At 41.0% G+C, this 288,358-nt stretch overlaps 3 protein-coding genes, 1 non-coding gene and 1 pseudogene across 4 annotated transcripts; 3 read left to right on the top strand and 2 right to left on the bottom strand.

The window, feature by feature from the left end:
- Positions 1–55,018: 55,018 nt before the first annotated feature.
- LOC126019175 (U6 spliceosomal RNA) lies at positions 55,019–55,120 on the bottom strand. The gene has a single exon (XR_007498932.1). It is a non-coding gene; the product is annotated as a U6 spliceosomal RNA (small nuclear RNA).
- A 54,120-nt stretch (positions 55,121–109,240) lies between these two features.
- On the top strand, positions 109,241–213,472 carry SHLD1 (shieldin complex subunit 1). Its single transcript, XM_049779423.1, has 2 exons — positions 109,241–109,279; positions 212,882–213,472. The coding sequence occupies exon 2, from the start codon at positions 212,971–212,973 to the stop codon at positions 213,322–213,324; it is 354 nt and encodes a 117-aa protein (XP_049635380.1). The 5' UTR covers positions 109,241–109,279; positions 212,882–212,970; the 3' UTR covers positions 213,325–213,472.
- On the top strand, positions 152,380–152,554 carry LOC126019519 (uncharacterized; annotated as a pseudogene).
- Positions 213,473–241,437: 27,965 nt separating the features above from the next.
- Positions 241,438–258,802, top strand: CHGB (chromogranin B). The gene is made up of 5 exons (XM_049779194.1): positions 241,438–241,795; positions 247,205–247,251; positions 247,919–248,012; positions 255,488–257,208; positions 258,413–258,802. Exons 1-5 carry the CDS (start codon positions 241,753–241,755, stop codon positions 258,494–258,496), a joined length of 1,989 nt encoding a protein of 662 aa, XP_049635151.1. The 5' UTR covers positions 241,438–241,752; the 3' UTR covers positions 258,497–258,802.
- Positions 258,803–270,207: 11,405 nt separating this feature from the next.
- TRMT6 (tRNA methyltransferase 6 non-catalytic subunit) lies at positions 270,208–284,963 on the bottom strand. Its single transcript, XM_049779250.1, has 11 exons — positions 284,833–284,963; positions 280,974–281,101; positions 278,425–278,534; positions 277,401–277,492; positions 277,221–277,304; positions 276,608–276,732; positions 274,948–275,303; positions 274,477–274,562; positions 273,695–273,797; positions 273,515–273,601; positions 270,208–271,581 (listed from the first exon to the last, which is right to left on the bottom strand). The coding sequence occupies exons 1-11, from the start codon at positions 284,961–284,963 to the stop codon at positions 271,390–271,392; spliced, it is 1,494 nt and encodes a 497-aa protein (XP_049635207.1). The 3' UTR covers positions 270,208–271,389.
- Between the last annotated feature and the right edge of the window lie 3,395 nt (positions 284,964–288,358).

Raw genomic sequence — 288,358 nt, 5'->3', positions numbered from 1 at the left:
AGTTTTTGGAGGAATCTCCATATCACTTTCCATAAAGGTTGGACTAGACGGCATTCCCACCAGTAGTGAATAAGAGTTCCTTTCTCTCCACATCTCCACCAGCACTATTTGTTCTCATTCTTTGTGATGTGCGCCAATCTCTGTGGCATGAGATGGTACCACATAGTTGTTTTGATTGGCATCTCCCTGATGATTAGTGATGTGGAGCATTTTTTCATGTGACTTTTGGTCATTTGTATTTCTTTTTTATCAAAGTGTCTGTCCATTTCTTCTCCCCATTTTTTGATGGGATTAGATGTTTTTTTCTTGTAAAGTTTTGTCAGTGCCTTGTATATTTTGGATATTAGCCCCTTATCTGATGGGTATTGGGTGAATAGTTTCTCCCACTCAGTGATGGCTCTTGTATCCTGAGCACTGTTTCCTTTGAGGTGCAGACACTTCTCAGCTTAATATATTCCCATCAGTTAATGTCTGCCTTCACTTGTTTGGAGTGCAGTTTCCTCCTTGAAGATGCCATGGAATGTTTTTTGAGCCAGTGGCTTAAATCCTGTGATTATTTCTCTGGCTCTGGTTCAACTTTGCGATATAGGCTGTAATCTCTGCTGACTTTTGCAAGTCATCCTCAAACTTCTGTCAGAAATCAGGCAGCAGGCTTCCTTGTTCACACACAAAGATTGAATATCTTTCTGTAAACATCTCTGGAAGATTGTGAAAGCTGCTTTTGTAGGAAGTCTTCATTACATCTTTTCTGTCTGTTTCCTTGTCCTAATCTGAAAACCAGCACGCCAAGAGAAAAAGATGAAATTTTCCAGATACTTTGAACTAGATACCGAGCAAAAATAAAACACCCAGAACTGCATGAAACAGTACAGAGAATTCTCTTAAGGAAGTTAAGATTACTGCAAATTTGGCTGGAGTAGTGTTGGGCCTTTATCCAGTAGTAACCAGGGCTTACTCCTGGCAATGCTGGAGAGACCATATTTGGTGCTGGAGATTATATTTGGGTCCAGGTTGGATACTTGCCAAACAAACACCTTATTTACTTACTCTACTTATCTAATTTCAGGTGCTTTGTTTTTTTCTTGTGCTTTTTTGTTTGTTTGTTTTTTTGATGTGTGTGTGTGTGTGTGTGTGTGTGTGTGTGTGTGTGTGTGTGTGCAGTAAGAAAGGATTTTTTTTGGTGAGGGCACACCCTGCAGTGCTCTGTGTTCAGAAGTTACTCCTGCAGGCTCAGGGGACCATTTGGGATTTTGAGATCAAACCTGGGTCTGCCACAAGCAAAGCCAACACTGTACCTGCTGTGCTATTGTTAGGACCCCAGCAAAGAAGCTTTCTTGTTTTTTGTTTTTATTGAAACGTACTTAGAGGGACCGTAGAGATAACATGGAGATAGGGCATTTGCCTTGCATGCAGAAGAATGGTGGTTTGAATCCCGGCATCCCATTTGGGCCCCCGAGTCTGCCAAGAGATATTTCTGAGCGTAGAGCCAGGAATAACTACCCTGAGTGCTGCTGGGTATGACCCCAAAACCAAAAACCAAACCAAAACAAAACAAAAAAGAAACTTACTTAGAAAGAAGTGAGGAAAAAGTACATATTCTAGAGAGAAGCAAGCTTCTCCAGAGTGGAAATAGGCAAATGAAACAGAGGCAAGCCAGAGATATATACACTCTAGAGAAGATAGACTTAAGAGTTACTATTTCAGGTTTATACCCAAGAAAATGTATTTCTTTTTAATTCCTCATTTTTTTTTATCTCATTCAAAAGTGCTTAGGGGACTAGTTCCAAAGTTTCTTAGGTACCTAGGTAGTGCTGATGAACCAGCTCAGGGCTCCTGCATATAAAATATGTATTCTATCTCTTTGAGCTATTATCTCCTGAGTCCCAGAAAATGGATTTTGATGGTCTGAAATTTTTTGAAGTGCTCATACCTGGCATTGTTTAGGGGTTACTCTTGCAGTGCACTCAGAAATCACTCCTGGCATACTCAGTGGACCATATGGATGCTAGGGATCGAATCTGGATCAGATTCAAGTAAGGCAAACATCCTAACTATTGTACTATTTCTCTGGCCCCAGAAAATAGATTCTGAGAGACATTAGGATATGGATACATCAGTGACTTTTGCCACAATGCTGAGAGAAAGGAAGGACAAAAAAAGAAATTGGACACTGCAAAAAATTCTAAGGGGGATGATTCAAAGGACTGGAGCACAAGCTTTTTATGTTGGAGCTCTGGGCTAAATTCTTGCCAGTTCATGGTCCCCTGAGCAAAGTCAGAATTTGACCCCAGGCAGCATTGTTGGGTGTGCCCTCCCAAACCAAACAAACACAAGAATGAATATTTTTCAAAGAGCACTTTTTTATGATTTTTGGGTCACACCTGGTAGTACTGGTGGTACTGGTGGCTTACTCTTGATGCAAGACTTAGGTGACCATACATATATGTATATATAGAGAGAGATAGATATAGATACAGATAGATATACATATATACACTAGGGATCAAACCTAGGTGCAGCAGCTCTACCCACTATATTTCTCCAGTGCCCAAAAGAAATTTTCTTTCTCTCTCTCTTTTTTTTTTTTTTGGTTTTTGGTTCACAACGGCAGCGCTCAGGGGTTACTCCTGACTCTATGCTCAGAAATTGCTCCTGGCAGGCTCAGGAGACCATATGGGATGCCAGGACTCGAACCACTGGCCTTCTGCATGCAAGGCAAACACCCTGCCTCCATACTCTCTCTCCGACCCCCCCAAATATATATATATATATATATATATTTATATTTATATATTGGTTTTTGGGTTACACCCGGTGGTGCTCAGGGGTTACTCCTGGCAGGCACGCGGGACCATATGGGATGCCGGGATTTGAACCAACCACCTTAGGTCCTGGATCAGCTGCTTGCAAGGCAAATGCTGCTGTGCTATCTCTCTGGCCCCCCAAAAGAAATTCTTTGTTCAGCAAACTCAAAAGTACTGATACTGGCAAGTTTCTTCAGAGATCTTGAGTTAGTCAAGTAGCATAGGACTTAGGGGTCTGTTTCCCAGGAGTGAGACACCGTTTGTGGGTTTCTCGGGATGTAAGTCTGTCCCCAAGGGAGCCAGCTCTTTAGGAGAATTCCTGGAGAGGTTATTAGCAGTTAACTGACAACACTTCCACTAGCTGGAAGAATTCATCCTCTGGGCCTGCAGAAGGATCTGGACAATGTCCCAGGATTCACAGTGTAGTTATGGAAAATGAGATAAGTCACCCAGTGGAGAGGCTAAGGCCAGGGTGCACTTAGCTTTGAATGCCAGACCCTCTCTTACCTCGTAAAATGTGCTGCGTGTGCTGACCTCTGGGGGTGTTTATCTAGAAAGCACGCCAGAGCCTGCAGCCTGTAAGTGTGAGCTGCAAGAGTGCAGCTGTCTGCTGAATGAGTTACTAAAGGGCTGACCATAAGGAGGGCAGTGAGGGAGGTGAGACCGCTGGCCCGACTCTTACAGATTATTATCCAGTTTGAACTGATGGGAAATGTGAGTCACATGGATCGGTCAGGAGGAGGAGTCACTACAAGGATGAGCATTTCTCCAAACCTGAAGAGTCAATATGGAACATAGCCACGGGTCAGAGGTGGCCTTGGCAGTCATGCAATTTCGCTTCTGCATGTTGAGGTGAAGCAGCATGCACGCAGGTGAAATGCATCATGCCTGGCAAAGTCATTCATTCCTACCCAAACCAGCAGAATTTCCCCAGTGATGAAGCCCAGGCATTTAGACATTTTATCTCTGATGGTATGGGTGTTTATAAATAGTGAAATTGTGGGCCTGAGCGATGGCGCAAGTGGTAGGCGGTTTGCCTAGCACGCGCTAACCTAGGATGGACTAGTGGTTCAATCCCCTGGGTGTCCCAGGTGGTCCCCCAAGCCAGGAACGATTTCTGAGCGCATAGCCAGGAGGAACCCCTGAATGTCACCGGGTGTGGCCCAAAAAGCAAAAAATAAATAAATAAAGTGAAATTGTTTTTGCTTTGGTTTTGTTTTTGGAGTTACGCCCCAAAAAAGTGGTTCTCAGGGCTTACTCTGGCTCTGTGTTCTTTTGTTTTGTTTGGTTTGGTTTGGGGGGGGGGGTTGGGTTTTTGGGCCACATCTGATGATGCTCGGGGTTTACTCCTGGCTCTGTGCTCAGAAATCATCCATATGGGACACCAGGGATCAAATCGCAGTCTGTCCTGGATCAGCCACATGCAAGGCAAATGCCCTACCACTGCACTATCGCTCCGGCCCCTGGCTCTGTATTCTTAATTCAACTTGTGGGCCTACTAAGAAATCCAGACAGTGTATCCCAGGATTCACAAAGCAGTTATAGATCACTCCTAGTCATGTTTGTGGAGCCGTATAGGTGCTGGGCATTGAACTTCGGTCGGAAACATGCAAGACAGATGCCCTACCCACTGTACTATCACTTTGGCGCCATAGATGGTGAAATTGAAGGCTTGACCATTGTACTGAACATTCTTGCCATGCAAGCCTGAGGCCATGAGTTCCATCTCTGTAATATGCAGCCCACAGATGCTGTTCAGGTCACCAGAGCTGTCTCCAGAAGCACAACTAAGTGCAAGGTTTTGAGTGTGGGCAACACCACCAAAGTAGTGTGTGAACCGGATGAGCACTGTAGTTAGGAGTGTGACCCTTGCCAGCACTGTGTGAGCTCTCCAATACCCCAGCCCTGAAAAAAATGCAAAGACAATGTGCAGAAGCACCACAACTCAGGAAGTGGAATTCCCAGAAAACATGAAGGTTGAGTGGGTGAACTGTGCAACCAGATATACTGTCACTATTGGGAAGTCATTGCAAAAGCAGAAGAGGAAAGGAAGGAGAAAAAAGAAAGTCACTAAAGTGGTGGTGAATTTTTTTTTTTTAAAACTGGAGCTGTAGGACAGGGATAAAGGCAGTTGCCTTGCATGTGGCTGAGTTCATTTCTCCTTCCTTCCTTCCTTCCTTCCTTCCTTCCTTCCTTCCTTCCTTCCTTCCTTCCTTCCTTCCTTCCTTCCTTCCTTCCTTCCTTCCTTCCTTCCTTCCTTCCTCCCTCCCTCCCTCCCTCCCTCCCTCCCTCCCTCCCTCCCTCCCTTCCTTCCTTCCTTCTTTCTTCCTTTCTTTTTTTTAATCACACCCAGGAGCGCTCAGGGGTTACTCTTGGCTCTACGCTCAGAAATCCCTCCTGGCAGGCTCAGGGGACTATATGGGATGCTGGGATTTGAACCACCGTCCTTCTGCATGCAAAGCAAACGCCCTACCTTCATGCTATCTCTTCGGCCCCTCGTTTCTATCTTCAGCACCACATGGTCACCCTGTACCACAGGGAGTGAGTGACAACCCAAGCACCACCAAATGTGATTCCCCCACCATCACCAAAAAATATGCACCTAGAATGAGGCTCAAAAGTAGCATATGGGAGGCCCAGATTTGATCTCTGGTTCCGAATGCGAGGGAGTGGGTGTCTCAGACTGTTGGGAGACACCCTGAGCTTTGTGCAAGGAGCAACCCCCGAGCAGGGTTGGCTGTGTCCCCAAATCTGAAAAACAAAAACATTTCAAGGCAAGTATATGAAGAAATTACCCTCGCAGCTTTCAAAGACTCCAAGTGAAGGGGGTCTCTGAGCCAGCACTAGAAGATTGGTCTGTGGAACAGTAGCCAATGAACTATTTAATCCTGTCTGGTTCCCATGGTAACAGCCACGGAAGCAGCTCCATGGAATAAGTTTAAATGGGCTCAGCAGCCAGCATGAAAATAGAATCCTCCCCTATTCTCTCCCACATGTTCTATGTTGCAAAAACGGTTTCAGAGGCTTCCCGGATCCCTTCCTCCTTCATTCAGGAAATTGCAGAGTTGAAGTCTTTGCTCCCCTGTAATTTCAATGTTAAATACAGAAGTGGGGGGTCGGGGCTCTACATTTTCAAAGACAAGGCAAGTCATTTTCAGCAAGTTCCCAGCACAATCATGTCTGACTTGTGAGACTCTTAAGCAAGCAATGACGTTTTCTGTGGGAATTAAATCAAAGCATATTTGTGTTCAGGAGCAAAAATAGATCTCCTAAATAATATTTTGTGGGATCTTGGGAGGGGAAAAAACAAAAACCTTGAAAGCCACCTAAACTTAGATCCAGCTTTGAGTACAGTTGTGTCCTACAAGAACACAAGCTGCATGTATGCAAAGATTCCATCAAGCTTATTATATTCTATTTTGGGGGTCACAGCTGGCTGGGCTCAGGGATCACTCCTGGTGGGCCAGGGTTTCAACCCAGACCCACCGCATACAATACAAGCACCCTACCCATTTCATCTCTTTGGTCCCCATTCACTTGGTTTATTCTAAACTCCCTGAAATGTCATCATGAGTTTTCTATGTAGGAACCTGGAGCTACTAACTAGAAATCATAAGCCCTGTACCTATTTTCCCTTTAGAGCATTGTAAGTGTCCTTGAAGAGCCCCCAAATGAGGTCAGCTTATGCCGGAAACAATGATATAAATATATGAGCAGTCAGCAAATACAGGTGAGTTAGTTTTCAGGGACAGTGTCAGTTGAAATCTGGGTGGGCTTTGAAGACTCACAGTCTCAATGTACATCCCTATTCCTGGGGACTGTGAATTTGCATCTCAAATTGCTAATGTAGAGCAAATTTCTCAACTAGGAGCCAAAAGAACCTCCCTGATTTTAAGACAGCCGCAAGTGCAAAGTCACCTTAATGGGGTGGTGGGGGATACAGCATTAGATCTAGGAAACAAATGGTGGGACAAAGGGATAACGGAAGAAAACAAGGTCCACAGGGGTCAGAAGGTCAGAAGGTTGAGCAACACTAACCTAGGGTAATAAAGGTTAACAGTGTGTTGTGATTCAGGGAGTGTGGCAAGGGATGATCATCAGATAAATGCATCTAATAATTTTAGTGAATAAGTGTAAGCATTATTTTGCCAAATATGAATCCTAGAATGCCATTTAAATGCATTCTAATTTTTTCCATGAGTAATTGTTTGAAAGCCAGATGGAATATTCGATGCTATTCAAGTTGAACATTGGGTACATGGAAGTTCATGATGTTTATTCTCTGCCTTGGATCATGAAGTACATAAAAGACTCAGAACCACCTTTATGGGGTTGATATAAGAGGTCTTCTTGGGGGGTCATGTTCTTTAAACATCGACCCCAAAGAGGAGAGAAGTTAGCAGGGACAAACAAGGTGAGAGAACGAGTGTGAAGTCTAAGGAGTAGAGAGAAGAGCCGGGGTGTAGGTCTGGGGTGAAGGAAAGGTTTGGGGTCCTTAAAGAAGTTCCGAAAGATTGCAACAGAACATGGCAAGAGAAGAGGCTGAGCAGTAAGACTAAGTCTTACTTGGGATTTACTCCTAGCTCTGAACTCTGGGATCACTCCTGGTATTATAGAAATCAAGAAACAGGCACAAACATTTGATGATTAGAAGGAGAGCCAGTGACACAAGCAGACTTTTCCTGGATTGAAGTTGGGTTGAGCCCTGAAATCAAGTCACGTAGACCTTCTATGAGTAAGATACAATATACACCCGTTTTATGTGAGCAATTTTCTTACTTAACACATTCAATAGTTTATAATCACACCCTTGGATTAATCACTTATTATAGTCAGTAATGAATACATTCTGTATAGACATATACTAATTGTTTCTGCGACACATCCCACCCCCATTCCACTCGGCTTAAGCAACTAGGTCTATTTCTTCTGCTCTGTTCCGGTCATATTGTATGATTTATGATCTATTCATCTTTGCCCACTTCCTAGAATGGGTTACTGTGAGGTCCTGCTTCTAATGATCTGCTTCTGCTCCTAATTTTCTCACTTAATTGGCAGGTCTCAGGGGACCATAAGTAGTGCTTGGAAAGGTCTAGGGTTGGCTTCATATGAGGAAAACACCTTCCCGATTTCTCTGGTCCATTTTGTGTTTATTTTTGTGACTTATTTTTATTTTTTCTTAAAAACATCATAATTTACAAAGTTATTCATAGATGAGTTTTAGGCATACTGTTCCAATATTAATCCTACCACTAATATTTTCTTTCTTTCTTTCTTCTTTCTTTCTTTCTTTCTTTCTTTCTTTCTTTCTTTCTTTCTTTCTTTCTTTCTTTCTTTCTTTCTTTCTTTCTTTCTTTCTTTCTTTCTTTCTTTCTTTCTTTCTTTCTTTCTTTCTTTCTTTCTTTCTTTCTTTCCTTCTTTCCTTCTTTTTCTTTTTTTGGTTCGGGCCACGCCCGTTTGACACTCAGGGGTTACTCCTGGCTAAGCGCTCAGAAATTGCCCCTGGCTTGGGGGGAACATATGGAACGCTGGGGGATCGAACCTCAGTCAGTCCTATGCTAGCGCTTGCAAGGCAGACACCTTACCTCTAGCGCCACCTCTCCGGTCCCTAGTATTTTCTTTCTTCTAGTATTCCCAGGTTCTCTCCCATCCTACTTCCAACATCCAACTTCCAGCCCCCTCTTTAGCAGGCACATTTTTAAGTTTGGTAGTTGTGGTTTTGATCTCCTGCTTTTATAACCAAATCTGTGGTTTGGATATATGATTATACCAGTCCTCGATATCCGAGGCCCTTGACCCCTCCTCCTGTTATTTTCCATGTGCAGCTATTCATTTCTCCCCTGAATTTATTTCACAACCAGCAGTGCTTAGGGACTAAATTCTGTCTCTGCACTCAGAGATCACTGCTTGTAGAACTCCAAAGACCCTCTGGGGTACTGGATATGGAACTCCAGTAGGTCACATGCAGGCAAGGCAAGTGCCCTACCCTCTCTATGATCTCTCTGGCTCCATACGGTCATACTTTTACTTTTGTTGTTGTTGTTATTGCAGAGAGTTGCTGGACATGCCCAGCAAGTACTCAGGGGCAAGTGCTCCTCATTCTGTTTTCAAGAGCGTCCCCTGGTTTTTGTTGCTTAGTGAATCATCTACATAGAGTCAGGGATTGAATTACAGTCAGTTGTATGCAAGGCAAGTTCCTAAACCTCTGAGCTATTATTTCTCCAATGAGTATCCATTCTTTCCTAAAACTACTTTGTTTAAACAAAAGGTTTTTCATAACACAGTTGGTATTTTTCCCCACAGTTACAAAGCTATTCATGATTGAGTTTTAATCATACAATGTACAACACCCTTCATCAGTGCACATTTTCCACTTCCTCAGTTACCCCAGCTTCCCCCTGCCCTCCCCCTTGCCTACTTCTGTAACACAATTTTCTTCTCTCTCTTTTACTCTCTCTTTCTCGTCTTGCTTTTTCCTTTTTAGACACTGGTTTTCAATATTGTTAGTGAAGAGTATCATGCATATCACTTTATCTCCTTTCAGTCCCTAGTTCTTTTTTTTTTTTTTTTTTTTTTTGGTTTTTTGGGCCACACCCGTTGACGCTCAGGGGTTACTCCTGGCTATGCGCTCAGAAGTTGCTCCTGGCTTGGGGGACCATATGGGACACCGGGGGATCGAACCGCGGTCCGTCCAAGGCTAGCGCAGGCAAGGCAGGCACCTTACCTCTTGCGCCACCGCCCGGCCCCAGTCCCTAGTTCTTTTCCAGAGTGATCATTTCCAACTACCATTGTTATAGTAGTCTCTTAAATGAGGCCATCTTATTTATCTATTTATTTATTTATTTTTTGGTTTTTGGGTCACACCCGTCAGTGCTCAGGAGTTACTTCCTGGCTCTGTGCTCAGAAATTGCTCCTAGCAGGCTCCGGCGACCATATGGGATGCTGGGATTTGAACCACCGTCCTTCCTGGATTGGCTGTTTGCAAGGCAAACACCCTACTGCTCTGCTATTTCTCTGGCCCCAAGGAGTCCATTTCTTATACCAAATATCTTCATAATATATTTTCTATGGAGTATTTGCATTTCCTAACTTCATGTGTTGAAATCAGAACTCCCAATGTGATGACATTAGAGGAAACTGTGTTAGAAGGGTAGACCTCTCACAAAAAGAGTTCTGCTATCATGAAAAAGGCTCCACATTGAGCTCTCATTTTTTCTCACCACATGAAGGCAGGCATTGTGTGGAGACAGCTGTCTAGGAACCAGGAAATTGGCTCTGGTCAGGCAGCAATCTGCTCAGTCCTTTTTTTTTGAACATCTCAGCATCTTGGTCTGTGAGAAATAAATTTGTTTCTTTTCTTTTATTTTCTTTTCTTTTTTTGTTTGTTTGTTTTTGGGCCATACCCGGTGAAGCTCAGAAGTTACTCCTGACTCTGCGCTCAGAAATTGCTCCTGGCTAGGGGGACCCTATGGGAGGCCAGGGATCGAACCAGATCCATCCTGGATCTGCCACGTGCAAGGCAAATGCCCCACTGCTGTGCTATTGCTCCAGCCTCAATAAATTTGTTTCTTAGTCTTTGTGTTCTGGTGATTTATTATAGTTGGCAGGAATTTAAAAATTTGTGGGATATAATAAAAATAAAGGCAGTATGGTAATTGTATCCAGATACAATAGTGATGAGGGACAGGAGGACCAGTCCATGGTAGGAAGCTTGCCACAAAGCAGTGAGTGCAGGCCAAGTAGAGAAGGGTCTACGATAACAATGATAGTTTGGAACTTATCACTTTGGACCAGAACTGGGTGCTGAAAGGGGAGAAAGTGACATGCATGGCACCCTTTAATTAGCAATAGTGCAAACCACAGTGTCAAAAAGGAAAGAGAGAAAGTAAGAGAGAAAGATAAAGAGAGACAGAAGCAAAAATTGCCTGCTGCAGATACAGGTTGGGGATGGGGATGGAGAGGAGGGGACATTGGTTGCAGGAGAAATGTATTGGTGAAGCAGAAATCAATGAAGTGGAAATCCAAAAAAAACCAAACAAACTGAAAGATCAACGGAAGCAAAAGTTGGTTCTTTGGAAAAATAAAGAATTTTAAAGATAAACCATTAGCAAAACTCACAAAGAAAGGGAGAGAGAGAGACACTTAATACACCGGATTAGAAATGAAAAGGGGAAGATAACTACAGATAAAACAGAGAGTTAAAGGGTAATCAGAAACTCTTTGAGACAGTCTATGCCATAAAACATAAAAACATTGATAAAGGGGCAAGAAACACAAAATGGAGCAAGGAAAACCTCTTCAACAAGTGGTGCTGGGACAACTAGTCAGTCAAACTCAGATCTCCATCTAACACTATGCACAAAGGTCAAACTCAATGGATTAAAGACCTTGAAATCAGACTCAGAAACATAAGATATATAGAGGAACATGTAGGTAAAACACTCCATGACATTGAGACCAAAGGCATCTTCAAGGAGCAAACTGCACTGTCCAAACAAGTGGAAGTGGGGATAAACTGATGGAACTATATTAAGCTGAGAAGCTTCTGCACCTCAATGTAAATAATGACTAGAATACAAATAAGAAAAACTATTCACCAAATACCCATCAGATAAAGGGTTAATATCTAAGATTTACAAAGTACTGACAGAACTTAACAAGTAAAAAACATCTAACCCCATAAAAAATGAAGAGAAGAAATGAACAGACACTTCCTTAAAGAAGAAACACGAATGGTCAAAAGGCACATGAAAAAATGTTCCACATCGTTAATCATCAGGGAGATGCAAATCAAAACAACAATGAGGTACCATCTCATGCCACAGAGACTGGCACACATCATCAAAAACAAGAACAATCAGTGCTGGTAGAGATGTGAGGAGAAAGGAACTCTCATTCACTGCTGGTTTTGGATACCATCAAGTCCAGCCTTTATAGAAAATAATATGGAGATTCCTCCAAAAACTGAAAATTGAGCTCCCATATGATCCAGCTATACCATTCCTAGGGATATACCCTAGAAAGACAAAAACACAATACAAAAATGCCTTCTGCACACCTATATTCATTGCAGTGCTATTTACAATAGAGAGAAACATCTCAGATGTCCGACAACAGATGAGTGGCTAAAGAAACTGGGGCATATCTACACAGTGGAATGATCTGCAACCATCAGGAAAAATGAAGTAATTAAATTTTCCTATACATAGATGAACATGGAAACTATTATGTTGAATAAAATAAATGAGAGGGAGAGAGATAGGCACAGGATAGTCTCTCTCATCTGTGGAATTTAAGAAAAATAAAAGATTATTGTAATAATACCCACAGACAATAGAGATGAAGGCTGGAAGGACCAGTTCACAATAGGAAGCTTACCACAAACAGTGGTGAATTTAAAGAAATAATTACACTATTAACTATCATGACAATGGTAGTGAGTGAGAGAAATAGAATTCCTGTCTTGAATACAGGCAGGGGCTGAGGGAGGAGGCTGATGGGGAGATTGGTGGTGGGAATGTTGCACTGGTGGAGAGAGGTGTCTTTTATATAACTACAACCCAACTGCAAACATGTTTGTACTGATGGTGCTTAAATAAACATATTATATAAAAATCATAGTATTTTAGTATCCATTTACCCTAAAAAGCAGAAGAGAATTGTAAAACACTGAATCATTTTTAAAATAATTTTATGATTGACTAGAAAAGCTTTCCAACCTACAAAATTCTTTGTTTTTGGTTTTTCAGGCCACACCCATTTGATGCTCAGGGGTTACTCCTGGCTATGCGCTCGGAAATTGCGCCTGGCTTGGGGGGACCATATGGGATGCCGGGGGATCGAACCGTGGTCCTTTCCTTGGCTAGCGCTTGCAAGGCAGACACCTTGCCTCTAGCGCCAACCCAACCTCTAGCCCCCCAACCTACAAAATTCTTTACTCCAAAGAGTTGTCCCAATGTTATAATAAAAATACATATGAAATCATTTAAATTATATATATCCTCCCATACCCTTCTGGATCAAGGAATCTCATTTGAGTAGATAGATCACTGTTTTATTAAATAATTAACAATGATGGTGGATGGAGATGGATGGATGCCTTTGTCCTTAGGCCCTGGCCACGTGGCTTCATCCCCCATCAACCGGTGGGTCTGGGGTCCAGGAAAGCGACGGGTATTGAACTCACTCACAGGCAGGCATCAGGAAGCATCAGCTTTATTCATCCCTATCCACCACATGTGTGGCCTATATCATCACCTTTCAAGCATTCAGCCATTCTTAGCTAGCCCTGCCTCTTAACTCCTTTCAGCCATCTTCCCTTTCACCTCCTAGCTTGCCAAAGACCAGAAATGCGCGAGAGCCAGCCAAAAGCCCTAATCCCCTCTGGGTCTTTTCCAAGACCCCTCCCAGGAATGGGCGGGGTCTTGCAGGTAAGGTCAAGTTACCTAGGGGGAAAGGGTGGGGGATGAGACTTCAGATCACAGCTTTAGGAGTGGTGGTGGGAGTCCATTTATATGGCACAGGTTGATTGTGAAGATTGCTGGGACCTGCCTGGTAAGGAAGAGCTCAGATTCCTATTTCTAATTAAGTCCAGTTATGTGAGCTATAGGCAAAACTCATCTGAAATGGCAGAGCATCAAGGAGAAGTTTCTACCCCTGCCTTAGACACTCTGGTTTACTGTTACGTAGAGGTCACCATGCATATCACTTTACCTCCTTTCAGCACCCAGTCCTCATCCAGAGTGATCATTTCTCTATATCATTGTCATAGTGAAGCCTTCCCTGACCTATCACCACTTGCTACTCCATCAAGGCATTACTTGTTGTATTATCCCTTCCCCTAGCCCAACACTACTCCCACCCTTCATTTTTATATTTTTGCTATGTGGCCCAGAGATGAAATCCTTGTTTTCCGAAAAGCCCAGGAGAAAAGGCGAAAAGGCAATGCCTTCATCTCTCTTTCCCTCTGTGTGGCTCCTTTTTGGTGATTTGCAGCAACATTTCCTTCCTTTTGAAGGTGGAATGCTAACCCATGGGTGTATAACCACATTTGCGTATCCATTTCTACATTAGTTACTTGGGTTGCTTCACTTTGGGGTCCTTGTGAATCATGTTGCTATGAACCTGAATGTATAATATATTTGTGATTCCTTGTTTTCAGTTCTGCATTTACCCAGAAGTAGAAATGCTGACTCATGGCAATTCTACTTTTTTATTTTGAAAGACCTACTCTTGCCTTTTCCTTTTTTCCTTTTCTCCCTTCCTTCCTTTCTCTATTGCTTTCTTTATTACTTCCTTCTCTTTCTCTTTCTTTCTCTCTTCTTTTTCTCTTTCTTTTTCTTTCTCTCTCTCTCTTTCTTTCTTTCTTTCTTTCTTTCTTTCTTTCTTTCTTTCTTTCTTTCTTTCTTTCTTTCTTTCTTTCTTTCTCTCCTTCCTTCCTTCCTTCCTTCCTTCCTTCCTTCCTTCCTTCCTTCCTTCCTTCCTTCCTTCCTTCCTTCCTTCCTTCCTTCCTTCCTTCCTTCCTTCCTTCCTTCCTTCCTTCCTTCCTTCCTTCCTTCCTTCCTTCCTTTCTTCCTTTCTTCCTTCCTTTCTTCCTTCCTTCCCACACATAGTGGTATTCAGAGGTTACTCTTGGCTCTGCACTCAGAAGTCACTCTGAGCAGGCTTAGGGGACACCATATGGGATGCCAGGGATCAAACCCAGGGCAGCTGCATGCAAGGCAAATGCCCTGCCTGCTGTGCTATCCCTCTAGCCCTGCTCTTGCTTTTTCTTGTATTATCACAGTTTTACATTCCTATCATCAGTGTACAAGGTTTCTGACTTTTTTCCACCTCCTTGACAACTCTTGCTCATTTCTGTTTTGCTTCTTCCCCTCACCTTTGCACCCATTCCTAGCCCCAGCCAATAGTCATCCTCAGTGTGGCACCATGCACCTCTGACGTTAGCTCTGATGGCCCCGAGCATCTCTGGACTGTAGCTGCACCTCAGTTCCAGATTTGAGCTCAGAACTAACTGGCCAGCACAGCCCTTGTGTCCCTTGAGCATTTCTTGGAAAGCTCAGAAGAGTGTGGGTGGGGTGGGGAGGGGAAAGAATAGGTAACTGGCTTTCAAGTTTACAGGGACCTGTGGGAGACTATGAAGATCACATTTTAGCATTGTTATACCTGAGCAGTGAGGTCATTGTTATACTTATTAACTAGTTCCCATCAGTCACTGGTTGAGGGCTGTTCCCAGAGGTTCTCATTCCCTGCTCTCCCTCGAGTTCAGTGAGGTGGAAAATCCCAGCACTTGCATCAAGAAACACTTATTTGAGTGACGAGATCTAATTTGGTCAAGGCACCAATAGCATCTGCTATACATATAATTAAGGTCTGGGAAAGGACATTCCAAAGAGCGTGGTTGAAAATTTAAATCAAGATGCTAGAGAGAGTTCAAAGTGCTGGAACACAAACTCTGCAGGCACGAACCCCACACTCAATCACTGGATCTGCATTGTTCCCCATTCTCTGTTGGGAATGACCCCCAGCCCTATGCTGGAATAGCATAAGTAGCAGTGAATGTGGCCCCAAAGCAAAATGAAAGAATCTTATGGAAAGTCAAAGAGGCTACTCCTGTACCATTCACTTCCCAATGGACTGAAAATCTACATAAATCAAAGTGAGTGGCTTAGTGGCCAGAGGGAATGGGGGAGGATGGGAGGGAGAGAGAGAGAGAGAGAGAGAGAGAGAGAGAGAGAGAGAGAGAGAGAGAGAGAGAGAGAGAGAGAGAGAGAGAGAGAGAGAGAGAGAGAGAGAGAGAGAGAGAGGAAGAGAGAGAGGGAGAGAGGGAGAAAACAGGAGAGAGAGAGAACACATGCAGAAAGAACCATCCAACACACGCAACACATGTTGCAGCAGATGAGCTTACACCAGTGAAATTCACTAGCAAAGACTGTCCTCCACAATGACTGACTGATTTGAGAAGAGAAAGAAGAGAAACGAAATTACTGTTTGAAAATAAAGTTTTTTTCCTAGATAGCATTGAAATGTGAAACAGGAAGTAATGGAGCCTTGACTATTTTCTTTATATTGTTATACAATTCTTTATATTGTTGGTTCAGTAGCTCAACTTGGAAACAATTCTCCTACACCGCAATGTTCTATGTGTTTATATATATATATATATATATTTTTTTTTATTTTTGGTCTAGAGCCAACCAACTTGGTGTGGTATGCAGAGGTGCACCCAGGGGTCCTTGGAGATAGTGAGGTGCCAGGGATGGAATCCAGCCCTAGAGTTTAGGCACTTGATCTTAGTCAAAAGATTGAGAAGTGATTCAGTCCTCTAGCTTACAAAACCTGCACTGCAGCCCTTTAAGCTATCTTCCTGACATCTAAAGTACTTTGGTTTCTATTCATTTGCTCTCAGCTGCCCCCATCCACTCCACCACTTTTAACTTTTGTGATTTAATACCATTTCTTTTCTAACTGGCTCAGAAACTCAGGTAGTAGCAAAATCTCCCTCGAAAATAATGGAAAGATTTGTGCTCAGCCTCTTTTGGGCCTGGAACAAGAGAGCAAATGAGAGCCATGAGACTTTGGGGTTTAGACAAAGCTCCAGATGATATTTGGGGCTCAAGTGCTCTGAAAGGGCCTTGTGATGGAGTTATGTTGGCAAAAGGGGTGGAACCCTGTAGTTCTTGGCTACTGATTTATAATATAAGGGGGATTAAGAGACATCAGAGGAGGAAGCTACAGGGGCAGAGTATCTTCTCAAAAGTGGGGCTGCCTATATGGATATGGGGTGTTTCTTCTCACCTTGAAGTAGAAGAAAGATCCAAATTTTGCTAACACGTTGGAAGTGCACCTTTCCAGGCAAGATTAATAAGGCTTTCAGTGCTTCCCTTAGGCATACTAATTAGTCTCCAATCTTAAGTGGCTTAAAACCATCATCAGGCCAGGAATATAAGTTATTTGGAGAGCTCAGGCTTTGAAGGTGTGAAGCCCTGATCAATTCTGCGCATCACAAAAGACCAAAAAACAAAAAACAAAAAAACCCCAACAAACCCACAAAACACACACACATATAACAGCAGTTGATCAATTATTAAAGATAAGTATACCACAAATTTTTCTTTTAAAACCCTATGTTATAATTATTTTTGTCTGTTCTTATGTTTAATATATAATTATCAAATACATTTATTTTATATATATTTTTATTTTAGGGCATTTTGAGCCACAGCCAGCAGTGCACAAGGTTTATTCCTGGCTCTGCTTTCAGGGATCACTTTTGGTGGGTGTGGGGAATCATAAGGGGTGCTGGGGATCAAACCCAGTTTGGCCTTGTTTAAGGCAGATGTTCTACCTACTTTAGCCCTGAGCATTAATGATTTTTATTTTATTTTATTTTATTAATGTAATGAATTACATTATATCTCATTGTATTTACTTAATTTTTTATTGGAGGGATTTTGAGCCATGCCTGATGCTGCTCAAGGCTCAGCTGGGACTCCTGGCTCTGTGCTTAAAGATTACTCCTGGTGGTATTTTGGGGGATCATAAGCAGGGCTGAAAATCAAGGCAGGATAAGTAACTTGCAAGACAAATTCTCTTTATTATTTCTCTGGCTCAAACTCCATGTTTATTTTGAATTCTTGTTTATTGATAGTGGTTGTATTTTATGCAATAAATGTTTTATTTTTCCTAATAAAGGTTCAACTTCAGAAACTCGAATCATGGCTGGTAAGTTTGTCTTTATAAATACAGTTCAGCAGTAGAGAACTGTGCCTATGTAAGGTTTGATTTTATTCCCTGGGGGGGAAAAATTCTCCAGTGGAAAAAAAAGCAAAGCATCAAAAATAAATTGTAAATCTCAGGAATAGCCTGAGATTAAAAATTACATGCAAAAAGAATGGGGGGGGGGGTGACCCAGTGACACTCATGATTACTTCTGGCTATGTGCTCAGAAATCGCTCCTAGCTAGGGGGATCACATGGGACCACATGGGAGGGCTGTTTTTCAGGACAAAATGTCGTGTAAGCACTAAACAAGATGCCTGTCACAGCTCTTTTATTTAACAGCTCTTATATCTCTCTAGGCAGCAGGGGCCCCAGAAACAGGACCATGGCAGTGCCCCCACAGTTGCTCACTGTGTTACTGCTGGCTGTTTCTTGTAGCTTGGTCATCTTGAGTTTTTTTCTTCACCATCTGTATCAGTTGTCGATCAGGGCTGTCTCCTACAGTCTCATGTTTCTCTCATTGTTTCCATGATCTGTGGATTAGTATTGTCTGCATTATCTGGCTCTTGATCTCACTGTCCATTCATGCCATCTGCCTATCTGCATCATCCATCTGCATGGGTTTATTAATCTGTACACTAACCTTTGTAGCATCCTGTTTTTATATGTCACCTACTCCCATTTTTAGCTATTTTTGCTGTGTGATTACTTATACCTCGTGTGAGATTAAAATGACCTTTAGATTGTTTTCTTTACCTAACTTCCCTTTTCCTTGCTCCCTCCATAACATTATGACAAAACTTTAAAGAAAAGGGCAATATAGCTTGGCTGTAGGAATGGCTTTTTGAGTGTTTGTGCCACCTGGGGAAGTATATTCACCTATGAGTCATGAACTGGAAACATTTTTTAAATTCCTGGTTCCCAAGTTGTTTCCATCAATGTTTTAATTTTGTGTCAGTCCAATGGCAGGAGGTAAAGAGATTTCAGCACATCGTTGCCATAAATTACATTCTACATTTCAGAATTGTTCTGCAAAACTCTGCAACTTGGTTGGTGTATGGTAAATCATTTGATTGCCTGTTAATGCCAAAAAAAAACTCACTGACATATGTTTTTCCATTTAATTTATTCTCTGACTTTATTAAGAACCTTGTTTTGATTTGCTTGTGTCTGATGTATCCATATATTTAAATTAAAGATGCTTCATAAGTTAAAAACTAAAAGATTCCAATTATCACCCTGCTTGTATTCACACCATGGTTCTGGTACTTCCCTGCTGAATAATAATAATAATAAGCATTAGATAGATCAACTTCCCAATATGTGAAATGGGAAAAAGTATAACATGGGCATTTGAGAGTTTTCTATGAGAATTCAATGATTCATATTGTATTTAATCAATATACATAAAAATGCATCAATAAATATTACTAATGAGAAAATTAAGAATGAGAAATCATTAAAAAAAGAAAAAAAATGCGAAATCAAAGAAAATCAACTTCGATATTAAGAATGATTATCACACGTAAATTTTTAGGATACCATTTCTATATATGCCTAGGAAATGAATCAGAAAAATTTCACCTATTAATGAAAGTTTTTATTACTGGAAATGGGGTGGTTGGTTGGGAGGTTGGAATAGATGAAGGACCATGTCCTATCAACTTTTTGCTTTGTATTGTTTGCTTTTCAGCCATTTATTTGTATAAATGCAATAAAGGTAATAAAAATATTTAAAGACTGTGCAAGAGCAATAGGATAGCTGGAGTGCCCTTGCCTTGCACACAGCAGACCTGGGTTCAATCTCCAGTATCCCAGAGGGTCCCCTGAGCACTTCCAAAATTGATCCCTGAGTGCAGAGCCTGGAGTAAACTCCTGAGCATTGCTAGGTGTGGTCCCCAAACCAATACAAACAAAACAAAAAACCCCCCAACATTTAAAAACCTTAAAACCACAAGCTGGAGCTCCTGCGGCAAGACAAGTACAGACTTTTACTCTAAATTTCAAGATTTAGAGAATTGGGCCCGGAGAGATAGCACAGCGGCGTTTGCCTTGCAAGCAGCCAATCCAGGACCAAAGGTGGTTGGTTCGAATCCCGATGTCCCATATGGTCCCCCGTGCCTGCCAGAAGCTATTTCTGAGCAGACAGCCAGGAGTGACCCCTGAGCACTGCCGGGTGTGACCCAAAAACCAAAAACCAAAAAAAAAAAAAAAGATTTAGAGAATTAAAAATGTTTTTCTTAATTAAAAAAAAAAAAGCTGGGGCCGGCGAGGTGGCGCTAGAGGTAAGGTGTATGCCTTACAAGCGCTAGCCAAGGAAAGGACCACGGTTCGATCCCCCGGCGTCCCATATGGTCCCCCCAAGCCAGGGGCAATTTCTGAGCGCGTAGCCAGGAGTAACCCCTGAGCATCTAACAGGTGTGGCCCGAAAAACCAAAAAAAAAAAAAAAAAAGATAAAAAAAAAAAAAGCTGAACGAGTATGCAGTTTTCAGTACTGTTTGTGTCTACTTTGGCTACATGAGGAACTTCCTTAGTAACATGGAAACAAATGGGTCAATTCCTGGCGAACCATACTTTGCTAAAATCGATCTTTTCTTGAACTGGAGGCCTGTGACATCCTCAAGATACCTTCCAGAGTTGACCCAGGACAATTTTACCTTGCTTGCACTCCTGCACTTTCCCACAATCTCCATGCAAAGAGGGTAGAATGTCCTTACCCAGTGGTGCAGAATTTATCTTTGTTCTTCATCCAGGTGCACGTGAAGAGAAGTTTTAGCTCCTTCCGCCAAATACTCCACAATTTTACTTTCTTGGCTCTTAGAAATTGAATTGCTTAAACTGAGTGTATGACATTAGCAAGCTGCTCTAAGGAGTATGCACATGTTGACTACTCTGTATTCTATGTAGTGCAGCTACTATATACTTTGTGTATGTGTTTTTTTTATTTGGAGGCCACATCCTTTCAGGGGCAGCTCCGCACTCAGGAATCATTTCTGGCAGTACTCAGGGATCATATGGGGTGCTGAGGCTCTAACCCAGATTGACCACATGAAATGCTCGCACCCTACTCAATGAGCCCCCATAACTACTATGTACTTGGAAGACACAGCCTCTTCAAACCATAAAACCATGACAGGTCTATCTAAAAACTAGCACCCAATTCCATTTCACTGACATAAAATATTTAAACTTGTATGGGTGGAATGAGCTCTGTGCTACCTGTATAGAGAAGATTTGCTTCTTATATTTCAAGATAAAGTAAAATAAAAATTTATGAGAAAACATATGTAGATTCTAAACTACATTTTATCTGTTCCATTCCCATGCCCAGAGAAGAAAATGCCAACTCTTCCTGTGATAGATATTTAGGCACTAGTTGTTCTAAATTGCACTTTGACACTTATCCACAACCTCCACAGAGATGTAATTTGTATAATAGATTATGCGACTATGAGAGTTGATGGACAGAAAATAAAGGTTCCCTCATTCCTACACATTGGCAAATATTGAAGTGCCTCGGAGGAAACAACTGAAGGGAGTCATTGCTATACCTTGGAGGAGCAAAGGGAGGTACCCATTACAGTCAGAAAAGACCTGCACTGTAGGAACCCAGGACCTGAAAAAAGTGATTATATTGAGTGAACAAATTAGCCTGTGTTAACACACAGCCTGAGGGAAGGGGCAGGAAGTTGGGGTTGGAGTGAATACCTTACCTCTCTGTTCTCACAGCCTTCCATTGGACAACCTGCTGAAGTCAGAGGGCTGAGTTCCTGACAAAGTCTGCAAAGGTTTCCCAGGGCCCTACCATATTGAAAAAGGTCACTGGAGAATATGTGTCCACCACACACAAAACAAACCATTCTTTGCAATGTTTTTACAAATGCACTTAAATTGTATCACTTTTGGGTGTGTGTGCAGTGGTCCTCAGGGCTTACTCCTGGCTCTGCACTCAGAGCTCACTCCTGGCAGTTATTAGGGGAACATATAGAGTGCTGGGAATTGTACCCCAATCAGGCACAATAAAAGTAAGTGCCCTGCCTGTTATACTACCACTCTGGCCCCAGATATATATTTTCATGTGCTTTTTCAGCTTGCCCTTTCTTTTCCATTTTAATTTTTATTCTATTTTTATCTTTTTTATTTTTATCTTTTTATTTTATTCTATTTTAATCTTTACTCATGTTGGAAAATAATGCAGTTCTAGAGATAATATAGTGAGTAAAATGTTTGCTGTGCATGTAGCCGACCCTGGTTCAATCCCTGGCATCCCAGATGTTCTCTGATCACACAAGAGTGATTCCTGGGCCTGGAGAGATAGCACAGCGGTGTTTGCCTTGCAAGCAGCCGATCCAGGACCAAAGGTGGTTGGTTCAAATCCCGGTGTCCTATATGGTCCCCCGAGCCTGCCAGGAGCTATTTCTGAGCAGAGAGCCAGGAGTAACCCCTGAGCACCACCGGGTGTGGCCCAAAAAACAAAAAAAAAAAAAAAAAAAAAAAAAAAAGTGATTCCTAAGTACAGAGCTAGAAGTAACCTCTGAGAATTGCCTGTGTGGTCCTTCACCCCCCCCCCCCCACCCAAATAAACCCCAACGGTTCTAATTCCAGTATTTGTTTTAACTACTAAAGTTTTTTGTTTGTTTGTTTTTTTACTATCAAAAGCAATGCCACAAAGTGGCTGGCATAGCTTGCAGGGGTCTTCAAACTATGGCCCACGGGCCACATATTGTATTTATTCCCATTTTGTTTCTTCACTTCTAAATAAGATATATGCACTGTGCATAGAAATTTGTTCATAATTTTTTGTTTTTACTATAATTTGGCCCTCCAACAGTCTGAAGGACAGTGAACTGACCCCCTGTTTAAAAAGTCTGAGGACCCCTGCCAGAGTAGGAATAAAGTTCCTATATATGCGTTTGTTAAATTGGTATTACATCAAAACTTTACTAGGCCTTGCAAAACTGGCTATTGTGATCATCATTTCCATTTTCCCTATCACAAGCCAAGTATGAAAACTTTTGCTTTTGCTTTTTTATTCTCACCACAATTGATACCATCAGACGTAAACACTTTGCTCACTTGATTTCTTTGAAATCGCACCTCACTATTATTTTAGTTTGCATTCCTTGCTAAAGAGTGCTCTGTGCTTTTCTATGCCTCATTATTTCCAACAATGTCATAGAAGTCATAACAAACCAATTATTACCACAAAGAACATGTAAGTGCTACTAATGGTCACAGTCAGTGACCATTACAAAATATGCCTTGGCTCGGCTTCTCAAAATTTTTTTTTTCCTGGGGTTTTCCCCACATATATTGTTCACAAAAGCTGGAGCACAGGCTGGTGCTTTTATGCAGAAATGACTGCCAATCCCTTTCACAAGAAAGTAATTCAAAATAGTCTTGTTTTCCCTACATATATATTTTCCAGCTTAGAGGGATTGGCTGAAATGCAAGACACTTATAAAATAAAATCTAAAATGTTTTTCTCTCCCGCATGATGGAACCAAGATATGAAACAACAGGCATTAGAATGTTTGTGCTCATTTCAGTTTTTTTTTTTTTCAAGCTATAAAATGCTCATGGGATATTTAAGGGACAATATGCTCAAAACAAAAAAAAAAATGGTGGTTTCTAGGGAAGAGACAGAAAGTTTCAGGTGGAGAGTGAACAATAGATGGTTTCTATTAAAATGCTTTTTTGTTTGTTTGTTTGCTTGCTTTTTTCATTGGGCTTGTTTCAATACTTCTAAATAAATAAACCAGAGGTGTCATCTCGTTAGAAGTTAAAAATCCAATTTGCTGTTGTTGTTGTTTTGGGTCACAGGCAATGCTTAGGGTTTACTCCTGGCTCTGCTCAGGAATTACTCCTGGTACTGATCAGGGGACTATATAGGATGCTGGGGATTGAACCCAGGTTGGCTACATGCAAGGCAAACACCCTATCCACTACTCCTGTGTCCTAAATATACCAATTTGTCACTCTCTTTTTAACTTCAAGGAACTTAGTTTTAGCTTTGCCTTTCAATGGATTGCTGGTTGGGGAGGAAGGTAAGTACACTGGTGATGGGTCTGATATTGGAATTATGTGCATAGGAAATCACTACTAATAGAAAAATCACAGAACCTTGATTAAAAAAGAAAAAAAAACCACCCTTAAGGACAAAAAAAAAAAACCCCACCAAAACTAGAAATAACCTTAGCAGTATTGGAAATTAAAGCACCTAAAAATAAAAATAAAATGTTTTAAACAAGAAAAACAAAGATTGCTGGAAATAAAAAGGCAAATAGAATGCTAAGTACATAGCACTATGAAAAGGAAATTCACTTTCACATTGTGAAACACAAAAGCAAGTCTTTTCCCTTCTCTTTGTCAACATCAGCTATTTATTTCCTTTCATCATAAGCAATTACATTATGCTTTGCATTTAAACATCTGTCATGGATCGAGACTGGTTGAACAGTCTGGAAAAAAAAAGGCAAATCACTGTTGCTGTGAGAATGTTGCAAAATGACTTCGAGAACTTTAGGCATCCTTCATGTTTTCACTTCAGGAAAAGTTGTGAAATGCCTTCTTGCATCTCTGAAACTGATCTCACTGTGCCTGTGATCAACACCTGTGTGGTAGTGTTGAAATCTATTTTTTATTTTATGAAGGATTTCATTATGTATTTCTTCCATTGCTCTTGCCACGTCAACTGGCGGAGACAGCAGTCGGCTTTGTCAAGTGAAGTGCCTATTCTTTTAACTACTTTATGCTCTGCTGCTTTCAAACAACTGCTCTGTTGAGCCATTAGTTCTGGGCCAGGTGAAGCCCTGGTCCCTGGAGAAGGGCATACACTTTCTGGAGGACTGAACCTTTTCCTGGCTCAGAGAGACTACCCAGATCAATCAAAACCCTTTGCCTTGAATTAAGATAAAGAATTCTTATAAGATATTTTGCACACATATGTACTTAATATATCTTATACAGGGTTGGAGAGATATCATGGAGGTGGGTCGTTTGCCTTGCATGCAGAAGGACGGTGGTTCGAATCCTGCGCATCCCATATGGTCCCCTGAGCCTGCCTAGAGAGATTTCTGAGTGTAGAGCCAGAAGTAACCCCTGAGTGCTGCTGGGTGTGACCCCAAAACAAACAAACAGAAAACAAAAATGAAAACAAAATATCTTTTTCTAACACTTGATATATATTTTGTTCATGATATATATTATATATTCAGGTCAATCAAGAAATGCCTCAATACCTTAAAAAGTTGTTTTTAGTGGGAGATAAGGTGCTTGCCTTGTGGAGATCTGACCCAGTTTGGATCCCCGGCACACCATATGGTGTGCCTTCCCCCTGCAAGTCCTACCAGGAGTGATTCCTGAATACAGAGCCAGAAGTAAGTCCTGAATACTTATGGGTGTGTATCCCTTCAAAAAAAGGTTTTTTTCAGAGCTGAAGAAATAGCACAGGGGTAAGGTGTTTACCTTGTATGTAGTGAACTGGGTTAAACTTTCAACACCACATATGGTCTCCTGTGCACCTCTAGGAGTGGTCCTTGCGTACAGAGTCAGGAGTAAGTCCTGAGCAGTTAACCAAAACAAAATAAAAGGAAAGAAAGACAGGAAGGAAGGAAGGAAGGAAGGAAGGAAGGAAGGAAGGAAGGAAGGAAGGAAGGAAGGAAGGAAGGAAGGAAGGAAGGAAGGAAGGAAGGGAGGGAGGGAGAGAGGAGGTAAAGAAGGAGGGAGGAAAGGAAGGAAGAGAGGGAGGAGGGAGGAGGAAGAAGGAAAGGAAGGAGGGAGGGAGAAAAGGAGAAAGGGAAGGAGGGAAGGGGAAGGAGTGAAAGAATGAGGGAGGGAGGAGAAGGAGAGGAGGGAGGGAGAAGAAGGAAGAAAAAGGAAAGAGGAAACAGGGCAGAGTTGTTTTGTTTGAGGTCATAAGTTATATATTGGCTGATTTTTTTTTTTTTTTTTTGGGTAGTGTAGAAAATGAGAAGTGTAACTTATACACAGCTTAAACAGAATTAGGAAGCAATTTCAGATCTTTAGACAGTTAATCTACAATAAAGTGTCTGGGTGCATTAAGTGAAGTAAGGAAAACTTCTCTAACAAGTAATGATAGGAAAACTGAATAATTACTTGCAAAAAAATGAAACTGGATTTGTTTTTTACACCATACACTAAAGTTAATTCAAAGTGGACTCGAAATTAAACCAAAATCAATAATTACATTGAAGAAAACATAAGCTAAATATTTCAGAATCTAGAACTCAAACGATGTGATTCTATTGGCAAAGATAACAACAACAAAAATGAGATTACATTAAATTAAAAAGTGACTCATGTCAAAGAATATCAGGCTAAAGTAAGAATATACCACTGAAAATCTTTGCACATAGCATTTAGTGTTTGAAATTTGAAGCCACCTCAAATCTATTTGGACCTGTGAGGATCATCTTCAAATTAAAAATCCATGTTCTTACTTTGAAAACAGAAACAAGTAATTTATGACCTAATCACAGAATCTGTATACTCTTTTCTTCCTATTTATTTTTATTTTTATTTTTGGGCTAGACCCGGTGAAATCAGGGGTTACTCTTGGCTATGAGCTCAGAAATCAGTCCTGACTTGGGGGACAATATGGGATGCCGGAGATTGAACCGCAGTTTGTCCTGGGTCAGCCGCATGCTACTGATGCGCCATCGCTTGAGCCCCTTTTCTTCCCATTTTCTATGTGGCAAAGTCTCAACTCAGAAAATAAACTCTATCGTCTTGGAGGGAAGAGCTAAAATGTACTAAAATGTAATGAAGTACTTGACTCAATAATATCTGTCAGTGAATGACACACAATAAGAAACATCTGGCCATGGTCCAGGCAAGAAATTGAGGAAATGGTCATCCTCTATGGTTTTGCTATTAATGCCTTATTATTATTTCATCCAATTTCTTTTTTTTTCACATATACTATTAATTGTAAATAGGGTTGGTTCTACATTTTCTGACAAAGGTTGGTTCATACAATCAATAAATTGATGGTTAGCAATGAATTTGGGAGATAGAATGGCTTCAAGCCATTTCTTGGGAGTGGTTATTGATGGTGCTCAGGATTTACTGCTGGCTCTGTGTTCAGTGATCACTCCTTTTTCTTTACTCATGGATTATTTCTGGTGATACTTGGGTGACCATGTGTGGTGGTAGGGTTCAAACAGAGATCATCTGGGAGCATCTTTATCCATTGTACTGTGTCTCTGACTGAACTATTTTTTTTTAGAAATGTTACTTTTTATAATCAGAATAGTCAAAATTACTATCCTTAGTAGAGGGGTGGGGAGAAGGGAGATTTGGGACATTGGTGGTAGGAATGTCGCACTGGTGAAGGGGGAGTGTTCTTTACATGACTGAAACCCAACTACAATCATGTTTGTAATCAAAATGTTTAAATAAAGATATTAATAAAAATAGTTTATTTCAATAAACCTGATTAAAATAGATCCCTTTTGCAATTGCCTTTACATATATTGAAGATTTTAATTACAGATAACACTATTTTCCATTTAATAATATCTTGTGGATTTTAAGGTGTTATGACTTATATTTCTTTCTTTAAAATCAATAACTCAATATCCACATTATTAATATTGGGGTCTTTATTAAACAAAAAAGTTCTTTAAAGATAAAAACAAATAGTTTAAAGCATGGAATTCCATTTTCCCATTAAATTCAGCGAAAAACTTGGCAAATATTCTCAGATGTTTAAGTATCAATTGCAGGATGTAGGTAGCAATGAAAATAAATGTCTTGGGCCCAGAGAGATAGCACAGCAGCATTTGCCTTGCAAGCAGCAGATCCAGGACCAAAGGTGGTTGGTTCGAATTCTGGTGTCCCATATGGTCCCCCGTGCCTGTCAGGAGCTATTTCTGAGCAGACAGCTAGGAGTAACCCCTGAGCACCGCCGGATGTGGCCCAAAAACCAAAATAAATAAATAAAATAAATGTCTTTTTGCCCCTTAAGATGAATTGATCATATACCTCTTCAACAAATTGATCAGCTACATTCAAAAAGCAAACTCAGACCTCTACTTAACACCATGAACAAAAATCAAATAAAAATGGATTAAAGACCTTGATATCAGACCTGATAAGGTACATAGAGGAAAATGTAAGAGGAACACTCCACGACATTAAACTAAAAGTTTTTTTTGTTTGTTTTTTTGGTTTTTGGGTCACACCCGGCAGCGCTCAGGGGTTACTCCTGGCAGGCATGGGGGACCATGTGGAATACCGGGATTTGAACCAGTGACCTTCTGCATGAAAGGCAAACACCTTACCTCCATGCTATCTCTCTGGCCCCAAACTAAAAGTATTTTTAAGGAAGAAACACCACTGTTCAACCAAAGACAAACATATGGAATTACATTAAACTGAGAAGCTTCTGCTTTCAAAGAAAATGATCACTGGGCTACAAAGACTACTGATGGAATGGAAAAAACTGGTCCCCAAATAATTTAATAAGGGTTTAATATCTAAGATACAAAAGGCATTGATAAAACTCTGCAAGAAAAAAAAATCTAAACCCATCCAAAAATGAGAGAAAAAAATAAACATTTTCTCAAAGAAGAAATACAAATGGCCTAAAGGCACAGGAAAAAAAATGCTCCACATCACTAATCATCAGGGAGATGCAAATCAAAACAACAATGAGGTACCATCTCATGCCACAGAGACTGGCACACATCACAAAGAACAAGAACAATCAGTGCTGGCAGGGATGTGGGGAGAAAGGAATTCTCATTCACTGCTGGTGGAAATGCCCTCTAATCCAGCCTTGATGGAAAACAATATGGAGATTCCTCAAAAAACTGGAAATTGAGCTCCTATTTGATCCAGCAATACCACTCCTAGGGATATACCTTAGTGTTGCAAATCAGCCCTTGATGGGGTTGACTGATGGAGGGATGGAGGATGAGGTCTTTTCCCTCCAGCTCGGAGCACGCGTCTGCCACCTTGTTCAGCCGGCGGTTCTGAGGTGAAGAGGCAAGTAAACAGCTAGCAGACAGTCAGGCTTGTGAAAATATTAGCTTTATTCGGTGGACAAGACCAAAGCCCAAAGCCTCAGCATCAGTTCCAGCCAAAAAGCCTTCCACCTTCCACAGAGCTTTGCTTTTATCTCCCAAAATCAGGTACCACCCAATGGTGGGATCAGGTACCACCTAATGGTGGGAGCAAAATCAGGTACCACCCTAGGGTGGGAGCAAAATGCCAGGTCAAAACCTAGGGTAGGGCACAATCACCAATCAGGGTAGGGTCAGTAACATAATAATCCCATTGAAATGTTTACATACACAACACCTCGGGAATCCAAAAACACAATACAAAAAGCCTCTTCATTTAGTCCATCGCAGCTATTTACAATAGCCAGATTCTGGAAACAACCCAAGTACCTGAGAACAGATGAGTGTATAAAGAAAATTTGGTACATCTCTACAAGAGAATACTATGCAACTGTTAGGAAAAATGAAGTCATGAAAATTGTGCTTATACGTGGGTAGCTATGGAGAGTATCATGCTGAGTGAAATGAATCAGAGGGAGAGGGACAGAGATAAAATGATCACACTCATTTGTTGTATATATATACATATATAATATACATATTATATAAGCAAATCACAGTATGAGAATAATACCCAAAGATAGAGTATGTAGATAATACCACCAGTATTTGGGGGTTGAGGGAATGTAGTTAGGACAGAGAAGGGACCACTATGACAATGACAATTGGAAATGGTCATTCTGGACAAGAATGAGATACTAAAAGGAAGTAAAGTGATATGCATGATACCTTTCAGTAAAATGATTGCAAATATGGTAACAAAAAGGGAAAGAGAGAGAATTGTCTGCCCATAGAAGAAGCAGACTGGGAAGGCAGATGGGAAGGACACTGGGAACATTGGTGGTGAAGGTATGGATGTTGGAATATTGTATGATTGACACTCAGCTTTTAACAACATTGTAACTCTATCTCATCGGGATTCAATTTTTCTAAAAACAAAATGTTTGCTTTTTAAAAAAGAATTGAAATCCCGAGTTTTAGTGTCTAAAGTTCTATGTTGGTCACATTTGTAAGGTTACCTTTTGCACACACACACACACACACACACACACAGATTTGCGTGGGCTAAACATAATCAGCCATTATGTGAGACATGCTATCTATCTATCATCTATTTATCTATATATCTATTGTTGACCTCACAAGAGGTCAACAGCATCCTCTGTTTAGAATAAATCCCAGAAGCTCCATTTCAGCAGCAGAGGTTTCTCTCCAGCTGCTGCTCTCTTACTGTAGTCTCCTACAAGACTGTAATTATCTGAAACTTGTGACCTGTGCTTATCTATTTTATTTATATGGCTCTAGGCTTATGCTCAATATGAACAAATGTGTGAAAGTTGATTTTGGAAAATCATACAAAATAATTACGTCTACTCAATCAAGACCAATTAAATAACATCACACCCAGTTGGTACATATAAAGATGCCTGCCTCCTTTACTTCTGCTATAACAGTGAAGTGGGAAAATTTAGAGGCAGAAAGGAGGGAAATTATAGGCAGGATAGCTGGGTGATGCAGCCTTGGAGGTGGGAAAATACAAGTAGGTCATAAATAACAAATATATGACAAGAAAAGAACAAGTGACCAAAAACCATGCAGGTTTCTTGAGCAGGAACACAACAATGTCACAGAAACAGTTATTGAATGTCTATTTGAAACTGGAAACTAATTTTGTTAAACATTGATTTACCAACTAAGCATATTTTAGCAACCATTCTAGCAACCATTGTGTATGCTAGATGAAAAATGTTTTACTAGGAATGAAAATCCGTATCTAGCCTATAAAAGCTCCTTGTGAACTGCATATGAGGTTTGGCCCATTTTGCTAATAGCCAAGTCAAGTTTGCCCGAGTAAATAAAATGGACCCTCTCTCTTATCTTTCAGTATTACCTGTTTCTTGGCCAGATTTCTGTAACAAAAGTAGGCATAACCTTTAACCACTGTTTTATCTCCTGGCTCCAATAGTTAAATCTTCTAACCTAGAAGTGGTTTTTGCATGGCTCTTGGTCACTGGTCAGCAAGAGTTTCAGGTTAAGTTATTTGTTCCAAGACCCAGACCTCTGCTTCCTCAATTTGAAAATAATAATATTAGAACCTCAGGGGACTGACCGATAGCACAGTGGTAGGGGGTTTGCCTTGCACACTGCTGACCGGAAAAGACTCAGGTTCGATCCTCTTCATCTCATATGGCCCCCGATCCTGCCAGGAGCAATTTTTGAGCACAGAGCCAGGAGTAACCCATGAGCACCCTGAGGTGTGATCCAAACAAACAAACAAAAATTAGAGCCTACTTTACAAGACATGTGTTGATTAAGACAATACACATACATAACTTAGAACACCACTACCCTAACAAATACCACACCAACAAAATAGGGCTTTCTTCTTTTTAACTTTTATTTATTTATTGGCTGATTGATTGATTGGTTTGGGGGCCACACCCAGTGGTGTTCAGGGGTTACTCCTGGCTCTGCACTTAAAAATCGTCCCTGGCAGGCTGAGGGACCATATGGGATGCTGGGAATCAAACCGGGTCCCTCCCAGGTCAGCTGTGTGCAGGGCAAAGGCCCCACCACTTTGCTATCTCCCTGGCCCCAAAATAGGACTTTCTGAGATTAAAATGTTTTATCCCTAATTGATATGGTAGCTATTAGTCCCATGTGGGATAGTAAGTGTTAGAAAGTAGTAAGTACGGGGCTGGAGAGATAGCATGGAGGTAAGGCGTTTGCCTTTCATGCAGGAGGTCATCGGTTCAAATCCCAGCATCCTATATGGTCCCCCGTGCCTGCCAGGAGCAATTTCTGAGCCTGGAGCCAGGAATAACCCCTGAGCACAGCCAGGTGTGACCCAAAAATCACAAAAAAAAAAAAAAAAAGAAAGAAAGAAAGTAGTAAGTATGAGGAACCAAAACAATAGTTTTTGGTTTTTTTTTTTTTTTTTTTTTACTTCTAATTAATTTAAATTGACATAGCATATATGGAGAGCAGCTATTGCTCCAGAATCTGCAGATTTGGAAGCCTTACTAACACATCATTAAGCCTTCACCTAATAGCACTATAGGGCAAATTATTATAGTCAAAGTGATAGAAAAGAGCTTAAACCTGGGAAACAGAGAAAACAAGAAAAGGCCTGGACCCAGTGGTCTCTAACAAAGGCCCCTTTACTTGATCTTTGAAAAATGGCTTCCAAGAAAAGGTCTGTCATCATCTAAGGGGGGAGTCTGGAACACCACTTTCCTTCCAGTCACCCTTACCTAGTCTTTTCTTTGATCGAGAGAACAGCTTTAGGGGATCATGCAGGGGGTGAGACTGTAGGTGAGCTCTCATCTAAGTCCCAGGCCTCTGGGGCCTCATCTACATAGGGCATCCTCCCTTCCTGCCAGATCTGTTCACTGATAATCATTACATTCATTTCCTGGAGATGCTGTTCATTCAGGCAACAGTGACAAAATACCACAACTTGGGTAGCTTATAAACATTTGTCTCTCAGTTGGAAAAATCCAAGAATGTGCTGCCAGCTGCTTAGATGTCTAGTCAGGGCTCTTTTAATGGTTTCTACCATTGACACAGACATAGACATAGACATAAACATAGACATAGACATAGATATAGACATAGACATAGACATAGATGAAGTCTTTTTGCTGTGTCCTTACACTGAGGAAGGGCCCCAGAAGTAGCCTTGTGTCTGAGAAGAGCACAGATTTTATTCCCGAGTTTTGACCCTATTGTCCAAATCACCTCCAAAACTCTATCTACAAATACCATAGTCTTGAGGGTTAGGATTTTAACATGTGAATCACAACAGCATACTGACATTCAACTTCAAAGCAGCTGCCATGACAGCGCCATTATGACTGACTTAACACACCTGCATTCAAACTCAAGATGTCAGTGGGACCATCCATGCTCTACTAGAGAGGCCTGGGGAAAATATGTTCCACAATTTTTTGTTTGCTTTTTTTTGGTCACACCCAGCAGCACTCAGGGATTCCTCCTGGCTCTATGCTCAAAAATTGCTCCTGGCAGGCTCAGGGGTCCATATGGGATGCTGGGACTCAAACCACCGTCCTTCTGCATGCAAGGCAAATGTTCTACCTTCCTACTATCTTTCCAGCCTCACACAACCTTCTTTTGGCTCCCAAAGTTGTCAACAATTTATGACATCCAGGACCGGAGAGATAGCATGGGGGTAAGGCATTTGCCTTTCAGGCAGGAGGTCATCGGTTCGAATTCCGGTGTCCCATATGGACCCCCGTGCCTTCCAGGAGCAATTTCTGAGCCTGGAGCCAGGAATAACCCCTGAGCACTGCTGGGTGTGACCCAAAAACCACACACACACACACACACACACAAAAATTATGACATCCCTTGGCTCATGGAGAAGATTCCAATTTCTCCATTATTATATGGAATTCTCCATGTTTCTATGACTTTACCTTTAAAATATCAGCTGTGATTTGTTTAGGCTCAATACTTTTATCCAGAGTGATTCCATTTTAAATTAATTACAACTGCAAGAACCTTAATTCCAAATATATATCTATGAGACACCGGGGACCAAACCGAGGTCCATCCTTGATCAGCTGCGTGAAAGGCAAATGCTCTACCGCTGCACTATGGCACTTTTCATTTTTCATTGCACTACTTCATTTTTATAGTGGCTGCATAGTATTCCATCATGTGGATATACCACAATACAGTTAGCCTAAAGACACATAAAAAAGTGCTCTGCACCAGTAATCATCAGGGAGATGCAGGTCAAAACAACAATAATGTGTCTACCTTGGAATGGCAACTCAGAGAATTTACTCTTGGCTATATATTACCATGCAGCAGTGTTAATTGTAGTCACCATACTGTTCATCACATCCTTTGTCCTTATTTATCGTATAACTGCAAGTTTGTACTTTTCTATTTATTTGTTTGTTTGGGGGCATACCTGATTACTCAGTGTTCACTCCTGCACTGCCAGCGATTGAACTAGGGTCAACTTCATGAGATACAAGTGCTTTAACTCCTATAGTACCTCTCTAACCCAAGTACCTACATTTGACCGCCTTCATGCCAGGCCTCCTCTCCTTACCCTCCTCTTTAATAACTACAAATTTGATGTGTGTGTGCTTGCTTGCTTCATTTTGGATTCCACATTTAAGTGAAAACATTCCAAGCTTAGACTGTGTTTCTGCAGAAGACTCCAACCCTAAAATTTCTGCAGTTGTTCTGCTGCTGTGGATGCCCACATCCTGATATAAACAGATTGTGCAGCAATAGGAGGAAATGTGTCTGTTGACCCTTTCCATCACAGAGCAGGAAACTGTGAATGTAAACACAGCTTTTTTCATGAAGGAAAAACAACTAACTGGTTACCAGCCAGGGCTTTCAAGTGCAGACCAGGAATTTGTGGGGGTAGGGGAATAATATAAAATCAGAGAATGTATTAGAGAGAATTAGGAAATGAAAATCTATAGCATCAGCATAAAGCTTATTTGGATAACTGGAGTATTTATTTCAAGCTGTGAGGAAAAAAATAACTGAAACAGAGCAAAAACCATCAGCAAGATTTCTTTCTAATCATGAGAAGACCTGAGTGTGGACTGTCTGAATGAGGTAGGAGTGGGGTCTGTGTGTATTTTTATTAAGAGCATATTTTCAAAGGTAAAACCATAAAGATAGATGAAGACGAGGTAGATATCTCATTAAAGAGACTAAGGCTGGGCCAGAGAGATAGCACTGTGGTAGTGCCTTTGCCTTGCATGCTAACCAAAAAAAAAAAAAAAAAAAGACTAAAGCTGAGGGTAGAGTAAGTACAAAAAGTCGGTGATTTGCTTTGCCTGTAGCAAATATTAGATCTCTGGCATCCCATATGGTATCTTAAGCCCACCAGGAATGATCCCTGCATGCAGCGCCAGAAATAACCCTGGAGCAACACTTGGGTGAGGCGCGCGCGCACACACACACACACACACACACAACTAATAAAGTAACAAAGAAAAGACGAAGAAGAGGAAGGAAGGAAGGAAGGAAGGAAGGAAGGAAGGAAGGAAGGAAGGAAGGGAAGGAAGGAAGGAAGGAAAGGAAGGAAGGAAGAAGGAAGGAAGGAGAGAGAAGGAAGGAAGGAAAGAAAGAGAAGAAAGAAAGAAAGAAAGAAAGAAAGAAAGAAAGAAAGAAAGAAAGAAAGAAAGAAAGAAAGAAAGAAAGAAAGAAAGAAAGAAAGAAAGAAAGAAAGAAAGAAAGAGGGCCCGGAGAGATAGCACAGCGGTGTTTGCCTTGCAAGCAGCCGATCCAGGACCAAAGGTGGTTGGTTCGAATCCCGGTGTCCCATATGGTCTTCCGTGCCTGCCAGGAGCTATTTCTGAGCTGACAGCCAGGAGTAACCCCTGAGCACTGCCGGGTGTGGCCCAAAAAAAAACCAAAAAAAACCAAAAAAAAAAAAAAAAAAAAAAAGAAAGAAAGATAGAAAGAAAGAAAGAAAGTAAGAAAGAAAGAAAGAAAGAAAGAAAGAATGAAAGAAAGAGAGAGAGAGAGAAAGAGAGAGAAAGAAAGAGAAAGAAAGAGAAAGAAAGAAAGAAAGAAAGAAAGAAAGAAGAAAGAAAGAGAAAAAAGAAAGAAAGAGAAAGAAAGAAAATGAAAGAAAGAAAGAAAGAAAGAAAGAAAGAAAGAAAGAAAGAAAGAAAATGCAAAAGCACTGACTGATCAAGATGGGGGTTCAAGCTCTTTCTTTCAGATCTGATGACAGCAAGCTCAAATGAGGAATTGTGGGGAAGTGAGAGAGGAAACCAAGAAGTTTTTAAGCTGCTCTTTATCACGAGCACCTGAGGCTTAATTCTACTGGCAGCTCACAAAAAAAGTCAGCCCAAACCCAACTTAAAAATAATTCTGCTTTCTCTTCAAATCTCTGTTCTCCTTTGAACATGTAACTACTTACTTGCTTGTCTCTTATTTCTTTCCTGGTCTATTTTTACAGAAGAAGAAGAAGACTGCGTCCTTTCTTGAACATACTTTTTAAAGATTCTGAGGACACAAAATGGGTATTGGTTTAAGCCATTGACTTTTAGAGTGGTTCTATCAGAAAGAGAAAGGTAACAGTTACAGGATGTGGTAAACAGTATCCCCACCACTACACACACACACACACACACACACACACACACACCATGTCCATTAGGGTGGTTTTATCAGGAAGAGAAAGGTAACAGTTACAGGATGTGGTAAACAATATCCCCACCCCTACACACACACACACACACACACACACACACACACACACACACACACACACAGACACCATGCCCATGTCCTCTTCCTCATGCTTGGAACCTGGAAATAGATTTCCTTAGATCACAGTGGGGATTATCCTGGATTATTGAAGTGGGCTTAACTCTTAGAAGCAGGGAACTAGAGTCAGAACAGCTAGAGTCAGAACAAAGAGGCAGAAGAAAAAGTCCAAGATCCAAAGGTTGAATATGGTTTGACTTGAAGAAGTAATGCAGACAGGAGCTACACTCGGATAGCCAGAAAGGAACTGCTACCACTAGTCCTACAATCGCATGTAACTGTAATTCAGGCCTGAACCTGAATGGAGCTTGGAGGTGGCCCATGCCTGAGTCTGCCAGAGGGAACAAAGTCCTGCTATCACCCCACAGCAGCAGGACTTTGGTGGGACTCCAAGAAGAGAACTCAGCTGAGTTGAGCCACCCGTACCAATCTTATGACCCACAGAATTATGATACAAAGTGGATTTTTTTAAGCCTCTGTGTAAATTTGTCACGGTAGCAGTAGGAAACCTAGACCTAATCAGTAGCTGATGGCTGCAAGTCAAGTGCCTTGACCTTTGAAGCTGCCTTACACAAAGGGCAGAGAGATAAACAGTTTTTTTTTGGTGGAGAAAGTGGAAGCTTCCTATAGGAGTTTGAGCTGGGCCTTGAAGAAGTTGGATGGGATAAAGTGTGTGGGGGGTGGTAAGTTCAATTCTCCCAAAAGCTAACACTGAAACAAGAGTTTGATGGCAAGTTCTTGGTTTGGGGATAGTCACAGGAAATACAAGGAAATGTGTCAGAAAGTAAGGTAAGGCAAGGCAAGTCAAAAAGGACCTAAAGGAGCCAGAGCAACAGTACAGTCGGTAGAGCATTTGCCTTGCACACGGTCAACCCAAGATGGGTCCAGGTTTGATCCTTGGCATCCCATATAGTCTCCTGAGCCTGCCAGAAGCGATTTCTGACAGCAGAGCCAGGAGTTAACCTGTAAGCACTGCCAGATGTGGCCTCCAAACCAACCAAAAAACAAAAAGGCCCTGAAAACTTAAGGTGTGTGTACTATTGTGAAGGCCCCATGAACTCTGAGATGTGGCCCCAAGCACCTCTGGAAGACTTGAGCCTAGTAGCAATGCATCCTTTCCCTGTTGTTAAGAACCCCCGGAAAAGGCCTCTTAGCCTCCTGAGTACCACTTGTTTCATCCAGGTTTCATACGCCTTCAAAATAAGAAGTAAATAAAAGAAATGATCAAGCAAGTTATAGCCAAATAGAACCTAATTCCTCTGGGTGTTTCTAGGAAACACTGAAGACCATACTTCAGAGATATCTAAAGGACAAAAGACAATAGTATAGGGGAATAATTGATTCACCATATCACCAATTGAGGTTCTTACCAAGGGCACTAAATTTTAATATTTCTTTAAATAGAAATGAAATAAAATTTTTTTTTGTTTTGGGCCACATTCAGAGCTTTCTCCTGGACCTAAGCTCAAATATCACTCCTGGCAGGGCTCAGGGTGGGGTGCTGAGGATAGAATTCAGCTGACTGCTCTGGTCCCTTCTTCTGGCATTTGTAGCCCACTGTGTGGAATGCAGAGCAGGTACCAGCAACTTCAGTTAGTTCTGTGGCAAAAAATATCCGGTGCTGATACTTGGAGTTTGTGTTGGGACGGGGTGGCCATGTGCTGAACTTGCGGGGCTCTTAGGGACACATGCAGGCACTTTCTGCTGTAAGGGGCAAGGTTTTTCCAGGCAAAAGGAAATAAGAGTGGGCACAGAGGTACAAAAACCATGCAAAAGAATGTTTTAAAGTGATTAGTAAATAGAGTTGGTTCTAGAGCCAACAGAAATTTGAATCTGAATCCATTTCCTCATTAGTTGTGTTTCTTTAGGCAAACTGCCTTAACTGCTCTTTATGTCGTTACATGCATCATATATTGTACTTAACTCAACAGGTTTTATTAAGGTTTAAGTAATTAGGTAGTCTTTTAAATACACAGTTGACCCTTATCTAATAGGATACACAAAAGTTAGCTCAAAATGGATTAAAGATCTAAATGTTTGACAAAAACCTATAAAACACTTTGAAGAAAATATATAAGCCAAAAGTTCTATGGTATGAGGTATAGCAACAATTACTTGAATGTAATGCAAAAAAAAAATTGGTGACAAATCAAGCCAAGACAAATTGGGCTCAATATTTTTTAAAAATTCCACTAAAGTGCATAGTGAAAAATTAACCAAGGAAATGTAATATTTGTAAATCATATATTTGATAAAAGGTTAAGGTCCAAAATAGAGAAAGAGTTCCTAAAATCCAACAACACAACTACAGCTAATTAATAAATGGCCACAGTGCCCAAGATGTAGTCCAACTATAGAATGCATTCCTTATGTGTATGAGACTCTGAGTTTGATCCCCAGTACTAAAAAATAAATAAAAAAAAAACAAAGGACTTAAAATAAAAGATATCTCCAAGAAGAAATACCAGTGGTAGATAAGTTCATGCAAATAAGTTAGATAATAACAAACTTGGATGAGGATGTGGAGAATTTGGAAATTTTATATTGGCAAGAATATAAAATGGCATTGAATGCTTTTGAAGATTGCATGCCATACCTTCAAACTAAACATAGAATGATCTCATGATTCCATAATCACATTTCTGAAATTTTAAGATTATGTGGTGATTAAAAAAGAATGGAGAGGCTAGCTCTAGCTGGCATGGGGTTTGAGGAGACCTCAGGCCAAAGGCCTTCACCCTCGCTTGGGGGAGCTAGAAGCCTTGGCAGGCCCCCGGCCATCCCCTCTTCTTTCCCCGGTCACCAGGCCTTCCCTGGGAGCCAGCCCAGGTGGCCAGAAAAGGTGGGTGCCTGGAGGTCCTTCGTAAAGGGGCCCCCAAGCGTTCCCCATCTCTCCCCCAGCACTAGGGTGGGAAGGGCACAGGGAGGAGGGCAGGCAGATGTCTGGATTTCAGTTCTCTTCTCTACCGAATCCTCTCTTGATCTGGAGGCTAGCTCTAGCCTGCATGGGGTTTGGGGAGACCGCAGGCCAAAGGTCTTCTCCCTAGCTTGGGGGAGCTGGGAGCTTGGCAGACTCCCAGCCGTCCCCTCATCTTCCCCCCATCTCCAGGCCTTCCCTGGATGCCACTGGCAACTTCTTACAGGTCTCCACGTGCAAAACTGCCCTTTCCCACACCCCTACAAAGCTCGTTTTTATTCCTTAACTCCCTCACCCCGTTATCCCACATGTACCTTTTTTTTTTTTTTTTTGGTTTTTAGATCACACCCAGCAGTGCTCAAGGGTTACTCCTGGCTCTATGCTCAGAAATCGCTCCTGGCAGGCTCAGGGGAACATATGGGATGCCGGGATTCGAACCACCGTCCTTCTGCATGCAAGGCAAACACCCTACCTCCATACTATCTCTCCGGCCCCACATTTACCCTTTTTAACTTCAGTACTGCACAGTCCAAATCACAGACCAATGTGGTGCACTGGATTTAACACCCCCCCCCCCAACTATTTCAAAAGACATAAAAGGGACACGTATGTCTTTTGAATATTTTATGTGTATTTCCTTGACAGCTATAACTCTTACTAAATATTCTCTTCTTTTTTTTTTTCATTGACAATTATGTATTTATGTAATAGCATATTGCATCTTTGCAAAGAAAACTGGGCATATAAAATCCACATCTCAATAACATTCCTGGCAGATGATAGAGGCAATAAAATGTAGAAATTACAGAAACCATATTTAAACAAGGAAAAAGGCAAGAATGACGATTTTCCCCACTTTTTATCTGTTCTCTTTGTGAGCTGTTCAATAAGGAATTCTGTTAAAAGAGTCCCTCAGTTTAATATTTATGTTTAAACCAAGTCATGGGGATTGTTGGACTTGTTCTTGCGGCCCCCTATGCTCCGATAACGCCACGTGGCATTGTTCCTTTCTTGAATAGGCATATTAAAATGGGAGAATACACACAAATAAGTTCTTATCTAATAGAGATAGGAACACACAAATCTTGTAGTGCAATGGGGCCTTACACCCTGAACATTGACATAATGACCTGGCCCAGGCCTCAGAAGAATGGGCATTCTTTATTCATCCCTGAACCAGGGAAGCCATCTATGAAACAACCAAGTTTGTCTATAACATCACCTGGAAGCAATCCTCTACCAAGAAAGACCCTACCGATGCTCTGACATCGACCTACTCAAAAGAGACTTCCCTTAACATTGAGAAGACTTAACAACAATAACAACCTGTTTGCAGGTCAGGGCTTTTTGCATTGCCCTCTAATTGTGAGGTGAAACTAGAGGAGGCTCCACATCATCCTGACTTCAATGTAGGATATGCAGACTCCAGGATCTTTAATACAGAAACCTGACACCAACAACAGCCACTGTGAAAAATAAAAGTGTATTGGCACTACAGACAATGACTTGGATTGGACAACCTAGTATGCCTGGAGCCTAGAGTTGGTCTTACGCCAGAAAACTTCAGGGGTAGGGTCTCCTTGTATTTAGGCCAAGGCTTTTCCTTTCCATGTCCCCATATTTTGGTGGGCCTATGCAAACAACAAGTGCCGCTCTAACACCGTTTTTACTGTGCTCCTTTGACTCTGATTCTTAAAAAAAAAAACCCACTTAAACTTTTGAGGTTAACTTAAACTAATATGCAAGTGAATGGAACTTTAAAAAAATAATATGCCTTCAATGTTTAAGGAGTTACATAAATTTTATGGCTTTAGATTGCTTTGTGTACTGCTAAGAAATATTATGATGTCAAAAAATAAAAAATATAAAAATAAAAAAATAATTATTATAATGTACTACGATCTGGGGACTTGAGGGACAAAGTAATTGTGCATGGGTTCTGTTTTATTTCCCTTAATGATTTTTGACTGAAAGTTCAAAATCAAGGTGTCAACAAGGGGATTTTTTCTGAGAATTCTGTTTAGGGGTGATTGTCCTCCCACTGTAATTTTACCTTGTCCTTTTTCTTTACATCTTTGTTCTCATAATAAAAAATTAAAAATTAAAAAATATAAAAAGGAGGCCGGTGAGGTAGTGCTAGAAGTAAGGTGTCTGCCTTGCAAGCGCCAGCCAAGGAAGAACCATGGTTCGATCCCCTGGCGTCCCATATGGTCCCCCCAAGCCAGGGGCAATCTCTGAGCACATAGCCAGGAATAACCCCTGAGCATCAAACGGGTGTGGCTTGAAAAACCAAAAAAAAAAAAAAAATATATATATATATATATATATATATATATATATATATATAAAGAATGGAAAGAATCTAAGTGTACAAGAACAGGTGATTGGGTTAAGAAACAATGGTCATATATACACAGTGGAATAGAATATTATTTAAGTATTTAAATACTATTTAAGAAGAGAAATAATCACATAATTTGTTGCTACATGGATGGGACTGGAGGGTATCATTGAGTGAAATCAGCCAGCAGGAAACAGATAGACCTATGAGCTCTCTCAGTCATGGTTTATAAAGAAACAAAGGAGAGAAATAACAAATACCCAAAGGCAACAGTAACTTAAAACTGCTTCAGTAGGAAGCAGACCACAGAAAAGGGGAATAGGAGGTTGGAGGGTCCAGGAGACACTGGGACAATGTATGGTGTTAAAATGTTTTAGTGCATCAAACCTTATCACTAACAGAATTATAGTGCTTAAAATTAAAACTTCCTTTACAAAAGAACCGAGACAACTGAAAGCAGACTCTCAACGAAATACTTGCACACCCATTATATTTACATATTATAACACAAAGGCAGAGCAATACAAATGCTCACTGATACAGGATAGATCATGATGGATGAATGTAAGCAAATACTATTTGGTCCTAAAAACAGGAAATTCCGATACATTCTAGACTCTTGAGGAGAGTCTGCTGAGAGGAGTAAGTCAATCACAAAAGGACAAAGAGTATATGATTCCCCATGGAAGAGGCCCCTGGAAAGGACAGTTTCTCTTTGACCGGATGAAACCAACTCTGACAATGGATGGTGCTTCTGGCTGTACAATGCTATGAATAAATATACTTACCACTTTGGAACTATGCCCATAAAGAATGACCAACATGACAAATTTCATGTTATATGTATCTAAATAAATTCAAAGAAACTTTTAGGGACCTCCCACAAAGTATCATGGGCCCTGGGACCACTCCTATGGAAACTTGGCCCAACTGGGTTCAATATTGAGACCAACAGTGTAGTATTGCTCAGGCCCAGAGATGCTTGGATACTACCAGAGCCACTTCAGCATGCTCAGGGGTCTTCAGACTCAAACCTCGTGGAGTTAAGAGGAGGAACATGAAGCTATTGGTAGAACTCAGGGCCTTGCATGTACAAGTCATGTGGCCTTGTTTTATTCATTTCTTTATTTGGTGTTTGGTTGCTGGGTCACATGAGGTGGTGTACATTAATTCTTCCTGGCCCTGTGATCATGAATTACTCCTGGGGCTTAGAGGGGGACCCTATGTGGTGCTATATATCAAACCCAGGTCAAACTGCAGGTGACGTAATTGTTGTGTCCACTGTACTATCTCTCCAGCCTGTCTCATTATGTTCTGATTTTGGAGACCACACCCAGTGGTGGTCAGAGTTACTTGGCAGTGCTCAGTGGACAACATGGCGCCAGGGATTGAATCAGGGGCCTTATGTACCCAAAGCATACATACCCAGTTTTTGAGATGTCTCTTCCACACTGATTTCTGAGCATTTCCCCTACCTTTTGAAAGGATTTTTTTTTAAAGGGTTTGACACCTAGACAATCCTTAGCAGTTACAAATATGAGTGTTGTTTGCCTCCTATACATGAAGGTTTATTTGCTGGCTGTGCTCAAGCATAGAGCTCTATTATCCAGGGATGCAGTGGTGGCATCAGGTCAGAAAAGGGTGGCAGGTGTCTGTTTTCCAACTGGAGCTTATTTTGCTGGACTGGGGAAACTTATTTCAGAATGTCTGAACATGAAATTTCATGGTTTCTTAGCAATTTGTGGGTAAAATTAGGAACACCTATAAACCTGAATCATGTCTCCTTGCACCAACTTCTAACTGAATGTGGACCTGTTTTTCCAAGAAAAAATGGAGGCTACACATCTCAATGCATTTAGCAGGAACTGTGACTTTCATAAAATACACATCTTGTACTGATGATTTTTTAAAAAACTAACCTTAGATTAAAATGTATTACTACTTCAAAATGAAGGTGCTTAGGCTGTAGTAAGATATGAACATTTAATGTTATTTAAAGGAGTGTATAATCAAACATTTGTTTATAATTTTTTTTTTTTTTTGGTTTTTGGGTCACACCCTGCAGCGCTCAGGAACTCCTCCTGGCTCTACACTCAGAAATCGCTCATGGCAGGCTCAGGGAACCATATGGGATGCTGGGATTCCAACCACCATCCTTCTGCATGCAAAGCAAACACCCTACCTCCATGCTATCTCTTCGGCCCCCTCAAACACTTGTTATTTTAAAATACCTTGGCAACCAGAGGCATAGCACAGGTTAAGGGTGCATGCCTTACATGTGACCAACATCAGTTTGATTCCTGGTACAAGATGGTGCCAGGTGTAGTCCTGTAGGAATTCAGCACTTGTGGAGTGGCTCAGTTTGCACCCAATCCCCATTACCTCAGAAGGACATCTTCAGGTCCTTGCATAAAAATGTCTTTGATAAGTGTATTTCAGTAGAATTGGTTTCCTTTATATTTGTATATATTTTACTTTACAAATTATTTTTCTTTTTTCTTTATTTTTTGGGGGCCACACCCATTGTCACTCAGGGGTTACTCCAGGCTATGCGCTTAGAAATCACTTCTGGCTTGGGGAAACCATATGGGACGCTGGGGGATCGAACTGTGGTTCATCCTAGGCTAGCACTTGCAAGGCAGACACCTTACCTCTAGTGCCACCACTCCAGCCCATACAAATTATTTTTTCTAAGAAAACCTGCAGACACTCCTAGTCTGCAAATCAAGTCCAAGCCAAAATGAAAAGACAGACCCAAAAAGGGGAGGTAGTCTTACAAGACCCTTTTCGTGTGGTTATAGGTGACTCTTCAGGGAATGTGGAGTGACTATCTAATATTTGCATATCAAGGGTGATGTCAGCATAAATAAATAAACCGAGCAGTAGGTTTTTCCCAGTGAAGGTCCTACCCAGATTTGCATGCTGGGATAGTCATATCCATCCTGTAATTACAACTATTCTTCCTTCTCACACCCTTGTCCCCTGCAGTGGTTTGTCTTGGCTCTGAACCTCAGCAAATAAGAGCCAACTTCCTGGGGAACAGCTGTGCTCTTTGAGGAGGAAGAAGATGTGTGTGATGGCAACTGTCCCTTGGGCTTTCTGACAGTGCTCTCTTCCCTAGTGGCTGGCTGCCTTTCTCTCTTCCTCCTTGATAAATACCATCGAAACAAAAATATTCACACACAATACTCTGGGTTTTTGAGTGCAAGAGAAGGTGACCAATCCTGGGCTCTTTTTAGAAAAGCAACATTTGAGCAGACCTATGATTATGTTCATAGAAGAACCTATTGGTATGAAAAGAAATTCTACTTAAACATAAAATAAAAATAAAATAAAAAATAAAATATTAAGAAATAAAAAATTAAAAAATCTACTTAGATTAAGAGGGAAAAAGAGGTTTTACAGACAGGATTCTGAAGTAGATGTGTCAAATTCTTATTTTGCGTCTCCTAGAACCTGTAGACCACATCCCAGACTCCCTTCAAGTGAGGTCAGGCGTGGACTATATTTTGTTTTGTTTTTGTTTTTGTTTTTAATATTTTGTTTAATGGAAGATTTGTGGATATAACATACAGCTTCCACAATCTCCCACATGCCCCCATCCTTCATTTTTTATTACTTTTAAAGTGATTTTGAGGGATCTAATATAATTAATAGAAAGACAATAGAAACTGTCCCAGTTGAAAGGGATGTATGTTTCCCAGTAGGAGGGAGGAAGAGATCTGCCTAGAAATTGCTCTTCAGTGAATCATTGTGCATAAAATGATGGATGGTGGGTATGATCTCACTTCTGGAGTGAGGATTTGGTCAGATCAGTCTTATCAAGTCAAGAGAGTATTAGTTTGTCAGTGTGGTTTTATTGTTTTTAGGTTTATTTAAACACTGTGGTTTTCAAAATTGTTCATAATATAACTATTCTGGGCATTGTGTTTCAGCACCACTGCTACCACCAGTGTGACCGTTCCTCAACCATTGTCTCCAGTTTTTTACCCACTCTCAGCCCTGCCCCCCTTGCAGGTACAAAATAATTTATCTTATATTGCGTGTTACAAAAGAATTATAAGTGAAATTATAAAAAAAAATAATTGCATAAAAGAAAAATAGTGAAAAGTGTTATTTCTCACTATGGGGTGACTAAAATTATTGAGGATTTACTAAGTTTTTTATTGCTAGTTGCTAGTTGAGTCATCTGTATTGTTATTTTCACTTATTGAACTTAGAGGGCTATTATGCTACTTTCCCACCTAATTTATTATATTCTTACTGGGCAATCCAATATAGTGAAATTTGGAGATGTTGCTCTGGCATATAAGTGGCTTTATGCTCCAAGTGCTCTAGGACCTGTTGAGCTGGGACAGTTCTTGTCCTACCATGCTCCCAAGGGTGCCCCAAAGTTTTCAGACCGAAGATTAGTGTACCTGTGAGTTTTATTGACTTGGCAGCTTTTCTAAGCTCTTCTAAGATTAGTCCTGAAACTATGGAGCTCCAGTGTTTACTTGGAGAAGTTGTGAAATGTGGGTGTGGCTTTGGGGCTTCTTATTTTACAGGGGCACAGGAAGAGGTTGCCAGTCCCCTTTCCATGAAGGCCCAGAGTTTTAATTCCAAAGACCAAATTTACCACATACTTAGAGCTCTTACAACTGGGTGTCAAAAGTCTAAAATGGGAATCATTACACTTTAAATGGAGGTGTTATTCAAGCTGCCTTCCTTTTGAGTCAGGGGGAGAATTCACTTCATACCTTTTGATGCTTATGGAGATCTTTTGTTGTTTCTGTCATTTTTGGCCACATACAGCAATGCTCAGGGCTTACTCCTAGCCCTGCTTTCAGGACACTATTGGCAGATTTGGGGGATCATATAGGATATTGGGGATCAAACCTGAGCTGACCACAGGCAAAGTCTTACTCACTGTTCTATCTCTCTTAATCCTGAAGATTATTTATATGTTTTGATTCATACCTTGTACCTCTACTTTCCAAGTTAAAGTTGCATTCATGTTATGTTGTCATCTTCCTGTTCTTTACTTTTAGTTCCCCTCTTGAGCTTTTGATAAACATGGGTATCAGGATAATTAAGGATAATTTTTTCGGGCCCAGAGAGATAGCACAGCGGTGTTTGCCTTGCAAGCAGCCGATCCAGGACCAAAGGTGGTTGGTTCGAATCCCGGTGTCCCATATGATCCCCCGTGCCTGCCAGGAGCTATTTCTGAGCAGACAGCCAGGAGTAACTCCTGAGCACTGCCGGGTGTGGCCCCCCCAAAAAAGGATAATTTTTTCATTTCAAGGTCATTAAGATGACAACTATAGTATCTTCTGCAACCTTGATTCTTCTTTGCCACCTAATGTATGGTATATTCCAATAATATAAGAAAAATGTCAGTGATTGTGATATAGATAAATTGAAGTGGCAAGCATTATTCTACATATCTTGTACATGTCACACAGAACAGGTATGATCATAGCAAGATGAAGAGACAATACGTTTCCCAAAGGGAAGATTAGTAGGCAGAAAAAAATAGTTGTTCTCCATCATAAGCTAGAGTTTAATAGTGCATGTGTGCTCATCTTGGCACATTTTATTTGTAGCTTTATAAGCATCTGTAGTGATGATCTGCAACATCTTACTAACTCACCAGGTTTCAGTAGATGTTGGCAGTCAGTTCTAGGCATTTTGCCAACATCTCATAAATTATGCATGGCAGCTCTCTATTCGCTCTAAGATGGTGGAAGATCACTTAGCCAAATTCCAGTAACTTACAAATGCAAGGAAATCAACACCCTGGAGTGAGTCTCATCAGAGGAGATGAGTTTGTAGTTGAATGTTGTGGCCTTCATCTTCTGGTGGAACACTGAGTCCCTTTCTCCTGATCCTCCAGAAAGTTTCTGCAAGATCATGTCTCACTGGCGCCCGGCAATAGGTAGTCCTTGAACACACCTGCTCTGCTTTGCTCTGTTCCCTGTCTCATTTCATTTTCCATCACTTCCACTTCCTGTGATCCCCTTTCAAATGAACAACATTGCTTGTATTCACATTCTTCTCTTACTTGGGGGTGAAGGACTGCAATCTTACAAAGACAGAACTCATCAGTGATATTTTTGTTTGTTAAGAGGCCACACTAACCTCTGTTCTGGGGATTACTTCTGCCTCTGTACTCAAGAATTACTCCTGACTCAAGAACTACATCCCTATGCTTAGGGTTCCATTTGGGATTCTGGGAATTGAACTCAGGTTGGCTGCATGCAAGGTAAGTGTCCTACCCATTGCACTAGCTCTCTGGCCTCATGGTCGCTGGTCTTTTATAAAAAAAATGGAGATAGAGGGTGTCTGATAGCTGGAACCCTGCCATCGGAACCAGTACAGCTTGTTCACTGGCATGTCCTTGGACTGGCCACCATCCACTAGGCTGGTTGGCTCCCATACCACACAGGTCATCCCCCACTAAAGAAATCTGTCAGCACCATGACAGAATGACCGTCCTTGACATGTTCTTCTTGGCAGATTAGGAGGCTCTAGTTCAAGATTTCTCAGTAAGACATATAATATCTTAGGACATGGTTCTATTGGGTCATGTCCTAAAAGGCCTCTGTACCAAAAATGGGGAGAAAGGGTTATATAAGGTCAGCTATTTTTTTTTCTTCTCTTCAGTTCAGACTGAGGTCAGAGTTGTTTATTTGAATTCTGGCAGTAACCCTGGGAATTTATTTAGGTGCCAAGGAAAACAGGAGGATGGTGGACTCCAAAATTATCTGTGCTCCAAGTCACACTTGAGTATGTCTTAACCCAGAGGAAGAAGGTAGACAGGTGCCTGCTGTTTGGGGGGAGTGCAGGACGGTCACTATAGTTTATAATGACATCATTAATCTAGAAACTAGAGGGAGACCAGGTAGTCAGACTTCAAGAAGACATCATCACTATCTGTGATTACTCTTTCTCTGTTTAACTCAGGGCAGGCAGCTATTATTTTAATTAATTAATTATTTTTAAGTTGATTATGCCCTTGCCTCCAGCTGCTGGTAGATGTCAGAGAATGAGTTGATAATCTAGGCTCTTCTGGCAGTTCCCTTCCCAGTGTCAAAGAAGTAGAGTCTAAGATAAAGAGGTGCTTTCAAGCATCTTTCTGAGGAACGAGTGCTTTGAGGAAGGAAGAGAGAATATGGAACAGATGGAGAATTTATGCTGTGAATCTGCCACTATTGAGATCTCAGTTGATCTCACTAAGAACTCTGAAACTGAGGTAATGCTTCAGAATTGTCCTGGGGTTAAGAGAGTCACTGGGAACAGGCTACCTCCAGAAGGGTGTATAACCGGGGTCAAAATCAAAAGACTATCTTCTTGGCAACTGAGGGTGACTGGATTGGAAATTGGTCCTTAGCACTGTCCACCAGAGCTTCCATCTCAATTGTCCTGTGCAATGAACCTCTTGTCTCTCAAAGGCCATTTCCAGCTTCACTGACCTGCATTTCTCCCTGAAAACATATACAGCTTCTTCACTGTCTTATAGGTTGAAGGCCAGTCTACAGAGAAAAAGAAAATGCAGTTTTGCATCTCAACAAATTATCTTGACACAGAGTTGTATTTTAGAATCTTCAAAGCACTTTTCATGAATGTGGTTTTATATGGGCGTCACATTGTAGGCATTATAAATTATGTGAACTAGAGTAGAATGGTTTCCACTTCATAAATGAAAAGACTGACATTTGCAGAAGGTAAAGGCCTGCATGGCTAGAAAAACCAAACTTTCAGTCCAGGCCTTCTAATTTTCATTTAGTATTGTTCCAAAACTGCAGAAGTTAAAGTTCCTTGAATTTCTTTTTTTTTTTTTAACTTTTTTTTTTGGGGGGGGGTTACATCCATTTGATGCTCAGGGATTACTCCTGGCTATGCACTCAAAAATCGCTCCTGGCTTGGGGGAGGGACCATATGGGACGACGCTGGGGGATTGAACTTTGGTCTGTCCTAGGCTAGTGCTTGCAAGTCAGATGCCTTACCTCTAGCGCCACCTCTCCAGCCCCAGTAACTTGAATTTTCTGCCATTCCCCTGAGAGCACCAGAAGTGATTCCTGAGTGCAGAGACTGAATTATATCCTGAGCACCACAAATGTGGCCACAAAATTTATTTTAAAAAACCCATAGCTGGGGCTGGAGAGATAGCATGGAGGTAAAGCATTTGCCTTGCATGCAGAAAGATGGTGGTTTAAATCCCCGCATCCCATATGGTTCCCCGAACCTGCCAGGATGCGATTTCTGAACGTAGAGCCAGAAGTAACCCCTGAGCGATGCAAGATGTGACCCAAAAACAAAACAAAAACCAAACAACAACAACAACAACAACAATCCAGAGCTGTATTCTTGGATGTCTGTGACTGAGACCTCTTACTTTATGGTTTCCAGAAAGACATGGGGAAAAGCTTTCTAAGGGCACCACAAACTCAAATGCTATAGGAAAGAAAAAAGCAGCTGTCCCTGATAGAAAGGCCTTTCCAAGGTCTTCAGAATAGAATCCCTAACATGTTATTTTGGCAACTGAATTACTAAAAAAGTTCTTTTAATTGAAAAATCAAACTTTCATTTTGTAATCAGGGTGTTTAAATAAAGATATTAATAAAAAAATTAAACTTTCATAATGCAGCCATTTCAAGCATTCAGTGTTCCAACACCAATCTTTATTTCACTCACATTCCCAGTTCCCTAACCACCACCCCAGCCTGCCCCTTTGCAGGCAAAAATTTTACTTCGTTTTTTTGATAATATAGAAAAGCAAGTAAAATCATCAAAACTTAGATTGATTCATGTCAATTTAAAGTAATCATTCCATCTCCCAATCGTGCTAAGTAAGCCAGTGTCTGAAGATTTACTGGACTGTAGTTGGTGCCAGCTGAACTGGCTAGACCTACGCAGACAATCATATTCACCAATATTCATGTCGTTCATCTGTTTTAAAAGTCCATTTGTTGAGCTGGAGCGATAGTATAGCAGGTGCCATACTTCCTTTGTACACAGCATCCTATATGGCCTCCTGAGGAGTAATTACTGAGTGCAGGGCCAGGAATAACTCCTAAATATCACCAGGTGTGATCTAAATCAAATCAAAACAAAACAACAAAACAAACAAAAAACCTTCACAAAGCCCACTTGTCTTTCAAGATCCTGATTTTTCCTTCCCATGGCAGTAATTTCTTCTTCCTTTTCTTCTAGGCAGTTAAGTGTTTAAGCATTTAGCCATTTAACATGTTTGCTATTGGCTTTGTTCCTATAGGTATACAAGATAATGCTTTATCTTCTGGTGGTTGTTTGTTTAATTCACAAGTACAGGAACAAAACATAGGGGTAATGGAAAAGTTTTCTCTATTAATGTTCTTAGCTGTATTATGGGTAACTAGTTTATATTTATAAGGTGGTAGAAGATCAAAGAAAAAAGTTTCTTTTCCTCCATCTATAACATTTGTTTAATGTTTATATGAAGTAATATTAAGCAGGTTGAATTTTTTAATTATTCTAACAACAACAATGTTAAAATAACTAATAACATTCATTTATCAGATATGACTCATTCAATCGCACCACTTCATTATATATGGAGAAGGCACACAGAGGCCGAGTAATTCATGCTACGTCCCTCAGCCAAGATACATCTCTATAGCCAATATAGAAATCATGATGCTATCTTAAAAGGAAAAAAAATAAAATAAAGTTTGAAATAAAACTTAAAAAAGATAAGAAATCATGATATTATCTATAAATATCTCAAAAGAAGCTCAGATTCAGAGACCCCAGATTCAAAAACAGAAGGCACCTTCTCTTGATGGTTATATTTTCCAATACAGATGCATGGTCCTCTCTTTAGTTCTGCTTCTGAAAACATTTTCTGACTCTGAATTTAAGGAGAAATCATGTTTTCTCTTCCCTTTTCAAATACAGATTAATCTTTTGTTCTGTAGAATTTCCTCATCCAGCTGACCTCAACCCCCATATATTACTCTCTTTCACACAGACAAATCTTCGTTTCTATTATGTGCCTATATCTCTTGGTCTCGGAGAATTTTAGAGTTTTCCTTTTTTTTTCCCCCTGATTTTTTTTCTTCTTATTTGTAGTATTTGGGCCACTGAGATGAAAGAGATGAGAGATGAGAAAGAGAGAGAGAAAGCGAGGGAAAGGAAGAAAGTGAAAGAGAGAGGGGGATGGGGGAGAGGGAGAAGGGAGATGGGGAAAGAAGAAAGAAGTGAGAGGGAGAGAAGGAAGGAGAGAGGAGGAGGAGAGGGAAAGGGAGGGAGAAAGAGGGAGAGGGAGAGAAAGGAGTGACAGGGAGAGGGAGAAGAGGAGGGTGAGAGAGGGAGGGAGCGGGAGGGAGGGAGAGAGGTAGAAGAAGAGAGAGGAGGAGAGGGATAGGGAGAGGGAGGGAGGGAGAGAGGTAGAAGAAGAGAGAGGAGGAGAGGGATAGGGAGAGGGAGGGAGGGAGGGAGAGGGAGAGAGAGTGGAGGGGGAGAGAGGAAGAAGAGAGGAAAAGGAAGAAAGAAAGGAGTAAGAGGGAGAGAGAGAGGGGGAGGAAAAAGGGAGGGAGAGGAACAGGGAGAGGGAGAAGGAGAGGGAGGAGAATTTTAGAGTTTTGCTTTTCCTGAGAGTGGCTTACCTGTCATCAAGTGAATAAGAACACTACTGTATTGGTTGCCAGAGCTGAATTATTTTGTTCAGGTCATGAACATCATGTGTCATCTATCCCTGTATCCTTCTTCAGCATTTCTGTCAAGGTACATTAAATACTCGTTGGGAAAACCCACCATCTCCATCCATGACACAATAAAAAGCACAATTTCATCTTTTTTAATAGCTTATCAATATTTAATTTGAAATGAACATAAAATCTGGTCCCAGTTTAAACTGGCAAACACCAAAGGGTTGTTAATAATGTTCTGTTTCTCCTTATCTTTTATAGGATAAAGCATGTAGCCGGGAAGACAGCATGTAGACAGAACTCTTAATCTATCATCTTTCTTCATATTTATAGATACATTGAGGCATAAATCAGAAGACTAGGCTATGTAGAATTTATTGACCCATACCATGGTTCCCTCTATCCTTGATCTATCTAAAAAGAAATGACTCTCAAAAGACTAGTATTTGATGTAATGATTTAAGAGACATTAACTGCCTTTTCAAAAAGCCTTCCCTGTTCTTTTGCTATATAGAGTGCTTTTGGTGACCATGCAGACAAGGTGACACTCTAGAATGTGAGTTCACCATCTTTCTCCCTCCCAATTTATTGTTAATAAAACTCTTCCCTTACCCAACACCTTATCTTTCCATTAATTTAGTTCAGTGCTTCTCAATTATTTTCTGTCATGCCCCACTAGAAAGAAGAAAACATTTTTGTGCCCCCAGTGTGACTGTAAATAGTATCTTTATTTAAAAAAAAACTTAACCTGCAAAACAAAAATACATAAAATAATTTGAGCTGATTTTTTTAATCAGAGGTGATGTCTGGATTAATGGCTCCAATGAGCACGTTTTGCAATGCATAGCTTTTTGAAGTGGGGTTTGAAGCAGGGCACAGCGACTCTCAGCTCCAGAGACATACAGAGACATAAACACAAGGCTTAGTTTGTTATGACAGTGTTTGCCGAGGTCAAACACGCCCCACTTTATGGAGCCTTGGCACATCCCACTATTTGAGAAGCACTGATTTAGTCTGTCAAACAACAGTGAAATGGAACACTTCAAAATTACACTGGAGTCTAGAACTGGACAGCATCTTTATCTAGTCTTTCCTCAATGGATATTAGGGTTGATTCCATGCTGTGCGTATGATGCATATTGTTTCTATGATTCCAGGAATGCATGGATCTTTTTGCATAGTGTTTGCATCACTCTTAGGTATTTAAACAATTTTTGGTTGTTTTCTTTTTTTTTTATAAATGCTAGTCAAATAAGAAAGTAAGAGATAAGTATTAGATTATTTTCCCCCTATGTGGAATACAAATAAGTAACCAAAGTAAGTAAACTAATAAAACACAACAAAAACTATCTTCGACTGTAACAATAGGAGTAACCAGAGGGCATAAAAAGTGGGAGGAAAGGATGCAGAGGGGTCACGTTAATAGTGGAATACTTCTAGAAATTTGCTTGTCAGTGTGGTGAGGCTAATATACACAGCAAGGAGTGAAATTATACTTCCATTGTTTAGAGTCGTGTAAACCAATAGTGATCCCTTTTCGAGTGGGAGCACACCCTATGGAGCTCAGGGCTTAATCCAGGCTCTGTACTCAGGGATCATTCTTTGTGAGGTTTGGGATATCACACAGAGCCCCCTGTTTGGGGATTGAGCCCAGGTCAGTGCATTATCCACTGAACTATCTCCCTAATAAACAGATTTTATTTAAAAAAAATAAGAGAAAGAAATAGTTATCGAATTGCACGTTAGTGACTAGGTGTGTGGGAAACAAAGCCATCCACCCAAGCAGAGCTGGCTGGAAAGGGCTGGGTGAGGTTCAGGTTTCTCTGCTTTATCCTCCTTTCTATTCGACAGTGATCAGTGAGCTCCTCCAGCTCAGGCTAGGCCTTCAGTTACACTGGGTGAACCTGGACCTGTTCGGCAGCAATGACCAACTACAGACGTCACTGTCTCATGTATGAATATGTACTCAGTCAACCTGCCCTTCCCTTCACTGAACACTGGACACCTTTCCAGGGCCTGGAACCGCTTGGGATTTGGATAAAGATAACGAAAGCCAGAGATTTATCCTAAGGAAATTACGGCTAAAAAAGGAAGACTAGTTAACCAAGAGGAAGTTGATGCAATAATCCCAAGAGAAAGATCAAGAGACTGAATCCCCCATAAATCTCAAAGCTGGTTCAAAGTCAAATAAAAGTGTTTCCCTCACAGGACAGTATTGATAACTGTCTCTAAAGGTCAGAGCTTAATTTTTTTCTATTATTTTATTATTCTTTCTTAATTTATAAAAGTATTTTAATTTATAAAATGTTTTGCAGAATGTTTACAGCACAGTATGTTTTGTTTTCTTTAATTTATAAAATAATTGTTTTATTAATCTTTCTTAAAAAATGTAAGATCCTGAGTACCTTTCCCTGGTTTATATTTAGCTATTTTTAGTAAAGCAAAATAGTTTTTACTAAAAGAAATGTTCCTAAAGAAGTGTGAGAAGAAAGAACAAAGGGGATACAAGTTCAAGAGAAATAGTGGGCTTATTCTGGGTGGAGAAAGTCTATCCTTATTAAAAATAATTAGAAGGACTGGAGAGATAACATGGAGGCAAGGTGTTTGCCTTTCATGCAGAAGGTCATCGGTTCGAATCCCATATGGTCCCCCGTGCCTGCCAGGAGCAATTCCTGAGCATGGAGCCAGGAGTAACCCCTGAGCACTGCCTGGTGTGACCCAAAAAAAGAAAGAAAACACACAAAAAATTAGAAAACAAAAAAAAAATAATTAGAAAACAGAAGTGGAGGAGGTCAAGGAAGAGAAAGGGGGGCAAGAGGGCATGTTGGGGAAGGCTGAAGTAGGTAAGGAGGCAATGACGAAGTGGAGAAGGAGAGGAGGAAGAGAGAGAAGGGTGTGTGTGTTCTTTTTTGTTTTGTTTTGTCTTTTGGGTCACACCCGGTAGTGCTCAAGAGTTGTTCTTGGCTCTATGCTCACAAATCGCTCCTGGCAGGCTTGGGGGACCATATGGGATGCCGGGATTCCAACCACCGGCCTTCTCCATGCTATCTCTCCAGCCCCATGTTCTTTTAAAAACTGAAACCCAGCTACAAGCATGTTTGTAATAATGATGCTTAAATAAAGATATTGTTTTAAAAATGAATTAACCACTTTCAGTTAAAGAAATAGAAGAAGGCATTACATTTAATGGCGTTCTGATCCAAAGTTAATAATTATTGATTTTTCATCCTTGAGGAGGTACCATGCGAATCTTCTCTGTATCTTTCCAATTTTAGCATTTGTGCTGCCGAAGAGAGCACTAATAATTCATTTTTCAAACCCAAGAATTATAGCTTAAATAAAAACTTTCAGATTACACTCTTGAAAATCTCACCTTCACACAATACATGTTTCTGGCTAAAAGTCTGCTGCAGCCTGAAGCTATCATGAGCTGGGTGACTTCTTGCCCTGACAAAAGGCATTAGGACCCTCTATCCCGGAAGAACAGAGAAAAGATCTAGGATAATCACCTCAGGAACCTTTTCATTACTTCAGTCCAGAAAGCTCATTATAAGAGATTAAGGAAATAAGATTTTAGTCCAAGCTACAACCTTCTACAGTGAAAGCTTCATGGATCTTTCCTTCAAGTGATGAAAAGGCTTACCCTAAACCAGAGCAAAGTACTAAGGATAAAAATGCTCTGATCCATACTCAGGGAGCTTAATCTCCAAGTTTATTTATTCACCTGTTTTTCACCTATTTTAAGTGAGACTGAATCTTCACTTTTATTGACCCAAAGGGAAAGTTTTACCATTGATTCTTCCTGAAGAGGCTTGGTTCTATGTATGCATAATGAATCCGTTACAGTGAAACTAAATTGAAGCCTCCCTTCCTCCTCTTCCCCCTGTCAAAATTGTTGTGATGATTAAGGGGGTTGCACATACATGTGGCTGGGGTACTTCTGCATTTTTAGTTGTGGCACTTACGCCAGCCCAGGCTGTGGTTCTTGCACACATGGCTGAGGCGTTCTCTTGGGTTGCACTCCTTTCAATTGTGGTTGTAGCATTCACTCACACACATGCTCACTTGAGGATTAATTGAAGGCTTTGCATGCCTTAGCTGAAAGACTCTCTGAAGGGTTGCATACTTTACAGTGTTTGAAGTAGGGGGAAATGAAAAGGAAAACCAGAAGTACTAAGGACATTGGCAAAGGGTATTGGGCATTTAAGTGATGAGAAGGTGCAATAATTTTTACATTGATATCATAAGCATTAACATTATTGCAACCATGTTATCTAAACTATAGTGAACTTTTTTAATAATAATTTTTTATTTAAGCACTGTGTTTGCAAAAAATGTTTGTGGTTGGGTTCCAGATATCAAATGAACACCATCCTTTACTATTCTAACTTTTTCCCACCACCAATGTTCCCCGTTTCCCTCCTACCCCACCCCTGCCTATCTTGGAAACAGGCATTCCATTTTTCTCTCTCATTATCATTGTCATGGTAGTTGTTAGTGAAGTTATTTCTCTAACTGTGCTCACCACTCTTTGTTGTAAGCTTCATATCATGGGCTGATCCTTCCCGTCCTCATCTCTATTGTCTCTGGGTATTATTACTATACTGTCTTTTATTTTTCTTAAATCCCACAAATGAGTGAGACTATTCTTCATCTATCTCTCTCCCTCTGACTTACTTCACTCAACACAATAGTCTTCATATCCATCCATGTATAGGAAAATTTCATGACTTCATTTTTCCAACAGCTATGTAGAACCCATTGTGTACATGTACCACAGTTGTTTTTTTTTTTTTTTAGCTACTCATCAAATCTCCTTGAGGAAATGCCTGTTCATTTCTTCTTCCCATTTTTTGATGGGGTTAGATGTTTCTTTCTTGTTAAGTTCTGACAGTACCTTGTATAACTTAGATATTAGGCCCTTATCTAATGAGTATTGGGTGGATAGTTTCTCCCATTCCATGGGTGACCTTTGTATTCTAGTTGTTGTTTCCTTTGAAGGGCAGAAGCTTCTCAGTTTGATATAGTTCCCTTTGTTTAATCTCTGCTTCCACTTGTTTGGAGAGTGGTGTTTCCTCCTTGAAGATGCCTTTAGTTTCGATGGCAAGGAGTGTTTTTTATCTACATTTTATTCTATGTACCTTATAGTTTTAGGTCAGATATCAAGGTCTTTAATTCATTTTGATTTGACTTTTGTGCATAGTGTTCAGTAGATGTCTGAGTTTGCTTTCTTTGCATGTGGCTGTCCAGTTGTTCCAACACCACTTGTTGAAGAGGCTTTCCTTTCTCAATTTTGCATGTCTTACCCCTTTATCAAAGATTAATTGGTTGTAATTGATTGTATGTCTGGGGTCATTCTCTGACTACTCAAATCTATTCCATTGATCTGAAGGTTTTATTACAATACCATGCTGTTTTAATGACTATTGTTTTGTAGTACAATTTAAAGTTGGGAGAAATGATGCATTCCATCTTTTTTCCCCCTAAGGATTGTTTTAGCTTCATGGGTGTTTATTGTTCCAGATGAATTTCAGAAGTATTTTATCCACCACTTTGAAGAATGTCATGAATATCCTTAGAGGAATTGCTTTAAATCTGTATAATGCTTTGGGGGAGTATTGCCATTTTAATGATCTTAATTTTCCAATTCATGAACAGGGTATATATTTCCATTTCCTTCTGTCCTCTTTTATTTCTTGAAGCAGTGTTTTGTAGCTTTCTTTGTATAGGTCCTTCCCCTTTTTAGATAAGTTGATTTCAAGTTTATTTGAATTTTTGTGGTACTATTATGAATAGAATTTTTTTTTGATATTTTGGGCCACACCCATTGATGCTCAGAGGTTATTCCTGGATATGACTCAGAAATCACTCCTGGCTTGGGAGGACCATATGGGATGCTGGGGAATCGAACTGATGTCCTTCCTAGGCTAGAGCTTGCAAGGCAGACACTTTTACTTCTAGCGCCACCTCTCCAGCCCATATGAATGGAATTTTTTTTTTTTTTTGGTTTTTGGGGTCACATCTGGTGCCACTCAGGGCGTACTCCTTGTTCTACGCTCAGAAATCGCTCCTGGTAGGCTTGGGAGACCATATAGGATGCCGGGATTTGAGCCACTGTCCTTTTGCATGCAAGGCAAATGCCTTGTCTCCATGCTATTTCTCTGGCTCCATGAGTGGAATTTTTAATGCCTATTCTTCTCTATATCTATATCATTATTTGTATATAAGAAGGCCATTGACCTTTTCATTTTAATTTTGTAGACTGCTACTTTGCTATATAAATCTATTGTTTAATAGAAGCTTTTTGGTAGGTACTTTAGAGTTTTCTAAATATAATATCATGTCATCTACAAACAGAAAGGACTTCTTTCTTTTATATTTGGATGCCCTTGATATCTTGTAATTGTCTAATTGCTATGGCAAGTACTACCGCGACTATGTTGATTAGAAGTAGTGAGAGGGGCAGCCTTGTCTTGTGCTAGATCTTATAGGAAAGGCATTTAGTTTTTCTCCATTGAGTATAACATTGGTCATGGGCTTGTAATAAATGGCCTTGACTATATTGAGAAAAGTTTCTTCCATTCCCATCTTATTGAATTTTTTTTTTTATCATGGATGGATGTTGGACCTTATTAAATGCATCTATTGATACGATCATGTGGTTTTTATTTTTCCTTATTTTGATGTGGTGTATTATGTTGATTGATTTGTGTATTTTAAACTATCTTTGGATCTCCAGAATAAATCCTACTTGATTATGGTGTATGGCCTTCTTAACGAGGCACTGGATCCTATTTGCTAGGATTTTATTGAGGATCTTTGCATCTGTGTTCATCAGGGATATTGATCTGTAGTTTTCTTTTTCTTGTGTCATCTCTGTTTGCTTTTGGTATCAGGGTGATGGTAGCTTCATTAAAAACTATTTGGGAGTATTTCTGTTTCTTCAATTTTCTGGACAAGCCTGAAAAGAATTGGCAATAGATCCTTTTGAAAGATTTAAAAGAATTCTTTTGTGAATCCATCTGGGCCTGGTCTTTTGTTTTTCAGAACCATTAGCAAACTCAAAGAAAAGAAGAGAAAGAAACTTAATAAACCGAATTAAAAATGAAGAGGAGGGGTCTGGAGTTTTGCTAATGGTTCTTGTTTAATTTTTCAAAGAACAAACTCTTGCTTTTATTGATCTTCAGAATTATTTTTGGATTTTCAATTCATTCGTTTTTGCCCTAAGCTTTATTATTTCCTTCCATCTGCCTATTTCTTTGTTCATTTTGTTGATCACTTTCTAATTTTATAAGCTGTGTCACTAAGTTATTTATATAGGCCCCTTCTTTCTTTCTAGGAGTGATTGCAAAACTGTAAATTACCTCTTAGTACACCTTAAGCTGTGTCCCACAAATTCTGATAATTTGTATCTTCATTTTTATTTGTTTCCAGGAATCTTTTGATTTAATGTCTGACCCACTGATTATTCAGTAGTGAGCTGTTTAATTTCCAGCAAAAGAAGACACATAAAGAAGCATTTAATGTGGCAAGTATATTTTAATGTGGCAAATATATTCACAGTACTTAAAGATCAAAGGAGAAAATCAGAGAGATAGTAGAGGAGATAAGATACTGACCATCCCTAGATCGGCCTCCAACACGGCATATGATGTCCTGTCTTCTGACTGGATATTGCCTGAACTCCAAGAGTGATCTCCAAACACAAAGCCAGGAGTAAGCCCTGAGAATCACCAAATGTGATCCAAAACAAACAAAAATATCAACAAGGTCCAGAGAAAATAGATCAGTGTGTGGAATTCAATGGGCTTTGCATACAGAAAGTCCTGGTTTGATCATTGGTTTGATCCCTCAAACACCACCAGGAGTGACCACCAATAAAAGAAATAGGAGCAGATCCTGAGCATTACTAGGTGTGATCCAAAAGCCAATCATTAAATGAATACATAAATAACCAAGAGTTATTAAATTGGCCTCTGAGCACAGTTCTGGAAATAACCCCTGACTTCTGCTGAGTGTGCCCACCTCAAAAAAACCAAAACTGACAAATCAGTTGTAACCTAAATTGTCACATGCATAATTACTCAAACTTATCTTGATTTCTTTTCAACATAAAATGGTTTGTAGTATATTAAAAGTAATCCAAAATTATTCTCAGAAAAAAATGAACAAATCTAACTTTATCCTGAAATATATTTTTAAATATCTTGAAATACTATTCTAAGTACTTTTAATTCTTCTTAACTTAGGAGTACATTTTTTCCCACTAAAAAAAGTAAATGTAAAGAAACTGAGGAAAGAGAACAGCACAGAAGTCATTACCTAATGACTGCAGTTTTATACTAGGGTCCTTTAAAAATCAGCATTAAAACTTGTGAAGACAGGGGTGGTACAAAATGTGGACAAATGGATGGCAACCTATCTGAGTGCTCAGCAGAGATTAAAAGGAGGGAGAGATTGTCAAGATGACTGGAGACTTGGGAATTAAAGGCTTTCATTCCCGAGGAAGCGGAGTAGTTCACTCCTTTCTTTATTGCAATTATTCCCAGTGAGAAGCTATTTGCTTCAGTACATTAAAAATGGAAAAATACTACATTATTAGCTATAGCTCATGAAGATTTGGTTGCATGATTATTGCTAGGCTAGGGCTAAGGCGTAACAACTTTCTCTGAAAACGGGGTCATTGGCTTTTCCAAGATTCAGGGGTCTCAAACCCGTGGCCCGAGGGCCGCAAACGGCCCTCTGTACAACATTTTATGGCCCTGCCCTAGAGGAATCTTTTTTTTTTTGTTTTGTTTTGTTTTAGTTGTTTGGGACACCCCCCCCCAATGTTCAAGGCTTACTACTGACTTTGCACTCAAGGATCACCCCGACTTTGCCTCCTGCGGCCCCCAGGTAAATTGAGTTTGAGACCCCTGATTGTCCTTTTGACAATCTGCCCCTTGGTTAGAGCTGAGAAATGAAAAGAACTGATCTAAGAAAACTAATGGGTTGATTCCCTATTAGCTAAAGAACCCAAGTCATTCAAGGTCAGCACAAAACAGAATACATGTAATGTGATCAGCATGGCACAAAGACTGTATCAGAGAGAGGATAGAGAGAAAGAGATACCTCCGCTGGCATCTCAGCAGAGACTTCCAGGAATAAGAAATCAGCAGGCTCAGAAATTGTTAGAGCCGAGTTCTAAAAGGTCACACAAAGCAGTGAGCTTTGTAGTAAAAGATTTTTTTTATGCACAATTCACAAGACTAAAAAAGCATTGAATCCTAAAGATGACCAATCAGAGCCATCCCCTTTAGGAAGAGAGCAACCCTGACCTTGGGTAAGGGGCTTCCTTTTATATTCTACAACCACAATTCTATAATTTCCTTTAGCTATTTACAATAATTGGATAAATCCACCCGGAGGGTCCATTGTTCACATATTCTTGGAAACTGTCAGACACTAGTTTCCTCTTGCTTTTTGATGGATTGACACTTTGTTCAGGACACGGTTGGGAGGTTCAGGATTTGGTTGAGAGGTAACTGCTAGGTCAGCTCACCCTATCTACTTGCACAAAGCCTCATTCCAGAGAGGGGAAGGTTTCAGGACATGGTTGGGGGGTTGACTGGGAGGTCAGCCAGTGTGGATAGAATGGCTGAAATCTTAAGATGGAGGAATTTATGCTAAGTCTTAATTCAAGGTGGCCTTACAAAATGTTACTGAGGGCTGGTGTGTCAATTTTCCCCAAACCTCCCAGGGTTTCTGGGTTCATAATTGCTTTTTCTGTGTGGTGTTAAAATACAGAGTCATAAAGCATTGACCAGAAATTATATAGAATCCCCTTGAATTATATGGGGACATGAGTTATAATTAATATGTGAGAATTCAATGAAGGTTTAGAGACGTTGCACAGGATCTAAACACTTGCCTTGCAGATGACTGCAGCAGTCACATCCTTGTTGAGTTGTCGGCACAACAAGTGGTCCCCTAATTGCTACCAGGTATGGCACAGAAGTTAAGGAAAATTTAACCAGGCCGAAGCAATAGCACAGCGGTAGGGTGCTTGCCTTGCATGCAAGGATGGACCTGGGCTCAGTCCCTGGTGTCCCATATTTGCCAGGAACGATTTCTGAGTACATAGCCAGGAGTAACCCCTTAGCATTACAGGGTGTGGCCCCAGAAGCAAAAAAAAAAAAAAGAGTTAATATTTAGAGGAGAAAAGCAGATACAGGTCAGTTTGGCATGACTTCTCCAGCATTCTACAGTCATCCTGTTTTTAATTTGTCTGTAGGAACAATGGAAGTGACAGTAAATCAGTTTGCAGTTGCTTTAACAAGTGTCAGAGAGATAGTAAAGAAGGTAAAGCATTTGCCTGACATGCATTTACCTTTGGCTCAATCCTTGGTATCAAAGTCCTCATCCAATAAATGTTGGATGTTATGGTCTTTATTCCTTGTATATGAAGACACGCAAAATATTAAAGATTCAATCCAGGGGAAAATCCAGTACATATAGCTTTCCTCTGTTCCTGATCATGGTTATTATAGGGCAACTCACAAACAGGTACAATGTCATCCCATCTTCTCTGTAGTTTCAGGGCTTGTAACTTGCTCCAAGGGCTAAGGTACCCTGAAACTCCTGCTGCTGCCTCTGTAACTGTTACCATGACAACACAAATATCAAGCAAAGCCTGTGTCAGATAATATTCTTCAAGGAATTCCCTTGGAGTCCCAGTCAGGCCAGAGGCACAGAGTCTTTGAAGTTGCTGGTAGACTTCTACCCTAAAAGAAGAGTTGGGTATATGAGCCAAGGTTCCTGTGAAGGAGGGAAACTTCCCCCTGCCTTTTTTGAAATCATACAAACCTAGATTGATTCAAAAGAAGTTTACAGATGAAAACCAAAATGAAACACTATGTTCCATGAATTAGGCAGGAAAAATGAAAGTACCCAATAAATGTTCAGAAAGGTCATGGAGAAACAAATAACAGGTGGAAAGTAAGTTGGTATAAAACTTTACAAGAACAATTCAGCCATATCTAGCTAAAATGGTAGTTATTGGATTGAATATGTATGCTTCTATTTCATTCTCCAACACGTACACACACTCACTCACACACACACACACACACACACACACACACGCACGCACACACACACACACATACACACACACACACACAGAGGCCTATTTGTAAAACTAATCTAGCTGCTGTGTCTGTAAACCGAAAACTGGAAACAATCCAGTGCCAGACACCAGGTGACCTTTCCAGATTCCACTGGCTCTCGTCCAAGTTCACCTGCAACCATGGTGGAAAGTTTTGAGTATATCAATGAAACCTCCCATTTCAAGCCACACGCATTGCCCTTCAGGGCAACCCTCAAGCACTGAGAATGAATGGGTAGTTCATACCTTAGTCTGCTCAGGCTGTCATAAAAAAAAAAAATACCACAGACCACTTGGCTTCAAAACACATTGCGCACAGACCAGTCTGGGGCTAGAGGTAAGGTGTCTGCCTTGCCAGCGCTAGCCTAGGACAGACCAAGGTTCTATCCCCCAGCGTCCCATATGGTCCCCCAAGCCAGGAGCGACTTTTGAGCACATAGCCAGGAGTAACCTTTGAGCCTCACCGGGTGTGGCCCAAAAACCAAAAACCAAAAAAAAAAAAAAAAAAGAATCAAGTCTGCTTTATCCCGCTAATAGCAAAACAAAATTGATCACAAAGGCAAAAATGTACATTTCTGTTCAAATATAGAAAATGCAACAAAAAAGCAATATTAATAGGGAAATAATTATAACTTTCAGATATAAATACTATGATATTGAATCTAATTTAAAATATGATGGGGCTGGAGAGATAGCACAGAGGTAGAACATTTACCTTGCATGCGGTCGATAGGAATAATATTTGTGTACTATCAGGTGTGGCCCCAAAAATATTCATCAGGAAACATTCTCTGGTATTGTCACCTTCAATAATATGATGCACTTGGGTAAAGGGATGGATTTAGATTTATTTAACCCAGGGATTTAGAGTACTGAAGTGCAAAGGTTCATAGTAACAAAAGGAAAGGGGTTTAACTATAGGATTCAAATAAAGATGGAAAATACTATAGGCTGTTTAGCAACCAAAGGAACATGCTACTCTCAGCCTCCTTTGTTATTGTTACTTCTTTTTTTAATTTTTATTTTGACCACAGTAGATTACAAATCTTTCACTGTAATGTTTTAGGTACATAGTGACATTGATTGAATCGAGGGCATTCCCACCACCAATGTTGTCCACCCTTCACCACTGTTCCGAGAAGGCATCCCATGTCCCCCTCTTTTGCCCTTGGGCTGCTAGTATAAGTGGTCCCCTCTGTGTCCAGCTTGAGTAGATTGGGTATCGATTCTGTTTCATTGGCTTTGAATTTGGTGTTTAAGTCTGATCATTTTTTTATTTCTACTCAATGTTCATATGACTGTTTGGTCTTGGTAGCCTCCATTATTTCTCCCTCAATTTGTGAGGCAGAACAAAATGTTTCAAGTTATGTGGTTCTGTTAGAGGAAAAGGGAAAAAAGAGGCAAAAAGCAAAGCAAAAAGAAACTGCTCCTGACCAGCAGGGAAGAACTGTAGGCTCCCCATTCAGAGATCAAGAACCGTGTGCAGCCCATTTAGAGATCAGAGATCACTCTGTTACCACCCACCCAGCTTAACATCTTTCCTTCTGTCCTCCTTTCTACCTTTCCTGCTTTCCACCCCCTTTCCTTCTGGTTCATCTTCATCTTACTTCTTTCCTTAATCACACAACTTCTTTTCTCCTTTCTACCTTTCTTTCTGTTCATCTTTCAATGTTTCCTTCTTTTCACCCTTAACTATACTTCTCCTCCTCCTCCTCTTCCTCCTTCTTATTCTTTTCTTTTTGGCTTTTGGGGCACACCTGGTGATGCTCAGGGGTTACTTTTGGCTATGCGCTCAGAAATTACTCCTGGCTTGGGGGGCCTATGGGAAACCGGGGGATAGAACCACGGTCCAGGGCCAGAGAGATAGGTGGAGGTAGAGTGTTTGCCTTGCATGCTGAAGAATGGTGATTTGAATTTCAGCATCTCATGTGGTCCCCCGAGCCTGCCAGGAGCGATTTCTGAACATAGAGCCTGGAGTGGCCCCTGAGCACTTACCGGGTGTGATCCAAAAAAACAAAAACAAAACAAAATAAATAAACCATGGTCCATCCTAGGTTAATGCATGCAAGGCAAATGCCCTACCACTTGCACCACAGCTCCAGCCCCTCTTCTTCTTCTTATACACAATTCCTTCTATTTCTTTTGGTAGTGACCATAGGACTCACTTCTTTATAACACTGCTAACTTCTTCCAAGCTGCCTCTGTGCTGCGCCTCTGTCTCTCGAGCTCTCTCCTGCTCTCTGACCTTCACTGCCCACAAGCCACCGCACAGGCAGCCCTCCCAAATGATTTCTCTGAATCCTGGATAGTTGTAGTCCTGCTGTGATATCTGAATTATCTCACCACCTAAAGGGCAGACATTGATCACCCCATTTCCCACCAATAACTGTCCTTCTGTAAAAAAGAAAAATGACAGGCAACAGCTGACCCGATGGGCTGGTAGACCAGATAAATGTCATCAGTGGGCTGCATGTGGCCTGCAGGCCAAATTTGAGGACCCCTGCACTATGGCAAGAACTTCTAGCACTGTTGAATAGGAGTGGTGAGAGAGGGTGGCCTTGTCTTGTACCAGATTTTAGAGGAAAGACATTTAGTTTATCTCCATTGAGAATAATACTTGCCATTGGCTTATGGTAGATGGTCTTGACTATATTGAGAAAAGTTCCTTCCATTTCCATCTTGATGAAAGTTTTTTTTTATTTATATCAAGAATGGGTGTCAGCATTGTTCTTTGATCTTTGTAAAAACCAAGATTGCTAACTACAGAAGACTGACCTTGACAACCATGGCTGGGCAGAACTTATCCTGGAACCAATAAGAAAGACCCTAATCTAGGCTTTGGCCTGGAGTTCGTACAATAACCAAGATCTCTAAATCCAAAGGTCTGACTTTGACAACTACAACTGAGCAGACTTCTGAAAACATAATGAAAGGCTCTTCCCTAAGTTACCCAATTACAGAAGACTGATTACAACGACAGTGATGTAACAGAACTTCTAGAACCATAAAGAAAGAGTCTATCCTAGGTTTCATCCTATGACCTGTGCAAATACCAAGATCTCTAGTTACAGAGGCCTGATATTATCATGCACAACTGAGCTGAAAGTTTCCTGGCACCATAAAAAGACCTTGGGTATGGAAATGAGCATTTATGGAGCCTGTAATTATTCCCATGACAGTATGCTTCAAGGGCAAAGAAACCCTGTATCTCTTAGGCCAAGGGAATTCCCTTTCTAATTTCCCTAATACTTACTGTACCTATGTAAAAAAAAAAAAAAAAAAAAAACAAGAAGAAGAAGAAGAAGAAGCACAAAACCTTGCCACACCAGTCTTCCTTCCTTTGTTTTTGTTTTTTTTTTTTTTGTTTGTTTGTTTTTTAATTTGGTTATCTGTTGCTGTGGGGCTTTTTTGTAGTTGCTGGTTTTGTTTTTTTGTTTCATTTTTTGTTTGCTTTTGTGTTTTTGTTATGTTTTGTTATGTTTTTATTCTGTTTTCCCTTCCTTCTTTTAAATTATATTTATAACCTCTAGACAAACTCCTCTCTGTTATTTTTCTTTTTTTTTTCTTTTTTCTTCAAACAGAACTACATAACTTGAATCATCTTATTCTGCCTCATAAATTGAGGGAGAAAAAATGGATAGAACCAAACAGTAGTATGAACATTGAGTAGAAATAAAAAATAATCAGACTTAAACACCAAACCCAAAGTTAATGACAATTGAATCGATACCCAATCTACAACAAGCCATATACAGAGGTGACCAGTGACTCTAGCAGTCCAGGGGGGCAAAGGAGGGAGCTACAGGATGCATGCTGGGAACAGGGGTGGAGGGAGGACAACACTGTTGGTGGGTGGGAATGCCCCTGACTCATTGTCAATATGTACCTTAAATATTACTGTGAAAGATTTGTTATTCACTTGGGTCACAATAAAAATCATTTAAAAAATGGGGTGTCTGACCTTATCGAATGCTTTCTTTGCATCTATTGATATGATCATATGGTTATTTCTTTCTGTTGATATGGTGTATTATGTTTATTGATTTACATATGTTAAACCATATTTGCATTCCTGGAATGAAACCTACTTGGTTGTGGTGTATGACCTTCTTGATGAGGCATTGGATCCTATTTGCCAGGATTTTGCCAGAAGAGAATAGAAGAAAAATGTCTGCCAGAAAAGCAAGTAGGGATAAGGCAGGGGAAGGCAAGTGGGAAACGTTATACTGGTGGTGGAAATTGTGCACTGGTGAAAGGTGTTGACTGAAACTCAATCATGAACAATTTTGTAAATTTGAAAAATACAACTATATCATAAACAGCTTGTAACCATGGTGTTTAAAGAAAGTAATTCAATTTTAATAACTAAAAGCCCCCCAAAACAAAAGATTAGAATCAATGATTTCAAGCAGACTTAACTAAAGAATTCTACTTAAAATAAATATATGTGATTTAAATGATAGTGGAAAGAAAGTTAAAAATCAATCTTTTATGCTCTGTGGCATATTCCATAACCATGGAATCCCTGTGATCTATTGTGACCTCAGTGGCCATGATGTCACTGATGTCTATATAAACAGGACCTGTGTGTTCTAGTCTCATTTGCTGCAGGCAAGCGGCATGTGCAGTTGGATAGCTCACTATGGAGAACTTCAATTCCCCTTATTCTCCTGACCCAGTTCAAGGGAACAGTCCCAAGGCAGGTCTCTCGACCTTAAACTCTTGTTGGGGGTGCTCTTTTTTATTGTGTGTCTCCTCTTCGTTAGAAAACCAACGACCTTGTACCAGGTAAGGACGCAGGACAAGTTCCTGGGGATTTCATGGTCAGACAGTGTATCAGGAGACAATTCAGAGACACACTGAGACTGGGGAGTCTGAAGCCAGGATAGAACATCAATCCTCTAGCAGACCAGAGCACCAAGAGTAGGGGTTCAGGGGAGCCTGTTACGTCAAGTTCAGAGACTATTTGGGTTCTGTAGCGGGGTCTGAAGTCAAGTACCACATGCAGGGCTGTTGGAGAACTGGAGTCTCAGCTCTGCACAACAAATCCCAGACCCATGTAGGGGGCCATTCACACAGTGGTCCCCTCATGGGGCTGCTCAGGACGGTGGAGACGAGTTTGAGAGCCTTTCAGAGGGGACCACGGTAGTCCACGGATCAGGGGCCTTATTGTAGGAGTTTCCTTGGCATAGCTAGCTGGCACCATGGGTGTGGGCCTACTGAGGACAATGAAACCGTGCAGGAGTTCTCAAACTTTTTAAACAGGGGGCCAGTTCACTGTCCCTCAGACCATTGGAGGGTCTGACTATAGTAAAAACAAAACTTATGAACGAATTCTTATGCACACTGCATATATCTTATTTTGCAATGAAGAAACAAAACAGATACAATATGTGGCCCACGAGCCATAGTTTGAGGACCACTGCATCTGTGTCAATGATCCCGCAAGAAAACTTACTCTGTCTTCCTGTGCTACTCACCAGAGGCTTCTCTGAATTGCTGAGAGACCCCACCTCACTCTTCTTTTCAGCTTTGGAGGGCAGAGAGGAGGATACGCCCCTTATTGAGAGGTCAGGAACCAGGGGGACCTTCCTCTTCCTGTCCTCAAGTCCCAGGCCATGAATTCTGAGGATGTCAGTGTAGATGCCATCTCTCAGAGAACCCAGGGCCAGGGAGCAACAAGACACTAATATCTACTCTCCTTAGGGCTCTGTAGCAAGGCACTGCCCAGGGTCTCAACAATGGGATGAAATTGTTTAGGGGGCACTTGAAGTCATTCAGACTTTCTGAATACTTGTTCCTAAGAAAACAAAAACAAAGAAACAAACAAAATCACACCAAAACAAACAAACAAAAAACAACCACACAACAAAAAATAATCCCTCCAAAAACCAAAAAGACAAAAACCCCTAGAAACTAAACTTAACTAAACAACTCCTCAAAAGAGAGAATGAATAACCTGAAATATATCAGGCATCTCAGCATAGCCTTTCTTTCCCTTCATCTCTTAACTCCATTTACGATTATGTTATACACTGCTCCAGAGTTCTAATAGCACACAACTGATTAAAAAAAAGACTAAAAGGTAATAGTATAAATTATTGTAAATATATTTTTGTAAATGAATGTAGACATTTTATTTTTACATAATACTTACCTGATTTCTGCTCAATTCCTCTATGCATAGCCTAACCATAGTTATAATTCAATCATTAATTGATAAATGTTGGATTGTTCCCTCCCCAACTCAGAAGTTCCTTTTGTCATTAACAATCATACATTTTTTTCTTTTTTTTTGGTTTTTGGACCACACCCAGTGATGCTCAGGGGTTACTCTTGGCTATACGCTCAGAAATCGCCCCTGGCTTGAGGGACCATATGGGATGTCGGGGGATCGAACTGCCGTCTGTCCTAGGCTAGTGCCACCGCTACAGGCCCCAAACATACATTTTGATGTAAATATCAGTTGCTATTTCATCTACTTGGGGGAAAGATGGAGGGAGGGAATGAATGTAAATAATAAATATATATGATATATCATATTATTACATGATTAATGAGTCCCATCATTCATCAAAAATAGTAGGAATTATTGGATGGGCCAGACAATAGCTATCAGAGAAAGAAAAATGAGCCCATTTTGTTCTTTTCACAGCATACAGTCAGTAACATATTTAAGTGTAAGCTGAATAGTTAGAAGGTCAGACATCGATTCGCATAATTCCCCACCCCCTCTCACAAGGATGACTGTCCTGTTTAAAAAAAAATAGCAGGCAGTAGCCGGCTTGGTGGGCTGGAGGGCTGGATAAATGTCCTCAGATGGCCGCAGTTTGAGGACCCCTGATGTAGAACATTCAGCATTCATACCCCTATTTACCCGAAGGATAAATACATAATATCAACTACAGGTATAAAGAGTGGTAGTCTCTTGGTGGAGCTATGACTTTCAGCAGAAGGATGAAGCACTAAAGCAACCAGCAGGAAGAAACCCAGGAAAATAAGTTATATATTTTTGCTCTTTCTCTACCATATCAAACATTTGGGAGAGAGTTATGGGGATCATACATGGTGGTGTTCAGAGTTTATTTCTGCCTCTACACTCAGAGATCACTCCTGCCAAAGTTTAGGAAATTATATGGGGTGCTAGAGTTTGAAACTGGGGCTATCTGTGTGCAATACAAGTACCCTACCTGCTGTACCTCTCTTAGATACCTACTATCACATTTTATGTTGATTCTAGAGAAAAGAAACATATCCAAAAACTTTCAGAGTTTAGCTTTCCAGAGGAAACTGGACAAAGGTAGAATTGAATATCGTATCAGAGGAGCAATGTATGACTTGTATCACCCCAAGTCTGTCATGTCATCTGCATGTCCAGAAGGCTAATAAGAAATAGGGATAGCTATTTAAAAGTCATTCTGGAGCATCTCTCTCTGTGATCCAATATTATCTGCTAGAAACTGGGCATAATTAACTGGCTTCATGAAGACAAGATTGGAAAATATATGGCCCAGCTGCCTCCCAATAGACAACGCTAGGACACATAATCAGTTTCATATCAATAATTCATCAAGTCATTCATTTCTCTAGGGCTTCTTAAATTCAGCACTAGTGATATGCTGAGTGAGATTATTTCGTGTTGATCTTATTTGTTCATAGTTCTGTGACCAAATGAATATTTCTTCTATTAAAGCCATTCAGATTAGAGGTATTCTGTCTGATAAACTATGGAAAACTTAAGCAATATTCCTTTAAATGTCTCTAAATTTTCCAATTTTCTCCTTGGACCAAAATTTGCTTTGGCAAAACATCACTCATTGAAGAAATAGTTAAGAAGTTACACCCAGCGATTACACCCAGTGGTGCCCAGGGGTTACTCCTGGCTCAGAAATCGCTCCTGGCAAGCTCAGGGGATCATAGAGGATGTCGGGATTCGAACCACCATCTATCCTGGATTGGCTGTATGCAAGGCAAACACCCTCCCACTGTGCTATCTCTCTGGCTCCAAATTTACCATGCTTATCAAATCATTTAAATGAGAAATCACTTAAATGAAAGAATCACTTAGAAGAAAAGAAGCCGTTTCCCTTTTGAATAGGATAATAAACTTTTCATTTGTATCAATCATCACCGCCACCACCAACAACAACCCAAACCAAACAATTACCACTTATTTGTTCATAGTTCTGACCAAATAATGTTTCTTCTATTGATGCCATCCAGGTGAGAGCTCGATGGACTAGCATAGTCATTCTCAACTGTTTGGAGGTTGGTAGACTGATTGGCTAAGGGATAAGGTAGTAAGAACGTTCAGTTGACTCACACGTCTGGCACCTGGGTTCATATTCACTGAGGTAATAAAATTACTTGGCCATATGCCATTCATTGTCCAGCAAGCTAACCTTGGATTGTTCACATGATAGCAGAAAACTTAGGAGGCCCTATAATAAATCCCATGGAATTTTTTTTCAGGCCTTTGCTTACAATGCATGCACTGCTAATTAAAACAAGTCATATAGTCAAACTCAGATGCAAACTACCAAAAATTAATTGGCTTTTGATAAAAGGAAATTTTGTTTAGTATTAGAAATCTCTTTTTTAAACATCGTGATTACAAGCATATTTGTAGTTGGGTTTTAGTTATACACACACACACACACACACACACACACACACACACACACACACACACATATATATATATGTATGTATGTATATAAAGAACACTCCACTTCACCAGTGCACCATTCCCACCACCAATGCCCTTGATGGAAGACATTTCAATCTCTCTTGATCTTCCTTCCTCTAAACTGTCACTGTATTTGATGGGGGTAGAAAGTATTCAGGGTGAAGTGATGAAAATTTTGAAGTGAATTGTCGCAGATAAGCCCAATAACATTGACAGTGTGCATGAACTTAAGTATCTCAAACTCCCCCATTTTGGCCTTAGCAATAAATGCACAACTCTAAAAATGGGTAGATAAAGATAGAGATATGATGGTATCATAAAATGCATCTAATGGTGAATTAAACCCTCTTTGCCTCAGATATTTACATTGTTATCCATATCTTTACCTTTGCATGTTTCTGGTAGAAATTTTGACTCATGTTTTATTTCAGAAGCCATGGTAGTTTCTAAACATTTTTTTTGGTATGGGAAGTCCTCAGGAAATTTAGAATTGAGCTGCTTGCTATATGACCCAGTAATTCTACTTTTAGTATCTACTTCCAGGACTTAAAAACTTTGATTTAAAAGGACATATGTACACCAATATACATTGCTGAAATGAGTATAATGGACACAATATGGACTCTCAACCTAACCTAATTGTCCAACCACAGATTATGAAGATTTGGTAAATATACATAATGGACTACTATATAGCTGCAAGGAATGATGAAATAATACTGCAAGTTGCTTGGAATGGAAGATATTATGTTGGGGCCGGCAAGATGGTGCTAGAGGTAAGGTGTCTGCCTTGCAAGTGCTAGTCAAGGAAGGACCGTGGTTCAATCCCCCGGTGTCCCATATGGTCCCCCCAAGCCAGGGGCAATTTCTGAGCACTTAGCCAGGAGTAGCCCCTGAGCATCAAATAGGTGTGGCCCTAAAAAACAAAAAAAAAGAAGATATTATGTTGAGTAAAGTAAGCCAAAAAAAGAAAGAAAAACACAGGATGATTTCACTTATCTGTGGTATATAAAATAATTTGGAGGCATGAGTTGTCACACTAAGCTAAACTCCCAACCCTAGAATATATATATACACACACACACACACACACACACACACACACACACACACACACACACACACACAGGTATACATATACATATCTGTGATTCATTTTAGTTTTTGGCCACACCTGGCAGTGCTTAAGAGTTTTCTACTGGTTTTGCATTACCTGATGTTCTATTTCTCCAGACACAAGGGCACTTATTTATTTATTCATTTATTTTTTTATTTTTTATTTTTTTTAATTATGACAACAAAGATGCAAAGAAAGAGGACAGGGTAAAGTTACAGTGGAAGCCCAATCACCCATAAACAGAATTCTCGGTAGTCCCATCGATGATATCCCAGCCTTGAACTTTCAGCCAAAGAACATTAAGAAAAACAAAACTGAACCCATGTACAATACAATTACTTTGTCCCTCAAATCCCCAGTTGTAGTACATACTATTTCTTAGCAGCACACAATATAATCTAAAGACATTAGACTTATGTAACTCCTTAAACATTGAGGGCAAAGTACATTTCTCTAGTTCCATGCACATGCTTACTAGTTTAAGTTAGCCTCAAAAGTTTTAGTGGGTTGTTTTTCTTAAGGATTGGAGTCAAGGGAACATAGTAAAAAACGGTATTAAAGTGGCATTTGTTTGCATAGGCCCACCAAAACATAAGAGATATGGAAAGGCAAATTATGGTTTAAATACAAGGAGACCCTACCCCTGAAGTTTCCTGGCACAGGACTGACTCTAGGCTCCAGGCACATTAGTTTGTCCAATTCAAGTCATCCTCTGTAGTGGCAATACACCTCCATTCCTCACTTAGTCTCTGTTGTTGTTGGTATCATGCTTCTGTATTAAAGATCCTGGAGTCTGCATATCCCATATTGTAGTCAGGATGGTGCGGAGCATCCTCTCATTTCACCTCACACTTATGGGGCAATAGAGAGAACCATGTCCTGTAGAGCAGGTCATTGTTGTCGTCAAGTCTTCTCAGTGTAAACGGAAGTCTCTTTTTAGGAGGTCGATGTCAGACCCTTGGTAGAGTCTTTCCTGGTAGAGAACTGCTTCCAGCTGTTGCTATAAAAGACCTTGGATGTTTCGTAGATAGCTTGCCTGGTTCCGGCGTGAATGGAGGATGCCCATTCTTCTGAGGCCTGTGCCAGGTCATTATATCAATGTTCAGGGTGTAAGGTACATTGTACTGAGATTTATTAGATAAGAACTTATCTGTATGTATGGTGTTTTCCCATTTTAATGTGTCTATGCAAACAAGGATCAATGCCATGAAGCGTTATTGGTGCATCTGGAGGCAATGGGAACAAGACCAGCAATTTCCATGACATAGTTCAATCATAGGCATCAAACTGAGGGACAGTTCCACCAACAATCCATACTGAACAGCTTACAAAGAAAAGACAAGATGAAAAGTGGATAGAAACATCATAGTAGAAGAATATATAGAGAGTTACATCAGTTAAAGAAAATACCCAAAAATATTCAAAAGATATATGTGTTCAATATGTGTTCAATTTCTGTCCTTCTAAGTAGTTCTGGGATTTGTTAGATCTACTGTATGTCTTTGGTCAGAGAATAGAACTGTGTGTTACTGAAGTTAAGAAGAGTAAATCTGGGGTACTAATGGTTGGGAGGAGCAAATGTTCGCGAGGGGGCGCTAGCCCCCGCGCGGTTTGCAAAATGTAGACTGGTATGAAATTGCCAGTGACAGCCTGAGTATAGCTGAGCAGCTATCTGCCACCCCCCAGATCAATCTCCACCCCCTTAGCCAACCTCTGTAGCCAGCCTAGGAGTGGGGAAAACCCAGGGTGCCCCATCAGCTCCTTCCAGAAACCCACCTGGAGATCCGGAGGAAAGGGGGAGAGGGGGGTCGGGTGACCCATGTCCGAGCCCCCCTACCCTAGGCCGGGCCAAGAGGCCACTGGCACATGTGGAGGCCTGCCAGCTGCCCGCCCGTGCTGGCTAAAAATCCTGCTCTATTTATTCATTTATTTATTTTGGTTTGGGGGCCACACCTAGTGATGCTCAGGGGTTACTCCTGGCTATGTGCTCAGAAATCACCCCTGGCTTGGGGTACCATATGGAACTACAGGGGATGGAATTGAGGTTCATCATAGGTTAGCCGCCTGCAAGGCAAATGCCTTATCTCTTGTGCCACCTCTCTGGCCCCTATTTTTAATTAAAAAAAAAAAAAGGACATAAACTTTCAATGGCATCATTGTGAAATTGATTGAGAGCATGAATTCTAGAATCAGAGCCTAGGTTTCCAAACCTGGCTTTTCTAACCACCATAACCGTGGGTTACTTAACCCATTTGTGTCTCAGAAGTATTGCCTTTAAAATGGGAAACAGAGAGTTCAGTGGGCAAGGAGTGCTTGCTGAGCAGAGAGCCAGGAGTAAGCTCTGAGCTTATCCAGGTGCTGCTCAAACACCTAAAATAAAATAATGGGAATTAATAGTAAAGTGTTTATATTTTTTATAATTATTACAATGGAAGTCTGTTAATACTTCTGAATTCTGCTTGAGATGGAGCCAGTGAGAAAACATGAAACATTTTTCGAGAGGTCAGGGTTTCATAAGGATGATGATTTACCTCTAGCGCCACCTCGCCGGCCCCTCATTAGATTTTTCTTGTTGATTAATAGCACCAGCAGTTTAGGAACAAGAAGGTAAAAAGCAATATCCCACCCATTTGCAAATCCGTGTCCATCTTGTAAGACTGTTGGGAAGAGACAGACATTGTCTGTAAAGGACTGATTAGTCCTGACACTAAGGAATCCTCTGGGGTCCCTTGAAAGGTGGGTGCACAGAGTGGCTGTGGGAGACTCAAAGTTGGGTTCAAGCTCTGTTCTGTTTATTCAAAGCAAAAGGTGGGCTATTTATTCTCAATTTCTTGAGTAATTTTCAGACAAAGCTAATTTGTAAAAAAAAAAAAAAAAAAAAAAAAAGGCAAAAGGGCAAACTGTTCAAGACATATTCTGATGCAGGGCAGTTTCACTTTTGAAGCTGCTATTTGCTAATCTGAGGTCCCTAGCCAGCAAGGTCAGTTTCCCAGTGACTAATATTGTTTTGGTCGTATTCTAGTTTATGCATTCTGAACTGGGGCCTGAAATGTTAACCCTTGATATGAATGCACATAGGCTAAGAACAAATCTAGATTTGAGAGGACTGATTATTCTGTAAAATTAAATAGAAAATACTTGAATCTATGCAAATGTATATTGGCATATAAATGTAAAACTAAGGTGTGTTTATATATCTGAGTAATCTTTAAGAGAGGCTCTAAGAAAAGTGAGTGATAATTATTAAAGAATATTTAAAACCACTTAAATGTTAAATCTGAGTAATCTTTAGAATGTCTGCTGAAATTATGTCTCAGTTAATATTTATGCTATATTCCCTTTTTTACTGAATGCCACATGGACTGGCAACCAAGAAATTTTAGGGCCTTACTGTCTGTGAGCACAGGCTAATTTTTCAACTTCCTTTCTTACAAGTGTCATTTTTTAAGCTCCCTCTCTGCAATTATAGGCTGCTTTGAAAAAGTTCTTGCAATACTAGACAGTTTTTTAAAAACCCTCTGTCAGATAGTTAGGGTTTTTTCAATCTTGAGACCCTAGGTCTCAGGATCTGCTTACACTAGGGATGATGTATCAATTGTCAATATTGAGGCGCAGAGGGAAAAAAAAATCAGGATTTAAATCTGTGCTTTTTCAGTCTACTCTTTCCCTGTTATGTTTTGAAGTCAAATCACGTATCAGTAATAAAGTATTATAAACCTCATATCCTGTAGCCATTGTGATCCACAGGTTGACTTTCTTATCTATCCAAAAAGCAGTAACAACCAAAAAACTAGTATCTGATATAACAAGTTAAGAGACATTAAAGAGACATTGTCAGTTTCCTCCTGCAAATTCTTTAAAAGAATGTCAAGGAACACAGGGTACAGTTAAGTGACTATTAAAGGCACCAAGCAAATTCCTTAGAGGCAGCAGTGAAGCATGTAATTAAATCATACAGGATTTATTTTTAAGTTGATAAATCACTCAGCTGCCCCACTTTAAGTGCCAATCTCAACCATCAAGTCTTCTATCAGCTCTCCCTTCCACAGAGTCAACACAATATTTATTGAATGAAAATCTTTCTCTGTATAACTTACGTCACAAAACACTCCACCAGGAAAGAATTTATCCCTGAACTCTCAATCCCCTTTACCCTAGGTCTATTATCACAAACATTAAAAGAGTGGGAAAACCTTGAAGAAATGAGAATAAGAATTTTTCTACGGATTGGGTGTCATCATTGGCAGCTTCACTTTTAATCAATATTATTTGTGTTCTGCCCTTCTTTCCCGGCCAGTCCCACTTCTAAAGGGGTTCCCTCTTGCCAAGCTGTTTTATGTGTCACATTTGACAGAAATAAAATTTAGGACAAAGGTTAAGTCTTTCCTTTCAATGGCAATTATTTCTAGGTCCTGTGACCAAGGTTTTATGAAATCTCTCAAGTACTGAGCTCTGTCTTGCTAAACACAAATTGCTTAGAAAAGATGCATTGTGCTGAAGAAAGATGCAAAGGCCAGCTGTAGTGTAGATGAATGGGGTTGGGACATTGCAATTTCTTAAAAACACACTGGAAAAAAGAGCCTGATTCAGATTGTGAAGGTTATTGAATTTATTGGCAAGAATATTTGTATTCCTGTTACTATCCTTGCAACATAAACATACCCCAAGTTTAGTAGCATAAACAACAACCACTTGTGATTTATTATGACTCCTAATATTCAGAAATTCAGGGCGTGAAGGGGGGGGAGTTTGTAATACAGCAGGGACATCTTGTGCCTTCTGTCCAGTGTCTCTTTACCCTCATCTGAGAAAACTCAAACAGGGAGTTTCTTGAGAGCTGGAGCCTGGCATCATGGAGGCATTATTTGCAAGACTGATTATAATGGCTTGCTGTTTTTTGGGAGCTCAGTGGGGCTGCTGGTTAGAACAGAGCAGTTTCCTTTTGCCTGTCCTTGAGCTAAGCGACTAAATGTTTTCAAAGAGAGAATACCCAACAAGCACCTGGGCAAATCTTTCAGGATTTTACTTGGAAATCAGCATCAAGTGCATCATAGTCACTGTATCACCCTGATTTAAAGGGAAGAAGAGCAGGGGGCTCCTGCAAATTTTATTTATAGGAAAGGAGGAGAATGGCACTGTTATGACTCTCTTTGGAAAATACAGGGAACATATTTGCCATAAAATTTAGGTGGGTTTTTTTCCCACATAGTACTGTAAAGTATTCATTATCTCCAGTCTTTGAATTCTGTTTGCTTAGTTTTTAACAAAATTGATAGCCTTTCACTGTAGCTGATGAGGGGTGAAATAGGCTTTTGCTTTCTAACAGTCAAGCTAGAAGTAAGTGCAAAGGAGAGAGAGTGACAGAAGAGGAAGGAGGAAGAAAGAAAGAAAAGAAGAAAGGGGAAGTGAAGGATAGAGAAGAGAGAGGAGAAAAAGTGGGTGAGAGAATATAAGAGAGATAACTTCCTGAACCAATTCCCTCACTTTGTAAAGTCCTTCTACAGCCCTGCATCCAGCACTAGATCTCTGAAGTTTGCTTAAATGATATAAATGCCCTCTTGTATTATAAGTTATCTCTATGTATTAGTAATATGCTTACAGTCAATTAATATGGAAAAGTACCACTGACCCTCTCAGTAAATCAGAAAGTTTTATTAAAAATAATTCCTTTCTTGCTCTAAAAGCACAATAATTGTTCATCTTTCCACAGGTGAATGAACAAGTATGACTACCCTCTGGCATTCAGAAAACCTGGCCTGAAAACTTGACTCGATAAAGAGCAAATGTTTGTGGTTCAAGACAACCAAGAACAGAACAATTTATTCCCTAATTACACTAGCTAAGGCATTGAAGCTCACCCAGCTTCCTAGATCGAGAGATAAAGGGTGGGAGGGAGGAGTCAGAAAAAGTCAATTATGCCTGATTTGCAACCGACTGACAGCAATCCAGCAAACACCACTATGCCTACTTGCTGCCGTCCAATTTCTGAATCTCAGCCTATACCATTGAACCCCCAAAACAGCAGCTTCCTATATGATATCATTATTGAGAATACATTTTATTTTTGTTTTTGTGCCACACCCGGTGACACTCAGGGGTTACTCCTGACTATGTGCTCAGAAAATGCTCCTGGCTTGGGGACACCGGGGGATTGAACTGCAGTTCTTCCTAGGCTAGCGTGGGCAAGGCAGATTCCTTACCACTTGTGCCACAGCTCTGGTCCCCCTAATAACTTTTTTTGTGTGTGAGGTCATTTGAGCCACATCTGGCAGTGCTCAGGGCTCACTCCTGGCTCTGCACTCAGGTGAATCCGAGTGAGCTGCATGCAAATCAAACGCCCTTCCTGCTATACTATCACTCCAGCCCTTCCATCTTCTCTCAACGTTAACTTGGATAGGAGGTGAGTCGATGCTCAGGGCTTACTCCTGTAAGGAGTAAGTACTGTATGCAGGGTTCATTTTTGCCATGCTTGCGGGAACATATCTGGTTTTGAGAATTAACCTCGTCCACTCCATGAAAGGCAAAAACCCTCTGCCCTTTAAGCTCAACATTTTATAAAAACATAATGCTATTTTTATTTCGTATTCCCAGTACAAATTGGACTTTTTCTGACTTCTTCCTCCCACCCCTTATCTCTCTAGCACTAGGTAGCTGGTTAGCTTGCAATGCCTAAGCTAGAGTAATTAGGGAATAAATTGTTTCGTTCTTGGTTGTTTTGAACCACAAACATTTTGCTCTATGCTCCTGTCAATGGGGAGGTACTTCACAGATGGCTTTTTAAATAAATGATTGAGTCCAATTCCAGTATACCCAGAGATCTTTATTGTCTTTCTTGTCTGTCTTAATTGTCTTTTTCTCCAATCCTTTCTTTGAGTACTAAAAAATTATCCGGAGGAAGTACTTTATCTCAACCTATCCTCATGAGCTAGAATTGGCTGGGTTTCATGGTAAGAGACAAAAAGAATGAAAACACTCTCCATTTAGGCCTTTGTTGAGAAGGACTGGGCCCATTGATGACATTACAGCATAGTCTGTAGTGTCACTGGGTGTGGCCCAAAAAGCAGAAAAAAAATTAGAGAAGATGGGAACAAATCAAAAATTCATTTCCAACATAATACTCAGTAGTGATTTTTGTCTTCCAAAAGGCTTTGGAAATGTATGGTATCATTTTTTTTTTATTATAGAAAACCCTAAAGACTCTACAAAAAGCTACTAGAAAGAATAGATTTATCTACAAAGTGGCAGGCTACAAAATTAACATGCAAAAATCAATGTCCTTCTTTTACACAATTATTGATAGAAAAGAAATAGACAAATAAAAAAAACAATTCCGGGGCTGGAGAGATAGCATGGAGGTAAGGCATTTGCGATGTAAAGGAAAAGTTTCCCCTGGATTTGCTAACTGCCCTGATACCTACCCCCCTTCACAATTCTGGGAACTTAAGTTTCCCCTGAGTTTCCTGACCGCCTTAAATCATTCCCCTCCCTTCACAATTGTGGGAACGTGAAGACCCAGTTATAGTTTAACTTTCTTTCTGTTCCTACATGGTTTTAACCTGGTCATGTTAACCCTGTAAGCTTGCACCTGTACCTTGCAAAAATGTGATTGAGCAAATGCCAGATGTCATGTACTTCCTAAAGCCAATCAATCTACTGTACCTTTCTATTGTTTGGAATACTATATACAGCTTGTAAGCTCATGGCTCAGGGCTGGCAGTTTCTAGCTTATGCTGGATTCTAACCAGCCCCTGCATGCTTGTAAGAAAATAAACCCCCTGTTTTTGCATGAGATGGTGGTCTTGGTGTCTTTGAACGGCGCATCATCCTCCTGGACTTAACAATTGGAGGTTCCACCGAGATATTCACGCCTGTTCAGGGACATCAACGCTTCACCTCGGGGTTTTGAGAACACCGGCGCCTAGGAGGTAAAATGTGCACTTGGTGTGGGCAGTGTGACTGCCGAACGAGCCCGTGAGGGTTCTCGGTGGCGGCTGACAGACGTGTCTAGAGGGCCGCAGGTCACAGATCTGAGGGACGCCTCAGTGAGGTTTGGGGATCCCGAGGACGCTCGGGAGCCCTTCTGTATGTATGACCCTTAGTGGGGTATACATTGGTAAACTGCCCAAGTATCGGGACCTAGGTCAGATTCTGTTTGTCTGTCTGTCTGTTACTGTTTTGTGTGAGTTGTTTCTCCTTGTCTTGTGTGACTTGGTTTTATTGAGGAGCCCTAGGGAGAAGTGGCCAGAGGGGCCCTTCTCATCAGGGAGGAGGTCGGGCGAGGCCTCCTCAGCAGGGAACAGAAATCTTGGCTCCAAACGTAGGAGACTCCACGGAGCTCCAAGGATCAGTGCAAGTCCCGGCCGGGCTTTCCAAAGTGGGCATGAGCCCTTCGCAGATCCTTCAGGTTGGTTTGATTTCATTTTGATCTCATTTTTAGTTTTGGTTTTATTTTTTGGCTTTCCACTTCTCTGGTTCATTTTCTCCTATCTCTCTCTTCAAAACTGGAAGTTACTCAGTGAGGGAAATATCCCTCCCAGTCCTGGAGAGGTGTGGAGTTCATTGGGCATGGCCCAGAGAGCAAAAGAAATTTGTAAATTTTAAAGTGAAGACCGGTCAGTGTGAGTGGTGAAGTGCTTGGCAGAATGTGTGGGGAATTTGTGTGATAATTGATTTCTTAATTGTTATTATCTATTGCCTTTTCTCAGTCAACCATGGAGCAAGCTCAGACTGCTCAGACCAAGGTCTCTTGCTGGCAAACTTCCCAGAGGTGCAAAAATTGGTGTTAAGTGGCAATTTCTATACTTCCTTGTTATTTTCTGTTTCGTTGTGTTTTTGTATTTCAAGGCAGGCTCTGTTAGGGACAGGGCAAGGTGGTGGTCGCAAAACTCTGCCTCTTTGCTGGCCAGCAGGACTTAAATTTGTCCTGGAGGGGCTGGACTTTGTGACTAAACACCTCAGCCAAAAGGTAAAAATCAGAAAAATCTTGAGAGCTGCCGTCTTGTTGTTTCTGGCTGGGAAGCTAAGAAATTCAAACTCCCTTCCCCCCCCTGGTTTACATATCGAAGAAGAAATTGGAAGTGGCTGGGAGTCCAGAAGGAAAAATTGGGTCTTTAAATCTCTTTAAAAAATTCCTCCGACTTAAAGGTTTCTTAGAATGAATACTTTGGTGGGAAAATGTTGCAAATTATTGTAATTAACTTTTCTGATAAAACTGAGTTCAAATACAGACTGGAAAATGCCACCTGCCATAAGGAATTTCATCAACTCTAAGAAATTATCAATCAGTTCAAAGACAGGTTCCAACAGCATTGTAATGTGGGAATAATACAAATTTTTGTATTTCTATGTCTGTTAAAAATAATATTAATTGGGGCCGGGCGGTGGCGCTGGAGGTAAGGTGCTTGCCTTGCCTGCGCTAGCCTAGGATGGACCGCGGTTCGATCCCCCGGCGTCCCATATGGTCCCCCAAGAAGCCAGGAGCAACTTCTGAGCGCATAGCCAGGAGTAACCCCTGAGCGTCACAGGGTGTGGCCCAAAAACCAAAAAAAAAAAAAAAAAAAAAATAATAATAATATTAATTTTAAGAGGCCAAAACTGTGTAAAAAATGTTGTGGTTAGCATTTTGATAATATTGTTAATCTTGTGAACGCTTATATATTGTTGAAATAACTAAATCTAGATAACAATATAAAATTTAATGTGGTTTTAAGGTCTTAATGTAAAAATGCCTAGATTGTCTTTACTAAGTGTAACAAAGAAAACTTGGTCCTGTCAGATAAAAGTAATTCTAGCAATTTGTTTTCTAATTGAAAAAAATAAAAGAAATAAAAGTTTTAGGTATTTGTATAAAGTGCAGACCTTTTAAAATTGAAGTAAAATTAGTCATTTTTAATATCTCTAAGGTTTTTATAACTTAAGTTATACTGTAGTGCTTGGATGGTTACAATACCTACCTCATTTGCTGAAGTTGCATCTTGTAAAGCCTAAGTAACTTGGTAACTGGAATTTAAGATATAATATGTTCTGAACACTGTCATAAATTTGGCATTTTAATCAATAAACAGGATATATTTGCAGTAAACTCATTTGGATCTATAGTAAGTTATAGAGCAGTAAGAAATTGTAAAATAAATTTTTAGAAACTGCAAAATGCTATGTCTGAAAATAGTTAAAAACAAAAGACCATTTTGAATAATGTACTAAGTTGTTCAGAAAAATAAAGTAATTAAAATTGAGTGAAAGGATCAGACTTTAAGAACTATAACTTCTCTAAATTGTAAATTTAAAATACTTTTAAGAAAATTTATGTTTTGCTTTGGTCTAAAAATTTTGTCAAATCTGGCATATAGGAATTTTAACATGAAATACATAAAATATATCAAATATTATTTATGTAGAAGAATATGTGGTTATGCAAAATGAAAAGATATAAATTTAATACTGGGAGAAAAAAAAATAAAACTCTGAGAAAAAAAAAGTAGCCAGTTGGAAAAACTAAAGGAAATTTGTAAAGTAAATTTAGAAAGGAAAAATTTAAGAATGTGTAAAAGGAACTAAGGTGTACTAAAAAAGAAACTATCAGATTAAGCCGGATTATTATTATTATTATTATTATGATGCCTCTAACTCAGGAATTAGCTAATGTTCTCGTAAAAGAAGTTTGAATGTTTTAAACCATGTTATAGTGTTCACATATTGTTGGGTAAAAATGGAATAATAATGAGGTATTATGAACACCTAAAAATAAATATATAAGGTTTTAAAAGGAAATAATCAAGAATTTAAAATATTAAGGTTCAGTTTAAAGGTGTTTAAAAAAATAGTGATTGTTAATTGTAAATTTTTAAAAGTCTAAAGTCTGCCAGAAAATTTTGTAAAATATAAATTGCTGGTGTCTAATATGTTTTCTGCTTTAAGCTAAGTCCAGAAGAATAAGCAAACTTCTACTCTCTGTACGTAAATTTATTTGCTGCCAAAAATATTAATAAGTGTATCACAAGGAACTTTATGAATATAGTCATGGTTTAAAGAATTAATAATAATATGAAAAATCGTATTGTAAAAGCCTCCAGACAATAATCAGGTTTAAAATTTTCTGTGCAAAATTAAGTAACATTTGCTTTTTCTCTCTTCCTAGCACCTTTTAATATCATTTTTATGTCATGGCATCAGTTTGCTTTGCATGAAATACAAACAGATAAATTTCCTCTCTGCATGAGGAGTAATCCCCGTGCAAACAGGGAATCTTAAAATTAGTAAGGGGACCCCAAAGCCCTCTTTTGGGAAAATAATCAGGCTTGAGGTGGTGTGACAAGCAGGCACCTTTAGGCATCTGGCTAACAAAACCAGGAAGACATCAAGATAAATGGCCTGAAAAAGGAAATGGGAAATTTCCTAGAAGTTTCTGGACCTGCACTAACTGGCCACGGCCACTCTCACCTTCCACCCTCAGTCTCAAAAAGAACTTGAGGTCAGAGTCTCTTCCAAGCCTGAAGAGGAGTGGAACAGGCTACCTCTAGGAAAATCCTGCAGTGGGTGAGAAGACAACAGCCATCCTCGAACCACTAGCCTAAGTGACTGTAACGTGACAAACCTGCTGTGTCCCCACCCTATCCTCAAAAATTCTCCGTGAGTATTGGGAGTGCCCCAAATGGAGATTTCTCCAGTAGTATTGTGTTTATGCAAAGAAAAGAGCCAAAATTTTTTCAAATATCTGGTAAGGTGCAGGGTGGAGGTGGAGAAAAAAATAATTTTTATAATTAAAGTAAAGTAACCTATGTGTAAAAGCATTCTCATTAATTGTACTGGAACAGATCATAAATTATACATGCAAGCATAAGTCTAACTAAAAATAATTTAGAGCTGTTTGTTAATAATGCTATGATGCCTTTGATTTCTGTTGTTTAACTTGTGTTACCATTAATTGTTACACACTAGGTGTAAAAGATCTTAGATACAGAACAAGTAAGAAACCCCCCCGAGAACCTCTTCATAAGTATTTTTCAGATACTTCTCAGAAGCCCACAGCCCGGGTGGTCAGTGGCCTGGACAGACTATCTGAGACCTCAAAAGACCCCGCTGCATATCCATCTGACTCAACTTCCTGGACCAGGCAAAATGAAGACCACCTACTGTACCAGATAACAGCATGGAACTGTAAAACCACCGGTCAGGCGTACTGGAAGCTCCCTTCCAGTTGGGACTGGATCGTGATAACCAGATTTGTAGTGAATCACACTTTTTGAAGAGCAGCTGGGGAAGGGGGCATAAAAAGAAATGCCTTGCATTGCCCTTGAAGTTTTTAATCTGGCTTCCCATTATTGTGTGCTAATTCAGAAACTGCCCAAAGTGCTATATTATAATTCTGATTTCTTTAAGGCAAAGTTTAGTAGCTGCTCTACCCTCGAGAACTGGTTTCCCTCACCCTGGCAGTCATCCTAGGGATGGGGTTAGCTGCTGAAATTAAAACAGTTACAACTGTGCTCTTAAGGGGGGCCGATCAAATTAGTCAGCTTGAAACAGCCGTCAGGCAGGACCTAAGAGAAATAGAAACCTCAGTTCGAGCTCTCAAGGACTCGCTAACTTCCCTGTCAGAAGTTGTGCTCCAGAATAGAAGGGGGTTAAATCTCCTCTTTGAACAAGGAAGTGGGCTATGCGTGGCCCTAAAAGAAGAATGTTGTTATTATACAGATTACACTGGGGTCGTACAGGCATCTATGGACAGACTTAAAAAGAGGCTAGACGAAAGGGAACAAAAATCCCGAGTTCAAGACAACTGGTTTCAGTCCTGGTTCAAGCAGTCCCCCTGGCTAACAACTCTAATATCTGCCATTACAGGCCCACTTGTGCTCCTACTGCTATTACTAACTATTAGGCCTTGCATTATTAATCGTCTAGTTACTTTCATTCAAGAACGAATGGGGGCGGTAAAATTAATGATTATTAGGCAGCAGTATGAGGCACTTAATCAAACAACCCAAGATCTCTAGGATTAGAGATCAAACAAAAAGAAAAGGGGGGGATGTAAAGGAAAAGTTTCCCCTGGATTTGCTAACTGCCCTGATACCTACCCCCCTTCACAATTCTGGGAACTTAAGTTTCCCCTGAGTTTCCTGACCGCCTTAAATCATTCCCCTCCCTTCACAATTGTGGGAACGTGAAGACCCAGTTATAGTTTAACTTTCTTTCTGTTCCTACATGGTTTTAACCTGGTCATGTTAACCCTGTAAGCTTGCACCTGTACCTTGCAAAAATGTGATTGAGCAAATGCCAGATGTCATGTACTTCCTAAAGCCAATCAATCTACTGTACCTTTCTATTGTTTGGAATACTATATACAGCTTGTAAGCTCATGGCTCAGGGCTGGCAGTTTCTAGCTTATGCTGGATTCTAACCAGCCCCTGCATGCTTGTAAGAAAATAAACCCCCTGTTTTTGCATGAGATGGTGGTCTTGGTGTCTTTGAACGGCGCATCATCCTCCTGGACTTAACAGCCTTTCATGCAGAAGGACAGTGGTTTGAATCCCAGCATCCCACATGGTACCCTGTGCCTGCCAGGGGCGATTTCTGAGCGTGGAACCAGGAGTAACCCCTGAGCGCTGCCAGTGTGACCCAAAAAAACAAAGAAAAAAAATTCCAGGGGCCAGATAGCATGGAGGTAAGGCTTTTGCCTTTCATGCAGGAGATTATTGGATAGAAACCTGGCCATTCTATATGGTCCCCTGAGCCTGCCAGGAGTGATTTCTGAGCATAGACCTGGGAGTTACCCCTGAGTGCTGCCGGGTATAACCCAAAACCCAAAAACCAAAACCAAACCAAAACAAAACAAAACAAAACAATTCCATTCAAATTAGTGTCATACAAACTCAACTAAAGTCAACTTTATTTTTAAGAGTCAACTTAACTAAAAAGGACCTATACAAAGAAAACTACAAGACACTGCTTTAAGAAAAAAAAAAAAAACTACATGACATTGCTTCAAAAAGAAAACACAATGAATTGGAGAGATATACGCTATTCATGGATTGGGAGGATTAACATAACTAAAATGGCAATACTCCCCAAAGCATTGTACAGATTTAATGCAATTCCTCTAAGCACACCCATGACATTCTTCAAAGAATCAATGGATCGATAAAATTTATTTTGAACAATAAACACCCCGAATAGCTGAAGCAACACTTAGAAAAAAGGTGACAGGCATCACTTTCCCCAAATTTAAATTGTACTATAAAGCAATAGTCATTAAAACAGCATGGTATTGGAATAAAGACAGAGCCTCAGATAAAAGGATAGACTTGAGTTAGTCAGAGAGTGCTCCCCAGATATGCAATCAATTAATCTTTGATAAAGGGGCTAGAATGCAAAACGGAGCAAGAAAAGCCTCTTCAATAAGTGGTACTGAGACAACTGGTCAGCCACAAGCAAAAAAACAAACTCAGACCTCCATCTAATACCATGCACAAAAGTCAAGTCTAAATGAACTAAAGACCTTGATATCAGACCTGTAACTATAAGATATATGGAAAAACATGTAGGTAAAACACTCCATGACACTGAGACCAAAGGCTTCTCCAAGGAGCAAACAGCACTGTCCAAACAAATGGAAGCAGAGATAAACAGATGGGACTATATTAAGCTGAAAAGCTTCTGCACCTCAAAGGAAATAGTGATGAGGATACAAAGAGTGCCCACAGAATTGGAGAAACTATTCACCCAAAACCCATCAGAAAAAGGACTGATATCTAAGGTATACAAGGTACTGACATAACTTAACAAGGAAAAAAATCTAACCCCATCAAAAAGTGGGAAGAAGAAATAAACAATTCCTTAAAGAAGAAATAAAAAAATGCCAAAAGACATATGAAAAAATGGTCCACATCACTAATCATAAGGGAGATGCAAATCAAACCAACAATGGGGTACCATCTTACACCTCAGAGACTGGCACACATCACAAAGAACAAAAATGATCAGTGCTGGTGGGGATGTGGAGAGAAAGGAACTCTCATTCACTGCTACTGGGAATATCGTCTAGTCCAGCCTTTATAGAAAGCAATATGAAGATTCCTCAAAAAACTGGAAATTGAGCTTCCATTTGGTCTAGCTATACAGAAATGCCTTCCGTACACCTATACACACTGCAGCACTATTTACAATAGCCAGAATCTGGAAACAACACAAATGCTTGACAACCAATGAGTGGTTAAAGAAACTTTGGTACTTAACTTATATTATGCAGCCATCAGGAAAGTGAAGTCATGAAATTTTCCTATACATGGATAGACATAGAAACTATTATGCTGAGTGAAATAAGAGAGAGATATAGACACAGATTATTTTCACTCCTCTATGGGTTTTATGAAAAATAAAAACATTATTGTAATAATACCCAGAGACAAATAGAGATGAGAGCTGGAAGGACTGTCCCACAATATGAAGCTTACCACTAAGAGTGGTGAGTTCAGTTAGAAAAATAACTATACTGACTACTATCATGACAATAGTAGTGAGTGAGATAAATAGAATGCCTATCTCTAATGCAGGCAAGGGGTAGGAAAGCAGTGAGATGGAGGGCATTGGTGGTGTGAATGTTACACTGTTGAAGGGAGGTGTTTTCTTTTATAACTAAAACCCAACTACAAGCATATTTGTAATCATGGTGCTTAAATAAAGATATTAAAATAAAAAATAACTGAAATGATCTCAAAAATAACTCAATAGAAGGTCTGAAGAGCAGAATAATAGCAACTGATGAAGAATTTGTTAAGTATAAAGATGAGATGCCAGAGGCCTCTAGAAAACAACTGATGATGGAAAAAAAATCTAAAAATAAACAACACACCAGAAAACTATGGAATTACTTCAAGAGGAACCATATAAGAATCATTACAGTTTCTGAAGACTAAGAAAGAAAATTCAATGTAGAAATATCGGTTAAAGAAATCATTGGTAAGGATTTTCATAGCTGAGAAGTAAAGGCACTGATATCCAAGAGGCCCTGAAGGGTCAGAGCAAAAAGAATTACAATAGCCAAGCTAGCAAGACCAAAGAAGGAATTTATATACAAGATTTACAACAGATTTAGCTGGTGAGACTCCACGAGTCAGAAGAGAATGATGAAACATAGTAAAAAAAAATTTAAATAAATAAGCACAACCAAGAATACTATATCCAGGTATATTATAATTCAAATTTTAAAGAATGATATGAGCTTCACAGGCAGACAACAGATTAGAGAATATATAGTCTTGACACCAGGTTTTTTTTTTAAGAAGTATTAGTGGAGTTTCTTTATTTCCTTTACTATTATTTTTTTATTTACTATTATTTTTAATTTAATTTAATTTTATTGTGGGGAGGGCATACACAGAGGCACTTAGAGGTTACTTCTGGCTCTGCAGTCAGAAATTATTCCTGGAAGGCTCGCAGACTATATGGGATGTCATGGATCCAACCCTGGTCGGCGCAAGGAAGGCAAACACCCTAGCCACTGTGTTATCCCTCCACCACCCTTTTTAGTAGTATATAATTTTATTGAAATCATTGTGATTTACGAAGTCTTTTATAGTTGGGTTTCAAACATACCATGAGTCAGGGCCAATTTCCCCACCAATGTTGACCTCCCTCCACCATGTTCTCAGAGTGCATCCCATACCATAACTCCTTGCTTACCAACCTGCCAATATAGCAGGACCATTTGAAGTAATGTCTTGATTATATTGTTGTTGACTTTGGCATGAATATTTAGTTCTGTTTTTTTTTAACACCGTCAATGCATTTGAGACCACTTGGCTCCTGCCCCCATTCTTTCATATTTGTGTTTCTCCTCCTCCATTCAATTTCTTTCCTTCTTGCTTTACCTTGGGGCCAACGGTGTTAGAGACAACTCCCATTTAGACCACGGCATTTCTTCATGTAGTTATTCACAAGCAAATGATATTATTGTGTATTAATTCTTCTTCTTTCTGGCCTACTTCATTGAACATATCTTTCAATTTCATTCGCGTTGCAGAAAATTGCCTGATTAAATCATTAATTACTGCTATATAGTATTCCATTGTATATATGTACCACATCTTCATGATCTATTCATTTGCTATTGGACATAGAGGTTGATTCCAAGTCTTAGCTATCGTACTGAGTGCTGCAGTGAATAACAGTGTACATACATTCTTTTGGATGAATGTTTTTCTGTCCTGGGGATAGATACCCAAAAATGGGATTGGTGGGTTGTATGGCAGCTCAATTTTGAGTTTACTGAGAACCCTCCATATTGTTTTACATAGGAATTAGACCAGGCAGCATTTCCACCAGCAGTGGATGAGAGTTCCTTTCTTACCACACCCCCACCAACACAGAATGCTTCCAGTATTTTTGATATGTGCCATCCTCACTAGTGTAAAATGATACCTCATTGTTCTCTTGATTCGGATTTACCTAATGATAAGTGATAATGAGCATTTTTCATATGCCCGTTAGCCATCTGTTGGTCTTCCTCAGAGAAGTGTCTGTTCCTTTCCTCATTTTATTTATTTATTTATTTTGTTTTGTTTTGTTTGGGGTAACACCTGGCAGCACTCAGGGGTTACTCCTGCTTTATGCTCAGAAATCACCTCTGGCAGGCACAGGGGACCATATGGGATGCCGGGATTCGAACCACCATCCTTTTGCATGAAAGGCAAATGCCTTACCTCCATGCTATTTCTCCGGCCTCTATTTATTAATTTTTAATTTTTTATTGAAACCAATGTGAATTTACAAGTCTTTCCAGTTGTATTTCAGGTACACAGTGACAATGAATCAGGACCATTTCCACCACCAGTGTTGACCTCCCTCCACCACAGTTTTCAGCATGCATCCCATACCTCTACCCTTAGCTCCTTGGACTGCTAGTGTAACCGGTCCATTTTGCGTATAGCTTCTTATAGTTTGGGTCTCTTGATTCTATTGTCCTTAACTTTGGTTTGGGTTTTTAGATCTGAAACATTTTTTATTTTCACTCAATGTTCCTGAAACCACTTGGCCCCTGGGTTCCGTCCACTCTTTTTTTTCTTTTCTCAATTTGTTGACCAACCTATAGATATGAGTAGAACAAGATGACACATATTCTATGGTTCTATAAAAAAAAAAAAAAGCTGGGAGCCCCTATCTAGAAACTTTAAATAAAATTTAAAGAAGAAAAAAAAGAGAAAAAAAATTGGCATAGGTGAAGTATACATTGGGAAATTAGAAAGAAAATTCTGTTGAACTAAGAGATACAAGGTGTCTCTACCCTTGAAGCACACTGTCATAAGACTGACTACAGACTCCGGGCATGTTATTTGTAAAGCCCCAAGGTCTATCTTTACGGTACCAGGAAAAGTTCTGCTCTATTGTGGTTGTCAAAGTCAGTCTTCTGTAATTAGAGATCTTAGTTTTTGCACAGATCCTAGGGAGACGCCTAGGATAAAGTCTATTTTTATGGTACCAGGAAAATTTCTGTTCAGTGGCAGTTGCTGCAGTCAACCTTCTGTTTTTGGTTTTTGCACAGATCCTAAGATGGTCCTCTCCTCATTTTTGATGGGGTTTTTAGGTTTTGTGAAGTTAATCTTTGAGAATACTTTGTATATCCTATATATAAAACCTTTATCTGAGTGTTGAGTGCAAAAATTTTCTCCCATTCAGTTAGCTTTCTTCTAATTTTAACCCATGTTTCTTTTGCCATACAGAAACCTTTTAGTTTAATGTAATCCCAATTTTTCAGATTTGATTACATAGTCCTTGCCATTGCCATCCTATCATCAAAACTTCTTTGAGGTCTAAGTTTTAGATGGTTCTGCCTATGTTTTCTTTTCTTTTTTTTTCTTTTTTTCAATTAACTTTATAGATTTGGGTATAATCTCGAGATCTTTAATCCTCTTTGAATTAACTTTTGTGTAAGGTGTGAGATATAAATTAATCTTTAATTTTTCACACCATTTGTTAGAGACTATCTTTATTCCCTTTCAAGTTCTTGGCTCCCTTTTCAAAGATTAATTGGCCATATACTTGGAGGTTTTTCACTGGATTCTATTCTATTCTGACCCATTGGTCTGAACGCATGTCTTTGTTCTTAAACCATAGTCTTTTCATCACTATGGCTTTGAGTAGAACTTCAAATTAGATAATGAGATGCCTCCCAGTTTCTTGTTTTTTGTTTTTTTTTTGTGTTTTTTTTTTTTAAATACAGATTTGGCTATCGTAGGTCTTTTATGGTTCTACACAAACTTTATAATTGATTGTTTTAATTCTTTAAGAATGTTGTCTGAATTTGGATAGGAATTGGATTGAATCTATATAGTAATTGGGAAAGATGGACAGTTTGATAATATTGATTCTTCCAATTCATGCGCATGGAATGCTTTTCCATTTCCTAGGTCTTCTTCAATTTATTTTTAAGTGTTTTTGAAGTTCATGGTATAGGTCTTTTACCTCTCTTGTTAGGTAGATCCTTATGTACTTGATAGTTTTGGACATTATTTAAAATTCAATAGAACTCTTTCATCTAAATCATTATTTAGATCTCGAAATCATTATTTGTGTAAAGGAATGCAATGTGTATTGACTTTGGAGCCAACTCTTTGCTACATTGGTTAATTGTATTTAGGAGCTTTTTTGTGGACTCTTTAGGGTATTCGATGGATATCATCATGTCAACTGCAAATATAGATAGTTTGACTTCCTCTTTTTCAAGTTGGATTCCTTTGATTTCCTTTCCTTGTCTGATTGGTATTTCTAGGACTTCTAATACTATGTTTAATAAGTGGAGACAAAGGACATTCTTACCTTAGTGTAAATGCTTTCCTAAACAGACTCAACATAGAACTTCATATATGATAAAATTGGCATCTCAAGTGTCTAGGGATAAAACTTTTAAATAAATGAAAGTCCCAAGAGTCATTTAGAAAATATAAAGTTCGTTCTTATCTCCATATCATCATGTATAATGATGCCAAATAAATGGACTTATCAAAGTAGGAAAATAAACCATACAAGTTCTAATAAAAACATGTGTTCCTTTGATATTTTGAAGGTACAGAATGTTATTTCCAACTCAAATATTAGGTGTAATCTAGAAAAGGCTTAGCAACAATTATTGCTATATTTTACTTGTTGATTTATTTGATTTGGAAGCCACACTCGGGTGTTTGGAAGCCACTCAGAGCTTGCACAAGGCTCACTAGTGACTCTATGCTCAGGGATCATTCCTGATAGTGCTCAGTAGACCACTATCTACTGAGGATTTGAAACTGGGGGTGAGGATTGAACTGGGGTGAACCATAAGGCAAGTGCCTTAACCTCTGTACTACTTCTTCAGCTCCATTATGATCATTTTCAAAAAGAAACTTTTAGACTCTGGTGCTTTCTTCTTGAAGATGCCTTTAGCCTAAATGTCATGAAGTGACATTTTCCTCCAGGTATTTTATGATTTCAGGTCTGAGATCAAGGTTTGTGATCCATTTTGATTTGACCATTGTACATGATGCTAAAGGGAGGTCTGAGTTCAAGCAAGTAGAAGCAGAGATAAACAAATGATACTACTTTAAACTGAGAAGCTTCTTCAAAGGAAACACTTCAAAGGAAACAGCAACTTGGATACAAAGGCTACCGTGGGATGGTAGAAACTATTCACCCAATATCCATCTGATAGATGGTTGATATATAAGATATACAAGGTACTGACAGACCTTAACAAGAAAAAAAATCTAACCCCATCAAAAACTGGGCAGAAGAAATGAAAGACATTTCCTCAAAGAAGAAATATAGATGGCCAAAAGACACAAGAAAAATTGCTCCTTATCGCTAACCATCAGGGAGATGAAAATCAAAACAGCAATGAAATATTATCTCATGCACAGAGACTGCCACACATCACAAAGAACAAGAATAATCAGTGCTGGAAGGAATACGGGGAGGAAGGGATTCTCATTGACGGCTTGTGGGAATGCCATCTAGTTCAACCTTTCTGGAAAACAATATGGATATTCCTCAAAAACTGGAAATTAAGCTTTCTTATGTTTCAACAATACCACTCCTATGGATATACCTCAGAGATACAAAAACACAATATAAAAATGCTTTCTGCTCTCTTAGGTTCATAGTAGCACTATTTATAATAGCCAGAATTTAAAAGCAACCCAGGTTGGACATGGTTAGACATGGAGATTATTATGCTGAGTAAAATAAATCAGAGGAAAAGGGATTAACATTAAATAATCTCACTCATCTGTGGGATATAAGAATAATAAAAGGGGCCAGAGCAGTGGTGCAGCGGTAGGGCATTTGCTTTGCACGGAGTTGACCTAGGACGAACTGCGGTTCGATCCCCCGCATCCCATCTGGTCCCCCAATCCAGGAGTGATTTCTGAGTGCATAGCTAGGAGTAAACCCTGAGCATCACCGGTGTGCCCCCTCCCACCAAAAATAATAAAAGACAGCATGGGGATGATATCCAGAGACAATAGAGATGAGAATTAAGAGGACCAATCCATGGTAGGAAGCTTGCCAAAAAGAGCAGACAGTGCAGTTGGAGTAGAGAAGAGGCTACTATGAAAGTGATAGTTGGAACGTATCACTCTGGATAAGAACTGGGTGCTGAAAGGGGATAAAGTGACATGACATGCTTAGCACTCCTTCATTAACAGTAATGCAAACCACAGTGTCAAAAAAGAAAAGAGAGAGAAGTAAAATGCCTGCTCCAGAAGCAGATATTATTATCAATGAACCCAGCTTTAATTCTTTGCCTATGTGGAGAGTTCATATGCATGTTCATTTTGAAAGATTATTCTACACATTCAAAGAAAAGTATTTTTAATACTTTAATTCAAGTATCGAGAGTGATGAAAGATACTTCAGGGCAGGTGGTCTATCCTGTGTGGTTCCCACTTTACAGTTCTGCAATACTGATTCTGCTCTTTGGGCCAAGCTTCAGAAGTGGCTGTTTCCTTTACTTCCTGAAATGGTAGAGCCATTTCAGCCCTGCTCCAGGGACTGATCGTGGTATTGAATTACTTATAACTGATTAATAATGGGTACAAAACACACTTGCTTCAGAGTGAAGGGAATGAGGCCTCACAGTTGCTTGCATAGCCAAGGAAGAATACATTCACACTTGGCCTGCAATTCTAAGGAAAGATGCTTTTTTTTTTGGGGGGGGGTCACACCCAGCGGTGCTCAGGGGTTACTCCTGGCTATCTGTTCAGAAATAGCTCCTGGCAGGCACGGGGGACCATATGGGACACCGGGATTCGAACCAACCACCTTTGGTCCTGGATCGGCTGCTTGCAAGGCAAACACCGGTGTGCTATCCCTCCGGGCCCCGGGAAGATGCTTTTTTATTAATTTTTATTTTTAATTATAAGAACAATGATGCAAAGAAAGAGGACAAGGTAAAGTTACAGTGGAAGGACAATCACCCATAAACAGAGTTCTCAGAAGAAATCCCCATGCTGACACCTAAATTTTGAACTTACAAAGAACATTAAGAATCATGTGTATCTCCTTTGTATATCTCAGATGTATTCCCTTAACATCTATAACTCTTTTCGTATATCCTCATATAGTGACAATTTTGCCTACTGAATTTATTATTTGACTGTTTGATTTTCCCCCTTTGAGATCTGTTTTATAAGCAATACTGGTAGAAGAGTATCTGTATAAATTTCATGTATGTACCAAGTTACGGGGAATGTTGGACTTTATTCGTCGGCCCCCAGATGCACCAACAATATCTTGTGGCATTGCTTCTCTTTTGCATGGGCACATTAAAGTGGGAAAATAATACATATGCAAACAAGCTCTTATCTAATAGAGATGGGAACACAAATTTGGTAATGTAATTAGGCCTTTTCCCCTGAACATTGGCATAATGATTTGGCTCAGGCCTCAGAAGAATGGGCATCGCCCACACACACCTGAACAATGGATACCATCTATGGAAACAACCACAATTGTCTTTAACATTACCAGGATTCAAGCCCCTACCAGGGAAGACCTACCACTGCTTTGGCATTGACTTACTCCAAAGAGTGCTCCCAACACCCAGACGACTCAGCAACAGTCTGCATGCAGGGCAGATCGCTCCGCATTGAATGGTATGCTGAAACTAGAGGATGCTCCACATCAGCCTGACATCGATGAAAGAAATGCACAGAATCCAGAGTCTTTAAATATAAGAATCTGATACCAACAATAGCTAAAGTGTGAAAAAGTTTCACCGGGACCACGGAGAATGACTCGAGTTGGACAGACTGGTATGCCTGGAACTCAGAGTCGGTCTTATGCCAATAAACTACTGTGGTGAGGCCTTTTTTGTAATCAGGTCAAGGATTTTTTCCATTTTCCCCATTTTTCTGGACCTATGCAAACAACGGCGATTGCCACTATCACACCTTAACTATATTTTTTTACTCTTAACCTTTAAGGAAAAAATACAACTTACTGAACTTAAAAACAAATAACTGTAGTAAAATGCCTGTCTCGAATACAGGCAGGGTGTTCTGGTTATGACTGTAACCCAACTATGATCATGTTACTTAAATAAAAAATATATTAAAATAAAGAAAAATAAAACAGAACCCATGTACAATTACTTTGTCCACAAGTCCCCAGATTGTAGTACATTATAACATTTCTTAGCAATCTAAAGCAATCTAAATTTCAAAGCAATCTAAAGCCATGAAATTTATGACTCCTTAAACATTGAAGGCATAGTATTTTTTTTACATTTTCATGCACATGCATATTAGTTTAACATCAAAAGTTTAAGTATTTTTTTTAAGGTTTAGAGTCAAAGGAGCACAGTAAAAAGGTGTTAGAGTGACAAATATTGTTTGCATAATATTTGTCCCACCAAAATACGGGGGACATGGAAAGGAAAAGCCTTAGCCTAAATACAAGGAGACCCTGCCCCTGAAGTTTCCTGGCATAAGACCAACTCTAGGCTCCAGGCAAACTAGTTTGTTCAAGCCAAGTCATTGTCTGTAGTGCCAATACAGTTTTATTTTTCACACAGTCTCTATTGTTGGCATCAGGTTTCTGTATTAAAGATCCTGGAATCTGCATATCCTACATTAAAGTCAGGCTGGTGTGGAGCATCCTCTTGTTTCACCTCACAATTAAAGGGCAATGCAGAAAGCCCAGTCCAGTAAGCAGGTCGATGTTGTTGTTAAGTCTTCTCAGTGTTACGGGAAGTCTCTTTTGAGTAGGTCAATGTCAGAGCAGTGGTAGGGTCTTCCCTGGTAGAGGATTGGGGAAGATGCTTTTTAATGTCTTTTTAATTTTCAGAACAGGAACAGCAGGAAGCCTGACTGCTGAGAGCCCCTGCATACCTGAGGCAAGATCTCTGCCACTCTTCAAAAGTCTGTTGTGGGGTTGGAGAGATAGCATGGAGGTAGAGCATTTGCCTTGCATGCAGGTTCGAATCCCGGCATTTCATATGGTCCTCTGAGCCTCCCAGGAGTGATTTCTGAGCGTAGAGCCAGGAGGAACCCCTGAGCGCCAACGGGTGTGACCCCTAAAATAAACAAAAGACAATGGGATCAATGATCGTCCTCATCACTCAGTTGGAAGAATTTGAGTTTGTCATTATATACTTTTCCTTAGTAAGTATATTCTTTTCTTGGCCTTTAAATACACCTCAGCGAAGAGATTCCCTGATGTGGGAGGTTAGCACACATCAGGGATGTTTCTAAAACACATCAAAGACTAGCTCCCAGTTCTTCAAGGCAGAATTTTGTCTAATCTTTTTTAACAGTGCTTAAAAAAAAAAACTAAGTTTCAGGTGCCCCGGTTCATCTTATTTCAGTGAACTCTCACTTAAAACATTTTTTTTTTATTAAAACAACATGTATTAGGAGCAGTAGTACAGAGTGCTTGCCTGGCGTGCAGCCAAGCCAGGTTCAATCCGCAGTATTACGTATGGTCCCCCTACGCCCTGCCAAGAATGATCCATGAGCACAGAGCCAGTAGTAAGCCTTGAGTATTATCAGATGTGGCCCAAAATAAAAGAAAAAACACACCAAGACCCAAAAAGATAAAAACAAACAGAAACCTTGATTTACATTTTTAGACATTTAGGTTTTAGACATACTGTAATACTCTAGCACCAATCCCTTCAATGGTCAACTTCTCTCTACCAAAGTTTCCAAGTTCTCTCCTGCCTCCCCCAGCCTGCCCCAGTGAGCAGGCACATTTTGAAGTTTGATTATTCTCAGTTTGAATTTCCTCTTTTCAGTGTTATTGATTCTATGGTTTGGATAATTAGGTATACCACTCTCCCACATTACTGATATATGGAGGCCCATGGACTCCTGCTCCCCCATTATTTCATTTCCTCCTCTTCTTGCTTCTCATCCTCAACTTCTTCCTTTTCTCTTCTTCTCCTTCCTTTTCTGTGAGATATCTAGGAAAACACTTTTTACTGTACTTCATTTACTTATCCAGTTTTTCTCTATACTTCAGTTATTCTGTATACCATAGGTAAGTGAGATTACCCTGTTTGTCCTTCTTCTTCTGGCTTACTTAGTTCACTTAACATGTTATTTTCCGGTTCCATCCAGGTTGCAGCAAATTGCATAATTAATGATAGCTCATTTTTAAATTATTTTCTAAAGTTGGGAAAAATAACTGATCTATTTCAAGATAATAATGGTCTGCAACCTTTATCTATTTATCACCATTATAGCCAGCCCTGTATGAACACTATGTTATCTACATTTTCTATGCCTCAATTTCCTTGTCTATAAAATGAACACAAGGGTAGGTTCTTATGGCACTTTTAGGAAATTTAGAAAAGGAAATATGAGGCAGGAGCAATAGTATAACAAGCAGGTAGAGTCTTTGCCTTTCACAAGCTGATCCAGATCAATCCCTGGATCCCCATTTGTTTCTCTGAGCCTGTCAGGAGTGATTCCTGAGTGCAAAGTCAGAAGCATGACCTGAAAACCATGGTATGTAGCCCCCAAACTACTACACTATTACTACTGCTGCTGCTGCTACCACTACTAGAGCTACTACCACCACCACTACTACCACCACTACTATTACTAGTGGTTGTGGTACAAAAGTTATAGATATTTTCTGTTTAAAAGGGATATTAATGCAGTATAGAGGCCAATGAAGTAAAAATAAATAAATAAATAAGATATGTCCACTTATTACCCAACTATACACAATCTTCCTGTCTTGAGAAAGTCTGTCTAGACATTGACTACAGTTTTCCTATGTACAGTTATGCAACTATCTCATATTTTTTGCTTGTCCCATCTACCAGTTGATCAAATATCCCTCTATAGCAGCTCTTGCATCAGATGGACAACAGCTCTTTGTCTGATTCATCTGTGACTCCTTTCTGTGTTTTGGTTCTCACATCTTGGGATTTTTTTTTTTTAGCTTGCTTGGTTTGATTTGGTTTTGGTTTTGGTTTTGGCAAATGCTCAGGAATTACTACTCCTGGCTCTGCACCAGGAATTTCTCCTGGCAGTGCTTAAAGGACTATATGGGATGCCAGAGGTCAAACTTGAGTCTGCCATACTCAAGACAAGAACCCTACCCACTGTACTATCTCACCAGCCCAGTTCTCACATTTCTGTATGGTCAAATCCTCTCTCTTTCCCTAATACTTACAGAATTTTGTATCATGATTAGAAAAACCTTCCTAGCCACTAGCAGTTAACATACTTCTAGGCTTAGAAAATGAGGGCTTGCAAAACTCAAGAGAATGTTTGGAACACACACAAAACGTTGCAGTGCATTAGTGCAAAAGTATTTTACCATTATTTTTCTGGGGAGTTTCAAATGACAGGAGTCCTTTTAGATAATGTGGGAAATGATTCCTTTACCTAAATGTATAAAATGTAGACATAAAGAGACTACAGTCTCTTCAATGCACCCCCATACATTTCCTACAGGTCAGGATTGGAAGGACTGAAGAGGTTCTTTATTTAGGTTTGATATAGAGGAACCTGTGATTTTATCTGTATAGAGTGTAAAAAGGTGGGTTTGCCTGATCCTCTTATTTCCAAGTCATTATGAAAGAAATAGCCAGCCCTATCATTGGAATGCTCATATTTATTTTTCATGTTCAGAAAATAATTTTAAAATGAGCTTTCATTTTAGGAATTGCAACAGGAGCACATGGAACTTACATTTTTTAAAGCATTGATAAAAAAAAATAGAGTAGACAGACACAAATGCTCTGTGTTGATTGGTATAAACATTTAAAATGGCAATTAAAATAGAAAGATCTCCCTTTTGGTAGATTTATTTAGAAGAGAATTTGATAATTATTTCTTTTTAATTGGGGGATCCTGACATACCCTGCAGGGCCCAGGGATTATTTTTGTATTTGTGCTCAGGGGTCAAGACTAGTGGAGGTTGGTTGGGATGGATGGTAGAGATGGAACCCAGGACTATAGCCTGCAAAGCAAGCAGCTTACACACTATACTATCTCCCTAGCCCTGTATGAATTTTTTTTTTTTTTTGGTTTTTGGGCCACACCCGGCGGTGCTCAGGGCTTACTCCTGGCTGTTTGCTCAGAAATAGCTCCTGGCAGGCACAGGGGACCATACGGGACACCAGGATTCAAACCAACCACCTTTGGTCCTGGATCAGCTGCTTGCAAGGCAAACACCGCTGTGCTATCTCTCCAGGCCCCTGTCTGATTTTTTTTTATCCTCAGAGAAGTAAAAAGGAAGAACAATCTCTCCATCCCTTAAAGACCTTCTTCTAATAGTTATTTTGACCTGTAAAAAGGAGGGAACATCACCCTTATTCTGTGCGTTCTGCTCATCTTAGTGAAATAAAATCTTGGCAGTAGAGAGATTAATGGGAGCTGGAGCGATAGCACAGTGATAGGGTGTTTGCCTTGCATGAGGCCGACCCAGGACAGACCCGGGTTTGATTCCTGGCATCCCCTGAGCCAGCCAAGAATGATTTCTGAGCACAGAGATATTAATGGAAGAAAATAACAAATTTAATTACATAACATGAAAGTATCTACAAACATGTGGAATCAAAAACCAATGAGGCAAAACAGAGGGTAGCTATACTGACAGCGGATAAGACAGGGGAGGCCAACTCAGTCCTCAGACATAGAGGGGCATTCACAGAGGAGAAGCTAAGTCATTTGGTGGAGAGCAGATGCCTGTAATTGATGCTTTTCCTGAACATAGACAGGGTTCTCTGATAACATGGCTATTTCTGGTCAAAATTGAAATCCTGGATAATATCCCTAAGTTTCATTCTTCCAGGTTTTTAAGAAAATAGTCAAAGTTTGTCAGGAGCCTGCAGATCACCACTGACTTCAGCTCCAATTTGGCAATTACTGAAGTGACATTTCATAGTCTGTTCTGAGACGAAGGCCTTCTGAGGCCTGTTCTGATCATTATAGGAAGACCTTATTCCTTACCAGGAAATGAAGGTTTTTCCCTGTAAAGGGTAATTTCCTTGTACTATCACTTTGAAACTCTTATCATTTCTTAGCACTGTGCTAGTACTGACTTTAGGCTGTAAGGGCAAGGGTTATGTCCACGCTAAATGCATAAGAAGTTACTGAGTAAGATACTGTTCTACCACAGATTTTCAATGACAAATAAAAGCCATCCATCCACATTCATAAATCTTATAGCTGAGTCTAAAAGCTCACAGTCTATTTAGTATTTTTATTTGTTATCAACTTATTGCTTAGTCATGATGTTTGAATATTACCGGGATCAAAAGCAATAATATGCTTTGAGACCTGTCCATTACTTAATCCTTGAACTTTCTTCTTGCAAGAAATTCCCAGATAGAGAGGAATTAGATTAAGGTTCATAATGCTACAGAGTGATAAAGGCAAGAGCAAACACCACTGCATTGTCTTTCAGTTTGGTTTTGGGGCTTTTTTTTCCCCCTGATCTGGAGGTACTCAGGGTATGACCCATTGGTTTCCAGATCCTTGACACTGGTTCCCAGGGGGATTGAAACTTTGAATCAATTCAGCAGTTCAGAGTATGAGCTACCTCACTGATCCACCCTTTGAAAGAGGTATTTCCAAAGGTGGTCTTTGAAAATAGGTCTTTCACCTAAATTAAAGTGACTTCTTTCTATTGTTACTAATGAGGTCTTTCACCTAAAGTGACTTCTTTCTGTTGAGATTAGGCTGAAGTAACTGGTATAACTTATTACGGAAAAACCAACCATGAAATATACACATTTTATAAGAGCATGCTATAACTCAGTTTGTTCTATTATGTAACCAGTGACAAAGCAGCAGGGGATCCAAAATAATTTATAATTTATATTTGGAATGCAATAAAAATCTTTGTTTTGCTATCTCTGTAGATTTAAAGTGCCATGAAGGAAGATAAAAAATATTTCTTCTTTATTCTGTCCCTCTGAATTCTGGTTAAGTAGTCAGTGCACCATAATATTAGGGGAAAAGAAAAACTCTAGCAACATATATAGAATATCTGAATATAGATATATCATATATAGAATGTATGAATATGGATCTCAAAGAAAGTGACGTGTGGTTGGAGTGTATATCTTGAGCTTTATAAAAGGTCCAATACTAAATATATTGGAGAGACTGTCAATCTGTCCCAAATAGTGACCATTTTGATGTTGACTTTAGTCATTGTTCATTTTTTGTGGACTGACTAATAGAAATTTATATGAAATTATTTTTCTAGGCATCTTACTAGGAAAGACTCTGAACTTCAGAAATCTTCAAGAAACTCATTAGAAAAATAAAACTTATTCACCAGAAAATAAATAAATAGGAAGATGATAATAAATAGGAGTTGACTTATAGGAGACTTATTTTCCAAGAAGACTATAAATGAGGTTTGGACAAGTTATGTTTTTGAATGTTCTACAAGGAGAGTAGGAGTTAGAAATAAAAGACCAAGGAAGACACCTGTTCATGCATACAATAAGCATTTAAGGAAAGAAAAACAACAGTATAGGTGCGGAATACTAATGGAAAATGAGTGATATAGACTCTACATCTGATCAAGAAATTTGAGCTTTACTGCTGAAGCTATGGATGTTGGACACTGACTGAAACTCAATCTGTGTATCCCATGGTGATTCAATTAAAAATTTGAATTTAAAAATAAATCATTGAGTTTCCATATGATCTGGTAATTCCCTCTTGGGCATCTGACATTTGCACTCTTATGCTCACTGTAGCACTATTCATAATAGCCAATATCTGGAAACATCAGTTGAGAGGGTAAAGAACATTGTGGTATATATACACAAAATACTGCTCAACTATAAGAAACATAAAACCATGTAATTTGCCACTACATAAATAGAGTGTAGCAAGGTAAATGAAGTTAGTGAGGAGGAAAAATACAGAGAGAGTTCTCTCATGTGTGGACTATGAAGAAACATAGCAGCGATAACTAATAGCCAAAGGCAACAGAACCAGAGAGTTAGCCTCCAGAAATGAGTTTACCGAGGGATGAGGGCGAGTGAAGGAGGGGCCACTGGCAGAAGGGCTGATGCTGAGTGTAAATTGGAACACTGCATGAAGCTATAGTTAACAATATTGTAAAAGATAAAGAAAACACTATGCTGTAACACAACTAACAAAATGGGGGGGTGATAAGAAATTTGAGCTCATGACATGAAGCTCATCACATAGAGTGATGAGTGCAGTTGGAGAGATGACTACACTGAAAACTATCATAACAATATGAATGAATGAGGGAAGTAGAAAGCCTGTCTCGAGTACAGGGGGTGGGGTGGGAGGAGGGAGATTTGGGAAATCGGTGATGGGAATGTTGCACTGGTGAAGGGGGGGTGTTCTTTACATGACTGTAATCATACGACTATAATCATGTTTGTAATCACGGTGTTTAAATAAAGATAATTATCTAAATAAAAAAAAGAAACTTTACCTAGTCAAATACATGATTAATCTGACCTTCAGTTAAATTTGGGTAGGACAAAGAATTTAAATTTTCTTTCATTTGCTATCTTTCAAAAGCTCTCAAATACAAATGCAATAAATGAGGTTGCTATTATAATTTTTATGAACTTCTGAGTTAAAAATAATATGTTTACACTTCTCTGGGGAAAACCAACAGATGGCCAACAGACAAATAAAAACATGTTCAACGGCACTTATCATTAGGGAAATCCAAATCAAGACAGCAATGAGGTACCATCTTACACCAGTGAGTATGACACATATCAAAAATAATAGGAACATTCTCTGTTGGCGAGGACGTGGTAAGAAAGGAACTCTCATCCATTGCTGGTAGGAATGCTGCCTGGTCCAACACCTATGGAAAACAGTATGGAGGATTCTCAGTAAACCCAAAATTGAGCTACCATTTGACCCAGCGATTCCTCTCTTGGGTATCTATCCCCAGAATAGAAAAACATTCACCCAAAAGTAAGTATGCAGACAACTATTTATTGCAACAGTCAATACAATGGCTAAGACTTGGAATCAACATAGATGTCCAACAACAGATGAGTAAATCATGAAGATATGGTAATGTATACAATGGAATACTACATAGCATTAAGAAATGATACAATCATGCAATTTTCAGCAACATGGCTGGAACTAGATGTTATGTTAAATAACGTGAGCCAGAAGAAGAAGAAGGATAAATACAGAATAACATCACTTATCTGTGAAATTTAGAATAACTCCACGAAAAACACGATGGTCTAAATGTTAGATACTCCAAACACAGTAGGTGCCAGGATATAGCAAGGAGAAAGAAACTAAGTCAAAATAGATAAATACAAACCCTTTACTTTCTTGTATACTACAAAGAACCCTGCAACAAGGGAAACAGCTGTTTAGATTGAACAGGTGTTCAATCAACCTCTCACTACAGAAGCTAAATAATGTTCTAATGTTTTTATTCATAGAAACAGGTACAGAATGTGATTGAAAGTCAGAGACTCCCACTGCAGTGCTCACTATCAGTATGTTTTAATGCCTTAGTTTTATTATGTATAAAATAACTATTCAACTTTTTCCACAGTGGTTCTTAGATATATAGTTTAGTAGCCCTAATTTCACCTTTCAATGCTTTATTATATTAGATAATGCTTCAAATATAGTGCTCTCTACAACAGTCTAGACAAAATACTCCAATTTATCTATTTCCTTTTATTACATTTGCTATTATGATCTAATGCTTATGTTCATAGAGACCACTAAAATAGGCAACTGAGTCCTCTTTCTTTGCATCTTTGTTCTCATAATTAAAAATAAAAAATTAATTAAAAAAGGAAAAAAAAAAGAAATTTGAGCTTTAGGGTCAGTGATACTGTTCAGTGGTGAAACATTTGCATATCTGAGATTCTGGGTTCAGACCCTGACAGTATAAGAAATAAATTTGTTTTTAGCTTTAGCTTGTGGGCAAGGGAATGGTGTGATCAATATTTATTTATAAAAGAAGTCAGAGAGAGAGAGAGAAAAACGCAGAATGGTCTCACTCATCTATGGGTTTTAAGAAAAAAAAAGGGGCCGGGAAGGTGGCGCTAGAGGTAAGGTGTCTGCCTTGCAAGCGCTAGCGTAGGACAGACCACGTTCGATCGCCCATTTGGGATGTTGGGGATGAAACCTGTGTCTATCCTTGGTCAGCTGCATACAAGGTAAATGCCTTACCATTGTGCTAGTCTATTGCTGTGGTCCCAAGATGGAGAGACAAGAGATAGCTTTAAGAGATAGAAAGAACTTGATAATAAACTGGCAGAGGAGAAGAAAAAGATTTTATTTTTGACAACTAAATTAGTTATCACTAAGACCAGAGACATTGAGGTAGGAGCAGAGCAGATTAATTGGGAACTATGGAAGACTAAAGTGATTTTGGCTGGATTCAAGGTGTGTTGCAGGGGTCTTCAAACTACGACCTGCAGGCCACATATTGTATTTATTCCCATTTTGTTTCTTAACTTCTAAATAAGATATATGCAGTGTGCATAGAAATTTGTTCATAATTTTTGTTTTTACTATAATCTGGCCCTCCAACAGTCTGAAGGACAGTGAACTGGTCCCCTGTTTAAAAAGTTTGAGGACCCCTGAGAGGAAGTGTTTAAGCATAGAGGTTTGGGAATCCTCTGCACAGAAGTGACAGAGAAAACTCAAGACAGAACCCTGGTGGATCCATATTGAAGAAAAAGAAAGCACTTGAAAAGGAAAATTAGACTTTCAAGAAAGAGGAAAATAGCGCCATACTGATTGGTCAGGGCCAGCTCCCCAGAGGAGATATAATAATACCCAAGATCATAAATCAACTTATATAGATAGGAATATATAGGGAGGTTCTAGTTTCTGATGATCTCTAAAAGTGTTGTTGACTAGGATCCCTTTCTACTGCACCCTCATGTCCTTTCCAGATAGGCTACCTGGTATAGCCAAGTAGCTTGAAGTGGTGTTAATGAAAACAGGCTTGAGAAATCCTAACCTGTGGTCCTCATAAAATGGCGCCCCTCCTTGTTCACAACCTAAGAAAAGCCTGAAGTGTGGTCTTTACAAAATGGGATCCCTCCTTGTTCAGAACCCAGGACCCCACAACAGAAACACCCCAAGTAATTTCTATAAAGCTAACATCACCCTGATTAAAAAAAAAACAAACAACAACAACAACAAAAAAAAAGGAAAATAAGAAAAAAGTGGTAAAGAAATCTAATAACAATCTAGTTTTCAAGTAGGAAATGATCACTGATACTCAAAACAAGAGAGGACCAGGTGAGGAAATAAAAAGAGAGAGAGAAATTCAAATTGAATGACGCTCTACAAAGTAAATGACCAATATTGTTTTTCTTTTAAAATAAAAAATTTAATAAGTCACGGTGTGATACAGTTACAAAGTAGTTCATGATTGAATTTCAGTCATACAGTATGACCTGTATTGGGTTTATTTTGTTTTTCAGGGGCCACACCCACTGGTGCTCAGGACTCTACATCCAGGAATCACTCCTGGTGCTGCTCAGGGGACCATATAGGATGCTGGGAATTGAACTTGGTCAGTGTGCAAGGCAAACACCCTACTATACTATCACTTTGGCTGAATCACATGTATTCTTTAAAAAAAAAAAAAAAAGTCATCACATGGGGCCAGAGCAATACTGCAGCAGTGGGGCATTTATTTGCCTTGCATGGGCTGATCCAGGACAGACCTGGGTTCTATTTCAGGGCCCCATATAGTCCCATAAAGCCAGCTGCGATTTCTGAGCACATAGCCAGGAGTAACCCGAGCGCTGCTGGGTGTAACCCAAACCAAAAACCAAAAAAGAAAAAAAATACAAGAAAGAAATTTAGATTGCAGATGACAGAAATGTAAACAGAACACAATGTATGATTTGAGACTTTTTTTTTTTTTGCTATATATTTTTAAATCATTTTAAATGGTTGCAAAGTAGCAAGTGAATTTCTTTCGAAAATGTTTGAGTTTGTCATTTTCTGAGGCAATCAAAGCAATTTAATCATATGGTTTCTGTAATCACGGTCTAGCTTTAAATACGTATATACTCTGTTAAGAAAGTCTTGTTTAATGCCTCTGTAATTATGTGACTAGGATTCACCTACCATCAAAGTTCTGGGCACCATGTCACCAACAAAAATGTCCCTTACTTCCAGTAAACTTTTATCCATCTGGTAGCCACCATAATTTTCACTGAATCTAGGGGGTAGTTTTGTTTTGCTTTGCTTGGTTTGGGTTTGGGTTTGGGGCCACATTCAGCTGTGCTCAGGGCTTACTCCTGGTTCTGTGCTTAGGGATCATTCCTGGCAGGTTCAGGGGACAATATGAATACCCTAAATTTAACCTAGGTCATTCACATGCAGTGCAAGAGTATTACAAACTCTTGCAGTTTGTAATTAAAACTCTTTGTATTAAAACTCTTGCAGTGCAAGAGTACCCACTGCATTATATAGCCCACTCAGTTTTGTTGTTTTATTGCCAGTTAATTTGCATCAGTTATTTATAGTTCTCTTAGGAGTGAAACCATGTAGTGATTGGATTTCACTTCTTTATTTTATATAGTATAATCACCTCAAATTCTGTCATTTTATTAAGAGACATGATTTTATATGTTTTAATAAGCGTATGTTCCACTGAGTATATATGCCACCATTCTTTATTCAGGCATTTGTCAGTGAGCATTTAGGTTCAGTCCATATTTTGATTATGAACACAGAAGTACAAATGTAATTTTTAATTAACATTTTCATGTCCTTTAGACAAATGCCTCGGAATGGTATCATAGGACTATATAGTTCCCATTCTATATTTATTAAAGAATGTGCATAAATTTCCCAGAGGCTGTACCCATTTATATATCCAGTGCCACAATGACAGGTTTTCTGTCCCCTTCACCTTTTTGATATTTTGTTACTTTGAGAAATGCTTTCATGAAAAAAAAGGGGGGGGTGATGTGAAACTTAAGCTATACTTTGGGGGTAGGGCACTTGCCTTGCACATGGACTACTCGTGTTCTATGGTCCTCTTAACACTACCAGGACTGATTGCTGAGTGCAGAGCCACCTGTAGCACCAAAACAACTAAAACAGACCCCCCCAAAAAAAAACCATCAATAATTATATACTTTGAAGGCCAGAGTGATTGTACCATAGCTTTTGCCTTTAAAGCAAAAAGGCTTGATTTCCAGTGCCCCATATGGCTTCCAGGAATGATACCTGAAAGGTGGAGGTAGAAGTTAAGCCCTGAGCACCACTGGGTGTGGCCCCTCCAAAAAAAATATTTTTCTTGTCTACTAGCCTTCACAAAACGCATATGTAGACGCAGAAGTCTCCCTCATCAATGGGTTTTAAGAAAAATAAAAGACATTTTTGCAATAAACCTCAGAGACAAAGAGAGGAGGGTTGGAAGTTCCAGCTCACAAGAAGCTCACCACAAAGAGTGCAGATAGAGAAATAACTACATTGAGAACTATCATAACAAAGTGAATGAATGAGGGAAGCAGAAAGCCTGTCTAGAGTACAGGCAGGGGTGGGGTGGGGAGGAGGGAGATTTGGGACTTTATTGGTGATGGGAATTGGCACTGGTAAAGGGGGGTGTTCTTTACATGACTGTAATCATAAACTACAATCATATTTGTAATCATGGTGTTTAATAAAGATTTGTATTATACCTTTAATATATCTTCATTATAATAATAAAGTAATGATAATTAATAAAACGATAAATAATAAAGAGTAAAAATAAATAATAAATAAAAATAACAAAAGTAGTAAATATTATAATAATAAAATAATAAAAATGAAAATGAAAAACAACAACAACCAAAAGAGAAATGGTCCTCAGTAGCTAGCTTCTACCAGACAGCATTGATGCCACCTCTTGTGGCGTGCCCTCAGTCAAAATGGCTGCAGCTATCGTCCCTCGCCCCAGCTTGCCCGCAGCAAAGATGGCGCCAGTGACTTCTCGGCCAGCTTCACTTTTCCCACAACCAACATGGCGCCTCCGCTTCCGGTTCCGGCTTTCCTGCAGTTGACAGCCAGGTGAGTTGCCCGGGGACGTGGCATCCTATTCTCTGCCACTGGTCGTCGTTCTGCCGAGTTGCTCGGGCGAGGGCGTCCCGGGAGGGCACCCCGCTCTTCCCTCCTCTTTGGGGCACGCCCAGGTCCCCGTCGCCCTCCTGCCCCCAGCTCCACGCTCTGCAAGGGCGGCTGAGCGGAGTGGCGGGAATTTGTGGGTCTGGAGGAGCTTCCCGTCTCCTTTGCCCTGAATTTGGGGACCCTAAATTATGTTCTCAGCATTCACCTCTGCAGCCCGCTGAGGGCCCCGCAGGGAATCTGTAGGCGGCATCTCTGGATGAGTTTCTTTCACCTTTTCAAAGCAGCTTATTTACTTATTTATTTTTGGTTTTATTTTATTTATTTATTATTTGGGGGCCACACCCTGCAGTGCTAAGAGGTTACTCCTGGCTGTGTGCCCAGGAATTACTCCCATGGGATGCTTGGTTCGAACTGTAAGGCAAACATCCTACTCACTGGACCTTTGTACCAGCCTGTCACTGCCTCTTTTTAATTTCCTTTTTTTTTTTTTTTGGATATCTCTATTTAAACACCTTGATTCCAAATATGATTGTAGTTGGGTTTCAGTCCTGCCAAGACAACCCCCTTCACCAGTGCCACATTGCCATCACCAATGTTCCAAATCTCTCTCCTTCCCACCCCACCCCTGCCTGCACTCTAGACAGGCTTTCCACTTTCCTCATTCATTCACTTTGTTAGAATAGTTCTCAGTGTAGTTATTTCTCTTTCTGCACTCATCACTCTTTGTGGTGAGCTTCATGTTGTGAGCTGAAACTTCCAGCCCTCCTCTCTTTTGTCTCTGAAAATTATTGCAAGAATGTCTTTCAATTTTCTTAAAACCCACAGATGAGGGAGACTACTTTGCATCTATCTCTCTCTCCCTCTGACTTACTGTTTTTGGGGTCACACCCAGCAGTGCTCAGGGGTTATTCCAGGCTCTTCAGTTAGAAATCGCTCTTGGCAGGCTCGGGGGACCATTGGGATGCTGGGATACGAACCACCATCCTTCTGTATGCAAGGCAAAAGCCCTACCTCCATACTATCTCTCTCCAGCCCCTACTTCTATTTTTATATTAGTTATTTATCTGAAAGAACTAATTGTGTATTGTGTGAGAATATTTTCTCCCTGTTGATTGTATATCCTTTATTGTTAAGCTCAAGTTTATTTTGTCATACAGAAATTTTTTGACTTCATATAGTCTCCACTTCTGTAATATTACTTTGCCAATGGGATCAGTCATTGAAGATGATCTTCAATGTGCAGATCATGGAGAATTCTGCCTATGCTATTCACAATGTATTTTATGGTTTTTGGTCTAGTCTTAGATATTTGATTCACATTGAGTTAAATTTTGCATATGGTATGAGATATGAATACAGTTTCATTATTTTTCAGTATCTAGTTTACTCAACCATTTGTTGAAGAGTTTTTTCTTTTTCTGCTTCATGTACCCAACTTCTCATGGGTTAGCTGTCAATGTATCTGAGGATTTATCACTGGGATCTCAATTCTTTTCTTAGAAATTTTTTAAAAGCAGTTTATTGATTGATCAATTGATTGATTGGTTTTGGGGCCACACCCGACAATGCTCAGGGGTTACTCCTGGCTCTGTGCTCAGATTTTGTTCCTGGAAAGTGTAGGGATGCTAGGAATCAAACTGGGTTCATCTCTGGTCAGCCGCATGCAAGACAAACCTTACCACTGTGCTCTCTCTCCGGCCCCTGGGATCTCAATTCTGATCCATTGGTCAGTCAACTAATCGGGAGACCAATAATACTATGTTACTTTGATTACAATTGCTCTATAGTGTAGTGTAAAGTACAGGAATGTGCTATCTCCCAACTCCTTTTATTTCAGGATGGCTTTGGCTATACTTGGGGGTTTATACTATTATACAGATTTTAGTAGTGTTCATTTCTTGAAAAATGACTCTACATGAAATTTTGAAATAGTTTCCTTGTGTTTTTAAAAGCCAGTTGATATTTTGAAAATATTTCACTGATCACTTTGGGCAGTATTGCCATCCTAGTCTTTCATAATATAGGATTCATTTAGATCTTTGATTTTTCAACATATTTTATAGTTTTACAAGTTTTATAGTAAGTCATATAGTTTAGTGACAAAAACGTTTTTATTAATGGATCCTAGATATTTTTCATTTTGATACTGTTAGCATTATTTCTTAATTTAGTGTTTAGATTATTTAGGCTAGTATGCATAAATAAAATTAGTTTTCTGTATTGACTTTTAAATTCTTTTCTCTTGTTTAAGTCATTTCATTGTTCTACTAGTGTTCTAAATTGGATTCCTTAGGAATTTTTTTGTTTGTTTGTTTGGTTTTGGGCTATACCTGCTTATGCTCAGGGGCTACTCTCAACTTAGTGCTTTGGGATTGCTCCTGGAAGTACTTAGGGAGTGCTCTTGGCAGCACTAGGAGGATCATGCAGTATGATTTCTGGGCCTTCTCTGCATAAAACATGCATTCCAGCGCTCTCTCTCTCTCTCTCTCTCTCTCTCTCTCTCTCTCTCTCTCTCTCTCTCTCTCTCTCACTATAAATTACCTAGGATTTTCTGTATACAGAAACTATATCTCTGTTAATAGCTAATTTCTCTCTTTCCAGTCTAGAAAACTTCTATTTCTATTTTAGGTTCTTGCCTAATTGTGTGGCTAAAAACTCCAGGATAGGAGTCAGAAAGATAGTATAAAGGTGAAGGCACTTGCTAAACATGTGACTGAAGTTATGACTCTGGTTTGAATTCTGGCAACATATATGATCCCCCAAGCACCACCAGATGTGGCCCCTGAGCACAAAGTGGCTCCTTGAAGTCAGAGCCAGGTGTGACCCCTGAGCACCCTAAGTATGCCCTTCCCCCCCTAAATCCCTAAAAATTCTCCAGGATAATACTGAATAGAAACAACAATAGCAAACATCATTGTCTGATTTCAGAGGGAAGATTCAGTTTTTTCATAAAATGTTGCTGAAGATTTCTGGAATGGTCTGGTGAAATCTAAAGAGCAAGAAAAGGAACTGGAGTGGCCATTGCCAAAGGAAGGACTGCTCCCCTGCTGTGACTCAAGGTCAAGATGTGGGTGTCTCTGTGTGAGATGTGAGATGGAAAGTTAAGAAAGCTTCCTTTAGTTGGATTCTTTTCCTTTTGTCCAGTAAGAAGTGTAAAGATGTAGTTGTAAGAGGAAGTGGGTATGTGAGTGTTGGGAAAAGGGCGAGTCAAAGACAGGAGAAAATATGAAAGAATAAAGAAGAGGGTGAGAGAGTTCTGAAACATTTCAGGATTCAATAAGCCATTCCAAATGGCTGTACATTCTTTTATATGGCAGGAGTCAAGTCCTGTCATTCTCACTTCCAATATATAGATAAGGGGAGTTTTTACTGAGATTTTGGCAGGGGGTAGGATGAAAGACTAATTAATTGGGAAAGGGACTTTAAAGTATTAACAAAATTATGATCTGACTAGGAATTAAAAAAAATAAACAAGAAGACATCTAAGAAACAGGAGCAACTGGACTGAATGGAGGCTAGGAAGAAAGAAGCTTATGATTTTTTTTTAATTATTACTCTTGCTTGTTGGAGTACTAAGTAATTCACATCCATTAGTTTCATATAATTTTTTAACAACTCTTTAAGGCAAACATAGTCATCAAGCCATCTTTATAGTTGAGGAAACTGAAATTAAGTGGTTTGCCCAAGATGACACAGCTATAAAGAGATAGTAGGAGTTCAGAACTATAATTCTCCAATTTCAGTCATCTTGCACCTTTCTAGACATTCCTACAGAGCTTCCCATCTCCATTTCTTCTTTGGAGTAGTGGTTTTGTACTACACCAGTGGTTTTTGTAGCACATCTAGCTCATTCCTGGCTCTTGCTTTAGTGTTCTCTCCTGGCAATGCTCTGGAGAAGATAGGCATGCTAGAAATTGAACCAAAGTCAGTAGTATTCAAAGCAAGTACCTTAATCCTTGTGCTATCACTCTGGTCCTCAGTTGTGTTTCTTGCTTCCTATTTACCCACTTTTCATTCATACTTAGATCAGCTTTCAGCATAAGCATTTGAAAATGCAAATTGATCACAGCATGTCTTAGCTCAGAAACTTTCATTATGTTAAAATGTAAGTGGTTCTAACATGAATTAGGAATCCAAGAGAAACATATCTACTAGAATTTCCTACTAAATGGATCCAAAGAAAAGGAATGGGGAAAACTGCTGCTTCATAAGGAAAAAGACAATATGAATTATACCCACTAAGGAAATACATCTAAAGAAATACTTGAAGGAGATACACATATATACATGTCCCCTTTAAGTCTTTTTAAGTAGTCTGGGGTGGAGGTGGGATAAAATTCAGAGCACGGCTTCAGCCAACGACATTGTCTTGTGGAGTCTGAAAAATGGCTCGTAGCACCTCCATATACACCAGTATTATTTAGTAGTATTATGTGGCAATGTTCTTTTTTGCATGCGCACATTAAAATGGGGAAATCTTACATGTGCAAACAAGTTCTTATCTTATAGGCATAGGAACACATAAATTTTATATTACAGTGGAGGCTTTACACCCTGAACATTTGCCACAGTGACTTGGCTTAGGCTTCAGAAGATTAGACATTGGCCATTCACCCCTGAACCTTAGATCCCATCTATGGAACCAGCATGGTTTTATGCACCAGTACTAGGAATGAGACTTCTACCAGGGAAGGCCCTAATGGTGTCCTGGCATTGATTTGCTCCAGAGTGGCTTCATATGATGCTGATGACTTGGTAACAGCAACAACTTGCTTTCAGGGCAGGGTTCTCTGCATTGCCACCTAACAATAAAATGAAACTAGAAGACACTCTATGTTACCCTGATGTCGACACAGGATCTGTTCAAAAGCAAGATCTCTACAGAAATCTTACCATGATACGATAGTGAAGAACTTTTACTGGGACCACAAAGAAAGACTTTGAGGTAAACAACTTAGTATTCCCGAAGCATGTAGTTGGTCTTATGCCAGGATGCTTCATGGGTAAGGTCTCCCTGTTAGGCCAAAGAATTTTTCCTTTCTATATTCCCCGTCTTTTGCTGTGCCTATGTGACGCACGAACACAAAGTCAGACACACACACACACACACACACACACACACACACACACAAACCAAAAACAAACAAAAAAGCCACAAACAACTTTTATTTATTTATTTTTTTATTTCTTTTAAATAGGGGCTTCTGTCTTTTTCATAGAATTTTGGGACACAGATTACTTTGTTTTACTACATCTTCCCGCATTTTTCTATTAAACTAAGAAGAAAATAATAAAGAAAGGTTTGGAGCCAGGGGCCAAGTGGTCTTGAATGCATTGGTGGGAAAAAAAATTAAGGGCATAACTACATATTCAAGCCAAGGTAGATGACCATAGCATTAAGAGACTTAAACTTTAACAATCTTAACTTGAATGGGCCTGTTATAGTGGTAGGTCAGGGGGCAAAGGATAGTGGTATAGGATGCATTCTGGGGCCATTGGTGGAGGGAGGTTGACACTAATGGTAGGAGTGGCCCTGACTCACTGTATATCTGAAATTCAACTATGAAGGACTCTGTAGATCACAATTGTTTCCATAAAATAAAATTTTAAAAAATTAAAAAAATGTAAGTGGTGAATTTCTGGATGGATAGATGGTATAAATTGAATTCTAGCTACTGGTATAAAATGAATGAATTGTGAGTGATAAAATCATTATAAAATGTTAACAGAAATTTAGATGGTGGTTATGTGAATGTTTTATTGGCTCTCTTTTTTCATCTAAGGTATTGGGTAGGGAGAATCTTAATTGAAAAAATAAATAGAGTTTAACCATTTTTCATAAGTGGATCCTGACTGACTTGCATTATAGGTCTCTAAGAATCTGTTGCTCTGTAGAACAGCTGCTTTATTTTGGGAAACATGTTTTTATGTACTTATATTCTCCAGTATTTAAGAGAATTAAGGGAAATGTAATTTGGAGTGAGTACATAAGGCTCTTTTGGAGAGTAGGAGCACACTTCAGGAGAAGGAAGTTGAATCATTTATTAAAAGTTTTGTGGAAAAGTAAAATGAATCATTACATTCTACTTGCCATCCCAGGGGCTTCACACTCTAAGAAGGACCATCTGTTCTTGTTATTAGCTTTCTCCTGTTAAATGCAGAGGCCAGAACAATTTGTTTTGCATGCACAGACACTTTGTGACAAAAAGGATTCTTTTTTTTAATAGCTTTCTTAGTCTCTCTTTCTCTCATTTGTCAGATGCCCAGTTTGAAATATATGTGACAATTTATAGAAGTGATTCTCAACAATGCAAGCAAAAACTTCTCACCCTCAGTGTAATCCTTTGCTTTTGAAAAGGGATTCTTTTCTATCACTGATATCCTCTGTTGGTGGCTGATTTGAAAGCACCTTTGCAGGCAGGCAAGATAGGCCCATGAAATGTGTTGACCTCTTTGTTCCCTTCCAGAAGCCTCCAGGACTGTTTGGTAACATGAGTGGGGTAGGAGGAATGGTGATGCCCACAGTGGAGGTGTTGCTGAAACTTCAGATTTGGTTGGCTAATACAGTGCCCTGAAAAGACAGGATGTTCTTGTTTCTTTGGGAGCCTTGATCTCTGCTCCTCTCAAGAGCAATCAGCTGATGTCTTGGCTCACTTTCTGTTGTGCAAATGTCCACACCAGCATGTGACCACATGTCCTCAAACAAGAACGGTCTTGCCAGGCCTCTTGATTTGTTTTTATACTCCTTTGCTTTCACTTGATCTGTGGTGACTTGGGCTACATGGAAGCTGAGTTAACACTAGAGTCCATGGGGTCTTAGAGCTGGCTTCATTCCAGCTTACTGCTTTCTTAAAAGGTTTACTTGGGCCAAGTTATGAGACTTCTTTTCTCGGCCTGACTATATGGCTGTAATATGTAAATAAAGGTAGTAATATGTAAATAAGGTAGTATTACAATTACCAGCTTCTTTAGAGTTGAGTTGAAATTCTTAACACAAAGTTCATCATTCACCAAGCATTAGACATATGATAAAGTGATTCTGAAGTTGTTTCTTTCCTCAAACATTCATCTCTGAGAGCTTTCAAATTCTGTCATCTTAGCAGCTTGATAATATTTCATAATTAGGGATATTTTTTCACCTAAATCCTTTTCTCCTCCTAACTTCTCTCTAATTCATCAGATAACATGACTCGCCATCAACGTGGCCACACTCCTTGATCCTTAGTTTTTGTGTAGATCTTTTTTTTTTTAATATGATTTTTATTTTGATCATCATGGCTTACATATTGTTGACAATATTATTTTAGGTACATATTTACATAAAAGCAAGGGGGATTCCCATCACCAGATTGTCTTTACCTATACCTCCATTTTTGTCCTCCCTCCCATTTCCTCTTCCCTCACCCTCAGGGCGGCTAGAATATGTGGTCCCCTCTGTATCTGACCCACTACCTAGTAGTCTTGCACCTGTTTGGTCTTGATGTCTCCCTTATTTCCCCCTCTAACTGGAGGTAGGACTAGTTAGTTCAAGATGCATGGTTTTGTTTGAAAAAGAGAAAAGAAATAAGCTGGGGTAAGAGACTAATATGCCGAAAATGTGCGGAATCCTTCTAGGGGCTCTCATCAACGCTTTGAGAGATCAAGGAGATAAAGAAGGTGAAACACTCCCCCTGTACCAAAAGAAGTGTCAAATATCCAGAGAGGATTCCGGATATATCGATTAGCACCACAAAAAAACAAGCAAATGAAAAAAAAAAAAAAAAAAAAAAAGAAAAACAGACAAAAACAAAAACAAAAAAGAAACAAACAAAAACAAATCAAAACGAAAACCGCTATGGTCTTGAAATAAGAAACATGGCATAGCACATAAAGGAAAGAAAAGAAGAGAAAAAAAAAAAGTATAACTGGGGACAACAATTTCAATAATCACACCCAAACAGAGAAATCTACCAAAGATAGGGTTTCTCTGGAGGCCAGAGAAACGCTGCGGGGGCGGGGTGGACCGTTCGCGCGGGCCGCGTGTGTCGTGTAGATCTTTTATCCATTCAGTTATTAAGTCTTCATTTCCACTCATTTTGTTGTTGTTGTTTTTGGGCCACACCTGGTGATGCTCAGGAGTCTTGGCTCTTGGCTATGTGCTCAGAAATCGCTCCTGGTTTGGGGAAACCATATGGGACACCGGGTGATCAAACCACGGTCCGTCCTAGTTTAACGTATGAATGCAAGCACCCTACCGCTTGTACCACCACTCTGGCCCCGAGTTCCACTCATTTTTGTCCCTTACTTGTTCCTCTTAATCTGCCCTCATTCTCTTTTCCTCCTGGCTTATCCAGACCACTGCAGGTATACGAATTCCTGTTGTTTCCAAGACTGCCTTCTAAGGGACTTATTTATCTGCTCTCCAACTGAAAAATCTAGAGATCTGATCATGCAGTTCCTCAACATGATGCATATTGACCTAGGACACTATCACCATAGTGCTGGCTAGAATAGGAATTACTGATGACAACACTTAGGAGTCAGAGAGTCAAAGAGGTTATCCTTAGGTTCTTCAGTGATGTTGTGAGGTGAATAGGACTAGCTACACTGCAGAACCCTCCAGCAGAGAACCCAGCACCCACAGGTAGACATTGAACCCGAGGATAAAGAAAATCTTAATGAACTCCTACTTCTCAATAGTAAATATGCAAGTGCTCAGAAGCCAGTATATGCCTTTAGCTATCTTCAAAACTTGTTAGTTGTATGTTGATGGTGTCTCATCCCTGTGGAGTCATCCAGCTGAAACTAGAGGGATGTCCTTTTCGATTTCTCAGTAACTCTTTAGTTCTAATTTCTGACACCCAGAAAATTTGGGACTGCCCAAGCTGAATCTCCTGGTCTCCTGTGGCCGCCACTTGGCCTACTACTGTGCCTTGGGAGAACCTTCTCCAGAAAGCCTCCCGCCTCTTTCTTGACCTCTTCCTATCTTATATCACCAAAGTACATCTCTTTGTCTGAATTTTCCCAAAATGTAAACTACGTGAAGGTAGAGTCTATATCACCTTTATCCCCAGGCTTGGCCTTGTACATAATTGACTTGTGTGCATATTTGAGTAGGCCACAGAGGAAAATGTCAATCACCTGTAAACTCACTATGCAGAAAATAATTCACTTTCGTAAATAGCACTGACATGGATCTGGGATATCTTCTTTTGGAGTTGGGGTTGTTAGGTTTTTGTTTTTGTTTTTTCTTTTTTTTTTTCACTTATGGAACTATACTCTTCTTGTAGCCCTGGAATGAAATATTCTTGCAGTCCTGGAGTTATAGTGCAATGCATTAATTTCATTCTTATGTAGACAAGCTGCAGTGATTAATGACTGCTTTCTGTGCTGAGGATATTTTGTTTCCTTATGATGAAGAAATAGTGGTTCTAAAGAAAAGACAAGGGAGTCCATTCATTACAGGAATGGACTGCAATGAACTATTATTCTGGTTCTGTTGTTGAGTCCTTAAGATGACTGGAATTTCAGTCCTACAGGCTGGGGCTCTGAAGCAGACCCCTCTTCTGCAGAGTCTTTTGTGCTGAAATTTTTATTTTCCAGGTCAGGACCATGGCATCCCACGAAGTCTCTCCACACTGTAATTCTGAGGAGAGCAGCGCTTTGAACCTGCCATCAGCTGCTGACATGAGAGATTACGTGCTGCAGAGGAACAGTCAGGAGGTCAACAGTGAGGCTTTCAGCTCTCTGGAAACCCTTTCTTTGCCTTGTTCTTCTGATGTGGAGCCAGGTAGGAAGCCAAATTTAAACTAACATTAGAAAACAAAACAAAACAAAAACAAGCAAAACACAAAAAACTGACATGTAGGGTATGTGATCAATTGTTTCTCTGTTCCAGTAGTTGGTGTCTGAGGAATAATTCATTGTCTTGGGTAGAAAGCAGTGGGAAAGACTTCAAAGGATCTCTCCCTGCTGGAGAGGTTTTTTCTTTTTTTCCTTTGGTCTTGCTTTCTTTTCTGATCTCTATCCAGGTGCATTTAGAGGCAGGGGAACTCATTTCCACAAGGGGAAAGTGAAATTGTTTTGTTGTTTGTTTTTCCTATTTTATTCTTTTAAAGCTTCAGAAAATGGCATTGTGTTATAATGTACCAGGTTTTAAGAATAGATTCCCGAGTATTCATCTTAGAGGCATACACTGGTTTTACAACATAAGTTTTCAGTAAGTTTCCTTGACTGAGTTCTCAAATTATGTCTGTGACCTATTGACCATGTCTGGGTTGAAAGCTCATATTTTTGCCCAATTCATCTCCCAGCCCAAGCTTGAAGGTTCAGAGAGTGAGATTATAGCTCAGTTGTGTCTCTTTGTGGTTTTATGACCTGGACCATGTCTCTTAAATCCTCTGAGCTTCAGAATCATCTACAAAATTGTAATCAAAATGCTTGCCTGGAGTTATGTTTAACATGAAACAGTTCAAAAGATTTATCTTGGTTTCTGGTATATGTGGCTATTTAGTTGATGACTCTGTTTTTGTGTGTTATCAATGTCATCTTATAATATATGTGCATTTACCTTTTTAAATCTTGTATTAATTCTTTCATGGATCATATAAGCAAAGAAAAAATCGTGCCACTGAGCTATATGCATGACCTGTCATTAATATCATGATACATAAAGTATTTATATCTGTATATATGTATATTTTTTTTGTTTGCTTGTTTGGGGGCCACACCTGCTGACGATCAGGAGTTACTGCTCACTATTTGCTCAGAAATTGCTCCTGACTTGGGGAACCATATGGGATGCTGGGGGATCAAACTGTGGACCATCCTAGGTCAGCCTCATGCAAGGCAAACATCTGACTGCTGTACCACCACTCCAGCATATACGTATCTTGGAAGAGGGGGTCAAACCAGCTTTTATGCATGTGACGCATGTGTTCTATTTCTGAACCACATGCCTGGGTCAAAGTACATATTATTATGTAGTGAACTCACTGGAAAATAAGAAGTCATTGGCCTTGATAATGATTAATTCAATGTTGGCATAAGTAAGGTGTGTACATACCATTATCTTCAAGAATTCTTTGGGAATAGTACTTTTTTAAAAATATATCTTTATTTAAGCACCATGGTTACAGACATGTTTGTAGTTGGGTGTTAGTCATAAAAAGTACACCCCCCTTAACCAATACCCCTCATCTCCCTCCTCCTCCACCCCCTTACTACCATTGTCATGATAGTTGTTGGTGTAGTTATTTCTCTAATTGTATTCACCAGTCTTTGTGGTAAACTTCATGTATGAGCTGGTCCTTCTGGCCCTCATCTCTGTTGTCTCTGGGTACTGTATTTTATTTTTTTTCTTTATAATATCTTTATTTAAACATCTTGATTACAAACATGATTGTGATTAGGTTTCAGTCATGTAAAGAACACCCCCCCCCTTCACCACTCAACATTCCTACCACCAATGTCCCAAATCTCCCTCCATCCCATCCCACCCCACCTGTACTCTAGACAGGCTTTTATTTTTCTTAAATACCACAGATGAGTGAGACTATTCTGTCTCTATCTCTCTCCCTCTGACTCATTTCACTCAGCATAATACTTTCCACGTTCATCCATGTATAGGAAAATTTCATGACTTCATTTATCCTGATGGCTGTATAGTATTTTATTGTGTATATGTACCACAGTTTCTTTAGCCACTCATCAAATGTTGAGCATTTGGGTTGTTTCCAGGTTCTGGCTATTGTAAATAGCATTGAAATGAACATAGGTGTGCAGAGGGCATTTTTGTATCATGTTTATGTGTTCCTAGGGTGTATTCCAAGGAGTGGTATTTCTAGATCATATGGAAGCTCATTTTTGGGGGGAAATAGTATTTTAAAGGTCCCTCATGATTCAGTTTTGATTTTAGGGTCAGATCATCAGGACCTTATGATTAGAATTATCCTGCCTTCTATTTTATTGCTGACTAAGAATTAGATAAATTTTCCTTGTCATTGTTGTTTGGCAACCACACCCAGCTATACTCAGGGATTGCTCCTGGCACGGCTGGGGCAGGGGGGTTGAGATATGGTACTGAAGATCAAACCCAGCTTGGCTGCATGAAAGGCAAATGTCCTACCCTCTGCATTATTGTTCTAGCCCAAGAATTAGATCATTTCTTATTCTTTTTCTTTTTAGACTTAATAGTCAAGAACCTCTTTAGTTTCCTCTTCTCAATATCATCTTGATTCCTTTCCTTTTTTTTTTTTTATAATTTTTTATTATGAATTATGAGAACAAAAGATGCAAAGAAAGAGGATAAGGTAAAGTTACAGTGGAAGGACAATCACCCATAACATAATTATCAGAAGAAGTCCCCTTGCTGATATCTTAACTTTGAATTTTCACCAAAGAAAGTTAAGATAAATAAAACAGAATCCATGTGCAATTACTTTTTCCCTCAAGTCCCCAGATTGTAGCACATTATAATATTTCTTAACAGCACACAAGGCAATCTAAAGCCATCAAACTTACGTAACTCCTTAAACATTAGAGGCATAGTGTTTTTTACATTTCCATGTACATGCATATTAGCTTAAGTTAACCTCAAATTTTAAGTGGGTGTGTTTTAAGGATTAGAGTCAAAGGAGCACAGTAAAAACGGTGTTAGAGTGGCAATTGTTGTTTGCATAGGCCCACCAAAATATGAGAGGCATGGAAAGGAATAGCCTTGGCCTAAATACAAAGAGATCCTACCCCTGAAGTTTCCTGGCATAAGACCAGCTCTAGGCCTCAGGAAAGTTATCGTTCGCTCCAAGACATTGTCCGTAGCGCCAACACACTTATCACACAGTCTCTGTTGTTGGTCTCATGTTTCTGTATTAAAGATTCTGGAATCTGCATGTCCTACATTGAAGTCGTGATGAGGAGTGCCTTCTCGTTTCACTTCACCATGAAAGGGGAATGCAGGAAGCCCTGTCCTATAAGCAGGTTGTTCTTGTTGTTAAGTCTTCTCAGTGTTAAGGGAAGTCTCTTTTGAGCAGGACGATGTCTGAGCAGTGGTAGGGTCTTCCGTGGTAGAGGATTGCTTCCAGGTGATGTTATAGACAAACCTCACCATAAAGGGGCAATACAGCAAGCCCTGTCCAGTAAACAGGTCATTGTTCTTGTTGTCTTCTCAGTGTTAAGGGATGTCTCTTTTGAGTAGATCGATGTCAGAGCAGCTGTAGGGTCGTCCCTGGTACAGGAATGCCTCCGGGTGATGTTATATACAACCTTGGATGTTTTGTAAATGTCTTCTGTAGATGAAGGGGTAAATGGAGAATGCCCATTCTTCTGAGGCCTGTGCCAGGTCTTTATGTCAATGTTCAGGGTGTAAGGTCTCATTGTACTACAAGATTTGTGTGTTCCCATTTCTATTAGATAAGAACTTATTGGTATGTATAGTATTTTCCCATGTCAGTGTGCCTACGCAAATAAGATATAAAGCCACGTGGTGTTATCAGATATATGGGGGCATAAGAACATTTCCAACAAGACCCATGACTTGGTTCAAACATAAGTATTAAACTGAGGGATTCTTTCACACCAAATTCCATATTGAGCAGTTCACAAAGAGAAGATAAAAAAAAATGGGGGGGGGATCATCACTGTATAAGAAAGTATTTAGCAAAAGTTATAGCCGTCAAAGAAAACACCCATAAAATGTTGAAAAGATATGTGTCCTTTTTATGCCTTTTAAAATAGTTGTGTGGGTGTTAACTCTAGGGCACCACTTTGGTCTGTGAATTAGGACTCAAGAGTACTTAAGTTAGAAAGGGTAAAAAAGGAGTAATGATGATAGGAGTTAAAGAAGTTAAAGAGAAATATGAACTTATGAAGGGGTATGCAAAAGGGCAGAGTACAAAATGGACATTCTGCATACATAAAAACATAATTCAATGATAGTGAGTGCTATTAATGTTTCTTGTGAGAGTACTATTAATGTTTCTTGTGCGATTCTGAAAATGTAGACTGGACAGAGATTACCAGTGCCAGCCAAACCTCCTCCTGCTAGACTCCCGGCTCCCAGGAAGGAGAGATCCTTCAAGAAGCTGGGAGAACAGAAGTTCAGAGCCCCACTCTAGGGCACCACTTTGGTCTGTGAATTAGGACTCAAGAGTACTTAAGTTAGAAAGGGTAAAAAAGGAGTAATGATGATAGGAGTTAAAGAAGTTAAAGAGAAATATGAACTTATGAAGGGGTATGCAAAAGGGCAGAGTACAAAATGGACATTCTGCATACATAAAAAACATAATTCAATGATAGTGAGTGCTATTAATGTTTCTTGTGAGAGTACTATTAATGTTTCTTGTGCGATTCTGAAAATGTAGACTGGACAGAGATTACCAGTGCCAGCCAAACCTCCTCCTGCTAGACTCCCGGCTCCCAGGAAGGAGAGATCCTTCAAGAAGCTGGGAGAACAGAAGTTCAGAGCCCCACCCAGACCCTCCCTAAGGAGCCGCATGGATAGTGGGGGAAGGCCTAGGGTCCTTCAAGCTCCACCAAGGGACCCAACTCACCGGCTTGCCCAGGGGTGTGGCCCGGGGAAGCCCTGGAGATCTGGAGCAAGGCGGCAGAGGGGTGCTGGGGTTACCCAAATCCCGCACCCCCCCTAGGCCTGGCCAAGCAGGCCTCCGGCATGGCGTGGGCCTGCCAAACCTCCTCCTGCTTGACTCCCGGCTCCCAGGAAGGAGAGATCCTTCAAGAAGCTGGGAGAACAGAAGTTCAGAGCCCCACCCAGACCCTCCCTAAGGAGCCGCATGGATAGTGGGGGAAGGCCTAGGGTCCTTCAAGCTCCACCAAGGGACCCAACTCACCGGCTTGCCCAGGGGTGTGGCCCGGGGAAGCCCTGGAGATCTGGAGCAAGGCGGCAGAGGGGTGCTGGGGTTATCCAAATCCCGCACCCCACCTAGGCCTGGCCAAGCAGGCCTCCGGCATGGCGTGGGCCTGCCAAACCTCCTCCTGCTTGACTCCCGGCTCCCAGGAAGGAGAGATCCTTCAAGAAGCTGGGAGAACAGAAGTTCAGAGCCCCACCCAGACCCTCCCTAAGGAGCCGCATGGATAGTGGGGGAAGGCCTACGGTCCTTCAAGCTCCACCAAGGGACCCAACTCACCGGCTTGCCCAGGGGTGTGGCCCGGGGAAGCCCTGGAGATCTGGAGCAAGGCGGCAGAGGGGTGTTGGGGTTACCCAAATCCCGCACCCCCCCCTAGGCCTGGCCAAGCAGGCCTCCGGCATGGCGTGGGCCTGCCAAACCTCCTCCTGCTTGACTCCCGGCTCCCAGGAAGGAGAGATCCTTCAAGAAGCTGGGAGAACAGAAGTTCAGAGCCCCACCCAGACCCTCCCTAAGGAGCCGCATGGATAGTGGGGGAAGGCCTAGGGTCCTTCAAGCTCCACCAAGGGACCCAACTCACCGGCTTGCCCAGGGGTGTGGCCCGGGGAAGCCCTGGAGATCTGGAGCAAGGCGGCAGAGGGGTGCTGGGGTTACCCAAATCCCGCAACCCCCCCTAGGCCTGGCCAAGCAGGCCTCCGGCATGGCGTGGGCCTGCCAAACCTCCTCCTGCTTGACTCCCAGCTCCCAGGAAGGAGAGATCCTTCAAGAAGCTGGGAGAACAGAAGTTCAGAGCCCCACCCAGACCCTCCCTAAGGAGCCGCATGGATAGTGGGGGAAGGCCTAGGGTCCTTCAAGCTCCACCAAGGGACCCAACTCACCGGCTTGCCCAGGGGTGTGGCCCGGGGAAGCCCTGGAGATCTGGAGCAAGGCGGCAGAGGGGTGTTGGGGTTACCCAAATGCCGCACCCCCCCCAGGCCTGGCCAAGCAGGCCTCCGGCATGGCGTGGGCCTGCCAAACCTCCTCCTGCTTGACTCCCGGCTCCCAGGAAGGAGAGATCCTTCAAGAAGCTGGGAGAACAGAAGTTCAGAGCCCCACCCAGACCCTCCCTAAGGAGCCGCATGGATAGTGGGGGAAGGCCTAGGGTCCTTCAAGCTCCACCAAGGGACCCAACTCACCGGCTTGCCCAGGGGTGTGGCCCGGGGAAGCCCTGGAGATCTGGAGCAAGGCGGCAGAGGGGTGCTGGGGTTACCCAAATCCCGCACCCCCCCTAGGCCTGGCCAAGCAGGCCTCCGGCATGGCGTGGGCCTGCCAAACCTCCTCCTGCTAGACTCCCGGCTCCCAGGAAGGAGAGATCCTTCAAGAAGCTGGGAGAACAGAAGTTCAGAGCCCCACCCAGACCCTCCCTAAGGAGCCGCATGGATAGTGGGGGAAGGCCTAGGGTCCTTCAAGCTCCACCAAGGGACCCAACTCACCGGCTTGCCCAGGGGTGTGGCCCGGGGAAGCCCTGGAGATCTGGAGCAAGGCGGCAGAGGGGTGCTGGGGTTATCCAAATCCCGCACCCCACCTAGGCCTGGCCAAGCAGGCCTCCGGCATGGCGTGGGCCTGCCAAACCTCCTCCTGCTTGACTCCCGGCTCCCAGGAAGGAGAGATCCTTCAAGAAGCTGGGAGAACAGAAGTTCAGAGCCCCACCCAGACCCTCCCTAAGGAGCCGCATGGATAGTGGGAGAAGGCCTAGGGTCCTTCAAGCTCCACCAAGGGACCCAACTCACCGGCTTGCCCAGGGGTGTGGCCCGGGGAAGCCCTGGAGATCTGGAGCAAGGCGGCAGAGGGGTGCTAGGGTTACCCAAATCCCGCACCCCCCCTAGGCCTGGCCAAGCAGGCCTCCGGCATGGCGTGGGCCTGCCAAACCTCCTCCTGCTAGACTCCCGGCTCCCAGGAAGGAGAGATCCTTCAAGAAACTGGGAGAACAGAAGTTCAGAGCCCCACCCAGACCCTCCCTAAGGAGCCGCATGGATAGTGGGGGAAGGCCTAGGGTCCTTCAAGCTCCACCAAGGGACCCAACTCACCGGCTTGCCCAGGGGTGTGGCCCGGGGAAGCCCTGGAGATCTGGAGCAAGGCGGCAGAGGGGTGCTGGGGTTATCCAAATCCCGCACCCCACCTAGGCCTGGCCAAGCAGGCCTCCGGCATGGCGTGGGCCTGCCAAACCTCCTCCTGCTTGACTCCCGGCTCCCAGGAAGGAGAGATCCTTCAAGAAGCTGGGAGAACAGAAGTTCAGAGCCCCACCCAGACCCTCCCTAAGGAGCCGCATGGATAGTGGGGGAAGGCCTACGGTCCTTCAAGCTCCACCAAGGGACCCAACTCACCGGCTTGCCCAGGGGTGTGGCCCAGGGAAGCCCTGGAGATCTGGAGCAAGGCGGCAGAGGGGTGCTGGGGTTATCCAAATCCCGCACCCCACCTAGGCCTGGCCAAGCAGGTCTCCGGCATGGCGTGGGCCTGCCAAACCTCCTTCTGCTTGACCTTGATTCCTTTCCATTCATTACTTTTCATCCCTAAAACAGATTTTGTTCTTTACTTCTGATTATTGCAGCATTTCCTGGAGAGCATGAGTGGATGAAATGAGCAAAACTTTAGAAGTGTTGACTTGTTGAAATACTTCAGCCATGGCTGGATTCTTCTAAGGAATTCAGTGTTTACTTTTGATTGCCCGTTGAGTGAATAAGAAAGACAACTGTTATTAATTTGAATTTGGTGGATAGTTCTGAAAACAAAAATGCATGTTGAAATATTTATATTGGAAGAAGTTTTCAAAATCTCCACATTTCAGACCATGAAATATTTTTGGAAGCCCATATTAAATTCTAAACATGCAAAAGAGCATTCAGAGGTTAAAATAGGTCCAATCCTCAGCATCTCATCTGGTCCCTGAGCCCCTGCTGGGAGTGATTCCTGAGTACAGACCCAGGAGTTACCCCTGCAGCACCTACGGATATGACCCCAAAAAACAACAAAACAAAACAAAATAATAAATGAACCCAAAGTTTAAAATAATAACTTCACATGGTACTGCTGGTTTGAATTCTGTTTTTGTTTCTTCCTCTTATTAAATCCTGAGCAAATGAACCACTTAACTTCTCCGTGTTGGTGCCTTCATTTATGAAAAGAAAATACTGACCTTGGTTTGAGACAGGGATAATGAGGCAGGATAGCTCTGGGGCTCTCGGAAATCCAGTTTTTCATGAGTTTAGACCTAGGTCACTCAACTCTCCATTGTAATGACTGGACTCCCTTTAAATTCTTCACCCTTTCCTTCTGGGGAACCCTGGATGCTGCCCATCCCATCCATCATACCCCTGTTTTCCTAGTGTGCTCACTCGTTTATTCTCCTGAATGTCAATTTTATATTTGTTTGTTTGTTTTTTAAGGAGGGACACACATGGTTGGCTTAGAGCTAACTACTTGCTGGCTCTGCTCTTAGAGATCACTACTCATGAGCTCGGGGGATCATATAAGGTGCAAGGGATCAAACCTAGGTCTGCCACATGCAAGGCAAGTACCTTTTCCATAAAACTCTCTCTCTCTCTTTCTCTCTCTCTCTCTTTTTAGCTGGCCTCTTCTGTATTTTAGCTCTCTCTTTGGGAAGTTCCTTAATGATTTCTTCTTTTATGAAGAAAACAGAAGCAATCTGAAGAGATAATCCACCACACTCTCCCACTCCACATCCCTCAACTTCCTTCTCTTCTGTTTCCATAGAAAACATGCCCTTGCCTTATCCTTCATTTTTGCACTAGATCCCATCTGCTCTCGCTTGTTTGATTGAGGTTGCAACTCTGACAAGTTTCTGCCTCGCTGTTTTTCTCTCTCCTGGACGCTTGAATGATCATACCAAGGTGCTAAAATCATTCTTACCTTAAAATAGGGCCCACCTTGAGCAAGGGTTATGGCATATTGTAAAGTATGTGCTGTGCATGTTTGAGGCCCTGGGTTTGCTCCCCAGGCTTCTGCCAATCCCCACAGATTATCTTTCCCAGAGCCCAAATACTCCTCTACTTAATTTTACTTCTCTGTTCTCTCATAGAACAGAGAAAATCCTCCAAAAGCATCATTTACATCTGCCACCTCAAATTCCTTTCTTCCCTGTTCCTCTTAAGGCCTTCTGACATGTCTTGTTTCTCTTTCAGCCCACTCAAACAAGACCACCACAGCCTTCTTATTATTAAAAATAACAATTGCTTCTTAAGTCTCTGCTGACTTGTTTTTTGAGGCAACTTTTGCCCAGTTGATTTTTTCCTCCTTTAGCTCTTCCTTCCCTGACTTTCTGAGAACCTCTGTGTTTCTCCTCTTATTTGTGAAGTGCTCACCATCTCCTTGTCTGGACTCCATTGCTACTCCAACTTTTTCATGGTTCAGGGCTGATTTCTTGGATTTCTATTAGTACTCACTTCCTGAAAGATCTTATCCAGCCTCAGTGCTTTAAAGTTCCTCAGTACCGTTTTCTGGCTCCAAAATTTTCTCTCTCCTTCCTGAATCTTTGCGTGAGATTTAGACCATCTCTGTGCTTGACCTCAGCATTTAGATTGTGTAATACTTCTAAACTCCAACATATACTAGACTAACGTCCTAATTTCTCTCTGGTTCTCTGGTTCTCTTCTCAAGAGCCTTTTTGCCCCCACAACTTCCTGTACACCCCACATACCTGTTCTATGAGTTTTACTTCAAAACATAACTTCCATCTTTCTGTTTGTTTTTCTTCCCCAGCTTTTTATTTGTCTATCCCAGTTGTCCTCAAACTATGGCCCATGGGCCACATATTGTATTTGTTCCCCTTTTCTTTCTTCACTTCCAAATAAGATATATGCAGTGTGCATAGGAATTTGTTCATAATTTCTGTTTTTACTATAGTCCCGCACTTCAGTGGTCTGAGGGACAGCGAACTGGCCCCCTATTTAAAAAGTTTCAGGACCACTGGTACAGTGCCACAAACTTAGGTGTCATCAACTCTTTCTCTTAAACCTCATATTTAAGTAACTGGCTATAACCCTAATAATTTTCTCAGAATAAATCTAGACTAAGCAGGTTTTGTCATCTCTACTGCCACTGTTCTGGCCCATCTGTCCCTCTGTGGGTTTTTGTTTGTTTTAATTTTTTTTGATTAATTGGATCACTGTGACATAAGAGTTAAAAACTTGTAGATCAGGGCTGGAGTGATTGTAGTAGGGCATTTACCTTGCATGCGACTGGCACAGGTTCAATTCCTGGCATCCCATATGATCCTCCAAGCTGCTGGGAGTAATTTCTGAGGGAAGAGCCAGGAGTAACCCCTGAGCACCACCGGGTGTGGCCCCAAACAAACAAAAAAAAAAAAGTTATTGATGGTTGAGTTTTAGTCACACAATGTTTCCAACACCTGTGGCTTCACCAGTGTTTATTTTCAGGTCCCTTTGGTTATTGATATGGCTAGTTTTCCTACACCTTTCATACCACCCTATGTAGTCTTTTCTCAATATAGAAACTAAAAATAGGGATTCAGAACATAAAAACCGGCCGGCAGACTGCTGCAGAAGCTGGATTCCCTGCTTGGGACATCAGGCGGGGAAAAGACACGAATCTAAGCCTGCGCAGAGGGGCCCAACTGTGAGTGTGAACTGTAAATATCTGTCTACTGTCCTCTTGTGTGAAACTCTTGGGAGTGGGGCAAAAGAGCTCCAGAAATCTGCTCTCCCTACCCCGGAGGCCATTTCCAGGGCGGGATTCAGAACATAAAAACCGGCCGGCAGACTGCTGCAGAAGCTGGATTCCCTGCTTGGGACATCAGGCGGGGAAAAGACACGAATCTAAGCCTGCGCAGAGGGGCCCAACTGTGAGTGTGAACTGTAAATATCTGTCTACTGTCCTCTTGTGTGAAACTCTTGGGAGTGGGGCAAAAGAGCTCCAGAAATCTGCTCTCCCTACCCCGGAGGCCATTTCCAGGGCGGGATTCAGAACATAAAAACCGGCCGGCAGACTGCTGCAGAAGCTGGATTCCCTGCTTGGGACATCAGGCGGGGAAAAGACACGAATCTAAGCCTGCGCAGAGGGGCCCAACTGTGAGTGTGAACTGTAAATATCTGTCTACTGTCCTCTTGTGTGAAACTCTTGGGAGTGGGGCAAAAGAGCTCCAGAAATCTGCTCTCCCTACCCCGGAGGCCATTTCCAGGGCGGGATTCAGAACATAAAAACCGGCCGGCAGACTGCTGCAGAAGCTGGATTCCCTGCTTGGGACATCAGGCGGGGAAAAGACACGAATCTAAGCCTGCGCAGAGGGGCCCAACTGTGAGTGTGAACTGTAAATATCTGTCTACTGTCCTCTTGTGTGAAACTCTTGGGAGTGGGGCAAAAGAGGCTCCATCAGAGCACGGCCGCTCCGCTTCGCTACGCGGCCGTGCGCTCCTTCTAAGAAAAGAACACCATTGCAACAATAAGAAAAAATCACAATAAGAACTGTGCTATATCAGAGAAGCAAGCATTTCTCTCTGGACTGTCTTCTCTGTTGCATGCTCGGGCCTAAGATTTGACCCAGTGTGAGGCTTCATCCACGGAGGACTCCCCTCCCTTAGAGGCAAGTCAGCCCATCCAGAAAGGGAGGAGCCAGAGGAGTGTGCTGCCTACATCATATAGACAATGAATACCACCACAACACGTAGAAAAACCCACAATACAAGTGTGACAATGGGGAAACAACGCAGGCCAGCATCAGACATAGAGAATGAAGATGACAATTCTGAGGACCAGATAATGACTGAACAACTAATCAACCTCTCAGATAAGGACTTTAGACTAGCAATATGGAAGGTGCTCAACAGACTCCAAGAAACCATGGATCGAGTTGAACAGAACACTAATAAGAACCAAGAAAATATGAAGGCAGAAATGACAAAACTCCAAACTGAAATAACATGTCAACTAACAGGACTGAAAAAGTCAGTAAACGAAGTGAATGACAAAATGGATAAGCTCTGGGACAGGGTATCAGAAGCTGAGAATAGACTTGGTGCTGTGGAAGATGAGATACATAACAATTCCATACAGCAGGAGAGATTGGACAAAAAACTTAAAGCAAATGAGCAGACAACGTAAAAACTAGTCAAAGAATGGGAACAGATGAAAATAGAAGTCTATGATAAGATCAACAGAAACAACTTAAGAATCATTGGCGTCCCAGAGACCCAGGAAGAAAATTCCCAGGAAGAATCAATGGTCAAGAACATCATTAAAGAGAAACTTCCAGAGCTAAAGAATATAGGTGATCAAATCCTGCATGCTCGAAGAGTACCAACCAAAAGAGACCCCAGAAAAACCACCCCAAGACACATCCTAGTCACAATGACAAATCCCACAGATAGAGACAGAATTCTGAAAACAGCAAGATCAAAAGGGGAAATTACACTCAAGCAAGCATCCTTGAGATTTACAGCAGACCTGTCACCAGAAACACTCAATGCCAGAAAGCAGTGGTGGGATATTGTGACAAGACTGAATGAAATGAATGCTTCACCCAGAATACTATACCCAGCAAAACTCACTTTCCGGTTTGACGGAAGAATACATGGTTTCACTGACAAAAAGCAGCTCAGAAACTTTACAGACACAAAACCAGTCTTAAGAGAAAAACTGAAAGACCTAATTTAAGACAAGACTAACCAAAAGACACCAAATTTCGATATAAAGATGGCATTAAATCCCAGGACAATTCTTTCTCTCAACGTCAATGGTCTAAATGCACCAGTCAAGAGACACAGAGTGGCTAAATGGATCAAAAAACTCAATCCAACCTTCTGCTGCCTACAAGAAACACACCTGAATAGTCAGAACAAACATAGACTCAAAATAAAAGGCTGGAGAAAAATCATCCAAGCAAACAACACCCATAAAAAAGCTGGAGTGGCCATACTAATATCAGATAATGCAAACTTTATACTCAGGAAGGTTGTAAGGGACAAAGATGGACATTTTATATTAATCAAGGGGTATATAGAGCAGGAAGAATTCACTCTCCTAAACATATATGCACCAAATGAGGGGCCAGCAAAATATTTAATACAACTGTTGACAAATCTGAAAAATAATATCAATAACAACACAATAATTGTGGGGGACCTTAACACGGCTTTGTCAACACTGGATAGGTCAACCAGACTGAAACCCAACAAGAATATACTAGACCTGAGGAGAGAAATGGAAGAAAGAGGCCTAGTGGATATATATAGAACACTCCACCCCCAGAAACCTGGATACACATTCTTCTCCAATGTACATGGGACATTCTCCAGGATAGACTACATGCTGGCACATAAAACATATCTCCATAATATCAAGAGGATAGAAATTTTGCAGACTACCTTTGCTGACCACAAGGCTCTGAAATTATTTGTGAATTCCAAAGGGACTCAGAAGAAAAACATTAACACCTGGAAGTTAAACAGCCTCATACTCAATAACCAGTGGGTCCGAGATGAAATCAAGGAGGAAATCAAAAGGTTCCTGGAAACAAATGACAATAAAGACACAAACTATCAGAACTTATGGGACACAGCAAAAGCAGTACTGAGAGGAAAATTTATAGCTTTGCAAGCACACATCAGGAAGGAAGAAGGAGCTTACCTGAGTAGCTTAATGACACAGCTAATAGAACTAGAAAGTGCTCAACAAAAGGACCCAAAAATAGGAAGACAGAAGGAAATAACAAAGCTGAGAGCAGAAATCAATGAAGTGGAAACCCAAAAAACAATCCGAAAGATCAACGAAAGCAGAAGTTGGTTCTTTGAAAAAATAAACAAGATTGATAGACCACTGGCAAACCTAACAAAGAAAGAGAGAGAGAGAAACTTGATAACTCGTATTAGGAATGAAAAAGGAGAGATCACTACTGATATGACAGAGATTCAAAGGGTAATCAGAAACTACTTTGAGAAACTCTACGCCACTAAAAATGAGAACCTGGAAGACATGGATAAATTCTTGGACTCTTATAATCTTCCACAGTTGAAGGAAGAGGATGTAGCATATCTAAACACCCCCATCACCATTGATGAAATCAAAACGGTAATCAAAGGTCTGCCGAAAAACAAAAGCCCAGGCCCAGATGGATTCACTAATGAATTCTTTCAAACTTTCCAAGAGGAACTACTACCAATCCTGGCAAGACTCTTTCATGAAATTGAACAAACGGAAACACTTCCAAATAGCTTTTATGAAGCCAACATCACCTTGATACCTAAACCAGACAGAGATGCTACAAAAAAAGAAAATTACAGACCAATATCGCTGATGAATGCCGATGCAAAGATCTTCAACAAAATCCTGGCAAATAGGATTCAATGCCTCATTAAGAAGATCATCCACTACGATCAAGTAGGTTTCATCCCAGGAATGCAAGGCTGGTTTAACATCCGTAAATCCATCAACATCATACACAACATCAATAACAAGAAAAATAAAAACCACATGATCATATCAATAGATGCAGAGAAAGCATTTGATAAGGTCCAACACCCATTCTTGATCAAAACTCTCAGCAAGATGGGAATGGAAGGAACCTTTCTCAATCTAGTTGAAGCCATCTACCACAAGCCAATGGCAAATATTATCCTCAACGGAGAAAAACTAAAAGCCTTCCCTCTAAATTCTGGTACAAGACAAGGCTGTCCTCTCTCACCACTCCTATTCAACATAGCACTGGAAGTACTTGCTATAGCGATTAGGCAAGAAAAAGATATCAAGGGAATTCAGATAGGAAAGGAAGAAGTCAAGCTCTCACTGTTTGCAGATGACATGATACTCTACTTAGAAAACCCTAAAGACTCCACCAAAAAGCTTCTAGAAACAATAGACTCATATAGCAAGGTGGCAGGCTACAAAATTAACACACAAAAATCAATGGCCTTTCTATACACCAATAGCAATAAGGAAGAAATGGACATTAAGAAAACAATCCCATTCACAATAGTGCCACACAAACTCAAATATCTTGGAATCAACTTGACTAAAAATGTGAAGGACCTATACAAAGAAAACTATAAAACTCTGCTCCAAGAAATAAGAGAGGACACGCGGAAATGGAAACGCATACCCTGCTCGTGGATTGGCAGGATTAACATAATCAAAATGGCAATACTCCCCAAGGCATTATACAGATTTAATGTTATCCCTCTAAAGATACCCATGACATTCTTCAAAGAAGTGGATCAGGCACTTTTGAAATTCATTTGGAACAATAAACACCCTCGAATAGCTAAAGCAATCATTGGGAAAAAGAATATGGGAGGAATTACTTTCCCCAACTTTAAACTGTACTACAAAGCAATAGTTATCAAAACAGCATGGTATTGGAATAAGGACAGGCCCTCAGACCAGTGGAATAGACTTGAATACTCAGAAAATGTTCCCCAGACATACAACCACCTAATTTTCGATAAAGGAGCAGGAAACCCTAAATGGAGCAGGGAAAGCCTCTTCAACAAGTGGTGTTGGCACAATTGGATAGCCGCTTGCAAAAAATTGAACGTAGACCCCCAGCTATCATCATGCACGAAGGTGAAATCCAAATGGATTAAAGACCTCGATATCAGCCCCAAAACCATAAGATATATAGAACAGCACATAGGCAAGACACTCCAGGACATTACAGGCATCTTCAAGGAGGAAACTGCACTCTCCAAGCAAGTGAAAGCAGAGATTAACAGATGGGAATATATTAAGCTGAGAAGTTTCTGCACCTCAAAGGAAATAGTGCCCAGGATACAAGAGCCACCCACTGAGTGGGAGAAACTATTCACCCAATACCCATCAGATAAGGGGCTAATCTCCAAAATATACAAGGCACTGACAGAACTTTACAAGAAAAAAACATCTAATCCCATCAAAAAATGGGGAGAAGAAATGAACAGACACTTTGACAAAGAAGAAATACAAATGGCCAAAAGACACATGAAAAAATGCTCCACATCACTAATCATCAGGGAGATGCAAATCAAAACAACGATGAGATACCACCTCACACCACAGAGAATGGCACACATCACAAAGAATGAGAACAAACAGTGTTGGCGGGAATGTGGAGAGAAAGGAACTCTTATCCACTGCTGGTGGGAATGCCGTCTAGTTCAACCTTTATGGAAAGCGATATGGAGATTCCTTCAAAAACTGGAAATCGAGCTCCCATATGATCCAGCTATACCACTCCTAGGAATATACCCTAGGAACACAAAAATACAGTACAAAAACCCCTTCCTTACACCTATATTCATTGCAGCACTATTTACCATAGCAAGACTCTGGAAACAACCAAGATGCCCTTCAACAGATGAATGGCTAAAGAAACTGTGGTACATATACACAATGGAATATTATGCAGCTGTCAGGAGAGATGAAGTCATGAAATTTTCCTATACATGGATGTATACGGAATCTATTTTGCTGAGTGAAATAAGTCAGAGAGAGAGAGAAAAACGCAGAATGGTCTCACTCATCTATGGGTTTTAAGAGAAATGAAAGACATTCTTGCAATAATAATTTCCAGACACAAAAGTGAAAAGAGCTGGATGTTCCAGCTCACCATAGGAAGCTCACCACAAAGAGTGATGAGTTTAGTTAGAGAAATAACTACATTTTGAATTTTCCTTATAATGAGAATGTATGAGGGAAATGGAGAGCCTGTTTAGAGTACAGGCGGGGGTTGGGTGGGTAGGAGGGAGACTTGGACATTGGTGATGGGAATGTTGCACTGGTGATGGGTGGTGTTCTTTACATGACTGAAACCCAAAAACAATCATGTATGTAATCAAGGTGTTTAAATAAAAAAATAAAAATTAAAAAAAAAAAGAAAATAAAAATATATTAAAATAAAACATTAGCCATTTCAGATTTGTCCTCGATGCAAAACTAATGCATTTTCTTATCTGACTCATAATGAAAGTCAAAGTTCTTATATGGTACCTGTGCCCTCTGGACCCTGGACCTAATGCCTCTCTGGCTCCTCTACCCATTTGTCTGGCCTGGAACTCTGCCACATCCCAGACACACCTCTGTCCCCACCTGCTCTGCTTTCAGGGGTCCAGCTCATGTGCTATCTAGGAAGCAGCATCCTTTCTCCTGTTGACACTTCTCCTTTGCTTCTCTTTCCACTTGATCATATCTTTCCCTATCTTTATTCATCTAAACAGTGTTAATGTCATTTGCTATCCTGTATGTTTGATTGTTAATTTGTTTGTCTTCCCATCTGGGCACATAAAATTCCAGGATAGCAGATACTCAATAAATAATTGTATGAAGACTTAATGAGTAAATGTCAACTGCAATTACTATTTATATTATATATATATATATATTACTATAGGGATACACCTATATAGATTTAGGACCGAAGTTAATCACACCTGTGTCTCCACACCCCATCATATACAAGCCAGAGTCAAAGCTAGTTATGGAAGATTCCATGGAGAAGGAGAAATCATGGGCAGCATTGAATTCATTCAGGGCTGAATTTATCAGTGTTGGCTGTGAGTTCATGTGCTTCCCCATCATAGTCATGTGTATCCCCTCATGCACACAGTTCTTCAATTTTATCACACACACATACCCTTTTCATATGTCTCACTATCAGGTGTACACAGAGGAATGCCATTTACTCCCCCACAGGGCATCAGATGTCCTAACACATAGGTGGGTCTCTCAGCCTCACTGTTTCTCCTCATTACTTGGGCCTCTCCCCTAGCTCCCAGGTACTCTACCTTAATTAATTCTTCATCAGGATATCTCAAAAAACAATTGAGGGTTATGAGTTGTGTGGGGAGAATGTTGTGACATTGTGAAAGAAAGCGGCCTTTCTGGTGGAGCGAGTGGTATTGGAACATTGTATGTATGAGATCCTATCATGAAAAATACTGTAAAGCATGGTGACTAAAAAAATTTAAAATAGGAGACAAAAGCAACAAAAAACAATTGAAAATGAATTCAGATTCAAATACTAATGACTTATAATAGCTTCAAGTGTTAATGTTCAGGGAGGACTTTGTAGCTAGTCTCAGGGTGAAGGATTGGTTTCATTTCAGAAATCAAGGGCAGAAATGATTTGGAGGATGTGTCTTTCTGGTATCTCTAAAATTTTGTCCTTCTATCCTCACATAATTCTCACATTTCCCTCTTCAACTCATTTCCAGTCTGACCTTTTGACCTGGAATCAATCCTGAGCATCCAGTCTCATATCCTGCTCCTTATTCATCGCTCTGCCTGACTGTATTGCAACTTGTAATTTAAATATTCAAGTTGGCATTAGAGAGACAGCTCAGTAGGCCGAGCATGTGCTTTGTATGCAGGAGCTGGCATATGATCCATTTATTGTCTGGTCCTCTGAGCACTATCAGAAGCAACCCCCAAGTACCACCAGTTGTAACCCCAAAGTAAGAACAAATAAAATGTGGTTGGTTTGCACTTATCACCCCAAGGGAATTTCTTGTATATTCCTTTTTCAATTATTTCTTATTTTTAAGGGGGTGTTACACCCATCATTACTTCAAGCTGACTCTTGGCTCTGTGCTCAGCAGTCAGTCCTGGCAGGATTTGGGGGTCCTTATAAGGTACCAAGGACCCAACCTGAATCAACTGCATGCAAACCAAGTACCCTCCTCACTATACTATCTCTCTGGCCCTCTTCTTTTAAAAGAAATTTTTGAGTGATTGAAGAAATAATAAAGCAGGTAGGGAACATGCCCTGTATACAGCCGACCAAGGTTCATTTCTCAGCACCCCATATGAGGGATTGAACTGAGCACCTTTAGCAGTTATCCTTGAATTCGGAGCCAGGCATAAGCCCTGAACATTGTTGAGTATATCCCTAATAAGAATGTTTTTGAGGGGCCGGAGAGATAGCATGGAGGTAAGGCGTTTGCCTCTCATGCAGAAGGTCATCAGTTCGAATCCCGGCGTCCCATATGGTCCCCCGTGCCTGCCAGGAGCAATTTCTGAGCCTGGAGCCAGGAATAACCCCTGAGCACTGCCGGGTGTGACCCAAAAACCACAAAAAAAAAAAAAAAAAAAAAAAAAAAGAATGTTTTTGAAGAGCTTCAGGGAACTCATATATTATTCCTGGAAATATACCATCAGCCAGTTAGACAATTCAAAACTAAGACCCAGCAATAAGGCGCTACATAGATCCAGCAGTGGCAGGGGCCACACAGAAGTTTCTCAGAAACCTTCAGGGGTATGTCCAGTGGTGCTGGAGAAGGAGGGCTTGGGGAGGGGAATCAGTACCAAGGATGGAATGCTGAGTGTGCAGGCGTGTGCCCCTGAGCTACCTCCCTGTCCCCTTCAAGTGCTCATTTTCCTCCACCTACCTAGACACTGGGATGTTTTAGAAGCCATTAATATTTATTCCCCTCTTTGGGGGGACTTGTCACCCTTCAGGGTCTTTCTCTTTGGTTTTGTACCAAGTGCTATTCTATATGTTGCTGTTTTTTATTTCTTTCTTGAACCTGTGAGGTGAAAGCAGCCCTGTTTTATGAATGAGGTTAGGAAATTTGCCTGGTGTCACCTAATACATAGAAGATCCAGGATAAATCCAAAGCTAGTGTTTCAGAGCATGTTTTTCTTTTTTTAAAAAACCGCTTTTTCTCACCTGGGAAATAACCTTGTGGCGTACCACTGAGATGAAAACTGCTAGAAAGCAATGTAGATGTGTTTATCTTTCTTTTTTAAAATACATCTTTATTTAAGCAACCACTTCTTGAAGTGTTGAAGAAATAGACCACTCATCTCCTCCACACAGCCTGAACCCCAGTCTCACCACTCCTGTTGAGAGCAAGTTGATGACTTGCATATCGTTTTTTTTTTTTTTTTTGTTTTGTTTTTTTGGTTTTTGGGCCACACCCGGCGGTGCTCAGAGTTTACTCCTGGCTGTCTGCTCAGAAATAGCTCCTGGCAGGCACGGGGGACCACATGGGACACCGGGATTCGAACCAACCACCTTTGGTCCTGGATCGGCTGCTTGCAAGGCAAACGCCGCTGTGCTATCTCTCCGGGCCCATGATGACTTGCATATCTAAAAACATCCTCCTGATAGACCATTTCTTCTTGTTCCTCTGGTTAAGGCCCTGAGAGATGTCATCACTCACTTTCCCTTTCCTGTCAACTCCACAGCTTCTCTGCCTCGTTTTTAGGATGCCATGTCATCGAGTGTCTTGGTTTATTCAGTCAAAACCTTTAGGAACCAAGTTGGCAGTTTTCTGATGTTTTAACTGCTGGCAATTCTATACAGGCTCATGTCTAAGTACTTATTAACATATGCCTGCTGCTCCTGTCAGGCCTGTTTTTGTGCTGAGTCAGCCCGTTAGGCCTCAGCCGCATTATGCCACTCCAGCCCACTCCAGCCCACTCCAGAGGCCTCTCACATGACTCTGTTTATTAGTCCCTAGCATATACTATTGATAGACCTGAACTCTCTGATCTTAGATACTTGTTTCTTTGCTCCTTTGTCATTGGGTCCAAAGAAAGAAGGCAAAGCAGAAACACAAAGATAGCACAAGAGAACTAGTGAATGATAGTGAACAAACCTTTCAAAAGCATTGGCCATCCCAAAGGTTCCTAGGGGCACATTCCTTTGTGGACTACTGTGGCTCGATCAACTCTGGGTATATCGGGTGACCTCTTGGATCCAGTCCTTCTGAAACCTTTGTCCTAGAGGGCATCCAAGATGCATTCTAAAGTCAGTGTTTAGACATTGAAAGGTGGCTGTGGGAAAAATATTAACCCATTCCTTAAACTTGAACTTTTTCAAGAAGTTGTCAGGTGAATGTGGATGGTTAAAAATAGTTAAGTGTTTATTATAGTTAAAGCCTTGGGTGGCTATATAATAAAATGAATCGTGGCTCAAAGCCTCCTTATTGTTCTTAAGGAATCTGTCAACATCCCATCTTCAAAGGGCCATTTTCCATCCTGTGTCATCTAAGGGATTTAATATTTAAGAGTAGAATAAGTATCTTTTTTCTTTTGCTAGAATACATGTGGCAGCTTTGTGGAAGTCTAGCAGATACCATCTCAAAGAGGAATTTGAAATGTAGTTACAGAATTATGTATGAGTTGTTGTTTTAAATAGAATTCAGGCTATATTTTCTTTTCTTTTTTCAGGCTGTATCTTCAACATGTACATAATTTTAAAGATGTATCCCTGATAGTTGTGTTCAATAGTACCAGCCTTGTGGCCCAGCCCCATCCAAACTACCTCCAATAACAGAGTGAGAAGGAGACTGTGATTAATGAACCAATTCTGTGAGAAGTGAAAGTGCAAATAATGCTACTTCCCATCACATGGAGTTGAAGGGTTTTGTTGGGTTTTCTGCAGGACAACATTTCACCATTTATTGCCTATGCCTGGACCATGTGTTGCATATTGGACCATCTTGATTTAAGTTTCAGGTCCACATTATGATTCTGAAGTCCTAAGTGTAAATAAACATTTACGTCCTAAGTGTAACGTACACTTCTTAAGCCGGAAGTGTATATGACTAATTCCAAGTTAGTGACAGCTTCTGGGCTTGGGGTTTTCATATTATGTACCTGGTGGTCTAAGGCTTGCTCTGTTGGTAGGATTGGACAGTACAAACCAGCTTCCCATGATCCAGTGTTCTCTCATGTTGGTCAGCCATTGCAGTTCATTTTCATTGGACATAGAGATAAATATTCACAGAAGAAATTATGTCAGAGTCAAAAAGTGTACCACAAAGCTCCCCTTCTAAAAGTGAACCCCAGGATAACGAAGGAGAAAATAACTAGATGCCATATTACCTGGTAGCTTCTGTTTCCTAGGTGGCCTTTTGGATAGAGTTAACATTTATAGAATTGATGCACAAAGCGATAAATAGATATGATGCACAAGTTTTGAACACTAAACAATAGCCTCTCCCCCGCTGTCTTTGTATTGCTTACACCTTTTCTTTTCCTTTTCTTTCTTTTCTTTTTTTCCAGTTTTTGAGCTATATCCAATGGTATTCTTAGCTCTGTGCTCTAGAAGAAAATTTCTAGAAGAAAATGCTGTTATGATCACCACATAACCCAGGAATAATTGCCAGTGGTGTTCAGGAAACCATATGAAGTGTCAGGACTGAACCTGGGTCAGCCTTGTACAAAGCAAATGCCCTACCCACTATACTATTGCTCCAGCCCCTAATCTACCTTTTCCAAGAATCGAATTATCCTTAAAGCCTTAAGAATGCTACGTTGCCATTTATGATGCCTCTCACAGCTTCTCACTTTTGAGTTTTAAGGACAACTACAGTGGGAGAGGAGACTTGTTTGTGTCTTTTGCTTACAGTTTGGATTTTATTTATTTTTATATATTATTTATTTATTTATTTAAGCAATATGGTTACAAGCATGTTTATAATTGGGTTTCAGCCATAAAGTGCACATCCCCCCTTCATTAAGGCAACTTTTCTGCCACCATTGTCCCCCATTTCCCTCCTCTCCCATCCTTCCTGTCTTTGAGACAGGCATTATATTTCTCTATCATTTTCATGGTAGTTCTTAGTGTAGTTATTGCTCTAACTGCATTTACCACGCTTGTGATAAACTTCTTATCATGGAAGGACCAGCCCTCATCTCTTTTATCATCTCTGGGTATTATTATTATACTGCCTTTTCTTTTCTTTTCTTTTCTCTTTTTTTCTTTCTTTCTTTCTTTCTTTCTTTCTTTCTTTCTTTCTTTCTTTCTTTCTTTCTTTCTTTCTTTCTTTCTTTCTTTCTTTCTTTCTTCCTCTTTCTTTTCTTTCTTTCTTTCTCTCTCTTCTCTTTCTTTCTTTCTTTCGTTCTTTTTCTCTTTCTTTCTTTTTCTTTCTTTCTTGTTTCTTTCTTTCTTTCTTGTTTCTTTCTTTCTTTCTTTCTTTCTTCTCTTTCTTTCTTTCTCTTCTTTCTTTTTTTCTTTTCTTTCTTTCTTTCTTTTCTTCTTTTCTTTCTTTCTTTCTTCTTTCTTTCTTTCTTTCTTTCTTTCTCTCTCTCTTCTCTCTCTTCTCTTTCTTTCCTCTCTTTCTCTTTCCTTTTTCTTCTTTCTCTTTCTTTCTTTCTTTCTTCTTTCTTTTCTTTTTCTTTCTTTCTTTCTTTCTTTCTTTCTTTCTTTCTTTCTTTCTTTCTTTCTTTCTTTCTTTCTTTCTTTCTTTCTTTCGTTTTTGGGCCACACCCAGCGGTGCTCAGGGGTTACTCCTGGCTGTCTGCTCAGAAATACCTCCTGGCAGGCATGGGGGACCATATGGGACACCAGGATTCGAACCAACCACCTTTGGTCCTGGATCGGCTGCTTGCAAGGCAAACGTCGCTGTGCTCTCTCTTCGGGCCCTGCCTTTTATTTTTCTAAACTACCACAGATGAGTGAGAATATCCTGTTTATCACTCTTTCCCTCTGACTTATTTCACTCAACATAATAGTCTCCATATCCATCCATGTAAAAGCAAATTTTGTGACTTCATTTATTCTAACAGCTGCATAGTATTCCATTGTATAAATAAATGTATCTGTTTCTTTAGCCACTCCTCTATTGTTGGGTATCTGGGTTGTTTCCAGATTCTGCTATTGTAAATAGTGCTGCTATGAACATAAGAGTGCAGGGGGCATTCTTGTATTGTGTTTTGTGGTTCTACGGTATATCCGTAGGAATGGTATTGCTGGATCATATGGGAGCTCAATGTGCAGTTTTTTTTTATTGTTTTCATATTGTTTTCCAGAAGGGCTGGACTAGACAGCATTCTCACCAGCAGTGAATGAGACTTCCTTTCTCCCCACATCCACACCAGCAGTGATTGTTCTTGTTCTTTGTGATGTGTGCCAGTCTCTGTTGTGTGAGATGATATCTCATTGTTGTTTTTATTTGCATCTCCTTGATACTTAGTGATGTTGAACGTTTTTCATGTGCCTTTTGGCCATCTGTATTTCTTCTTTGAGGAAATGTCTGTTCATTTCTTCTCCCCATTTTTATTGATGGGGTTAGATTTTTTTTTTCTTGTTGAGTTCTGTCAGTATCTTGTATATCTTAGATATTAGCCCCTTATCTGATGAGTATTCTCCCATTCCATGGGTGACCTTTTTACCCTAGTCATTGTTTTTTTTTTTGAAGTGTAGAAGCTTCTTAGTTTGATGTAATCCCATTCGTTTATCTCTGCTTCCACTTGTTTGGAAAGTGATGCTTCCTCCTTGAAGATGCCTTTAATCTCAATGGCATGGAGTATTTTGCCTATGTTTTCTTCTATATACCTTATAGTTTCAGATTTGATATCAAGGTCTTTAATCCATTTAGATTTGGCCTTTGTGCATGTTGTTAGATAGAAGTCTGCATTCGCTTTTTTACATATGGCTGACCATTTGTCCCAACACCGCTTGTTAAAGAGGCTTTTAAAACTTGCTCCATTTCGCTTTTTTCCCTTTTGTCAAAGATTAAATGATTGTATGTCTGAAGGTCATTCTCTGAATATTCAAATCTATTCCATTGATCTGAGGCTACAGCTTGGATTTTAAAATGAAGTCCCAGAGGTCGAAGTGGTAGCACAGTGGGCAGGGCTTTTCCCTTGCACACGGTCAGCCAGGGATCAACGCAGGTTTGATTACCAGCATCCTGTATGGTTCCCTGAGCCTGCCAGGAGCGATTTCTTAGTGCAGAGCCAGGAGTAACCCCAGAGCACCCCCCAGGTGTGGCCCATGCCCCCCCCAAATAAATAAAAATAAATCCCAACAGGGAAGAAAAGTGTTTATCTTTCAGTGTAGGCACCTCTGAGAGTGCCTTCAGCAGTCTTTATACTTGGAGAGAGATCTACAGCAATTCCTGACTTGGCACTCAGCTGTGAATTCTGAGAATATGAGGAAACAACTCATTACAGTAGATAAATGTGGGCTTGAGAGATAGTACAGGGATTAAAATAGTGACCTTGCAGTTGACCCCCTCTTCCGCCCCATAAAGAGCCAAGAGGAACCTCCAGACACTTCCAGATATGGCCCAACTCGTCCCCTGCAATAGTCAGACATACACCATTTCTATTATTCACCATTCAATATTTATAAAGCAGAGAAGACAGAAAGACAAAGAGTTTATCCCAGGTTGTACACCAACATTACAGACACTGCTTCCACATTTTATGCACATTGTTCCTTTCACAGACACCTTCTAGAAGAAAATGCTGTTATGACTGCCATGTAACCCAGGAAGAAATGGAGGCTCCCAGAGGTGACATGTTACCCAAAGAATGGTGGAAGATGAAGGTGCAAATCTAGGTCAGGCTGACTTCAAAGGCAGAACTTTAAAGAAATATAAACATCCAGGCATGACTAAGTGCCTAGAGTGAAGCCTTAATTGTTTGCCCTTGAGTCCCTGGTTGCTCCTTTTGGCTTATTCAGAGTCTCTTCTGACAGCATCATCTTTTTGGGAGTGACCAGGAATTTAAAATCTAGAAATTCCTATTTTAAAACTCATCTGAAGTTTAATTTTTTTTTTAGAACTGTAAAATTTGTGCCCTCTGCCCAGAGGACTTCCACCTTTGTAAAATAAAAATAAAAATATGCACCAGGTTTCTAACCCCTTGGATGGGACTGATGAATCATAGTAGCGACAGAGAAATAATATACCAAGCAGTTAGGATTATATTTATCAGTGTCAGACTGCTTTTTACTTCATGGCCTTTCTCTGCCATATCCTCCCTCTGCCCCCATGCTGCCTATGTGCCCATGCCAAGCCAGCCCTCCTTTGTTTATTCAAACCAATTTCCAAAACCCTGAGGGGAGGAGGTCTGGTAATCCAGGTGGGCTTTTACATATCAAAAGAAGAGGCTACCAGGAAGAGGACACATTTTTTTTTTTAAGCCAGGAAGGGAACACTTTTATTTGAGGTTGAAAAAAATATTTGAGGTTGAAATTGGTAGCTGGGTATTATCTCTTATATTTCCACCCTTTCTGTTTTAAACAAAACAAAACAAAAAAAGGTGAGAAAAGTTACAAAACTTTTATTCTACTTTTCTCCGCCAGAGGCTGGAACCTCAGATCAGAACTCAAAGAAAAGTTGAAGGGGCCAGAGCGGTGGCACAAGTGGTAGGGTGTTTGCCTTGCATGCAGGTAACCTAGGATGGACCACCCTGGCATCCCTTATGGTCCCCTAAGCCAGGAGTGATTTCTGAGTGCTTAGTCAGGAGTAACCCCTGAGCATCACCAGGTGTGCCCCTCAAAAGTTTAAATTATATACGTTATTCTCAAAACAATCAGCCTTTTCCATATCTTGTACATATCACAAAGTTTTTTCATAGACTTCTTTGAACATAAACATTAGAGCCGTTCTGCCGATACTCTTAATTTGAAAATTCTTAAACATTTTTACACCAAGCACTGTAATACAAATCTAGAACATCTGAGTTCCTTTTCAAAAACTTCTCTAAATAAAATCACTAGAACATTTCTGCAGATATATATATAGTTTGAAAATAAGTTTACTAAAACATTCTTATAATAAGCACTGTTAATAAGTCTATAGTATCCAAGTTCCTTTTCCATCTATCCTTTGTCTATGGACAAAGAGATTAGAACATTTTTGCAGACATAATTTGAAAATAAGTTGCTACACAACAAAACATCATAGCAATTGGGAAACATTCACTAGGATAGCTGAGAACTTTTAAAACTCTAACAACATTATGCATTTCCCACGAATTGTGAAAACTAATATTAAACCACTAAAGTTAGATAAAACATTTTCTGCCTTGGGATGTTTCTAACCTCTTAGGCAGACGGGTCTGATGAAGCAGGGTAGTGGTGGAGAAATAATACGAAGCCAGTCATCACAAGATTTATTGGAGTTAGTCTTTTTGCACCAGGGCCTTTCTGCCTCGGGGCACTGTCTGCCATTGCTTCCTCTCTCAAGCCCAAAGCCAGACTTCTTTCTTTCATTCCAATTCTCCCAACTTCAGAGGGGGAAAGTCTAGTAATCCAGGTGGGTCTTTTACATAGCAAAGAGGAGGCTAGGGAAAAGGGAAGCTGGGGGGACACTTTTTGTTTGGGGTTGATAGCTGGCTATTACTTCACTCCATCTTCCCTGCCACTTAGCCAGAGCTTAGTGGAGTACTAGAGCAGAAATAGGGAACCCTCTATTCTGCTCAGGGCCACATGGATATTTATGGCATTATTTTCTTCCAACATTACAGGCAAATGGCCTATACGGCAGCCAAGAAGCATACGTGTTCGTCTTTTCATGCATCCAGATCAGTCCACATAATTTCACAGGCCTTATATTATCCATTCATAAACCAAGGATTCCCCACATTGGTCTTAAAGATTAACTAATTTCTTAGTTAAGTTTCTCACACTAGGGAAAAATTATTTCTTCTTGCAAGACAAGAGAAGAAAACAAGTCAGGGATTATCATTTTTTCTAGAACAACTGAAGCCCTTAATAACTTTTTCTTTTATCAAAAATAAATGGTTGGACTCATTTTATTATTAACTCAGCCCTTTGAACTTGCAAATTGTTCTTCTGCTGAGTGCCTGCCCTTTACAAGACCCAGGAGCTCCCAGGAGTTTTGATAAAGCTAAGTTTTGCTAACATATTTGAAGTTACAAAACCATAGCTAATTAGAACATACTTTTTCAGGGTGAGTGCTTTTTAATTCATTTCTGATGCCCCATGCTTGCCTGCGGAATGTAAACTTTGCTCTTTGCTACCTCTTATCCATAGTACCCATAACTGCTGCCTTGTAAACCAAGACCCTCCCCCCAATATATCAGTAGAGGACAAATAAGTACAGTACATTGCATGGTAGGTGCTCAGTTAAGATTGGTTGGAAGAATAAATTATCATGGGGCAGCAGATTGGGGGCTTGTCTTGTATGTGGCTGACCCAGGTTGAATCTCCTGCATCCCATACAGTCTTTCAAGTTATTGTCCAGAGGGGCCGGGCGGTGGCGCTGGAGGTAAGGTGCCTGCCTTGCCTGCGCTAGCCTAGGATGGACTGCGGTTCGATCCCCCGGCGTCCCATATGGTCCCCCAAGAAGCCAGGAGCAACTTCTGAGCGCATAGTCAGGAGTAACCCTGAGCGTCACAGGGTGTGGCCCAAAAACCAAAAAAAAAAAAAAAAAGTTATTGTCCAGAGTAGTCAGTTCCAACCATCACTCTGAAGTGGTCCCTTCTCTACCCAGTGCTCCAGTGTTTGTGACCAGCTTCCAATCTACCATCTACTGGTCCTCTGGCCCTCATCTTTATTGTTCCTAGATATTATTACCATACTATCTTTTCTTTTAACCATTCTATCTTTTATTTTTCTTATATCCATAAATGAGTGAGATTAGTCTATGTCTGTCCCTCTCTCTGACTCACTTCACACAGCTTTATAGCCTCCATTTGCTTAATTCTTATTTGGAAAGTTTTCAACTAACCCAGTGATGTTGGAAATCATCCTGTGCCCCTCTATAGGTTTTTCAGAGGCTTGGCCAATCATGCAACAAGCATGAGGCAGACTGATTTGATTACAAAGCAACTAGAAAATTATTCCATGTATATCTCTCCTGCACACACTGAGCAGCCAGCCAAGCTCGTTAAATCACCTGTGATCGTGGGCACCATCCTTAATTGCCTTAGCTGACGAAGAACACTTGGGCAAGAGGAAAGGGAGGGCCAGTTAGGAAGGTTAGGCAGAAGGGCACTGCAATGTCAGAGGGTTTTTTTTTTTTTTGGCAGGGGGTGGGGAGTTTATACCCAGTGGTGTTGAGGGGCTTATTCTTGGCCCTATGCTCAGGATTCATTCCTGGCAAGGCTTGTGAGACCATATGGAATGCTGGGGATGGAACCTGGGTTAGTTGCCTGCAAGGCAGTACCTGACTGAGGCACCAAGTAATGTAAGTTTTACCTTCTCTATTAGCTCTTCCCTTTCATGCTAATTTGTTTTCTGCCTCTCACTCATTAACATTGTCACCATAGGGGCCGGGCGGTGGCGCTAAAGGTAAGGTGCCTGCCTTGCCTGCGCTAGCCTTGGACGGACTGCGGTTCCATCCCCCGGTGTCCCATATGGTCCCCCAAGCCAGGAGCAACTTCTGAGCGCATAGCCAGGAGTAACCCCTGAGCGTTACTGGGTGTGGCCCAAAAACAAAAAAACAAAACAAAACAAAAAAAAAAACAAAAAAAAACATTGTCACCATAGTTGTCAGTGTAGTTAAGCTGGTCTCTTTCTAAAGCCTAGAAAATTTTCTTTTACATGAAAACAGCAAAGAAATCAACACCTGTGAGGAGATATTATGGTATGAGACTAGAAATGTATCACTCAGATTCCCCCATCATGAAGAAAATATCCGCCCAATGGTTTCATTATTTTTTTAGCAGAAATATATATTTTTTGTTTTGGGGGTCACACTCAGCAATGCTCAGGGATTACACCTGGCTCTGCACCCAGAAATCTTTCCTGACAAGGCTCAGGAGGCCATATGGGATGCTGGAATTTGAACCACTGTCTGTCCTGAGTCGGCTGCTTGCAAGGCAAATGCCCTACCGCTGTGCTCTCTCTCCAGCCCCCAAAATATATTTTATTAAAGTGCTTATTATAGTCTGTATCTTCTGGTTTCAGAGCAGTTTACCAGTATTGTGTTCACTGCTTAACAGTGAATTTTTTTCCTGCTTACATAGTAGCATAACTCAGTGTAATATTTAAATATATCCTGAAATCAAGCAAGGAGACTTATGCTCAGAATTATCTTTGCAAAGTGACCTGGGAAAATATTAGAGAATGTTAGGCACAGTATAAACTTAAAAACAGGAGGTTACGCATGCAGGCTAGAGTAGAACAGTAGGCGCTTGCCATGCTTGTGGCTTACTTGGTTTTTTCCTGGGTATCCCATATGATCTCCCAAGCACTGCCAGGAGTAATTTCTGTGAGCATTGCCAGCCCTAAAACAAACAAAAAGTAAGAGGTTACGCATGTGCAGTGGCATTTTAAAAGTAGAGCTGGGGAAAGGATGAGTTATATAATATCCCAGGATTTAAACCAGGCGACTAAGTTACTTGTGCACCTGGATGCCTGGCATGTTCTGATACGGAAGTCTGTGGGTCTGCTGCCTTCTAGCGACTATATTGTGTACTTACTCCCACCAGATGTAGACTTGGTCTATACCAGATGTTTTAGCCTATGTAATTGATTTTTTGATAGAGTTTTATGCCTACTAGAGATAAAACTTAAAGTTTTTAGCATATTTTATACTTTATTATATGAGAGACTAGATTTAATTATTTCACATATAATTTGAAGCCACCTTTTCATTTATCTTAATTGCAGGAGTGAACCCAAGGCACAGAGTCAAGAGTAAACCCTGAGAACTTTCAGGTGTGTTTCCTTTAGTCCCCCTGAAAAAAAGAATGGAAAATTATCTTTCTTTGCACAATTGCTGAGTAAAAGTTGTGATTTTTAGCATAAAGATACAACCAAACATTTAAATTCACTTCATTTGATGAAACTATAGTGGCATTAAAGGATCATAAGATTTTATAATTACTTAGGGACTGGTATGTAATCTGACAAGGAGGAAACTCATTTTTTTCTGTTAAATAGCACAAAAACCTTGGAGATGTACTGAGACAGCTTAAAGACAACAATGGTAAGAAGATAGGGTTCTGGGACTAAAAAAACAGCATAGAAGGTAGGGTGTTTTCTGTCTTCTCCTGCTAGCTAAAAGATGACCAGGACAGGTGCATCTTGACTGGCAACCTAGTAATTGTAAGGGATCCAGGAAAATATGGCTTTTCCAGAACTGACATTGTTGTCCAGCCAATATCCCCAGCTAAGTCCAGCATCCAACAAGGATGAATCTATAGGAAATATATAACCAATAAGTGCCTAAAGGAAGCCTTTCCCCTCTTGAACCTGAGGTAAGCCCTAACTAAGGAGCTAGGAGGCACAACCAAGACAATTCTAGCATGGCTAGCCTCTGTCTCCTAGGCCTGATACTCCTCTCCCTCCTCCACGCTCCCTGAGACCGTAAAGGAGTAAGTGGGGTGTGTGGCAGGGAGTATCCTACCATTCAAGTTGCCAGGCCTAGGAAGCTACCTCAATAAGAAATGCAAAAGGAAACTATTAGAAGCCACAGTCCACAAAATAGGTCCCAGATTCTCAAAACATTATATTTGCCAAACTTTATAGGAAAATTGCTCAAGAAGCAACCAAAGTTCACTTGTCTCAATACCAAGAATTGAATATCACAACTTGATTGGGAAAAACTTAGAGATGCCAAGACAATCAACTTTTGGGATGATGTCATGAGGGCTGTTTTTTTTTTTTTTAAGCAATCACATGAAAATTGCTTCACAACCAATTATAATAAATTACCTTGAAACAAATGAAAAAAGTAGCAAAGGAAAACAATGGTAATTAGAAGCATATTTAAATGTCTTAAATTAAATGACCCCAAAATTGAAAGATTGAACTTTATGAAAAGGAAAGAAACACTGTGTATCCACCATTGTAAACACAGTAATTTAACAGTAATTTTTTACAATATTAACCAAAAAATATTAAAGAACCATCTTCAACAGTTCACAGGAAATGATGGGGAAAAGGCTATATACTAGTAGAAAATATTTATAAGTCTCATGTATATGACAAAGAATTTGTGTCTAAGTTCTATATCTTGATAAAGAATTCTCAAAAATCTACAGGAAGAAACCAATTCACAATTCAGTTAGAAAATAACTAAACAAACAAAAGAAGAAAGAAGAGCATTTTTCTGGAGAGGATATTCAGAAGAAAAGGCAAAATTAAGCCATAATCACATCAAAATGCTAAAATTAAAAAATAAGGAAAACATGAAAAGTTGATAAGGAGGTAAAAAGTAAAAATAAAAACCACTAGATTCCTTATCCTGGTTGGTGAAATTATGGAAGGTTAAAGCCACTCTGGATGGATATTTGTTGGTTTGTTTTTTTTTCTTAAATAACCCAAGTAGTTTTGTTTGTTATTTTGTTTGTTTTGTTTTGGGGCCACACCCATTTGACGCTCAGGGGTTACTCCTGGCCATGAGCTCAGAAATCGCCCTTGGCTTGGGGGGACCATATGGGACATTGGGGGGATGGAACCACGGTCTGTCCTAGGCTAGCACTTGCAAGGCAGATGCCTTACCTCTAGCGCCACCTCTCCCACCCAGTTTTCTTTTTCTTTTTTTTTTTTTTTTTTTTTTGGTTTTTGGGCCACACCTGGCCGATGCTTAGGAGTTATTCCTGGCTGTCTGCTCAGAAATAGCTCCCAGCAGGCACATGGGACCCTATGGGACACCGGGATTCGAACCAACCACCTTTGGTCCTGGATTGGCTGCTTGCAAGGCAAACGCCGCTGTGCTATCTCTCCGGGCCCTGTTTTTTTTTTTTGTTTGTTTGTTTTTTTAAGTAAAATACTACAGACCAAAAGGAAGCAAAACTAGAGCATTATTCTCACCATCTTGTTCCTGTTCTTTAGTAGTTGGCAAGTACTATGTGTATTCTTGCTTTTGTATGTGTATGGAATGATAGTGTTAGTAAATGCGTGTGTCCTTAAGTATATATAGGCTCATGCATTTGTACACTGATAGGTCCAAATTTGCCTTCTAGGGAAAGTTTTAGATTCTTTTGTTTGGTTTTGGCCATACCTGGTAGTTAGTGCTCAGGACTTACACCCTGTGGGGGTTGGGGGGGGTCATACTAGGGCTCAAAGCTAGATTGTCCACATGGCAAGACAAGCACCTTACACACTATTATTTCTCCAATCACAAGCTTCTGATTTTTTATAGTTAATTTGATCATTTAACACTTCTGCTTTCTTATAGTGTTAAAAACTTATTCTTACTCCAAAACCATGTAGATGTATCTTCTGGCTTTTCCTTAAATTCCTGTTTTACTTTGAAATCTTTTATTTCAGTGTAAGGTGTGATGCATGGAAGCAACTTTATATTTTTTCCAAATGTGAATCACGTGTTCTGTTTCTTAACATTGTACTCACTTTTTTAAAAAAATCATAGTATATTTAAATTCTTTATTTTTGGTTTTGGAGCTAGATTGGTTTGAGCTTGACCTTGATCTTTGGTTTCCCCCAAAGTGGGCAATATGGGTGTGGAAAAGTACTGCTGGTATCATCCAGTAATAGACTGAGGTGTCTTCTCTGCATTCATGCACCATGTTATGGATTGGGAGTGCTATAAAACTCTAGGTACAATACTTAACCTGGCAGAGGAGATACAATATGAAGGTGGTTTTCCCAGGGCAAGGCTTATCCATTGTACTCCACATGTGTTGACCCCTGCAAATTTTCCTTATGTGGGAAATTGGACTGCATAATTCGTGGAAGTGGCAGGGGAATAAAACTCTGGGTATATATATATTTCCTGTTTTTATGGAGTTGGTAGTCTGTTTGGGAAAATTAGATTTGTAGATTTAAAATATAAGGAAACCAAATCAGCTATAGCACTTTTTTTTTTGTTTTGTTTTGTTTTTTTTTTGTTTTTGTTTTTGGGCCACACCCGGTGACGCTCAGGGGTTACTCCTGGCTATGCGCTCAGAAGTCGCTCCTGGCTTGGGGGACCATATGGGACGCCGGGGGATCGAACCGCGGTCCGTCTCCTAGGCTAGCGCAGGTAAGGCAGGCACCTTACCTCCAGCGCCACCGCCCGGCCCTTAGCTATAGCACATTTTACTGCAGAAAAAATGGAATCATTTTACAATTTATACCAAAAAAATGGAATAAATTTATTCAAGACCATCTATTTAAGAAAGATTAGTATCTTCTTATTTTCCTATGTCTGGATCTTTTATTTAAAGTATGTTGCAGCTTTTACAGTTCTTGGTAGCACTAAAAAAATAGAAAATAGAAATTAACATGTGACCTTACAGTGACTAAGGCAGAAACACCAACAATACAAGATTTAGTTTGTAGAGGAAAAGAATTTTAACTTTATTAGACTTCAGACATCTTTAACTGTATGTATTCTCAAAATCAGGAGAACAAGTAGGCAGGAGAGATGGTACAGCAGGTAGAGCTCTTATGCACACTGCTGACCTGGGTTCGATTCCCAGCATCTCCTATAGTCCGCTGAGCACTTCAGGAGTGATTCCTGAGTGTAGAGTAGGAGTAGCCTCATAGCTCAAAAGAACTTTGAGCACCTTAGCCCAGGTGCGGGACCCCTGGAAAGCATTCCACTATGCACGGCCCCCAGAATCTGCATGAATACCACAGAGTGGAGTTCCTGCCCAACATGTGCATCAGCCCTGCAGTCTCTGAGAACTGCTGAATGTGAGTTGCACAGCCTGACTCTTAAGACACCCCAGTGAGTGATACAACTGAGTGCGTGCACCACCCCCCATGATTACATCAGCATACCAGCAGAAGGAAGAGGAGGGGAGAGGAAAGATCAACAGGTTAAAAATAAAGGTTCGGAGTGATAGGTACGTCGGTCCTTGGCCTTGCTTTCGGCCAACACATGTTCAATCCCTGGAACCCTATATGGTTCCCCAAGCCCAACCAGGAGTGATCTCTGAATGCAGAGCCAGTAGTAAGCCCTGAGCACAGCCAGGTGTGCCATCCCCCTCAAAATAAACAAAAAATAAATAAGAAGAGTCAGAAAGATAGTTCAAAGAACTGGAGCACATGCTGGGTATGCATGTGACTCCAAGTTTGAGATCCCCAGCACTGCATGCTCCACCCTCCCAACCAGTACCACTGGTAAGACCCTTGTAACCCTGAAAATGGTTTGTCTAATTCTGAAACTGTCAACTCTAGGAGTAATTCCTGGGTCCTTGAGTAGAACTGAGGGCTTCCCTTTCCCACTTCCCAACTAAATTGAAAAGTAAACAAAAAGGTCCAGAGAGATAGTATAGAGAGTAAGGTACTCATCTTGTCCTTTCCAGACTCAGGTTCAATCTACAGTATCCCAGAGGGTCTCCCAAGCCTGCCAGGAGTTATTCCTGAGTGCAGAGCCAGGAGTAACCTTTGAGCACATCTGGCTGTGGCCTCAAAAATGAAATAAGTAAATAAGACAAGAAAGAAAGAATAAGGGAAGTGGAGAGGAACACAGCACAGTGTAGAAGGAAAGAAAAAGACGTAGGTAAGTGCGACTTCTGAGACTCTTGTGAGGATTGAGGTATATTAAGGCCCAACATGATAATATTGTTCATATCTATGATGTTGATTAGGTAATATTTTATGTTCTTGAGAATATGCTTGACTATTTACAGTCACAGTATAGTGGCTTTGCCTCATGGAAATATCCAGTCATTTGATTATTCAGAAATCGTGTATGTAGACTCCCATTGATATGAATCCTTCTGCTCACTATGTCAAGGCCTACATTGTGGCCTGTTTGCCTGTCACATATGTACCTTGGACCCTTTTAGTCTTTGTAATCAAAGTTGTTTCTGAACCATATTTGGGTATCTGTTATGGCTGCCACTGAGTTTGGGATGAGTTAGGCAGCCATAACAGATAACTAAATTTTGACGGTGAACTTGAGCCATCTCCCTGACTCATAACAAGCTACATTTGCTCTAGTTCCTCCTATATTACAGTACGAGGCCATAGCCCCATAAGTATATAGCTAATGAGCCACAACCCTTGCAACTCAAGAGGGGTTAAATTCCAATACAATCACTTTTTTTATTTTATTTTGTCATGGTGCCAATACAATATTCTTGAAGACCAAAGAGCCTTAAGGATTATTGTTCTCTTTGTTTGACTGCAGATACCTTCAAGAATTTCATAGGGGAGATGGAAACTTTTTTTGGGGGTAGAGGAGAAGAGATTTGGGGTGGGAAGAAAAGAATAAGTCTCAGATATGGCTTGTGAAAAAAAAAAAAAAAAAAAAAAAAAAGAAAAAAAAAAAACGAAAAAAACAGATATGGCTTGTGATTTTGGAGAAATTCTTTGAATCCTCGGCCACAAATATGGCATTCAAGGACCAAACCAAGATTGACCAGTAGATGGTGGTATGCTGACTCTTTGGAAAATGGACCCCCATCTCCTGTGTGTACAGACAAAAGAGAGTGCCTGCTATTAGGTCTAGATCCATTAAATTAATTCTAAACATTGTAGTGCAAGAGGGAAAGTCTATATTCAGTCACCTGCATGGGCTTTGTTGTTGTTGTTGTTTTGTTGTTCTTTAGGGCACAACTATTGGTGTTCAGAAGCTACTCTTGGCACTGTGCTAAGGGAGAAGTCATTCCTCTGACTGGGACTGTGGGACCAAGATTTGAATTTAACACTCCCTCAGGCAAATCCTACAAGCCAGTCCTATAAGCAGTCTCCCCTGGCCCCTGTGCAGTTTTTATTAGTTTTTAGTCCTTGCCAGTTCAGATTGTGCCCCATACTGCAATTTTCTCTGGGTTAGTGCTACCTATGATGTGCAGCAACATTTCAATTATAGCCTAACATATATGAGTACCCCGGGACTACCAGCACAGATGCTGCCCTTGATAATGTCTGTCATCGTTGTAAAGAGAGATCAGAGGACTGGATGGATGCTTTGCTTGATAGAAGCCTGGATTTAAATTGGAGGCTCCCTGAGCAACCCCCAAGTATAGCACTGGGTGTAGCCCCCAAGCACTGCAGAGTACAAACACAAAACAAATGAAAAAGCCAAGGATTCTTGTCATCAAATTATGTCTAATAGTGCTGGCTTACATTTCCTGACAGGCATAGAAACAGGCTTGTGCATCAAACAGGTATTTTCATTAAATAGGATGTTGCTCAGCATTCATGAGCTGTCTCCATTGACTTGGAAGTTGTCTGTTTGTGAGGACAAACATGGAACCCAGCTCCTCACACATGCAATTATATAATATAATTACATAACAATAGTATAATTATATAATATAATATCATTATGCATTATATCTCTTGGATGTTACATCTGATTCCACGTCTTGGAAAATGTGAAATGCTTGAAAGGGGGTGGAAGGGAGCAGACTCAAGAAATCCCGCATATTCAAAGAGTCCTTGGTAGCTTGCTTACTGAAAAGAGGTCTAAGGGCTGATGTTGAAATAAAGCCTTTGCCTTGCCCAGGAAATCTTGGTGCGATCCCAACAGCAGGAACCCTAGCAAGGTTCCGTGGTGATCAGCTGAAGAATAAACAAAAATATCACTAACCCCAAATGCACTAACCCCAAATGCCCTTTTCTCTCTCAGAAGATAGCAGGATCTTGGCTGAGGTGAACTGGGGCCCAGGGCTCTCAGTTCAGCAGGCATTAATCTCAAAAATACCATTCTTTTCCCTTACTTTCCCCTTACTTACAGTAAGAATCCTCTTCCCCCTCTTTGGAACTCTCCAAGTTAAGGAGTTAGGTCATTTACTGAATGGTACATTTTAAAAAGAGAGAAAATGGTAGATTTTGGGGCACAGAACAAAACTCAAAGTTAAATGTTTCAATTCTGCAAAATTTGTCATGAGGCAGTATTGACAGTGGGGCCTGCAGACTCCCATCTTTGTTTAATGGGGAGAAAGCCAGTCTTTGGGGTTGGAAGAAATCTATCTTTTTTGTTTTAATGTTTATTTATTTGAGGAACCATACCTGGCAGTTCTCAGGGCTTACTCGTGGCTTTTGCTCAGGGGTCACTCCTAGCAGGTCATGGGGGGACCATATTGAACCTGGGTTTGAACCTGGGTTGGTTTAAATTAAAGGAAATATCCTATCTGCTGATAATCACTCTGACCTTCTATCGCCTTTTTTATTATTTGGTTTTCTTTAGGTAGGGGAAAGTTGTCAGACCCTCATTTTTTTCCTGTTTTATGAGGATAGAAATATCTATGTGGGGCCAGAGAGATAGCACAGTGGTAAGGCCTTGCATGCAGAAGGTCGGTGGTTCGAATCCTGGCATCCCATATGGTCTCCCTGAGCCTGCTGGGGTCGATTTCTGAGCATAGAGCCAGAGTAACTAGCCCCTGAGTGCTGCCGAGTGTGACCCAAAAACCAAAAAAAAAAAAAAAAAAGAAAGAAAGAAATCTCTATGCAAGAAACATTCACTTAGAGTCACAAATGACAACAGCCACCCTATTCATCACACTTTTGGCATCAGCCTCAATGGTCTGTGATGTAAGGATTTATGGATGCTAGTTTATCCTTGTTGAAAATCATAACACTTGCTTCTTTTTCTCTTGTCATATAGTCCATTCCTTGGGAAGGTTAATGACTGATCATGTTCTCATTTCCTTATCATGCTGTGATGAGGCAAATTATTCGAAGTCAAAACCTGTGTCTATTCCCACACACAACATTCAGACGTGTTGTGATAAACGACCTCTCAAGTGTCCTACAAACTGGATATAGGCCTTAAAGAAACCCCCAATAATAGAGTTTCTGGCCAGCAGTATTGGAGAAACTGCTGCGGCTCTGAGCACATACTTCTGGCCATGTATGTCATGTAGACAGGGGGGGCTTTGACTTTGACAGTCTTCTTGCTTTCCATGCAACTTGAGTCATTGAGCATCTTGGGCACATTCCTTGAGGCATCACATGTTCATTTTTTGTGCACTTGGGTTGGGAGCCTGGGGAATATGAACCAAGTAGCCTGTGTTAGGGGAGGTATAGAATAGGAACAGTGGTGATGGCCATCCCACTGTCCCCATCTTTACTAGGCTACCACATTATCTTTCCAATGATAAGCTTGCTAATACTATATGACAATGTATTAATGAATGGTATATATTATCTATAATCTTTGGCCTTGAATTATCACTTTTTTCCTCCACAAATATATTGATTTTGGGGCCGGGAAGGTGGCGCTAGAGGTAAGGTGTCTGCCTTGCAAGCGCTAGCCAAGGATCAAGACCGCGGTTCGATCCCCTGGCGTCCCATATGGTCCCCCAAGCCAGGGGCGATTTCTGAGCGCATGGCCAGGAGTAACCCCTGAGCGTCAAATGGGTGTGGCCCAAAAAAAAAAAAAAAAAAAAAAAAAAAAAAAAAAAAAAAAAAAAAAAAATATATTGATTTAAAATCCAGCCAGTAAGCAAAGGGCATATAATTGCCTATGATTTTTGACCTTGAATTATCACATGTTCTTTTTCCACGAATATGTTGGCTTAGAATCTGGCCAGTTAACAATCATATGGGCCATATTAATCGGACAGTTCCCAAACTTTCAGCTGGAGTCCTGAGGCCAGACCTCTTCTCGGTTACCCTTTGCCTGTAACCCACTCCCATGCTTGACTAGGAACAGGTTTTTGTTTTGTTTTGCTTTTGGGGCCATTCGGTGACGTTCAGGGGTTACTCCTGGCTATGCACTCAGAAATCACTCCTGGCTCGAGGGACCATATGGGACACCTGGGATTGAACCAAGGTCTGTCCTGGATCAGCCACATGCAAGGTAAATGCCCTACAGCTGTGCTATCGCTCCGGCCCCTAGGAGCAGTTTTTGACTACTTTTGATAATGCTTGAATTGCTATTCACAGTTAAAATCTGGGAATACAGTATAAACTCTTAACTTTCAAAAATAGTTCAGAAAAAAAATCCATCCCCAAATTCAAAGCAGGGTGGGTAAGACAGAAAGAAAGAGATAGTATGGAAAACATAGTACAAAAAGTAAAGTCCTTGCATGGTATGTAGCTGACACTGGTTCAGTTGCATTCCCAGGTTGCACAATTGGTCCCTGGACCAATTATTGCCAGAAGTCACTCTTGAGCCCATCTGGAAGTAAGCCCTGAACACTTCCCCAAACAAAACTCAAACAAGCTTCATAGGTCTTATGTCTATGGAATGTTCACCATTTGGCACTTATGGTCACAAATCCTAGAATTACTCTAACATTTTTGGAAAAGAGCTTCCCTTAGACTTCCCTTTTGGGATCCAGTCATTCTTTATAAAAACTTCAGGATTCATGCTCTTAGGACCTATTTGTACTTTCAGGCAATGAGAAATAGAGAATAAACCTCAAATGTTGCAAATCTCAAATCTTCTTGCTTCAGATCCACCACTAGTAGTCTTGAGAGAGATGGGTCCTACTTTATTATATGCATGATAATAAATATTTTGTGCTATTATTAGCTATCTTTTTTCTCTTTCTATTCAAAACTTACAGACTATTTTTGTTTGTTTTGGGGGGAGGGCACACCTGATGATACTCAGGGGTTACTCTTGCACTCAGAAACTACTCCTGCAGACTCACGGAACTCAGGATGCCAAGGACTGAACCCAGTAGGCTGTGTGCAAGGCAAGTGCCCTATTCACTGTGCTATTGTTCCAGTCCCTTCCATACAATTTTGTACCTTGCTTGTTTCACTGAATGCTGTATTGGAGCATCATGAGTCCATGTAGATCTTGACTGTTTCAGTGGTTGCATTGCACCCCATGTGCAGTAGACTGTACGTTCCTAGCATGGGATCAGTTGACAGGTTTTGGATGTGCTCCGACCGCTTTACTCTACAGACAATGTGGTGGTACATCACTTCATCCGTAACTTAATTGGTGCAGTTGGCAAATGAATAAAATTTTATGAGTGAAATTGTATCATGACAAATTTATTGCTTTACTTTAACTATTAGCTATTAGCTATTTAGTAGATTTTAGCAAAGATGACACCTGTCATAATCAGGCTAATCCCTAATGATGACACCTAAAGGAATGAGCTCTTTTATAGAGTAGATGTATTACAAAAATCAATTAAGCTCATTTTATTGTTTGCTATAAATTAATTCTTGATAAAATATTTGTTTTAGAACATCCCATTAATAACATCATAAAGGAATAAAGAGCATTTTTAATGAGTTGCCATAGTGGCAGCTCCAGAACTGTGGCACAGACATCATTAGAAGGTACTTCCAGAGGTGGAGCTGAAAAAAAAAAAAAAGATTTCTCATAAAAGGTGGTGGAGTTTTCTTCCTAAAACGGTTGTTCATCAGTGATTAAAATGACAGCTTTTTAAAAATTACAAAAGAGTTAGATGTGTGACTAAACTGTGGGAAAGATCTAAAATGCCTGTTTGCAACAAAAATAGGCAACCTATTTTAATTGTGAAAAGTGAGTAGAATATTAACTACCGTCTAGGGTAACTCTTAGTGAGATGAATAGATGTGGCTTTCTTTGACTAGAGCCCTAATGTTATTTGCCCTGAATTATAGTCAAATTTTTTGTACCCATTTCTGGTGGGTATGATTAGTAGCCACTCCATAGAATGTAGTCTGAATGCCACAGTCAAGCTTGCTCCCAAGTGATTGCTACGAATAAGAACCCAGTGCAGGTATAATTACACCCATGAAAATTGTTCTAACAACTGTTATCATCTGTCTTGTAACAGCAGCTCTCCTCCTCCTTTGTGTGTGTAGACAAGTAAAATGTTTCCTCTACCCCCAGGGGTTCTCAACCTAGGAGGGTAGGATTTTGTACCCATAGGGAATACTTGGCAATGTTTGAAGACCTTTTGCATTGTCACAACCATGGGAGTGCTTGCTAACTCAGGTGTGGGTAGAAGACAGAGATGTCACTAGACACCCTACAATGTACAGAACAGTCCCAAAGGAATGAACTGGCCACAGAGTGTAAGGTTATAAATCCCATTCTAACCCCATCACATGTAGTAAATTCTCAGTAAATGTTCATTGACTACAGGCACCTTCAGAACCACATAGAACAGTTAAAATATTGCTAACAAAGTCACACCATTATATTCACATCTGAAAACTGACTGGGTTCCAATGGGGACCCAGTGACTCTGTAAAATTTTCAGGTACATATCATCTTATTTCATGACTGACAACTCCTTATTATACATGTGGCACCCAATAAATATTCTTTGATCAGGACTACAGAGATAAAAAGTAAATTAAGCACATTTATTCACAATATATTCAATGAGCACCCGCCATTTGCCAAACCTTTACTGACTCAGGGATATAGAATGGGCCAGGCACAATTTATGTTGTCTAGGATTTGTCTTCACTTGATAAAAACCTAAAAAACATCAGGCAAGAAAGTAATGTTACTGTTAGGAGATATTGTCCCACTCTGGCATCACTTTTTTTTTAAGGTATTAAAATTAGTTTGTTAGAGCATTATGAATTTCCAATGGAGCCAGGGAAGAGAGGTCTGAAGTTCTGTTGGCTCCTTGCTTTTCCTGCCCTGGAGTACAAGATGAAAACGTGGCTTCCTTCTCTGCTTCCTGGACAGGAAGGACAAGACACCAAAAGAATTTGCTGGAGGAGAGGCAGATAGGAGAGGGTTTGTTGTAGCAGAATTTGTGCTTACCTGAGCTTTGTCATAAAAAGAAACTTTGATAAGATTTTCACCAATTCTCCGGTCAGTTGCATGTTTCTAGGGTTAATGGTTTTTTTCTTGGTAAGTTTTCTGGGTAATGAAACTACCCTACTACTTGCCCTGAACCTGTTGCCTTTGCATCTCAGTTCACCACATTGATCCTTCACTGCCCCAATGATATTTTCACCAGGCACACTCAAATTTGATCATTATAGGAAGTATTAAAAAAAGGGTAGCTGTGGGCCAAAGATATGGCACAGCAAGCAAGGAGCTTGCCTTGCACATAGCCCAGGCACCACAACCAGGCATCCTCGAGTCCAACCAGGAGTAATCCCTGAGCAGAAAGCTTGGAGTTAAGTCTTGAGCACTGCTAGGAATGGCCCAATCTCTTCTCTCCACTGCTAAAAAGATAGTTGCAAAAAATTCAATAACTTGTACAAAATAATAAAAGAGAAATAAATGCTACTTCAGGCAGATGCTACATGAGAGCTTAGCCTCTGCCTCACAGGAAAAGCATTATTGATGTCTCCTTTTGGCTCAACTATTTATCTCCAGGTTTGATGTGTTTGAGTTTTAGCTTTAGCCTTTGATTTATGATGTTGGGAGAAAGAAACCAGGGATGAAAAGCCAGCCAGCCAAGCTCACTTCCGATATATTGTTCTAGAGCTGAAACTGTCTGGGAGATAAATGCACGGGGCCTTCTTCAGACTATTCGGTGGGGGGACCCCCTCTGTAAAGGTAGGTCCATTGAAGCCCCATAAACTTTTTTTTTTTTTTACCAAATATGTGTGGAAATATCCAGTCTGCTTGGATGTTTTATGGTTACAATTTGTAACTGAAAACTCTTTCAGTAAATGAGTTTATTTCATCCCCAGCAACCCATATGGTCCTCCAAACACTGCAAAGAATAATCTCTGAGTATAGAGTTAGAAGTAATCCCTGAGCAAGTCAATGTATCACCAGTCCCCCCCCCCCCCCAAAATAGAATTACATGGAGACTGAGATATGGCTGAGTAATAGAGCACAGGGTACCTTGCATGGGTAAAGCCCTGGGTTTCCTCGCACAAGAAATAAATTAATGAAATCTTACCTGAAAGGGATCAATATTTCTAGTCTCTAAAATATACTCTACTAAACAAAGTAAGTTATATTGGATAGTGAGGGATAGTGAGATTAGTTATCTATAGAGAGTAATAACAAATTGCCCCAAACTTAATGATATAAAACAAATATTTATTATCTTTTTTTTTTTGGTTTTTGGGTCACACCCAGTAGCGCTCAGGGGCTACTTCTGGCTCTATGCTCAGAAATCATCCCCGGCAGGCTCGGAGGACCATATGGGATGCTAGGATTCGAACCACCGTCCTTCTGCATGCAAGGCAAAAGCTCTACCGCTGTGCTGTCTCTCCAGCCCCCAAATATTTATTATCTTAACATTTTTAAGACCAGAGGCTTATAAATATGAATGACTTAGCTTGAGGATTGGCTCAGGGACTCATGAGATTACAGTCAAGACACACACACACACACACACACACACACACACTGAGAGAAAAAATTTAGAGAAAGAGATCAAAATGAAAGCTTCCGTGCACATTTTGTCATTTTTAAACTGTATTTGAACACTGTAGTTTACAAAGTTGTTCATTATACAGTTGTTTGAGGCATTCAATGTTCCATCACCATTTCCACCACCATTATGATCTTGCCTCCACCATTGTAACCAGCTTCCCGCTGTACCATCCCCCAAGCCTGCCCCTTTGACAAACACAAAATAATTTATTTTTTTATTGATTGTTAAATGAAATGGTAAGTGGAATTATCAAAAAAATAGTTCAAAGGGCCAGAGTGATAGTACAGAGGCTAGGATATTTGCCTTGTATGCCATCAACCTGGATTCAATCCTCGACATCCTATATGGTCCCCAGAGCCTATCAAGAGTGATTTCTGAGCACAGAGCCAGGAGTAACTCCTGAGCACCACTGGGTGTGACCCAAGAACAATAACACCAACATGTTAAAGAAAGTGTGTGAAAATTGTTATATCTCATAATAGTCTTTATATTTATTATTTTATTTTATTGAAACAATTGTGATCAACAGAATCCTTCATAGTTAAATTTGAGATATACAATAAATCAGGGTCCTTTCCTCCACCATTGTTAATCTCCCTTCACCAATGGCACCAGAGTACATCCTATACCACCACCAGTATAACAGGCCTCTATAAGTTGAGATTGTTAAAGTTTAGATACCTTGATTCTATTATTGTTGACTTTGGCTTGGATATTTATTTTTCCTTATTTTTCCTCCACCAAATGCATCTAAGACCACTTGGCCCCTGACCTCCAGCCTTTCTTTGATCCTTTCTTCTTATTTTATAGAAAAATGCAGGAATGTGTGGTAAAATGAAACGTGTGTCCCAAGGTTCTCTGAAAAAGGCGGTAGCCCCAATTTAAAAGATAAGAAAAGAGGGGCCGGAGAGATAGCATGGAGGTAAGGTGTTTGCTTCCCATGTAGAAGGTCGGTAGTTCGAATTCCGGCATCCCATATGGTCGCCTGAGTCTGCCCGGAGCGATTTCTGAGCGTTGAGCCAGGAGTAACCCCTGAGCGCTGCCGGGTGTGACCCAAAAACAAAACAAAACAAACAAAAAAGATAAGAAAACATCATTTAAAAAGTTGTGTGCGTTTGGCAGGGATTGTTGTTGTTGTTTTGTTTGTTTGTTTTTGCATAGGCACAGCAAAATAGGGGAAATAGAAAGGAAAAACCTTTGACCTAAAAGCAGGGAGACCTTCCCCATGAAGCATCCTGGCATAAGACCAACTACAGGCTCCAGAAATACTAAGTTGTCTAACTCCAAAGACTTTCTCTGTGGTCTCAGTAAAAGCTCTTCACAATCACAGTTGTTGCTGTCAGGTTTCTGTAGAGATCTTGGGTGTTTTGTACAAATCCTCTGTCAAAGTCAGGGTGACGTAGAGCGTCTTCAGGTTTTATCTCACCATTAGGTAGCAATGCAGGGAGCCCTGCCCTGAAAACAAGTTGTTGCTGTTATTAAGTCATCAGGATGTCATATGTGTTGTTTTAATATAAAATGTCTAAAGTTCTAGAGTTGGGAGGCTTTTCTTGGCATGGGGCCTTTATCCCTTTTGCCAGCGGGTCTGGAAAAGGATAGTAGTGGGGAAAATAATGACAAGCAGTCTGTCAAAGTTTCATTCGAGAAGCTCGGTTTATTCTATGGCCCTGTCTGCCATGTACATTTCCTCACATGGCTTCTTACTCCAAGTAGCTTCTTGGAAACTGCTCCTCCTCTGGCTCTCTGGCTCTCTTTCAGCAGCTCCCTCTGCTTCCTTGCTGCCTTTCTTTCTCCCTCCCCTTCCCCCCAGGCCACACCTTATATTCTTTATTCCAAACTGCAGACCCCTGCCAGGCATGGGTAGGTCTGACCGTCCAGGTTATATTAACATTTCAATAGAAGGTGTAGGGCATTGGGGAAAAGAGTCTCTCACAATATGAACCCACTCTGGAGCAAGTCGATGCCAGGGCAGCATTAGGGCCATCCTTGGTAGAAGACTGATTCCTGGTGCTGGGGTAGAAAACCGAGCGGGTTCCATAGATGGGATCCAAGGTTCAGGGGTGAATGGCCAATGTCTGATCTTCTGAAGCCTAAGCCACGTCACTGTGACCAATGTTCAGGGTGTAAGGCCTCCACTGCAATATAAAATTTATGTGTTCCTATGCCTATTAGATAAAATCTTGTTTCCACACATAAAATTTCCCTATTTTAATGTGCCTATGCAAAAAGGACCCATGTCACATGGTACTTCTGGTACATATGGGGGTAATAATAACAAGCCAAACAAACCCAATATCCTGGTTCTAATATGAACTCAGCAAAAGAGGAACTTATCTACTAGAATTTCCTACTAAATAGATCCAAAAAAAAAGAAATGGGGAAAATTGCCACTACGTAAGAAGATAGACAATAAAAATTATACGTATTAAGGAAATACATCTAAAGAAATATTCAAAGGAGAGATATACATGTCCCTTTAAGTTTTTTGAAATATATGGGAGTGGGGGGAGGATAAAATTTGGTGCACAGCTTCAGCCAGCGACATGGTCTTGTGGAGTCTGCAAAAGGGCTCACAGCAGGAAATGTCCTCAAGCTGGGGGCTTCTCAGAAACCGAATCTGGCTGCAAACAGTCCATAGTGAAGGGAGGTGAGGGAAAAGAGAAAATCAGCAACAGCGGTGGTGGCAGTTTCTTCTCTGGCTGAGGAAAGGCAGGCTGGGAATCTGTCTTTTTACTTTGGGAGCTGGTTGGCATCTGACTGGGGTGAAGAAACATTTGGTTCCTGAGAAGTTAAGAACTGAGGGTAAAAAGGGTTAAATGGGGGAGAATAACAGATCTGGGGTGAGAGAGTGAGAGCTAGAAAAGGATTTTAAGGTGGTAAGTGGAGGCGGATGGAGCGATTATATATAACAGGGGAAGAACAATAAACAGGCAGACATTTAGGTGGCCACGCATACACTCATGCACTCATACAAACAGACACTGAGGATCAACCCATGAATTACAGTTGAAAAGCTGACCCAGGTAGAATACTTAAAAAATGTAAAGCCAGCAAGTTAGATGGAAAAATTTTCCATTTTCTAGGCCAATCATTGGTGAGGTAAACTTTAAGAGATAAGGTAATGAGCACTGTAAGAGGATTCTACACCACGAAGAATTCTAGAGGGTCTTGAGCATCCAACTTTCTTTCCTAAAAGCAAACTAAAATCATGATATGGTATAATGGTAAACTACTTACAATTGAAAACAGATTACAGCAATATATTGAATGAATGAGCTCTGTAGCAGGAGTTTATGACATGCAGTTGCATGTTCCATTGCTATCTGTGGACATGAACAGTAGATCATATTATCAGGCATAATCAAGAAATGAATAGATTAGAACTTTTGTTGTGATATTATCTTAATAAACACTGTCTTATGAATCTAAAATAGCATTGCAGTGTGGAATTAGGGCGACCAACCTATATCTCCAAGTACCACTGTAGACAAAAAGATCAAGGAGTTATTATAGACAGAGTAAAATTGAGACATTACAACTACTTATAGTGAGCACTGTAGTGAAAGTCCAAATGTTTCCAAATGCATTTTGCAACTGTTTCTGTGGATAAAAGCATTAGAACATTATTATAGATATCTATAAAAAGTAGATGGTTCGACAACTATTCAATCTAAACAGCTGTGTCTGTTGCTGAAGGTCTCTTTGAAGTATAGAAGAGAATAGGAGGGGTCGAAGAGATAGCATGGAGGTAAGGCGCTTGCCTTTCATGCAGAAGGATGGTGGTTCAAATCCCGGCGTTCCATATCACCCATATGGTCCTCTGTGCCTGCCAGGGGTGATTTCTGAGCATAGAACCAGGACTAACCCCTGAGCTCTGCTGGGTGTGACCCAAAAAAAGACAAAAAAAAATGAGAGAGAGAGAGAGAGAGAGAGAGAGAGAGAGAGAGAGAGAGAGAGAGAGAGAGAGAGAGAGAGAGAGAGAGAAGAGAATAGGAGTTTTTGTGTTTCCCCTCTTCCATTCAGTTGCTTTTTTTTTTTCCTGAATTCTGGGGCTAATGGTGTTCAGGACAACTACCAATTATACCATTGTGTTGCTTCATGCAATTATTTTAAATTCTACATATAAGTGATATCATTCTGTATTTATCCTTTATCTGGCTTACTTGGAATGGGGTCTTTAAAACATAGTCTGTTGCTAGTGGAGCCTCTGTGTTATTGTTTTCACTCATTGAGCTGCAATGCTATTTTCCCATCTTATTTGCTGTGCTCCTACTGGGTTGTCAGTATTGGGGAATTTGGAGATGTCACTTGACTGTATCTGAACCCATGTGCTCCAGGAGCTCCAGGATCTGTGTACTTGGGAATTTCATCGACTTGGTATCTTTTTTTTGGGGGGGGGGGCACACCTGTTTGAAGCTCAGGAGTTACTCCTGGCTAAGTGCTCAGAAATCGCCCCTGGCTTGGGGGGACCATATGGGACGCCGGGGGATCGAACCGTGGTCCTTCCTTGGCTAGCGCTTGCAAGGTAGACACCTTACCTCTAGCGCCACCTCACCGGCCCCCACTTAGTATCTTTTCTGAGGTTAATGGTGAAGTGGGGAAGTTGGGCCATTTGTATGGCAGATAGTGTGGGTGAAGTTGCCAGGGTTTCTTCAGGCTGGGAACTTGAACCTCCCCTCTCCCAAGAGCATCCCAGAGATTTTAGCCCCAAGACCAGTATACACATGAGTCCTGTTGGCTTGGTTTACATCTCTTCATTAGATTAGTCATGATGCTGTGACACTGGGCTGTTCACATAAAGTGGCCATGGGATGTGGATGTGGCTATGGAGGCTTCATAAAATGTAGGGCTTGGAGAAGACTTCCTGCCCCAAATCCAGGAAGACCCCAGAGTTTTCAGTTCAAAAATCCATGCATTTTATCATCAGTTTCAGAAATGATGGGGCTAAAGCAGTGGCTCAAGCAGTAGGGCATTTGCCTTATATGTGTTAACCTAGGGCAGACCTCGATTCAATCCCCCAGCATCCCATATGGTCCCCCAAGCCAAGAGCGATTTCTGAGTGTACAGTCAGGAGTAAACCCTGAGCGTCACCAGGTGTGGCCCCAAAACAAACAAAAACGACAGACTATCACTTCTACTGTATTCTGAGGGGTCACCAATTTAAAATTTAAGAAGACAGCACTTCTTAAATTTTTCCATTTGTACTCTCTTTTTTCTTTTCTTTTTTTTTCTTTATAATCTTCTTTTTCTGATAAATATGTGGCCTGGGGTATATAGGTATATAGAATAGATATACAAATCAAACACTTATTGATAACACACCATAAAGATATGTATTTTTAAATGAATTTTTAAGTTAGAACCAACGAACTGAAGACTTCATTCAAAGGCTAGAGCATGCTCAGGAGGCCTACATGATACTCTAAGCACCAAACAAGGAGCAATCCCTAAATACGGATTTGGGTGTATAGCTCCTCAGCAGCTCCAGCCATGGCCCAAAAAAGAAGCTAGGATCCGGAGAACTCGGGCAGTAGTCAGAAGCATCAGACTGTGCAAGCACTGAATGCCATAAATGGGGATATTTTGAAGCTGACTTCCACATGGGCAAGGGACAGCCAAGTTTCCATTTCAGATTTTATTAAAATGTTTCATATTGGGACCGGAGAAAAAGCATGGAGGTAAGGACGGTGGTTCGAGTCCCGGCATCCCGGATGGTCCCCTGAGCCTGCCAAGAGTAAACCCTGAGTGTGGCCAGGTGTGAGCCAAAAACAAAAATAAAAACAAAAAAAAATTTTTTTTCATATTGACCCAGTTGATACTGCTTCTGTGGTTTATCTTCTTGAAAGAAACACAGTGGATGTCCCATGTGGATCATGGAAGTGTGTGTGTGTGTGTGTGTGTGTGTGTGTGTGTGTGTGTGTGTGTGTGTGAGAGAGAGAGAGAGAGAGAGAGAGAGAGAGAGACAGAGAGACAGAGAGACAGAGACAGAGAGAGACAGAGACAGAGACAGAGAGAGTTTGTATGCATATGTTTCTAAGTCCCAGCAATGAGGCCAGTTAGGTCATTTCTTGTTCAGTGAGGCCTGAGAGTCAGGGATTTATTCACCATGAGGATATTTTGCGGGGAAGGATGTGGCCATCAAGTGCTCTAAGAGCTACTGCAAGCAATATATGTGGCCCAGCTGGTTCACTGCTAAGACCCATTAAGGTAGTACTATTCACATCCCAGGGAATCCAGCCACCCCAGAGTGCAGGAAGGCTACCATGCTCACATTCAATGATCATCTGGGCATCATGCAATACCAGCAATCAAACCCCGTGATCAAACCCAAGAGGAACTTTTTATGTTTGGATGAGTACATCTTCACCTAAACAAAATCAGTGATGACCAAACTACTGTATTTTATTGCATAATTATTACCACTGCTTACTCATCATCTTGTTTTGTTTTGTTTTAATACCGGAACTTTTTTTAAAGCTTTATATAATGTCACACCCCACTTTTCTCCTGCTAAAATAAAAGGAATAGACTTTGTGATGATCATGCCGTGAAATACAGCACAAAGGAAAGCCTGTTCTCTTTTAACCACCCAAGAGGCCAGAATCAGTTGCCAAGGAGACTGTGTTTAGCTGAACAAATCTCAACCTGAAGGAAATCAGGGATCCAGACACAAAATTCCCTTCTCTTTTGTGTACTAAAGCAGGGAAAGACATTAACCACTGTAATGTATAGAGAATTGGAGGAGAGAACCTTTCAAAGCCAGAGTCTGGGCTCTTTTCAGACCTCATTTTCCACAGAGGGATCCAGTGCTTGGAGTCAGTAGAACCCTTCTTTTTGCCCCATAGTATACCCAGAGTCTGCTCACTAGTCAGTCACCTGCTTGTCCTGGGCCTGAAATTCCTCAGTGGTAAAACAAGGAATGGGACTCACATGAGAGGAAAGCAGCATAGTCTTTCCTCCCTACTGGGCCATGTCAGGACTGATTCTCCAGTTATTGCCACTGCAGAGTTCCATGCCATTCAGATTTGTTCCTGGGCATTGGTTCTCCAGTGGCATGTTGTCTCATTGTAGAACCTATAAATGTCTTCTCTAATAGCAGCTAATTTGATGCCTAGCACAGCCCCCAGACATAAGGTGTGCCAACCATTTGTTCATTAAAATTGGTGTTGCTTTTGTTATAAGGGTAATGGAAAAGTTTAGAAAGTGGGGCTGGAAAGGTAAGGCCCTTGCCCTGCATGCAGCCAACCCATATATGTTCCCCAGGTCCTGCCAGGAGTGAATCATGAACCCTGGTTTGATTGGCTGGTATGTGGAGGTCTGATATATTTGCTTTTGTATGTTTCCTTTACGTTTGAATATTTCCTGTTTTGTGTTTTGTTTGTTTTGTTTTTCAAAAGCCACATTATAAGGAAAATATTCTCATTGAAACCTAGAGATGATTATTAATTATCATTTTTGTGTGACTTCTTTTAAAGAGCCAAAGCTACATTACTAAAAGTCCAGGCAACTTCTGGAAGAGCTTGGCATGCAAGGCCAGAAGTACTCAGGTGATGGTGCTCAGGTGCCAGTAGGGCGGTACCTGGTGCTTCCCAGAGTCAGGCCTCAAGCCTGGGCATACACTCTAGCTCTCCTGTTAGTTTTTGTTTTGTTTTGTTTTGGGTCACACCTGGTGGTGCTCAGAGGTTATTCCTGGCTCTGCACTCATAAATTGCTCCTGGCAGGCTCAGGGGACCATATGGGGTGCTGGAGATTGAATCCAGATTCGTCCCAAGTTGGATACATGCAAGGCAAAAGCCCTATCACTGTGCTATTATTTCGGCTCCTCTCCTGTTAATTTTTAAATCTCATAAGATTGTTAAAGGCTAACTCCTTTCTGGAAAATCAGCAGTGAATTTCTGCAAACCGGCACCTGTTATGGTCTAGTAGTTGAAAACCTCTGGAGTCCACTTCCTGAAAATAGTGGTATTCTTTCCCATAACCACAGTACAGTTACCAACAGTAGAGTGCTGGCATTCCATACAACTGTCACTAATCCAGAAAGCTTAGTTTTCTTTAAACATATGACGTGAACTACAGTGACTGAACTATAGTGAGCCTCCTCTTTTTATCATTTAAATTATAAAATATTTGGAATGGCTGAAAAACATCCTACTATATAGATATGTCATTTAATTTTGGTCTGTTCTGTTTTTGGACAACACCTGATATTGCTCAAAGCTTTTGCCTCTGCACTCAGGAATTGCTCTTGGCAATGCTTGGTGGATCATATGGGCTGCCACATACAAGATGAATGACCTACCTATTGATCTAGCCCCTAAATATGTCATATTTCATTCCTCACGTTTTCTGGTTACTAATATTTTTACTCACAATGAGCATAAAGTCTTTCATATTTTGTGTTGGCTTCCTGATAACTCAAATACCAGATCTGAATACATCTCAAAAGATGTATGTGTTATGGTATGATTTAGGAGCACCTAGGTCAAGTGTGCTGGTCCTTTTAAGTAATATTTAGACAGGTGTCCTTCTCTCACTGTCTGCACTCTTCTTCCTTTGTTTGGAGGTCATGTCCACCTGTGTCTAGACTTATTCTCAGTCCTGTGCTCATAGGTCACAGCTGGCTGTATTGAGGGGGACCAAATGTGTCAGGGATCAAATCAGAATAGGCTGTGTGCAAGGCAAGTGCCTTACTCACAATACAATCTTTCAGGTTCATGTCTCTTTCCCTATTCTTTCCCCTTCCACCTGTCCAGCTTCTGATTTTAGAATATTCCAGACATTGCTGGGAAACTCAGATTTTGTGTAGCACCTTCTTTTACGCTCTTATTGTCCTCTCTTTGTGTCTTCCATATCATCCTTTGATCCATGGAAGACCCTTCTATGCCTTCCGACATGCACTAGATTGATATGCATGATCATGACTCTGGCTACAAATCAGTCTTTAGAATAGACTTATGACAGATCAGTGGGGTAGTCAAAATCTTGGATTCTCACAGTTCCTTGGGAAGATAGTGCCAGTATTTCTTCCATGCAGCTAGAAGAGACCTATCTCCCTGCCTATGGCAGCATTCATTCTTTCTCGCTATGTATTCTTATTATGGCTACAGTGTGAATACAAAGAATTTTGTTTTTTCTTTTCTTATCAATGACATATAATAGATATTTTTCATTTGTGATAAGAAATACCACCAACATAAAATTTACCATATTAATCATTTCTTGAGTATTGGGTCATGATATTAAGTATATTTCTTGTATAGCAATATAACCAGCCATCTCCAGGACCTCTCCATCTTCCCAAAATGAAATTCTTTTGCTAATTCCCCATTCCCCTTTTCCCCACCTCCTGGAAATCAACACTCTACTTTCTGTCTCTGTGGATAAAGCACAGTATTCTGAAATATATCTTTTTGGGGAGCGGGTGGGGGTTCCACACCTGGCAATACTCGGGGTTTACGCCTGGCTTTGCATTCAGGGCACTGCTCAGGAGACCATATGGGATGCTGGAGATCAAACCTGGGTTAGCTGCATGAAATGCAAGCATCCTACCCTCTGACCCCTTAAAATATTTTAGCCACTTGTCTTGGAATTATTTGGAAATGTGCCTTAGCTCATTTATTCTATGGCAAACTGGTATTTTCCTAAGTTTGTTATTATAGTTGTACTTCAGGTCATGTGTTTATAATAGTTTTAGCATCTGTGATCTTGATGCACAATTTCAGAAACTCAGCACCACCAAAGTGCCCAATACTGTCCACCAATGCCCTTACTTCATTTCTAGCTCACCTCTTCATTCTCCTACTTTTCTTCCCCCACTGCTTGATCATTTCAGTTTTGTAATCCAAAGCCAAGGGTTTATCATCATTCCTATGCCCATTTTTAGTTTGTTTGTTTCTTTAAATAACATAGATACGTGGTATCAGGAGTAATTCCTGAGGGTAGAGCCAAAAATAGCCCCTGAGCCTGAAAGGAAGTGAGATTAGAGGGAAGGATAAGGAGTCTTCAGCTCTCTCTATGCATCTCTCTGTGGTGTTGGGGAGCCAGGATGTGTGGTGATCAAACTCTGGGCCTCATACATTCCAGGCATTTGCTGTACCCATTCACCCTCTCCCTGTCCCCCTTGGTATAATTGCATGTCATGTGGTCACCATCCAAGAAACTGTCTCAAAAGTTGGAAGTACACAGCCTGTTTATAGGACGGTGGAGATCTGAAGATGGGAGAATTACAGTTAGTAAAACCATGTCTCATTTTTTGTTTGTTTGTTTCGAGGCCACACCTGAATGTGCCCATGGACCATATGGGATGCCAGAGATTGAACCTGGGTCAGCCACATGCAGGAAAATGCCCTACCCAGTGTACTCTTGCTTCAACCCCAATACCATGTATTTCCATCTAATCGAAAGACTTTCTCCTACCATATTCCCCAAAGAGGTCTATGTACTCCTTTGAAATTGATGAGCAATGAAGCCAGAAAAGGCAAATAAATGTTCACCACAGTGTCAGCTTCTCTCAGCTCCTGCTCATAAGAACGTACAGAGCAATTCTGGTTAACAAGGACTGTGCCCCCACCCGACATAGAGAAGCCCCAGGAAACCCCTAGTCCTGGCCGCCTGCTCTTGACTGCTGGAGAACAAAAGGCAGCGGAGAACCATTCTCTCAAGCCTTCATCTTCACTATGTGTGGAAGCTGGCAGGGTAGGGGGGACAGTATGAGGATGTTCAGGAAGAGCCAGAAAGGAAAAGAAAAAACGCAAAGGTCAATATGCAGATCCATCAGCAGGGACAACTCACCACCCACTTTGTGCCAGGCTCAGGGCCCAGCCTTATTGGATTCCTCATTAGCGTGGCGGCTGGTCTGGCCTGCTTAGCAGCCCATGAAGCTAATCAAAAAGATCTGAGCCTGGCTAGGAAGCACTTTCCCTGTCTTTCTCATATGGAAAGGAAGGTGATTGCTGTGGAGGCAAATCCTGATATTAATAGAAAGGCGTGGGCATGCTGTGCAGGCGGAAAGCAGGCGGCTTGCGTGAAGATGGGGGGGGGGGGGTCACCTCGAACAAGGAAAGGGACGCTGGGCTGGTGTGAATGTGTCCCAAACCGCTCGTGTTCCAACTGATGCTGTTTCATGATCTGACGTGCTGTGGCAGCCTTTCTCTGTGACTGTCTGATCAATCCTTGCAGGGTGTTTATAGTAGCTGAGTGGGCTCCCAGGCATGTATGCAGGAAGCACAGTTTATGTTCTCTGACGACCCAGGAATTGTGAGATGAGTCTATCTATGGGGTGGCTGCAAGCAAAGGGGCCACGGGATTCTGGACCTGCGGAAAGAAGATGCTGTCCTGGTAGCCAGAGGGAAGCCTCTGCCCTGTGTGCCAGCTGGCACACGAAGGCGATGGGCTTGGCAGATGTGCTCTTTCTATGCTCTTCAGGTTTTTGTTTTTCTTAGGTTGGGCCATATTCAAGCCATTTGTTGGATTTTTTTTAATTACTAATGTTTTTTTATTGAATCACTATGAGATACGTATTACACAATTATTTATGATTGAGTTTTACCATACAATATCCAACACCCATCCCTTCACCAGCGCACATTTTCTACCAACAATGTCCCCAGTTTCCCTGTACCTCCGCCTGCCTCTATGGCAGATAATTTTCCTCTTTCTCTCTCTTCTCTCTCTCTCTGTCTCTCTGTCTCTCCGTCTCTCTCTGTCTCTGTCTCTCTGTCTCTCTGTCTCTCTGTCTCTCTCTCTCTCTCTCTCTCTCTCTCTCTCTCTCTCTCTTTCTCCCCTTTGTACCTTTTAGGCACTATGCTTTGCAATATTGTTACTGAAGGGGAATCAGGCATGTCATTTTTTTTCTCTTTTCAGCACCCAGTTCTTGTCCATAGTAGTCATTTCCAATTAGTGGTCCCTTCTCTGCCCTAGCTGAACTCCTTCCCTCCTTCATGCCATGATCTAGTCATCCTGGCCTTTGTCTCTATTGTCATTGCATATTCTTGTACTTTTTCTTTTATATCCCACAAATGAGTACAATTGTTTTCTATCTATTCCTCTCCCTTTGACTCGTTCCCCTCAATATACTACTCTCCATATCCACCCATGTATAAGCAAAGCAAATTTCATGGCTTCATTTTTCCTATCAGATGCATGGTATTCCATCGTTCTTTTGAGATGCTAACAGACTTATCACTAAGCTCTGAAATGTCAAAGTGCCTGTAGGAAAAAATTGCCGTGTTTTGTCAACTTGCCCACCGCAATTCTCTTTTTCCTGAGTGAAGATAATTCTTTATCTGATTCCCCCCCCCATTTTTATAAGAGTGAGAGTGATTAAGAACCCCTTTTTTTTTAATAAAACTGAGAGTGATTAAGAACCCAATTATATTTGTATATATGGATCTGGCCATGGATTGGAAACTTCCTACGTCTCTGGTACCTGGACAAGATTCTGTAGTGTTCCTGAGGCAGTTAGTTGTTCAACTCTGAACAGCAGATGGCAGCACTCCGCATATGTGCCTAGCAGTGGACTATTTGGTTCTAGTATTTAGCATCCCTGGATCTGAACCTGCAATAATTTTATACATATGTGTTTGGGACCTTGAGTGAGCTGTTTGGCTTCCCCATGGCTCATCTTTCATATGTAAACCAGGACCTCTCCTGAAGAGTGAGGATAACCCAATTATGTTCAGGCCCAAGAAATGGCAACCAGGACATGGTAGGTCTCTCCTCAGTGGTCCATGTTCTGTCAAGCCAGGTCTTCACTTTATTCCTGAGCTCTGAAACGCAATGATTTTCATTATTTTGGTTCCCTCTTTTTTTCCCCATGAACTTCTCTGCATTTTCTGCTTTAGCCCCTAACCCCAATTGCCTTATTTCAAGTTCAGGCCCAGGTAGAGAACAGGTATCAGCCTGACCAGATCCTCTAAGGAAGATTTGTGAAAGGAGTGTGGAAAAAGGTATGAAGAAACAGCAAGGGTTGCCTAGTTTCTGACCCTGGATATTGATTAAAATATAAAATATAGGGCCGGAGTGATAGCACAGCATAAGGTATTTGCCTTGTATGCAGCCGACCTGGGACAGACCCAGGTTCGATCCCTGGCTTCTCTTATAGTTCCCTGAGCTTGCCAGGAGTGACTTCTGAGTGCAGAGCCATGAGTAACCCCTGAGCACCACCAGGTGTGGTCCCCAAACCACATATACATAGTCTGAAGTCCACATGTTGGGTGAGGCCAACCATGTTTCTAACTCCTCAGGTGGATGGGTCTGATGAAGAAGAAATAATTTACAAACAGTCAGTTAGTTTCATCAGAGTCAGCTCACTTTATTCCCTCATGGCTTTTCTCTACCATGAGTCTTTACGCCATGTCTGCCTAACTCATGTCTTTCTCTCAGGAGCTCTTTCTGCTTCTTTTTTTTAATTATCTTTATTTAAACACCGTGATTACAAATATAATTGTAGTTGTATGATTATAGTCATATAAAGAACACCCCCCTTCATCAGTGCAAGATTCCCACCACCAATTTCCCAGATCTCCCTACTCCCCACCCCACCCACACCTGTACTCGAGACAGGCTTTCTTTTTCCCTCATTCATTCACATTGTTATGATAGTTTTCAGTGTAGTTATTTCTCTAACTGCATTCATCACTCTATGTGGTGAGCTTCATGCCATGAGCTGCACCTACATGGGAAGATGGGGGGAAATAAGGGTTGGAAATGAGCCAGTAAAAGATTAGAAATGAGCTTTGTAGGGCAGTATCAAGGTCACAATACAAGATGGATATTATGGATATATAAAATATATGCATATAATACTATCAATAGGAAAACAAGGAGAAAAAAGTTCCAGTGATTGTCCCAACATAAACCAGTGCTAGAGCTAGAACAGCCCGCCCTCCTCTCAAAGTGCATTCCCATTAGTGTAGGGAGAGGTAGGGGGAAAGCCTGATGACCCCTAGAGAGTCCATCTAGACCGGCGCCCAGAGAAGGCCTGGAGTCCAGGGGAGAAAAAGGGGGATGGCTGGGGGCCTGCCAAGCATACCAGCACTCCCCAGGCTAGGGAGAAGGCTTCCGGCATGGGGACTCCCCAAACCCCATACCTGGCAAGAGCTGGCTTCCAGAATCAAAGGGGAAACCGGAAGCCAGATATCTGCCCGCCCTCCTCCCCTTGCACCTTCCCCCCTGGAATATGGAGGGAGGGGGGAAGCCTGAGGATCCCTAAGAATCCACCTGAACCCAGTCTGGCTATCTGAGCTGGCACCCAGGGAAGGCCTGGAGTCAGGGGGAAAAGACAAGGATGGCTGGGGGCCTGCCAAGCCTCCCAGCACTCTCCAGGCTAGGGAGAAGGGCTCTGGTATGGAGCCTCTTTCTGCTTCTCTTCTGGTTCTTGCTACTTCTCTTCTGGCTCTCTCCCTTTTGCTGCACCTCTCTTGCCTTTCCCAGGCAGACTCCTTTATTCTTTATTCAAAACCACCTGCCCATCCCAGGTGTTGCTGAGTCTGACCATCTAGGTGGACTTTTATGTACTAAAAGAAGAGGTTAGGGAAACAGGAAGTTGAGGACAGGGTTACACCTGGAAACCTGGTTATCACCTGCAGGAGCCATTAATTTGGTGCAGGGAAGCCACCTGCCTGTGATAACCCTTAAGAAGAGCCAGAGACTAGATATAAATAGTTCAGCCTCGCCTTTTCTTCTCCTCTCCTGACAGGTGCCCAATATTTCCCAGCTCCAAGACAGAGAGCAAGCGTTGCCATCAATATAGTTTATGAAGTCAGCATAATAGGACACAATTGTTGGATCCAGGTAGATTGAGGAGTAAGACCAGAGGGCAGATGAAATAATTATTAGCATGGTGCCCTCATAGCATCCTGGTCTACTGCCTGCACTCAGCCTTCAGTCCTGATCTGACTATACCATCTCTTCACCTACAGTCCCTTTTATTTGCCCCTATATCTATGGGTCTGGTCTCTTCTCCGACTACTCAGCTAGCCTGCTATTGAAAGTTGTACCTCCTTTCAACTTTTCTTTCCCCTTGTCTTTCCCCTTCCCTCCTTCCAGGAGTGGAAGGAGTTCATAGAATCCATCCCTAGAACCCTTGTTCTCTGCGACCTTCCCCTACCTCTCAGAATGACTGTGTTCTTGTTCCAGTTCATTTTACACTGTTGCCTTTTCCTTTATGAGATTTCCCCATCTACTCTTTTTCTGTTCCTTTGTGGTGCCTTCATAGGTGGCTGAAATAAAAATGAGTGCTCTAAAAACCTATTTGTATTGAAATGATTTGTTAGAAGATGTAATAATAATTATAGGCTTTTGGGGGCATGCATGTGGAACCCTCCCCTGTACCTTCCTTCTTTTGGGTAAGCCTGGCAGCTGTAACCTGCAGAAGACATACTTGCTGCCTCCATCACCCAGAATCACCATTTCCCCAATAACCCTCCCTCATCACTTACCCCTCTACAATTTGCTATGGAGATGCCTATCTGACCACACTTCAGGTACTCTGCATGTTGAGCTCATATCACCAGAGCTTTCATTTGGAGTGAGTTTTGGCATCCTCCTCTGTACCTTCCTTCTTCCTGACAAATCTGGCAGCTGTAATCATATACACAAACACAGTTGCCATCTTTGAAATGGGCCTTTCTCCAGGAGGCCCTGTAGCTGAGTATATGACCCCAAAATTCACAGTTTCATAGCTTTGAATTTCTGAACAACTCCATTTGTTTGATGCTGTCATCCCTAACAGAACACCCCAATTTAGCATCCTGGACATAAGACAACAAGAGCTTACTAAATATTCTGCCACTATATTAATGATTCATTGATGATATGATAATTTTCACAAATGAGCTTTACTACTTTGCTTTTTCTTTCTTTTTTGTCTTCTCTTCCATTATTTTCTTTCCTTTTTTTCCAGTAATTTTGCATTCTCTTCTCTGGAAACAAATATATTATGATAAACTACATCAACTATGTGATGCATTTTCTTTAAATAAATAAAAGATGTGATAAATAGCATGTAGCAAGCTGAAGCTGTTATGATGAATACATTCGTATTTGCCACTGACTAACAGTATCACTTGTCATATTCTCCTTGGACCTTCCCCAGCTTCCAGATTGCTTGGTTTTCATATTCCCTGAAGTACCCTATTCATAACTTATTAGGATTTATCATTCAATTTGCCATATTTTACTTCCTTTTCTAGATATGTAAGTCCAGGAAAATTGGACTTGAATCTGTGATGTTCATCACGCTCTCCAGACTTTATGACAGTGTCCAATCCATAATAGAACTTTTACATGTTTTATTGAGTGAATTAGCATTTTTCACAGTACCTGTGACATTGTCATGACTTCAGGAGGCCAAGGAAGGGCCTGTGCCCCTTTCACATCATTCTTGACTTCTTGATAGAGTGATTCTTTTTGTTTTGTTTTGTTTTGTTTTGTTTTTTGGGGTTTTTGGGCCACACCCGGTAACGCTCAGGGGTTACTCCTGGCTATGTGCTCAGAAGTTGCTCCTGGCTTGGGGGACCATATGGGACACCGGGGGATCGAACCACGGTCCATCCAAGCCTAGCGCAGGCAAGGCAGGCACCTTACCTTCAGCGCCACCGCCCGGCCCCGATAGAGTGATTCTTTATGACCGACCACTCTATCATCATTGCAGCTACCCTTTCCATTTGTGTAGGAGAAGGTTGTAGACCAAGAAAAAATTCCCTCTTCCTGAGTCTCAGGAGTAGAATATTTGAGGACTTTGTCTGAAATTATTCCATTTCTCATTTGTCTTTTCTAACTGTATTTGTAGTTTCTTAATCAAATTGAGGGAAGCAAAATAGATTGGATCATTATTTGGGGCATTTCAAACCTATTTGGTAAATGTATCCTGGACATTTTCAACTTTTATCATTGAAAAGCAGCATCTTTAATATTAGGCATTCTGTGATGGTCAAACCTGATTTTATTATTAATCAATGACTTTCAGGAGTTCTTTCTAAAGGTCACAAATGTTTAATAACCTCAAAAAAGATTACTTCTTGAAAACAGGAAGTAGTGACGTAGTCTGGAAGCCTTAGTTTATTTGAGTCCTAACATTACTAAATAATCTTTTCATCTGTCATTTTTCAGAGTTTAATATTCTAAACAAAAATAAAAGTGGGTCTGGAAAGGAAATTAAGCTTAGAGTTACTTAGGAAGCTATGTACTAAAGATGATGGGAAAAGAGATTGATCAAAAACAAATACAGCAATTAGTCTGGAGGCGCTGTCTAAAAAGAATTGTCTAAAGTGAAAACTTAAAAAAATTGGACAGATGGACTTCATAAACTTGCAAAATATTAATCCTGGGGCAATCTTTTAACAGGCTTTTGCTGACGCATCTGTTACAAACTAATTGCTTCTTTTCTGACTGCTAACTGAAGAAAAGATTGGGAGGTTTTGTAATAGAAGCAGTTGAAAGCACAGTACTGTCATGTTTTTCATTAGCTTAACAGTGAGTGGTTGGGTTGATATGAATAATTTGATTTATTTTGAAGATAATTGTAATGATAAGTTGTCTTACCACAAAGCTTGTCCTTTATAATATTGTTTGCCTTTATCTAAAACATAATTTCTTCTGTCTTTCTTGATTAACAGCCTCTTAGGAAAAGTAAGTGTGAGCAATATAAAGATAATAGTTTTGAAGGTAGATGAAAATAGAATGATTTGGAAGCTCTCAATCATGGGTGGGAGATTAGATTTGAGCCAGACCTGATCTGGAACACCATTAATCAGAACAGACGGAAGCAGACCTTTTAAATCTCAGATAAGCTAGTTTACTTCTTTGGAGTTCTATGGAAAGCTGAATGAACCTCTGTATTCCCAGAAACTGGAACCCTGAGGTTCCAGTCCCAGGTACATACCTAAGAGAAATGCTTGTGTGTGATCATGGAAAACTGTACACTGAATTATTCATAGTGACACTAATTATGACAGCCCTACCCAGAGACTACCCAAATTTCCATTGGTGGTAGAATGGATAAATAGTCATATATCCCTTCAGAAGACGATGACAACTCATTAAAAATAAACAAAATGCAATTCTGTACAACACAGATGCTTCTCATGCATGTGAGATTAAGTAAAAAAAAATGGTACCAATAGTGCCACTCTATGTGTAGGTAGCATTAAAAGGCAAAGCAATCTGAGAGTTAGATAGAGGTCAGGATACCCTCAAAGGAGAGGGGACACAGGAAGGGACTCTGATTCTAGTGAGATCTAGATTGTCTCATGATATGGGTGATAGTTCTCCTGCATAAGTTCAGTTTTTAAAAATAGCAAACTTATGCTTAGGAACTTATCCAGTTGTATGTGTGTTTTATGTTAGTAAAGGTTAGAAAAAGGCCCTTTTTTGTGGGGGGTGCTGCATTTGAACCTGAACCTCTTGTATGTAAGGCTGTGCCATTGAAGCTTATATGTAAGTAAGTACTTTGCCAGTTGGCCATATTTACTGTGTATGTGGGCTGGGGAAGTGAAAACAGTTCAGGGATCAAAACCAGATTTTCCTTATACAAGACATATGCACTGCCATTGAGTTAACTTCTGACAAATATATCTGTTTGAAAATAAGGCATAACTGTCATTTGGGGGTCAATGGATTAGAAAAATAGAAATTTATAATGACTCTGACAAAAATTAAAAAATTGAAATACTGGATTGTCTTGAAGCAGATGCTTATTTTTCCCACTATTCATATATGTTTGATTTTTAAAAATTGGTTATTGAAAGTTTTGTTTTTCAATTCCCATGAACACATGAGTAATTTTATGGAAGAAAAAACTTGATTTTTTATACATTTGGATAGCATTGACCTCTAAAATATCAGTCCTTCCTTGTTTTACATCTCTGGCTTCGTTCTTTTATTTCCCTTGGTTTATTTTTTTGTTTGTTTGTTTGTTTTGCCTTAACTTTTGTTTATATATCTGCTCTTTAAAAGGATCAATACAGAACTGTTTTATCTACCAAAAGAAAGTATTGAAACACTGCAATCTTTTTTGTTTTTGTTTTTATTTTTGTTTTGGTTCACACCAAGCTCTGTACTCAAGAATTACTCCTGGAGAACTCAGGAACATATGGGATGCTGGGGATCAAACCTCGGTCAGCCATGTGCAAGGCAAGTACTCTACCTGCTAGACTATTTTTCTGGCTCAAAACACTGCAGTCTTTTGAAAACAAAACAAAACAAAACAAAACAATGTTTTTTTCCAAACTCCTTTTCCAGGAGGAATCAACTCAAGATTACTAGTTCAGTGACTTTTCTGGCTTCTGTTTTCCTCTATAAACTGATTAAAAACATACTTCCCCCAAAAGAGCAGTTAAGAGTCCTCTCAGAATTTTGTTTTGACTTTTTTTTTTTTTTGCCCTGCAAGTGTGTTGAGGTCAGCAGTCCCTACCTTTTATTTCTCTATCCAGGGGCATGCACTTGTTAGATATTTAGAAACCATTAGATGGAATTGACTATTGTCCTTGAAGAGATGGGAGAGAAGCTGAATAGGACCCTACCCGAATCAAAGTTAGCATTTGCTTTTAAGTGGCAATATTTGCTTAGGTGGCTTCCCTGAGTTGTCTGATTTCTCCAGTCCCTTTGATCTTTCTATTTTTCACTGTAAAAATGTTTCTGTTGGATGTTTATTGTAGTACATGAAAGCACAGAAGAAAAATGATTAAACACTTATCATCCTTACATTCAGGGAAGCTCTTTTCTCTGTTTTCTTTTCTTTTTCTTATAATGCCTTTGCTCTCACAATCTCAGGCTTTTGAATTCTTAAGAGTAATAAAAGTAAATCTAGCAGAGAAATTTCTTCACCTTTTCTCTGGTGGGGAAGTGGGCACACCCAGTTGTGTTTAACATTTCCATATCCCTTGCTCTGTGCTTAGGGGTCACTCGTGGGGCTGCTCAGAGGACCATATAAAGTGCCCAGTATCAAACTCAGGTTAGCTGCCAAGTGCCCTACACACTGTATTATTCCCCTGGCCCCTTCAATGCCTTTCTTAAAGAGGGGTGTAAAATAGAAACAACATATGTCTCTGCCTTGATTTTTGTTACTCTTCTTAGGTAAGGTTATAAATTGGATGGTGTCTGGGCTTTTGTATCTTACATAAGTAAGCCTCGTTTATCTGTGACAGAATATATTTTCTCATTTTTGCTGTACCAGGGATCAAACCCGAAACCTTACTCACAGGGAAGACAGATGCTTTACTGATGAGCTACATTCCTGGCCCCCATGACATAAATGTTTTATGTTGTCTGGTTATTATATGTGTTATCCTCCAAATCACTGAAAAAGACAAGGTTCTCCTTGCAAGCGAGAGCAGCCACTCTGAATGCTGACATGATGATCTTCCGGCTCATCCTGATAGCTGTCCCCCATGGTGATTGCCTTTCCTATGTTCGTGCTGTGTGACTGACTTGTACATTTGTCTCCCAACGAGCCCAATCAGGGTTAATAGTCTTGCCATTACCTCCTGAAATAGGATTCCTCTGCTTTACTCCACTGTACTTGTTTTTCTTTTTCTCCAGACTCTTCTGAGCTTTGTCCTCTTAGTTTTTCTGTAGACACCCGAGGTATTTTAAGATACTCATTTAAAATAGATGATTCATGTTTAGAATAAAAATCATCCTTGTAACACTGACAGACTCCTTCTTTTGACCTTTAAGGACCTTTATGGGTATGTTTTTTCTTCAAACTTTGCTCCAATTGAGACCTTGTGACATTTGCATTATCTGTAGGCTGCTGCCTCACACTGTGTCTATAAATGAGTATTTTGAATAGAATTCATCTAAAGTGAGAACTCTGTGTGTGTGTCTGTTGTGTGTGTGTACTTGCTTGCACATGTTACAGGTGAAGACAGGGAGACGGAAAGGCAGAGAGGTTGAAAGAACCACATAAATAAAATAGTTGTCCACAAAAGAGAGAAGAGATACATCTGGCCTTACATCATCATTATTTCCATTTGTCTATCCTTTGGCCTGTGACCCTGAGTTCCTGGTTCTGCTGTCTAAGAGTCTGTTCAGGACAGTCTATGGCAATAAGGAGACAAAATGTGACATGTGTTTACATTTGACTCTCCTTCCACTTTGTCTGGCTTTCTCTGTAGAAGGACATGTTGATAGATGTGATGTCTATCACATATATATATATATATATATATATATATATATATATATATATATATATATGTCACCTGATCAGGAAGGAAGTGCTGGATTTCATGGTCAGCCTGCTGGAGGCCAGGAGAGAGCTGCTAGCCAGGAAGTGGTTTATGAGGGTGTTTTCCTGCCTCCTATCCTCTGTGACTTGTTTCTTGGAATAAATCCTTTCTATGTTTAAAAATAAAAGCACAATAGGAAAATTAACAGTACATAAATAAAATATGCAAAAAGAACTAGGAAAGTTTCTTTGGGAATTGGAGCACCCACCGCTCAGGATATTCCTAGCTCTGTGCTCAGGATTGTCCCTTAGTGGTGGTCAGGGTATTCTATATGGTGCTGGGATTCAAACTGAGGTCAACAGGATACAGTGCAAGCACTTAAACCTCTGTACTATTCTTGTGGCCTGGAAAGGGATCATTTCTTTTCTTTCCTTGATTTTGAGATCATGTCCATGAAGTCAGGGCTTTCTCCTATCTCTTCACTGTTAGATCCCACCTGAAGGAGCTTGGAGGATGATGTGTGGTACTAGGGATTCAGACTCCTATTGGCCATGGACCAGATAAGTACTAGCTTTCCAGATCCACCATTTCTTTTTTTACTAATAAGGAAATAAATATCAGCTCTCCCAGCTAGTTTGCATTCTCATTTGACTAATTCTTTGAGCAAAATATCTTCTTTTTTTATTAATTTTTCCTTTAGGCTTTTCTTTTCTTTTCATTTGTGTTCTAACATCATTATAAAACAAACCTACAATGTACAGTTGGGTAAGAAAGTAGCCATCATAGAACTCTTAAAGCACTCAGGAGTGACACTTCACTGGTCTCATTTTAGTCCATTCTTCTCCAGTTCTGTGGGCAAGAGACTGACAGGGCTTTATGGAACTTACTGGAAAGTCGAGTCCTGCTACCCTCTCTGAGGTCCCAGGTAGTATTCTGCAGTCTGGCAGGTGAGGGAGATGCAGCAGTCTCAGAGCCAGCACAGAGCAGATTCATTTGTCCAAGTACTTCCTGCCCCTTTGTTGGTGGTGACTTTTGATTGCTCTTTGATTGATTGGTTGATTTTAGTCACGTGACTTACAATGCATCATGATAGTTTCCACTTTTCTCCACTGCTGTATCTGTGTCTCCTCCCCCTTTAATCTGCCTCATCCCCATATCCCCCCCAACTCCTCCTGGTAAGCTCAGTTCTATACTCAGGTCTATAGACCAATTCCCAGATTCTGTTGCCTTTGGTTTTTGTTTGTTTGTTTTGGGGCCAGGTCCAGTGGTGCTCAGTGATGACTCCTGGCTCTGCACTGAGAAATCATACCTGGCATTGCTCATAGAACCATATGGTATGTCAAGGATCAAACTTGGGTCAACTGCGTGCAAAGCAGCATCCACCCACTGAACATCACTTCATCCAGATTCACTTCATCACTTCATCCAGATTCTGTTACTTTTGACCCCTGGTTATTCCCTTTCTGTGCTTCTTTATATTCATATAAATTATTCTTTATATTCATATATATATACATATATATATATGAAAGACACTATTCTGTGTCTGTCCCTTTACTCCTGCCAAGCATCACTCATGTAGCAGCAAATTGCATGCTTTTGTTTTTTTCTTATGGCCGACAGTATTCAGTTGTGTATATATGCCACAGTTTTCTTTATCTAATCATCTGTTCTTGGACTCTTCAGATGACTCCAGAGTTTGGCTATTATCAAGTTTCAATGAACTCGGGAGGATAAATGTCTTTTCAGAATAGAATTTTGGGGGCCCCAGGGATAGATGCCAGGAAGTGGAACCATTGAGTCTTACAAAAACTCAGTTCTCTATTTCTGAACCTAATAAAGCAGAGCATTTCCTTCATTCAGTTTTATTTTTTGAAAGTGTTAACCTTAGCACTGTTTTCTCCTATAGACAAGGACAAGTCCCTGCTGCTAGGAAGTCTTGTCAGGAGAAGACAGCCAGGCACAGATTGGCCACAGACTGGAGGAGCTGAAGGGCTGACAAAATCCTAGTGTAGTTCCATACTGTGAGACGTGGGGGAGGCCCACAGAGGAGGACCCTGGTCACAATGGAGTCTTGAGGCAGAGAAAATCAGATGGAGGGGCCATTGAAGAACAGTTTTGACCACTTGTGCCTGGCTTTTAGCAGGGCAGCTGGTGAAGGGGCACAGATGGTGTTTAAAGCCAGGTATGAGTCACTCTGTGAAATTACAGAAAGTCAAGGAGAGGGGTTTGGCAATGCTCCAGCAAGTTATATGACCTTCTCATATCTTAGTAACCATTTGGTGTCTAGCTCATAAATGGAAGTTCTCTGTAAAATAGTGTCTTACAGGAAATTGCTGAATGAATTTTTCAAAGAAAGAAAAAGGTTTGATGCCTTAGCCTGTCAACAGAGTTGGCTTTTACTCTTACAAAGGGATTTTCACGAGTGAGTTGCCTCATATGCAGCATGGTAGACTCCATCTGCCTCCCATGATATGGATTCCTAATACATGTACCTTGTCCAGAACTAACTGGAAAGGTGACCTATAACCCCCAATGCAGGGCCAGATGATAATCAGCTTCTAAATGCAAGTGTTTGACATAGAAGCTATTTCTGTGTCATTTCTTTTTCACGTTCCCTTAGCTACTGGCTGGGGTTTTTCGTTCGTTCTATTTGGTTTTTACTGGGGATCAAACTCTGGGCCTCACATATCTATGATTGGTGCTTTACCACTGAATCACATTTCCATCCTCTGCCCACCCTTTTTTTTTTGTTTTGTTTTGTTTTTTTTTGGGGGGAAGGGCCACGCCCAGTGGCATTCAGGGGTTACTCCTGGGTCTGTGCTAAAAAATGGCTCCTAGCAGGCTCAGGGGACCATATGGGATGCTGATTTGAACCGCTGCCCGTTCTGGGTTGGCTGCATGCAAGGCAAATGCCCTATTGCTGTGCTATCTCTCTGGCCCATGCCCCTCCTTTTTTGAGTAAACTTCCTCCTCTTTTTTTTTTAATTGGGAGAGTGGTGTTGTTTTGGGGACATATCCAGTAGTGCTTAGGGATTAAGGCTAAAGGAATTGTAAAAGGTGAAAGGTGCTTTTGTACTATCGCTCTGTTTTCTTTGCTTTAACTCACATGTGTACATATGCCCATCTCGTGGGTTTATAGGAGGTATGTTTTTATATTTTTTCAGAATTTACACAATTACAAAAAGTTACACAGAGATGGACCATTTCACATAACTACTAGCCTGCCCAAATAACTAAAGACAAATCAACTGATTTTTTTTGGGGGGGGCCACTCCCAGTGATACTCAGGGGTTACTCCTGGCTATGCGCTTAGAAGTGGCTCCTGGCTTCGGGGGCCATATGGGACACCGGGGGATCGAACCACGGTCTGTCCTAGGCTAGTGCTGGCAAGGCAGACACCTTACCTCTAGCACCACCACGCCGGCCCCAAATCAACTGATTTTTGGATCTGATTCCAAATACTGTAGAGAATGATTCAAACTTATTTTTATAATTTGTCACTAATATTTTAATATTTATATTTGAATGATCTAATGAGGGCTTTGTGAAAATTGTTTCAAAGTTGTGAGATGATAAGATAGGTAAGGCACTTGCATTTGCAAGCAGTTGGCCAGGCTTTGATCCTCAGCATCCCATATGGTCCTACAAGCTCTTCCAAAAGTGATTTATGAGCTCAGAGTAGAAGCCCTGAACACATCCAGGTGTGAGGAAGGAAGAGAGGGAGGGAAGGAAGGAGAGAGAGAGTTGAGAGGAAGGGAAGATGAAGAGAGGATAGGAGGAAGGGAAGGGAAGTAATGAAGAAGGGTGGGAGGAAGGGAGAAAGAAGGAAACTTCCCATATAGCTGAACACCATTCCCTTGAGTTCCTCCTGCCTTCCTCTGACCCAGGAATGACCTCCTGACTGCACCCGTTGGTTGTTTCTAGCCCTGTTCCCATCTCAGAGCCTCTGCATTGTCCTTTTCTCTGTTAGAAACACCCCAGCTTCTGATTTATATATGCTTTCTCCCTGGCTACATTTAGTTGTAGCCACCTCAGGAAGAATTCTTCTGGGCCTTCAAGACTGAAATCTCAACCACTAGCTGGCAAACCTAAATAAATGCCAGCAGTTCAGTCCACCCATTTATAAATCTTACCATGGACAGCACCTCTGATTGATTTTTTTTTTTATTCCTGACCTTCAATTGAAAACTCACAGTCAGAGATCTCTAGAAAATTAAGAGAATCCTCCATTACCAAATACAGACTAATATCTCAGGAATTTGAAGTGCACAGAGACAATGATAGAGTGAAAGAAATCTGCAACAGCAACCATAATAGTGGAGTGGAAAAAAATCACCATAGAACTTAATACAAGACACTTAAGATAGCAACAAAAGGAGACCTGGGTCAACATCTGTGGAGCAGGCCTGGAGAGCAAGCAGGCCAGCTGAAGCAATAGTGTAGGCAATTCTCAGAAGAAAGTAACCAGAGGGATTGGGAATTGTCTGGTTATCCTGTTCAGCTGACATGTAAAACTGTCTATAGAATTCTATGACAAGGCTCTTGAAGGGTAAGGATGGAATCAGGGACAGGTACAAGGTAAAGCAAGCCATTGCAAAAAAAATGACATAAACATAAACAGTAATATGTAATAAAGGAAACACATGTCATGTCATTATATTTCACAATGGTTAACAAGATTATAATAAGAAGAATGCCCAGAATTGATTTGCTGGAAAAATCCACAAAACCATATTTAGAGGATAGGCAAAGGTAAACTTTGATTTAGGTGGCTGAGATTTGAGGATGACCTCAGCACATATAATGTCAGAAACCAGAAAGTCATTATATATGGTTGAGAGACAATGTAAGAAGCTGGAACATAACCTTTGTGTCCAGGAGCCTTTGGTTCAAAACCTATACTATATGATCTAAGAGACTCCAGGAATGACACCTACACAGTTCTGATTTGTGACTGTATTATTTTGGAACATGTATTATTTTGGAACATACAAATCATAAAAACTGAGAATAGCAGGTTGAAATATAGACTGAGGGATGGGAAGCAGGAGGCAGGTAACTATTGTTACTCATTGTAAGATGTTTAGCCCAATCTGACTTCTGAAAACTACAAGCATATTTTACTTTGATAAATATAAAAGTTACGAATGAAAATAGAAATCGAGCAATGTTTCTGTGCGGTTGTCACTGATACAAGTCAGTATATATTTAATTAAAATGAAATAGTTCACCATGTGGCTGATTGCCTGGTTGTCAGGCTCATTTATTTGACCAAATCCATTTTTACTTACACATAGTATAATTAACTGAAACTCATTTTGTTGGAAGTCATGCTGAAGACATTTATCATTTCCTTCTGCACCATGGAGATAGATAGGGCGCTGGCTCATGGCTGTTGAGACTGTATGCTCATTAAAAATAAAATAGCTAAATGTAATAGACAGCAAGGAAAATAGAGTCAACAATATTGTATTATCTGTGCCTGGTGGCAGATGGCAACTGGGCTTATTATGGTGACCACTTAGCAATGTATACAAATGTCAAATCACTGTGTTATATACATGTAGCTAGTATAACATAATAAGCAAATTATGCTTTGATTTTTTTAAAGGGAGTAGATATATGTAGAACTGAATTTAAATTTACTATTTCTTTAGATATAAAGTAATATATATAAAGTACTTTGCCATGTTCTTAATCTTAAGCAATTGTTTATCTTCCCAAAGTGACATTATTATCATTTGCAATTTGTGCTGTGAAATGAACCGTTTTCTCTTTTCCTTTACCCCCCAAAAGAATCTCTGCTCAAAATTATAGTTATGTATTTATTAATAAATTTATTTATTTATTTGGTTTTTGTGTCACACCCGGCAGTGCTCAGGGGTTACTCCTGGCTGTCTGCTCAGAAATAGCTCCTGGCAGGCACGGGGGACCATATGGGACACCGGGATTTGAACCAACCACCTTTGGTCCTGGATCAGCTGCTTGCAAGGCAAACACCGCTGTGCTATATCTCTGGGCCCTATTGATTTATTTTTTAAAAAGGTTTTATATTCTTTGTGGGGAACAATCAACATTTCTACCCTTGATTTGAACTGAGACCTCTTGGTTTTCTTCTGTTTTTCTTGTTGTTATTTGGCATAATTTACTGGCTAAGGAAAGTTTAACTACTTTCCTAAAACTGAAATATAGGACTTTTTTGTAAGAGTAAAAATAGTATTTTATTCTTTTCACAAAGAACATTTGTTCTCTGAACTATACAATTGCAGAGCTGAGGTCTGTAGGCCAAAGGGCATGAACTGAATTAGGAGGATAAAGTTAGGAATTATTTCCAAGGAAAATGGAAATAATAGATTCATAGAATGAACATGTCATCTGTAAAACATTAAGAGCATTTCATTTCTGATACAACTAATTAGAGCAATGTTTAAGTGGTATGATTTTGCATAATAGATTTGCTATAGAAGGAAACTTTCAGAATTAATGTAGCTTATACATAAATCATACTTTTGAGGGGAGCACACTCAGTGTCACAGCTGGCAGTGCCAGGATTCAAACCAATATCACAGACAGCCACATGTAAGGCAATTATCTTAACCTTTGTAATATCTCTCAAACACCAAACTACATTTTCATGATTTAGGATCGAATTCTAGCACTAGAATATTGTTTCAAGGAAAGCTGAACAATATTAGTGGATCAAAGAGTCTTGCATGAACAGAATAGAGAACATGATAATTCTAGGTAGCTCTTTCCTTATAGGCAAAATCTCCATCAGTTAACCACAGTGATATAGGCCATATAAAAGACAATCTGCTTAAGAAATTCATCATTTTTCTCATCTGGCTAGTTAAGAGACTGTGTGACTCATTTCCTGGGTGACTCTAGATAGAAGTTCTTTTCTTCTAGGAATTTGAAAGTTTTATTCACTGCCTCCTTACTTGCATTGCTGCTATTTGAGATATCAACCGTCAACCTGGTTGTCTTTATTTTTAGGCAATGCGTATCTTCTTTAGAAGTAGTTTTCTGGTTTTTGTTTTTGCCCTGGAATATCTGCAATTTTACTCTCTGTGGAACCAGAATTCCTTTTTGCTTCTTTTGCTTGCAAAAAATAATGCTTGCTAAAGTTGAAAAATCATGTTTTCCCCTCAAGACTCTCTCTTACTTTTTTTTTTTTTTTTTTTTTTTGCTTTCTTGGTGATGCCAGGGATTAAGCCCAGGTTTCCAAGGCACTTTCTATCTTTGCTACTGAATTTTAACTCGAGGCCCCTCAATTACCTCTATCTGCAATTTGAATGCGGTGCATGTTAAGACATCTCACTTCATCTTAATGGCATAAGATTTTTGTTTGACTTATTTTTTGTTTGCTTGTTTGGTTTTATCCACACCCAACTGTGCTTCCGGCCTTACTCCTGGTTCTGGCTCAGGGATCACTCCTTTCAGTGCTAAAGGTTGGGGGTGGCCAGACAACTCAGCAACAGTCTGCATGCAGGGCAGATCACTCCGCATTGAATGGTATGCTGAAACTAGAGGATGCTCCACATCAGCCTGACATCGATGAAAGAAATGCACAGAGTCTTTAAATATAAGAAGCTGATACCAACAATAGCTAAAGTGTGAAAAAGTTCACTGGGACCACGGAGAATGACTCGGGTTGGACAGACTGGTATGCCTGGAACCCAGAGTCAGTCATGCCAATAAACTTCTCGGGTGAGGCCTTTTTGTAATCAGGTCAAGGATTTTTTTCCATTTTCCCCATTTTTCTGGACCTATGCAAACAACGGCGATTGCCACTATCACACCTTTACTATATTTTTTTACTCTTGTCCTTTAAGGAAAAAAAATACAACTTACTGAACTTAAAAACAAATAACTGTAGTAAAATGCCTGTCTCAAATTCAGGCAGGGGATGGGAAGGGGGGAGGGGGTAATGTTACACTGGTGAAGGGGGGGTGTTCTTGTTATGACTGTAATCAACTATGATCATGTTACTTAAATAAAAAATATATTTCAAAAAAAAGGTTAGGGGTGGCCTATGTGGTGCTGGGAATTGAACCTCACTTACATGCAAGGCAAACACCTTATCCTCTGTACTATCTCTCAAATTTGATTTCTCTTTTCTAAATCTTCTAAATTTCTAAACCAACAAGAGTTTATCTTCTGTTTTACTTATCGCTCATCAACAGATACAAATGGCTATTATTATGTCCAGTTTTCAAATTTTTTTTTTTTTAGTTTTTCGGCCACACCCGTTTGACGCTCAGGGGTTACTCCTGGCTAAGTGCTCAGAAATTGCCCCTGGCTTGGGGTGACCATATGGAACGCCAGGGAATTGAACCGCGGTCCTTCCTTGGCTAGCGCTTACAAGGCAGACACCTTCCCTCTAGTACCACCTCGCCAGCCCCTCAATTTTCCTTTTTATTCAAGTTTACCTGTCCCTTTTTTTAAACTCTTATTTCTTATGCAGGCTTTCTATTGACTATCTTATTTCTTTAAACCAGTTCCCTTATTTGCTCTATTTTGTGTTCATTGATTCCAAAAGCTTATAGTTCTGAGTCTCATTCCGGTGTTGATTGTTTTTGGTTCGTTCCCTCTCAGGAAGCAGGCACTCTGATGGGTAGGGTATTCAAACAATGTGTATAGCAAAAGGATTATTAACAATAATGTTAATCACAGCACCTCAATAAAAATGTGCCAGTGTGGTTTCTAAGCACTGTTTTTATGACAGCTCTTACTCTGTGGCTCTTACATCGCCAGGGTTTCTGGAGAGTTGAGAGTACATTTCTCACATGTGGAGAAAAATAAAAGGCTTGCATTTCCCTCCTCCTAACATAGAAGGGCATCTCCCCCAGGAATCACATGAAAATAAATACTTTACTTGGAGGTTTTCATACCACAAAATAACCTCCTTGTAAACCATAAACATAGGTAAGGTCTGGCTCTGATGGTGTTTTGCTTTCTTCCTAGGACCAAACCTAAAACAAATCTGTTTTCTTTTTCTTTTTTTTAATTTTAATTAAAGTGGATTATAAATCTTTCACAGTAATATTTTAGGTACATAGTGATATTGAATCAGGGACTTTCCCACCACCAATGTTGTCCTCCCACCACCCCTGTTCCCTGCATGCATCCCATATCCCCTTCTTTTACCCCCCAGGCTGCTAGTATAAGTGGTCCTTTCTGTGTCTAGTATGTTGTAAATTGGGTATCAATTCTGTTGTCGTTGGCTTTGGATTTGGTGTTTAAGTTTGATCATTTTTTTATTTCTACTTAAAGTTCATATGACTGCTTGGTCTTGGTATCCTCCATTATTTCCCACTCCTTTTCTGAGGTGGAACAAGATGGTTCAAGTTGTGTGGTTCTGTTTGAAGGAAAGAGAAAAAAATAATAAAATAAAATGGGGAAAAAATCAAACAAGGAAAAAATAGGAGGAGTCCTTCTAGAGACTATATCTATCAGTTTAAGAGCAGAAAGGGAAAAGGAAGAAAAACATGACAATACAAAAAAATAAAAAGATAAAAAAAATGATATTAAAACCTCGAAAAAAAAAAACAGAGCAATATATACAGCAGCCACACAATAACCACAGTCCTGAAATAAAAACAAAACAAAGAACAAAAAGACAACAAGCAACAACAATAACAAAACTAAAAAAATAATTGGACAAATCTGTTTTCTTACTACAGACTTTTGCAAGGCTTTCCCCCCAGTTGGTATACAGCAGTTGCCTCACCCAGGATATGCCACCATTGTGTCCTGAATGCCGTATGGCCAATAAAGCTGATGAGCCAGATCCAGACACGGTTCAGGACTCACTGACCTCTGCTCAGTTTACTTTTGGTCTCAGAGGACATTTCTTTCCTTGATCCCAGCTTTAGTCATGCATTTTAAAAGATTCATTAAATCTTTTCTTACCCAGCAGTTTCAAGTGTTTGGTGACAGGGAAGATTTTTCATGTCCCCATCAAAGTGGAAATGCATTTTCCTATTTGCAGACATGTTTTAACACTTCACCATCCTTAGGAAAAACAATTCCAGCACAAATATATCCTAATGCCCTGCCCCTCCTGTCCCTCCCCAGCCTCCTATTTTCTGTCAGTCAAGCCAGTTTTCGCTTCTTTGGGCCTTTTCCATGTGTGGTATTCTAAAAACTATTTGGAAAACAAATGTTTTGTGGCTTTTATCCAGTTGCAAGTTATTTGCTCCAGAAGAAAAAGTTCAAGCTTTGCCTTTCTTCAGATTCAATTGCCAATGAGGGAGAGTGGGTGGGGTAGAGGGTTGAGAATTAACTCCTAAGGGCCTTCTCTTTGTGTTTTTCCATCTCTTCTTGGCTTTTAAGTATTTTTTTTTTGTTTTTCTTTTTGGGGGCCACACCCGGCAGTGCTCAGGGGTTACTCCTGGCTGTCTGCTCAGAAATAGCTCCTGGCAGGCACGGGGGGTCATATGGGACACCGGGATTCGAACCAACCACCTTTGGTCCTGGATCGGCTGCTTGCAAGGCAAACGCCGCTGTGCTATCTCTCGGGGCCCTCTTCTTGGCTTTTAATTTTATTCTTTAGTGATGCAAGTAGTTTTTATTGAAAGAAATTGAGAGAGACAGGGATAAAGAGAGACAGAAAACTGGGTTCCTCCAGCATGGAAAAAGGCAGGGAGAAATACATGTTCAAGGGACAGAGAGATAGTATGGAAGTAAGGCGTTTGCCTTGCATGCAGAAGGACAGTGGTTCAAATCTCTGCATTCCATATGGTCCCCTGAGCCCATCAGGAGCAATTTCTGAGCATAGAGCCAGGAGGAACCCCTCTGGGTGTGACCCCCCCCCCAAAAAAAAAAAGAAATACATGTTCAAAAGAGAATGTGGGCTTGAAAGAGCTTTTTCTATTTTAAAAGTTTCACCTAGCTCTACCAGTTCTATGAGCAGACCGGCAGCAGTCCTTGGGCTCATTTCCCAGTCTTTCATTTGTCGATGCAACCTGTTTCTCCTTCTTGAATTTCTTGTATTTTCTTGAACTTCTTGTATTTCTTCACTCAAGCTTTCCCTGCAACTCTTCGCTTGACTTATATCTTCTGTCAACTTCTCAAAACTTTTCCCAGCCTCAGGCACCCTGCGGTTGAGTCACTTCTGTCCCACCCACACTCTGATCCTGGCTCTCCCAGGGGCTTAATTGGGGGCCAGTTGGAGGGCTCCCCCAGTCTGAGCTTCTATGTCTCACTCTCCCACATACCAGGGCATCTGCTGTTACCACCCACACACGAATGGGTTTACTTTGCAGAGCTGTGCACTTGGGACCTCTCTGCAGTCCCCAACCCACTGCTGGGACATGGTAATGTTCTGATGATTCACTCCATCACTAATGATGCCAGGAGGGGGCTGTTGGTGAAGTTGATGTTCTCTCCTGTTAGGAATGAGCGCTTGTTCCTCTGTACTTTCCTTAGGCTGTGATTCCCTCAGGGCCTAGTCACGAAACATATTGCAGCTTTGACAATCCACTTTCTAAAAGCCCAATTCATAGAGACTTGAAAGTCAATATAGTGGGTAGGGAGCTTGTCTTGCCTGCTGCCAACCCAGGTTCTATACCTGATATCTCATATGGTCCCCCAAGCACTGTCAGGAGTAATTCCTGAGTGCAGAACCAGAAGTAACCCTTGACTTCCAAATGTGATCAAAAAAAATTTTTTATTTAAGTAAAAAGCTTAAATTGTTTTCAGTTTTCAGCAAACCGTTCTGTCATTGTCCAGAATGGATTGGCGAATTCTTGGAAAGCACTATACCTGCTTTCAGAACTAGTCATTGAAACCTCAAAAAAAAAACAAGTCCATTTTGGAGATACACTTTACTCTTTACCTGCCTCCTCACTTAAATGATTTATCAGGCTTCACTTCTGAGGTTTCTTGACAATTTTCTAAAAGGTATTCTGTTCTCTGAAGTTGGAGTTTGTCCCCAGTGAGGACATTCAGAGGAGGTTTCCAAGATGGAATAAAGATATTAACACCGGGGAGCCACAGCAGTAACTTAGCCAGATTTATATAGCATTTGCCTTGTATGCAGCTAACCCAGGTGTGATCCCTGGCATCCCATATGGTTCTCTGAGTCCTCCAAGGGTGATCTCTGAGTGCAGACCCAGGAGTAAGAGATGACCACTGCTGACTGTAGCCCAAACCTCCTGCACCCTCCAAAAATATGTCATTACCTAAAAGGCACCAACATATTCTCAATGTCAGCATATAGAAGAGCTTAAGGAAACTGGAGAGGGAGTTTAATGGGCTAGAATACATGGTTTGCATCCTGGAGACCAGTGTTCATTCCTAGCACAACATGGTCCCTGAGAGCCACCACGAGTAACCCCTCAGCACGGAGCCAGGAGTTACCTATAGGCAATCCATGAGTCACCTCCCCCATTTTTTGTTTTGTTTTGTTTTGGAGCCACATTCAGTAGTGCTCGGCACTTCTCCCTACCTCTACACTCAGATCATTCCTGGTGGGCTCATCATATGTATTGATGAGGATTGAACATGAGTCAGTTATATGTAAGAAAAGTGCCATGCCTGTTGTACTATCCCACCTTCACTCAATTTGTTTTAAAAAGGAATTTTTTGGGACCGGAGAGATAGCATGGAGGTAAGGCGTTTGCCTTTCATGCAGAAGGTCATCAGTTCGAATCCCGGCATCCCATATTGTCCTCGTGACTGCCAGGAACAATTTCTGAGCATGGAGCCAGGTGTATCCCCTGAGCACTGCCGGTGTGACCCAAAAACCACACAAACACACACACACCACACACACACACACACACACACACACACACCACACACACACACACACAAAGCAAAACAAAAGGAATTTTTTTAGGGGCCGGAGAGATAACACAGTGGTAGAGCGTTTGCCTTGTATGCAGAAGGTCAGTAGTTCGAATCCCAGCATCCTATATGGTTCCCTGAGCCTGCCAGGAGTGATTTCTGAGTACAGAGCCAGGAGTAGCCCCTGAGCATCACAGGGTGTGGCCCAAAAACCAAAAAATAAAAATAAAAAATTTAAAGAACCAAAAAAGTAATTTAAAAACATATATATAATTTGTGCGGGGTATGGTAACTTTTTTTTTTTGATATTCTTCTAACAACATATCAAGGGTGATTTTGATCCTGAGAGCAGGGCCCAGGCTGTGGCCATTCCTTCCAGATCTAGACATTCCTAATTTCCAGTGTCCTTAGGCCAGTCTGCCTCTGTGGTCTCCCTGAGGTTTGCAGGGGACTTGTGTAACAGTACCCATATTTACTGGACCTGTTTCTGTCATTTAACCTCAACCCCTTTCAACTCTGTTTCCATGGAATAGGGCTCTGGGGTTTCCTCACTGACTTTTAAGATTTTTCTGTCTGCATCAGGAATAATCCCCACTAAGGAAAGGAAAACTTTCTGCCTGTATTTTTGAAAACTAACATAGTGCCATGAAGCATCAAAATGTACTGAAGGTGCCAAGAAAAGAACAAAAAAAGCAACGTTTCTCAATTTACAGAACACACAGAACAACCATTATGCATATAGTTTTCAATTCCATTTGAAAGACCTTGATTTCCTGTAATTTCTAAAAATAGAATTTTCTAAGAGCCGTGTAGCATGAATCTCGAGCACCTACGCCCTTTTTCCATAGGATTCTCTGTGCAAAAACATTAGATTTCTAATTTAGAGACATACTAATAACAATCCAGTTTGACCAGACAGTTTCTTTTCTTAGTTCCAATTTGCAACCAACTGATTACTCTCTCACAGAATGCTCTCCTTTTTTATCCCACACTCATTCATCTATTATCTTTCTCCACCCTCTGTTCTGGTTGTCTTGCCACCTCAGCTGCCACTGACACTCACTTGCACCCAGCTTGAAGCTCTGGAGAGTGCTTTCTGTGCTTGGCTCTGTGCTTCTCTTTCCATGCTTTTTTCTGTGTCTCCCTTCCCCTACCCCCAGGGCACACCAGTTTCCCAAGTTAGCAGCCTAGAGTAAAACTCTAGGAGTAAAACTTGAAATTGCGGGCCGGGTGGTGGCGCTAAAGGTAAGGTGCCTGCCTTGCCTGCGCTAGCCTCGGACGGACCGCGGTTCGATCCCCCGGTGTCCCATATGGTCCCCCAAGCCAGGAGCAACTTCTGAGCACATAGCCAGGAGTAACCCCTGAGCGTTACCGGGTGTGGCCCAAAAACCAAAAAAAAAAAAAAAAACTTGAAATTGCTCTCTTTCAATTTGAAAACAAGTTGCTGGACATTCTTACACCTAGAGGACCAAATTGGTATTCATTAAAGGCCTTTTATTAATATTTATTTATATTTTATTATGTATTATATTTATTAATATTTAATATTAATTAGTGAAGGCCTTTTAATCAGTTATATAGATCTCACATCTTTTAGATATATATTTATATTCTGGTTTATATACTTCAACCTGTTACTTCACAGACCTTCTTACCCTTGATTTGATATGAAGTAAAATCTTTTTACTCTAAAAACACATCACAGAAAAATCTGTGTAGAAACGTCATACTTTCCTGAGCTATTATAGTCTCAGAAAGTGTCACTGCTGATGTCAGTACTGGAACCAGCTCTGTTTTAATCGCTAGCTTGTTCTGTTCCTCTTGTAGTCTGGTTTTAGGAAAAATTGATCAAGGTATTTGAACAGACTGTGAGTCTGCCCTATTCCTCTCTAAAGGGACAAAGGATGGAGCTTCTGTTTGCCCAGCAGAAGGGAATGATGATGTCCCTGTGTGATGCATTTCTGGCAGCCTGTCAGGCATCGTTTGTAAAGCGGTGCTTTTTTCCTTACAGTTCAGGTTAAGATTAAAGCTTTGAGCATCCTCTTAATTAGCTACTCACATTTACTTAACTCTGCTGAAGTAAACAGTCAAATTCAAAATAGCCACGTTGCCATAGAAACCTCGATCTGACTCATTTGCTTTTCCTTTCTGCTCACATGGGTTCCTTATTCTCTAGGCCAGGATGTACGACAAAGCTTCTGAAATCTTCCATGAATATATAACGTAACATGGAATGCCATTTGGGGAAAATAAATTAGAAAAAAAGTCAAAAAATTAAGCAACGTGATTGCTGTCTATGTTGTAAGTGAAGTTCCCAATTCTGAGTGATTCCTGATGGGGTTTGTCTCTTGACTTCCCCAGCTGATAGCCTCCCCACATTGTTCTCTCTTAGACCTACTGTTACTTGCTTTGCAAAGTTCTACCCCTAAACTTGGAGGGATCAGAGGAACCTGCCCCCTCTTTCTGCTCTAGCTTTAAGGTCCCCAAATTCCTGTGCAGAAAGTAAGAGTCAGCCACCTAATTCTCCAAGACTTTTCTAGCTACCAAGGGGTCAGGTTCTGATACTTGAACTTGGTTATTTGGAGAGTTGGTTTTGTTTGTGTGTGTATATATCTTGTTTGGTTTGATTTGGGTATTTTGTTTTGTTTCTGATCCACACCAAGCGGTGCTCAGGGCTTACTCCTGGTTCCATTTTCAGGGATCAGTCTTGGCTGGGAACTCAGGGGTCTATCTGTAAATCTGAATAATTGAACTCTGTGTGCAAGACAAGTGCCTTACTCACTCTATTGTAACTCAGGCCCACAACCAAGCAAATTTAAGTGAATCTTAAGGCTAAGCCTCCAGTGGACTGTAAAGAAGAGAGCTAGTGCATCATTTGCATGCCTTCAGCCTCTGGCTACTACGCTTTTACTTTCAAAATCATCTGGGAGAAGCCAGAAATATGGGACCTGACCTGGGTTCCATCCCTGGCATCCTATATAGTCTACTGAGCACCACCAGAGCCAGGAGAGTAACCCCTGAGTATTTTGGGACATAAACCCAAAACCAAAAAAAAAAAAAAATTCTCTGGGGAAGGCCCGCCAACTTCCTTTCCCTCCAGATATGGGAAGCAATTACTGAGCCTCAGTATGATGAAGACAACCATATAAAGATCATTTTGATCAAGAATAATGATGAGGGCCAGAAAGATAGTACAGTGAGTGGTAGGGCTTTTGCCTTGCATGTGGCCAACCCAGGACAGACCTGGGTTTGATTTTTGACATCTCATATGGTTCCCTGAGCCTGCCATAAGTGATTTCTGAGCACAGAGCCAGAAGTAACCCCTGAGCACCACCAGATGTGGCCAAAAACCAAAAAAATATAATAACAATAACAATAATAATAATAATGAGCAGATCAGTCTTTTTTGTTGTTGCATATAGCCACTAGCCCTTCATCCAGATCCTGGTGACTTGATGCTTGCCTCAATTTTCTTGTCAGGAAATGAGATTTTGAAAGCCAGATATTTCTTCTATCCTGGTTCCAGTATTAATTATGACCTTTTCATAAAACGGGGCAGATACACAAAATCACTGCTTTATGATAGCGGTCAGCTATGAGGGTTGTTCTGCCCGAGATCATTTGTCATGAAAACACAAACAAAAAATTGAGGCTTCTCATAAAGCCTTTTGGTTCTGGTTTTCGACTTGGGACCAAACAAGGGGATACTCATTGGTTACTCCTGCCTCTGTACTCAGGAATTACTCCTGGAGGTGCCAGGGATCCAACCCTTATTAGCTGCATGTAAGGCAAGTGTCCTACCTGCTGTACTGCCACTCCAGTCCCCAGAAGTCTTATTTTCATCTTTATTATATCTTTATCTCTTTCAGAATTTTGTTTTAGCCAGTTTGGCTAGTTCTCAAGATTTACTCCTTGTACTGCATTCAGGGATCACTCCTATCACATCTATCATTCCTCCCCTTCAGGATGGAATAATCAGATCAATATATTGTTTGGATATTTTGGGGTGGGGAGAGATGGAAAGTCTTAAATCATTTAACATGACATTTTCAAGGAAGTAGAAAAGAGACACAATTCAGTAGAAAAAATAGTAAAGACCCTTAGCAATCTAGAACACCATTTCTCCGAGTTCGTACAGATGTCCATGTGGCCCCCAGGGACCACTGGGGAGCCAATGCACTAGACTAAAGGACCAAACTATAGGACTAGGATAAGGGTAGAGGAAGTAAAAAAGATCAGGAGGCAGCCATGGTCAGTAAAAGATTGGGAAATGTTGTCCAGGAGCACAAACAGCCAGTGTATATATAAAAAAAACATTACAGCCCTACGTGTAATCCAGAATCACAATCCAGGACATGAAGCTTTTGAAAGCATCTCCCAGTGTGAGAGTTTGGCAGAGGCTGCAGGTAAGAGTTCAATGTTCCCAAAACTTTGGAAAGTGATTTGGCAGTATTGAGTGAAACTGCAAATGTTCTCTGACTCAGTGACTCAACTTCTGGATGTATTTCCAGAGAGAGTTTCACACAAGCACTCAGAAGTATGTACTGGGGGATAGATCAAGGCCTTTTTTGTGATCATGAAATTTTAGATAGAACCTAATGTCCAACAATAAGAGGTCAGAGAAGCTGGAGAAATAGTACAGTGGGGAAGGCCTTGCAGGCACCGACTGGGATTTGAGCCACACCTGGAGTAATCCCTGAATCAGAGCCTGGATTTGAGCATCACCTGGTATGGCCCAAGCCCTTCCCTTGCCCTCCTCCACCAAAACAACAGAATAGAAAGAATGCAGTACTTCCTTTAACAGAATTCTAGGGAGCAGATTTATATCTATCAACCATGCTTAGTCATTAAAAATCATAAAGATGAGTGAAATAAAGCCAAATTTTATAGTTTAGAAATAAAAGTAAAAGTAAACCAACATTCACCAAATAACACTAGATCTTATGCATATATCTATGCTTAAAACTAGGCTAGAAGGAATACATGTCTAAGTAAAAGTGGTCAGCTTTTTTTTTTTTTTTAGATAATGTGGTTTACAATAATTTCCGTATAATTGGGTTGGGAGGAGGGATTTTTGGTCTTGGACCATACCCAGTGGTGTTCAGGGATCACTCCCAGTAGGGCAAAGGGCATATGGTTATATGGGGTATCCTCCACCATGTACAAGTAAGTATCCTACCCACTGTACTCTCTCCCAAGATCCCCCTTGTAACTGTTTTATTACTTGGCCAGGCTACGTTGCCGCCCCTTAGGAAGTGATCATCTTTTGCTGAAATGTTGAAATCTTCTTTAGAGCCTTGAAGCAAATATGCTAATACAGTAATTGTCCATATGGAGTGATGCGAGCATAGATAACATATTTTCTCTAGTCTTCAGAACATTTTGGTTTTAAGAAAAAAAAAAATAATAAAAGCCAGAGTGTGGGTAAGACAGCTGGAGTCAGACAGTGGAGCTTAGCCATGTTTTTCCCGGAGCCTCTAATTTTAGAGCTATTCAGCAATTGCACGTGCCTTTTTTCTCCCCCTTTGCATTTGGTTTACTTCTCCACAGGTGCCTTTTACAGGATCCTGGCCTGTACATCTGTTCATTATCTAGATGCCGGTGACAGCATATGCTGCCTCCCCTCTGGGCAGTTCATCCTGTCTTAGCTTTCCGATGTAAACAAGCACAGACAAAGCTGCAGTTTCAGAAGTACCTGATCAGACCATCCATCCTTTTGAAGTATGCATTGCATGTGGATTAAATATATTGATATGTGCACCAACCTTTGCACAGTTACACACACACCTCCACTTTGTGTGAGTGGCTTTTTTCCTTTAAAGGATAAACTAAATCTATAAACTAGCAGGGTGGCCATTAAACAAAAGGAAGCTTAAGCTTGTTGATTTCATGTTATCATTTGTTTTGTGTTTTTAATAAGCTAGGAAATCAGATGCCTTCGAACTCCAATACTTGATGGTATTACACAGCAGGAAAGTCAGTTGAAGCCAGAAGGAGGAATCAGAGTTGCCATGGGACAGAGTGATGGCGTCCCTCTACTTGTTCAGTTGTGAAAAGGAGGGAATGGAAAGGATGGATGATTGCCATATAGTGCAGCAGATCTGAAGTCTTATTAAATCATATTTAAGCCATCCACTGGGATGTTTAGGGATCCAAAAGCCCCTGGAATGCATGGGTCTGTGGTGGAAACTTCTGTCGACCCACTCACATCTGCTCCACTCCTTTATCACTCCGTGATGCATATATACCAGTCATACATCACACAATCCCCAGCACTCTCTAGAATGAAAGAGGTTTTTATTATTAGAAGTAATAAGTATAATAGTACTATTAATAATACTATTGCTTATTAGCATAATTAATTAATACAAGTAATTATTAATTAATTCTGACAGCAGCCATACCAGGGGTGTCTTGGGCCAGACTCCCAGTCATGCCACTGACTGGAGGTCATGATATCATGGTATCAACCTAGATTTCAACCATATGCCCAAATTCTTTTATGCCCTGACTTGGCTTTTTGCCTCTTAGTCAATAACTTGCATGGAGCAGTAAGGCGTCTGCCTTGCCAGCGCTAGCCTAGCACGGATCGTGGTTCGATCCCCCAGCGTCCCATATGGTCCCCCAAGCCAGGAGCGATTTCTGAGCACATAGCCAGGAGTAATCCCTGAGGGTCACCGGGTGTGGCCCCAAAAAACAACCAAACAAAAAAGTAACTTACCCCTATTAGAACGCCCCCTACTCCACACCCTTCCATATCTTTATATTGAGAGAGCTTTTTGCCTCTATCTTATGTCTAAAGATGACATTTCCAGCTCAGCCCAACTCTGTTTGGCTTTTATGCCTGCATCTGATCTATCATCACGTACCTAATCCTCTGCTTGAACTGGTAGATGGCCTGTAATTACTGGGCCTGAAGCTAAGGAAAACAGCGCCCTTTCAGAGACTGGACTTCAAATCCTGTCCAAAGTGGTCTCCAGGGGCAGCTGGTAGCAACAAGACTTCGACCACCACATCTATCTACCTCCTGCTTTCCTAACCAGTACACACTCCTGCCCACACTTCATGCATGTGGCTGCCTTCAGAACATCGATCTGATTTCCGGGGCCCTCCACATCAACCTTCAGGAAAGTAACTGTGGACCCAAAGCTATCTTAAATTTGTTTGATCTCTTCAAGTTGCAATGTCTAGACTGGCTGTTTCCCATGGAATTAGAATGTCAGTCTTATAGACAGTGGTTTGCAACCATCCACTTACAGATGCAAAGAAGTTGAAAACCACTAACGTAGATCACTTTGAATTTCTAGTTTAGAAATATAAAGGACTGCATTTCCCCCTACTCCCCTTTTTTTCCCCAAGGACTGCATTTTAATCATATATTTAATTTAACAATCTACCCAACATTGTCATTTTGATGTTCGAGCAGTAGTCAAAATTATTAATGCAATGTATGCATTTATTTTTTCATGCTAAAAATTTGATATTATTTCATGCCTATATTCTTATCAGACTAATTTCCATCCCTACTGTGACTAATGGCTGTATATTGCATGGCGTCTCAAACTCGCGGCCCGCGAGTTGTTGCGGCCCGCCGTACAACATTTTGTGGCCTGTGGCCGGCCTTCAAATATGCGATTTTTATTCGGTAAGTGAATAATCGCGAATACTGCGATATTTGAAGGCCAGCCGCGAGCCACAAAATGTTGTACAATCCCAGGGGACTGGAGGGACATGGGTCTAGAAGCAAATGCTGACACAAGGAATAACCCGCACACGATTAAGGGCATAAAACATGTTTAGAGGGCCGAGAAGGTGTTGCTAGAGGTAAGGTGTCTTCCTTGCAAGCGCTAGGTAGGACGGATTGTGGTTTGATCCCCCGGAGTCCCATATGGTCCCCCCCCCCAAGCCAGGGGCGATTTCTGAGCGCATAGCCAGGAGTAACCCCTGAGCGTCAAATGGGTGTGCCCCCCCCCAAAAAAAAAAAAAACATGTTTAGGAACTTCCACACGCAAGCCTTCTGATCCTAAGAAGCAGATATTTCAATCATGGAAAAACCTAAACCACAAACAGTTTTTCCCCGAGGCCCAGGGTTTTTATTGGGAAGTATAAGACCACACCCTGGGGTGGCAAACAGGTAGGGTAAAAGACCAGTCCAAAGGATGCTTCAATCCAAAGGTACTTCCATCCAATGATTGACAAGCACCAAAAAAAGAGTTATACTGAAATAGGTGAAGTCCGGTTATACCAACACTAGATCTGCATGTATAGCTTGCTCAAATTGCTTTCACTATATTCGATGGAATTCCCTTCCTTCTTTTTCTATAGTTATTGTAAAGAATTTGTTTTTCATGGCAGTCTTTTTTTGTCTTGTTTTGTTTTGTTTTTGGGTCACACCTGGCAGCGCTCAGGGGTTACTCTTGGCTCTATGCTCAGAAATTGCTCCTGGCAGGCTCGGGGGACCGTATGGAATGCCGGGATTCGAACCACCGAACTTCTGCATGCAAGGCAAATGCCTTACCTACATGTTATCTCTCTGGCCCCCATCCACCATCTTTTTATTCCATTTGTTCCCATTACATGGAAATTTGGATAGTTAAACCTTTCATAAAGATGGTTTATATTAAATATTCATTACAGGGACTGGAGTGACAGAACAGTGAGCAGGGTACTTGCCTCTTCAGTTCCTGGCATGACATATGGTCCCCTGACTTCTACCAGGAGTTATCCTTGAGTTCAGAGGAAGGAGTAAGCCTGAGCTCAGCTGGGTACTCATCTCTCCCTAATCCTAGCCCAACCACAAATAAGAGAACGCAGATTATTAGCCCTTACTCCACTCCATCACCTTATTCTTAAGCCACAGGGGCATTTTCTGTAGAACCACATGGAACCCAGGAGTTTCAGCTGACAAGCCAAGGAGAGGATCACAGAAGGATACCATGCAGACCCTGTTCCTCCAAACAGCTAGCTAGAAGGTGCTCAATCCATTTTTGTCACAAATCCTCATAATTTCCATATTTTCAATTAAGTCCTAGGTTCTAGTAGATCAGTACAGCATTGAAAGTACAGACCCCCCTCCCCATTTTCCACCCTTCCATCAGTTGTTGCCTCTTTATTAATGAGGCAGAGGGGAGGCTATTGATGATGCTTATGCATAGAGATAATTATAAATATCAAAGCTATTTAAAAGAAACTTATTACAATTGAAGGCAAATAGGTTTCTCAGAGATAAAACCCTGCTATGCATTTATCAGCCTTTGAAGGAGCCCTGATAGTCTCTGGGAGAAATCCCATTAAACTTTCAGGATTCTAAAGGCTAATAATGACATTTCTCAAAACGTAACCAGACGCTCTTTGCTAATGGAGTTGCTTGGATTACTAAACTCAAATAAGCATCTGTAATTCCTAAAGATACATAAATATTTATAGGTTTATGTGAATCTCCAACATCGTTATGTAATCTATTTTCTCTTGTGCTAAATACATTTTATTTAGTCAAATGGAAGTTCTTGAGAAGATATTTGATCCAGGAAAATACATGCAAAAGCATTTCCATATCCAACCCTGATCGCCTTTTTTCTCCTTCATCAACTGGTAGTGACATTCTGTTTAGACAGAGAGCATATTGAAATCAAAAAGGATATTCCATCCAGTGTAGGTAATGCCAGCAGCTTAAGAAGAGAGCTCTTACTGAAGGAAACATAAATATATAATGCAATATTGAGGTCTGAGAAGGAAAGAATGATGCCAAGAAGAAGAGCATTGTGCAAAGGTACTGGGGGAAACTCAAGGCAAATCAGTAAATTACAGTACTGTACCTCCTACTCATTTTAGAATCTGCACATGGAGCCTCCGTCCTTTGGAAGCACCGAGGGAAAGAGATGCTGTTGATACTGGAGAAAGATGATTCTTTCTTGCTCATTTTTCTTTCTTAACCCCCTAACTAAATGCAATTAGCAATTTCCCAATCAGTGATGTAAAACAATCTTCAGTCTCCAGTCCCAGACATTTCTGTCCCAGTAGAAAGCCATATGCCTGAGGATACCACAGGTAGAAGGAGGTGAGACTTTAACATAGCTATGAACATGCATCTGTGAGCAGAAACTGAGGTATCACAGAGCTCTCCTCATTCTATTCAGTGTAGGTGCATCAAAAACTGGAGCTGTAGGGCTGGAGAGATGGCATGGAGGAAAGGCATTTGCCTTGCATGCAGAAGGATGATAGTTTGAATCCCAGCAACCCATATGGTCCCCTGAGCCTGCCAGGAGCGCTTTCTGAGCATAGAGCCAGGAGGGACCTCTGAGCGGTGCTGGGTGTGACCCAAAGACAAAAACAAAAAACAAAAAACTGCCTTCATTGACCACCAGAGCCACAGTGGTGATCCAAGAAGGGACTACTAGAGTCTCAATTCCAAAGAACTGACTTAGTAAATGATTCAGTCCATATTGTCATTATTCACTGGAAAGGAGGAGGGTTTCCTTGAAGATGAATTGCAGCCATGTGCTTGACATTTGCATGAAAATAGGTTCATTTTTTTAGGTTCTTTTCTGAATTTCAAAAATTAACTGAAGTGCCAGAGCAATAGAAGGCAAGAAGGGCTAGATGTAGCAGATATGGGTTTGATCCCCAGCATCCCATATGGTCCCCTTAGCAATGCCAGGAGTAATCCAGAGTGCAGAGCCAAGAGTTATCCCTGGGCATTGCCAAGCATGGCAAAAGTAAATAAATACATAAATATATATAAATATATAAATGAAATTGAGATGAAAACTGTAAGTCCAGCAGATCAAAGATATTTATCCACTATTTAAATATAAATATATAGTATTTACAGGCTATGTTACTTGGAATGTTTTATTTAAATAGTGGCCTTGGTAGGCAGTTCAAAAACATTTCAAATGAGTTCCAAATTACTTCCAACCAGATCCTGCAATGTAGAGGAAAGGAAGGTGGCCTTCTCCCAGCCATTGTGAGACACCTTTTCCTTTCCTTCTTTCCAAGTACCATTTACTAGGCAGTTCCATTTGTCACTCCCAGGACTGGGTCTTTTGGTTTGTTTTGTTTGCTCAGAGGAAGTTACCGCTCCAGGGGGTTGGTTTAATTTTCCTGTTGAAACAGTCTCATAATAAAACTTGCCAGTGGAATACAAATAACCCTTTCCCCCACCATGAATTATTTGTATATGTTACCAACCTTAGATATGCTCATCACCCCAGATTTTTTTTTACAGACAATGACATTTCCCTACTTTACCCCAAGGACAACCATCAAAACTAGGAAATTAATGATGTTACATAATTATCTTCTAATCTGCAGGCACACATATACCCCTATCTGGAGATGGTTCATAGCTAATGGGTCCAATTGGAAAACATCTCCAGGCTTGATTGCTTTTTCTCTTTGGTCTCCTTTAGTCCAGAACAGTTGCTCAGTCTTTATGTGGTTTTCATAAAGTTAGTGCTTTGGAAGGGTACTTTAAACCCATCATTTTGGCACACATTTCTTAATTTGATTTTTGTTAGCTGCTTCCTTTTTATTGGGTGATGATGCACCTTCTTTGGAAGGCCTACCAGAGAAGTAATGTTGGGTCTTTCCATGGCATCTTGGCTGGTGCCATAGGACCTCTGCTTGTCCCTTACAGGTCACTTAGATCACTAATTAATGTGACAGTTGCCAGATTTCATATTCATTTCCCTTGGTTTTATATGTCTGTACACATATTTTTCTATTTATTTTATGTCATTTATCCTCAGACCATAAGTTTTTGTTTATTCAGTTCATTTTGGAATGGTTTTTATTTTCTTCTTCTTCTTCTTCTTCTTCTGTGCAGCCTCCTCTTCTGGTCTAGGAACAATCTGTTCTTTTTCAATAAGGATCCTTTCCATGTGGCAGGGAAAAGTCACGTATACCTCTCCATCAGTGAGTCTGTAATTTCTGCCACAAATGTAAGGAGCTTTTTCACTAGGATGTGCTCAATGACCAAAGAATCTACATCTAAATCCTAAATTCAGATTGGCTCTGCCTTTGTAAAAAAAATTCAGCACTTGTGGTTGGGCAAAGCAGGTAGGGTATTTGCCTTACACCGGCTGACCTGAGTTCAATCCTGGGCACCAGGAGTAATTCCTGAGTGCAGAGCAGGAATGACCCACTGAGCTTCCTCAGCTGTGGCCCCAAACAAAAAACAAACAAACAAAAATATTCAGCACTTACTTTAGCCACCAAACTTATATCCAACCTCACTGTTTGGCCTGGCCACCTATACCAGCTCCATCTTTGAAAGGTTGCAAAGGCACAGTGCTTCGAGGGGAGGGTGGCATCCTCAGAGGCTGGGGGCTTCCCTTAAATGCAAATCTTTGATGGGTTGAAGTTTCCTCAGAGTTCTAGAAGTGAATACGAAGAATTGAATCGATTAATTTGCATGATTTTGCAGGGTTTTCTGGGTCAAGTGATTAGCAAAGTACTCTGAGGCCACTTATTGGAGAGGAAGAAGCAGGTAATTAAAACTATGTGAATGAAATTGATTATTGCGAATATCCTCTGTCTCATCAAACTGAATAATTTTATGGATTCATGATTTTTCTTTTCCACCGGGTTATATACTCTTGTACTCTCATTCTTTATTTTGATGGCCATGGTTGCCCAGATTTGGCCAATGGATCTTCTGTAAGCTGGCCTCTGCAATCCCTCAATTTCATTTCTTGAGCATATTAGAATAATTGGGGGGGCACACCCAGTAACGCTCAGGGGTTACTCCTGGCTATATGCTCAGAAATCGCCCCTGGCCTTGGGGACCATATGGGACACTAGGGGATCGAACCGTGGTTCGTCCTAGGCCTTATGCCCTGTGCTACCTCTCCGGCCTCAGCATATTAGAATAATAAAATGTCCCAGGCTCATTCTCTCTTCAAGGTGGTCTGAAGTGCTTTGCACAACAACTCTATGAGATGATAATTCTGTGTCTTTGTACTGCCCCTGAAAAAAGACTGTTCTCAGAGAGGCTAATTTACCCAGTGATGCACAGCTCAAACTTGGCAGAAATGGGATATGTACTTGGGCCTCCTTCACATTTGAGTATATTAAGCATCCTCCATCCAGCAACACATGACCCCAGCTTTCCTCATTTCCCACCCACCTCTCCTCCATGTATGAACTAATGACCTAAGAAAGGGTCAGAACGTGGCTGTCAAAAGTGTGCTCTGGTGCTGGAAAGATAATACAGCAGGCAAGGTGTTTGCCTTGTATGCAACCAACTGGTTTGATCCCTGGCATCCCATATGGCCCCCTGAGCACCACCAGGAGGTATTCCTGACTGCAGAGCCAGGAGGAATCTCTGAGCATCATTGGGAATAGCTCAAAAACAAAACCAAAAAAAAAGTATGCTCAGCAACCCAAATTGGAAATGCCTCTTTTGTTGTTTCTCTGACACCAGAATCAAGAGGCTAGTTTCTTCCTTCCTCACCTCCAACACATACGCAGGAAGAATACATTTCAGTCATGGGCTACGTGGAACAAATTTGGGTCGAAAAGTGAGGTAGAAGCTCCAGGCTTAGAGTAAAATAACTTTATTTTTCCCTTCTTCCTCCCTCCTTTTCTTCTTTTCTTCCTTCTATCCTTTTTTCCTTCCTTCTTCCTTTCCCCTTTCCTCTCTCCTTCTCTCTCTCCCTCCCTTCCTTCTTTCCTCCTCCTTTCCCCTTCCTGCCTTCCTGTCTGCCTTGCCTTTCTTCCTTCTTTCCTTCCTCCTTCCTTCCTTTCTTTCTCTTCCTCTTTCCCTTTCTTTTTTCTTTCTCTTTCTTTTTCTTTCTTTCTTCCTCTCACCTCCCCTCCCCTCTCCACTCCTCCCCTCTCTTCCTCTCCCCTCCCCTCTCTTCTTTTCTCATGGGTGGAGTCACTCTCCCTGCTACTAAGTTCTTCGAAGAGCATGTTCTCTGTCAGTCCTAGCAGCTCTTCTAGCCATTCTGAATTATTTTTCTTTCATCCCTGGCAGGGTCTCAAACCTCTTTAGGAAGGGTTAGCTAATAGAGGAGGTTAATAACACCAGCCTGAAGATAGTTTGATTTCTGCTGCCTCTAATGACCACTGGCTATTTGTTAATTAGCCTTCCATCTATTTCCATGACCTCTGAGTATTTTTTTTCATAAAACCATGGCAAGTAACCTTCAAGGAGACCATTCTTTTATTTTTAATATTTTTTAGTGTGACCAAAGTGAATTACAAATCTTTCACGGAAATATATGAGATACATAGTGGCATTGAATCAGGGGTATTCCCACCACCAATGTTGTCTTCCTTCCACCCCAGTTCCCAGCATCCCCCCCTTTATGCCCCCTGGACTGCTAGGATAACTGGTCCCCTCTGTGTATAATTTGTTGAAGATTGGCTATCGATTATGTTGTTGTTGACTTTGGGTCTGGTCCTTTTTTATTCGTACTCAATGTTCATACGACTGTTTGGTTCTGATAGCATCCATTGTTTTCCCCTCAATTTATGAGACAGAAAAAGATAATTCAAGTTTTGTAGTTCTGTTTGAAAAAAAAGAAAATAAAAATAAAAAACAACAAACAAAAATGGGAGGACTCCGTCTCTCTAGAGGTTATAAATATCGATTAAAAATTATAAATATCGGGGCCGGTGAGGTGGCGCTAGAGGTAAGGTATCTGCCTTGCAAGCGCTAGCCAAGGAAAGATCTCGACTGGGTTCGATCCCCCGGCGTCCCATATGGTCCCCCCAAGCCAGGGGCAACTTCTGAGCGCTTAGCACAGTGGGTAGCACATTTGCCTTGCATGTAGCCGACTCAGGTTCAATTCATGGCATTCCATATGTTCCCGTGAACCTGCCAGAAGTGATTTCTGAGCAGAGCCAGGAGTTGCCCCGAAGCACCACCAGATGTGGCTCAAAAACAAAGAAATAAATGGGGTAGAGAGACAGCACAGTGGTAGAGCATTTGCCTTGAATGCGACCAACCCAGGATGGACCTGGCATCCCATATGGTCTTCTGAGCTTGCCAGGAGCGATTTATGAGCACAGAACCAGGAATAACCCCTGAGCACCACCGGGTGTGGCCCAAAAACAAAAGCAAAAAGGCCTATTATAAGAATTACCAGTGGGGCCAGGGAGATAGATAGGTGTAAGACACTAACTTACATGTCGCCAAGCACTGTGCAATTCCCAGCACTCCATATGGGCCCCAAGCACTGAAGAATGATTACTGAGCTCAGAGCCAGGAATAAGTCTTATGTAAAGCCTGAAGAGTTGATCTCCAGAGTCAGAAAAGAGACAGGGAGAGAAGAGGGGAGAGGACAGGACAGGAGAGAAAAAGAGAGAAGTGAGGGAAGGGGCAGGGAGGACAGGAGTGAAGAGGGAAGGGGAAGAGTGAAGAGGAGAGAAAAGAGGATGGTAGGAGAGGAGAAGGAAGGGGAGGGAATAGGGAAGGACAGAAGGGAGGAGAAATAGGGAAGGGAGGAGAAGGAGAGGTGAGGAAAGAGGATAGGAGAGCAGAGGCCAGGTTAAGAGATGCAGGGAGTTGGAGAGAAGAGAGGAGAGGGCAGGAGAAGAGGAGAGGGGAGGGAAAAGGAGGAGAGGAAAAGACAGGAAGGGAGGGAGGGGGAGGGAGGGACGAAGGAGAGCTCTAGTGTTAAGGCTCATAGCTGATCATTTCCATCAGTGTCTGCTCAGAGTGCCGTAACTAAATCCACAAACCAGGCAGCTGCACAGAAGCTTCTTTCTCATCGTTCTGGAGGCTGTCATGCCTGGACCAGGTTCCAGTGGGGACTCTCACAGAAAGCCATCCCCACCCTTGTCCAGACCTGTCCTTTCCTCAGTTCCTGCATATGCAGAGAGCAAGATGGATGGCTGTTGAATTGAAAAGTCATAATCTGCTCTTGCCTTGTTTTCTAGTGTGTTGGGATCTGTGTTCACAAACTGGATTTTGTTTTGTCTTACAGGCAATAGCAACCTGAATACCATACAAAATGATTCCTGGAGCTCTGAGAACTTCTGGCTTCACCCTTCTCTGGTGGACCCAGCTAAGACCATGACAGAGGACAACGGACTGCGGAAATCCTTAGATCAGTTCTATGAACTGTTTGGCCATCCACCGCAAGCCTCTGGAAATCCACTCTCTGAATCTGTTTGCCAGCACCTCACCCAGAAAATCCTCCAACTGAAGAACCACGAAAGCCAGAGTTATACCCTTCGAAGTTACCAGCTAGCCCGGGTCATCCTCATCCGGGATGGTTGCTCAGTCTTACAGAGACATTCCAAGGACACCCAGTTCTACCCACTGGAAGAACGAAGTGTGTCTCTGGATGCTGAAAATCCCACCCCGGGACTTTCGAAAGATATTCTTCGTTTTCTTCTGCAGCAAAATGTGATGAGAGACCTTTGATGGTACCCAGGAGTGAGAAAGGGAACCAGAGAGGTGGAGTAGGCAACTTCATGAGAGGAGCTGGTGGTAGGATAAGACCCAGAGACCCTGTTCTCGCCTTTCAACTCTATGTTGACTCCCAGTGGCTCCTGATTGAGTGACTTCAGCTACCACAAGGAGTTCACAGTGTTAGGACTTCAGAGACCCTTGGAAACCCCTGTCCCTCCTCATCCTCCCTCTTTCTCTGATGGAAGGCCAGTGACTAACTGGTTAGAGCATCCATTCAACCCCTTGGGATCAGCGAAGGCTGGCACTTGACATGAAATTGCACCCCTGTATTGCCCTTTTCCTTCCCTCTTTCTCCCTCATTTACTGGGTTTCTGTATTAAATCTTTCATACAATACAAAAATTCCTTCCTCACATCTATATTCATTGCAGCGCTGTTTACAATAGCCAGACTGTGGAAAGAACCTAGATGCCCCTCAATAGATGAATGGCTAAAGAAACTGGTACATATATACAATGAAATATTATGCAGCCGTCAGAAGAGATGAAGTCATGAAACTTTACTATACATGGATGTACATGGAATCTATTATGCAGAGTGAAATAAGTCAGAGGGAGAGAGATAGACGCAGAATAGTCTCACTCATTTATGGGTTTTAAAAAAAATAAAAGATATTTTTGCAATAATTCTCAGAGACAAAAGAGAGGAGGGCTAGAAGGTCTAGCTCATGACATGAAGCTCACCACAAAGAGTGACGAGTGCAGTTAGAGAAATAATTATACTGAGAACCATCATAACAAAATGTGAATAAATGAGGGAAATAGAAAGCCTGTCTAGAACACAGGCTGGGGTGGGGTGGGAAGCAGGGACACTTGGGACATTGGTGATGGGAATGTTGCACTGGTGAAGGGTTATTTTTTTTTATTAAAAAAATAAAAACTGGGCCCGGAGAGATAGCACAGCAGTGTTTGCCTTGTAAGCGGCCGATCCAGGACCAAAGGTGATTGGTTTGAATCCCGGTGTCCCATATGGTCCCCCGTGCCTGCCAGGAGCTATTTCTGAGCAGACAGCCAGGAGTAACCCCTGAGCACCGCCGGGTGTGACCCAAAATAAATAAATAAATAAATAAATAAATAAATAAATAAAAAAAATAAAAACTAAAATTAAACTCATACCCACATCCTCGACTCCAAGTTAACTTCTGGTCAAATCTGGCAGAGAACAAGCTTTCAGTTAGATGAGTTTTCCAAAGCAGCCACCATTGTGGTGTTGACTCAGCCAGGAGAATCATCTCACGTTGTAAACTGCAACCATGTGATTGAAAACATATATCCCAAAATAATATCAAAGATTTGCATTCAGAGCTCAAAAGAACATCTTAATTATACTGCTCTCCAAATCCAAGCTCCCATTTTATAATACTAATTGGATGTGGCAGGAACATTTGGACCATCTAAAATAGCAGCACAGATTAAAAAATAAAGAAGATTTTCCCATCAGATTGCAAATGTGAAAGGTGAGAAGAAAACAAACATGGCCTGTGGGGGGAGGGAAGTTGTAATATGTGCCAGGATGAGGCAGTGTAGCTTTGCCAATTCTCGGTGAAAGAGAAAAAAGAATCTTTTCTCAGCTTCTCATCATTCTTGCCTCTGGTGTGCCTGCCTGACGTCTCCAACCATCACCTTCTGAATGGTTGGTCCTGCTTTCCTTTACTAGGCCGGCTTCTGGCAGAGGAGCTAGCTCAGATCAGTCGATCCCTGGCCATCCTGACCTGCTTTCCTGAGCGATGCTTTGCCTAAGAGTGGCTTTACTTAGCTGATGCAGGCTCATTGCTAGCATATGCTTTGCTCCATGGGTCACATCCTGAACCCCTGTTGGGTCTCTGTTGAGAGAATGACATCACCAACACCACCTTCTGTCAAACTGTAATATGAAATTTCCTTCCTTTTTTAAAATGGCTTTATTTAAGCACTGTGACTACAAAATTGTTCATTGTTGGGTTTAAGTCATACAATGTATGCCATCCTTCACCAGTGCACAATTTCTGTCACCAATGTCTCCCATTTTTCTCCATTTCCTTCTCTCTCCTTTTCCCTCTCACTCAATTCTCTCCTCTCTCTCTCTCTCTCTCTCTCTCTCTCTCTCTCTCTCTCTCTCTTTCTCAGAAGAACTAAGAGAGACGGGAATAGAAGAAACTTCCTTCTGTTCCCTAGCTGGCTTGTCCAATAGTCCAATAGATTGCATGGAAAGGGTCAGAGAACTTATTGGGGCAGCAATGAGATGAACTGGAGGGAGGCAACATGCTATTAATTTTGAGGAATTTTAGGTCACATTTAATTGGCTTAATATTTCATTAGCTTTCTAGAAATTAGATCATGTGACCATCCTAAAAATATATGCACTAAAAATAAGAGACCCTGCTCAAGCCCATCTCTTGGGGGTGTCTCATATGGAGAAAGCCATTTATTTAAAGGTCAGCATTTGGGACAGAGAGATTGTACAATATGGAAAGACACTTGCCTTGCACACTACTAACCCAGTTTCTATCCCCGACATCCCATACGGTCCCGGAAGCCCTGCCTGGAGTAATTCCTGAGTGCAGGGCCAAGAGTAATCCCTGAGCACTACCAGGTATAGCCCCAAAAGAAAAAAAAATCAATATTTACACTTTCAGCTTCCATTTCTTGGGAAAGAGTGCAGGGCCAGAGAGATACTACAACAGACAGGTCACGTCCCATACAGCAGCTGACCCAAGTTCTATCTCCAGAACCCATTTGGTTCCACAAGCTCTGCCAGGAATGATTCCTAAGCTCAGAGCCAGAAATAAGCTCAGAAAACTGTGAAGTATGGCCCCAAAATCTAAATAAATACTCTCAGAAGCAGCAGCACTGGGAGGAGACCAGGCAGTGGAAAAAATGGAAATTGAATCAACCTAGGAAGGTCACAAGACTCCTCTGACATCTTTCTCCCGGGTTTCTACTGTCCCAGGAGTTCTAAAGGATCAAAGAGTTGGCAAGACTTGGGTATGAAAAGACAGCATTTGGATTTTAAACTCTCTACTTTTATAGTTTGGGGCTTTTTTTTTCCATTTTAAATTTAGGAGTCCTACCTGGCAGTGCTCAGGACTACTCCCTAGTGAGGTGCTTCGAGGATAGGCAATGCTATCCCATCCATTGGGATGAAACCCAATCCTCCAACAGACAAAGCATATGTTCTAGCCCTCAGAGCCTCTCCCTAGCCACCCCCCTTTTATAAAAATTGTTTTTTAATGTAAAACAAATCAGCAGGTGTCCTTGAGGATATGCAGTTGTTTTTATTACTATTCTGTCACTGAAATGTTGGAGATTAGTTTCCATAGCTACCACCGAAGGAAAATGGATAATTTCATAGCCTTTTTAAAGGACAAAAAGCACAAACCACTTGAGTCTCCATGTTCGGAAGCCTCCGATTCTATTTAGCAGAGACATTTTTGTACTGCAGCCTATTTTAATATCCTTTCTGCAAGCACTCAGCAAGAAGGAGAGCCTGAAGATAGATTTAGAAGTCTAAAAGCCAAAATAACCTGAAGGTTGGAAAACACGAAAAAGTCTGGTGTGTGTTGGCTTGGCTCTGAGTAAGTGCTTGTGACAGCTCAGAACAAGAGATTTGATTCCCTGTGTGTTATCTTGCTCATTAATTGGATCTTCATGAGGTTGGTAGGGCATTTTCCATTTATCTCTGTTCACCTTTCATAAAGACCAAGTGATAAGAACCTCAAGGATTTGGCCTTTGGTATTATTGTCAAATTCTACCCCGCAGATCACATCACCAGCATCTTATCATCCTTGGAGCCTCTAATTGGCCTGTCATATGATCTGATCCCCTTTTCAGAGGTCTTTTTTGGGGGGAGAGGGGCACATTCAGCAGTGCTCAGGGCTTACTCCTGGCTCTGTACTTAGGAATCACTCCTGGCAGGTTCAGGGGCCAATATGATGCGCCCAAGATAGAACCCAGGTTGACCGTGTGCCAGGCAAGTACCCGACCAGCAATACTATTATTCCAGCCCCTCAGAGATCCATCCCAAGGGTGAATCTGCTTGTAGAAAACTCCACATAGTTTACATTGGAAAACTCTACATTGTTTTAGCTTGTCTGACTGTTGTTTGGTTCATCAGAGACTTCAACAAGTCTGTTTATTTCTTAAGACCATAATCCAGGTGCATTCTAACATGAAAATATCCCAGTTGCCTTTACAAATCCAAAGGCAAAGTCCTGGGGCCAGAACAATAGCACAGCAGTAGAGCGCTTGCCTTGCATGTGGCTGACTAGGATGTATCTGAGTTCAACTCCCGGCATCTCACATGGTCCCCTGAACCTGCCAGGAGTGATTTGATTTTTTGTTTGTTTGTTTGTTTTGGGCCACACCTGTTTGATGCTCAGGGGTTACTCCTGGCTAAGTGCTCAGAAATCGCCCCTGGCTTGGGAGGACCATATAGGATGCCGGGGATCGAACCATGGTCCTTCCTTGGCTAGCACTTGCAAGGCAGACACCTTACCTCTAGTGCCACCTCTCCCACCCCAGGAGTGATTTCTGAGCTCAGAGCCCAAAGTAACTCCTGATTGCCACTGAGTGTGGCCCAAAAACAAATAAATAAATAAATGTTTAAATTTTTTTTGTTTGTTTTTGTTTTGGGGTCACAGCCGGCAGTGCTCAGGTGTTACTCCTGGCTCCATGCTCAGAAATCGCTTCTGGCAGGCTCAGGGGACCATATGGGATGCTGGGATTTGAATCACCATCCTTCTGCATGCAAGGCAAACAACCCTCCATGCTATCTCTCTGGCCCCTTAAATTTTTTTAATTAAAAAGAAAAAAAGCAAAGTCTGAGGCCAGAGCAATAGCACAGCAGTAAGGCATTTGCCTTGCATGCAGCTAATACAGGACAGACCCCAGTTCGAATCCTGACATCCCATATGGTCCCCTGAGCCTGCCAGGAGAGATTTCTGAGCACAGAGCCCAAAGTAACCCCTGAGAGTCACAGGGTGTGACCAAAACAAATAAACAAAGTTCTTTGCAAGGTCCTAATTGGTATTTGCTGCATTGCTTCTATAAGGTGTGTAGGTCATTTGAATGTAAGGTATAATTTTTTTAAATGCACATTTCACATACATATCCATATGTCATAAAACCTTCATTTTTATTAACAGACTATTAGCTCCTGTCCCACGTAGATATTTCCCTTCATGCCCATCTTCTGAATCAGGAAATAACAAAGACACAGATAGTAGAATTTGGAGACAAGAGGACCCTGAGATTTAATTCTACTGCTGTGTATATCATTCAGTCTCTCTGTTTTGCCTGTCAATTGTCACCAATAGGTGACTTTCATTTTAGAGCCTTTATGAGGCACACTTATGTATATATTCTGAATATACAGAAGTGAAGTGTAGCTGGAAACACTAGAAATTGTACACAATGGTGAAGTTGGAAGGAGACCCCCCCCAAGTCTCTTACTCTAATTTAATTTAATCTGACCTTCATTGCTATTTCGCCTCCACTGAAGCTTCACAGCCTGACTCTCACTAACAGGTCCCCAAACATATTTAACCTATTGCTCTGTTTCCAAGGGGGGAAAAAACACTCAGTGCCCTGAAAAAATCTACCTTCTTTCATTAGAAAGTGCCCCCAACTGCACCTGAGACTAATACCAGTCCCTTCCTGATTTCTCCAGTGAGTGGTATTGCCCACTTTGGAAAACACTAGTTACCAGCAACTGCCTTGTTAAACATCTCATCAAATTCCAGCCAAACCTGTAAAATCCAGCTGCAATGTCCAAACAGTTAGGAGGGGAAGGGCGGACTGGGACATGATGGGCTGTACAAAGAACATTTTTTTTTCATTCTGATGGGAATATCTCCAAGCTCATGGTGGAATTCAAAGCCAAGATAAAAATAATAATGTGGACTGAGTTATCATCTAGTGGGGAGAAGAGAAAAGTGGCAAAACAGAAATACTTCCATAAGCCTAATATATCTTCTGAGAGAGAAGAGAAAGGTCTCTTGCTGCCACTGGGAGCTAGGGAGTCAGGGCAAAGATTAGTTGTGGCTAAGAAACACCAACACAGAAAAAGCTAACAAAATGGAGGGGGCTGCTAGAGACATAAAAGTGACCTCTGAAGGGAACAGTAGATAGGGCTCTTGCCTTGCATGCTGGCTTCAATTCTCAGCATCCTGTATGGTTCCCTGAGCATTGCTGGGTGTGGCCCAACAATTTTAAGGAGGAGGAAGAGAAAAAGTCCTGAAGATATCCAGGTTTTAATCCTCCATACCTCGAAACTGGTTCTGAGATCTTAGCAGGTAAGACTGAGCTCAGGATGTTCTTGTTGGACCTGATGGCATCACAGGGACTCTACAGGAAGGGGGCAGGAGAGACAGAGCAGAGGATGTGATAGGGGTGGGGAGCAGGTAGAGGGCATCTTCAGCCAAAGGAAGAAAGCACAACATCCCTTGAAATGGCAAGGAGGGGACCCTTCCCAAAAGCCCCCAAATGCATGCTTCTGGTGGCAATGTAGCTGTCAGGAAAAAATGAATTCATGAAATTTTCCTGGATATGGATGGACATGGAAACTATTATGCTGGGTGAATTAAGTCAGAGGAAAAGAGAAGGGAGAAAGGGAAGCAGTAGGTGAGAGAAAGGCAAAAAAAAAAAGAATCTGTCTTCTCTGGTTCTCTATGGTTCTCTCCCCCTATCTCTCTCACTCACCCAGGAAAGAATTCAGCAGAAACTTTTGGTGGGGAGATACAATGTCAATGGTGATGATAAAACACTAACATTGAACCCCAAAGTATCCACAGCAGAAATAAGCTTTATTCAATCAGTTCTTCACCCCATGGCCACAGGCAGCAGAAAATAGGATTTGTGCACAGAAATGGCAATAGCCAAGGGTTAGGCTGAGCCCTCCTGTGCACCCAATAGCAGTGCCAATGCGCCCATGTTCATGGCCCTAGCACATTCCATGCACATGCTGTTTAAATCTTTATACCTATAGTGGACATACTATCAGGACAAGTATCCTCCAGCCATCACCTAAAGTTTACTCAGAGTACCCTAGACATAAATCTAGTCATAACCCCAAGAAACCCAGAAAATTAAATTTAACACTGTATATATCATAGTGATTCAGGGGTGCTCCGAAGCAAGCCAGAGGAACAAAATGGGCCAGTCAGAGGGTCTTAAAAAAATCTCAGCAAAAGGAAATTTGCTGAATTTAAAGCCGACCAAAAAACAGGCCAATGCTGAATAATGATTCCCTTCTAAAATAAAAGATTAACATAAATCCAGAGACTCATGGCAGTTTGAAAAATGTTCAGAATGCAAAGGAAAATTCCTTGTCATACCTCCCAGCCAGCCAAATCACGAACCTGTGTGAGAAGATGGCTCGTGAGGCCAAGAATGGGATGACTCACAACTGCCTGACAATGAAGCTGAAGCAGCCACTCTTAAAAAACGAAAAGGTATCAGGTGGGTGGGAGGCAAAAGGGAGGGGAAGCACCCATTGATGGAGGGAAATGGACACTCCCTGGTGAAGGGATTGGTGCTGAAACATTGTAAGCGTAAACCTGTTTTACCTTGTAAAATTTTTTAAGTATCAGGAACAGTGAGAATTCAGGCCTATTGTGTCTGAGGACTTGAATTTCTTCCCCAGCATCCTCTGATTCTCTGAGCACTATTGGATGTAGTCTTAGCCCGCCTACCTTCAGCAATATTGAATTCAAGCATAGATCTACCAAGTCAGCACTCCTAGCCCTGTTGGGCTTAGCTTTGGAACCTCTTGGACTCAGCTCCCCTTAGAGAGCTTAATTTTTTGTTTGTTTGTTTTTAGGTAAATAGGAAAGCCCTGGAAACATGTGGGGGTGGGAAGGAATAGAAAGCTCCAGCAAAAAAAAAAAAAAAAAAAAAAAAAACAGTTTCCATAAAGAATCAAATGGAAATTTTAGAACTTAGTGGCATAACCATTATACATAAATATATTAAATATAAATATCTTTTATATTTTTTTAAAAACCTTAAGAGACGCCCAGTGGAAAGAGTGTAAATGAGAAGAGAGGCAATGTTTAAACTCCAAGATAAGGCAATAAAATGTACTGTCTAAAAAAGAGAGAAAAGAGAACGAGAGCAACAGTACAGCAGGTAGGGTGCTTGCCTTGCAAGCAAGCAGCTGACCCAGGTTCAATCTGCAGCATCCCTGAGCACTACCAGGAATAACCCCTGAGCTGAGTGTAGCCAAAACTCAAAATCAAAGAGGGGAATCTAACATGATTTAACAGTCATGTCACCACAGTCCCAGAAGACCAACCTCTATGAAACCTGCCATTGCTTTGAAAGAAGTGAAAAACATACTTTTAATGAAAGCTTTAAAATATGATATGAATTTATTATTATTCTGTGTCAATCCACTTTTTACATTGCACACTAGGCAAGCGCATGTTGGCTGGCTTTGGAGTAAGGATAATTGGTTACTAATCAAATGGACCAGAGACTGTTAGAAAAGCAGGTTTGAGGGGCCGGAGAGATAGCATAGAGGTAAGGCATTTGCCTTTCATGCAGAAGGTCATCGGTTCGAATCCCATCGTCCCATATGGTCCCCCAAGCCTGCCAGGAGCGATTTCTGAGCATGAAGCCAGGAGTAACCCCTGAGCGCTGCTGGGTGTGGCCCCAAAACCAAAAAAGAAAGAAAGAAAAGAAAAGCAGGTTTGGGATACAGGTAGAATCTGAGAAGAGCCCATGGAACAGGAGTACGGATGATGGTAATGTTTCGGGGAGAGTCTGATTCAGAAGTACTCAGTCTGACCTTGCTCTCACTCTGGCTGTTGGAGACAAAAGCTAAGCCCAGAAGCCAGGCATTATCACTATTAGGAATTTTGAATTGTCTCTTAGCCTAAGCTACAAGCCCCACGGGGGAGCAGCAATTGGTGGAATGAGGTCATGTGACTTTCTTCTCCTAGCTTGATGTCAGAGAAAGGGCCCTTGGTCTCAAGCCACGACCTATAAACCATGAAGGAAGAGCATAAGCACATCAAATCTTAACCATATAGCACCTTCCCATCAAAATATCTATTCCTATCTAGACATCGCTAATAGAAGACAGAAAATAACTACCATTGGTGGTGTCCATATTTGAGTAGACAGTCTAGGGGAAACATCTATGAGACATGAGAAATTTACAAAGGCTTTATCTCATTGGAAGGAAACCTTTCTTCTGTGTCTTAGTGGTTTAGGGATCAGCTTCTGGCCTAAGAGCTGAGGACAAACCACAGATCAGTCTGTCCCCGCTGTCTCTGCTGAGATGCTTAATAGGATGACAGAAGCTTCTGGGAGCTTTAAAAGTTCCTATACAAGTGACTAGATTGCTCTTGAAAGTACTACATATAGACCAGACAAGAATACAGGAAGTATTTGTGTGGAAGAAACAGTCAGGATTGTGCCAGACCTCTCTGTGGTCAGAGGATAGCTCTCAGAGTCAGTAATGGGAAGTGATCCTATGTGACTAAAGAAATATGAGGCCAGGCTGACCCAGTAACAGCTGTTTCCAAAGGCAGAAACGATGCCCTTGAGTTGGGGAAGGGAAAAGATAAGAGCATCTGGCTGACCCTGGCTTCTCTGCTTTCTGATTGCTTAACACTACAGGGTGGAGTACACAATGAGCCAAAGGGGCCTTCAGAGCATTTGTTTATTGCCTATGTGCTTGGGTTTAGATTCCTTCCAAAACAGATTCTGAAGTTCCAGCTTCAAGTGCAGGTAATTTATTTGAAAAGAAGGGTGGGAGGTGAGGCTGGTCAGAAAAGGAGGTTAATAGGAGGGACCTGAGTGAGCAGGTCACCTCTGTGGGCCACTGGAGCTCAACTGCATAGACCAAAACGGAGGCCCCCGAGTTATCCTGCAGCAGGAGTGAAAGAACTGGATGTCTCAGTACCTCCCGTCAGTCTTTGATGCTCAAGGTCTTGTTTCCTTTAAGGAGGACACTGATGTCCTTTCAGCATCATGAGCCTGCTATGGGGGGGACGGGGTAGGGAGCAGGCCTCAGCAGCCAAGTATAGCCCTTGGATAATGAGGCAGACATCATATAGGTGGGTGTCTGAAATGCCAAGACCCATGGGGCTTGGGCCTTCACACACCTGCTGCACTGTCTTCCCACTACCTCCAGATTTAGGCACATGCATTTCCTTCCCCAAACTGAACCCAAGGGAACACATTCACAGCCACCATATTGGTTTATTTATTGGTGCGCATGTTCCTTTCCCTTCTTACATCTTAACAGCTTTCCTTCTCACCATATGGTAGTTCAGTCCTCTTCTGCCCAACCTAGTGACATCTTAGCACCTCTAAATCTGAAGTAACAGTGATGCGGTTGACTGATTGGTCAACTCCCACTTCCTTCCATTCAATGTATGTCCTGGGTAATTGGGAAACATGCAGTCCAAAATGTTAATGTGCTTTCAGCAGGTCCTTACCAACTTTGAGGTTTGGGAGAGATTTGTTGTTTGCTAAATATGATGATATGGACTGTGTACAGAAGTGAATAGAGTATGCCTCATCTCCAAGCAGAGGGGTCAGGCTCTCTTTGAAGCTACAGATAACATTTGCTTCTTATACAACCAGTCAGCCAGTTGGGAGGTGGGCACTTGGCAATTTATGAAAGGACTGGGGATTCGAGAAAGCAGACTCTTCGGCTCCATTGTTTTCAGATGTGAGAAGATCCCTCTGAGATTTGCTGAATGAATTGAAAGTTTGAATGGCACTGGTGGGATCTGATGTCTTCTTGGTCTTCATTATTTATTTTCTTTTCAACTTGAGTTTCAGGCTTTAGAAGAGGAGGGTATGAGAGCTCAGAATCCACCAAGGGAATCACAAAGAACCTCAATAGATCATTTGAGTAGCTTTACCTTCCAGCAATACCGCTTTTAAACCACTCAAGATAGAAGGTTACTTACCTGAGGTCTGAAAACTCTCCCAAAACCAAATGGAAATAATGTTTCAGAATGCTTACTCTCCATGTCTGTCCTTTATAAACTGGGGTCTGAATCTTGCTTGAATTTTTAACAAATGTCACGATTACTTTCTAGATCCTGCAAAGATGAATCTTGCAGATATTCCTAGTAAACTACAGCCATCCAAGGCAAAAATCATAGTCTGCAGTTAAATGAAGTAAAAAAATATTAATTGAAGTAAATTTAGTTTTCTAGGGAACTAACTAAAATATGTTTGTTTTGGTTTTTCATTTGGGGCCATATCCAGCAGTGCTCAGCAGTTACTCCTGTCTCTGCACTCAAAAATTGCTCCTGGCAAGCTTGGAGGGCCATTTGGAATGCCAGGGATGAAACCCAGACCCATCATGGGTCAGCAGCATGCAAGGCAAATGCCCTACCACTTTGTTACCACTCTGGCCCTAAAATGTGTGTTTTGAAGAGTACCAACAAATAGCATATATTGATAAGTAGATATATGGTGGCCAAAAAAAAAATAGGTATGAGATAAGCATTCTCAGAAAAGTATATCTTAAAAATCTAAGTAGTATATAGGTCTTTCTTTTTTCTTGTTATTTTTTATTTATTAATTAGTATTTTTTTCTTTTGCAATTCTATTAATAATACTTTCTTGTAGACATAATTCTAACACAATACCCAGCACCACAATACCCAGCACCAGTATACTTATCTTTCTCCCAAAGGCCCCAAAGGCCTCTCTCTCTCTCACACTACCCCCATCTCAAATGAGTGAAACAGTTCCTTCATTATGTTGCCTTTGGAGTTTTGTTGCTACCTCTCTATATATTTTTGTTTGTTTGTTAGGGGGCCACACGAGCAGCGCTCAATGGACTATTCCTGGCTCTGTGCTCAGAAATTGCTCCTGGCAGGTTCAGGGGACCATATAGGATGCTAAGGATTGAACCTGGGTCTGCCATGTGCAAGGCAAATACCCTTCCTACTGTGCTATGGGTCCAGCCCCCTCACTGTTTATATGTAAGTTCCAATTATGAAACAGATTATTTTATAACTTCTTCTTATTTGATTATTTTCCCTCAGCTTGAAATAGTCTAGTTTCACTTATGTTGCTGCAGATATCATTCTGATGTTCATTTTTAGAGCTGCATAGTATTCTACTGTGTATATATGCCACAAATTCTGATTCATTCATCTGTAATTGGAAATTTGGATTGTTTTCATAGCTTGGCTTTTATATTAAGTGCAGCATTGAATTGATATATTTTTGAATAAATGTTTTGTGTTTTGGAAAAGAAATGCCAAGAAGTGGTATTGTTGGATCATGTAGGCATTCTATTACTATTATTTGGAGAAATCTCCGTCTTGTTTTTCTTAGAGGCTGAACCAGACAACATTTCCTGCCAATAATAATTGAGGGCTCCTTTTTCACCGAAACCCTGCCAACACTAGCTGTCTTCAGATTTTTTTCATGTGTGCTATTTTCACAGACATGAAATGGTATCTAACTGTTGGGATTTGCATTCCTCTAATTATGATTAACAATAAGCACTTTTCATATGCTTTTTGACTATCTGTTTTCTTTGAGAAATTGTCTTTTGATCTCACTCCATTTATGTGGGGCTATTGAATTTTTTTTGTTGATAAGTTTAGTGAGTGTTTTATAGATCTTAGATATCAACCTTTTATCAGAAGTATTATGTGCAGATATTTTCTCTCCTTCAGAAGGTTGTCTTTTTTATTATATCTTGCATTACTTTTGCTGTGAAAAGCTTTTTAATTTTATGTAGTGCTATTTGTTTATTTTTGCTTTCATTGTCTTTGTCATTGTGCTCATTTGATTGAAATTTTGTCTGTGGTCAGTTTCCTGGAAAGTACTGTTAGTGTTTGCTTCAATGTATTTTATAGATTCTATTCTAATTTTGAGATCTTTAATACAGTTTGAATTTACTTGTCATGAAAAGTATGAAGTGCATTTCTAATTTAATTTTATATATGGCTATTCAGTTTTCCCAACATATTTATTAAAGATATTTTCTTTGATCCACTTTATTGTGACTTCTTTGTTCTATTGCAGTTCTATTGCTTTGGTCTGCATGTAGTAAGACAGTTCTTACTGCAGTTTTCTTGCCTTCTGCACATTTGAAAATTTTTATAACATAATCTTGGGTCAAAATATATAAGATATTATATTCACATATATTTATTTATAAATTGGAGCTTTAAATGACTACATGCTTTCTCTAAAGACAGTATTTTTCTCCATAGAAAACCTACTTGAAATATAATAGTTATTTTAACTATAAACTGATAAAACTAGGTAAAAAAAATAAACACATCATTAATTAGTTACAAAATTCCTCAGGTAGATTGAATTATATAGATGATATATAGACTACATATCAGGTAGATATGAATATATCTCATATATATCTCAGGGAGATATGAATATGTCTATGTAGATATAGATATATAGAACATCTCCACCATTAAGAAATAAAATTCAAGTTGGAAAAATATTTCTATCTTGATATATCTAGTTATCTATCTCATCACCTACACATAACATTATCTATGTCATTCATTTTTTATAATAAATAAAATGTATAATTGTACTACCTACATTATCTACCTCAAATTTCATCTATTCATTTATTTACCTATATCATCATATCTATTTTACATCTATGCGTTATTTTATTCACATCTATGTTTGCATCTGCATTACACAGACTTTTATGTTCATCTTCCGTATTCTATACATCTATGCTTCTATATACAGCAACATCTACTTCAACTTTGGCATCTATATCATCTTCAGCACTGGTTTTTAACAGACAACTTCGCACCAATGGATTTGTTAATGTCTAGAAGCATTTCAGAAGTCACATACAATGGATAAGTTGTTCATTTCAAGCAAGGCAACCTGGGTTTGGTCATCAGCACCATGTATGCTTCCTAAGCCTTGCCAGAAGTAACCTCTGAGCACAGAGCCAGGCATAAGCCCAGAGCACAGTCAAGTATGACTCAAAAATAAAAAAATTCAAAGGAACCTGTTTCAATGATCCAACTTAGGGCGAGACAAAAGAGTACATCTAGTGAGTAGATGCTAGATGTGCTCTTAAATGGTCTAAAATGCATAGAACAGCCCCCTAACAAAGAATTATTGAAATAACAATGCTGAGCTTACAAAACCTCAATCCCAACATTCACCTTATCTCGTCCATGCTTACAACTATGTTAGACACATGTGAAACTAGGCTGACATCCACATCTGGCCTTATAATTAATATTGTCTGTACCTCATTTCACATCTACAGTATTCACATGAACTCCATCATCTACATAACAATTGTTATTATAATTATTATACTTTAAAAAAATTTACAGTTGCTCATAATAGAATTATTTCAGGCATATAATGTTCCAATACCACCATCAGTGTGACCTTCTCTCCATCAATGTCTCTCCATCACTCTTCCCTCCCACTTTCTAGCCTGCCCTGTTGGCAGACATGTAACAGTTATTTCATGTTACTCTCTCCAATATGACTTAAAGGCACAGAACATGGAATTTGATTTTTAATTCATTATTAAAAATGTATAAAATCCCTTAGCAAGCTACATTTCTTAATTTAGTAGCAGACAACCATATGCACCATTTGTAAGTGCCATACTCAGTACCACATGCTGGGAAGTTTGTACTGTCTTTTTTGTTTGTTTGTTTGTTTTGGGACTACACCCGTTGATGCTCAAGGGTTACTCCTGGCTATGTGCTCAGAAATCGCTCCTGGCTTGGAGGAACCTTATGGGACTCCGGGGGATCGAACCTTGGTTCGTCCTAGGCTAGTGCTTGCAAGGCAGACGCCTTACCTCTAGCGCCACCGCTCTGGCCCTGTAGTTTGTATTGTCTTTAGAGAAGGTCTTTTATTTATTTATTTATTTACTTTTGCTTTTTGGGTCACACTCGGCAGTGCTCAGGGGTTTCTCCTAGCTCTATGCTCAGAAATCGCTCTTGGCAGGCTCGGGGGACCATATGGGATGTCAGGATTTGAACCACCGTCCTTTTGCATACAAAGCAAATGCCCTACCTCCATGCTATCTCTCCAACCCCTAGAGTTGCTCTTTTAATGCTCAGCATCTATAATTTCCTATCCACAGCAGCAGCAGCAGCAGTATCAGTTAGGTACTGATATCTGTTAGATCACCTTCAGTGTATACTAAATAAGCAATTTAGAACATATTTGGAATATCAGAAGTAAGGGTCAATTTAGTCTAAAATTTAATTTTAATTTTAATTCTTTCTTCTCTTGTCACCTATGGAAAATATTAGTGACTACTGTCAATCTCATTTCCTACAGGCGTGAGTTATTTTTTTCTGGCTTTGTCATTTTGAAAGAATATATTTGGTTGTTGGGAATGGTGCAGAGACATTGTAGTCCTGAAACATTAAGGTAAACACTATTGTAAATCTTGGTGTCTAAATAAAAAATATAGGACAACTTTGGTTTCTGCCAGGAGGCACCAAGAGTTTCCATTTCGCCTTGGATTAAAATGAGAAATTAAACCTATGGCTGGTGAATTATATTTATGCTTTCTTGCTGTTTGAAAACCTCTCAGGATCAAAGGACAGTTGGTGTAAATTTAAATGGTCTCTAAGATGGTGATAGAGAATAACTCTTTCTCAAAAGAGCAATCATGCCACTTTGAGAACAGTATGGCAATCAAGTATAATAGCATCTTGCCCTGGATGAGTCTGGACTAGGAACAATACAGGGAAGCCAGAAATGCTGCTCTTTCATCCTGGTCTCTGTGAGCCCCAGAGTAGTTCAAAGCCCTCAGCTTCTTTGACTCAAACACCACTTGGGATGCCACATTCATTTAAACCTCTTTGGTGCATGAGTTGAATTGTCAGACAAAACAAAAGCAAAATGATATTTCTACATGAAATTGAGAACACAAGAGATAAGATAAACAGGAGCAAATTCCTTTGTCTTCTACAATCGGAGACACTTACTAAATTACTCTTTTCTTCTTCTGGAAACCCAGACCTATTGAAAACCATTATTCCCCCCCCCCCCCCCCAGGAACCAGATTGACCTCAGTAGTTTCAAAATAGGCTTTCACTTACCTTTCTTTTTTTTTTTTTTTTTTTGGTTTTTGGGCCACACCCTGTGCCGCTCAGGGGTTACTCCTGGCTATGCGCTCAGAAGTTGCTCCTGGCTTCTTGGGGGACCATATGGGATGCCGGGGGATCGAACCGCGGTCCGTCCTAGGCTAGCGCAGGCAAGGCAGGCACCTTACCTCCAGTGCCACCGCCCGGCCCTCACTTACCTTTCTAAACCTTCACTCATTGCACTCATTTCTAAATCCTCATATGTATAGATATATGTGCATGTTTGTATGAATATTTTGAACTTAGAAATGAAAAATAAAGAATTATGTACAAATAATTATAGATTTATTTAAATACTTTTGATGAACAAGAAACAAATGGTTTAAATGCTCGAAGAATTGTGACCTCTAGCAAATATCTAAGCAGAGAGAAATGCAAATGAGAGGCCAGATAGATAGTACGGGCATAATATCCTTGCTTCACATAAAGCCAACTTTGATTTGATCCTCTGCATGCATGGTCCCCTGACAGAGTGGGTTTTGGGGTTTGACTCAAAAAAAAAAAATTAACAAAACTAAAACAAATGAAATGACAGTAAACATTATTGAATAGTTTCAATAATCTAAAATTGTTTGAAGAATATATAGTGGTTAGAGAAGTGACACAAGGTTTAAAGTGCTTGTGGTACATGTGGTTGGCCCTGGTTTGAGCCCTACCCCGTACCTGGTCTCCAGAATACTGCCAGAAATGATCCCTGAACATCTTCCAGTTATGACCCAAAAAACAAAAATCAAATTAAAACAACCAAGCAATCTAAACCAAGCAGAACTCACCTGAGCACCACCCTTAGCATTCTAGAATCTTCATCTAGATCAATTTCAGTAAGGCCTTCTCTATTTGGAACAGATGTCTCACATTTGGAATCATATGCCTCAAATATATACATGTTCTTTTATAATACTGTACAGAAAAAGTCACATAAGTTAATGTTGCAAAAAATGGGGTTTGGGGGAAGATGTAATACAGGAGTTAAAGCACTTGCTTTGCACAGATATGAATCCCTGGCACCCTTGTATGGTCCCCTGAACATCACCAGACCTGACCCGTGAGTTCTAAACCAGGAGTAAGCTGGAATACTGCCAGTTGTGGCAACAAAATAAAACAAAAGAAAAAAGAGAGCCTAGTATTTTTTTTTTTTGGTTTTTTGGGCCACACCCGTTTGATGCTCAGGGGTTACTCCTGGCTATGCGCTCAGAAATCACCCCTGGCTTGGGGGGGACCATATGGGACGCCAGGGGATCGAACCGTGGTCCGTCCTACGCTAGCGCTTGCAAGGCAGACACCTTACCTCTAGCGCCACCTTCCCGGCCCCGAGCCTAGTATTTTTTTAAAGGTGGAAATATTGGGGCTGGATAGATAGTACAGCAAGTAGAGTACTTACCTTATGCACAGCTGACCCAGGTTCAATCCCTAGTACTGCATATGGTCTCCTGATCCCTGCCAAGAGTAAACCTTGAGCACAGACCCAGGAGTAAGCCCTGAGCATTGTCAGGTGTGGCTCAAAAGCAAAATAAAAAATCAAACCCAAAAATAAAGGTAGCAATATAGAGCTCATAAACTAAAACTATAGCTTTCTACTAGATATAGGATTAATTGAAACCAATTTCTATTAGACCATCAGACTCCAAAAGTTAAAATGAGGGAGAATGTGAGGAGAGAAATGAGAGTAATAATGGGAATAAGTCATAAAGGACTGGTAGCTGAATGTAAGGATTTCGAGTTTGTGAGCAATTTTGAATTATTGGAGCCATTGAAGTAGAAAAGTGCATGAGCACCTGAAGTACAGAGACACTATTTACTGGGATGAGGAAGAGCAACAGTTTGTTCAGATAGTAAGATTTGGACTTTAATTTTAGACAAATAGGTTTGAAAAGGATAGCATCAAGAAGCAATTGAATTTGAACCAGAATCCAGAAGTCTGAAATCAGAAGTCCTCTGAGACTAGAGATATAATTTGGAATAAATCGTCATAAACATGCAAAGGGATGAGATAATAGCACTAAAAAAAACTAAAAGACTGGACCAGAATGATAGCACAGTAGTAGGGATTTTGCCTTGCACCCTCAACCCCAGGACTGACCTGGGTTCAATCCTTGACATCACATATGGTCCCCCAAATCTGCCAGGAGTGATTTCTGAGCACAGAACAAGGAGTAATCCCTGAGCAACACTGCTGGTTGTGCACCACCTCGCTCCCCAAATAAAAATTATATATAGAAAAGGTTAAGGAATGAGCCCTGAAATACTCTGATATGTTTAAAGATTGAGGAACCAACAAACGAATCTAATATAAAGAGTTTTGAAATTTATAGTGACTAAAAAACAAAAGAATAAATGCTTTCAAACAGAGAAAATAACCAACTATGCTATTAATCACCAAATAGATTAAGAAAATTAACTTGTAGAAAATACTAGGAATAATTCATGCCAACAAATAAGATAAATTGATAAAAAAAATTAAGAAAAAAAAACACAACAGGCTGAATAGATCAACAATAAAATGGAGCTAAAATAGTAATTATAAATTTCCTTCAATGAAAATCCCAAGCCCAGATATCTCATGAGTAAATTACATTAAATATTTAAAGAGAAACTAGATCAATCCTTAATAAATTCTTCCAAAGAGAAGAGATATTCTTCAGATGTCATCCATAATGACAATATTATCGTGCTACCTAAACCAGGCAGAAATATCACAAGAAAATTATAGCTCAGTATACCACTATAAGAAGCAAAAATCCTAAATAAAATATCAGATCAAAACTAGAAAAACAAACAGAAGTCCTTGCGAACCCTCAAATGTGCCAGGCACACAACTGGGGTAAGCCTGCTCATTTACTGCATAACCCAGTTGACATTGATGTCCTTCTTTTACAGATAATAGAGACAAAATTCCAGGACTGGAGTGATAATAGTTCAGCAGGTAGGGCATTTGGTTTGCATGTAGCCAACCCAGGTTCAATCCCCAACATCCCATATGGTCCCTTGGGCACCACCAGGAGTAATTCCTGAGTGTAGAGCCAGGAGTAACCCCTGAGCACTGCCAGGTGTGGCCCAAATATAAACACAATAAAAAATGAAGAACTGGTTCCTAAAAGGAAAAAAAGGAGAGACTGGAGAGGAGAGGAGAGGGGGGGGAGAGAGAGAGGGGGGGGGGGGAAATTATCTACCATAGAGGCAGGCTGGGGGGGTTGTTGGGAGGGAAGTGAGAAACATTGATGGATGGAAATGAACACTGGTGAGGGGATGGGTATCCGAAAATTCTATGAAACTCAACCATCAACACTTTATTAAGTGCTGATTCACTTAAAAAAAAAAGAAAATAGGGGCCGGGCGGTGGCGCTAAAGGTAAGGTGCCTGCCTTACCTGCGCTAGCCTAGGACGGACCGCGGTTCTAGGACGGACCGCAGTTCGATCCCCCGGCGTCCCATATGGTCCCCCAAGCCAGGAGCGACTTCTGAGCGCATAGCCAGGAGTAACCCCTGAGCGTCACCGGGTGTGGCCCAAAAACCAAAAAAAAAAAAAAAAGAAAAGAAAAAAAAGAAAATAAAACTGAGGTTCACAGAGTTGTCACTTGTTTGGACACAGTTGGTAAATGACTTGAGTGGGATTTGACCTGTGGATACAAACTTTTAACATTTGGGCTACCAAATAGGTGTTAGTGGACAGACCAGAAATGAATTATAAACTATAAGAACGTGAGCCCCAGGTTGGGCCAGGCCCCCTAAAGACAATCCAAATGGTGCGCTCTTCATCTCTCCTAACAGAGGCTAAAGGGCTTTGAAGACCCCAGCAAGGAAAAGCAATTTGCAAGGTGTGAAATACAAGAAAGTCAAGTGACACCTGAGTAGCACCTCTTTCACCCTGATAAAATGCAGTCCACCTGATGCAGGGATTCATTGATGAAGTTGGGCTAGATTTATCAAAGTAGAGTAAACACTCACTGCCCACTTTTTTCTGAAGTGTCCATTTCTCCATTGCCTCCTCTGCAAGCTCCAAAAACATTAACCTAGAATTTCTAATTCCAGACAGAACAAGAGCAGCATTGGCTCACGGAGGGGCCCTGACCCCACAGTTTATGAGATGAGAAATTTCAAGAAGGTTCTCAACTGGAGTGAGTCTCCAAGCAATCACTATAATGCACTGTCTAAAATTCCATTTTCTCCCTTTACATGTCTGGAGGGACAAAATAATATTGGTTTGGAGTATCCCAGCTTTCATTTGCCCTCTGTAATAGCACATTTTGTGCGAATTACCTTGCTTTTTGATCTAGTTTGATTTTACTCAGGTACTGGAGAGGCAAGAAGATGGTGGAAGCTGACTCATTTGGATACTTACTCTAGTCTAGAGAGAACTGCAAACTTCTCATTGTCCCTGAGAAATTTCAGCCTCACCTTCTCAAGTTCTTTTGGTGTTTCCTTTCATCTCAAGGATTAGGGAGAAAAAAAGAAAGAAAACAAGATTGTTATGGAAGCCTTTATAATATTTCTCTAGAATGTCCTTATCCATGCCTGTTGTCCTATGACCTTCCAGGTGGGGGCGCTTTGGAGAGCCTAATAAATAGTGAGCGAGGGCCCGGAGAAATAGCACAGCGGCGTTTGCCTTGCAAGCAGCCAATCCAGGACCAAAGGTGGTTGGTTCGAATCCCGGTGTCCCATATGGTCCCCCGTGCCTGCCAGGAGCTATTTCTGAGCAGACAGCCAGGAGTAACCCCTGAGCACTGCCGGGTGTGGCCCAAAAACCTAAATAAATAAATAAATAAATAAATAAATAAATAAATAAATAAATAAATAAATAAATAAATAAATAAATAAATAAATAGTGAGCGAGGTGCTCGGGGTCATTTGGGGCGGCTAGCTGGCAGGCTCTGGAGTTTTGGAGCTGCTGGGAGGCTGACAAAGGATTCTGCGTCCGACTTTCTTGCCCTTTTACCCTCCTGTCTGTGTGGATTACTTGCCACAGATATTACTAGGATCGCTTCCCCTTCCTAGGGGATAGGATGGAAACGGATTCCCATTCTAGGAGCTCTTAGAGGATTCATCAATAACCAGTATAGGAGTAAATTCGACTCAACGCAAGATTAAGGATTCTTGACTAACATTATATTTAGTGCCTGCTCTTAGCCTTGTATTATTTCTGTGTATTATTATTATTCCTATGTATTATTTCTAACTCATCATCTCATAAGTTTGCCCAAGAGAATAGGATAGGAACTTGTGTACATGATATGCTACCTCTCACATATGCTACTTACTTGCTTTGTTTTTTTTTCTCTTCATTGTCAGGGCAGTGCCAGAGAATTGCAATAAAATAATAATTAGTATGAATACTACTATTCTGCAATTGCCTCTGCTCCTGCCCTTTACTGGGAGAGAATTCCGGCCAGCAGCTTTCTCTCAACCAGGACAGAAGGCAGAAGGCAACTACAAATAATTTGCGAGTGTTAAGCTCTTTTGTGAACACCTAGAAAATTAAGCTGTAGAAGTTAGTAAAAGGCTCAGGGTGACGTATGCCAGTCGAGAGACTTTATTAAGGGGAGAGCAGGGTTTTTATGCCCTGCTCCAGTGGGAGGAGTAGTAACATAGGATTGAAACATAAACCAATCAGATTTGTACAAGTGCAACAATTTTAACCAATGGGAGCATAAATTCCTTTTTTGGTTTAGTGTGCATACTGCACATACACATTTTGATGGCGGGAAGGATAAGGAGGAACCTGGCAGGATGAGGGGAGGGGAAGAAAATTCTTAAACAAATAGCTAATTAATATTTACGCAAATACAATTTTTTGTTTAGCCTATATTCCATTTAGATCTTTCTTTGTGCAAGCAATAAGGATCACAATTTAAACTTTACAAAAACATATCTATAACTACATGCTTGAGAGCAGGCACAAAAACAGATTCCATGAAAAGGTTAAGGAATCTGGTTAAGCCAGATTCTGTGTGCTGAGCTAAATTTATTTGCAGAGTTTCCTGTTGGCTCGGGGCTATGCAAACTTTGTGGCTATCAGGCAGGCGGTGGAAAATTCATCCAGAGTTCCATTGAACATGTGGGTGCACAGTCGCCCACACTATTCTAATTCAGTTTTTCTCAAAGTGGGTGGTTTAACCCTCTGGAGGAGCACTTGAGTGACCCAGGAGGGTGAGCTGTAGTAGCATTCACCACAATGGGGAGGTGTTTTGTTTTTATTCACTGATAATGTTGGGTAGGCTAAACAAGTTTAGAAAACTCTGCCCAGATTTTCAAGAATGTAGTCTATCCATTGTCTCAAGTCTTTGGGTAAATTCAGAAATTGGAAGATTTGGATTCACATCTCAATGACTAAATTATTTCCCTAAGGCAACCATCATAACCATCCCTCTTCATCCCAACCCCACACCAACTCGCCCTTGTAATGTTTAACATTTCTTCAATCTTCCTGGTACATACTCCTCACCTGGAAACCAATCTATATTCCAGCAAACTTGAGTATGAGGAACACAAAAGCTCCTGCCTTAATTTGTAGAATCTGGGTTATCACTTTGTCCCTTGAGTCATATTTACAAAAATGTTTCTCTCTTTCTAAATTAGCTATGACTCTCACCTTCACTGTAATACTGCTTGGAAGGCAAAAAAGAAAAAAGACCCAATAAGTTTCCCACTCTTATTTTTTTAACTAACAGAACAAAGTACTTCTTTTAGGGCTACTTCCTCTAATGCTGGAGGTTACTCTGGGAGTGCTTAGAGAACCATCCAGTGCTGGAAATTGAACCCTGGACTCCTGCATAAAAGCCTGTATTCCATTCTTTTCAGCTATTTACCTGGTCCAAGATGATGTCCAAAGATAAAAAAAAATTGAACTGAGTATGACATGCATTGATTACCTTAAAGTTTTAGATAGTACCCACATCTATATAGTCTAATATACATGATGTTCTCAGAATTCTGAGTATATAAAAGGAGATGGGAATAATCCTTTAATAAAATATAAGAGAGGGGCTAGAAAGAATAGTTATCTTGCTGATCTGGGTTCAATCCCAGCACCACATATGATACTGTGAGTTCAGGAGTAATTCCTGAGTACAGACCTAGGAGTAAACACAGCTTGATGTGCCCCCAAAAGAGAATATGAGGAGTGTGCCACTCTCTCTCTATCTCTCTATGTATATAATTACACAGAGCAAAAACCTGAGGAGAATTTTAGACTATGCATATTTACTTAATAGTACTAGATCCTTGAGGACCATTATGAATTATCAGAAATAAAATTTGTATAGATGTAAGGTAGAAATTAGCCTAGTGGAGTTTTTCTGGAGTTTATATCTACAAAATACATTTTTTGTGGAGGAGCAGTTTACCTAGTAATTGGGATTCATTGATATTCACCATAAATAATTTGAAATTCAGTATCGACAGAATATGAACTCAGCTCAGAGAGAGTTCATTAAGGCTGGGAAATGGAGAATGAATATGCAACACATGCATATCAATATATATAAATGTGTACTGAATCCCATCCAAAAAAATCTTTGTAGACAAGATTAGAGAATACAAAACTAAACAACAGTCATCTGGAGGGCCTGTTGATACTGGCCCAGAATACCAGCAAGAGCTGGATAGGGAGTTCTTCAAGCTTAAGCAAATGGATGGCAAAGAAGACATGAATACTTTCCCTAACTTCACATTTGAAGAACCCAAATTTGAAGTCATCGATAAACCTCAGTCCTGAAGAAATGATGTAAAGTTACCTGGTCTTTTGTCCTAGATGAATTTTACAACTGATAAGCAGCAGCAGGGTAAACACATCTCATCACTGTCAAATGTTCTTTCAATTCTGATTCCAAATAAATGATTTGGGTGTTTAAAAAAATCTGATTTGGGGGCTGGTGCGGTGGCACTAGAGGTAAGGTGTCTGCCTTACCAGCACTAGCCTAGGATGGACCACGGTTTGATCCCTGGTGTCCCATACGATCCCCCCAAGCCGGGAGCTACTTCTGAGCGCATAGCCAGGAGTAACCCTGAGCGTTACCGGGTGTGGCTCAAAAACCAAAAAAAAATCTGATTTGACAAAATTTGATGCAATTGATGTATTCTAGGATCATCTAGGAGAAATTTTTTTTACATTATCTCTTTTTTTTAACAACAAAGAATCTGCCTGGGGGTATTATTCAGCAGAATACTTACATTGCATGTGTGAGGCTGCAGGTTCAAAGTAATAACTCCAAAAATTAATGTCACAGGAAGAAATATTTATTATTATTAACCTCAAACACTGGGAATTCTGTCAATGTGCATTTTCAGGGCAGCAATTTCCATGATATAAACATTTCCCTGGTGTGTCACACTATCAGCTTATTTCGTCGATGTGGAATCTATCCTATATTTCTTCCACTTGAATCCTGGGCTAGCTGATAAACTCTGTCAGAGTGGGTGGAGTATGTTTCTTTTGCTCTTAACGTTGGGATTGATCACATGATTTGCTACAGGCTAAGGGAGATGCATCTTTCATATTTACTGATAGTAAGAATTTCTAATGTAAATGAATGAACAAAATCATTTGAGAGCTGTAGCCATGCCCACAAATGCAGTTGCCATGTTCCAACTGGGCCAGTTCCATAGATTCACTCTTTTCTGAAATGAGATGTAAACCTTGCTATGAAAGATTATGGCTACCACTGGTTCACCCAGCAGAAAACAGGCCATGTCAGGAGGAGAGTGGGCCAAGCCCACACCCTGCCAAAGCCATGCTTTCTGCCTCCATTACCCAGGATCACCAGTTCCCCCATGGGCCTGCCTCAGCATTGACCCTCAATAATTCCCTTCAGGAACACCAATCTGACCATACTTCAGGTATGATATAAACATATGAACATATGGGCTAATATAAACAGGGGTTTTTGGACTGAGTACAGGCACCCTCACCCCATATCTTCCTTCTTCTAGGAGGCCTAGCATCTGAGTACTTGCCCCTAAAAGTCATAGTCTCAGGAATAGTACTTTGAATTTCTTGACAACTTTGTTTGTTTGATGCTATCATCTAAGTTAACATCCCAGTTTAACAAAATGGACAGCTAACAAGAGCTTATTAAACATTCTGCAATTGTATCAATAATTACAAGTTGAAGTTGATTCCAATTGAAGAATTCCAGTTGAAGAATAATTCCAATTGAAGTTACAATAATTTTTACAAATGTGCTTGCTACTATACTTTTTCTTTCTTCTTTTTCTTTCTGTCTTTCTTCTTTCTTTCTCTCTTTCTTCCCTTCCATGTTTCTCTTTCTATTTTTCAATAACTTTGCTTTAACTTATGTGGAAACAAATGTATTATGATCAACTATGTCAAATATGTGATGCATTTTCCTTAAAAATCTAATTAAAATAATTTAGAGAAAAACAAGTTTATACTTATACTTCTTAGTATTTTTATTTGTATGAAAATATTTTTGTCTCTTTTTGTTTTCTGGTTCCTTCCCTTGTTCTATGTCATTGGAGGATACAGGCCATTAAGAGGTTAACTCAATTACAAAATATCACTGGTCCTGGAAGGAAGATGCCACAATAATTCTCCTCTTGTAGAGAAGAGGAGGGTACTTTACTAACAGTAGCTACTGCTTCTCTGTAGATCCAGATCCACCAGACAGCCCATTCTTCACAGCCGCAAATCCTGCCTTTTAGGCTTCAGAGATAGTAAAGTGGATAGGGCACTTGTCTTGTATACAGCCAACTTGGCTTTGATCCATAGCACCCCTACGGTTCCCTGAGCCCATGAGGAATGATTTCTTAGCATACAGCCAGAAGTAACCCTTGAGCAGTGCTGGTGTGATCCAAGAACAACGACAACAAATATCCTGCCCTCCTCACCTGCATGGGTTCCCATTCCTACCAATGGTTTATGTTTCTGAGCTCCAGTGAGGATTCGTCTTTCCTTCATTCTTTGATTCCAAGGAGAGTCACAGTTCCCCACAGTTACTTATCTCTGTTTCACCATCTTCTTAGCTGATCTCTCAATGTGTCTAATTTCTGCATCATGTTTCCTTATTAAGCTGCATTTAGTGATTTCATTTTTTTGAAAAGATCCGGATGAATAACATTTCAAGAGTCATGTACAAAATATAAACAAGGTCATTCTCTTATATAGTCACTAAACAGTTATCAAGATCTGGACACTAGTATTGATATTTATTTTATTATTACATAATAATATGTATATGTAATCTACAAGTCTTTTTTTTTTTTGGTTTTTGGTTTTTGGGTCACACCTGGCGGTGCTCAGGGGTTACTCCTGGCTGTCTGCTCAGAAATAGCACCTGGCAGGCACGGGGGGGACCATATGGGACACCGGGATTCGAACCAACCACCTTTGGTCCTGGATCGGCTGCTTGCAAGGCAAATGCCACTGTGCTATCTCTCCGGGCCCGTAATCTACAAGTCTTAATTCAAATTTTACTATTCTGCTATTTACTATTATGGTTTTTAAAGTTCTTCTTTAAATATTGTGGCTGTGGTCACGGTGAACAAACCCCCAGCCTTTTCAGGTAAGTGGAATTACCTATTTGCAAAAAGAATATGAGTCCTGGGGTCAAGAGATAGTGCAGTGTAGGTACTGTGCTTGCCTTGCACAAAGCAGACTCAGGATCTCTGGCACCACAAATGTTCCCTGAACCCACCAGGGGTGATTCCTGAGTGCAGAGCTAAAAATAAGACATTAGCACCCTCCAGGTGTGGACCAAAAAAATTTTGTGTGCGTGTGTGTTCCACTGATTTTCACAATAAAACCTTTATTTAGCTGGATACATAGATATCTGCTTTTCCTCAAAGAGACCCCGAATGGAAATCCACTCCATTCTATAAAGCCTGTGTTACTATAAAAGATTCTGCATCATCTCTCTTTAGTACAGGAAATGTACCCGCTAGGCTTTTTTCTTAATTTCTCAGCACACTGGAGGAATAAAATACACACACATCAAAGATTTCCTGGAAGATGTTCACCTTCATCTCATACATAATGAGAAAACAGTTTCTATTCCAAATTTAAAGCAAGAGAAAATGCCCAGAGCTTGTGGGAGGTAATGTATGCTCACAAGCAAAATATCCACTAACATTCCTGAGACTGGTTGTGTTGTGTTGTGTGTGTGTGTGTGTGTGTGTGTTTAAATAAACCAAATGTTTGGAGGAACAGCAGATTCGACATTATTCAGTTACACCTTTGTTTTTAAAAACCATCACCCTCATTTCCAAACTCCACTTCTTATTCCTTTCCCATTAGCAGGAATTTCATCCTTCACTAAGGTAGTGAAGACTTGACGGGTGTTGGATGTTCATGACTGAAACACAATTACCAACAACTTTGTAACTAGTAAAAATAAATAAACAAGGGGCCGGAGAGAGAGCATGGAGGTAGGGCATTTGTCTTGCATGCAGAAGGATGATGGTTCAAATCCCGGTATCCTATATGGTCCCCCGAGCCTGCCAGGGGCGATTTCTGAGCATAGAGCCAGGAGGAACCCCTGAGCGCTGCCGGTGTGACCCCCCCAAAAAACAAAATAATAATTAATCATAATAATTACTAAACAAAAATTAAAAGAAAAACGTTTTCAAAGAAATATTCAAAGGAGATGTACATGCCCCCCTTTTTTAATATCTTTATTTAAACACCTTGATTCCAAATATGATTGTAGTTGGGTTTCAGTCATGTAAACCTTCACCCGTGCCACATTCCCATCCCCAATGTCCCAAATCTCCCTCCTTCCCACCCCTGTATTTAAGACAGACTTTCTACTTCCCTCATTCATTCACATGGTTAGGATAGTTCTCAGTGCAGTTATTTCTCTAACTGAGTGGTGAGTGAAATAATCCAGAGGGAGAGAGATAGACGCAGAATAGTCTCCCTCATCTATGGGTTTTGGGAAAAATAAAAGACCTTTTTGCAATAATCCTCAGAGACAAAAGAGAGGAGGACTGGAAGGTCCAGCTCACGACATGAAGCTCCTCACTGTTGCCTGTGCTCTCCCAAACCCGCTCCAGCCTTGGCCCTGCACCCCCTGGGCGACTGCCCTGCCTTGCCTGTGGCCTTGAGAGCGCAGCCACCCCCGGGGAGCCACCTGGTGACGTCAGGGCCGAGCGAGGGGGCGACTCCTCCCTGTGCCCGCCCCTCCAGGCTCTTTAAGAGCGGGGCCTGCGCCTGGAGCCCCGCAGCACCAGGGGGACCGATCCTCGCCTCGCCTCGCCTCGCCTCGCTTTCCTTCCCCTCTGCTGCTCCGATCCGCTCTCCGTGCAGCCCTGCAGAGCCGAGCCGGGCCGGGCCGGGCCATGCATCCCGCGGTGCTTCTCGGCCTTCTGGGAGCGGCGGCGGGTGAGTGGGAACTGCGGGCCGGCCGGTCAGCACCGCGGACAGCACCCCCGGCATCTTTCCTCCCAGGGGTGTAGATAGACAGACAGGTGGACTGGGTGGAAGGACCTTGCTTCTCGTCCCTTCAGCTCTCAACCCCGCTGTCTGACTTGGAGAAAGCCAGACTTGCACCAAACCCAAGACTTGATCTTTTCAGAGCTTGAGTTTTTCTAGCAATGGGACTGAAAACTGCTCGTGCTTGCAAAGGAAAATCCCCATCCTCACCTTTTGTGCTCACTTCTAAAATGTCACTCCCGCTTTCTCTACGGACAAGAGGGGCATGCTTGTCATTTGATTCTGTATCTGTGAATGTGTGCCTGGCTGCTGTAAGCTAGATGACCATGCAGGGTTGGGACAGCATGGGCTGTATGTATTAGTTGGCACAGGTATAATGGACTTTTTATATCATTATTCTTGTTGTTTAAACATGACAAAAAATTAAAAAGTTCTGGGTGTGCATGACATCTTTCTTCTTAATATATTCGTATGTATGCATTCATGTCTATTAAGGTAGAGTTGGTACACTGGTTCCATTTTGGAAGAGAGGAAGCATTTAATCTAATATTGTGAATGGAAACCACAGTAGATATTTAGACTGGGCACTTCTTAAAATGAATAGGGGTGGAAAACAATGATAAAGGTATATCTGAGATAGAGAAAATTGTTTTAAGCAATGAGAGTGTAAATTTTTAAGTAATAGACACGGTAATACTTTGGTGTAAAAGGTTGTGGTGTTACTCTTTCAAACCAATATGAGTCACAAAGAGATAATCTCTGAATGTTTGGGAAAAAATCAGTGTGTGTGTTCGAGCATAGGTGTGTGTATGTTTGAGTATGTGTACTGAAATACTATTTTATGAGCTTAGAAACTATTGAAAGATATCTGCCATTATCAGATTAAGCCAGAGGGTTTCCTTAGCTACTTTAATGACCTTGTAGAACATTGCTTTTCTCTGAACTTGAAATTCTAACTAAAATAGAGTTATTGGCACCCATGAATATGAAGCTCTCATTGTCCTCAGTTACTGGACTCAATATGTAAAGAAGCAAAATAAAAGCCAGTGATACAGTCAGAAGTTTCCCAAATTCTTTTCATCGTTATAAATCACCTATAAATGTTCTCAATTTAAGGAAAGAAAACCAAAAAGCTATTAAAAGTATTTTCCAGTCAAAACCTTTGTCAGAAGAAATTCCTTAAAATACTAACATTAGGCTGTACATTGTCCTATAGGTCACAAAAACAATGTCATTTGTGATACCTATTTAGCTGCAGTGGTAAAATATTTATAGATCTCTTATGTAAGAGAAGTTTGATAAGGGCACATTTTAATAGTAGTTAAATATCATCACTATCAAATTTCAGAATATTTTCATTGCCCAAGAAAAACTCTGCATTTATTCCCATAGTCATTTTGTATACGTGTCTCCTACTGGCAACTTCTGAAAATAAGAAAGAAGTATCACATTTCAAGCAGAGTTTGTCATTTAACTAGGGCTAAAATAATTGCTAGGGAAGGAAGAAAATTCAGGAAACCTTATTTCATTTTCTACCCTCTTGATCTTCCTGGAAGAAATCCACTGTCTTCTATAGCAGTACTGTGTACTCTTAAATTAATGTAACTGAACTAATTACATGATGTGTTTACTATATTGAGCAGGATGGTTCTGCTTTCTGAAGACTTAACTTATTTTGTAGCTAGTTGAAATTTGGGGTCAAGCCTTAATTGTCTTTTGTAACACTAATGGTTCAGAAGTCATTCTCATCCATAGCATTTGAAAATTTTTTCTACCATTAGTGCTTCACTTTTAACAAAGTATTGAGCTTGTTTTATGGCCCTAGAATCTTTACTAAAAACAACTGCGGGGGTGATGGTGGAGGCGTGGAGCAGGCAAGATTCTTTCTTGTAGTCAACTGACCCCAGTTTAATTTCTATCACCACATATGGTCCCCAGAGCTCCACAAAGAGTGACAGAAAAGTAAGTCTGAGTACAGGCCCTATGGGGCCCAGTTACCTCCTCAAATAAGTTAAACTGCTTTAGGAAATTGAAATGGCTTTGTTGTCACAGGTTTGCATTGAAAAGCATATAACAGGGGCCGGAGAGATAGCATGGAGGTAAGGCTTTTGCCTCTCATGCAGAAGGTCATTGGTTCAAATCCCGGCATCCCATAAGGTCCCCGGTGCCTGCCAGGGGCTATTTCTGAGCAGGTAACCCCTGAGCACCGCCAGGTGTGGCCCAAAAACAAAACAAAAAAATATAACAATACTTATATATCCCCCTAAGATTATTAATATACTTTTACAAAGAAATTCTAGCTCCTTTTCATTAAAAATGTACTTGAAAAGTATTTGAAAATGTACATTGAAGAGTACTAAGACTGATCTGAAATAGCAATACAACTTATAAGTTGTTAAACTATATAAAAATATTTCTTGGGGCCCGCAGAGATAGCACAGCGGCGTTTGCCTTGCAAGCAGCCTATCCAGGACCAAAGGTGGTTGGTTCGAATCCCGGTGTCCCATATGGTCCCCCGTGCCTGCAAGGAGCTATTTCTGAGCAGACAGCCAGGAGTAACCCCTGAGCACCACTGGGTGTGACCCCAAAAAACAAAAAAAAATATTTCTTTACCCCAAAATCTGATCATTTGATATTTTAGCTGTATCAGGAATTCATAAATATTTATATTTGTGGGGAAATATATCAAAGAATTAGCAAAAATTGCTTTACTAGGTTCAGCAATCTCATTTTATTTATTTATTTATTTTTTTATTTGGGGACTACATGAGCAATGCTCAGGGATTACTCTTTTTTTTTTTTTTGGGTCACACCCGGCAGTGCTCAGGGGTTACTCCTGGCTGTTTGCTCAGAAATAGCTCCTGGCAGGCACGGGGGACCATATGGGACACCGGGATTCGAACCAACCACCTTTGGTCCTGGATCGGCTGCTTGCAAGGCAAATGCCGCTGTGCTATCTCTCCGGGCCCTCAGGGATTACTCTTAATTCTGCATTCAAGAATCAGTCTGGTGGAGTTCAGGAGACCACATGGGGTGAGGAATAGGACACAGGTGAAACACCTGGAAGATAAGTGCCCTACCCACTATACTATCTCTTCAGCTCGAGGAAAAAAATTTGTTTTTTCAAATAGTTTTATTAAAGAATTTTTTTTGGTTCTTTCTTTGTTTTGTTTTGTTTTGTTTTAAAGAAGAATGATTCAGTGAAGTTTTACTAGAGAAAGAGTGTATCTTGAAGCAGAAATAATTCCAATTGGGCTGAAATGATAGTTACAGTGTTCAATTCCTGGATTCTCTTATGTTCTCAATGAGCCCACCAGAAATGATTCTTGAGCACAGAGTCAGGAATAACCCCTCTACCACTACAGAAAAAGAAAGGGAAGGGAGGGGAAGGGAAGGGAAGGGAAGGGAAAGGAAGAGAAGGGAAGAGAGGGGAGGGGAGGAATGAGGGGAGGGAAGGAAAGGGAAGGAGGGAGGGCAAGAAAGGAAAGGAAAGAGAAGGAAGGAAGGGAGGGAGGGAGGGAGGGAGGAAGGAAGGAAGGAAAGAAGGAAGGAAGGAAGGAAGGAAGGAAGGAAGGAAGGAAGGAAGGAAGGAAGGAAGGAAGGAAGGAAGGAAGGAAGGAGAGGTAGGAAGTGGAAATGAAGGGAGGGAGGAATCTAAGCAACAATGATTTGGGAGGTGAAATAACAGTCTAGCATTTTGGATCCCAAGTGTCTATGTGGGAAGTCATTCAGATCTTGCCTGAGTCTCATGTTCATACCTTGTTAATGACTTCTAAAACATTTTGCAAATGGTTTTTAATGTACTGAGGACTCTGGGTCTCTAGACACAATTAAAATAGGTCTTGCTTTGAAAAGGAAATTTTAATAAGGTGAGCAAACAAATAGGTCCCATATATCTAGACAACTCTATGCTATGTAATGGTTGGAAAGGGGTAGTTGAAAAGACTTAAAGAGCAGACATGGGAGGAAAGGTCAAGTTGCTAGTAATAAATAAACAGCCCTTGAGTAGTTTCTGAGGCTTTGTCCTGGCTTGAGTGAGCTTTTCTCTTAATTCTCTTATCTAGAAGCCTAGAATTTTTTGTGGCCAGCTCCTCTGGCCAAAGCAGCCTTTTATCTTCCAGAAACAGTCAAGGAAATTGTGGTGATAATCTTATAGGTCAACACTTGGAGTTTTTCCATTGGAAAAATGCTTAAACAAACAGGAAGTGAAAGTGAACGATAAAAGAATCAAATTATCCTTGTTGGTTTTGTTTTGTCTTCTTGCTGGGGTTCTTAGGGAGGGCCTCATGCAAGCAAGTGCTGACCCTGAACTAAATCTTCCAGTTTCAAAACCATTTTGAAAAGAGAGAAAATGACACTGGAAAATTACAGTAACCTGAAGTGTTAGCAAAGGAGACAAGCCCTTCATTTTGCTTTAAAATACAAGTTAAGATAAGGAAATTGCAAGTTATTCTTTTAAGAGCCAGAGTGATGCACAGTAGGTAGGGTGCTTGCTTTGTAAATAGTTGACTTGGATTTAAGCCCCAGCAATGAGCCTCTTGAGTTCACCAGGAGTGATCCCTGAGTAGAGAGCCAGAAGTAAGTACTGCTAAAACAGAAAATTATTCTCTCCAAGTTGTTAAATATGTATTTGTCTATATAAGTTTGAGTATATAATAGTAGAATTAGAAAGTAAAAGGGAAATACCGAACTGATACAGGCATTTGAGGCAAAGCACTGAGGTTCAATGAGAATGAATTTTGTAAGGTGAAAATAACCTTGTTTTTGTTAAGGAAGTTTCAAGGATTTTCTTAGATACAGTAATAGTAGAGGAAGTCATAGGCTTTAATTCATTTGGGAGTAAATCCAAGGTTTGAGATGGGCAGTTTCATGTGTATTGTTTCATATACACTACAGTTTTATATACATTAGTTTTATCTTAACTTTTTATTAAAATACAATGTGAATATATAAGATCCTTAGAGCATACTCATGCAACTTACAGGATATTTTTCACCCTCCAAGCAAATTTGGATAATTAGCTCCCAGATCAAGAGAAACTGTGATCCCTCAGAGTTTCCCTTGCCTATAATCTGTATTTTCTTTAGATAAGATGCCATTCGTTTGGAGATCATGTTTAAGGAATTGAGTGCATGCATGTGTTGTGTGTGTGTGAGTGTGTGTGTGTGTGTGTGTGTGTGTGTGTGCAGTTGAGCAGTCATAGTTCCCGAACAATCATCTCCAACTCTTTACTCTGCTCAGCTCTGATTTTGCACTGTAATAGACACAATACACAGGAGGAGGTGGGCAATTTTTGTGCATTTGGGGTTAAACCGCTTCCAAAATTGACTCGTTTCTCTTTCTTTTTCTCCTTTAAAGTTGTTGGCTCTGTGCCAGTGGATAATGGGAACCACAATGAAGAAATGGTAAGTTGTCTTGGAAACTTAGGATCTAGATAGAGTTAGAGTCTCCCACTTATTACACTAAATCGAGCAAAGACAAAATCAAGTAAGTTTTTGAAACCTACCACATAATCTTACAAGGCTAGGTTGTTGTGGGTTTTTTTTTTTATCTCCAAAGAAATGAACACAAGGAATGGCTTTTGGGTGCTTGACTTGGCTTTTGGGTGCCCTGAAAATAGTTGTATCATCTTAGCATCTTTCTTTTTACCTATTCCAAAATGGGCATTTATTGCTCTTCTGGGGTAATTTTGATTTTTTTTGTTTTTGTTTTTGGGTCACACTCAGCAGCGCTCAGGGGTTACTCCTAGCTCTACACTCAGAAATCACCCTTGGCAGGCTCCAGGGACCATATGGGATGCCGGGATTCAAACTGCCATCCTTCTCCATGCTATCTCTCCTGCCCTTCTGGGGTAATTTTGATCCACTGTCTTGCATTGCTTCATGGAGGGACCTGAGAGATTTCAATACAGACCATTTAAAAATTAATCTCGGATTCTGCCCCCAAAGTTACCTCAGCATGGATCACATTCATGACCACACCTCCCACACAGCAGCTCGGGGTCAGGCAGTAACACCAGTAATATCCCAGTGACACCAGCTTTTGCCAATCTGATTTTTGTTTTACTTCCAGGTGACTCGATGCATCATCGAAGTCCTCTCAAGTGCCCTGTCTAAGTCTGGCACACCCCCCATCACCCCTGAGTGCCGACAAATCCTGAAGAAGAGTAAGTATCCCTCACTGTAAGAGATCTTTGTCCTCTTGCTCCTAATCCATCCCTTAACTTCTGAATAAATGCAAGACACGATGCAGAGGGAAAGAGTTTTACTAAACAAGAAGATCCAACTTTTGGTTCCTTTTACACCAATTAATTGCTGTGTCACCAAAGAGCTGACTCCTTGTCCCTCTAGGTTTAGTTCCTCAAATATGTAATAATAATCTTAGAGATGTCAGTCCTTGGTTTTAAAGTTTTCATTGGTAGACAGAGCTACATTTGATTAGAAGGAATGAGAACATTCGTTTGTCATCAGTGTTCTGAGGGTGCTGGGCCTAAGAATGAGGCTTTTTTAATTGATTAGATCATTTTATGTAGGAGTTATTTGAAAGGTAGTTGCAATGCATGGACCTAGAAGTTTAAAACCTGAGAACCAGAATACTGAGGGTACAAGCAGAGTCTCCAAAGAATCAGAGCACTGACCTAATGTGTCTAGACTAGGATTTTTTTTTCTCTCTACAAAACAGCTTTTGTTCTAAAAGAACATTGAACAGTGATGAGTCACATTCATCAGGAGTTCACATTAAGGAGGAATATGACTAAGCGACCAAGTGTATGTGTCATATTGTAAAGCTCTAGGTTTGGTCCCTGGCGTTGAAGTGAAACCAACCAACAAAGAGATCAATGTCAGAAGATTATTCATAAAGTCAGACAAATTCGGGTTAAAAAAAAAGGCAACATTGTTCTTTCCAACATCTTTCTTACTTTGACTTTTTTTTTTTGAGGGGCGGGGTTGGAGGGTGCCACACTTGGTGATGCTCAGGGGTTACTCCCGGCTATGTGCTCAGAAATTACTCCTGGCTTGGGGGAATCATATGGGATGCCGGGGGATCGAACTGTGGTCCATACTAGACTAGTGCGGGCAAGGCAGACGCCTTACCACTTGTGCCACCACTCCGGCCCCTTACTTTGACATTTTTGGTCAGACTGTGAAGATGAATTTTTATTTCCATTCACTTTCAAATTTTCTCATTGCAAATAATACTCGCCTATTATTGTTGCACATGCTTGCTCACACATTAAATGGTAAAAAATAAGTCCTAGTGATTAACAAAAAGGAAATAAGACAAAATCCACCATTGGGGACTTCAGTGCAAGCCAAATATGTAGGAGCAAGGCCTATAGAAACCTCAGAGCAGGTCCCTTCTCCTACAAATATGATTTTCTGAATTTCTTTCTGATTAATGTTTTCAAAGAATGAAAAGGAGTTGGAATTGACATATTAGATGGAAACTTAAGAGAAAACTCTCAGATGCTGGTGAGGTGGTACAGTGGAGAAGGTACATAACTGTGCACAGTTGAGTCGAGTTCTATCCCCAGCACTCCAAATGGTCCCCAAGCACTGACAGGAGTGATCTCTAGTGCAGAGTCAGAAGTGGCCCCCACATGGTCCCTGAGTACTTTTGTCACACCTGTAACAAACAAACAAAAACAAATGTGTTTGTGCGCACACACACATATATATCTGATCAAATTCTTCACCTTTAGGCCATGGTCATTGCTTGCTTCTCTCTTCCTCATCATGTCTCTTACAGTTTCGCCACAATGTCTCTTGAGAGAGCCTCAGGGAAAGCTGTAAAAATCTAGTGAGTCAAGATTTATCAGATTCTGAAAACAAAGTCTGTACAGCATTGAAGAGCTTGTTTGAGGTGGCAGAAGAGAAAATTCACAAATGGGAGGGCATATATGCCTTTTAAGAAGGGAATATGTAATATATAGACATACATATTCTATAATGTGTAATAGCTATATTTTTATATATAATTATATCATTTTTTACCCTAGGTTGAAGAAATACAGATGCTGTTACTCGATCTTGGGATTTTATTTTTGAAAGTTAACATTTGGATTTTTAAGAAATAGAGAGATAGTATAAGTAGTACAGATAGGAGGCAAGATATTTACTTCGCATGTTAGAATTCCAGGACCACATATGGTCTCTGGAGCATCACTAGGGTCACTCTTGAGTACAGAGTACAGAGCTCTGAGTACAGAGCTAGGAATGGCCCCTGAGCAAGGGGCCCCAATACTTTCTTCCCCAGACCCCATTTGAATTTTTTTTTTTGGGCCATACCTAGTGACACTCAGGGGTTACTAATGGCTATGCTCTCAGAAATCGTCCCTTGCTTGGGGAACCATATGAGACACGGGGAGCGAACCCAGATTCATCCTGGATCAGTCCCGTGCAAGGCAAATGCCCTACCGCTGCGCTATCACTCTGATCCCAGCCCCATTTGAATTTTTAAGTAATATCTCATAGTATTAAAATATGGTCCCCTCTTAATTTTTATCTCATTTGAATTCCAACTTTTAGGAATTTTCTAAAAATTTTTCTAAACAAATATAGGTACCAAATAGAATTCACCTGTTGGCTACCAGTTTTTGACACTGCCCTAGGCTAGTTTTCTTGATACCTGTCTTCAGCTAATCAGAAATGGGTGGAAGTTTTAGGCAACAAGAAGGATGATTTCCTCCATTGGTCCCTCCTTTTCTAGCCTGTCTTCATCTCTTCTCTCTACCCAACACAATTCTAGAACCAAGGTAGAGAGAAATCACTGTTTGATGGTTGTACCTTTGAGAGCACACAGCTCAGTTTCTTTTCACATAAATTAATCTCTTTAATCTGCTTGATGGTCCTTGCATCATGACAATGAAAGTATTTCCTTGCTTGTTTTATTTGGAAGCACAAGTAAGCATCATACCTTGCCTTTACAGAGTGACAGTGATTGGGCTGCTGATCTCACCTTCTGTGATTTCACCTAAAGTTAAGCTAAATTTAGAAGAAAGTGCTAAGCTTCAGGTCAAGTGACTACAGACAGAACACATTTAAGAGGGAAAACATAAAAATACTTCTGTCCCCAAAATGCCAAAATAGAACAGGGGCCACCCAGCCTATACCCAAAGTTGAGCTCCTTTCCAGGTTCTGGCAATTTTAGCTGATTCTCAGAATGATTCACTCTCTGAGCTCTTTGCTTATCTCTGTTCTCCTGGCCAACTCCACCTTATACTGGCCTTTCTTTCTTTCTTCTTTTTTCTTTTTTCTTTCTTTTTCTTTCTTTCTTTTCTCTTCTTTCTTTCTTTCTTTCTTTCTTTCTTTCTTATCTTTCTTTCTTCTTTTCTTCTTCTTCTTTCTTATTCTTTCTTTCTCTTTCTTCTTTCTTCTTTATTATTTCTTCTTCTTTCTTTCTCTTTTCTCTCCCTTTCTTTCTTTCTTTCTTTCTTTCTTTTTCTTTCTTCTTTATTTTTTCTTTTTTCTTTATTTTTTCTTCTTTATTTTTTTCTTTCTCTTTCTTTTTTGTGTTATTTTCTTATCTCTGCTTCTTCCTCCCTCCCTCTCTTCCTCCCCTCTTTTCTTCCTCCCTTCCTTCCTTCTTTTCTTTCTTCTTTCTTTTACCATGTTTACTATTCATGATAACATGATGATCATGTTTACTGTCTCATACATACCTTATTTCAATCTCACCCCTCCGGCATTCCTTCACTATTGCCTCTGGGTCCCCCCCCCCATACCCTGATTCTAACTCCCTCCCTTGATAAACTCAGTTCTATGGGCCAGTTCTCAGGTTTTAACTTTGCCATTTTCTATTCCTTTACTATGTTTCTTGATATGCCACATATGAGAAACAATATTCTGTATTCTTTCTCTCTTTCTTTCTAACTTCACTCAGTGTGATACTCTCCATGTAGCAGCAAGTTGCGTGATTTCATATTTCATCTTAGAAGAAATTTTCAGATTTGGGCTATTGTGAATAGTGGTACAACGAACATAGGAATACAAATATCAACATATGAACAATTCTCAAAAAACTAAGAATTCTCAAGAAAAATAATTTCACTTCTTAGTACCTACCTCAGGCACCCAATATTGGCTTTTAAAAGGCAAAGACATTGGTGTGAGACAAGCTCTAGATGCCTGGATAAGTTGATCTGTCGCCTAACAAAATCTGAGGTTGTTGTCAAACCTGACTGGGATTGAAGCAGAGTTATAAACTACCCAAAGTGGATCTATTTTTTTTTTTTTTTGCAAATGTCAGTTCAAAATACCTTGTCATCTAATGTTACAAAGCAAATTTATTTTTATGAAAAACATAGACATGCAGCTAGGAATAATATAGCCATTAGGATGCATGTCTAGTATGCACCTGGCCTGGGTTCATTCCTGGCACAACATGGTTTCCCAAAAGTGCCGGGTGTGTCTCTGAAGAACTCAGCACTGCTGGGGAGGATGATACAATTCCTAGTGCCACATGATCTGAGAAGCACTGCATCCTCAAGGTTTTTGCATTGAACTGCCAGCCAATTTTAATGAGAATCATCTTGTAGGGGGGAGGTATTGGGCATCTAAGCAACTCTTGGAAAAGTCACTCCCCCTCCTGCAAAAAGAAAGTCAGACTTTAAAAAGTATTTAACAGTGCTGTTTCACAGAAATATAACATGGACCCAGAAAATAACTTTAAATATGTAGTAGCCATAATCAAAAATTTAAAAAGCCGGGAGAAATGAAAGAATAAGTGTTAATTTAATACCTATCATTCAGTTACTTTTAATAGATTCAATATATTAATATATCAGAATACTATCATTTTACAACAGAATTGATATAAGAATTTGATTTTGTTTGGTTTCTGGGGCAACCACATCTGGTGGTGCTCAGGGCTTTTCCTGCTTTGCACTCAAGAATCATTCCTGGTGGGGTTCAGGAACCCTATGGGATGCTGCGGCTCAAACATGGGTCAACTCTGTTGGAAGGCAAGCAATGTACTTGCTGAACAGGTGCATGTTCTCTTTAGCCTCAGAAAACTTGATATGTTTTATTCTCTTTGGAACAAAGTCTTAGAAATCTGGAGTCTATCTTCCACTTGTACATCTCATTTGGAATTGGACCAAATACATTTGGAAGGCTCAGTAATCATAAAGGACTGGGGATCACACAATGGGAAGCACAGATGGAGAACTGAAGCTGTATGTGTCCTTTACTTCAGAATTTGTATCAGAACTGAGCGACTAAGCAGAAATCTAAATCCTCCCAGTTAACATACTATTACCTGCACCTGTCTTTAATGGGATGCATAGGATCAAGAAGGATTTAGGGAAGGAGTTACAGACACCTGGAGATTAGGAGAGAATGGCATTCAGTTTAAGTATGTTATGTCATTGTTGGTGCATGAAACACAAAGATAACAAGACAACTGAAGCTCATTTCCAACCTTTGAGAACATGCTGAGAATGGGACTTGAATGAAGAAAGAAATGGCCCTTTCCATGACTGTATTTTTTCATGATAGAAATATTCACCCCACCTGGGGCTGGAGAAATAGCACAGCAGTAGAGCAATTGCCTTGCATGTGGCCAACACAGGATGGACCTCGTTTCGATTCCCAGCATCCCTTATGGTTCCTCCAACCTGCCAGAAGTGATTTCTGAGTGCTTCTGGGTGTGACAAAAAAAAAAGAAAAAGAAAGAAAGGAGGAAGGAAGGAAGGGAGGGGAGGAAGGGAAGGGAGGGAGGGAGGGAGAGAGAGATGAGAGAGAGAGGAGAGAGAGAGAGAGAGAAGAAAGAAAGAAAGAAAGAAAGAAAGAAGATAAAGAAAGAAAGAAAGAAAAAGAAGAAAGAAAGAAAAGAAAAAAGAAAGAAAAAAGAAAAAAGAAAAGAAAGAAAGATAAAAAAGAAAGAAAGAAAAGAAGAAAGAAAAAAGATAGAAAGAAAAGAAAGAAAAGAAAGAGAAAAAGAAAGATAAGAAAAAGAAGAAAGATGAAAAGAAGAGATAAAGAAAGAAAGAAAGAAAGAGAAAGAAAGAAAGAAAGAAGAGAAAGAGAAGAAGAAAGAAAGGAGAAAGAAAGAAAGAAAGAAAGAAAAGGAAAAAAAGGAAAAAAGAAAAAAGAAAGAAAAAGAAAAGAAAGAAAGAAAGAAAGAAAGGAAAAAGAAAGAAAAGAAAGAAAGAAAGAAAAGAAAGAAAGAAAGAAAGAAAGAAGAAAGAAAGAAAGAGAGAGAAAGAGAGAGAGAAAGAAAGAGAGAAAGAAAGAAAGAAAGAAAGAAAGAAAGAAAGAAAGAGAGAAAGAAAGGAAGGAAGGAAGGGAAAAAGGAAGGAAGGAAGAGGGAGGGAGGAAGAAAAGAGGAAGCAGAGAAAGAAAGAAAAAGAAAGAAAGAAAATATTCTCCTCTACTTGTCACCAATTACTAAGTTATATTGTCAACACACTGTTTATCTAACAATAAAAATCTGATAAACTAAAGGTTAATTTTTTTTTAACTCTGGGCCTGTGTGATAGTACAGTGAGTAGGGCATATGCCTTGCATGAGGCTGGCCTGGGTTCCATCCCCTGCATCCCATATGGTCCCTATGCCTGCCAGGAATACTTTTGAGTGCAGAGCCAGAAGTAATCCCTGAGTGCCATCAGATGTGACCCCAAAACACAACAAAACAAAAATTAAGTCTACCCTCAGGTCCTGAGAGACTTTTCATTTTAACTATTTTAACTCTATTGATTGGATTTTAGCACGAACTACTTAAATGATGCTAATTTTTTGCACTTTCCTAGAGCAACCTTGGAAAGATTGGTCCTGAATTACATCTTACAAAAACACACCTTTGTCTGCAAAAAGGGATCAATCTAGATAAACTCTACAATTACTCTTGGTTCTATGTGTGTATATATATATATTTGGATCCATTTTGAACATTAAAAGTGAGAGGTACTGGTTGGGTGTAAAAAAACTATAGTAAATCTACTTTTAGCTTTAAATATGCCCAATAAAATTTTATATTACTTTATAAAATCGGAGTATCTATCTATTAATGTAAAATATTATCCAGGGTCAGAATAATAGTACAATGGATAGGATGCTTCCCTTGCATGTACCTTGGGACCCCATATGGTCTTTTGAGTGATCCCTGAGTGAAGAGCCAGGAATAAGCCCCAAGCATTGCTGATTGTGATTCCAAAACAGCAACAATAAAATTAATTATTCCAGTTGGGCTTTCTTATTTTTTTTAGTTTTGGGTTTGGGGCCACACTTGCCTATGCTCAGGAATTACTCCTAGCTCTGTGCTAAGGGGTCATTCCTGGTAGTTCATACTGGGGTCTGCATGTAAGGCAAATACCTTAACCTCTGTACAGTTCTCTCCAGTCCCCTAGTTCAGTGATTTTTTTTTTAGGGTCATTAGAATTTTTTTGGTTTTTGGGTCACACTGGCAGCACTCAGGGGATACTCCTGGCTCAACACTCAGAAATCACTCCTGGAAGGCTCAGGGGACCATATGGGATGCCGGGATTCAAACCACCATCCTTCTGCATGCAAGACAAAGGCACTAACTCCACGCTATCTCTCTAGCCCAGGGTCATTAGAATTTATAGTGATCATCATTGTCCAGTTCTTGCTGAACTTAAAGCACTTTTAAACTTCTATTTACTTTTTCATTTTTGTGTAGGTGGAAAAGAAGTGAAAGATGAAGAGAAAAGTGGGAATGAAAACACAAGGTTTGAGGTCAGGTTGTTAAGAGACCAAATTGATGCCTCAGAAGCCCACGGACCCCCGGGCAGAGAAGGAGTAGAAACTCCCAAGAAAGAGAACCCCCAAGATTCAGCAATAGCTACAGAAACAGAAGGGGGTGGACACAGCCATGAGGAAGAAGTTAAGCCCCATGAGAGCCTTCCCCCCTTCTCCAACAGTCATGTCTCCAAAGAAGCAAAAGCACAACATTCCGACCTGAGCTCAGGAGAGAAGCAAGCCAAGGAGAAGGAGAAGCAGCCCAAGGGGGCACGAGAAGATGCCAGCGAAGAGCTGCACATTGAAGAGCCATTGGAGACACAGAACATTTTTCTCCACACGAGAAACCAGGCCACCTTGAATGACAGAGAAGACACTGTGTCCCCTTATGGTGAGCGCTTGGAGGGGAAGACACACAGCCGGGAGAGGAGTAGCCAGGAGAGTGGAGAAGAAACGGGGAGCTTCGAGAAATACCCCCACACATCTGAAAGTCAGGTTGAAAGCCAGCAGGAATCCAAGGAGAGTGGGGAAGAGGCCAGTCCTGAGGTGGACAAACGACTCTTGAGGCACCACCCTTCTAGGACCAGGCCTGACAGGTCTTCCCAAGAATGGAATCTTGAGAACAAGGGAAAAGACCATCCTGGGGAAGCCTTTGAAGAATCAAACGCAGCCTGGACCAGTTTAGGGAACAGGCAGGACTACCATCCAAGCCCCAATAGGGCTTTCCAGCAAGAATCAGAATATGGCGGAAGAGTGAGGAGTTCTCCAGCTGTCCAGCTTCCTGAGAGGATGGAGGGGGGATATCACAGGGGCAGAGGAAATGATGAGTACAGGGCTCCAACTTCTCCCATTGAAGAGAGCCAGGAGGGGGAAGGGCAGAGGAATTACTATAGCCCAGAGCCTGATTATATAGCACCAGAATACAGTGAAGAAGGCAAGGAAGAGAAGGGCTGGGAGTGGGGTCCACGCCCCGAAGCTAAGTCTGGTGAGCCAGAGGCAAGCAACAAAGAAGACAAAAGGTTCTTGGGTGAAAGCTACCACCAGGTTGGAGTAAACCCTATGGACAAGGCAAGGAGGTATCCACAAGGTGATTGGGATGAGCAAAACAGAAACAATCTTAAGTACGGGCAAGGGAGAGGTGAGGAAGGAGTCCATGGAAGATGGCAGCAGCCAGAATATCTGCCAGAGAGCAGGCCGAGGGAGGAAGCCCAGCTTCTGGGCCAACGGTCCACTCCCCACCACACCTCTTATGAGACCAAGAGGCTCAGGGAGCTGCTGGACTCATATTATCGCCCAACCCAGTGGAAGAGCAACCATTATGAGAGGAAAGACAATATGGAGGATGGTTTCTTGGAGGGTGAGGAGGATAACGGGCTAGCCTTGAACGAGAAGAATTTTTCCCCAGAATACAGCTATGATTGGTGGGAAAAGAAGCCTTTCGAGGACAATGTGAACTGGGGCTATGAGAAGAGGAATATGGGCCCCCAACTGGTTCCAAAGAGGCAGTATGACAGAGTGGCTGAACTGGACCAGCTCCTTCACTACAGGAAGAAGGCTGCCGAGTTTCCTGACTTCTATGACTCTGAGGAGCCAATGAGTCTGCACCAAGCAGCAGAAGTTGAAGGAGAAAGGGCTGGCCAAGGTGTCCTGACAGAAGAGGAGGTATGGTGTGGGGCTCCTGCCATAGTTAAGTTAGGAGGGTTCTTATTGCTACCAGGGAAATGGCTCAAGTGGTTGGAACGCATGCTTTGCTAGTTGGAGTTTAGGATTCAATTCTTGATTTCATATTCCCTGGGCACCAGGGGAGGTGGCCCTGAGCACTGAGCCAGGATATCCCTGAGCACTACTCGATATGCCCCCCAAAAGAAGAGGATTAGGTCAGTATTAATAGGTTGTGGATAAGAGAACTAATGCAGCAGTTTAAGACATTTGCCTTGCATGCTGCCAACCCAGGTTCAGTGCACAATAACACATACAGTCCTCTGAACACTGCCAGGAGTGACCCATGGGCACATCTGAGTATGACCCAAACTCCTTCCCCAGATGTTCAATATTGCTTCGTATTAATGGGGAGATATGGGTGAGAATTAACCACTAAGAGAAGGCACCCCTTTATAGTGGAGCAGAGCATCACCAAAATGTGCACACAATTGCCCACATCCTCCAATTGACATGAAACCTGGATCTCAGGTAAGATTCGCCTGAAGACCCTAAAAAAGTCCAAAGTCAGAGACCCCCCCCTTCAGAGGCTCTGTCTGCTTGAAAATAAGGAGTAGCCTAGGCCATCGGATATTACTAAAGCTCTGACTTGATTTCAGTGTTCCCTCAAGGATGACAGTCAGTGTCCTGTTGTATTTTCCTGGGCTTTTTTAACTCTTCACTACTTATTTTGCCAAGGTAGGAAGAAAATAGATGATACAGAAATAAGTCGCTTTGGCTTACCTTTATCAACTGCTGGGTTACCACAGTCAGATGTGTACATCTGAGACTGGTAGCATTATTGGAGCTCTACTTCCCTAAACACTATCACCCTCTTTCTCCCAAACTGATTAAATAGGCTGATGCTTCTCAAACTTGAATGCACATCAGAACCAGGAGAGATACCTACATTTCAGCACTTCCGTGTCAGTGGGTCCTGGAAGGGGTCCAAGAATCCTGGATTTGTAGCTTCAATTTAAGAGTTCTGACAAGTTTCCTGATGATGCCCATGTAATTGGTCAAGAAACTGTACTTTGAGAACTAGTGTTATAAGGTGCCTCATATAGATAACTAACATATCAAAACTTCCTTCTTTGTAGTCAGGATTCTTCAAAGTATAAAAAAATTAATTGACCTGGAATCTCATGTCTCTCCTTTTTTTTTCTAGAAAAAAGAACTTGAAAACTTGGCTGCAATGGATTTGGAACTTCAGAAAATAGCCGAAAAGTTTAGTGGTAATCGAGGGGGCTGATATAACTGTTGGGACAAATGACTATTGTAGACAGCAACTCTGACATTATCTATTTTTCATCACTTTATTGAAAGACACTCTTTAGTTGTCTGAAGAGAGAAAGCATTTATTATTGATCGAATGTTTGACATAATTGGAAAAGTATTTTTTGTAGAATGAATTTGAAAAATTAGTAGCATGACTTACAGCATATTCTTTCTGCAAAGTAGACATATTTACATGCTTGTGACCATGACTGTGCTACTATCCTTAAAAATATATCTCTGTTTCTGTTTGAAATAATAAAAGATTCATCTAAGGCCATAAGCTTCATGTTCTCAGCCTTTGGGGGTGGTGGGGACTAAGAGAGATAAGCATGGCTTTGAAACCTGTTCTTTGGTTACTGTTATTGGTTTTAAGGCCTCAGGACTTACTCTTGGCTCTGTGCTCAAGAATCATTCATGGTGGTGTTTTGGGAAGGACATGGGATTTGGGGGATGGAAACCATGTCAGCTACATCCAAGGCCAGTGCACTGTCTATTGTTCCATCTCTCTGGTCCTGAAGTTTATTCCTTAAATTCCAAAAAAAGATAACACAGGATTTGTTAGTCTTTGAGTACAGAATAGGAAAAAAGTGGGGGTAAAGTCTTTGAAATCAAAGAATGCGCAGTATATAAGGGGAAAGAGCAGGAAAAGACATCTGTTGTCACAGACTTGAGAAAGATTGCATAGGGTTGAATAATTTGTTTCTAAAAATGATCTCAGGCATGACTTTTGAAATCCAATTATCTGGAAAACTCTGAAAATAGCCAGGGTCATTTTTCAAGTGTGAGGAGGAATATTAGCTCCTGGGTAGAACTCCAGTTTGAGAATCACATGTGAACCAGTCCCTGGCAAGTTCCTGGGCAATGTGGGTCTGTCTGATCTCCATGTTAAGAAGACAAGGCTCAGTTTAGATACGTAAAACAAAGATGTTAGACTCATTGTGTTTGAGGCTGGTATGCACTTATACAAAGCACTTAGTGCCTAGCATATAACAATGTTAAAGGACAATAACTCTGAAGCTTTTTGTTTTGTTTTGTTTGGGGGCCACACCCAGTGACATTTGGTTTAAGTTACTCCTGGATATGCGCTCAGAAATAACTCCTGGTTTGGAGCATCATATGAAATGCCGGGGAATCAAACCGCGGTCCATCCTAGGTTAGCCATGTGTAAGGCAAATGCCCTATCGCTTGAGCCACTCCCTCTGGCCCCAACTCTGAAGCTTTTACAGCAAAACAATTGGATAATTTTTCCTTCTGCCTCCTTTCACTGTCATTTCATGGCTTATATGGCATTGAATTTTTCTTGGTTGACTTCTACTGTTTTAACAATTTGGGTTAAGAGCTATTCTTTGGAAGATGGCAAGAATAAGTCAGAAAATCCTCTATAACTTTTACTTAACCTGAAAAAGTCTGGTTCTGCTTCTCATGGACTAAATCAAGAATTGCCTGTGCTAAGCCAAAATGAAGCTCAGCAGGAAAGCATTGACCTTGCATATGTACTTGTGGGCTACCCTGGGTTCCATTTCCTGGACTGTGTTTTGAAAAAAAAAAATTGCATATTCTTATTTAGTCGTATTCTTCAAAAAAAATCTTCCAGTGACATTCTGTGAGAATTCCCACAAATTTCAGCTTTATCACATGGAGACCAAAGCCAATTGGTTCTATGAATTTGATGAGAAATCATCTTATATCTGGTCACATGCTTCTAGAAAGCTGCTTCTTATTTCCTTTCCTGGTTTCTTTTCTTTTTTCTTTATTTTTTTTTTTTTTGTATGTTTTTTTTTGGGGGGGGGGGTTGTTGTTGTTCCATATATAGCCATGCCCAAAGCTTTCTCCTGGATGTGAGCTCAAGGCAACTCCTGATTCTGTGTTCAGGAGATAATTTGTGGTACCAGGAATTGAATCCACGTCAGCTGTAGGCAAGGCTGTACTAACTGTACATATGCTGTACTAACTCTTCGGTCTCCAGCGTGAACCTTCTTTATTTTTTGTTTATTTGTTTGTGAGCACATCCAGCAGTGCTCAGGGGTTACTCCTGGCTCTGCACTCAGAAATCACTTCTGGCAGGCTCTAGGGACTGTATTAGATGGTGGGAATTGGACCCAGGTTGGTTATGTGCAAGACAAACACCCTTCCTGCTGTGCTATAGCACCAGGTCCCCCTTCCTGTTTTCTTTAATTATGGCCATGATGTGGAGATGAAAGGTTTTCAGAGACAAGTGGTATTGTCTGAAGGAGGTGAATTCTTGCTGGATAGCAAGTTAGTAAACGAACATGGTAGTTTCTGGTGTTGCCATTATGAAGTATCACCAACAAATAAATGGTTTAGGTGCTAGAGCCAACAAATCCAAAAAGATGGTGTCAGCAGGGCCATGCTTCCTTGGGGTCTGTAGAAGAAGGCCCTCACTTGCCTTTTCCTAGCTTCTAGTGACCCACAATACTTCTTAAGTGACCGCATCACTCTGTCCTCTGAATGGATTTTCCAATAAGATCATCTTCATAGAGGGCCAGTAGTGATAATATAGGGGATAGAGTACTTGCCTTGTCTGTGGTTGACCCAGGTTCTATTCCTGACATCCCATATGGTTGCACAACCCCCATCGTGAGTGATACCTGAGGGTGGAGCCAGGCGCAATCCTAAGCACAATGGGCATGGGACAAAAACTAAAAGCAAAACCAAAAAAAGTATATGCGGATATTCTTGGAGTTTCGGTCGATATATATTGGGAAAAAATTCTTCTCATGACAGTGTAGATCAGCTCTCATATCCCTTAAAGATGGAACAACTTTGAGTCACCTATTCCATAGAGTTACTAGAAACTCCAGGCTATGGATCCCCAAGTACCACAGAAGTGACCTCTCAACATTGCCCCTTTCTAGTTTGTCTTGAATTTTCTGTAAGAGTTAAGTGGAGGTACTAACACTTGCTGGGGACATCATCAAAATCAACTACTCACCCGGAGCTTCTTATACCAGACTTTAATTCTGGAATCCCTAGCCTAAGAAATCATACAAAATTTGTCTGTATTATGTCAATTCTACATTCGCGATGTCACACTGTCTTGACCTCTAGTATTAATGCAACTTCATTCCAATTGAATACATCAATAAATCTTTGCTCCTTTCACCTTGTTATTCAGTGAAAATAAAAACTTTTTTTGTGTGTTTCTGGACCATACCCAGTAGAGCTCAGAGTTATCCCCACTCTACACTCAGAAATAGCTCCCCAGGGGCCGGCAACGTGGCGCTAGAGGTAAGGTGTCTGCCTTGCAAGTGCGAGCCAAAGAAGGACCGCAGTTCGATCCCCCAGCGTCCCATATGGTCCCCCTAAAGCCAGGGGCAATTTCTGAGCGCTTAGGCAGGAGTAACCCCTGAGCATCAAACAGGTGTGGCCCGAAAAAACAAAAATCAAAAACAAAACAAAAAAAAGATAAAGATTTAATATCTGGGGCTGGAGAGATGGCATGGAGGTAAAGCGTTTGCCTTGCATGTAGAAGGTTGGTGGTTCAAATCCCGGCATCCCATACGGTCCCCTGAGCCTGCCAGGAGCGATTTCTGAGCATAAAGCCAGGAGTGGCCCCTGAGCCTGCCAGGTGTGATCCAAAAACCAAAAAAAAAAAAAAAAAAAGATTTAATATCTAAGATATGCAAAGCAGTCACAAAGTTTAGCTCCACAAAACCTAAAAAAACAAAAACAAAACAAAATAAAACATTGAAAAATGAGGGGCCGGGAAGGTGGCGCTAGCGGTAAGGTGTCTGCCTTGCAAGCACTAGCGTAGGACGGACCACGGTTCGATCCCCCGGTGTCCCATATGGTCCCCCCAAGCCAGGGGCGATTTCTGAGCGCATAGCCAGGAGTAATCCCTGAGCGTCAAACGGGTGTGGCCCAAGAACCAAAAAAAAAAAAAAAAAAAAAAAAAGAAAAATGGGTGAAGAAATGAATAGACATTTATCTGAGGAAGACCAACAGATGGCCAATAGACACATGAAAACATATTCATCATCACTCATCATTAGTGAAATCCAAATCAACACTACAATGAGGTACCATTTACACCAGTGGGGATGGCACATATCAATAATAATGGAACCAATCTCTATTGGTGAGGATGTGGTAAGAAAGGAACGCTCATCCATTGCTGGTGGAAATGCTGCCTGGTCCAACCACTATGGAAAACAGTATGGAGGGTTCTATATAAACTCAAACTTGATCTGCCATATGACCCAGCAATCCCTCTCTTGGCTATCGATCCCCAGGATAAAAAGATATTCATCTGGGGCCGGAGAGATAGTATGGAGGTAAGGCATTTGCCTTGCATGCAGGAGGACAGTGGTTCGAATCCCGGCATCCCATATAGTCCCCTGAGCCTGCCAGGGGTGATTTCTGAGCATAGAGCCAGGAGTAACCCCAGAGTGCTGTCCGGGGTGACCCCAAAACAAACAAACAAAAAAGATATTCATCTAAAAGTATGTATGCACACCACTATTCATTGTAGCACTCAGCACAACAGCCAAGAATTGAAATCAACCTAGATGTTCAACAACAGATGACTGAATCATGAAGATGTGGTACAAAAACACAATGGAATACTACATAGCAGTAAGAAATGATACAACCATGCAATTTGTAGCAACATAGAGTGAACTAAAAAATATTATTTTCAGTGAAGTCTGAAGGATAAATAGGGGCCAGAGAGATAGCATGAAGATAGGATGTTTGCCTTGCATGCAGAAGGACGCTGGTTCGAATCCCGGCATCCCATATGGTTCCCCGAGCCTGCCAGGAGCAAATTCTGAGCATAGAGCCAGGAGTCTTCCCTGAGTGCTGCCGGGTGTGACCCAAAAATCAAAAAAAAAAAAAAAAAAAAAGAAGGATAAATACAGAATTATAATAATGTTGCTTTTATACACAGAATCAGGTGAAGAATAAGCTCTTACTGTGTTTATTTTCAAATGTAAAGGTAGCCACCTCCATCCCCCACTTTTTTCCTCATTTGGTTCTGCTTAGTAGAAAATTCTAGTAGAAAAGTCTTGCTTGGTATAAAAGCTCAGGTCAAAACGAGGACACAGAGATTGTATAGCTTGTCATTTTTACCCAAAACTGCACCAACAATATAATATGGCAACAATTAAATTAAACCAACAATATAAATGTTCCTTTTGGCATAGGTACACTAAAAAGGAGGAATTTTATGTATAGAAACAAGTTCTTATCTGCTAGGGATAAGAACCCATAAACTTTATAATACAGGAGTGCCTTCACCCTGAACATAAGTCATGGGGACTTAACTTAGACCTCATGTGATCGAACATTGATCATCCAGCCCCAACCAATCTTAGATCAACTCAACCTTAGAACTGGCACAGTTCCCTGCAGCAGCACAGGAATTAAACTCCCCCTGTATTAGTCCCTAATACTGCTCTGGTACCAACTTGCCCAGGGTAGACTCATATGACATCCTGTTGGCAAGGAAACAACAATAATTTGATATAAGGGCAAGTTGCCCAACCTCATCACCTAATGGTGAGATGAAATCAAAAGACACTCCATCCTTTGATCTATGCAAAAAACCAAAATAACAAGGGGCCAGAGCAGTGATGCAAGCGATAAGGCATGTGCCTTGCCTGCACTAGCCTACGATCAAAATGGATCAACGTTTTGCTGCCTACAAGAAACACATCTGAATAATCAAAACAAGCATAGACTCAAAATCAAAGGCTGGAGGAAAATTATCCAAGCAAACAACATCCTTAAAATTCTGGAGTGGCCATATTAGTATCAGATGAAACAAACTTTAGACTCAGAAAATTTATAAGGGACAAAGATGGTCTTTTGTACTAATCAAAGAATATGTACAACAAGAAATCACACACATACATGCACTCAATGATGGACCTGCAAAGTATTTAATATAACTCTTGACAAACTTGAAAGAAAATATCAATACCAGTACAATAGTGGGAGATCGCAACACTGCCCTGATACCTCTTCCTCTTGATGGATCAACCAGGTTGAAACCCAACAAGAATGTATTAACTCTGAAAAGAGAAATGGAAGAAAGTGGACTAGTAGATATATATAGGGCACTCCATCCATAGAAACCTGGATACACATTCTTCTCCAATGCACATGAGTCATTCTCCAGGATCAATCACATGCTGGCCCATAAAGTCAAAAGGATAGAAATTATACAAACTACCTTCACAAACCACAAGGCAATGAAATTAGATGTGAACTTCAAAGAAACACAGAAGAAAAACTTTAACACCTGGAAACTAAATAGTTCAATACTGAACAGAGATTAAATAAAAAAAGGAAATCAAAACATTCCTGGAAACAAATGACAATGAAGACACAAATTGTCAGAATTTATGGGACACAACAAAAGCAGTGCTAAGAGGAAAATTTATAGCCTTGCAAGCACACATCAGAAAGAAAGAAGGGGCTTATATGAAAAGCTTAATGACACAGTTTTCAAAACTAGAAAATGACCAATAAGAGGAACCAAAAATAGGCAGAAGGAAATAAAGCTTAGAGCAGAAATCAATTAAATGGAAATCCAAAAAAAAAAAAAAAAACCAATCTGAAAAATCAACAAAATCACAAGTTGGTTCTTTGAAAAATAAACAAGATCAATAAACCACTAGCAAAACTCACAAAGAAATGGAGAGAAATCTAATACACCGGATCAGGAATAAAAAGGGGAAGATCACCACAGATACTGCAGAAATTCAAAGGGTAATCAGAGACTACTTTGAGAAACTCTATGTGACAAAACATAAAAACCTGGAGAAAATGGATAAATTCTTGGATTCTTATAATATTCCACGGTTAAACTAAGATGATCTTGCATATCTAAACAGACACATCACTACTGGAGAAATTAAAATCATCAAGAGTCTATCCAAACACAAAAACCCAGGCCCAGATGGATTCACGAAAGAATTCTTTCAAACCTTTTTTTGTTTTGTTTTGTTTTGTTTTTTTTGGGGGGGCACACCCGTTTGATGCTCAGGGGTTACTCCTGGCTAAGCGCTCAGAAATCGCCCCTGGCTTGGGGGGATCATATGGGATACCAGGGGATCGAACTGCGGTCCTTCCTTGGCTAGCGCTTGCAAGGCAGACACCTTACCTCTAGTGCCACCTCACCGGCCCCTCTTTCAAACCTTTTAAGAGGAACTTCTACCAATCCTCTGCAGGCTCTTTCATGAAACGAAGATTCAGGAACACTCCCAAAGAGTTTTTACGAAGCTAACATCACCTTGATACCAAAACCAGACAGAGATGCTGCCAAAAAAGAAAACTACAGACCAATATCCCTGATGAACACAGATGCAAAGATTCTCAACAAAAATCTGGTGAACAGGATCTATTGTCTCAGCAAGAAGGTAATTCACCACGACCAAGTAGGTTTCATCCCAGGAATGCAAGGATGGTTTAACATTCGTAAATCAATCAACATAATCAACAAGAAACCATATGATCAATTATTAGGTGCAGAGAAAGCATTTGATAAGGTCCAAAACCCATTCTTGATAAAAAAAAAAACTCTCAGCAAGATGGGAATAAAAGGAGCTATTTTCAATATAGTAGAGGCAATCTACCACAAGCCAATGGCAAATATTATTGTCAATGGCGATCAACTAAAAGCCTTTCCTCTAAAATCCAGTACAAGACAAGGCTTCCCTCTCTCACCACTCCTATTCAAAATAGTGCTGGAAGTTCTTGCCATAGTGATAGGCAAGAAAAAAAAATATCAAGGGCATCCAGATAGGAAAGAAAAAAGTCAAACTCTACCTGTTTGCAGATGACACGATACTATATTTAGAAAATCCTAAAGACTCTACCAAAAAACTTCCAGAAACAATAGACTCATATAGCAAAATGGCAGGATACAAAATTAACACAAAAATCAATGGCCTTCTTATACATCAATAATGATAGTGAAGAAATGGATATCAAAAAAAAATCCCATTTTCATTAGTGCCACACAAACTCAAATATCTTGGAGTCAACTTAACTAAAGATGTGAAAGACATGCAAAGAAAACTACAAAACCCTGCTTCAAGAAATAAAAGAGGACACAGGGAAATGGAGGCATATACTCTGCTAAAGGATTGTGAGGATTAATATTATTAAAATGGCAACATTCCCCAAGGCATTGTACAGATATAATGCAATCCCTCTAAGGATACCAATAACATTCTTCAAAGACATGGATAAAACACTCCTGAAATTAATCTGGAACAATAAACACCCAAGAATAGCTAGAGAACCCCTTGGGAAAAGGACTATGGGAGGTATCACTTTTCCCAACTTTAAATTGTATTACAAAGCAATAGTCATTAAAACAGCATGGTAATGGAATAAAGAAAGACCCTCAGATCAGTAGAATAGACTAGAGTATTCAGAGAATGCACCCCAGATATACAATCAATTAATCTTTGATAAAGGGGCAAGAAATGCAAAATGGAGCATGAAAAGCCTCTTCAACAAGTGGTGTTGGCACAACTGGACAACCACTTGCAAAACAAAACAAAACAAAACAAAAAAACGAACTCAGACCTCCAGCTAACACCATACAACAAGATCAAATGCAAATGGATTAAAGACCTTGATATCAGACTTGAAACCATAAGGTATATAGAACAACATGTAGGTAAAACACTCCAGGACATTGAAACTAAAGGCATCTTCAAAGAAGAAACAGCACTCTCTAAACAAGTCAGAGATACACAAATGGGACTACATTAAGGTGAGAAGCTTCTGCAACTTAAGGGAAATAATGCCTAGGATACAAAAGCCACCCACAGAATGGAAGAAGCTATTCACCCAATATGCATCAGATAAGGGGCCAATATCTAAGATATACAAGGTACTGACAGAACTTAAGAAGAAAAAAAAAATCTAACCCCATCAAAAACAGGAAGAAGAAATGAACAATTTCTCAAAAAAGAAATACAAGTGGCCAAAAGGCACATGAAAAAATGCTCCACATCACTACTCATCAGGGAGATACAAATCAAAACAACAATGAGGTACCATCTCACACCACAGAGACTGGCACACATCACAAAGAACAAGAACAATTTGGGGCCGGGAAGGTGGTGCTAGAGGTAAGGTGTCTGCCTTGCAAGCGCTAGCCAAGGAAGACCGCAGTTCAATCCCCCGGCGTCCCATATGGTCCCCCCAAGCCAGGGGCGATTTCCGAGCGCATAGCCAGGAGTAACCCCTGAGTGTCAAACGGGTGTGGCCCCAAAACAAAAACAAACAAAAACAAAACAAAACAAAAAAAAGAACAATCAGCGCTGGTGGGAATAGGCAGAGAAAGGAACTCTCATTCACTGCTGGTGGGAATGTTATCTAGTCCAACCTTTATGGAAAACAATATGGAAATTCCTCAAAAAATTGGAAATTTGAGCTCCCATTTGATCCAGCTATAAAACTCATAGGAATATACCGTACAAACTATAAAAATAAAATCCAAAAATCCCTGAGGTGATATTTAGAGATACCAGAATATTGATGTATTTGCCAGAGTTGGGGAACATTTCCCTAGAAATCCTAGTCTTGAAGCAGAAGTTCAGGGCAACAGGTGCCTGGGGTCCCACCAGGGAGTTCCATGAAAATGTTTTTGTTGCGAAGACACTAATATCTACTCTCCTTAGGGCTCTATAGCAAGGCACTGCCCAGCATCTCAATAATGGGATGACATTTTTCTAGGGAGCACTTAAGTCATTTTTCTAGACTTACTGAATGTTTGATCCTAAGAAAACAAAAACAAAACACACACACAAACAACAAAAAATCCCTCCAAAGCCCCCAAAACCGCAGAAACTAAACAACACCCAATACCCCCGAAAAGAGAGAATGAATAACCTGAAATATATCAGTCATCTCAGCATAGCCTTTCTTTCCTTTCATCCCTGAACTCCTTTGATGATTCTGTTCTATGCTGCTCCTTACAGGCTCAGGTAGCTGTTTTAAAAACGGCAGTAGTTCTGATATATCCAATGCTGTACTAAAGAGTGTTTAAAAGCCTGCTCTTATGGGTAGGCAGAGGAAAGTGGGTACATGTGTTCAGAGTGCTAACAGCACACAACTGATTAAAAAAACTAAAAGGTAATAGTATAAATTATTGTAAATATATTTTTGTAAATGAATGTAGACATTTTATTTTTACATACTACTTAACCTGATTCCTGCTCAACTCCTCTACATAGCCTAACCATAATTATGATCATTAATTCATAAAATTAAACTGCACATAGATGTCCGATTGCTCCCCAACTAAGAAGCTCCATATGTCATCGACAAACATACATTTTGATGCAAGTATTAGTTGCTATTTCATCTACTTGGGGGAAAGATGGAGGGAATGAATGTAAATAATAAGTATATATGATAAATCAATTTATTACATGATTAATGAATCCCACCATTCATCAAAAATAGTAGGAATTATTGGATGAGCCAGACAATAGCTACCAGTGAAAGAAAATAGGTCCATTTGAGAGAGGGCAGGGAATTAAGGGAACCGATGTCTGGCCTTCTAACTATTCAGCTTAGACTTTAATATGTTACGTGACTGTGCTGTGAAAAGGACAAAATGGACCTATTTTCTTGTCCTTTTCACAGCACAGTCAGGTAACATATTAAAGTCTAAGCTGAATAGTTAGAAGGCCGGACATCGGTTTCCTTAATTCCCTGCCCTCTCTCACAAGGATGACTGTCCTCCTGTTAAAAAAAAGGCTTGGTGGGCCGGATAAGTGTCCTCAGTGGGCTGCAGTTTGAGGACCCTTTGTCAAGAGCAACCTCCAAACACTGAGCTAAGAGTAGCCCCTAACATTGTTGGGTGTGACTGCCCTCCATCTTCTGGAAAGTGAAATGAGCCCACAAATCAACTCCAGAATGTTATATGGGCATATGGGGCAGCAATATTGTCCACCACTAATTGGACAGAATTAAAAAATGTAGCCACAAAGTTAAGTTAGGGGAGAGAAAGGCCTACTATGACAATTAGTTTAAAATCACTCTGGACAGAGCCTGGGCACTGAACGGAGATAAAGTGATGTATGATACCCCTTCACTAACAATATTGCAAAACTAGTGCCTAAAAGGAGGGGAGAGACATAGACATCTCTGCCATTGAGATGAGGTTAGTTACGAGCAGGCCTGAGGGAAAAAGGACATTGTGCACTGACAGGAAAATGTGCACTAGTGAAGGGATGGGTCTTGTTACATTGTATGACTGACTGAAACTCAATTAGGAGTAACTTTGTACCTGCACATCCTGGTGATTCAAATAAACAGTTTAAATGTTAAGAGACTCTCCAAAAAATCAAACTTGGTCCCAAGTAGGTGATTCTAATGTGTCTTGTTAGCTAACAAACCTATTTGTGTCCACCTTGCATAGAATGTAACTGGTGCTATGTGGGTGATGGTTGTTTGACAAGAATACTGAGGTACCAATCCAGCCTAAGCTTTGTGTTTTTAGGGTGGTGTGTGTGTGTGTGTGTGTTAGGCTATACATAGTAGTACTTAGGAAACCCTTATGTGAATCCAGGTTGGCCACATGTAAGGCAAGCACCTTATCCAGTGTACTATCCCTCCAGCCTTAAGTATGTTTCCTTATACATACCATGCATCACCAGTAACTGAAAGCCAGTAAATGGGGCATCACACAGATCAGAGTAGGAAACACTTTTATTCTTTAAAAGCAACTTTTTAAAGAATTCAAAACTGTACTCAGTAATCACTGGCCATTATCTCAACAGTACATGCAACTAAGAAAAAGCAGTTCCCCATTTTTTCTGAGAAGCCCTTCCCTGGATAATCCACATTTCTTCTCTAAGGATGTGGACAATGTGCTAGAGAAACATGTTCGTTGTGCAAGACTCAGATTCTCAAATGGACAAGGGTCTTGGCTTACTGTAAACACTTCCCTTGGCTGCAGCAGAGAACCAAAGTTTCATTATATTTTTTAGAGCTTAGAAAGACTAACCACATGCGCAAGCTCAACCAGCATTAATAATCACCAGAAAAGGCACTTAAAAAATACATTGACGAGAAAGTGACACCAATGCAATGAGAACTGTTCAAAAGCCCTGCGTTAAACTTGGTCATGGTTCATATAGTGCATTCTGTCTCCACCTGTATGTGTATGCATATATAAATATGTGTAAGTTGTATGTACAACCAAATACATATGTGTGCATATATAGCTATCTTCTATAGTCTCTGGGGGGAAAATCCTGTTTACCTTAATAAATAGTGCACAAAAATTCTAGTTACTTTATTTGGAACAAGGAAGGAGGATATTGGTATCCTACTACATCTTTGTACAAACAAAAAAGAGTAAAATAAATACTCAACACTTCCCTAGCTCATCAATTATTAAAATAATAAAATCTAGCATTTAAAAAAAAGTTTATTCCACTGCAGGAAATAGGGCAGACATTTTTGGTACTATAAATCTCACACACTCACACATCAATATTGCTTAGGTTGAAGGGTGGCATAGAGAGGAGATTTCTACAAATTCCTTCATTTCAGGACCCAGCAAGTCTTTATATTGTGTTGTTCCACTTAGCTTAACATAGAAACAAAGTCTGGTATAAATATATTTTTAGGATGCCTCAAAAATACTTGCAAGAGTACTAAAAGTACATAAAGGATTTTGTGTGATCACTGATATGGCAGGCCTGGCTTGGGGTTTGGACAGACCAAACCCATGCTTGGTGGAGATGTAGAGCCACCTTACAGAGCCATTATTCTTAGGATGTAAGGAACACAATTAGTAATGGCACTTGAAATTCAATTACTAACTGTATAATGCCTGAGAACCAAAACCGAAGCAATTTTGGAAGGTTACGAATTGGACTCTGGGCATTTGCGTTTCTTGAAGGCTGGCTCTTCAGGCTTGTGTGACTCTAACGTGCTGGTGCTGGGTTTGAGGGTGGGATCCGCTTTTAGGTTGTCCATGACCACGGTGAAGCCCGAGAGAAGGTATCCCCCACCTCCGCTCATCAGTAGTTTGGGATGACTTCGATCTGGCAAAACCTAACCAAAACAAGAGACGATTCAGATTTGCCCCAGTAGATAAAAATAGGAAGTAACAATATATATGCCAAAACTCAAGTTTTGGCACTGTATCTAGTGATGCTCTGGGTTCCGTACTTAGGTGACCATATGCAGTTTGGGGGAGTGAACTCAGGTTGGCTCTATACAAAGCAAGTGCCCTAGCCACTGTCTTCTCTCCATTCCCAAATCGAAAGTTAAATGACACACATTCAGGGCCGGAGCAAAAGTACAGCAGGTAGGATGTTTTGTACACAGGCGACCCAGATTCAATCCCCGACATCCTAAATGGTCCCCTTTACACTACCAGGAATAATTTCTGAGTGCAAAGCCTGGTATGGTTGAGCATTGCCAGCTGTGGCCCAAAAGCCGTAAGTAAATTAAGAAATAACACAAATTCTCTTGAAGATTTAAACCAACCAATTCCTTTATAAAACTGTAGATAGGGGCTGGAGTGATAGAGCAGTGACAGGATGTTTTCCTGTATGCTGCTAACCCAGGGTGGACCTGGGTTTGATCCCTGGTGTTCCATATGTCCCCTGAGCCAGGAGTGATTTCTGAGCGCATAGCCAGGAGTAAGCCCTGAGTGTCACAGGTTGTCCCAAAACAAAAAACTGTAGAGAAAAGCATAGAAATTGCCCCAGTGCCACATGATCCCCCGAGCACTACCAGAAGTGAGTCCCCAAGAACAGAGCAGGGAGTAGTTCCTGAATATTACTGGGTGTGTCCCCAAACACTGGTTTGGGTTTAAGTGCTTTTCTTTTGAAAGCTAACATTGAGCTGCTCTCTAATGGAGAACAGGTGAATGATTCTGGGCCTGTGCACAACCTACAGCTGGTTGTCCAAGCAGCAGAGCTTGGGCCCATGAAGTAACTGCAGGACACACACCCTTCTTAATACCCCACTAATCCTTTTTATATATGTATTTATTTTGGCTTTGGGGTCACACCCGGTAATGCTCACGGGTTACTTTGGCTCTGCACTCTGGAATCACTCCTGTCAGACTTGGGGGACCAGATGGGATAACTTACTTGCCTGCTATGTATCTCCTGGCCAGCTACCCTACTAATTCTTACAGAAATTCCTCTCTCGGACCACAGCACATGACTGGCCTTCACAGAGTGCAGTGTGCAAGGGCTCTGAAGTACCTGAGAGCATCTCAGAGCACAGGTGGCCGTGAAGGTGCTTCCCTCAGCCAGAGCTCTCAGAGAACTGGCTGAACCCCAGAGGGCAACATCTTTGGGATCTTCTGGAGCATCAGAAACTAGGGAGGCCACCAGCTGTTTCCAGCAGAGAACTGCACAGAGATTCCAGGACTGCACCTACCTAATATATTGCCTTTCATGGGCAATTTAAATTTAGTCTTCCATTCTGACTATGGCTATCTCAGAGCAGCACCATGGGTGCTTCCTCTGGGTTTTAGGCCTGACTTGTTTCATCTTCCTCACTTTTCCCCTTATCACTCACAGGCCTTTTGCCTGACAGACCCACTTGGCTTTGCCTTTTCACAAAATCCTAACTAACAGGGAGACCATTTGGTATTATTTTGCTGCAAAGTCATCCCAGCAGAGAAAGGGCACAGGTATGAGGTCACTTTCTTCTTGGGGACTTTACTATCTTTTTTTTTGGTTTGTTTTTAGCCACACCAAGAAATGCTCAGGGGTTACTTCTTCTGGCTCTGCACTCAGAAATTACTCCTGAAGGTGCCTTGGAGACCAATCGGGGTACTAGGGATCGAATCCAGGTTGGCTATGTGCAAGGCAAGTGCAGTACCCTCTCTCCAGCCCCAGTCTTTGCTATCTTGAGGGAGGCTTTTTTCATCACTGGAGACAGAAATGGGGCAGCGTCCGTTAACAACTCGTGGCACCACCAAGAAAAAGGCCACCGACTTGAGACTTGCTTGCAGAACACCCACCTGGTAGTTTCGGAGCCATGTTTCAGACAGCCTGAGGTTGATGACCCCGCCTCTCTCCCGCAGTTTTGTGTAGCATTCCAGCAGAGGCTGTAGGCAGCAGTAAGAGTTTAAGAATTCCTAAGAGGGCCACCATTTGAGAATCCAATGCCACAAAGACCCTCTGCTTGGTTTCCAGATTACCTCTTTATATTGACAGTAAGCCACAAACGGTCGGGAGGGGGCCACGAAGTCCAGCAGAGAAAGCAGCAGTGGAGTGGGATGGAACCTGCTAGCGACGATTAAACTGTAAGGAGAAAGGCAGACATGTGATTTCTCAGTCGTCTTTCCTCTCCCACACCCCAAGTGGCACAGGGGTTTGAAATAACATTTAAAATGATGGTTTACTTGCACGACTCACACAAGAACAGCTAGAAATACAACATTCTCAAAAACTTCAGAACCATAAATTCATGTACTACCTTTTTTTTTTTTAGAGAACACAAAGTCTAGAAGTGCTCAGGGTATTTGGCAACTAAGTCCCCTGAAAAACGAAAATGAAACCAACATCCAAAAAAATCCTCAAAAACCCTTCTGGAAACACAACTGGCATCTACCACTGGCAAGTACCACTGCTAGATTCTGCAGGTCTGGGAATCTAGCTCTGGCAACAGGTTTTCCTTTGCTGTTGCCCTGAGCCAGGGTCGTGTCTGTTTGAATGTGACCACTTCTGGGGCCTTGCAGGACAGCAGTGACATCTGAGGTGCTACCATTAAAGAATTTCTGTCACCTAAAAATGTGACGCCAGCACCATTTCCCAGCTCTGCCAGATGCAGTGTTTTTGTTTGCTTAAAAAAAAAACAACAACCAGACAAAACCATCATCCTGCTCCCACTAAAGCCAAAGCAGACGAGCAAAAAGAGAATGCTCATTTGTTTCAAGCAGAGCCCACAAGCACCAGGACATCTCCTGCATTCAGCACGCACCCATCTGCGTTTCTTTCACTCAGCAGAGCAGCAGCCTCTAATTGTCTTTTCCTCTGCTCCTCTTGTCTCCTCTGCTTTTCCTGAATCTTCAAGAAAAATAAGAAACCAACGTACTGAGGTCATTTTGTCAGGCTTATGGAAATGCTGGCCTGTCAAAACATTTCAACATTATTGATCAATTCGAACCCAAGCAACAGGAAGTCATTTGTTTATAAGACGAAACACAATGACCAGCCCATATATTATAAAACCATCATTCCTCTCCCTACATGCTTCAGTACTGCCCTATGAAGCTCCATCCCAGAGATTAAATTATGTGTGAGCAAAACACACACTTTCTCCATCTGTTTTGATACTTATTAACAATAAAAGCTGATGCTACAAAACCAAAATTTGTTTAAATGAAATCAATTGAGGCCCAGATAGAAATATTGAGGGTATGGGACCCCTTAGCTGCCAAAGAATTCTTACATAATCCTTTCTGTTTCCACCCTCCTTAGGCTGCTGTTCCAAGTCTTGAGAAACCATCTCCATTGTTTCCTGTTCATCAGGGTGGTTGCTCTCTGGGGCTTCTGCCATGCTGTCTTCATTCTCTTGTTCTGAAGTCTGTTTTTCCTCAAATGTGCCATTACTTTCCTTAACTAAAGCACTGTCTTTGGGCTCTGAAGACAATGCCTCAGCAGAAAACGTTCCATTTAGGAGACTATCCACTTTATTGAGTGGGAATTCATAAAGACCACTGAAGAAAGACTTGGGAAATCCAAAACATGCTGTTGCTGCTCGAACAGGCCCACCTCCAGGGTACAGTTGAATAATAGAACCAAAACCTGAAGAGATGAAAAAAGCAAACATTTGCTTGGTGGAAGCAACTGGAGACTATGCAAATTCTTAGGTATCTTCACAACTAAAACTGAGGATCTCTGGAGACAGAAGCAATAGCACAGAAGGTAGAAAGCTTGCCTTCTACCTGGGTTCAATCCCAGGGCATCCCATAAGGTCTCCTAAGCCCACTAGGAGTGATACTGAGCACAGAGCCAGAAATAACCCCTGAACACTGCTGGGCATGACCCAAAACAAACAAACAAATCTAGATGCTCTCAGGGCCCAAGAAATAGTACAATGAGTAGGGTGCTTGCCTTGCATACAGTCGACCAGAGTTCAATTCCCAGCATCCCATATGGTCCCCTGAGCACTTCCAGGAGTGATTCGTGACTGTAGAACCAGAAGGAATGCCTGAGTATCACCAGGTATGGCCTAACCATTAAAAAATAATAAAGCAAACAAAACCAAACAAAAGATAAAAATAATCCCAAGGCCAACTGATGGTCTCTATGTGGTGCTGAAGCCAAAGGATGATGCAGCTTCTTTGGACTTCGTTAGCAATCTGTTAAGATAACTAATGAAGGTAATATTCTAAAACCAGGACGCCTTCAAAGTGGGTCTTCCCTACAACATCTGACAACAGTAAAAACCCTTATGACCTATAAATGTGCATGTCATGACTGGTGATTGGTTGTCAAACCCACTCATCCATCGTGCTTGTCTGTCCACTGCTACAATCCTACCATGGGTGAATTATTTTTTTTCTCTTTTAGCCACATCCTTCAGTGCTCAGGGCTTACTCGTGGCTGGTGCTAAGCGATCACTCATGGTGGATTCAGGACACCATATGAAGTGCAAGGTATTGAACCTGAGTCAGCTACAAACAAGGCAAATTCCCCACCCACTGCATTATCTTTAGCCCTAGGAATTCTTAGCATCTATATGGCTAGATAAAGCACTGGCAACTCAGGCTGTGTTATATATAGTCTTTACTCAAGGTCCCTTAATTCAGGCCAATAAAGAGTACCAGATTTAAGAGGTTAGCAAAATCACTGACAGACCCACACCAACCATGGGCATTAAAAATCATTCCAAATGATATATAGTCTTGGAAGGCCAAATGCTATATAGAGACAGGAGAGAGGGACTGTGTGGTGTGTGTTAGTCCAGGAGACACTGGAACTGTGCAGTCTCACCCAAGTGATTCCACTAATCAACTTCACCTTCAACCATGAATTGGCATTTTTTTTACACTCCTCCATTCATATCCTGGCAGGGTCTTACCAAACTTGAAAATGTGAAATCTCACCTCCCATTCGTTCCATCATGGCCCCTAACACCAAACCAGCACATGTCTCCATGACAATCATCTTATTGCCAGCACGGATATTTCCCAATGTTAGAATCTGGGCAAGTGTGTCATATCTCATGTGGCTAAAAGAAAGAGAATGAACAATCCATTCATTTTCATCTAAGCAAAGTCTGGTATTTTAAATCATTTTGCAAGTTTTATTTGTTTTATAAAAATTTTTTGGTTTTTGGGCTAAACCCAGTGACGTTCAGGGTTTACTCCTGGCTATGCACTCAGAAATCGCTCCTGACTTGAGAGACCATATGGGATGCCGGGGGGGGGGGGGGGGGGGGGGGTGGGGAATCGAACTGAGGTCCGTCCTAGGTTAGCCATGTGCAAGGCAAACACCCTACCACGTGTGCCACATCTGGCCCGTTTAATAAAATTTAAAAAAAACATGTGGCTAAGGGTGATTACTTTGTAGGGAACAGTATATAAGGGACTTAAAATTTGAGGGCTTTTATACTTTATGCAGGTATGCAAGCTTTTGATTTTACTTAAAGTTCTGATTTTCTTAATGACTTTATTATTTTTATCCCAATTATACTTTTGAAATGAAAACAAGGCATACTTAATTTTTCCAGGTTCTCTTGCATAATACATAGTTGAAAGAATGCGGGTGGACGGCTTCACAACAGTGATGATGGCCTCGTATCTGACAAGGAAAATCAGGATGTCCATTAAAAAATATTTTATTATTGAACTACAAAAACATGCAACATTTCTGTCTTTTTTAAACAAAACTACTTACTTCTTTTTCTTCTTTTTAATGTATTTATCCTGAGCGAATTCTGTCTTGTCTCGGAATGTCGTGCTATTTTCAATTAACTGCTGAACTATTTCCTAAACGAAAGGAGCAAGCAGATTTCCTGAAGCTTCATTTACACAGAGCAGCTAACTTCAAAGATCCCAACCCCAGAATACATCTAATGGTGTTCTTCTCCAGTCCCTTTTCCCAGAGGCCCAACAGATGAGCTTTGCGTTGTGGTGCTCTGTCCAGGTGGGGAACGTCTGGCCCATGCGCCCGCCTCATTATGTGGCCTGATCCTGACTCATGACAGAACAGACATGAATGCTTCTATTTGGCTGCCTGCTCCCTGCCCTGGTGGCTGGTAAACGATGTATATTGAATATCCAAGTGGCCTTTAGAGGAAAGAAAAAGGTTTTTGCCACCCATACTACAAGCACTTGTTTTGTTTGTTTGTTTGTTTGTTTGTTTTGGGGCCACACCCGGCGGTGCTCAGGGGTTCCTCCTGGCTGTCTGCTCAGAAATAGCTCCTGGCGGGCACGGGGGACCCTGTGGGACACCGGGACTTGAACCAACCACCTTTGGTCCTGGATCGGCTGCTTGCAAGGCAAACGCCGCTGTGCTATCTCTCCGGGCCCTACAAGCACTTCTGAACTACTACAAGCACTTTGTTAACTCTACTCAAGCCAAAATGAACGAGCAGAGAAATGAAAATAAAAGAAAAGGTAGAGGACACATACTTCTGAAGGCACTGGCTGAAGTCATTAAGTCATTACTGAAAAAGGACAAGTGCTGATACGCCTGATATGCAAATTCTCGTTTAGGAGTATCAGTCACATTAGCCTACATAGGAGATCTTTGATGTACTGTATTGCACACATTTCAAATCATTTCTCACAGTATGTATAACCTTAGGAAACAACCTCGGATAGTACTATCATCGAGCACCTGGGAAAGCCTGTGTTAAAACTAAGCAATCTGCCTAAACACCAAACAAAAACAAAACACAACTTCCTTTGAGCTTTACCTCTCCTTTAATGCCTTTGTCCTTTAAAGCTTTTATGTCATCTTGAGTAAGTTTCTGTGATTTCCCATCATCAATTATATTTCGATTATCAATGCCCGCTTCTTTGGTCTCTAAGGAAAGAAATTGCTCTATGATATTTCATATTCATATCCAGCCCATCAGCCACTCAGGTCTGATCTTGGAGTTTTTAGACCACATACCCTAGTCCTTGCTACTGTTCTTGCTATGAATACTCAAAGCCCTTAATTCATATCTTGCCCCCTTATTACCTACTGAAGAACCAGTTTTCTCTCCTTTTCCTTTATTATTGCTTTTGGCAGGGGGTCGGCCTCCCTGGTAGTGCATAGGGGCCAGGGGGGGGGGGGGGTTCGCTCCTGGTAATAATCTGGCCTGGCTATGTGAGCCTTACAGCTCAAGTATTTGGGCCTGGCAATGTAATGCTGCTTGGGCCCCAGATATCAAACTAAGGGCCTCCACATGCTAGGCATGCACTCCAGCCTTTTGAATCACCTCTGACACAAAAAGCTTCTTCTAAAAAGGCAAATTGGTTCAACACACAAAACCCTACATATTTCTTTTTTATAAGGATTAGAATATAATCTAGAGAATGACTCCGTTAAATTTTTTAAATTGAGTGAAATGTGTCAGAGGGGGGACAGACATACGAATGATTGCACTCATTTGAGGACTATTAAAAAAACCAGTATGAGAATAATATTCATAATACCCAAAGACAATAGAAATTGGGGGAAGGTTAGGACAGATAAGGGACCACTATGACAAAAATAGTTGGAAATGACCACTCTGGACAAGATCTGGGTGCACTGAAAGGGAAGTAGTGTGATATGTATAATATCCCTTCAGTAACAGTATTGCAAAAAATAGTCAATAGTGCCTAAAAGGAAACTAGAAAGAGAGAGGAGAGAGGGGGGGAGGGGGTAGAGGGGAGAGAGAGGGAGACAGACAGACAGACAGACTGTACACTGTAATAGAGGCAGGCTGTGGGACAGGGAGACAGGGAAATGGGAAATTGGTGGCAGGGAAAGAACACTGATGAAGGGATGGGTGTTAGACACTATATGACTGAAACTCAACCACCAACAATTTTGTATCTCATGGAGATTCAATTAAAAAAAAAAAAAAGAGCCACAGGGATCAGAGTGATAGCAGAGCGGTTAGGACATCTGCCTTGCATGTGGCTGACCCAGGATGAACCTGGATTTGATCCCCTGGCATCTCATATGGTCCACTGTCCCTGGCAGGAGTGATTTCTGAGCGAAGAGCCAGGAGTAACCCCAAAGCCAAAACAAACAAACAAACACAAAAAAAGACCCACAAAGAAAATGACCTGTCTCTCTTATATAAATATGTATATTTAAGATCTGGCTACCCTTTATTGGCTTCTTGACTGTTTTTTAGTTATACTGCCTTTCTTTCTTTTCCTTGAAAAATTCTTCCCATTGATCAGGGTGGAACCCTTTTCTCAGTCCAGTTCTATTCCACCCAATCAGCCTCTAGTACTCCGCTTGCTATTTCATCGCTGTCATCTCAAATTATTGCTTGCTTATTTTTGGAGGTCTCTCACTGCAAGGCAAAATTTGAAGTGGTCTATTTCAAAAACAGCTACAACCACGGTGAGCAAACATGTATGGAATATTGCTGATGCTTAACAAATAGATAATAAATGTTAATGGAAAAATAGCCAATTAGGGCTGCAATGGATAGGGCACTTGCTTTGCACATGGTCGGTCTAGGTACAATCCCTAGCATTCCATATGGTCCCCTGACTACCAGCAGGATTAATTCCTAAGTACTGAGCCAGGAGTAACTTTTGAGCATTGCTAGAATCCAGTACCCCCACAACCCAAATAGATGATCTGAATTAGAATATTAATAGTTCTTTAATTTTAACCACTAGACATTTTATTAAAAATGTTGTAAGTATAATTAACAAATATTAACTTTAATAACAGCAAAAACAATAGTCCCTTACTATAGACAAGGTGGCTTTCTTTCTTGTAGATACTGTTTTTAGGCTAGACCTTGCTGTGCTCAGGGCTACAGTCGGCCTGTTGCTCAGTGGTGACTCTTGCAGTGCTCTGAGAACCATAGACAAGAATTTCCTGTGCCGGGACTAGAGCAATAGTACAGCAGTGGGGAGGGCATTTGCCTTGCACACAACCAACCTGGGTTCGAAACCCGGCATCCCAGATGGTCCCTTGAGCACTACTAGGAATAATTTCTGAGCACAGAGACAGGAATAAGCCCTGAGCATGATTGGGTGTGACCCACAAAGGAAAAAATCCTTAATTTCCTGTGCTTCAAATCATAGTTCTCTAATAGCCAAAGCAATAAACACATTACGGCTCCACTTTACAAATGAAAGGCAGACCTTGCTTCATTACACCCAAAACTATGACATAGTTCTCCGAGGACCATTTTAGGTTTGCTGGGGGTAGCCTGGGTTAGCACTTTTGATTGAATTAGGGCCTGACAGGTTTGGCTACCCAATTCAAGAGCATCTATTACATATATCCAAATTAGTGTACCTGAAGAAGGCTCTTCCTTTTTCTTCTTAAGTTGAAGATTTCCTCCATTGGTCACTTCAAATGTGGTTCCATAATTGTGGCCAATTACATTGTCCAGATAAAACCACTGTTTTTCAAAGGTTACTTTTCTGTGGAAGAAAATGAAATAAATTAGTTGGAATTTAATTTGCATTCAACAGAGATGCTGCTAGCCTAGTTTATTACAAAACTCATGTCCACCAAAAGATCAATCCACAGGATCTTCTCTGAACATGAACTGGCAAATGGGATATGAAATAAACAGTGTGTGTGTGTGTGTGTGTGTGTGTCAAATATAGTACAGTGAGTAGGGCACTTGCCTTGCAAGCAAGCCAACACAGGTTTGATCCCCAGCAGCCCTAAAAGCACCTTCAGAAGTGATCCCTAAGTAGAGTCAGGAGTAAGCAGTAAGCTCAGTTTAACAACAAAACAAAACAAAAATAAGCACTGGAGGGGGGGGGGGGGGACGACAAAGCAACAGTACAATGGGTAAGGCAGACCTGGGTTCAATCTCTGGAATCCCACATGATACCCCAAGAACTACCAGAAGTGATGCTTCAGCATAGTCGGGAGTATGTCCTGAACACCACAGGGAAGGTCCAAAAGTCAAAACCAAAACATAGAAAATAAGTGTTTCTAAATATGAGTTTTAACAATGCTCTCTATCAGTAAAGATATTTTTATTTCCTTGGTAATAAAAACTCTTGTCTAAATGCACATTATTAAGAAGCAAATTCAATTATCTTTCAAAACTAAGCAATTTATATCAGCAGTAGGAAAAACAAAAGAAGTTTCACCAGGATGGTCAATATATAGTTTATCACTGTGTTAACTTTGGGATTATTCTTCAAATTTAAGTTCTTATTTTTTGGGGAGGGGGGGTTACACCCGGCAGCACTCAGGGGTTACTCCTGGCTCTGTACTCAGAAAATCGCTCCTGGCAGGCTTGGGGGACCATATGGGATTTGAACCACCATTCTTCTGCATGCAAGGCAAATGCCCTACCTTCATGCTATCTCCAGCACCTTCAAATTTAAGTTCTGAGGCAAACTAAACTATAGACTTTGCCTCAGTGCTATACTTCAATGGAGAATTTAAAAATGCCTAAAAACTGGAGTGCAGTGTCATATTTCTGAACTCCCTTCCCACCCTTCCTATTTCTTTTATTCTTTTTGGGATATTAGGGATAGAATCCACGACCTCATATCTGCAAAGCAAGTAGTCTGGTTGTGACCAGGCTGGGACTTTGTAGTGAAACTTACTTCCTTTCAAGTGCTGTTGGCAGGCTCAGGGACCAACCATATGGAGTGCTGGGTATTAAATCCTACAAGGAAAAATACCCTACTCACTGCACTTTTTATCAGGGCCAGTTAGGTGTGTTAATTCCTGAATACAGTCTCCTCCAAATAAGCAATGGCAAAAACGTTTGTTGCTTTTCAAATATTCACACCACCCTGTTTTGTTTTTCTCTACCACCTCAAAGTTACCAAAATTCCCAGTGACCCTGCACATGACACTGAATGCTACCAGTACTCAACTGGCTGACAAATGCACCCCATTCCAACCCCCACGAACTTGCTCCTTCCTTCTCCAAGCAATGAAACTTCTCCAGACATCTGCTGGTTGAAAAAGGAGACCCAAAAGCGAATCCACATCCTATGGGAGGATATCTCTTCACATTATTGATGGCTGGTGGCTATCAGCCTGTTTATTTGGGCAGAAAGAAGGAAAAATTTGGAGGGGGTGAGTGGTTAAAGTTGGAGAAAAGGAACAGACCCTGGGGGTAATCAGGACCAGCTCAGAGACCACAGTGAAGAAGAGTCCAGTTGTTGAGAGAACAGGAAGATCTCAAGAACCCAGGGGGCTGGGGTAGGAAACCCGGGGCCAGGGAATGAATGGGCTGTGGGGCGCAGGGCCCTGGTCCTGAACAGCATCCAGGGGGTTAAGAATAGGATATAGGGGTGTGCACCAGAGTTCAGGGTCTGATGCTGACCTTTCCGCATGGCCGACTGCGTTCCAATTGTTATCCCAAGTCCCGCAGGCCAGGGGGAGTTCGTAAGCTTGGAGCCAAGAGTAAGCTGGGGCTGGAGAGATTGCATGGAGGTAAGGCGTTTGCCTTGCATGCAGAAGAACCATGGTTCAAATCCCATAGGGCATCCCATAGGGTCCCCCGTGCCTGTCAGGGGTGAATTCTGAGTGCAGAGCCAGGAGGAACCCCACCTCCAAATGTGTATATTCTACACAAGTCCCTTATCAGACACATACGTTGCAACATTTCCCTATTGTTTTATGGAACATTTTTCATATTACTGATACTGGCCTTTTCGTTTTAATGAAAACACTTTAAACCTGGGGGGCCGGAGAGATAGACAGCACGGAGGTAGGGCGTTTGCTTTGCTTGCATGCAGAAAGACGGCGGTTCGAATCCCATAGGGGACCCCATAGGATCCCCCACCTTGAGCCTGCCAGGAGCGATTTCTGCGCCTAGGGCCAAGGGTAATCCCAGAGCGCCGCGGGGTGTGACCCCAAAACTAATATATATGTATATTCTAGACAAGTCCCTTACCAGATAAATGAGTTGCAATATTTCCCTATTGTATTATGGGACTTTTTTTTTCCTATTACTGATACTGGCTTTTTCATTTTTAATGACAAAACTTTAAATCTGGGGGGCCGGAGATAGATAGCATGGAGGTAGGGCGTTTGCTTTGCTTGCATGCAGAAGGAAGGTGGTTCGAATCCTATAGGGCATCCCATAGGGTCCTCCCCTAGAGCCTGCCAGGAACGATTTCTGAGCATACAGCCAGGAGTAACCTCATATATATATGTATATATATATATATATACATATATATATACATATATATATATACATATATATAGGGACTTGTCTAGAATATACATATATATATATTCTAGACAAGTCCCATATATCTATATCTATATTATAGACAAGTCCCTTATCAGACATATGAGTTACAGCATTTCCCTATTGAATTTTTTTTTTCATATTACTGACACTGGCTTTTTCATTTTTAATGCAAAAACTTTAAACTTGGGGGTACGGATAGATAGCACGGAAGTAGGGCAAAACGTTTGCCTTGCATGCATAGGAACGGTGGTTCGAATCCTATAGGGCATCCCATAGGGTCCTCCCTATGGGATTTCTGAGCGTACAGCCAGGAGTAACCTTATATATATATATATTCTAGACAAGTCCCTTATATCTATCTATCTATCTATCTATCTATCTATCTATCTATCTATCTATCTATCTATCTATCTATCTATCCATCCATCCATCCTAGACAAGCCTCTATCTATCTATCTATCTATCTATCTATCTATCTATCTATCTATCTATCTATCTATCTATCTTCTAGACAAGTCCCTTATCAGACATGAGTTGCAACATTTCCCTATTGTTGCATGGGACATTTTTCCTATTACTGATACTGCCTTTTTCATTTTTAATGCAAAAACTTTAAACTTGGGGTTCCGGAGAGATAGACAGCACGAAGGCAGGGCGTTTGCTTTGCTTGCATGCAGAAGGCCAGCGGTTCGAATCCCAGGCATAGGGCATCCCATGGGGTCCCCCCAGAGCCTGTCAGGGGCGAATTCTGAGCGCAGAGCCAGGAGGAAGCCCTGAGCGAAGCCGGGTGGGACCCCAAGACCAAAAGGAAGAGCGAGCACGCCGAGCCCCGCGTGGGGCGTCCAAGCCGAGCGGGGCCACGAGCGCCGAACTCGAGGCAACTGGGACTCGAGGGGAGGGAGGCTGCTGGACGGAGGCCGGGGCCGCCCTGCAGGAGAAGCGGGCAGGGTCGTCCCGGGCCCCACTCACTTCCGCCGCTGCACCTGCACGGCCTTGAACACGTCCTCGCGCTTCAGCACCACGAAGTCGCCGTCGCGGATGCGGCGATCTCCCGGCGGCGGCGGCGGCGGCGGGCCCGGCTGCTCCCCGGAGCCCTGCATTGTGCTGGGCGCGCGGCTCTCTCTCCGGGATCCGAACCCCCGCGCGGCGCCGCCCCCACGTGCGTACGCGCCGCTTCCGCTTCCCGGCGCTTCCGGGGGCGGGCGCTTCCGCCAGGGCCGGCTTTTTTATTGGATGCGGTTGCCCAGCCCCGCCTTCTTCCCCCGGAGCCGGATGTGCGTCATTGAAGCGCCGGAAAAGAAGCCGAAAAGAGGTCCGTCCCACTTCCGCGAGGAACGGCTTTCCTGATTCTCTGATTGGCTGCGGCCGTCCCGTTGTCACGCCTCCCGCCTTCCCAGCGCCGGATGTGCGTCATCGAGGCGCCGAAACGGAAGCCGGAAAAAGGCCGGTCCCGGTGTCGGCGCTGGACGCTTCCCGCGCTCTGGGAGCCTGCACGTCCGCGAGGGCCGCGGCTGTCGGGAGCGGCAAGTAAGGCGCCTCCGAGCTCCAGCCGACGCCGTCCTGGGGGCCCGGAGGCCGGGCCTGGGCTCCTGGTGTGTCCGCCGGCGCCTCTGACCGCGCCGGGTTGCTCCAGTGTCTCTGCGCCTTGGTGTTGTGCTTCGATCTTTATTTATTTGTTTATTTTTGGTTTTGGGGTCCCACCCAGAAGAGCTCAGGGGTTCCTCCTGGCTCTGCGCTCAGACATCTTCTGCTCCTGGCAGGCTCTAGGGGCTGCCCCATGGAATGCCAGGGGTTCGAACACCGGCCTTTTGCGTGCAAACAAAGCAAACGCACTACCTCCATGTTGTCTCCCCCCCAACATTTTTTTTGGGGTTACACCCGGCAGCACTCAGGGGTCCCTCCTGGCTCTGCGCTCAGACATCTTCTGCTCCTGGCAGGCTCTAGGGGGCCCCCCATGGAATGCCATACGGGGTTTGAACACTGGCCTTCTGCATGCAAGCAAAACAAACGCCCTACCTCCATGCTGTCTCCCCCCCACCCAACGTTTTTTTTGGGGGGGTCACACCCGGCAGCACTCAGGGGTCCCTCCTGGCTCTGCGCTCAGACATCTGCTCCTGGCAGGCTCTAGGGGCTGCCCCATGGAATGCCATACGGGGTTCGAACACCGGCCTTCTGCGTGCAAACAAAGCAAACGCCCTACCTCCATGCTGTCTCCCCCCCAACATTTTTGGGGGGTCACACCCAGCAGCACTCAGGGGTTCTCCTGGCTCTGCGCTCAGAAATCGCTCCTGGCAGGCTCTAGGGGGGAACCATATGGGATGCCGGGATTTGAACCACCGTCCTGCATGCAAGGCAAACACCCTACCTCCGTGCTATCTCTCCGGCCCTCTCCAGAGGTGTTTTTAAACTTTAGGACCATTTAGAAGTAACTGTGCAACCTCTTTGCTCATTCACTCTAGAGATGCTGCTGTCCTACCCTCAGGACACAGGAGATGCAAGGGAGAAATTGTTAAAAACCCCTTATTTACCATCACTTGCATTTCCACTGGTTACTGCTCAGCCTTGCGTTTGAGTGCCATAAAAGTGAGTTTTATCACTAGATATAAAATAGAAAAGGCCTAGAGTTAATTAGAAAGATTGCAGTTTTAGCAAACTAATGTAGATGTGCTATTGAAGAAGTGTAATTGCATTTCAATAGATTTATCAAAAACGAAAATAACCCATATAATTATTATAATTGATCAAGAACTGATTTTGTTTCTGGTTTGGCTTTATTTATTTATTTTTGGTTTTTCAGGGTGCAGGTCACATCTGGTGCCACTGAGGGGTTACACCTGGTTCTGCACTCAAAAATCGCTTCTGGCTCGGGGGACCATATAGGAATCTGGGGATCAAACCCGAGTCCGTCCTGGGTCAGCTGCGTGCAAGGCCAAATACCTTTACCACTGTGCAATCACTCTGGTTCCAACTTTTTTTTTTTTTAACATAGTTGTAAATCTCTGGAAAGTTTCAGAGTCCTGAAGAGATGGGGGCTGGAGTGATAGCACAGCAAATAATGTGTTTGCCTTGCACATAGCTAGCTAACCCAGGTTCCATCCCCAGCGTCTTCTATGGTTCTCTGAGCACTGCCAAGAGTAACCTCAGCACTTTTAGATGTGACTCACAGACAGACAGCCAGAAAAGCAATCCTGGGTCAGGAGAGATAGCACAGTAGTAGAGCGTTTGCTTTGCATGCAGCTGATCTAGGACCGACGATGGTTCGAATTCTGGCACCCCATGCCTGCCAGGAGCGATTTCTGAGCGCAGAGCCAAGAGTAACCTCTGAGTGCCACCGGATGTAACCCAAACACCCCCCCCCCCCAAATAACCCAGTCCTGAAGAGAAAAAAAAATGGTGCGATATCTTTTTTTCCTTCTGTTCATACCCCTCAAAGTCCACATATGTAAGAATATTTATGGCAGTAACAGTGCAGGACTGACTAAGGAATTAAAATGTATCTGTAGCTTCTCAGATTATCTTCAGTGCTACTTCCCTGTACAGTAAATCTCAAAATACTGCATACAAATTAGCTTAACTATGATTACTTGTTTTATTTCTATTATGGGAGTTACTTAAAACAGATATATTACCTTTTTGGAGCAGGAGTAATAGTATACTGGGTAGGGAGTTTGCCTTGCACAGCTGACCCAGGGTTGATCCCCAGCACCACCAGGAATAATTCCTGAGTTCAGAGCCAGGCATAGCCAGGAGTAAGTAACCCCTGAGCATTGCTTAGTGTGACCCCCAAAACAAAAAAAATCAAAGAGATATAGCAATTTTTAAAAAATGTTTATCCTGGGGCCAGGGAGATAGTACAGCAGCAGGACGTTTGCCTTGCATGTGGCTGACCTGGGATGGACCCAGGTTTGATTTCCAACATCCCTTGTGGTCTCCCAAGCCTGCCAGGAGCGATTTCTGAATGCACAGCCAGGAATAACCCCTGAGCACCACCAGGTGTGACCCAAAAACAAAACAAAAAGTTTATTCCAGGTTCATCCAATATTCTTGGTTAATTATTTTATATATATATATATATACACACACACACACCGTAAAAAGATAAGACTTTGTCTCTATGATGAGTACGTACTTTGCTTGTATGATTCCCTGGTACACACACTCCATTGATTAAAAGGGAAATTGCAGGTAGTGGAACAATAGTACAATGGGTAGGGCGTTTGCCTTGCACATAGCCAAGGTTCAATCCCTAGCATCTTATATGGTCTCACGACACACCAGGAGTGATTCTTTTTTTCTGTTGTTTTTAGGGTCACATCTGGCAGCACTCAGGGATTACTTCTGGCTCTATGCTCAGAAATTGCTCCTGGCAGACTCGGGGGTATGGGATGCTGGGATTCGAACCGCTGTCCTGCATGCAAGGCAAACGCCCTACCTTCTGCTATCTCTCTGGCCCCAGGAGTGACTTTTTTGTGTGTGTATGTGGTTTTTGGGTCAC

This window comes from Suncus etruscus, chromosome 9, assembly GCF_024139225.1.
Source record: "Suncus etruscus isolate mSunEtr1 chromosome 9, mSunEtr1.pri.cur, whole genome shotgun sequence".
In the NCBI taxonomy this organism is placed as follows: Eukaryota; Metazoa; Chordata; class Mammalia; order Eulipotyphla; family Soricidae; genus Suncus; species Suncus etruscus.
This window is presented reverse-complemented; position numbering and strand designations above follow the sequence as displayed.

Coding starts and splice junctions, on each gene's coding strand:
- SHLD1 (XM_049779423.1), top strand. CDS start 212,971: ATGACAGAGGACAACGGACTGCGGAAATCCTTAGATCAGTTCTATGAA.
- CHGB (XM_049779194.1), top strand. CDS start 241,753: ATGCATCCCGCGGTGCTTCTCGGCCTTCTGGGAGCGGCGGCGG. Junction 248,013..255,487: donor CCGACAAATCCTGAAGAAGA/GTAAGTATCCCT, acceptor ATTTTTGTGTAG/GTGGAAAAGAAGTGAAAGAT. Junction 257,209..258,412: donor GTGTCCTGACAGAAGAGGAG/GTATGGTGTGGG, acceptor TTTTTTTTCTAG/AAAAAAGAACTTGAAAACTT.
- TRMT6 (XM_049779250.1), bottom strand. CDS start 284,963: ATGCAGGGCTCCGGGGAGCAGCCGGGCCCGCCGCCGCCGCCGCCGCCG. Junction 277,493..278,424: donor ACAAAGGCATTAAAGGAGAG/GTAAAGCTCAAA, acceptor CCTTTCGTTTAG/GAAATAGTTCAGCAGTTAAT. Junction 274,563..274,947: donor GTGGAAACAGAAAGGATTAT/GTAAGAATTCTT, acceptor TTTTTCTTGAAG/ATTCAGGAAAAGCAGAGGAG.